The 245,098-nt window shown below is 42.1% G+C and overlaps 4 protein-coding genes across 4 annotated transcripts; 1 reads left to right on the forward strand and 3 right to left on the reverse strand.

Moving 5' to 3' along the window:
• Positions 1–4,365: 4,365 nt before the first annotated feature.
• SLC26A7 (solute carrier family 26 member 7) lies at positions 4,366–75,373 on the reverse strand. The gene is made up of 18 exons (XM_089679730.1): positions 75,089–75,373; positions 70,075–70,185; positions 69,111–69,280; positions 57,441–57,605; positions 54,684–54,836; positions 50,526–50,608; positions 45,917–46,064; positions 45,437–45,550; positions 44,227–44,304; positions 41,877–41,972; positions 40,482–40,588; positions 27,525–27,591; positions 22,531–22,644; positions 19,119–19,167; positions 15,723–15,817; positions 13,118–13,172; positions 12,947–13,041; positions 4,366–5,288 (listed from the first exon to the last, which is right to left on the reverse strand). Exons 1-18 carry the CDS (start codon positions 75,276–75,278, stop codon positions 5,244–5,246), a joined length of 1,935 nt encoding a protein of 644 aa, XP_089535856.1. The 5' UTR covers positions 75,279–75,373; the 3' UTR covers positions 4,366–5,243.
• A 10,409-nt stretch (positions 75,374–85,782) lies between these two features.
• LRRC69 (leucine rich repeat containing 69) lies at positions 85,783–115,525 on the reverse strand. The gene is made up of 8 exons (XM_089679683.1): positions 115,102–115,525; positions 112,384–112,510; positions 105,699–105,771; positions 105,381–105,576; positions 104,082–104,153; positions 98,639–98,740; positions 88,808–88,987; positions 85,783–86,608 (listed from the first exon to the last, which is right to left on the reverse strand). Exons 1-8 carry the CDS (start codon positions 115,276–115,278, stop codon positions 86,501–86,503), a joined length of 1,035 nt encoding a protein of 344 aa, XP_089535809.1. The 5' UTR covers positions 115,279–115,525; the 3' UTR covers positions 85,783–86,500.
• Positions 115,526–120,862: 5,337 nt separating this feature from the next.
• On the reverse strand, positions 120,863–149,002 carry OTUD6B (OTU deubiquitinase 6B). The gene is made up of 7 exons (XM_089679684.1): positions 148,851–149,002; positions 144,833–144,987; positions 140,829–140,921; positions 133,443–133,755; positions 128,797–128,858; positions 124,531–124,637; positions 120,863–121,722 (listed from the first exon to the last, which is right to left on the reverse strand). Exons 1-7 carry the CDS (start codon positions 148,924–148,926, stop codon positions 121,647–121,649), a joined length of 882 nt encoding a protein of 293 aa, XP_089535810.1. The 5' UTR covers positions 148,927–149,002; the 3' UTR covers positions 120,863–121,646.
• A 14,005-nt stretch (positions 149,003–163,007) lies between these two features.
• On the forward strand, positions 163,008–239,586 carry PIP4P2 (phosphatidylinositol-4,5-bisphosphate 4-phosphatase 2). Its single transcript, XM_089679685.1, has 7 exons — positions 163,008–163,258; positions 205,405–205,553; positions 212,753–212,859; positions 216,656–216,779; positions 218,800–218,852; positions 230,176–230,266; positions 233,053–239,586. Exons 1-7 carry the CDS (start codon positions 163,171–163,173, stop codon positions 233,194–233,196), a joined length of 756 nt encoding a protein of 251 aa, XP_089535811.1. The 5' UTR covers positions 163,008–163,170; the 3' UTR covers positions 233,197–239,586.
• The last annotated feature ends 5,512 nt before the right edge of the window (positions 239,587–245,098 follow it).

Here is a 245,098-nt window from a genome sequence, read left to right on the forward strand (position 1 = left end):
TTCAAAAGGTTGCAAAGCTTCCCAAGGATTTCTGCTAGTGACCATCTAAAGTTTCAAGGACTCAACGATGATCTATTAGAGCTTCAACTTGCTAAGGCTGACATCAACTTACCTGGTCTCAGTTACCTTGACACCTCTCATGGCATCAAACCTATTGTTCTCAAGCTACCATATGGAATTCAAGAAAGATGGGCACTGCTTGGATCAAAGTATAAGGAAGAACATAGAGTTGCCTTTCCTCCTTTTTCCTACTTCTGCGAGTTCATCAAAAGAATTGCAGACACTAAGAATGACTCAAGTTTCTCATATGGGGACTGTAACCTTCTCAGTACACTCTGTCCAAGACCTATGAACACATGTAAGTTGCACAGAGACCATAGAGGTCCAGCGTTAGTGAAAAGGACTAATGTTCTACCTGCACCTGCTTCAGTTCTTGAAAAGACTGATCAAAACAAGAGAATTGACGACCCAAATCGCCAATGTCCAATACATAACAAACCACATCCACTTAAGAAATGCATCGGCTTCACAAAGAAAACCCTCCAAGAACATAAGGAACTGTTGAAGAAATTTGGGGTTTGCTACAAATGCTGTGCCTCCACAGAACACTTTGCAAAGGACTGTAAAGCGATTATCAAATGTATAGAGTGTGACAGTGATGACCATGTGCAAACTCTTCATCAATATTCTCACAACTCTACTACGCTCACAAACAATCTTCCTGAGGTAAAGCAAAGCAGGGAGCACCCAGATCAAGCCGCACCTACCATCCCAGTGTTCTCTACATGTACAGAGGTCTGCGGAGAAGGATTCTATGATAAATCTTGTGCAAAGATATGCTTGGTCCATGTAAACCCCAAAGGTCAACCTGAAAAGGCCATAAGACTGTATACTATTCTGGATGATCAGAGTAACAGATCTCTTGCAAGAACACAGTTTTTTGAACTGTTGAACATAACTGGAGATGCTCTGCCTTATACTCTAAGCACTTGTTCCGGCACTACCGAAGTCTTAGGTAGGAGATACAGTGGTCTTGTAGTTGCTCCTCTGAATAACAATGTGGAAATATCTTTGCCCACTATCACTGAGTGCAACCAGATTCCAAGCATCAAAGAGGAGATCCCTACTCCTGAAGCTGCTTTTCACCATTCTTACTTAAAGCACATAGCCAACCAAATACCAGCCCTCGATGAAAGTGCCGATATCCTGCTGTTACTTGGTTGAGACATCCTAAGGGTGCACAAAATTCATCATCAAATCAACGGTCCACACAATGCACCATATGCTCAGCGTCTGGATCTAGGATGGGTCATCATAGGCAATGTCTGCCTAGACAAGGACAAGAGGTCCTACTTAGCCTCTTCCTTTAAAACACAAGTTCTGTCACATGGACGAACAACTTGTTCTACACAACTGAATGCAAGAACTTCCTGCGCTAGGAATGGGGCCCTATTCACCAAGCTGCTGACACAAAACTCCTTACCAACCAAAGTAAATACTTATATATATAAAGTGCAGCGCTGCACTTTATATATATTTGTTCTACACAACTACCTCATAAATATATTGTGAAAGACTGTTTGAAAAGGGTGCACAACAGCACATCATACAAGACAATAAGAAAGGTCTTAATCTCTGGCATGACAACATCAGCAACACAGTGGTCGAGGTAACCAGTAAAGACAATGAGTTAGCAGCTACCATAGAAGACAAAGAATTCTTGAAAACCATGAGTAAAGTGTTCTACCAAGATTATTCCAACAGTTGGGTAGCACCTCTACCATTTCGTACCCCAAGAAAGAGACTACCAAACAACAGGGTACATGCAGAATCATGGTTTGTTTCTTTACATCGCAGTTTGAACCAGAAGCCTGAGATGAAAAAGCACTTTGTGGACTTTATGCAGAAGGTGTTTGAGAGAGATCATGCTGAGCCTGCACTTCCTCTTATGGAAGGAGAAGAATGTTGGTATCTACCATGCTTTGGTGTCTACCATCCTCGTAAGCCTGATCAGATTACGGTGGTCTTTCACTTAAGTGCTCGTCATGGAGGCATCTCCCTCAATGACAATCTTCTCACTGGGCCTAATCTGAACAACAATCTCATTGGAGTTTTACTTCGCTTCAGATAAGAGCCAATTGCTGTTATGGCTGACATTCAGCAGATGTTCCATTGTTTCATCGTCCGTGAAGACTACAGAAACTTCCTCAGGTTCCGATGGTACTGCAATAATGATGTCAATGATGAAGTCATAGACTATCGAATGAAGGTACATGTTTTCGGTAACAGTCCTTCTCCTGCAGTAGCAATTCAACACAGAGCTCTGTACAGAGGGACTGGTCTCTGTGTTTTTCAGCCCTGATTTGCTTTACTTTTAGTACTTTTAGAGCTCCGAAGAAGGGAGTACATCTCCCGAAACGCGTCAGCCTACCTCATCAAGGGTCTCCCGTCATTTTGGACCACCACCACTGACTCTTTGGGGTTTATTTACTAAAGCTGGAGAGTCCAAAATCAGACTCCCTCCTGCATAGAAACCAATCAGCTTCTAACCTCAGCTTGTTCAATGAAGCTTTGGCAATGAAACCTGGAAGCTGATTGGTTTCTATGCAGAAGGGAGTCTGATTTTGGACTCTCCAGCTTTAGTAAATAAACCCCTTTGTCTCTGTTTTAATCTCCTTTGGTTTGTGAGTATGCACTTTTATGAATTTTATTAAACTCGTGTTTCACCACGGTACTGCACGAAGAGAGTGCGCCCTGTTTTTGCTTTTCTTCACCAGTACCAAGGTTTCCCAATCTTCCAAGGGCTGCACCTCAGTGAATGACAGTCACAGTACCCCTAGTCAGCATGAAGATTTGAGCACTGGTTTCATTTTTTGGATATCTTTTAGTAAACGCAGCACACATTCCACATAGTTAGGCACACAGTTAACCCCTTGATCACCCTAGATGTTAACCCCTTCCCAGCCAGTGTCATTAGTACAGTTACAATGTATAATGTTTAGCACTGATCACTGTATTAATATCAGTGGTGCTGTCAGTGGCAGTTAGTCAGTTCCCCCCAGCATCAGCTAGTGTCAGATTGCCCGGCGCACTATCGCAGTCTCATTATAAGTCGCTGATCACCAGCATTAGTAGTATAAAAAAAAGTAGATATTAAAATTCCAGTATTTATACCATAGTTTGTAGATGCTATAACTTTCACACACACCAACTAATATAAAATTATTGGGATTTTTTTTATCAAAGACATGTAGCAGAATACATTTTGGCCTAAGTGTATGAAGATTCAGAATTTTCATTATTTTTTCATTTATACCAAAAACAAAAGCCCAGTGGTGATTGAATACTATCAAAAGAAGCTATATTTGTGTGAAAAAAAATATAAATTTAGTTTGGGTACAATGTTGCATGACCGTGCAATTACCAGTAAAAGTAGCATAGTGCTGTATTGCAAAAAATGGCCTGGTCATGAAAGGAGTAAATCCTTTCGGAGCTCAAATTGTTAATACTTTAGGCATCAAGGTTCGAGAAGGTGACACTGTAGAAGGGGGTGCAGATACAGAATATTGTTAGTAGATACAACCATTGGAGAGATAAAACATTTTATATTCACTAATGTTTACCCTAATTAGCAGCAATTGACTTTTTATAACTCACAAACTCAAAAATGAATTTCAGTTGTACGGTGAATGCACAGGTGTAAGAACAGGTGTGTTAAGCAAAAAACCCTCCGGCATCTTTATAGAGGACACAGCTGTGTGCTTTACAAATGTGATATACACTTTGCTTGGTTTTGAACCTTGAAGCAAGCAAAGCCTCGATCATTTTAATGAACATGGAAAAAGAAGAGTCAGGAGGAGGAGAAAACCTGTCAGAGAGTTTTTTCTGCAGCTTTATGCAGAGAACACACTACAGAACACATATAGAACACATCGGGCTCCACATAGTGCCCAGCATTCTTTGCATAAAATATAAATTAAATAAATGCAGGTATAATGTGGAGTAATTAGACCCACATGCTCTGTTTAAATTAGGACAGTTTTGGGACTATTTATAAAAAAAATTGCTGTGCAAATGCCTCCACATTTGCACAGCCATCACAAATACTAACCTAAATGTGCCTAAAAAGGGTATTTTCTATAAACATTTGCTCTATCTAGTGGCCATAATGTGGTAATTTCCTGAAATACTATAATCAGGAAAATACTGCATTATGGCCACTAGATGTAGCTGACAATCAAATAAATACACATATTAGTGACATTTGCATAGGCATTCTTTTATAAATAGACCCCCATGTTTATTAGCCTAGAATTACTGATATATGGCTATTAAACACAATATATCGACTTTCTGAAAAAAAAATTAAAAATCACATATTGACTATTTACTTGTGTTATTGTATTAAATACAAGTTATGCATAACAAGTAAGTCTATGTTAATACTTGAAAATCAAAGTGGACCTCCATCCCTAATGTTTTCAGGTTTTTAATAGAACAATGGTTAGAACATCTGTAAGGTTTTTATTGCTGATCCATCCTCAATATTTATTGTTGTGACCATTTGAACTGCAATAGAAAGTGAAGAGAAATACTAAATTCTTCAGCTGTCCCCAGAACAGGAGATGAGGGGAATTCTTCCCCTGGGGATACCTGTTCCAGTGACAGCTGTTAAACATGGGATTTCCCCTCACTAATGCAGATGTCCACTCACTTCCTGTCAAGTGTCTGAGACAGGAAGTGAAGAAAAATTTAGGGGCACAACAATAAAAGCCCAACACAGGTTTTGATCCTTCACCACTCTTCCCAAAATCTAAAACAAAAAGTATTGTCTGGAGTTTTAATACAAATTCCCTACACATTCGGCAGAATGTGACTATGATGAAAGGCATTGGAAGCCCATTGTGTACACACTGGGGGGGGCTTTTTTAAAGGTGCAACAGAAAAGATAACATACACCTGTATAGCCAAGATTCACAATTCTGAATATGAGCTGCAATTGTATTCCGGATGTAAATAATAGTTTGCAATTTAGATCTCTTCTTCATGACATAATCGCCTGCAATATTGATGCTTGTCATATGGCAAGTTGTCTTGTAAATCGTATCTATAGAGATCTACATTCCTAGTGTCAGTTATTTATCCTGTAAAGAACTAAATGCATACGATTGATTTTCAGAATAAAAATAAGGAAAAATAAAAAAAGAATAAAGTAAAAAAATAGAAAAAGGCCTCTCAAGTTCTCATGCATCTGATGATTCGAGCGCCTCTGCATTCGATCCATGGTCCTGCAACAAAGAAAAACATTAAGAGCCCATTTAAACTATGCTTTGCATTAACATGCCTATATTAAGACAATGCAACACCATATGTTATTTATATATGTTATTTTATTTCTAAATGGACTGGCATTACGCCTTAAAGTGACACTAAACTCTGCCATGTTCATTCTCCATCATCCCAGTGTATGTAGAAATGTAGCCACCCTCTCTTATTTCCTCTTAAGATGGAGTAGAGGCCAGGGGCGGACTGACCATTTGGAAACTCTGGCACTGCCCGAGGTCCTGGGGTCAGTAGGGGGCCCCATGAGATGCCCCTGGTACCTTTTTCATAGGCTTTTTCCATGATCCCCTATTGCCTGGGGGCCCCATGAGTTGTCAGTCCACCCCTGCTAGAGGCTATAGGATTTGTAGTGTGTTTAGAGCTGTGTACATGACTGCAACTAATGTACACTGCTCATTCCAAACAAACAGAAGTGGGGGGTAAAAGGAAAGATTCTGGAGCTCACTGAGGCACTATATGCCAACAGTTTCTATGTCCTCCACATTACAGTATGGCTCGGCTTCAGTTTTCCTCAACAATGCTTATAGTGGAGTTCCACTCAAAAAATAAAAGTCAGCAGCTACAAAAACTTTAGCTGACTTTTAAAAAACAGCCACTTACCTGTCCGTCGGTCCCGTGGTGTGTCCCCCGCAGCCCGTTTCACTGGCCGTCCTGGATTCCAGGAGGATGGCATCTTCGGTGTGGGCACCTAGCTGTCATAGCTTGTGGCTTCACAGCCGGGTACCCACTGCACATGCGCGAGTAGCGCTGCGCTTCATGAATGGTCCTGTAGTCTTTTGGGACCTGTCATGTGTCCCAAAAGGCTACAGGAATGGAGGGAGGGAGGACACCTTCCGTTTCCCATCGCCTAGGTGATCGGACCAGAAATGGGAGCGGGTACCTGTCAAATTCGGGTACCCGCCCCCCAAAGGTGCCAATCCTTAATGGGAAGCGTGGGAGCAGTCCTTAAAGCGGAACTGCCCCTTTTGGGTGTACCTCAGCTTTAACTTCCTCCTGAATAGTGGCCCTGGTGTGTGCAAGAGTATGGTAGAGACAATACTGGAGACCGGAGGTCCTTAAACTTTCTAAACAATGAGCCTTTTACTATACTTCAGATCTTAAAGTGTAACTAAACCCTATAAATTGATATATTGGAGTCACTGTATGTGGTGGTTGCATTTGTTTTCTTTTTTTTATTCCTTTATTTTGATGTGGTGATCGGCCATTCACTCCTCTGCTGTATCCATGGAGGAGCGACATAGCTAAAGGCAAAATCTACACTCTTAACAATTTTTACAATTGCTCTACAGATTATCTAGTATACTATAAAACTTTTCCATGCAGTTTACTTTACATAGGCTGAACCATCAGACCCTTGCATACTGGATTTGGCAAACACCGATGTCTCATAGAGGAGGGTAAAGATAAATATAGTATACCCAGTAATTTTTCTGAGTTTCATAATAATTCCACCAATGGTCTACGGGTGTGGATAATAGAAGCTGGGCCCAAAAATCTCCCTGGGGCAGAACGTTTCCAAAAGCTTTGCGAAAAAGGGAAGCATATTGGATTTTTATCATTGACACCCTTTCTTCAGGTAGACTAAACAAATAATTGGATGTCAGCACCATCCTATAACATTTCCTTCCTTGCATTTTTTGTAGATTTACCCTTTACCAGCAGGCGTTTCCTTTCTAGATATCTACGCCATCGTATAACATTCCTTTCCTTGTTTTTATTGATTCACCTTTATTAGCAGATGTTACTTTTTAGTTATCTGCTAGTATAATCTATTAATATTCATTAGAGTTCATGTCATCTAATTCTATATTTATAATCATTTGCAGGTACATATTCCAGTTTCCCCCCTTTTTTTTTCTTTCTTATTGGGGTCATCGATTTTCCCTTCCCCTTTTTAATGAGGTGGTCTTATTTTTATTCACCTCAATAGTAAGCATCCTCAATTTAGAATAATATTCCTACATTTTTTTTTGCACATTGATTTTGCATTTATTAGCAGTAATATCATATAATCTCTATGTATATAGATGTTCTCACATATCATTTTGATTAATTAGGGATTGGGTATCTAATTTTTAATTATATCGTCCTTTCCATTTATATTATATACTTTTTAGATAATCAGATGTTTTGAACATACACATGTTCTATTGTCATAATCAATTCATAGTTATGTATCATCTCTACTTGCTTTTGTTTTTATTTTTACTTTTATCAAATGCCCGGTTGTGTTACGGTGCATGCTCCGAAATGTGTTGCATTGTATTGTGAATCCTGGAGACATCACCATGTTGTGCTCCACTGATTTCCAGGGAGTGACTGGCTGGCTCTCTCCTCCCATCCTGAGGCACAATTGGCACTACACAGCGTTCTGGAGGACATCCCCGGTTCCCTTGATCTCTGATGAGCCCATTTTGATTCTCTCAAATGTGAATGGCCCTATATTGGTTTTTAATAAATCTTTGGATATACTGCACTTAAAAGCACTTCTCTTCTTTGTTTTATCTGCTATCACAGAGTCTGCTACAGCTCCTGGATTAACCTGCCTTAAGTGTCATCCATACATGGACAATTGAATTCAATCACACAATGGATTCTATGCAGATGAACTATTAATCTTTGGGCCTTGTTCCTTCTAAACCATATTGTTGGTATTAATGGGAGGATTAGTGTCCCATGATTGGTGACAAAGGGAGGAATAGTGCCCCAATTGTTGGTGTCAGTGGAAGGGATAATGTATAAGGGACTATTCATTAAAGGCAACAAAGGACCGCTTTGGTTCACAGTCCACAGTTTGGGGACCACTTTTGTAGACTGTGAACTACTTTGGGGAACAGAGACTGTAAAATATGCTGGCTCTACATGAATATCATAAATAAGTAAACAATAACATTCTGAAAATATTAGGCTATTGCTCAAGCAAACATTAGAATGAAAAGATGTATGATACTATGGCCGTGGAATTTTTGTTGTTGCCAGACATTTTTGTTACAGCATCTCAGCAATAGCTGAACCCATAAGATTTTCAAAGTGTTAGAAAAAATACACTATTTGGCCCTTTGGTTAGTCACAGATCGTCGGAGAATGGATAGACTTAAAGCTGACAGAAGGTCCAGGAGTGCTCAGACAAACATTCTTTACAACCATACAATGTAGGATAACATCAGGGAAGCACAGATCCCACTGAGTAATGAGAGCAACCATTGTGAACGCCAGGGGTCCTTGAATCTGGTGACAAATCCAAACAGTTTGTATTTTGAATCTGAATGCCAAAGGATCCACATCTGGTGTCCTCCACTTAAGGAAAAGGGCTTGGAACACCTTTGGGTGGAGAGCCCATTCCCCTGGATACAGATGCTGACAAATTAGGAAGTCCAGCTGATAATTTGCCAAACCTGGGATGTGGACGGTGAACAGGGCCAGAGCAAAAAGTTCTATCCAAGGGAGAATCAGGTCTGCTTTTCACAGACCAGCATAATTTCTGCTTCCTCCCTAATGAATGATGTAGGTCATCGCCGTGGCATTATCCATCTGGATTCTGGTCAGAGGACCTCACAGCTGATAAGTAAAGCATTAAATGGACAACCAAATTGCCCCTAGTTGCAGGATGTTAATGAAATGTCGAGTTTCCTCTGACCTCACAGTTCCCTGCACCAGGGCAGGGCACCAGGGCATCCAGGACTCCTCCCCAGTTCGACGGGCTGGCATCTGCCATGAGAACTTTCCATGACTTTGAGGGGAAAGGGCTTTCCTGACTCTTTGTGCCACTTTGGAACTCGACCACATTAGGGTGGGTCTTACCTAGCAAGTAAGATGCATAAGACAGTCTAAAAACTGAGCCTGTCTGTACCAAGAGGCCAAAGTATTAGGTTGCAATGGTCTGGAATAAAAATGGGCATGTGGTACTGTCTCAAGGGAGACTACATTAGACCCACGTTTCTCATGCAGGCATGAAATGAGGGCAGACTCTATGACTGACAGATATGAACACAACAGAACTTGGGCACGCACCTCAGGAATACCTGGACAGAGGACAGGCCAAAGGGAAGGGAGACAAAACTGGTAATGTTTTGTTTGCACGGTAAAGCTCAGAGAGTGTTGATGAGAAGGGATAGTATAGGTAAGCACCTCTGGAGTTCCTCGTCGGGCAGAAGGTGAATCCTAGTAGAAGAGAGACAATGATTAACCTTGCCAATTCAAAAGACAGGTTTAGGTAGATACCCTGACATCGTTCCCTGTTTGGAACTTAGGCAACCAAAAAAGGAAGCTGTTGAATCGCAGCATGGAGATCGATCCATTTTTGCAAATTCAAGAACATGAAGTGGAGAAGTGGCAGCTTAAAAACTTTAGTTTGCAGCCCCTGAAAAAGAACATTCTGGACCATAAAACCTGAGATTTCTTGGGTCCAGATGGTTTAGAAGGCCAATAGACTTCCATCACTCTGACAAGGGGGGTGCCCTTTCATTTGGCAGAGGGCATGAAGACACACTTGGCTGGTTTTGGCCTGGGACTCGAGTTCTGTGAGGAAGGGGGGGGGGTAGAGGAACCTCTCTTCATCTCAGGAGTCAGAGGCCTACCAGCAGAAGCTTGAGTCTTTCCTCCATAGATTTGACAAACATACTTATCCTAAGGGGCTCCAAAAAATCCTTTTCCCACAAGGAGCACCTTCCTGAGACGCTTCTTGCCCAGGAGTTTCACCAATCAACATTTGGGCCAGAGGATCCTTTGCATGTGAACGGAAAGAAGGATCATCCTGGATATCTGGCAGAGTATCTGCTAAGCTGTCTAAACAGAATGGTAAGGCTACAGGCAACATCTCTAGATTGTGCTGGACAGATGGGTCCATAAAATTGAGCCAGGGCTCAGGCGAAGAAGTTAGTTCACTCAGCAAGGGACTTGCAGAGTGCCAAAGAAACAACAGGTTTCATGAAGGGACCAGGAAGGGTGAGAAAAGCCATAACGAGGGTCTCTAAACCCTTACCCATTATGTTCCTTAAAAACAGGAACCTCCACAATAGGAACCGTTAAAATGTTGTTAAGGAAAGAGATAACCAGTTCCATAGCCCAATTCTCAGTAGACCCCCTCAATAGGATATTGCTGGGCAAAACCTGGTCATGGTGATGCCCAGCACTCTATAACAACAGATGAATGTACAGGGAAAGTCTTAGCAGGTTTGGGCTTGGAAGGGGATGTTTCTCTCAGCAGACAGTAGACGTCTATGGCCTAAACAACACTTAATGGCTTAAGTGGCCTAAACAACGCTTAATGCCCAAGGACCAACAGAAAAGTTACTTCACCAGAGGACAGAGGAAGGTCTGCAAATCTGTGCAGTAGCATAGGGAGGTACAAGGTGAGGAACTAAAGAGAGCTCTGTTTGTGAGGGTTTAGTCTGTAATCTCTAGACTGCACCCTATGTCCCTGAGAAACATAAGGGCAAACTACTCAAGGGTCCTAAAGAATTAACAAATGTTTCCACACTTGGTAAAGTGGGGTCTGCCTTTATGCTAATGAACACATACTTGGGGGTTTAGCAGACTTTTTACCCCCAATTGATTGGAGAACCAGGTGTGGAAGATCAATGTGTGCCTACTCCAGAAGGGGGTACAGAAAAGGAAGAAAACTTAGCTAACCTTTCCCTAGATTTCTTGTGCTGAGGCAGGTGGATGATCTCTCTTCCAGTGATATACCTGATGAAAATGTCAAGGGTAGGTCCAAAGGTGCGTTGTCCCTCAAAGACCAATCAGCACAGGTAATCTTTGGACATCTACATCCTTGCATTTTAGTCAGAGGTATCTGTGCATTTGAAAGGACAATAAGCCCGTAGAAGAGGTAAGTTGAGATGCTTCCTTCCAGCAAATCATCACGTCTTAAGTCCCAGACATTCGCACTGTAAGCTCAATCAAGAAAGATTTACTTTTGCAGTAGAGATATCCATTTTGAGGGATTTAGCCTATGCTTTCACAGTTTGAAAGATTAAAGTCATAACCAAAAATACGGCAAAGGATGGGCCTCCCAGTGAGAACTATTCTTACTGTTGGTCTGTGGGATTTTTAAATTTAAGGACACCCTCCACTGACCTAGTTGTTTTCCTCATAAGGTGGGTCACAGGCAGATCCACAGTGGGTATAGACCACTATTTTGTAAAATCCTTCCCAAATGTAAATGAATCAAGTAGACCCTCAAGGAGTGTCCAAGACCCATTGGGGTGCATTTCATTCTCATAGAGGAATACTTCAAAGAGCAGATGTAACAGGCAAAGGTTTTGAAGCTGTAGGAGCTCTGAAAGACCCAAGACCAGAGATAATTTCTTGGATGATCCTCTAAATGCAGGTTAAAATGTACCGCATCAATAACAGCAGAAACAGTCACTTTTAAATCTGGGAAGACTGTGACTCCTCAAAGACAGCCTCTGCAGTGACAGACAGATGACCCAGAATCAGAGTCAGAGTTTGCCATTGCAACCAGGGGTGGGGCTGCCTCTAAGGTTGTGGGCTGATCAGCAATGGACTCTGTGGTGGAAGGTGCAGAAACTGGGTTTAGTTAGCCACAAAGTCTATAGTGACTGCAATAGAGACCTGTGTCAATAAGGCAGGAGATTCAGGAGTCAAGGAGGACTCTGGTGGCCAGGTAGACCGTATAAACATAGGGTAGCCAAATTACAAATGGCAGACCTTTAGGAAAGTTTGAACTGGGGTGATTCATAGCAGTGGGGCCATCCCTACAGATATGTTGTGACCCTGTGAGAGTGATGCAACTAAGCTTAGGGTATAAGGCAAGGCTTCAGGTATTCCTAAAAGCTCATACAGCTGGTAGTCTGTGAAGGCTGGATAGCCAGAGGTGACCAAAGTCACTGTAGACAGGCAGTAGGAACAGATCGGAGACTGGCGTTCCACATGGCTTCTTACAAAGTAAGCATCAGTGGGGAGATGATTACACAATACTGAAAGTCAGAAAAGAGAGCACAGAGTGCATGTGACATTCCACTGAGCAGATGATGTCAGCGCTCAGTCCCTCAGCCTTAACCCTTCCATGATAGAAAGGAGTTTTAATTGTTCGCAGTGGTCCAATTGGTGAGGTAGCTCCCAGTGCTCAGCCCAATCAGCTTATTCAAAGAGTGAGCCTTCAGAGCCAGGGCAAGCACTGAAGCAGTAACAATAGCTCTGGAATTTTTCTCTATAGCTAACTTATTAGCGCCTTGTGCAGAATCCAGTGTACAATGATCACCTCCAGGCTTGCCCCACAACATTCAGTCTAGCCGGGTCCAGTCACGATGTTCCAAATCCAAGCTGACGATAGGCCACTCCAGATAGCTGCTATTATAGAGATCAGCTTAAAAGTGATGACGATAAGGATATTGAATGAGGAAAAAAAGGGAACGGAAAATGCTACCAGCACAATGGTTAGACTTTTCTCAGCAATAAAGACGTCCATCCTCACAGGACACTAGCAATAAACTGAGGCATGCCAGTTGTAGGAGTGGTTATCCTGGAATGATCTGCAATTTTTGGTGACAGTATAACCTGACAGTTAATTACTTACTGTGTCCATCATTAAATGAGAAAGAAGTATTAATGTGGTATAATTTCCTGTGTGCAAACATACCTTTTTCATGACATATAGCACATTCTTTAGAGAGTTAAAGAAAAATTGATCATCTACTCCACACTTGCAGTAATGAAGGGATTTCCTTAGAGATTCTGTAAAACAAATGCAGCTAGTTTCCCATATAAAAAGAAATCACACTCTTCTATTGTATCATATATTTTTACGTACCACAGCAGCCTATGAACATCACATTTGTTCCCTGATTTTTTAGATCCCAGCAAATCTGCAAGATATATGTAGAAGTATATTTAGAGTTTATATGAGAAGTAGAAACTCAGAATCAATGTTTGGTAAAATCCAACTCCAAGCTCAACTCAACTACCCCATTCCCCCCCTTGCTGGGTGTCATTCTAATCTGGAAGATTAACAACATATTTTGGTGGAGGTATTATAGGGGGCACACCAGAAAGGAGGTGAATATGGCAGCCAAGTTGGAGCTGACTGAAATTTATTCTGCATATAATTTCCTTCCCTTTTCACTGCTTTTCCTCTTCATCAACATTTTAATTACATTTTCAAATAGAAATTTTCTGTTTTTATTAAATACCTTATTTTAGACATAGAGATATTATCAGGTATCTGTGTTTATCCAAATAAGTCAGGCAGATCATGGCTGGTGGGAAAAGCTAACAAGGTGCTGTACATAACCTCCTGAAAACATTACAGAATCCTTCCTCAGTACTCCTCTCAAGAGCCTTCAGGCCTGATGCAAGCAATGGGCTGGTTCTTAGGAGGGTTGGAGTTAGTTTTGAGGTATGGTTATTCCTAGGAAGGCTGCGTTTGCATGCATACTGCCTTAATTAATAGCCACATGTGGTACTGAGCCTCATTGATTGAAAAAACTGAAATCCAATGAATGAAATGAACAGGCTGGGAACAGTAAGGCTAGGTAGGAAAGGGCTAGATTATTCCAGACATCCTTCTTTATCCAGGAAATGAGGTGGGATCTACCTGACTTGCTGCAGCTACTATTGCGCACAGTGAGAAGCCCACAGCGTGCCGTGAAATCAGGGTAAGCAATTTCAATAGAGGAGCCTGTACAACTGCTCAAGATTGAAGGGAAAGCTGGAGTTCAGCTTTAAATAGGTTTTTCTTACGATACAGGTCCTAAATTAAGGGCGAGGCCCATTGTATGTACATGTTCAATGACTTAAAGGGATATTATAATTGTTTTGGGTCAATTTTATTTTAGTTGTTTTTCTCTGAAACGTAGTCATGCTATTCATGTAAAGACAAATTTTGAGTTGTGCTTACTGGTTTTACAGAAGCTTGATTACTATAACTATGCAAAAGTCCAAATTTACCCGACAAAAAGAAATATTTGGTTAATATTTTTTTTAAAGTGGAGCTACACTCAATTTCTGTCTAGCACTGCGGTGTCCTGGAGTTCTTTAACGGCTGCTGTCATCTTCAGCAGCAACGGCTTTCGGGGTACTGATCTTCAGCCATTTTCATTGTCCCAGTCGAGATGACGTTATTCCCACACATGCATACATTCATCCAAGCACTGCCAAAATTTGTACACAGAGTGCGCATGCACAGTTTAGTGTACAGGGCACACAGTCAGGTAAAGAACTTTAATGCAGAAGAGACATATTATGTCTCTTCTGTATTAAAAATCCTGTCTGTTTCTCAATTTCTAAGTTAAAGTTTAACTTTAAATACTGAGCACAATAATCAGAGAAAAAAAATATGTACAAAACTACTGAATGTTTTCTTTAAAACATATTTTACAAATGATAAAAAACATAACTTGGTCATTAATCTGTATGGCAAAATCTATTGCATGCAGGAAGAGCAATAGGCATTTTATGCAGTACTTTTTTACACTCACCGGCCACTTTATTATGTACACCTGTTCAATAGCTTGGTAACACAAATTGCTAATCTGCCAATCACATGGCAACAACCCAATGCATTTAGGCACCTAGACTTGGTGAAGACGACTTGAAGTTTAAACCAAGCATCAGAATGGGGAAGAAAGGGGATTTAAGTGACTTTGAGCCTGGGATTTTCATGCACAACCATCTCTAGTGTTTACAGAGAATGGTCCAAAAAAGAGAAAATATCCAGTGAGCGGCAGTTGTGTGGACAAAAATGCCTTGTTAATGTCAGAGATCAGAGGAGAATGGGCAGACTGGTTTGAGATGATAGAAAGGCAACAGAAACTCATGTCAATATGTACCAAGATCTCTGAGGAATGTTTCCAATAACTTGTTGAATCTATGCCAAGAAGAATTAAGGTGGTTCTGAAGGCAAAAGGGGTCCAACCAGGTACTAGCAAGGTGTACCCAATAAAGTGGCCGGTGAGTATATATCTCCTTCTTTCAAAGCAAAGGGTTATCTTTAATGCTACTGGTACCAGCTGCACATACTTACCTTTGCTTAGCTCTTCTGTTCCTCTGTTGCCATTGGGTGCTATGAGAGTAAATCCAGAGTCATTTGCCTGGTTGGAATACACATAGAACTGTCCTGCCCCATCGCCATGTGACAGTGTTGGGTGCCTGAGCAGCCAATCACTAAGGGCCAGTGCTGTCATGATGGGAGGAAAGGATGGGTCACATGCTCCCCCATACCCAAAAGTATGAACTTTTACTCCCAATTGCTGAAAAGGCAGAGAGGGAGTAAAGTGGAAGTGAGAATGAGTTGCTGGCTGGACTGCCATAAAAGAAACCTGCATGGGTAAAGTAAAGGTTTACTTTGTGTTTCAACCTATCATATACTGTATCTCTAAAAATAAATCTGATACCAGTTAGACAATGCTAGAAAGTACCTGAGAGAGAGAAGAGGCTCCGGTAAAATCAAAAAAGGAAATGCCTTTGCAGTTCAAAATCAAAGTCATTCTGCTTCCTCTGTCTGGGCTCATCTCTATTAGAAGTAATGTTAAAATTAAAGAAATCACTCCTAAAAAGAAGAATCAATGATCACACAATTTGCTGGCAATTATTGAGGACACATCATGTCAAACTAACCTGACTGAAATTTTTTTACTATATTGCAAATGTTTTGGACCAGGGTGGTGCTGTGATCTCATAAAAAAGTTGTGCAAGCTACAACTTAAGCCTTGGGTGATTCAGTGGATAGGCAGTTGAGTATAGGATAGATATCTGAGTATGGTTGCAAATGGGAATCATTCTGATCAGAGACCAATCACTGGTGGTGTACCACAAGGTTCTGTTCTATTTATTCTGTTTGTAAGTGACATAACTGAAGCTTTGGTGGGCAAGGTACGTCTTTTTGCTGAAGGGTATGCAATTTGGTTGATATTGTGGGAGGTGTTTATAACACCGAACATGATTTAGCATTGCTGGAAGATTGGTCAAAGCAGTGGCAAATGCAACATGCATGCAACATTTCTTAACGCAAAATAAAGCACTTAGGGAAGAGGCATCTTGTGATAAAGTACAATATTGGGGGTACAATATGGGCCAAAACTATTGAAGAAAAAGATTTTGGGGTGCTTATTTCAGACGACTGTATAAGTATTGTATGTATGATAGTATGGCCTGGCCAAAGATAAGGCCTGGTTAACACTAGTGCAATTTTAGATTCAACTTGAGTCAGACAGAATCGCATGACAATGGAAATTAAATTTTTCTCTATGGTGGCCATCCACATCAATGCAGCACAGCATAGCATATTTTTGGAAAAGGGTCTCGTGCTACTTTGGTGTGATGCAGCTTACGATTTAGACCCCTTAGACCTCTTGAAACACACAGTAACGGCAAATGCTAGGTGCAATAACTAAAAGCAAATCATATACACACACACAATCAACATGTAGTCATACAGGTACTTTTAATCAGCTTTTACACCATTACATATTCTACGCATGTGAAAGACCCTCTACCAAATGAATACCTGCCCTGGCACATCATAGCATTCACTTGGCACTCCAAGAAATAACAGAATCTAACTGCAATATTCTTGCACTGTCAAAACCTCCACTTGTATTATCACATGACACACACAGGAGGATATATCTTATAGTCATTACAATTTGCATAATAACACACACCAATAATAATGTGAGCATTACAGCATGAAATATACACATCATTTGACAGCGTCACAGATTAGAATTAATTCATTACCAAAGCTATGTGGAAGCTGGTAGGAACAAATCCCATCAGAACCATACTGCCCAAGGGGGCCATGGGGAAGCAGTAAGCACAACCAATAGAAAAGCCCATATAGCCTTGGCAAAAATCCCAGAGTCAGAGCGTCCCCTCACACGTGGAATGGCTTCCTAATTGACCCCACTTGAACTCCCGGCTTTTAAACCATTTTTCTGGAAGCTTTCCAATAGTGGACGGGCGCCACACCCACCACAAGAGGAGCTAGCAGAAAAGTTCCGTGAGGATAGCAGAGTCATGCTCAGCAACCATATTGATTCCACATCGTTATCTGAAAAGTCACACTTTTGCTTCAGTTCAGCTTCTTATCTACCCTTAACTTCTACCCCCAACTTCTTCTCATCTACCCGAAACTTAAAGATTTCTAGCTTCTCAAGCAAGAAGACGTCTTTAAACAGGTTTTTATCTTCTAACTTGACATTACTAGATGTCATAAACACGTTCAATTCCATACACAAGTTTTTATCTTACTCTAAGCAGAATATCTTGTGACTCTGTTCCTTTGGCTTAGAGAAATGCCATCAGCCACCTCTCATGCTCCTGGCATTTGGGCAACAATGCTTTATTGTAAAAATTAGCCAAGAAACAAAGGGTCCAAGGCCAACACATTTCATAGGCATTACACACACACCAAAAATGCACATACATGCATATAATGCATATTTTGCTGACATTTTAGAAGTTGTTAGGAGCTGGCACCCACCAGCCTACTAGCAGCCAATAAGTCATCCCTGCTGTCAGCCGGGGATTCCTAGTTGACAGCAAAATTTAAAAAAAAAGGACAGAATTGTTTTTTCCTTAAAAAAGCATGCGGTTCCCCCCACAATCCATACCAGGCATAGAATAGATTGTAAGAAGGAAACTATGCCAAAAAATAAATAATGGCCTTGGTTTCCCCAAAACTCCTTTGGCTCTGGTATGGATTTTTAAGGGGGAACACATGACAAAAAAATCTCCCTCCCCCTCAAAATCCAGACCAGACTCCTACCTGATCAGGCAGCCTTGCAGGCCAAAAAAAGGACAGGACGGGCAAGTGCCCCCCTCCACTCCTGAACCATACCAGGCCACATGCACTCAACATGGGAGTACTTTGCCAGAGGCGGACCCCCCCCCATCCGGCAAAACAACTTGTCCCTATTTTGATAGGGTCAAGGGCCTCTTTCCCACACCCCTGGCCTAGTGGTTGTGAAGGTCTGCAGGTGGGGAGCTTATCAGAATCTGGAAGCCCCCTGAGTACACATATACATATATATATATATATATATATATATATATATATATATATACATAGTACAAATATTTATTCACCAAAAAAATTGTACAGTGTTAATAAAACACATCCTTTATTACAAAAATGTTAAAAAGTCCCCCAGATGCAAATTTGTCATCAATCACGTCGTCCAGCGATGTAAGTCCACATCAATCACAATAAACGATGGCCACCAACCTGGACGAAAAAAAAACAACTTGCTTCCCTCCAACACCCAACCACTCCTGTCGCTTGCCTGTGCCAAATGACACTCCACTACCCCCCACCTCTGAAGTAAACAAGAGGACAGGGTCACCCTGTGACGTCAATGACCTTATATGGACATGTCATGAAAATAATATTTGTCCTTCAACTAAACAGATAGAAATACATAAATATAGGGTAGATCAGTACATCACAGTGCAGCACATTGCTGTCTATAATAATCTACTTCTGCAAAAAGATGTAGTTTAAGGCTGGGTTCACATCTTTGCATTGTGGTAATACGCGACACATGCACTGGTGCGTTGTAGTACCATTCATTCTGAATGGCATCCCAACACATCAAGGCAACACACGTGCTGCATTGCATTGCATTACAGGTCAGGTTTAATCTGCACTGGGGTGTGCTGGCAGCCCATATAAAAGCTTGCCTCTTTAATAACAAGTTAGCCAATAAAGAGTATCACTTAAACTCCAACTTTTCACATTTATCCACGGCTAACACAGTACAAAACTCTACTACTGCTAAAAGATACTTCCAAATTTTAGAACTGCAACTTACCTCCACAGTTTCCATTTGACACTGGAATTAGTAAAATGTCTCCATTGTGCTAAAATACAGTACAGACCAAATCATAAAGGACAAGATGTTATACATAATTATATTGTAACAGAAAAGTCTCATGTTTTTGGACATGGATAATGAAGGGCAATATAAAAAAAAGCTAATATATAATTACAATCAATATATTAAAAAATGGCATTAATTAAAAATTTAAAGAGACTATGATGTTATTGCCACATTGCAGAGCATCCACTTTTGACACTTTGTAAATAATGCCATGCTTTGTATATGCTGTAATCAGATTTTTTGGTGTATTACAGCTTCCTATACCTTCTAGCTAAAGTTGAATACCATATACAGCTGAAATACTCTTTAATCTTAAGCTTCCATTATCAAGCCTCTAATGCTGCAACTGTTTCATACATATAAAACCATTCAGTGAGCTAGTAATTCTTGAATTTAGGAGAGTTAATTCACTTACCTTAAAGTGGTATTAAATGCAAAAACAAAAAGTTTTTTAAATTGCAGTTTAATTCTTAGATGTGGTAGCAGCGTTAGTTTTCCTTTTAAGCTTTTTTCCTTTATTTTCATCTGGTGATCAAGCCAGTAAGTCTGTTATTTTTCAACTTATTTAACCACTTGAGCTGCAGAAGGTTTTACCCCTTTCATGACCTGGCCTTTTATTAGCTATTTCGGACTGCGCTACTTTAACTAGTAATTCACGGTCATGCAACACTGAACCCAAACAAAATTTATATCATTCTTTGTCACACAAATAAAGCTTTCTTTGGTGGCATTTGATCACCACTGGGTTTTTTTTATATTTTGTGGTATAAATGAAAAAAATACCAAAAATTTAGAAAAAAAAAACATTTTCTACTTTCTGCTATAAAACATATCCAATAAAAATTTTTAAAAATTTAATTTCTTCATAAATTTTGACCCAAAAATTTCCAGTAAGTGTATATTGATTGGTGTGCATGAAAGTTATAGTGTATACAAACTATGGTTTATATATTGGTATTTTGTTTTTACTTCTAATGGTGGTGATCTGTGACTTATAATGGGACTGCGATAGTATAGTAGGCAATCTGACACTAACTGATGCTGGGAGGAACTAACTAACTGCCACTGACAGCATCAGTGACACTAATGCATTGATCGGTGAAAATATTATACACTGTCACTGTACTAATGATACTGTCTAGAAAGGGGTTAAAAGCTAGAGCAATCAATGAGGTAAATGTGTGCCTATGTGTAATGTGTGTAAAGTGGGCTGCTTTTACTAAGAGAACTCTTTGCTTCTCATTCTTGCTTTGCAGGGATGAGAAACAGAAAGGTCAATCCCTCTGTACAGAGCCCTGTATCACTTGTCAACACAGGGCTCTGGGCTGTGATCGTACCCAGCCGATCAGCGTGAATCATTGACTGGAGCTTGCTGACAGACCCGCACTGTGTATAGTCACAGCAGGTATCGGCGGGTATGGGTGCCCTAAATGCGGATGCAGGCAGTGACATATTGGTACATCACTTTGCCTGCATGGGCCACCCATCCACAGTACATTGCGGGTGGGCGGTAGACAACTGGTTAACAGACCAAGCTGCCCAGACAAAGTAGCAGTTTGAGGGTTGGGATAAACCATTTAGCACTAACGGGTGTTTATAAATGGTCAGCTTTTGTTCATTTATGTAAAATTTTATCCTAAAAGAAAAAAAATGTAACTGCTTATAAAATGTTGGCTCAGTTCAGCTTCAATTTGTTAAGTCCATACAAATCTGCTAGGCTAACACTACCCTCCCACCAGACTAACAATGCTGTTGTCCAAAGGGTTCTGCTTTACTACTTCATCCAGAATGCAGACACCCTAGGACAGGAGATATGTTACAGGCTGGATCTCCAAGTGAAATAAAGAAAAAAAAAGAAAACTAATGCATACATCACATAAAAGGATTGGTAAACTACAACATACAGTATTACATTTTTGTTTTTTGGTTTAATACAACTTTAAAGCATATGTTCTTTTTAAACAAGCAGCACTTATCCTTTTTGTCATATTCCTCTGCACTAACCTAGCCTATCCTCCATTACCCCAGATGCATATTTACCTTGCAACTGTCTACTGTCTGCAACCTCTGACACTTGTTCACATCATGCTTTGCTGATAGGAGTGAGCTGGTCCTTCTTTACTCCACCCAAAGCTTAAAGTTTTGACTTTTGATATACCTAAAGCATATCTAAACCCAAAACTAAGAATGTTCACCAATCCCTAGATGTGGTGCCTGCATTCATTTTCTTTTTTTTAGCCTTTTTATCCCTTTATTTTAACCTGGTGATCTGGCCAGTAGCACACTTCGTGTCTAGGGTGTATCCTCTATCTATAGAGGAGCAATGGAGACATCCTTAGACAGCAGCATTATCTGGAGAAGGCAGTATCAGATGGACTAGTAGATTTAGACAGAACAAATTAAGATCTAACTCCAGCTAACACTTTGTAAGCAGTTACAGAAACAGTGATTTTGGCTTAGGGGATAAAAAGGTTCTACCGTTGTGAGCATCCCTGTCAGTGTTAAATGGTTAATCTTAACCCTCTTACTATCACTTTTCCCGGGCAGCTTGGTCTGTTAAAGGAAGTTGAAAATTGACAGATGTACAGACAGGATCACCAGGTGAAAATAAAGGGCAAAAAGCCTAAAAAAGAAAATTAATGCAACCACCACATTTAAAGATTTGCAAACTAGAATATATTACAATTTTGCTTTTGGGATTATATACACTTTAAATATCTGCAGTAGTTCTCATACTGTGCTTACCCCCTCACACAATGATCCCCTTGGCCTTTAACATTCCTCTGGAAGTATTACAGATGGTCGTGTGCACTGCACTGAGCATTCAACATTCACTAGCACCTACTCTACATTGTCTTTCTCATCCCATGTGCATCTATCAAATCCCAAAACCGTCGTCTTGTATTCAACATACACTAAACTGCAAAGTGTATTTTTATGTGGGTATGGACTGCATATGTGGCTAAGTGGTTAGCACTCCCACCTAGCAGCACTAGGGTCATTGGTTCCAATCCCAACCGTGGCACTACCTGCATGGAATTTGCATGTTCTCCCTGTGTGTGTGGATTTACTCTAGGTACTCTGGTTTCCTCCCACACTCCAAAGACATGGGTAGGTTAATTGGTTCCTGTCTAAATTGGCCCTAGTATAAATGTGAGTGAGTGACCTTAGCGTGTACGCTACTTGAGGGTTAGGGACTGACTTGAATACACAAAAATATATATGTAAAGTGCTGCGTAAATTGAGAGCGTTATATAAGTACCTGTGATAAATAAATTATAGGATAAGGCAATATTGCACTTGCAAAAAGTACACATGCTATTGAATCATGGATATTCCTCACCTGATGGGACTCCCTTCTTGTTCTAAGTTTCTCGTTCACTTTTTGAATGTCATTGCAGAATTTCTTGGCAGTGAGAAATAACAGTGGTGAACCAATAGATATGACTTTAAAGTCCTATAATAAACAAATAATTGTTATTTTTTTATTACTGTGGTTCAAGGTAAAAACCAAGCTAGTACAATTAACTCAGAGGCAGTAGTATGTATTATTTGCCATTATGGTAAACTATAGCAGATATAAACTGATCAGCCATAACATTATGACCACTGACAACGGCACCTGAAAGTAGGTGGGCTATATTAGCCAGCAAGTAAGCATGTTGTCCCTGAAGTTGATGTGTTGAAAGCAGAAAAAAATGGGCAAACATAAGGATTTGCGCAAATCTGACAAGGACCAAATTGTAATGGCTAGATGACTGGGTCAGAGCAACTCCAAAACTGCAGCTCTTGTGGGATGTTCCTGGTCTGCTGTCAGGACCTAACAAAGTGCTCCAAGGAAGGAAAATTAATGACAGAGTCATGAGTGGCCAACTCTCATTTATGACAATAGGGAGTGAAGGCTGGCCTGTTTAGTCGGATCCAATAGAAGAGCTACTCTAGCTCAAATTGCTGAAAACAGTACTTCTGGTTCTGATAGAAAGGTATCAGAACACACAGTGCGTTGTTCCATATGGGACTGCAGAGCGGCAGACCAGTCAGGGTGCCCATGCTGACCTGTATCCACATCCAAAAGCTCCTACAATGGGCACATGAGCATCAGGACTGAACTGTATTCTTACAGGTGACCTGCTCTGATTAATCACATTATTTCCTTTATCATTTGGATGGCTTGGTGCATGTGTATAGCTTAGCTAGGGAAGAGATGGCACCAGGATGCAGTATGGAAAGAAGGCAAGCTGGTGGAGGCAATGCAATGCTTTGTCTAGTAGAGTCTATGCCTTGATGGGTCAGGTCTCTTTTGGTGGCTACTCAATATTAGGCAGGGGTTATGTTATGGCTGATCAATGTATAGAAAATATGTAGGGGCAGCAGGTGGTGATGGACATTTCCTCCATGTCTTCCTTTTGACTCGTTGGGAGTCACATAGGAGGGGCACATAGAAAAGCTGTCCCAGGGGTGGATTCTGCTGGGATATGCTAGGCAGTTGTAACAGGGTCACTTGCCTCACACATCGGATACCTCTAATTGTGCCGATTTCATCAATGCCCAGGGACCAGGCTGAGGCCGCTGTCAGGGAATACTCAACCTTCTTTAATAACTTCAAACCAGGCAACAGGCAAAGTTCCAACATTTTACTTAGAAAAGTACCAAAACATTACAGAGTCCGAGCACAAGTAACACTTTGTACCTGCATTCCTAATCACTAACTCAGGTTTGTGAGCTGCCCCGGCATACAGTACCTGCAAAGGTACAGCCCATCAGTAACAAGTCCATAAGTATCGGCAAAGTCCAGGAGCTGGTGTCTTCAGGGAGACCCACAGGTCTCAGTGGCCCCCTACATTATAGCAGGTTCCTTACATCTGCCGATCCCAAGGCATACACATTTGTGCACACTGGCTCTGGACCACTGTACCTTTTAATATCCACAGGATCAGTGAGTCGGACCCAAAAAGCCCACCAAGCAAAAGACCCGGGAAACCCTAACCCTCCAGTGTGGGGCAGCACCTAACTAAGCTAAATTGCAACCAGCTTACACGTACATATTTTTAAATTTATTATATCTTTAATCTAGAAATGTATGCTGTACTCTAAGTAACTGAACCTCAACAGCTCAGTGTGTTTTCTCTGCTACATGTTGTCTGGGCTTGTTCCAGCAGGGTGTCAGAGAGATATCAGTAGGCCCTGGGATCCTGCTGTGCATACTGGGAGAACTAATTAAGTTCCCGAGGAACTTCATGTTCTGTCTCTTCCTTTATCGGCTTCTGCCCTATGAGGATGTCAGCCTAGCTAGTGTCTCCTAGGCCTTGGGCCTAAGCACAAGGAAGAGTGCAGAGATCTCCCCCTTTGGGAGGAACTCCTGAAGGTCCTTGGCTGCAACAAGAAGAAAGCATAAGGACAGGGGGAAGCAAGCTGAAAATGTCTTTCCACATATGGAGGTGTGGATAGGTATGGTTAAGCGGGAAGGTATACACAGAAACCTTTCCATGCTGTCTTTCGTTGGAAGTGAAAGCTGAAATACAGTACTACCTGAACCTTAGTCACCAGGGAGATGTAACAGGGACACCTAGCTTCACGTGTGCAAACCAGTGTGCAGTTGGATATCCTGATCCATACCTCACTCTTCTTCCCATATTGCCTACTGTAATATACCTTTTTCAATCTATAATGCACTAAAGTAACTGATTTCCATTATTTCTGGATATCCAAAAAAAAGAATGAAATATTCGATGAATGTGGGGAAATTACCAAACACAAAGCTTGCACCATTCTTCTAAACATAAAAAATGGACCAGATGCTGCTTCTTATTAGCAAAAGAGGCATAGACCCATATCTGTGACAGGCAGCACAGACAGCATGGGAGTTGGAGTTGCATGATCCAATTCTACACCCACCCTTGTCCCCTCCACTCAGCTCAGATTGAGAGGGTGGAAGAGGTTGGTTAACTTTACAGGCACTGCTTGTGTAGTGTAATCACTATCCGAGCAAAGAGAAGGATGTGGGATATCTACTGACAGCTCACAACCCATATAACAGGTTACATTATAACATTACTTTATAATGGCACAGGAAGCTTAAAAGTGTTACTAAAGGCTTAATTTTTTTTCTAAAAATAACATACATATCTATACTTACCTGCTGTGCACAGTGGTTTTGCACAGAGCAGCCCGGATCCTCTTTTCAGGTCCCCCGCAGGCTCTCCTGGCCCCTCCCTCCTGTTGGGTGCCCCCACAGCAAGCAGCTTGCTATGGGGGCCCCCGTTGTCCACTCACATATGGAAGCGCAACACAGCCCCGCCCCCTTTCTCTTCTCAGTGGCTCACTGGCTGTGACTGAAAGCAGCAGGAACCAACGGCCAGTGAGAAGAAGGAGTCCCAGGATAGCCGAGACTCCAGTGCACATCACTGGACTAGAGGGGACTTGGGGAAGTATTAGGGGGGGCTGCTGTACAGAGAATGTTTTTACTTTTATCCATAGAATGCAGGAAGGTAAAAAACCTTGAGCCTTTACAACACTTTAATTCCCCAGAATGTGTTGAGGCCTTTACTGTAAGTAAATGCACCTAGAGAATTAATTAATATAGCTGTTTGATAGTTGAAGATCAATATCTATGTATTGAAGATCAAGACAAATATATAGGTTTAAAGATTCCCCCATTAGAGGCTACTGTAGATCAGGAGTTTAGTAATGAGATAAATCTAGTACTGTATCTATACAGAAAATCTGTTTTTTTAAATTAATCTAAGCATATTGGACAGTAATAAATCAGATTATTTTTACTATATGTAATGTGGTTAGGGTTTACATTTATAACTTGACATTCCCCCAGCTATGCTGATAACATACCTTCCAATAGTCCCGGATCGTGTGGGACTGTCCCACCTTTTCAGCTCTCCTGTGTACAGGGGCAAAGTCAAGCAAAGGCTCTGCTCCTGTACATTGTGCCACAGTGACAGTGTAAATATATGATTGGCATGTAATTTGCATATAAATGATCTGATGGGGTTTGCATATGAAGAAGCTATAGTGGCTCTTTCATATGCAAATCCCATCTCTGGCTCATTCATGTGCAAAGTGGAGGAAGGATACTCCAGCAACCTTTGAGTGAGTTTAAGGAGGAAGAGGCCTGTACTGAAGGGAGGGTTGTACTGAGGAAGTGGTCTGTACTGAGGGGTTGGTTTGTGCTGGGTTTCTCTACCGAGGAGGTGGTCTATACAGTGGGTTTGTATTGAAGGTCTGTACTGAGGAGGCTCTTTATATGGTGGGGTCTGTTCTAAGTCAGTGGTCTGTACTAGGGTTCTGTATTGAGAAGGTGATCTGTACTAATGGCTGCAGTAGGTCAGTACTGAGAGGTTTGGCTAGCGGGGCAGGTCTGTGCTGATGTGTTCTGCATGGAGGTGGTAACCTGGGAGGGGGGTTCGTACAGGAGGATGGGTCTGTACTGAGAGGGTTGCATAGGAGGGGGATTGCCTGGAAAGAGGGTTTGTGCTGAGAGGGGTTTGTGTTTGGAGATATCTGTACAGGGTGAGGAATTGGGGCTATTGGGGGAGATCCGTACTATACGGTATATAGGCTTGCTTGGGGAATTTGTTACTGGGAGGAAGGGGTAATTTTTGGTTGTGTTCTGTACATTAGCCTGTGCAACACACACTACTGACCCCTGCACTCTCTGCAAGACATACTCCTGGCACCTGCACTCCCTGCATCACGCAGTCCTGACCCCTGACTATGTTACACACCCCTGAATTCTCATGATCCCTGCAGTTGATGTGTTGTGTACTCTAGGCTGAACAGGTATCACAGTACTCAGCAGAAAAATCAGTGTCCAATGAGTTTGCTGTGTGTTGTTTTTCACTGTATTCTCTGCAAGAGCCTTTGGGTTTACTAACGTACTTTCAACCACACCCATATGGTCATGCCCACTCTCCACAGACCGCACTCCTTGGTTTGGCATTCCTCCCCTTTACAAATTGTCCCTCTCTGTCAAGTTCAAAAGTTGAGAGTTATGCTGATAACCAGTTGATAGTTGAAGTGAACACATGTCAAACCACTTCTGCCGGGCCACAGAAGATCAGGGGGGTTCAGTAAAAATTCTACATAGAGGGGGGTGCAGATGTTTCCATGACTACCATTTGGCAATCAGAAATCACCCTATGCACAGAAACACAAGGAGTTCCTGGAATTTTTGTTAATTGATCTGTATGTGGCTATTGCGGTATATTATAATCAATTGAAATGAAAGAAGAAATTAATTATAACCATTCAAATAGCCTTGCAGCTTCTCTGTTGAAAACCATTCCATACATGTTGATATAAAGTTATCAGAAGAACTCTTACATCATATTCCTCCTCACTTGCTGAGCTGAAATCCTCATCTAGATGTATGAGCTGAAGTGTCCTCGCTCTGTTGGATGAATTAAGCAGAATCATTAGGTAAATCAATAACAATATAAAAGCTCAAGATTGCAGACCTGAATTGATCCAGCTATAAAATAAATCCTATTATGTAAGAAATATATGCCACTTAAAGTAACCTTTTCCTTTATCAATGTTTACAGAAAAAATAAATGGTTCGGCATACCAGTGAACAAAAATTCTGCTCTAGTCTTCCCCCAACTTTGTACAAGCCAATTTCACTTATTAATACAGATGTGAAAATTCTAGGCAAGAATGTTGGCTGGTAGACTTAATTCAGTAATCCAAACTCTCATTAACTCGGACCAAACAGGTTTTATACCTGGTTGTGCAACCAATATCAACATTAGAAGACCTTTTACTAATTTAAAATATCAGCATGACTGTTAGACCCAGAGCCTTTCTAGCCACACAAGTCATTTGGCTCTGTCAAATGGTACTATATGAATAAGGCTCTTTGTAAATTTGGTTTTAGTCCACCTTCATAAAATGGATTAAAATACTATATGCAGCAGTCTCCTAGAATAGGTTGCTAGAGAGGTTCAGTTAAATTTAGCTCTTTAGCTCCTCTGTAATCACTGAAGTGTGTGATTATTTTTTGCTGTTCTGGGTCTCACTGGCTGCAGGTCCAACCGCTTCCCCCTGCTTTCTATTGGATTCTAGAAAGTAGAGGGCTGGAAGAGGCGGTGCCTTGGCTTGAAAATGGATGTGGTATCTGACAACCCCTGGAAGAAGATGCCCAGTAGGTGGCTGAAAAGTACATAATTAGTTGGGGCTTTGGATCAGCAGGGTTCTCATCCAGGAGGAGAAGATAACAGCATGGAGGGCTGCTGTGCTTCTGGGCAGTGTAGCTAATGTTTCAGGAGTTCATCAAGGTCCCATCTCTGTAGAAGCTGGAACTAATTGGAGCCAAATCAGGGGAACTCACTGAGGATCTGACCTAGAGATTCACAGAGGACATGTCTGGCTGATATTGGATGGAGGCATCCAAGAATACAGGGACATTATGAGTAGAGACCTGGATGTGGAATCCTAGAGACTGTTTGTTGCTTTACCCCCTGGAGTACCTGCTTCAGTACTATTGAAATGGGACTTTTCTCTTGATTGGAATCCCAGTGGTGCTGTTCTCCTATTGATTGCTTAATGGAGAGTTATCCTGAAAAGAGTAGTCACGGCAAAGAGTGTCCTCCAGCTATTTTGTGCATTAAAATTTGGTGTATCCCAAAGATCACCCCACACCCCATCCATGTTCAACAAGCATTAAAGCATAAAAGACACTCCTTGCCTGGACAATGAGTTATGAGACTTTCTGAGTTGTTGTGTGCCTGCCTGATGTACACCTATTTGGGAAGGGAACCTAGGGCAAACCAGTGGGTCCATCAGAGGTCTGCTCTACATGTATAATGAACCAATTGCCAGTATAAGAGTTAACAACACAGTTACAGATCCTTTTACCATACAGAGAGGTAAAAGGCAGGGTTACCCACTATCCCCTTTCCTATTCATATTGGCTATTGACCCACTAGTGGAGCTGATTAGAGAGAATCCATTAAACCTAGGACTTACTGTTGGTACTCTGGAAGAACAGGTATCACTCCCCGCAGATAGTATGCTTATTTATCTGGCCAGCCCTAAAAATTCACTGCACATAGTCTTAGAATTGATTCAATAATTTGTTAGCTACTCCAGCCTCAGGGAAACTGAGGAACGTCACACATCTTATCTATTAACACTGATTTGATCCTAGATATTGTAAACACATGCTTGTTGCAACTTACAGACAAATTTTGATTGAAAACAACCTGGACTCACTCACTGAGCAGGGTAAACCTTTTTAAATGGTCTTCCTCCATATGTATTTTGTCTAATTTTCCAGTTTATATTCCTAAAGCAAAATATAGAAAGATAGACACAAACCTCATAGATTATCTCTAACTATATTTTAATTTCCAAGTACACAAGGTAGACTGGCATTGCCCAGCCTGCACTTCTATTAATTTGCTTCTCAATAAGTATATAGCCACTGGTGGCTGTTCCCAAATCAAAATAATGTAGCCACAGCCATCGAGGTGGCCTATGAAACACTCTTCAACTCGATATACAGGAATGTAGTCTTTATTACCATTGGCTCATTCCTACATAAAATGTACCTGAAAATGTTTCATCTCTGTCCCCATACCATGTCACACTTTGACTTGTTGAACTCACTGAACAAACTGTATGGTACAACTCTAATCTCAACCCACTTTGCTGACAACCCAGATAGTACTGAATTGGCATGCCTGGGCCTGAATAAGGAAGAGCGTCAGTCCTTCAGCTCCCTACTAAATATTCCACGGTCAACTGTTGGTATTATAACAAAGTGGAAGCAACTGGGAACAACAGCAACTCAGTCATGAAGTAGTAGGCCACGTAAAATGACAGAGCAGGGTCAGAGCATGCTGAAGCACACAGTGTGCAGAAGTCGCCGACTTTCTGCAGAGTCAATAGCTAAAGACCTCCAAACTTTGTGTGGCCTGCAGATTAGCACAGTGCGTAGAGAGCTGCATGGAATGGGTTTTCATGGCTGAGCAGCGGCATCCAAGCCTTACATCACCAAGTGCAGTGTAAAGAATCAGATGCAGTGGTGTAAAGCACACCGCCACTGGACTCTAGAGCAGTGGCAATGTGATCTCTGGAGTGACAAATTACGCTTCTCTGTCTGGCAATATGATGGATGTGCCTGGGTTTGGCGGTTGCCAGGAGAACAGTGCTTGCCTGACTACATTGTGCCAAGTGTAAAGTTTAGTGGAGGGGGGGATTACGGTGTGGGGTTGTTTTGTAGGGGTTGGGCTTGGCCCCTTAGTTCCAGTGAAGGGAACTCTTAAGGCATCAGCATACCAAGACATTTTGGAAAATTTCATGCTAGCAACTTTGTGGGAACAGTTTGGGGATGGCCCATTCCTGTTCCAACATGACTGCACACCAGTACACAAAGCAAGGTCTATAAAGACATGGATGAACGAGTTTGGGGTGGAGAAACTTGACTGGCCTGCACAGAGTCCTGACCTCAACCCGACTGAACACTTTTGGGATGAATTAGAGCAGAGACTGGGAGCCAGACCTTTTTGTCTGACATCAGTGCCTGGCCTCACAAATGGGCTTCTGGAAGAATGGTTAAACATTCTCATAGACACACTCCTAACCCTTGTGGACAGCCTTCCCGGAAGAGTTGAAGCTGTTATAGCTGCAAAGGGCGGGCCAACTCAATATTGAACCCTACGGACTAAGACTAGGATGCCATTAAAGTTCGTCTGTATGTAAAAGCAGGAGTCCCAATACTTTTGGCAATATAGTGTATGTCAAGGTGTGGATGATGTACGGTAGTTTAAATAAGAACAGAACTCATGTCTGACAAGTTGTCCATCCCTAAGGCTCTGTTCACATCTGGGCACTTTTAATTGCCGCAATTCTGTCTGAGATACTAAAACGCTGTGCAAAAATTACAAATCATACCATGCGTGTTCAGGTACCATTCATTTTCAATGGTACCTAAAATGCGGTGCAGTTCTGCCACAATTATCGCGTAATAAATTGTGCTGTAATCATGGAAAGCGAATTGTGCAAAACTTGTCACCAGGAAGTCCTCCCCTACAGTATATAACCCATTCCATAAAGGAAATGCTTCAGTTTTGGAGCAAGCAATGCATCCCCCACAGAGTGGTGGGACCTCTGTGTCCTGTGACGTACTCCAAGAAATAGATTTTACAGGTAAGTAAAAAAAAAACAGTATTGTTTATTGTATATAACGAGACACAGAGTGGCCATATTAATCCTTAGTTAATGTGATGTTTCAAAGCACAATCATGACCTGATAACTTTGTAAACCTTATCCACTAAGACCTGATGATGGATAGCTCAGGAGGCAGCTACACCCCTAATAGAATGAGCCATCATCCGAATCGGTGGATTCCTTCCCTTCAACCAGTTCGGCTCCAGAGCCATTTTTTTTATTTTTCGCATATACATAAAAATCCTGAGTTTTGACAATAAAATTACTTAACCCCCCTAGAACATTATATATAAAGCAGAGGCCCTGTAGAATAAAAAGGTGATATATGCAAATTTCTATTTTACATATTTGCGAAACACAATTTTTTAGGAAAAATATAATAAAATGAATTTTAGTGCAAAGCACAAAATATAATACCCATTTTTTGGTAAAATTTAAAGATGAGGTTGCATCGAGTAAATAGGTACCAAACATTGCATGCACCAGCAATGTCTCCAAAAACTATGATGCCCAAAAATCACCATAGCTAATGCTTCAAAATACTTTACAGCTCATCAGTGTAGATTTAACTAGGACCTCTTGTGCTAAAATGATTGTTCTCACTCTGATGTTCACTGCGACATGTAACACGTGTGGAGTGACCATGGTTTACATAGCGTACACACCCTGGGCTTGCATTTGCGTTTCTGCAGATGTGCGGGGCAATGGGGGCTAAAGCAGTTTTTTAATGAAATGGTTGAGTCATAGACTTGGAAAATCAGTCAATGAATCCAATGGGAAAGTAGTAGCCAGGCAACCCTTATTTAGTCCTTCAAGAAGGATAAAAAGTTAATTTGATTACCTAACAGCAGCAGTCAATTCTAAATACATTTTTACAGTCCACATCAAATCCAATGTGTAAATGGCCCTGTCTCTTGGGGACTGATGCCTGGGAATGAAAACAGGGTACCTATGGCAGAAAAGACGGATGAGGTCAAAACACTAACTCATCCTGACGGAGCACCAGATGAGGCTCCCTGAAAGACACCCTTGCTGCCGTAGTAATACGAAGCAAACAGAAACTCCACCTTCTGAATAAAATAAAACTAGGTTTTAAAGGTTGTCCCTGCAAAATGGACAAAACCAAATTAGATTCCCTGATGGCACAGGTGACTTCACCAGAGTAACCTTCTGCTCAACTCCTTGAACAAAGGTTCGCAGAAACAAATGAGAAGCAACCAGCCTCTGGAAATAAATTATCAACGCTGAGATCTGCCCCTAGATGGCACAAAGTCTACTCTAAACTGGAGAAAAGACAGGATCCAACCAATAGCATACTTGCAGGAGTGGATTCCCCTAACTTCACACCAACACAACAAAGTCCTTGAAAGAGGTCTTCCTGGCTCTTAAAATGAGCAACCAGAACAGTGGCGGACTGATCATTTGGAAACTCGGGCACTGCCCAAGGGCCCGGGGTCAGTAGGGGGCCCATGAGATGCCCCTGGAACCTTTTTCATAGGCTTTTTTGAGTTTGGGCAAGGACACAGTGGCCCCATGATCCCCTATTGCCCAGGGGCCCCATGAGTTGTCAATCCACCCCTGCTGTGTTCCTTCCACCCAAATCCTGTGCAACAGACACAGAAGAAGCTGTATTGGAGAAAAAACATATCAGAAAGAACTGGTTCCACTGCATCCTCAGGCTGTCTAATGCCAAAGCCAGTGGATCCCTGGTTCTGGAAATAAACCTGTCAGCTTTGCACTGTACATAGACACTAACAGATCCACATCTGGCCTGCCCCATCATCGACAAAGTACCTCAAACACCTTTGAGGAAAGACACCACTCTCCTGTTGACAACTGCTGATGGCTAAGAAACTATGCCTGCTAGTTCTCTTCTCCTGAAATGCGCACTGCAGATAGAGCAGGAACATGGTACTCTGCCCAGGACAGCATGAGACCAGTCTCCTTTTGAGCAGCCCAACTCCAGGTGCTCCCCTAGTAATTGATACGTGCCACGCTGTGGCACTGTATGACCAGACTTTTCCCTGGAAGGCCCTTTAACTTATTTGTCCAATGTCCAAAGTATCAACCAGACTGCAGGAAGCTCCAGAATATAGATGAGTAACAACCTTGCCTGTAGAGACCAAACTCCCCACACTGAAACATGGCCCAGAACACCTCCCCAGCCCATCAGGCTGGCATTTGTCATTAAAACCTTCCCAACAATATTGAGAAGTAGCTTCCCTGTCTCCAACCTCAGAGGAGACATCCATTAGTCCAGAGGCCTTAACGTGGTGGGCTGCAGAAAACATCCTAGAGTCCAGCAACATAGATATTCTGTTCCATGCTAACAGAACATTCTGCTGTACAGGCCTGGAATGAAACTGAGCCAATTGAACTGTCTCTAATAAGGCCACCATCTTCCCTAATATTCCCAAGCAGAGGGATACCTCAGATCTGAGGGTAGACAACTGATTTCTCAGAGCTACACAACTCCCTGCCGGGAGAAAAAAAATTGTGCCTTGACTAAGTATTAGAACAAATATAAATAAAAAACCTGCACCGAAAACAACATTTAAAATAATTAAACCCTTAATCAATGCTGCTGCTCTTTGTTATCAAACCATCAAACAATAATTGTGAAATAAAAAACACAGCGCAAGAAAATGAAAACAATATAAACAGATAATACAAATTAAAAATTAAAAAATATCCAAATGAATATATGTGCCAAAATGAAAGTCCCAATCCAAAAAATAAAGAAATGTTCAGATCCAATGTGCTCCAAAATCAACAAAACGGTGCTGTATACAGAGATTTCAGAGTGTTAACACCATCCATGACATTCAACATATACTGCACTCACCAGATATATTGGACTCTATAATTAAATATGTCAAATATTGTCAAATATGCTTTGTGGATATTACATATCCTGCCAATAGGGGTTCTCACTGCTCAGAAGAAGCTCCAACAGAGCGATTTCCCACACAGATTGATAAGTGTAAAAAAGAAAAGACTGAAAGACTGATAGTGTAATATTGTCAAAAATTTTAATTAATAAAAATCAAATGCATCATATGCACTCACATGCTTAACATGAAAAAAACACCTTTGGGTCACTTCCCATGACAAAGAGATCGCTGTCTGCCAATGAAGAGTTCCTATAGCATGTATACTGGCAGCTCAGATTGAATGAGACACAGCAAAAGATGGCTCTGGAGCGCAGCATCCAGCATGCGCTCCACTCACTGGATATGATGTCAAGGCATAGCGAAGGAAACCGAAAGTTACGTCGACACGTTTCGCCCCTCCTCCAGGGCGTTATCAAAGACACTAAACTCTGGTTCCTGCTTCCTAAAATACTCCCTAAACAAATCCGCCTCCCTACCCACGATTGGATGATTGATTCCCCATTAACTAGACAGTATAAACCGCTGCCAGTTATACTCTATTGGATCCTTCACGACCAGCTAATGAGATACAATCAATTTTGGAAACAAAACAGAGGGATATAGCATTACCATCAGGATTACATATATGATGCCATATTATGAGTATACCAGAATGAATAGTTTAAGGTATGGTTCTAAATACAAAAAACTACAATATATAATAGAATAAAAAAAAAATATATATATATATATATATATATATAAAATATAAATAAAATATTATTTAAAAAAATTAAATTAAAAATAAAATTTATCAGACCACCAAAAAAATTCACAAACAAATTAAATCAGGATTTAATTCACAAAAGAAATTTATTTAATATTTTTAAAAATAATTTAAAAACTAGTTAAATTACCAATTGGACAAGAAACAATTAAGGTCAATATCAACATTTAACCCCCTAGGGGTTAACGTTCTAAGCTGCAAGATCCACTTTGTTTCATTTTGTGAGACTGACGTAGTCAAATCACCCCCACACCAATGGGGTTCAACTCTATCAATCCCACAAAACCCTAACAAAGAAGGATCCTTGTTGTGAAATTTTCTAAAATGATAAGATAAACTATGATATCTGAAACCCTTTTTGATATTCCTAATATGCTCTCCAAGTCTGGTGGACAATTTCCTAGTAGTTCTCGCCACATACTGCAGTTGGCATGGACATTCCAGAAGATATGTCACATGTGTATTCCCACGTAATAAACTTCCAGATCTTGTAAATTACCCCATTACCTTGGCATTGGAATTGGCCAGATATTCTAATCTCTGGGTCAGAACCAATGAAAACTTCTGGAGAATGAGAACCTAACCAAACCTCTCCAAAGTCTAACTGCAATTTCCACATTGTGCTCCAGTAAGTGGATTGATTGCCCTAGCAATAGTCTATCCAGGTAACCTAGAAAGGGTACCCCTTGGAGTCTTAATAGACCCAAGACTGGGGAAAAAATCTCCTTGAACAGTGCGTTAGGCATGGCCACAAACTGAATCTACTGATACTCCAATGATGAGGAGGTCAAAATTGGGACATGAAAATTAACATCCTTTATTTCCACTGGTGCCAGGAACTCCCTTGGCTACAGTGACACCACCACTGCCCAGAACATGCAGAACTTGTTGAGACCCTTAAGGTCAAATGTTGACCATACATTGCTGCTGGGTTTTTGGACAAGAGACAAGATATTTGAAGGAAAAAAAATTGAGAAACCTTTTGGCCTCCGGAACTGGCATAATCAGTCCTCGCTTGAAATGGTAACAACATCTTGCGGATTCCAAGACATTTGAATGCATAAATCGTGTCAGAGGAAACTTTTGGAACATCAACCTGTAAGCATGAGAGATGGTGCAATGGTCCTACTCATCTGCCTTCTTCCATACCCCAAACATTCCAGCACCTGTCTCCCTACCCAAGCAAGTGGGAGCACCCCTTTATAGAGAGGAGAATTTAGAATCTGGCTATTCTGGCTTAGGGGCCCAAGTCATCTTATAAAAGTGACCCTGAGGCTTCCCTTTCGAGGTAGAGGCCTGTGACCACCAAAAAAGACTGTCCAGAGAGAGATGATCCCGAAAAAGGAGCAGTCACTGCCCTCTGAGACAAACACTTACTCCTTTTCCTGAGAGGCAAAATAAAACTCTTATAATATATTAAATCCACATTAAATCACGTACAGCCAATATCACCAAAATAAATCAATTGTAAAGTTCCCCAAGCTGCTAGACCAATCCTCCCCCCCGGAAAGGCGAAATGTATATATATTAAAGTCCAGTGCTGCAATTTATAATTTCCTTCCACAGTCACATAAAATCTCCTATGCTGGTAACTTCCTTCAGTTCTTCTTATGCTCTCAACAGATAATAAAGTTGATCAAGTCCTTCAATCTATGCGTGAATATATGAATCCCTCCTCCTCTTCTCCTAAGATGACTCTCTCTCACCATGCAGACCTTTTACATAGAACATAAAAGTCCCATAGACCGCCACTCCAACTTCTATAGATCCCTTGTCTGCTGGCTCTCCACTCATATTCTTTGACTCCTAGTGAATGTGGGTCAAATAAAGCTTAATCCCAAAACAACCACTGTGTCGTCTCCTTCTTTCATTTATTCTCTATCACAATTTACAAATGTAAGTGATTACGTGTCACCCAACACCCAATGCCGTGTTTATTCTTCTCTCCCACATGCCCATATACTCTTACCAAATATAACATATTCAAGTCATAGATCTTTCAACTACAGTCCTCCTCTAATCAGAAGATCCTTCTAATCCTCAGATCCTTAAAGAATACCTTCATTAAATAGTCATGGACTGTTTAGCAAACAGCAACATATAGTGCTGTCATGTCTGTAACCTGTAATTCAGTTCCTTTAGGACGGAGCTCTCCCCCTTGGATAGAAAAAGTGAAATGGAGATTAAACTCTTCAAAGGATGTCATTGATTGTGCAACACTCGGCAAATAAATAATTGTTTGGCATCTCCAAAAGGATGGCTTCCTTTTCATCAAACCATCCCTGCCTCAAGCCTTTATATAAAGAAAAGTCTTACCTCCCAAAATCTTTTGGATATACTGACCAAGTCTGTCACAATTAGACATTCCACATGGAAGGAAAAAAAAGGAAAAAAAAACTGCCAATAACTTCTTGCAGGGTAACTTTGCAGATCAATTCTTTAGCCAAAAATCCTGCGCATATGGACAGACAAAGTCCCAGACACAACATCTGCTGAATGGAATCCTACAAGATATTTACTGCAACACAGAGAGCCTTATGTAATCCTCACCAGGATCACCCTCAGTGTCTGCAGAATTATGTATACCTAGCCACTTGGCTCAGCCCTTAAGACTCTGGCAGTTGTCCTACCGGGAAGGGTGTACATTCTCTGTCTGAAAAACCTGGGACAGAGGGGAGGCACACGTGCACACTGAGCAGGCATCACCTGCACCACAGGAGGTCAAGACCTAGGCAGGAGAGCTGGAGCCAGGTATATTCCATCTCCTAGTGAATTTTTTCCTCCTGCGTGAACCTTTTAGTTGGAACAACACCCTATCAGGGTGAGACCATTCCACAAATACTACCACCTCTAATGAAAGTGTAAGGGAAAAGAATGGGAACTTCACAACAGCCGCCAAGAACCCAGACATGGACACTCTGGAGAAGAAACCTCAATAAGTGGCAAGTTTAAATCAGTGTGAAATTTATTTTGATAGAGAATTCACCAGGGCTCTCTGAGCCGGAGATACACCATGAATCTGAACCTCCTCAGAATCAGACTCCCCCAATGAGGTATTTACCATCTGTCACTCTTCAAGTTCCACCTCATCTAACTCATCATCCACGTCCACCCAGTCCTCTTCTATAACAGGAGAGAATACTGGGGAAGGGGATCACCTACGCTTCTTACTGCCATGCCATATAGAGGCAACATCTCAGCGTGAGTCAGCTAAGGTTGACAAAACCTCCTTCATAATAAACAAATATGATGATGATGTTGATAATAATGTCCCTGCAGTAGCAACACAACCAGACAAGGGCTCACCCCTAGCCTGTCAGGGAAAAATTAAACCAGCGGGACTACATCCAGTGTCCTCAAGACCTGATGCAGTGCCTATGCTCCTTACCCTGCTGTGCTCCCAACCCCCTGCTTTTTGGAAGACTTTAGCTTGCTGAGAAATACACCCGGTACCTGTACCAGAAAAACAGGCAGTCTCAATCAGCTGAGAGGAGACTTGAACAACAAAACAAGTTCAAGATACCACGGGATACTTCGACCCACAACTACCAGTGCCCTTTCCTCCACAGGTGTATTTACGTGTACCTAAAAGTGCAAAACTGCCCTGTGCCTCATGATATAAGGTGCTCCACAGTAAGGACTGCAGCACATGCTGGCTGTCTCTTACATTTAAAATTGTTTCCCGGACCCCTCCTGTGATGTTACAAGTGCCGCATGCGCCTGCGTCCTGAAAACATGCAACACTTGCACACTCCCCACAGCCTGAACACAGGCCGCACTATGCACCTATCACACAGTAAGGAAAAGCAGCAAAAATGCCCAGGGATACTTCCTGAAGCCAGAGACCACCAAGTAAAACGCCATTAGACATGCACCATACATTCCTCTATGGGCACCGGAAGAAGGGACAGACAACTTCCATCCTTTAAACACCAACATCTAGTGCAGGGGTGTCAAACTGGAGGTCCTCCAGCTGCTGCAAAACTACAAGTCCCATCATGCCTTTAAATTTGGGAGTCATGCTTGTAACTGTCAATTTTGCAATTCCTCATGGGACTTGTAGTTTGGCAACAGCTGGAGGGCAATCAGTTTGACACCCGTGATCTAGTGGAACACACAAGAAGGACTAGTAGCACACAACACAATAGGGGTGAAAGAACTCCAGGTTGGCACCACCAACATATGTGAATCCCATTGAGCTCTATTTAGGATATTCCCATGCCTACCTCTTAGCTACAGTTCTTTATACACTCTATACTCAAACACACATTAAAAGAAGACAGAAGACTAAGATGGTGGGTGTAATATTTAAAAATGCTTTATTGCTATAAGATGCCTTGCTTATTTCAGTTTGCATGTTCTCCCTGTGCCTGCGTGGGTTTCCTCCAAGTACCCCGGTTTCCTCTCACACTCCCAAAGACATGCTGGTAGGTGAATTGGCTCCTGTCTAAATTGGCCCTAGTATTTGTATGTATGAATGTAAGTTAGGGACCTTAGATTGTACATCCCTTGAGGGTTAGGGACTGAAGTGAATATACAATATATATGTAAAGCGTTGCGTAAATTGAGGGCGCTACATAAGTACCTGAAATAAACAATAATACATTTCTTAGAGCCCTGGCTGTTCATAGTTCAGTTGATTTTTGTTTTTGTTGTTTGGTTTTTTTTATGGTATTTCAGTTTTGTTTCATGTAAACCTAACATGCAATACTCTCTCCTATATCTCCAACCTGTTATTCTGGTTTTCACAAAATGCACTACTTTATCATGACTGTGTTACATTTATCTTGCTATATATACCCTTGTATGTCTTTCATTATTGTAATAAAAAAGAATTAAAAAAACAAAGTTGTTTTATCATTATATACTATAGTATTATTGATGTGTAGCTAGTTAATCCTAAACTCTCTGGAGACCAATTACTGTTTATTTATTAGTGAATTAAGAGGGATTTACTATGGCAGCTAGATATTCTCCAAATCTACATATTTATTTTATTTAAGTATAATAAATGAACCTGTGATTAAAATTCCTGCTCTAAAAATAATACTAGGGCACATATCTGCATTACCAAAAATTATTGTTTACAAAGTCCTGTTTTTTGGCAAGAATATAAATGTACATAAATGTAAATCACATGGTGTTTATTGTTTTTTTAAAGGTTTTTAGGAAACACACACAAACCATGTATCGGTAGACATGCTGTATTGCAGCAGGAAGGATGAAACCATCTATGGGCATGAAAAAAATAGCAGCTTCAAACATTTTCACATTTAGTATTCAACAGCTACCATGAGCATTGTGGGTGTATCACACTAGAGATTGCAGAGAACCTGCAAACACTCATATATCTCAAGAGCTCCTGACATAATACTATATGCTGGTAACTAAGATGTTAAAAAAAAGACAATTCATAAAATAACAAAATAGAAAGAAAATAACCTTACTTGGTTAATCGATATGCTCCTACTGCAATATTAAAGACAACTCCAAACAGCAAACCAATATTTGCAGCAAAGCAGATTGTTACTACATAGGTGCAAATCCATATTACCTGTTGGAATAGAAACATTCAGTAAAGAAAATTAGGAAACAACAGATAGGGGTGTATTTATTAGAAAATGCAAAGAAATTCGTCCAGAGAAAGTACATGTACATTTGTTCTGTTAATATGCCTCTTCCTGTGCTGATTCAATGATTTCATTGATTTAAAGCTGAAAATATTGCATTTGGCTACTAGATGGCGCTAATTATCATAGGACATTCCTATGATACTTAACACCATCTGATGGCCAAATTTGGTATTTTCCATTTTAAATCAATGCAATAATATTGTTATGCAGCGTGTTATAACTACACCCATAGGTAGTATGTGACTTTTAAAGATTCCAAACCAGTGAGTCAAGATCGGTCTTTGAAATATTCCACCATCCTGATAGGTGGAATTGTTTGTTACTTATCCTCATAAACGGCACAATTCTTCCATCAATGCTCATGTAACACCCTGCTATAAATGTCTGATGCAGGATGTTGAACTCGATGGCAGTGTCTTGCAGAGCTGTGGTATTCACATGTTGAACTTGTATGCTAAATCCCAGGACTTTGCTAAGGAGCAGTGCAGTTAGAAACTACATTTCCCAGAAGAGCTGCCATGTGGGTGTGGGGATATATATATATCAAAGCCCAGGAGACTGGATAAGAAGTGAGAAAAGAGAGATCTAGAGAGAGGAGTGTACTGATTGCCAGAGGACAGGACCAGGCAGTGGGAAGAGAGAGAGGGGAAGCAAGGAGAATCTGCTGACTGCTGACCTTGCCACTTGATCCAGAGAGCTATTCTGTCATCAGGTGACCGGAAGGAGTGCTGCAGACGGGACCAGAGAAGGCACAGAGACTCCCATGAGAGGAAAGAGAAAGACCACCAGAATTCGCTAGATGCCATCTCTCGGATGAGAGAGTCACAAGCACTACCAAAATAGAGGAACACTGGCACTTGCTCCATATTTGCTAGTTTCCAGCACACAGTTTTGGACATTGCATATAGTTACCATGAGTTGTGGCCTAGTTCCTTCAGCTGCTATTCCTTGACCACACTCAACAATGCTTTAGCCTCAACACTGATAGCAGGACAGCCATCCCACAGGTCGAACCACAGCTGTGTCATCAAACATTTGCTGCAATATGTGTCTCTGATGCAATATATGGCTTTATTAATATAATGCTGCATCACTATTTCACTTACAGTTTCTGTGTCTATCTTGGTGGGACTATTACAGGCTTCATAAATATTCATGTCCATCATATTTGATTTATTAAGAAGTCTCAAAAATCAGCTCAGTACTTACCCAATCAAATTTATCAACATTCCAGTATTTCTTCAAATCTAGGAACTGTCTAAGCATCCCTTTCAATCCAACAATAATGACACTTGCCAATACACACTGCAACAGGAGCACAAAAATACACGTGTTGGGTTAACGTATATCTAAAACAAAGGCCCCTTTCACACAAGGTGGATCCGTCAGTGTGATCCGCCTGCTCAATGCGAGATCTCTCCGCTCATCCCCGCTGAGCAAGCGGATGTCTCTGTCCGTGAACACAGACACTGCCTGCTGATTTCAATGGGATGGTCGGATGGAAACGGTCCACCTGTCCATTTCCACCCAAATGCCATCTGATCTGCTGGACGGATGGGGAACAGATCCCATATGTCTGTTTTTGGCGTACAGGATCAGAGTGGATGCCGGCGAGGTTTATTGGTGGAAGAGGAGAATCCATCCGGGGTCTGAGGAGGTACACCAAAAAGGGAGTACATCTCTCCTTAAGGGGACAGTGCTATGTTTTTGCTAGTCCACATTTTTGTACATAGTTGCTAGGAAGTTTGTCATCCAGTTCTACAGTTCCCCAGGCATCCCAAATACCCCTAGATCCCATCTAAGTTATTAACCTCTTAATAAAAACAAATAAAAACCAACTCAAAACTGTTTTACTAAATCTGAAGGTACTAGTGTAGAAAAAGGGGCGGACTGACCATTTGGAAACTCAGGCACTGCCCGAGGGCCCGGGGTCACTAGGGGGTCCCATGAGATGTCTCTGGTACCTTTTTCATAGGCATTTTTGAGTTTGGAAAAGGACACAGGGGCCCCATGATCCCCTATTGCCTGGGAGCCCCATGAGTTGTCAGTCCGCCCCTGTGTAGAAAATGCATGTTGCCTGGCTGTGCAGAGCATAGGGGGGACCAAACAAATCCAGTGGCCCTTGCAAGAGTGGTGCTTCAAAATATTTTGATCTAAGATATATAGATAAGTATAGAATGGACTTCTGGGAGAACAAATCCCCTAAACAAGAATCCATAAAACAATAAAAACATGATATAGGTTCAACAACCTGTCTGGAGACTGGCTAGGCCACTCCAGGATCATAATGTGCTTCTTGAGCCACTCCTTTGTTGCCTTGGCCGTGTGTTTTGGGTCATTGTCATGCTTGAACACCCATCCACGACCCATTTTCTATGCCCTGGCTGAGGGAAGAAGGTTCTCACCCAAGATTTGACAGTACATTGCCCTGTCCATCGTCCCTTTGATGCGGTGCAGTTGTCCTGTCCCCTTAGAAAAACACCCCCAAAGCAGAATGTTTCCACCACCATGTTTGACAGTTGGGATGGTGTTTTTGGGGTCATAGGCAGCATTCCTCCTCCTCCCAAACAAGGCGAGTTGAGTTGATGCCAAAAAGCTCAATTTTGGTCTCATCTGACCACAACACTTTCAACCAGTCCTCTGCATCATTCAGATGTTCAGTGGCAAACTTCAAATGGGCCTAGATATGTGCTTTCTTGAACAGAGGGACCTTGTGGGCACTGCAGGATTTCAATCCTTGTCGGCGTAGTGTGTTATCAATTGTTTTCTTGATGATTGTGGTCCCAGCTGCCTGGAGATCATTGACAAGATCCTCATGTGTAGTTCTGGGATGATTCCTCACTGTTCTCATGATCACTCCACGAGATGAGATCTTGCATGGTGCACCAGACCTAGGGAGACTGACAGTGGTTTTGTGTTTCTTTCATTTGCGAATGAATGCACCAACTGTTATCACCTTCTCACCAAGCTACTTGGCGATAGTTTGGTAGTCCAGTCCATCCTTGTGTAGGTCTACAATCTTGTCCCTGACATTCTTGGACAACTCTCTGGTCTTTGCCATGGTGGAGAGTTTGGAATCTGATTGTTTGATTGCTTCTGTGGACAGGTGTCTTTTATACAGGTAACAAAATGAGATTAGCAGCACTCCCTTTAAGAGACTGCTTCTAATCTCAGCTTGTTACCTGTATGAAAGACACCTGGTAGCCAGAAATCCTGCTGATTGATAGTGGATCAAATACTTATTTCCCTCATGAACATGCACATCAGTGCATAATTTGTTAGACATGCATTTCTTTTGAATTTTGTGTTGCTATTCTGTCTCTCAGTGTTACAATACACCTACCATTTGATTTTTAGACTGATCATTTCTTTGTGAGTGGACAAACATTCAAAATCAGCAGGGGATCAAATACGTATTTCCTTCACTGCATACCATAGAAATACAATTTCCTGCTTCTTTGGTTAAAATGTTGTAACTGTAACAATGTTTGCTAAAATCCTTGTTATCTGTATAGATCACCTAGAGGGGAGTTACACTTTAAACAACATTTTTACTTACCATTGGTAGCCAGTATAAAAAAGGTACTATGAAATATATGACCAAGAGGACAAGGAAGCATGATACCAAACAGGCAACCTAGAGATCAAACAAAGTGTACATGTAAGGTCATAAAATAATGAAAATTTAAAAAATTTAATGAAATAATCACTAAGCTCCAGTCAAATATCAGAATACAGAGGAGTGTGGAGGTGGTTTGGAGGGACTGAGACTGTTTCAGGCTGCCAGCAGACCACTCATCACCACAGGAGGAGGAGCAATGGAACACAAGTGAGTGACACAGATGCTGACAGAGACCGCTGCCTAATTAAGTAGAAGGATGCTGCGGACACTGACCAGTTGTGCTGCTCACAGTAAACAGAGGGAGGTCACCTGCTACCACAGGAGTAGGTGAGAGGCCACTAGCCAAACCCCACTACACTTTAACAAAGAACAGTGTTGCCTGCAAGTATTACAAAGCCAATGCTTTTATCAGTGCTTTAGGGGACATTATCCTGAGTGCTCCGACATAAGCTTTGGGCCCCAACGAGCTGGCCAGGAGTAGAGAGAGGGTATATTGTACACTGCTGAACTGTGATGGTGGTGTAACTCTCCTTAGTTAGGATTGACGTTGTATAGGGTTGAGAAGGGGTTGGTCTTTAAGCCAGTTGTTTGTTCCACACTATATTTCTTGCTGCTGTTCACCCATTGCCATATATTTCTTGCAATTGTTTAACTATTTGCTGTGTCTTTACTGTTATTCATATCTCTTTTGCTACTGGGGAACTACATATACATCCACAATAAATATTCCCACCCAGGCAGGTGTCTCAGAGTGCGTGGTGCTTTTCGCAGAGTCATGGGTACAGGAACGGGGACCTGAGAAACAAAGACGCCATCGGAGGTAAAGCGGTACAAAGGTGAACATGTGAAGAACTGTGTTATCTGTCCACAGATTTACACAGCAAGGATCTTGTGTTTGGATTAATAGTAAACATCATCATACTGGTGATGGTAAATTCACATTAATGGGTATTAAAAGCACACATGCATAGGTACGAATGGGCCCTAATGATCATTTAGTGTATAGAAACTCAGTTTAATTATGGATATTAAACAGTTATACAAGCTCAAATTAAAAATATTTAAAGACATTATTTAACTAAAGTGTGTTTTATACATATATACATACACACAGTATATGTTAATTGAAATTCCTATGAGTGCTGACCTGTGTCTGTGCACCACGGCTATATAGGAGGAATGTCCGAGCTGGAGCTCCTGCATTTGGTATGCAGAAGACAAAAGATGGAATGATATTGCTGAGTCCATGGGCAAAAAGCTCCTGTAACATACAAGAATGATACTTCACTGCAGGAAATCATCAAATATTTAACAATAGGTATAAAGATATCAGTATAACAAATACTCCAGTTAATCCAAATGTTTCTTTAAACTGGCATGCATATATAATAGGCCATCTTTTGGGTATACTATATTTTACATTTTCATATATGATTAACAGTATCCTTTTGAAATTTAATGTAATATAAATATGTGGGCATTATGAGCCATATTGTAGAAAAGTCAGATTGGAAATGGTTGAGCTGTAGTGGATCTAAAAATCAGATTACTGGTTATAGGTATGTTTGAGATGAAAATTCATGTGAAAGCAATTTCCAAGACAAAGATTAGGTTACTTTGACTTTACCTGGTTTTCAGAAACAGGGTATTTGAACCTTCTGGCTGAATTGTAAGCAAGGAATATGGAAACTGCATATCCAACCAATGCAACACTGAAGGCTTCCACCATGACCTCCTGCAGAACATCCATTGCTGGGGCCTGAGGAAGAGGAATTCTGAAACAACAGAACAAAAAGAAACCTGATAAATGGCGATTGGGGCAATTTATGGCCTGGTAGATTTTCCTTACCATACCACACTTGAGTGTCTATAAGTACACTATGGAGGTGATTTACTAAAGACAAATAGGCTGCTCACTTTACAAGGGAATGTTCCCTTGGCTTAATGAATGGGGCAAAGCTCTGCTGTCTTCCACCATCCAATCTTTTATTTTCTTGCACTGGATTGGATTTTTGCCACATTTATGAAGCTAAGGGAACATTCTCTTGCAAAGTGAACAGCCTATTTGCCTTTGGTAAATCAACCCATATGTATTTGTTTATATGTGAGTATGATGTCTGAGGCTTGAAAGCCTTTTTTCCATAAAATTTCCTTTGTGAATTTTTTTACAATATCACCAGGTCTTTCCTCACCCATCCCCGATTGCTTGGGCTTGGGACTGTCATGCAGAATGCGATAACACATGTACACAACCAATTTGTACACACAAGGGACAATTTACACAGGAGCCAGTCAACCTTCCAGCATGTCTTGGGAGTGTGGGAGGTAACCAGAGTACTCAGAGGAGACCCATTCAAACATGGAAAACAGCGCACCATGCACACAGGGTGCTGGCTAAAAATTAAACCCAGGACCCCATCCCTTCAAACACTTACCTCTAAACCACTGTGGTGCCCCACCATACGTGAATAGACTTCAAAGTTAATCAGGCATCCTTCAATGGTCTTGTGTTGACTATCCACCACTCCACCATAAACATTCATTCAGCACTGGACCTTTTCTAGTAGTCTTAAAGAGACACTGTTACCTTGTCCATTTAGGGCAACATGATCATGTTTTTGCAAAGCCCCCTGAACCCCCGAAACTCAGTTTGCCAGCTCTCTCCCGCTACTCCTGCCTCCACTGCAGCTGACACTAAGATCCCCAGCTGAGATCTCCAGCTCATGTTGGGCACTAATGAGAATGGTAATATCAATTCCCCAGTCCATGTGCAAATGCCTGTGCCATGGGAGGAGGTCACATGCTCCCCATTCCAAGAAACACTGAGTTTTGTTGTTGGCTGTGACAGAGTCAGGAGCAAAGAGGAAGTGCTGGCAAGATTTGTGTCAGGAGTTTTGGGGAGAAATGGCCTTTACATAGATACTGTTACTTTGCTTTGAATGTCATTTTAAGGATGTGTATTCAGTCCTTGTCATTGGGGAAATGAGGACAGTGGTCATCAATTAGCATCAATTAGGCTGAAAAGCCGGCTTCCGGGATGTGACACCTTTGTGTTAATATGATTGTCAACTTCTGGTGAAACCGGTTTGGAGGAAGTGGCCCCAGACAGGTTGTCCGCCTGACATTGGAAGCTCTAAAAGGAGTATATCCATACATCAAAAGGGGTATGTTTCATCTCTCATAAAAGCTAAAATATTAGTTGCAGAGAGATGAACATTCTCCCTTCTGTTAGCGCATTCTGTAGGCTACATCGGCACTAAAAATCATATTTGTGGTTTAGGCAGAAGGCCAGGAAAATGCAGGAAATGGTTAGGTGGTGCTGGAGTGCGACAGTCGAATGGTGTTTGGTACTGTCGCGATCGGGTCGATGCGCTGGTGTCGGAAATCCCATCCCCGACTTGGTGTTTCAAGCTGGTCTTGGTCCAATTGAATTTGGGTGGGTCAGCACACAGAACATCCTGTGGGCAGGTACAGGAACAGCCCCCCATGGTCAGTTGACCAAGGACTAATGTCTCGCCTCCGTCCATATCCCCATAAATTGAGTACCCGGACACTGGAACATTTGTGATTCGTATGGAGCCAGTTCGATTTGACTGACGGATTGCTGACGCTCTGGCTTGCTCCAGTCGCAGGATAGATCTTGGTAAAAGTTTTATTCTGTTTTATTCCCTTTTTATTTTATAGTGAATAATCATTTGTGCGTCCTCTTATATTTTTTGTATTTCTGTAACTTTTTATATTTTGTACATATTTTATGCACTGCCCACTTTCGGGAAATTAAAGCTTAAAATTAATTAGTGACTTCTGTGTATTTAAACACGTGCTCATATCTTTGGAGAGATTAGATTGGAGAGATTAGATTGGATTAGATTAGATTGCATTGTATTTTAGCGCCTTTAAATGCTCGGTCAAGCTCATTGCCAATCTGTATGCAATTGCACTGTGTGTGGGCAGATTGTAAAAGGTAACAGATCGGCCAGACAGAGATCTGTGTGTGTGGGGTGTCCCAGCAGACCGTTCTGCGGATAAACTGTTGGGTGGTGGCAGGCTACCTTTTGTGGTGTGTCTGGTGTGGGGGTGTGTGTGGACTGTGGAAGAGTGATTAACACTGGGGTTCAAGCTGTAGGGTAGCTGGAGGGATCCTAGAAGGGTATGTAATTACTAAGCTGGTCCTCAACCCTAGTCAGTGCACCAGATTGTATATAAGATTTGCATCTGTCAGTGTGTAGTCGACCAGCGTGATTGGAGTGGAGTCTCCCTCCGGTGGTGGCAAGAGGTAGTGCGGGCTGTGGAAGGATATCACGGCTGAACTCATATACGGTTTTATATATTCAAAGTTAAGTCCCCTTTATTCCCTCTTACCCCAAGTCATGGCCGCACGTGCGTGCCTCGGTTAGCTAGTTGCTGTGGGCGTAACGTGTGGGTGGATTCATGACATATATTCATTACAAAATCATCAAATGTAGTTTTAAACGCAGTTAGTATAAGTACCTGAATTTATTGCAGCAGCAATCTCTTGTAATCACAGTACAACTGGGACTGAGTGAAGGGCAAAACAAGGAGCCAATCAGGTGTTATGTAGTCTACGTGTGCTGACATGGAACAAGCTGAGAAGTGAGCTAAGTGAGCAGAGGGATGATCTCAGTGTACTGCTTCTCTTTCACTGTACAGTCACAGTCTGGAGAGACAACCAAGGAATATTGTTAAAGCAGATCTTCTCACCCCCATTTTTTCAAATCCCTGCCAGGTGGTGTGTTACTCACCCAACCAGAGGATCCAGCATTGTTCTGAAGAATCCTCTCCTCTTCTGCCACTGATTGGGTTCTGCACTGTCGTGTTCTTTGTGACATCATTGGGAGGCTACTGGCTCTTCTGAGCTCAGCTGGCAGACCTCCTTATGACACACTGCTAGGACCATTCCATCCTCCTTTGTGAATGAAAAGCTATGCCTCCGAAGACATGTGACATGCATATCCCAGGAGACACAGGGAGCACAGTGCACTGCATTTGACTAGGTGTGTGGCATGCATGGGGTGGCGGCCCAAAGTATTTTCTTAAAAAATAGGGTAACTTTTTAAAAAGCGCTATTTGTGTAGGAGGGAAGTTCAAACTTGAAACTGAGGATGAAGATCCGCTTTAAAATATAGTAGAGAAAATGTTTCTCTTGAAGGGCTGTAAAAACCTTAAATACAAACGCCTTTCAGGTAGAACAACTTTGAATACGTGTTTCAACAATGAATTTAATGGTTTGCCTGAAGTCTAGCTTTCAAGGCATAAAGGGGAAGGTATATGTTTAGGGCACCCTAAAAAATAATTTACTATCAATAGAACAGTGAAACAAAGTGATAGCACTTCTACTTCTGTGTTCAACCTACCTTGGAGTATGTAATAAGAAGGATAACAGATAACACTACAGTGTATGGCATATGCTGATGATATTGTGGTAATGAAATAAAATCAGGCCTTTCTAAGTGATGAAGAGAGATGAAGAATCAGAGAAAGCAGAACTTCATTTAGGAAACACTTGGCAGTGACAAGAAAAATAAGATGAAAATAGCATGAAGGATCATTTAATAATGCCTCGCTCCTCCTACAATGCATTATTTGTTTCCACTCATTGTGGCTTCCATACTGTTTGCATATGTTGGTCCTTTCCATTTGGCCATCAGACCTCATGCTTTTATTTTTTATCTATTGTAAATGTACTTTGCATGTTTTTTACGTATGTCATATTACTTGAAATCTCACTAAAAAGTTTGAACAATAGCATGAAGGATATATGAATGGATATAAAGATACAGTATGTGATTGAGAGCATTCTCATAGAATCTTGAGTGCCCGATTTTTCTAAGAGGTAGCAGTGAAGCATGCTGATATCACCAGTACCTTCTGCAATTGGAAAAGGCCAGGGTCCAGATAAGTACATTTTTTTAATAAAATTTAATTTTTAGCTATCTTTTTTAAGCTTTTTTCATTTGGATAACTTGATACTGTCAGTAAAGAGGACCTTACATTTTCATTCAGGATCTGCTTTGTAAAGATAGATCAGTTTCTGTCGCAGCTTCACTGATTTTATTTAATAACAGCCATGATCTGATATTCAAACATTCAAAGTGAACTGCATCAGAAAAATGTTTTGCCGTTATTTTGGGGGAATTTCAGGTAAAAATATTGGCTGTGTGCTGCATAACAATGGCGTTTCTAGCCAATACCTTAAAAGTTATAAAATGAATTACCCTTTTGGAATATATCCAATGACTTCAATGCCATAATCCTCTTCCATATTGGCAAAATAACAAGCAAGAGAGGTTACAGTCATCTGTGCAAAGGAAAACAACATGGTACTATTAACAAATTGGGATGAGACATTGGGGTTGATTTACTAAATATACAGTACTGTGCACTGCAAGTGCAGTTGCTCCAGAGCTTAGTAAATGAGGTAAAGCTTCACTTTGCATAGAATACCCAATCACATGCAAGAAAAATAAAAAACAGCATTTTGCTTGCATATGATTGGATTATAGAAATCAACAGAGGGTCCCCTCATTTTATAGCTTCCCCTCAGATCTAGAGCAACTGCATATGCAGTGCACTTACAATGCACAGACGATTTGCCTTTAGTAAATCAATCCCATTGCCTTAACATGCTATAAACAACTCATTTTCATTACTCTAGTTTTTCTATAATTTACTCTTTAACCATCTCCCGCTCGCCATATAGTAATATGACGGGCGCAAGGTGGTTCTCTCGTTATGGGAGGACGTCATATGACGTCCCCCCATTCTCACTGCGCATGCATGGCTCAGGGAGCGCACAGCGTGGCGTTCGGTGGTGCGCTGTTTTCCTCGGACACAGCGGATCACCGATCACGGAAAGAGCCGAAGATGTCGGCTCGGTCATGTGATCAGCTGTGTCCAATCACAGCTGATCACATGTAAACCCCCATGTAAACGCCTAAGCACCCACCTCACTGATAACAACCTCCTTGACCCCCTACAGTCTGGCTTCCGCCCCCTGCACTCCACCGAAACCGCCCTACTTAAAATCACCAATGACCTGCTAACTGCCAAAGCCAATGGCCACTATTCTATCCTCCTGCTCCTTGACCTCTCCGCGGCCTTCGACACTGTTGACCACCCTCTCCTCCTTGCCAAACTGAACTCCCTTAGCATCAGGGACGCTGCTCACTCCTGGTTCGCCTTCTACCTTTCCCAACGCTCCTTCAGCGTCACCTACAACACTGCCACCTCCCCCTCCCTCCCCCTCTCTGTCGGTGTCCCCCAAGGCTCCGTCCTCGGGCCCCTCCTCTTCTCCATCTATACCTCCTCCCTTGACAAACTTATTCACTCCCACGGCTTCAATTACCACCTCTATGCCGACGACACCCAAATTTAGCTCTCCACCCCCCACCTCACCCCCTCACTCTCTGCCTGCATCGCCCACCTCCTAAACGACATATCAGACTGGATGTCGCTCCATTTCCTCAAACTTAACCTATCCAAAACCGAGCTCCTGGTCTTCCCCCCTCCCCATGCCCCCCCCATCCTCTCCATCACTACTAACAACGCCACCATCTCTCCCACCCCACACGCCAAAGTCCTGGGTGTCACCCTGGACTCCCACCTCTCCTTCCTACCCCACATCCAACTGCTATCTAGATCTTGCAGGCTCCACCTCCGCAACATCTCCAAGATACGCACATTCCTCACCCCAGACACTACCAAACAACTCGTACACTCCCTCATCATCTCACGCCTGGACTACTGCAACTCCCTTCTCACTGGCCTACCCAAACGAATGCTATCCCCACTCCAGTCAATCCTAAACTCTGCGGCCAGACTCATCCACCTCACCAACTGCTCCACATCTGCCACCCCCCTCTGCCAATCCCTTCATTGGCTCCCGATTGCCCAACGCATCAAGATCAAGCTGCTAACCCTGACCTACAAGGCCACTCACAATGCCGCCCCGAACTACATAACTGACCTGATACCCAGATACTACCCTAACCGTGCCCTCCGCTCCTCACAGGACCTCCTGCTCTCTAGCTCCCTGGTCTCCTCCTCCCACACCCGATTGCAGGACTTCTCTAGGACTTCCCCCATCCTCTGGAACTCCCTACCCCAATCCATCAGACTGTCACCTACTCTCCTCACCTTCAGGCGCACCCTGAAAACCCTCCTCTTCAGGGAAGCCTACCCCAACCTCACCTAACACCCGACCTCACCTAACAATTAACCTCCTCCACTCCACCCACCACTCCATCCCCACAGCCATCTCCTCCTGTGCCTGAGAAAAAGGAGAGAAGCGCCTCTAAGTGCAATAAGTCTTTTAATTCAAGTCTAAATGTAGAAACACTCACATGTGTGAAGTAATCATAAGCATAAAAACCGTGGTTAACAATAGTTAACGGTGGGGTGGTAACCCGGGTGAAGAGCCGTCATCTCTCTGCGATGTGGGGAAGTCAGCTCTCGGCTGGAACAGTGTGGTGGCTGGAGGGGGAACAGCGGCGAGGCCAGCCTTCATGCACGTCCTCCCTCAAAGCCGGATGGAACGCACGCTGGAACGTAGCGGCGGCGTGGCCGTGATGACGTCAGATCCCAGGGTGCACTGCGACGCGTTTCGGAGCATGCACTGGCCGTGGAAGGCGGAAGTGCACTCCTTTTTCAAGCTGCTTGAAAAAGGAGTGCACTTCCGCCTTCCACGGCCAGTGCATGCTCCGAAACGCGTTGCAGTGCACCCTGGGATCTGACGTCATCACGGCCACGCCGCCGCTACGTTCCAGCGTGCGTTCCATCCGGCTTTGAGGGAGGACGTGCATGAAGGCTGGCCTCACCGCTGTTCCCCCTCCAGCCACCACGCTGTTCCAGCCGAGAGCTGACCTCCCCACATCGCAGAGAGATGACGGCTCTTCACCCGGGTTACCACCCCACCGTTAACTATTGTTAACCACGGTTATTATGCTTATGATTACTTCACACATGTGAGTGTTTCTACATTTAGACTTGAATTAAAAGACTTATTGCACTTAGAGGCGCTTCTCTCCTTTTTCTCATCTACAGAAGTTGCTACAGCTTATTTGGAAGCCTTGCCCTCAGTGCCACACGGAATCCTACGCTCTTGATACAGTAGCCACTAATACCACCATCACCCATACTACCATTTCCTAGGACTTTGCAGTGTTTGCGCTGTTACAACCCTTCCTCATTTTTTCTATCTCCTCCTGTGCCACCTTCCCCTCTCTCCTAGATTGTAAGCTTGAAAAGCAGGGCCCTCGAACCCCTCATGTAGTGTATTGTTACTGTCTTGTCTCATGTTATGTCCCCCTTGCTACTGTACAGCGCTGAGCATACCCTTTGGCGCTATATAAATACTGTATAATAATAATAATGTAAACAGGGAAATGCCGGTTATCTGCATTTCTCTCCTCTCGAGCTGTCACGCTGACAGCTCGAGAGGAGAGCTGGTAATCGGCTTTCCTCGGAGGGGACATGTACACTGATCATCAGTGCCCTGATGATCAGTGTAGCCCCAGCAGTGCCACCTATCAGTGTCCATCAGTGCCTTATGTCAGTGCTCATCAGTGCTCGTGCCAGTGCCCATCAGTGCCACATATCAGTGCCTACCAGTGCACATCAATGCCACATATCAGTGCCCATATGAGCTGCCTTTCAGTGTCCCCCATCAGTGCCAGTCAGTGCCACTTTTTTTAGTCTGGCAACAGCTGGAGGGCCTCCAGTTTGACACCCCTGATATAGTGGAAACTAAAAATAGGATCAGTAAGGTGATGATCCACGTGAAGCTGGATGCAATCATCCTAGATAGAGTCTAACATTACACAAAATGATGGCATCCATGGGTACACCACTTCCTCCCTCCCCACATTTCATTGAGATCCTCTTGCTTCCATGGCGCACTTACACCCTCATCACTCCTGACACTCAAACCTGATTGCAGGGATGGTTATCAAGCAGGACTCCAGGACCCCCACCCCCCTTTTTTTCCCTTTTCTTTCCCCTGTTTCCAACAGGTACCTGACTCTATTGTCCACAACAACATTTGTCATGTGGAGGCACCACCTATGAATTCCCTTGAATGTCTTTTTTAAAGATTTTTATGGTTCCAGAAATTATAGAGAGCAGAGTGACCTCAGGAGTGATTGCGATATGTACACCTGTCACCCTGGAATACACCCCATCCACAGCCGGAGTAGAGAGCAGTGACTGGTAGTCCCAGCTCTCTACACAGAGCGACAGGGTTCTCACCCTTAGAGTTGGCAGGGGACAGATGCAGCGTCAGATCGCTGCTGCATCCACCTAGGTGAGTACGATTTAAAAAAAACAAAAAACATACTTCTCTTTTAAGAGAGAACAATAAAACAATTAGCACTTACTAATATCAGGTCAATAGGAATGACAAACTTGATCTGTTTTATATACTTCTCGTTCAGCTCTTTTGTCAGAATCAGTACTGTGAGGGACAGAAGGGACAACAGCAGCACTGATATTTGGATCATGTTGATGTTTTTGAAAATGTAGATATAAATCTGCAACAAGAAAAAAGGGGGGTTAAAAAGAAAAAAACTAGGATAAATGTAATATAGTTGCAGGAAACTGATTGTTAGCTATGCTATTTTACAGGTGTTGGCATCTTTGGTCTAATTTCCACCAGATTGTTCATATTGTCCTGACAAACCCAAAAGATTCTGAGTGGCTGAACTGCCTGTATTTTACAATTGTCCCTAGAGTTCCTAAGGGTTCATTCACACCAGCAGATGTGCATTAAGGTGCTCATAACACAAGCATGCTGGTATGTGCTGTGCATGCACACTGTGATGCATTGTTAAAAATGCAATGCGATTTTTATCTTTTTAAGTTAAACATTATTTAACTATACACTTTATTTACCTACCTGCTGAACCAGCCAAATTCCGATCCATTTATGGCCAGGTTATGATCATTTTATTACAATCAAGTAGGAAGGGTACATGGGTAGGGCAATACACTGAACAATGTAAATATTCCCCAGCACACTCTCTAGCTAGTCAACTCAAATAACCTTATTAAATTGTTCCAGCATTTAAAGGTTGAAAGCAGTTTTTTTTAGCCAACATCTACAAACAAGTTACACTGCCATGCCAAGGCACCTCTGCAAAGTGTGGTCCCTAATGCTAAAATGTTGTAACCCTCTTTTTTCTTTGGTGTGGGGGGGAGATGATGATAAATGGCCCTCCTCAAACATGATATCCCATTAAACCTGTAAGTAAATAAGAGAACCAGAACCTTCTCTGTGTGTTTGATAATAAAGTTGTCAGTGCCTCCACCCAGAGGGAATTTTTTTTCCTGGGAACTTAATAAGTAATCTAAACATAATAGTAATCTAAGTAATTGGAAGCAGAGGAACTACCACAACCAGCATTTAAAATTAACCATATGTATCTAGATGAACACCAGTATAGAAATAATACAAGCTTTATATACAAATATTTTAATAATAGTATATGTACCTGATGTACAAACAAGTATTGTTAGCAAAGGGCTTGATAGGAGTTCTGGTGGAATTGTGCACATATACCTGGGTATATATAGTTATTAACAGAGATACCTCCAGATGAGCGTTACAGCAAAGTTCAGTTGCAGGGGCTCCTGAGGATGATGCAACATCAGTCATTGTGTCTGAGACCTGAAGACAAGATCTGCAGTCATTGGAAGATCTTCCAACTGTTGTGCAATCAACCTGGAATGGAGCTCTTCATCGGCAGGAACTGTGGTGTGGTGTGGTCAACCTATCTACTCTTCGCTTTAGCTCCTCCCTAATAGTTTCTAATCTGACAGGCATCCAGACCTCTAAACTAAGTGGCAACCAGATGTCTAACCTGACTCTAGCCTATGCTGGTTATCAAGCCCTAACCTAAAACTAGCTATAGAATCCCATTCCAGAAGGGTCAGGGTTAACTAGAATAACAGGAACTGCATATAAACTATATTGCAATACACAAGTTCACCTGCCAATATACACTGCTCAAAAGATTAAAAGAACACTATTAAATCAGTGTATCACATAAAGTCAATTGAACTCCCGGGATGTTGATCTGGTCAGTTAAGTAGCAGAGGGGGTTGTTAATCAGTTTCAGCTGCTTTGGTGGTAATGGAATTAACAACAGGCGCACTCTATGGGCAACAATGAGACGACCCCCAAAACAGGAATGGTTTTACAGGCGGAGGCCACTGACATTTATTTCCTTACTAATCTTTTCTGACTGTTTTTCACTAGTTTTGCATTTGCCTAGGGTCAGTGTCACTGCTGTTAGCATGAGGCGATATGTGGACACTACAGAGGTTGTACAGGCAGTCCAACTCCTCCAGGATGGCGCATCAATACGTGCCATTGCCAGAAGATTTGCTGTGTCTCCCAGCACAGTCTCAAGAGCATGGAGGAGATTCCAGGAGACAGGCAGTTACTCTAGGACAGCTGGACAGGGTCTTGGAATGTCCTTAACCCATCAGCAGGACTGATATCTGCTCCTTTGTGCATGAAGCAGCAAAATGAGCACTGCCAGAGCCCTACAAAATGATCTAAAGTAGGCCACTGGTGTGAATGTCTCTGACCATCAATCAGAAACAGACTTCATGAGGGTGGCCTGAGGGCCCAACATCCTCTAGTGAGCTCTGTGCTCACTGCCTGGCTCCATAGAGCTTGATTGGCATTTGCCATTAAACACCAGAATTGGCAGGTCCGCCACTGGCGCCCTGTGCTTTTCACAGATGAGAGCAAGTTCACCCTGAGCACATGTGACAGACATGAAAGGATATGGAGATGCCTGGAGAGTGTAACATCGTTCAGCATGACCGTTTTGGTGGTGGATCAGTGATGGTCTGGGGAGGCATATCCATGGAGGGAAGCACAGACCTTTGGCCATTGAACGTTTTGGAAGAATTAACCATTCTCTGGTCTCATTAAAGTTAAGAACCACCAGTCTAGAGAATGTGCTGTTCATAGTGGATAAGAGAAAGTTCTAATGCTTTTTTCAACTTATATATAATAAAAGGGGTCAATCTGAATTGATCACAAATAATTTCCTTAATTTAAACAACCAGCCAGATGTAGGTTTACATAAGTAAATCACACAGACATATGTTAAAGTACCTACATAAAACATTCCCAATGGTCCAGATATATAAGGTATCTTCATTCCTAGCAGGAACTTGACTTGTGATGTCACCACGTGAGTCGCTGCTCCTGTTGTCATTGCACTGACTACAGGCTCTGAGAGGAGAAAAGTGGCACACCCCAACTGCAGCAAAGACATTGACATCTGTTGAAAACATGGAAAGCACAATTAATTTCAGAGTATACCCCACTGCCAAATATATACATTGCAAGGTTTTTAGCAAATATCTTTGCACAGTCCTACCTACTGCCTACATTAATCCTATACAATTCCTAACTATTGCAGTCGCTTCTTACTTTGCTAGTGCTCAGTGAGAAGTTTGTCCCATTGCAGTCACCTGATCAAGCCCAGCATTGCGATAGGAGAAAAAACTGTAAGCCAATCCCATGAGCAGGAAATACCTCCTCCAGGGAGTTGTGTACATTAACTGTGTATAGAGCACATCTCCACAAGGAACCAGTTTGCCCATTTTAGAAAATCAAGCCTGACTGTCAGTGTAACTAAAAATGTACATTTTATTAATGCTAGAATATAAAAAAAAGCTTGTTTAGTAATTGTTCATATGAACTTGTCATTTAAAATATAATTTACATAATATTATACTGAAGTACAACAGGAAACGGAAGACTCTTTCTGTGAGGGAGATTCTAAAATGGCAAAGTCAGCGCTGTGAGCTTGAGTTGGAAAGTCTCAACATTTGGATCCATGAGAGAAGGCATTATTTAGCATACCAGAGTCCGGGGCCGTGGATATGGGGTACCAGCAGTCCTCCTGTATGGGGCCCAGGCCAGTAGGGGGGCCCAGGTAGCTGGGTGAATAGTATGTGGGCAGGGAGGGTGATTGTCAATGTGGGGGGAGGGGGAAATTACTGGAATCAATCCCCTGTATGGTTCTCTCTGCAGCAGCTGAAAGCTGGCTTCTTCTCCTTTACCTCCCTCTGGCTTTCAGCTTCTGCAGAGAGAGCCATACAGGGCATCAGATCTGCACCCATTACCCTTTCTGTGCACCATACATTTCACCCTGGTCCCCCCGTGTGCCCCTACCCCTGCTGTGCTGCCGGAAACCCTCCTCTCCTTTCCACTGGCAGCTGTAGGCACACAATAGGATCATTCAGGATTGAGAGTGAGGGAAGGTTCTGGTAAATATGTCACTTTTACCAGCCCCTTTCTTTCCTGAATGCACACAATGAGTGATCTGTATCGATCACTCACTATGCTCAATTATAACTGATGCATAGTAAACTGTTTTTTTTTTTGGGGGGGGGCTGTCAGGTTGGCGGTATGGGGCCCCATGGTTGCTAACAGCATCCCTGAGTCTACCCATAACTGAAATATGGTCTAGATCAGCTTTTCTCAATTTTATACTCCAAAGGAACCCTTGAAATAATTGTTAAGTCTCAGGGAAGCCCTGCTAAAAAAAAAATTATCAGGGGCAGTGCAAAGCATGCCCCTTACATCAGTGGTTATTAGGAAGAATGGCCCCCTAACAGAGGTGTCACAACAGCACCCTATACCCAGCTGCTATAAAGATTATTGGCGTAAAGCTGCTGGTTCTACCAAGTGACATTGAAGATGGAAGGGCAATCACCCACAGGTCAAGGAACCCCTAGTAACCTCTCAAGGAACCCTAGGGTTTCATGGAACCCTGGTTAAGAATGGTTGGTCTAAACAGACCATCCTATTAAGCTGGGTTCTCGGTTCTCACTGAACTTATTCTAAGTTATGAGTCCATATCCTGTTTTGATTAGAACAATTGGAAAGAGATGGTAAAGATATATATACACAACAAACTCCAAAGAGCAGAAACAATGTATTCATTGTTCTATAGGTGGCATTTATGATGCGAATAATGACAATGATTCTTCTCTGCACAATGGTGTCATTGTAAAACTACAAATTCCAGTTGTCATTGGTTTCCTGATTTTTAATGGAACTTTTAGCTGAATAATAGCTAGACACTAACAGTTACATTTACACAATAAGATCTCATGCACACTAGGAGTTTAGCCAGTGTATGGCCAATCCCAGAGTTTTACTGTGTTGGGCAGTCACAACTATAGTGTTTAGCCTTGCAGCCTGTCAAAATTTATGTCAGCCTGAAAGCAGCTGCATCTGGACAGGGCTCAACACTGTACTGAGCGGTAGCTGCATTTAGGGCGCTCTGACCTAAGCACTGCATTCTGGGAGGAGGATACATACTTCCTTATAACTGGAAGTTCCACGTATTGTATATAGTGGACAAACATACTTCAAGCCAGCCTTCTGGAGGATTCTGAAAAGTAGTGGACTGGGAGAGTCAAATTAACAGCCTAAATATTTATGCAGTTCCAGCCAATCCCTGGGGAAGGGTGTTCAGATGGTGGCTGTGAGGGTGCATAAATAGTGTGGGTTAAAATTGAAACAAGAGCGCACTGGCCTAGCACATTATCCCAGATAACAGTTTATTGAATTATAGATAAAATATACTCACAAACAAGAGGTGACAAATGGCATAACAAATGACAGTCACTGGAAACATGCTCTATATGTCACCACCATAAAAGAAGCTGGCTCTGAGGAAGAGGCTTTCCCTCCAAACGCGTCAGCCTTTCTTTGGCCCTTAGATGGCACTTATTTTATGTTGGGGCCCTTGATGCTATATGGAGCATGTTTCCAGTGACTGTCATTTGTTATGAGATTTGTCACCTTTTGTTTGTGACTATATTTTAACTATAATTCAAAAAACTGTTATCTGGGATAATGCGCTAGGCCAGTGCGCTCTTGCTACAATTTTTTCCTGCAGTTATATCTGACATCCCCTGTCGTACACAGGAGCAGCAAGGCTTGGATTATCTGCTTGAAATTTTGTACATATTTAGGTTCCACCATACTTCCCTGTCTTCAGCCCTCTACACCCATGCGCAGGAGCTTTTGGCATAAATAGTGTGGGGCCTGTGGGGATTTTTTCTTGTGGAGGAGAAGATCCCAGCCTGAAGGGTTGCTGCCCTCCTGGGCAGTTCTGCTGCACCTTATTACAATATGTAACAATCAATAAAAATATCATACAAATAAACAATTTTTTAGGATACATAGATGCTTGTAACAAATCTTGTACACAGGCCTGTGACATAACGTTTACCATCAATAAACGTATTTCATTGAACTTCGCTGTAACAAAATATCATTCTTGATAGAATTGTAACAAATAGTCTCTTCACTGCATCCAAGTTCAATGAAATAAGTTTATCTGAGAGTATAGGTTATCCCTTAGACCTTATGTACAAGGATTTTGTACTATGTACCCTAAAAATCGTTTATTTTTACAATATTTGTAATGATTGATTTATATTGTAATAAAGTATCTTTTAAGCATTGACTATGTGTGCTATTCAGTTGGCACCTATAAAATGTACTCATTATTTATAACGAGTTATCTCTATGTTTACGGTATTAGAAATATTGTGCCCAAGTGACTTCCCAACAACCTTTATATATTAATATTTTATCAGTAAGGATATCATTGGTATCTTTAAGCCTGGATGAAGTCCAAGTGTCTCATCCAGATCCAATTCCTCAGACAAAAGAGGGCAGATCTTCCTTGCTTATCTCTTCCTCAGGCAGTGCATCTGCAGTAAAAGCAAAGTCAGAGACTGACTAACAAATGAAGGGCTTGTTTATTACTCTTGCAACCTACTGCCTCCAAACAGACCAAGATCCTGCCAATAAAATCAGATATGGTGGCAGAAAACTCTGGTAAGCTGTGCCCATTGGAGTGCCCAGAGGAAAGCAGGAAGTCACATTGAAGCCAACTGTCCAAACAAAGGATACTAGGGCCCTGTAGAGACAGACTGGGCAAGCCCAGTACTTACAGTGGAAGATGTCTTTACACTCTGGTCAGGAATAAAGGGACTAAACGCCATCCTGGTTTCACCCTCCACAATGGGCATACCCCTCAAGAAGTCTTCAAAGAAAGAACTTCACCACCACAAGAGCATTGCCCTGCCCTGGACCCTGCATACCCCCCAGAAGTCTTCAGGGACAGAACTCCACCCCCAGCAAACCACGGCCCTGGACCATGTAGCTAACTCAACATGATGCACCACACACCAAGGTGAGTGCCAAAAGCGACATTACAGGTCTCCCCCACACCTTCTGCAGGCAGAGTCTGGGTACAGTCCCCCAAGGCTCAGCCAAGGAGTTTACTGATCTGGAGAAGAGTGCCGCAGTGACTATGGTACAGCCAAGAACTTGATATAAGAATCTTTAAGAAAATAACCTCCAGATAAAAAAGTTAAGTTTCTCTCAGAGAAGACATCCATCGTGTAATGACGATTGGCTAGCTGTGAATAGGAAGTAGGAAAGGTTATATAGGGAAAGTCAGGTGTAGAGCTGGCAGAGCACCCAGCTACACCTGATATCCCTGTCTGACCTGAGGGTTAAGACTGGATGTTCAAATCTAACTTTTTTGACATACAAATATGTTAGCATATGACTGGGAAAACTAATTGTATTGTCAGATCCTAGGATGTCCCTTTCACTTTACATCCTGTGCTATGTAAAATCTGCTGTTATGCGTGCCTCCAAAATGGATCTTTGTATGTTATGATACTGTTTTTGTTCTTTGGTGTGTAACACCTTGGTTGTTTTTCTGTCTCTGTAAAACTTAAAACCACTTACCTACCAGGCATTTTTTTGCTAGAAAATTACTTAGAAATTACTTAGAACCCCCAAACATTATATAATTCTAATGCCCTGGAGAATAAAATGGTGGCTGTTGCAGTTTTTTTAAGTCACACGATTTTTGTGCACCCATTTATGAAACAAAACTTTGAAGGAAAAATGCACTTAAACAAATTTTAATGTGCACAAACACAATATGATACCCAATAATTCTTTGGTAAGATATAGACAATGACGTTGTGTCGAGTAAATGCACAAGCCTGTGAAATGGCAACAAACTACGGTATCTAAACATGTCCATAGGAGATGATATTAAAGCCTTTACATGTTATCATTTAGAGTTAATATCTATATATTAATTCCGTGCTGCAGCACCAAAATCAATGTATAATCATATGCCAAGGGCAAATACATTTCCACATATGTGAATAAAGATAACAATGATAGCAAAATTAAATAAAATTAAATTGAAAAAACTCCTTGTGTGATGTGTCCTTATGTAATCTTCTGAAAGTTCTTTAAGAAATCTTCTTCCGTGCTTCACACACTGTGGCCCCTTTGCCAGTGACGCAAAATGTTGGATGTGCCTATGAATGGTGTGGGCGGAGAGGATTTCTGATGTTCGTGAGCTATACTTTGCCATAAGTATAACAGTTTTAAATGGGAATAGTACAGCAAGCATTTGAGCTTTATCCACAAGCTGCAGCCTCTATAAGACGCCCCTGTGGTGGTCTTCTGTATGTGTATTTCCTGTGTGGGTTTTATTTAATAAATATATATTACTTTATGGAAAGCACTATGATGCTATATTATTGTTCACATATGTGGAAATTTATTTGCACTTGGTATATGATTATACAGTACATTGATTTTGGTGGTGCAGCATGGAATTAATATATAGACATTCTCTGTTTGGTGTATGGTACACTGGGTAAATTGCAGCAGCAGCACAGTATTTATATTTTTTTTTGTTTTAATTGCAATATATTTTTTATCTTTTTTAGTTTTAATTTGTCGGTTTTGAGTTTTTTTGTATGTTGATTGTAACAATAGAATGATGTGCACTGGGGCAATTTTGTTTGTTTTTTTGCATCATTTAGAGTCAAACTTGAGCTATGGTGCTAGAAATATTGCCCTCACTCTGACATTCATGGTCATACCTTACATGTGTGGTACAATCACTGTTTACATGTGTATCAAACCTACATGTGTGTTTGTATTTGTATATAAGCATTGGGGTGATGCTTTTAAATCTTTTTTTAATAATTTTTATTTACTTTTTTACACTTTTTTAATTTAGTTTTTTCCATTTAACTTTAATGCCCCCTTGTTATAGCTTTATGCATGGCAATTACTAGTTATTGAGAGTTGCCCTCCAAGGCAGCTGATCAAACACAGAGTGTGTTCGATCATCTGCTTTGCTGGCTGTAATGGCCAGAGAATGACAGTCCAAAAGTGACTAAATCCTTATTGCTTCCACCTTCATTCATTGGATGTTCCTCCTTCATCTCCACTGTTGACAGCTGATGCAATTGGTTACTGGATGAAGTCCAAGCATTTCATCCTGATCCAATTCCTCAGAAAAAAGAGGGCAGATCTTCCTTGCTTACCTCTTCCTCAGGCAGTGCATCTGCAGTAAAAGCACAACTGAAGGGTTTGTTTCTTTTCCTTGCAACCAACTGCCTCCAAACAGGAGGAACAGAAAAAACTTGGGAACGCCAGTGGGCAGCGGCGCCCTTCCAAGAGTTGTAAAAGTGATCAAATGGCTATAAAGCCACTGAGATCACATTTACAGGAAAGGCAGTCTCTGGCTCTAAAAAATGGCACCAAGATCATGGCTGCAGCTTGTACAACTGCTTGTTGTCCAGGACATTTATATATATATATATATAAAAGAACCTGTGTCCTGTACTGAATGCCTAGGAAAATGGTTTGCCAAACCAAACATGTAATATATTGCAGATTACCAATCATTAGATGTGGTGGCTGCATTGGTTTCCTTTTTTTACCTGATGATTTTCACCTGATGATCTGGCCAGTAACACACCTCCTGTACTGGAGTGCATGAAGGGGCACAGGGGGCACCTTTGGACACCAACATTGTCAGTCTGGGGGGAGGGGAGCATTAGATGCATTCGCAGGTTTAAATACACTAACAATTTGAATCCAAACTACAGCTCTCACTTTATAATCAGTTGCAACAAACAGTTTTCTTCCTTTTGGGATAAAGGTTTTATATTAATAAATAAAAGCTGATCATTACAACCACCCCTGTCAGTGTTAAATGGTTTGTCTCATCCCTGTAAACTGATACATTTGGAAGAGACCCTTGTTCTTTTGAAAAACAACAGACTTACTGGCTGGAATACCAGGGAAATATAAAGGAAAGAAAGCCTAAAAATGAAAACTAATGCAGCCATCACATCCAAGAATTGGTAAGCTGCAATAAAATAAATGTTCGCTTTTGAATTTAATACTACTTTAAGCTTTTAGATTCCCTTTATATTTATGTATTGAGTTGTAACATTTTGTAAGGAAGCCTAGTACATATCTGATCAGATTACTTTTGTAGCAAGAAAAATGTTGTATATCCAGCTCTCACACCCACAACACTTCTTGCCCGTCATACGGTTCAGTAGTTCTCACTTCTGTACTGTTATCTAATCACACTTTTTGCACGTTATACCAACTTCCACACTCTTGGTGATGATAAGAAAAATCAAACTACATATAAGACTTTTGTTAAGCTATTAAAATAACTTAGATGGTTACTTGGGTACATGGAATCTTGACATAATCAAGCAATACAAACACTGAGGCTGATTTACTAAATAAACTAAACAAGATCAGGGATAAATCATAAAGGTACAGTTGGATTGGTGACCCACATTAGTAAATGAACAAACATGTGATCATTGTCCTATAACGTGGGGGGGTTGTAGCCTCTCCATGCGCATTAAACATGCAAATAATGTTGTTTTATATCCTATAAGGTACACAACAGCATTCACAAGTCAAAATAAATAATAAAAAAAATGGAAAAACAGAAAAAGGACAAAAATTAATGTGACTTTCTCAGTAAGGGGTCATATACACTGGTGCAAAGAGCCATGCACCCTGAAAAACAAGCATATATCTAAGCCTGGGAGTGAGAGGTGTTTCCATACAGCTCTCAACTAGCACTTTCTAAAGTAATAGTCAGCAATGGTATCCACCATGATTCTCTCAAAACAGTTTTCCATAGGAATATCCCTTTACCATTTTGGTGTTACGCATTGAATATAAACGTTAACAAAGAATAAAATTATCTCACGATCACTTGTATGCCCTGTACAAACATCCAGTTTAATAATGTAGTTGGAAGCACCCTCCATGTGCACATATCAACAACTCCATTCCCCTGCCCCAAATAGTGTTCATCCAGCATGTCAGACTGTGGGAAAAATAGCAACCAAAGTTCTGCCCCGGAAGACGTGATCTTTCACGAAACACATAGGGCGGAGCCTAATGCTGACGTCTTTGCGCTACCAGAAGACAGTCCATTTTGCAGGCTGTGATTCTTTACATTGCGCAATGTTTACTCTTTGGATGTAAGTGCAGTTTAAAGTGTTAGTAAAGATTTTATATGGGATTTCACACTATGTGGAGCACTTGTTCCTTTTCTTCCTTTTGAATGTGCTAGGAGATGTGGAGACTGGCGGAGGATACATAGTGGCATTGATATCTTTGGCCAAACAGTATACCCTGAAAAATGTGTTGAAGATCCAGCCAATAATTTACCATATTACATGCTTTCCATGACTTCTCTGTAGGAAGAGAGTCATGGATTTCTGGTAAGCTTCCATTTATGATTCTTTGGTGGTAGAAATTTCCTGTGGTGTCGGTCGACTATTTAAAGTTTGCTAGGTTGGGGTTCACCAATTTGCTGATTTTGGATACAGACTTTTATTTATTTAATGCATGGAATTAAATGGACTTTTAACACTAGTGGACTTCATATAACTTATTAATATTATACAGTATTTATAAAGCGCCAATGGTTCGGTCAGCGCTGTACATTACAAAGGGGGACAGAACATGTGACAGAACAACAACAATACAATGCAAAACATGAGGGGATCGAGGGCCCTGCTCTTTCGAGCTTACAATCTAGGAGGGAGGGGATGGTGGTACAGGAGGAGATAGCTGTGGGGGATGGGGTGGTAGGAAGAGTGGAGGAGGTCGGCAAGTTAGCAGGGGGTGGAGTAGGCTTCCCTGGAGAGGTGGGTTTTCAGGGTGTGCCTAAAGGAGAGGAGAGTAGGTGATAATCTGATGGGTTGGGGCAGGGAGTTCCAGAGGATGGGTGACAACCTGAAGAAGTCCTGGAGGCGGGCATGGGAGGAGGAGACCAGGGAACTAGAGAGAAGGAGGTCTTGTGAGGAGCGGAGTGTGCGTGCTGTGCGGTACTTGGATATTAGGTCAGTGATGTAGATCGGGGCAGTATGGTGGACGGCTTTGTACGTCAGTGTTAGGATTTTGAATTTGATCCGTTGCACAATCGGAAGCCAGTGGAGGGATTGGCAGAGGGGGGTGGCGGAAATAGAGCGGTTGGAAAGGTGAATGAGTCTGGCAGCCGTATTCAGGATCGACTGAAGCGGGGATAGCCAGCGGCGAGGCAGGCCAGTAAGGAGGGAGTTGCAGTAATCGAGTCGTGATATGATGAGGGAGTGGATGAGCTGTTTAGTGGTTTCTGGGGTTAGGAACGTGCGTATTTTGGTGATGTTGCGGAAGTGGAGTCTGCACGAGCTTGTTAAAGATTGGACTTGGGGCTGGAAGGATAGGTTGGAGTCCAGAATGACACCAAGTACTCTGGCCTGCAGGGCAGGTTTGATGGTGGCGTTGTTGGATGTGATGGAGAAGTCAGTGGGGGGTGATGTCCGGGCTGGGGGGAAGACAAGAAACTCGGTTTTGGAGAGGTTCAGTTATGTTTGATTTATCTGATTTTCATATATCAGCACAGCAATTTTATGCACAACCAAAGTTCTGCTTCCTTAGGCACCTCTCCTTTCCCACTCTGGGCAATCGGCAATAAAGAAGCAGATCTGCTGAGTTGATTAGACCATCACTGTGCTCTGACCTTATATAGGCAAAATCCCAGTATCGTATCTGCTCTGAAGAGCAAGGAACATGGGAAGCTAAAATAAACACAGATCTCAGGAATGTATACTAGCAGTATTCAAAGTATTTTTAAAGTATCTCTTTAACTAATACGCAACTGGCTTAAAAGGTGTTTTTGGTTGTTTTTCAGTTTTAACATATAGTGTTTCTTCCATTTGGATTTACTCTATCACAAGTATATTCAAGAATATTTTTAACTAACTAACTTTTATATTTGGATGGTTTCCAGCATTAACAGATTGTATTTTTACCATTTCAATTTATGCTAGCTCAAGTTCTTCCCAATAAGTAGATGTCCTCCACATAAATATACTGTATGTTTTCTCTTCAAGGCCAAATATAGTTTGAGTGAAACATTATTAAGAAAACAGATTGAACTTTGTGATCCACAACAAGCACAACAGTAGACCAATATTATTTTACTAAACTTTATAGCACTGACATAAGTTCACAGAACCATTTATACCAGTGTCTGCCCATGTGGATCTACAAGTTTTATGTACCTACCATACTAGGATGAGTTCACTAAGATGATGAGGTATTTTAACTCATTTATTTTGCCTTTTGAAAAATTTCTCCCAAAAATGTTAATTTCTTGAACACAAATTTGCATTAAGCCTGACTCTAGATGAAACTTTTTTATTTAGTTTTGGATAGAGTGGGTAAGGGTTGGAACCTTTGTCAGGTGTCCTAATTAGGGAGAGTTTCTCTCACTTACTGTTAACAATCCATTCCTGTGATGAATTTGCTAGGCTTGGGTTATTGTGCAAAAATTTGTACAATTAAAATGTAATAAAATTTCTTGAAGCAAGGTATTAATGGCATGTGTTCAGTATTATCCTGGTTGTATTACAATTTGATTGTATGATCTCTGTGCTATCTCTCTTAGGTTGGCTACAATGATTGTATCAATAATGTTTAGTTTGAGAGCCTGACCAAACACTCAATACAATTTTTATCCAGTCCTATGGGTCATCCTCCCACATAGATGTTGGAAATTCAAAGGAGACAGTACAGTAAAATGACATGTGGACAGCTTTTGGTTTATCAAAAGCAATGTGAAGGCCTACTTAAACAATCTATTTCATTTTAAAGCCAACAGGTAGACCTTTCCACTGCTTAGTTGTTAGTAAGATTGGACAATCAGATTGTAACATGTGTGTCCAGTTTTAAAATCTAATTTAGCAATCTATGTGCCGTTCATATAAAATTTTAACTTGCAGTCATGGTTTCACACAACCTCATAATTTTACAAATGCATAGTATCTTGTACAATCAGACTGTGAGATGTGCGGACAACTCTCCTGAACTACATCACAATAGCTGTACTCAGATTTTGAAAATCCACATCTACATCCACATCAAAAGTATTTTAATATCACTATTCTGAATTACCAATTTAAATTAATTGGTACATATGATTGTCCACACTAATTAAAGAATGCTTCCATTGAGGAAATATGGAGGCTGCCTTTGCTGAAATCTACTTCTAAAAATTATGTTTTTGTTGTGCTGATCACATGGCTTCAGTACTTTCTGAATTACAGATGAAAAAAAAGCATGGATGACCATCAGGAGTTTTGCCTTTTCTGGCTTTGTTCCAGGTAACTAGCATTTCTAGTAGGTCAGCTATGGCAGCATCCATATTACTTTAAGTACAGGTACCCTTTAGGAGATTGTCCAAATTAGACCAGTCTACCCTTCTTGTTCTCCTATGGTGCAAATCTGGGAGACGTGAAATACAAGACTGTTTCACAATTCTGGATAATCTCATTTTGTTGGGGAATAATTGTACTCATGAATAATAACCCCCTCACAGCATAGAGGCACTCACTTGTATGACTCCACCTAGAAAGGTCACAGCTGCAGCAACTCCTATTCTTTGCATTTCAAAATCAGATATAGCCACATCTCCCAATGAGCCATTAGACGCAGTGCCATTGTTCGAAGGAACAAGCTTCTCAACAGCTGAAGCAGAGATCAGGGATGTAATAGCAAAAGTGCCTGCAACAGAAAGGAAGTAGAGTGAGCTGGGCACAACTTTGAAACTCAACATATACTGTATATACAGTATATGAGAACAAGCGCAAGGCTGAAGTACACTCTGTTCTAAGCACTGGAGCATAGCCAGTCCATGAAAGGTAATGAGTTAAAGGAACATTATTGAGAACTACTGTATATTTTATTCTAATGAATGCATGTGCTTAACACAGTAAATAAAATATTACTTTAAATAAGTGAACAAAAAGATATATATATTCATGCAGGGGAGGGAGAGTGGGAGCCAGATCAGTTTACTATAGTCAAATCAACGAGAGCTGAAATCTAACAAACATGCCATTAGTTTCAGGTGAATACTAAACAAAGAGAAAGGAAAGATGAGTTCATGTTTCATAAACTATGAAGAGTCTTTTGATTCTTCTCAACATCCCCTGCCCTCCACTCTATCTATATTTGTCTTACTGAATTTGACCACATGGGTCCAGAAGTGGACAGAAGAGGGAGAACAACATGGAAAATGTTATTGTAATTTGGTAATTTTGGCTTTGAGCCGCCCTTCTAGTCCTCGACAACTATTACCTAACCAATGAGACTGTGGCTCATGGGTTAGTTATAGTTTGTACCAACCTAACCTACTGAATACATGCTTTATTTCTAAAAGGGGACTTTTCCTCACACCTCGCAATTATATTTGTTCTTGTTGGACAGTCCAGAATCTCCAACAGTGAAGGCATGAGGGCATGCATGTCCTTTCATATACCTGAGTGCATTTTGCATTAGTAATTCTTAGATCTCACCTGTGGAAACATGTCGGCCCATACCAAATATAGCGTAGATCAATGGGGGGAACACAGACCCATATAATCCAAACATTGGATGAACCGATGACATCACAGCAAATGCTAGGCCTATGGAGCCAAAACAAAGATTAGTACTTGTGGTAAAATTTGTATTATATTAATCTGAATAGGGAAAATGTGGTCTCATTATGTCAAGTCATCAAATTTAAAGAGTTAATTAATAAAGTGTATGTATAGACCAGGGGTATTGAACTAAAATTCATGGGGGTCTGGTCAAATAAATTTTATTCCAGCGGAGGTCCGAGTGTCATGTTTGTGCTATGAATCAGAGCCTTCACATCACAGCCTCCTGTGCACGTCATCGTCCATTCCCCTCCTCCACCTTTAAGGCCAAGACCGCCCCATCACAAACCCCCTCTTTATAGAATTATAGACCCACCACATCACAGACCCCTTTTACACCATTGCCCTCAGTCCCCTCTTTGCATCACAGCTCCCCAAACCTTATACCACAGTCACAGTCCTCCCTCTCCCCTTCTTTACAGCACAATCTTTCTCTCATATTATCACCCCCTCTTACTTCACAGTCCCCTGTTACACTATAGACCCCCATTATATCACAGTTTCCCCCTCCCCTTCCACATCATACTCCTCCCTCCATATTACAGACTGTCCCTTTCACCACATTGCAGCACTCCCCCCTTCCTCCCCACTCCCTTTACTGTCCTACCTCATTCACACAAGATGGGAGACGTGGCAGGTCTGGACAAAGGACAGGACTTTTCCTGTTAAAGGTGTGTGAATGATTGCTTGGACCACTCTGCAGCCCAGCAACCAATAGCTTGCCACTCAACTTGAAAAGTCTTCTATCCAGACCTGGTGCGCCTCCCATGTTGTGCTCTTCTTTGAGAATGATAGCGGTGGGCAGGCGAGCCGATGGTTGGGAGAGAACACTTAGGCATCTATCTGGCAAGGATGAGGTCCAGACAGGACTGTTATGGGTCCGGATCCGGACTGTGGTCCACCATTTAGTGATGCCTGGTATAGATAAAACATGCTGTTTTGGAAAGTGTAAGGAATGGTTAAAAACTCTGTCACGTTTTGCTGTCTGTGGCCCGTTTCACTCTGAAGATACAACAAAAAGTACAATTAAATCTTTCAAAAGTAATTCCACTATCAAGGTGGCCATATGCTATTAGTTTTTTTCTTTTTTTCATCCAGCAGACTGAAAAAAAAAATGAAGACAGTAAACAGCTATGAAAAAAGGATTCCCAGAGCACCACAGATTTTCTAAACCGAAAGCACAGCAGACGTTTCTTCATTTCAAATACTCAGAAGTAGCAAATTAAGAGGAGAGGGAAGGAGGGGTCACTTCTTTGATTGATTAGAGAAACTTCAGTCCCCGTGTGTATATGTGCCTCCCCTTTTACCTTTGTCGCTAGTGGAATCTAGAAAAACATGCTCACATTCCCAATGAATCAAGCGTTGTTCTTCTGTAACCCACTGCTTCAGAGCCACTAGCTAGGTCCTCTGCCACCATCTTTCTGTCATCATTGGAAGCCCAACTGTCTCTTCTGGGTTCAAACAGTCAGTTCCTCGTGATGCACTTCAGGTCCTCCCTCCTCCAGCATTAGGTTCACCAACCTGCTGCTGTAAGCTACATAAAGCCTCTTGATATATGTGACATGGGTATCCCAGGAGGCAGCAAGAACAGAAATGACATTCTTGTCCATCCAAAAATGGAAAACAGCTGGACAGAAAATATTACTAAAAAGGTAACTAAAAAGGAAATAAATGTCAGCTTCATATACAGTTGTGTTCAAAATAATAGCAGTGTGTTGAAAAAAGTGAATAAAGCTCAAAATCCTTCTAATAGCTTTTATTTCCATACACACTAATGCATTGGGGACACTACACATTCTATTCCAAATCAAAACATGAAGAAAAATATATCAAATTTGTGTTGTTCCTCTAAATAAATTGAAGAAAAGTGAATATTAGACTGTTCAAAAAATAGCAGTGTTTGTATTCTTCTTTACAAACTCAAACATTCACGATATAAACTGAAAAATGTTTGAAGATTTTGCTTTCCTTTGAATCACTTAATATTTAGTTGTATAAGCACTGTTTCTGAGAACTGCTGTACATCTGTGTTGCATGGAGTCAACCAACGTCTGGCACCTGTGAACAGGTATTCCAGCCCAGGATGATTGGACTACATTCCACAGTTCTTCTCTATTTCTTGGTTTTGCCTCAGAAACTGCATTTTTGATGTCACCCCACAAGTTTTCTATTGAATTAAGATCTGGGGATTGGGCTGGTCACTCCATAACGTCAATCTTGTTGGTCTGGAACCAAGATGTTGCACATTTATTGGTGTGTTTGGGGGCGTTGTCTGTTGGAACACCCATTTCAAGGGCATTTCCTCTTCAGCATAAGGCAGCATGACCTCTTCAAGTATTCTGATGTATTCAAACTGATCCATGATCCCTGGTATGCGATAAATAGGCCCAACACCGTAGTATGAGAAACATCCCCATATAATGATGCTTGCGCAACCATGCTTCACTGTCTTCACAGTGTACTGTGGCTTTAGTTCAGTGTTTGGGGGTCGTCTGACAAACTGTCTCCGGCCACTAGACCCAAAAAGAACAATCTTACTTTCATCAGTCCACAAAATGTTGCGCCATTTCTCTTTAGGCCAGTCAATGTGCTCTTTGGCAAATTGTAACCTCTTCAGCACATGTCTTTTTTTCAACAGTGGGACTTTGCGGGGGCTTCTTGCAGATAGCTTGGCTTCAGATAGGCGTCTTCTAATTGTAACAGTACTCACAGGTAACTTTAGACCTTCTTTGATCTTCCTGGAGCTGATTGTTGGCTGAGTCCTTGCCATTTTGGCTATTCTATCCATTCGAATGGTAGTTTTTCGCTTTCTTCCATGTCTTTCAGGCTTTGGTTGCCATTTAAAAAGCATTTGTGATCATTTTAACTGAGCAGCCTTTCATTTTCTGCACTTCTTTATAAGTTTTCCCCTCTCCAATCAACTTTTTAATCAAGGTACGCTGTTCTTCTGAACAATGTCTGGAATGACCCATTTTCCTCAGAATTTCAGAGAGAAATGCACTGTAACCAGCATGGACAACATTTGCTGCCTTCCTTCCTTAAATAAGGGCAATAATTGCCACCTGTTTTTCAAAGAATGAATGACCTCACTAATAGAACTCCACACTGCTATTATTTTGAACATGCCCCTTTCAATTAGTGATTCAATTACACAGAATCAGCAGCATGCATGTCATGACTGTTGGGTCTGTTGGATTTCTATTACTCTGCTACACCTGCTAGGAAATTATTTGCCATGTAGAAATATTATTTCTACCAAAAACAGTGATTGATCAGGTTAGTGATGTCTGACTGCTATTATTTTGAACACAACTGTATATGTTGCTGAGAGGAGGAGGACTGCCACCACACAAAGTCATTGTAATGAGTGAAGGTGTGCTTTAAAGTGGTTCTAAAGGCTCAAGGTTTTTACGTTCATATATTCTATGCATCAAGATAAAAAATCTGTGTACAGCAGCTCCCAAAGCCCCCCCCCAATCCTTACTTGAGCCCCCTCCGATCCAGCCACGTTCTTGACAGCCTCTGCTGTCTGGAGACTCTTCCTCCTCATTGGCTGAGACAGCAGCGGGAACCCATTTTCTCCCACTGCTGTCATTCACAGCCAGTGAGCCAATGAGGAGAGAGCGGGTGCGGGGCCGAGCCACAGCATTATGTGTCTTATGGACGAATAGAGCAGCGGCTTGGGACAAGCATGCAGTGGTGCTCCCAGGACAAGTGGCTTTCCCTGGGCACTGCTTGAGGGGGGGGGGGGCAGGAGCGCTGGCGGGGACCAGAAAAGAAGAGGATCGGGGCTGCTCTGTGCAAAATAACTGCACAGAGCAGGTAAGTATAAAATGTTTGTTATTTAAAAAAAACAAAGCTTTAGTGTCACTTTAACTTGCATGCATTTAGATTGAGCTACTGAACTCTATAAACAATGGGTATCTTTTAGCAAAGCTGATAAAGTTGGACAGGAAAATGTACAACTAAACCCTAAGCTTTACCAGCTGGCTAAAAGTGAGAATATAAAAATGAATATGCAATACTATGTTTACCTGAAAAACATATTTTTTTATTTTATTTTTGACTCTTGGCCATAATACATAAAGAAGAAAATAAGCAAAACCATTATACTTTTATTTAGAGGGTTACTAAACCCAAGACCCTGCATTCACTATATCTGGTCTCCCACAGTACACAGATCATGGACATGCAATTATTTTAGCAAATATAAACTGCTAAATACTTTTTCTCATCAGCAGTTAGATCAGTCGTGTGACTTCTATCAGTGTCCAGCAGAGCACTGGTTAAGGATTTTAGGAGGAGTTTTGATTTTGCTATAGGAGGATGCAGGACCCTTGACCTTTGTCTGGACAGTGCTGATTGGTCCTGTGCTGATCACATGCACTCTTCCAAGAAAAAAAACATCTCTCTAGCAATACACACCAAACTAAGCATGTGCAGAGTGACTCCACACATTATGGCTTATGAGGAGATAAGAGGGGGACACTGGAAGAAGGGGAGGATCAGAGAAGACAGGATCAAACAGCCTTTTTACACAATGCAGAGGATTAACCCCTTAGGTTACACAGTGAGTATAACAAGCATGTTTTGCTGCATATACAGACTGATTTTACTTCTGTGGGTTAAGTAGCACTTTAAGAGATGAGCTATGCTTTAATTTAAAACAGAAAAGGTTCATTCAAAGCACCTGTCCCCCTATTAAAAATGAGACACATGGATGGGAGTCTATCAAATATAAAGAATAAAAATAATGAAACAATTGTGTTAGTGTGCTTATCGCTGAAATCGTACTCAAAGGTGAAGTTATACATTGCTAGTCGTTTCCTGCTGCTTATCACATGACACGATATTAGGAGTAGAAAAGAAAGCTGTATAGTCACAGTACCGTGTGCCACCTGGTGAACTGTCAGCATCGTTCCAGAGATACAGTCAGGAATCAGGTTTTGTCGGAGGTCGTACTTGGGAGCCCACTCCAAGATAGGGATTCTTCCGAGACACCATGCTTTTATTTCTGAGCAGCCTATGCTTGATATTTGCTTTAATTGTGTTCTAAAATAGCTTTTCCTGCATGACATTTTTTTCTCACTTCAAACTTTTCAGAAAGAAATGTGTGAGAATCTCAATCTCACATTACACTGTAACTCTGATTCTGATCCTGAGTAGCTGAGAGCAGGGACTGCTGCAGTGTAATGTGACCATACCTGAGTGCCCTTGGATAAGCTTCCTTCCCACTTACAGGATCAGTCTAGAGGAGGTGGGGCATGGTGTAGAATACGCTATACCAGAACTCCAAGATTGTACCGTCTCTCTATGCCTGAAGCTGCAAACGTGCTAACACTGTTAATGTATACTCTAAACACAGCTAAAAGATTCAGAAAAACAAGGAAGTTGGAAGAACTAAATCTCTAAACTAGAGATGAGGTTCGGGTTCACTGCCACCGTGGGTTTCAGCCAAAGCTGCATACTTGAGGTTCGTGCACCCAGCTATTGTGGAATTCACCCAACTCTTCATACCATAATGCATTTACTGACTTTTGAACTTAGGCCAGCTGGCTCTCTAGGGCCAATAAGGGGGACTTTGGATAAGTTTGATCCCCCAGCCTATAAAAGGGCGAGGTAACAGCAGCCATAGTAACAATATTGCTTTAGATATAGTTACATAGTTAGTCTGGCTGAAAAAAAGACAATAGTCCATCCAGTTCAACCATAAAAAAAAAAAGTTATAATCCTATACCCACAGTTGATCCAGAGGAAGGAAAAAAAACAGCAAAGCATGATCCAATTTGCTCCTGCAGGAGAAAAAATTCCTTCCTGATCCCCCGAAAGGCAATCAGATATTCCCTGGATCAACTTTACCTATAAATGTTAGTATCCAGTTATATTCTTTGTATATAAGAAATAATCCAGGCCTTTTTTAAAGCAATCCACTGAGCTGGTCAGAATCAACTCTTGAGGGAGTCTATTCCACATTTTCACAGCTCTTACTCTGAAGAACCTTTCCATGTTTGGAGATTAAATATCTTTTCCTCCAGACGTAAAGAGTGCCCCCTTGTCCTCTGTGATGACCTCAGGGTGAATAACTCTACACCAAGTTCACTATATGAACCACTGATGTATTTATACATGGTGATCATATCCCCCCTTAATCTCCTCTTCTCAAGAGAGAATAAATTCAGTTCCTCTAATCTTTCCTCATAGCTGAGCTCCTCCATGCCTCGTATCAGTTTGGTTGCCCTTGTCTGCACTTTCTCCAGTTCCTCTATGTTCTTTTTGTGAATTGGTGCCCAAAACTGAACTGCATATTCCAGATGAGGTCTTACTAATGATTTGTACCGGTGTAATATGATATCTCTCTCTCTGGAGTCTATACCTCTTTTAATACAAGAGAGGATTTTGCTCGCTTTAGAAACCGCAGCTTGCATTGCATGCCAATATTAAGCTTGTGATCTACCAGAACCCCCAGATCCTCCTCCACCATTGATTCTCCCAGTTGTACCCCCCCTAGTATGTATGATGCATGCATATTCTTAGCCCCCAAGTCCATAACCTTACATTTATCAACATTAAACCTCATTTGCCACATAGTTGCCCAATTACACAGTGCATTGAGGTCGGCTTGTAAATTGGAGACATCCTGTAAGGACGTTATTCCACTGCACAGCTTGGTGTCATCTGCAAAGACTGAAATGGAATTTTTAATCCCAGAACCTATATCGTTTATAAATATATTAAAAAGTAAGGGTCCCAACACTGAACCTTGGGGTACACCACTAGACCCTAGGGGGTACACCACTATGTACAACCCTAGACCATTCAGAGTATGAATCATTATTATTATTATTATTACACATTATTTATATAGTGTCAACAGTTTGCTCAGCGCTGTAACCACTACTCTCTGAATATGATCTTTTAGCCAGTTTTCTATCCATTTACATACGTATTTTTTCAAGCTTGTCGACTTTACCTTACACATTAGCCATGTGTGGGGAACTGTGTCAAACACTTTTGCAAAATCCAAGTATACCACGTCCAGCGCCACCCCTCTGTCCAAGGTTTTGCTCACCTCCTCATAAAAAGAAATCAGATTCGTTTGACAACTTCTGTCTTTCATGAATCCATGCTGTCTGTTGCTTAAAATATTTTTTTTGTCCAGCAAGAACTCATCTATGTGGTCTTTTATTAAACTCTCCAGTATCTTCCCAACTATAGAAGTTAAACTAACAGGTCTATAATTACTTGGTAAAGATTTTGATCTTTTTTTAAATATTGGCACCACATTGGCCTTACGCCAATCCAGTGGTAATATGCCAGTCATTAAAGAGTCCCTAAAAATTAGAAACAATGGCTTTGAAATGACAGAGCTCGATTCTTTAAGGACCCGTGGGTGTATGCCATCCAGTCCAGGTGCTTTATTCACCTTTATTCTGTCTAAATATTTTTGGATCATATCAATTGTGAGCCAATGTGGATCATCTGGAGCTGTGTCAATACCATGCCCATTATGGACAAGAGCTCCCCCATGCTCCTTTGTATACACAGAGCTGAAGAAGGTATTTAATAAATTTGCCTTCTCTTTATCCCCAATCACCCACTCTAGATTATTTTGTAAAGGGCCTACATGCTTGGACCGAACCTTTTTACTATTAATATATTTGAAGAATTTTTGGGGGTTTGTCCTGCTACCTTTTGCAATCTGTTGTTCGTTTTCAATTTTTGCAGCCTTGATTTCCTTTTTACATATGCTGTTATATTCTTTGTAATGTTTAAACGATTATAGCATTCCCTCATTTCTATATTTAATAAAAGCTCTATTCTTATTATTCATAGCTTTTTTAACTTTGGCCGTAAGCCACATAGGTTTGATTTTTAGCCTTTTAAACTTGTTGCCCATAGGAATATATTTTGCAGTGAGTTTACATACAGTCTTTTTGAAGAACTCCCATTTCTGTGTTGTGTTCATCGATGCCAATATTCCCAGCCAGTCTTGGAGAGCAGCTCTCAACCTTGGAACATTAGCTCTCTTAAAGTTGAGCGTTTTTATTTTTCCCATATGTGCTTGTTTTTTTACAGCTGACAATAAAAGAAATCATGTTATGGTCACTGCTACCCAGATGTTCTTTTATATGGACATTAGTAATAAGCTCTGCATGGTTTGAGATTACCAGGTTCAGCAGAGCATCGTTCCTAGTTGGGGCGCCCTAACTATGATAGGGAAAGCATAGGGAGTGCTGCCAATAAAATGCATAGGCAGAGATTAGTGTAGAGTCGGTAGGCACTGGTATCTTGGAGAATCTAAGGATGGAGGGAAGGGAGGGTTTTTACCTTTATTCATTCTTTGTTACATTTTAAAGTGATATTGAAACCAAAACGTTAATATATTTCAGCTTACTAATCTATAGATGTGGTGCATTCATTATTTTTTTGTGACCTGGTCAGTAATACACCTCCTGTATTAGGGTGGATATGCGCTGGATAAAGGTGCAACAGAGACATCTTAGCACAGCAGCATTATCAGTCTTGGGGGGCAGAGAAAAGAGAGTGTTAGATGCACTTGCAAATTTAGATGCACTAAACAAATTGAAGCCAAAGTTCAGCTAACACTTTTTAAGCAGTTAAAGCAAACAATTTTGTTACTTGTGGGTGGGATAAAGGTTTATTATATGTAAATTTAAAAAAAATCTGACAATTGTAAGGACCCCATCAGTGTTCAATGATTTGTTTCTTCCTTCTAATTACTTATTCTGTTGAATAACAACTGACTTATGTGCTAGATCTCCAGGTAAGAATGAAAGAACGTCTAAAAAAGAAAAGAAATGCAACCACCACACCTAAGAATTGGCAAGCTGCAATATAATAAATGTATGCTTTTGGATTTAATACCACTTTATTACTTTTGATTTGCTGCAGCCTCTTTACAGCCTGTCCCTGCCTACCTGCACTATAGTGATAACAGGCTGCATGTGTTTTTTTCACATGGTTCAGTTCCTAATTGTTGCTGGCTGCAATTGTAAGTGTAAGGTGCACTCTATTGAAACCCCTCTACTAGTAAAGTCATGGTGACAGCAGTGGAATCAGCACAACAGCTTATAGTTTCATTTGGGGGAGAATGTGAAGGTAAATTACAGACAGGAGATTGTGGGTGATGGGGAAGAAGTTATTTAAGAAATGCTAGTGAGTGAAATAAAGTTACTGTAGGCTTTCCAAGTGTCTTGTTAAAACAAAAATAAGATATTAATGATTGAGTTTACATCTATTTTAACCAATATGCTTGAGTTCTTTGAACTGCACACCTAAAATTCCATTTAGGACCAATATCTGTCTGCAACAACTGATTTACAACTAATTCTGCATTTGTGTACACCTTAGCTACTTTTGTTTCATTAATTAGGGCCTGTTTTTCCTCACCACTCTTGAGGTGATTACAGTACATCAAGCAGTTGTTATTAACAGATTTCAGAGCATCCTTTTCGCAGCACCTCACTGAACCCTTTGAAAATAATGTAAAAATACCATGCACCCAAAACACTGCATACCCCCACCACGGCAACCCCCTGCTATACTTCTATATACCCCCAAATGTTTTGCTCTTTATTTGAATGTATACATAAATGTAGATAAAATGAATTTATTGAACATCTACAGTGGGTGTTTGGTAGCCCTCTGTGATCCAGGTCTGTGTCATTCGATTAAAAGCCACCTTCTCAATCGCACATGTTAGGTAGGCTAGAGCAAGTGGTCTAGGAAGGAGCTAAGATGATTGGAAACTGTTGGAGGTTATCAACTGACTTTGGGAGGAGGTGTAAGTAGGGATAGAAGGGGTCTAAAAGCTCTGGGGGATTCCTACAGAAAGAGTAGGAGATAAAGTTGTAGGTGATGCTGAAGGTGCACAGAGATATGCAAGAGGAAAACCAAGAAAGAGCAGAGTCTTGGAGGCTGAGGCAGGGGAGTTTTTGGAGGAGTTAGTTACCAACCATGTTACAGGCAGCAGGAAGGTCTAAGAGTATGAGTAAATAGTGTCCATTAATTTTGGCAGTTAGTAAGTTGTTAGTGAAATTTCATTGGGGTTGTTAACAGTAGAGTGCTGGCTCAGATGGTTGTAGACTAAGCATTCTAGAAGTTTGGAGGTACAAGGGAGCAAAGAGAGGGGTCTTAAGTTGTACAGACAGAAGGGATTCAGTAAGGGATGTTTTGGTGTATGGGGGGTGACCAGAGCATGTTTTATAGAGTGGGGAAATTGCCAGTGGAGAGGGAGAGATTGAAGATGTGAGTTAGAAAGCACAGAATAGAGCAACAGGTCATGCGGAGGAGTGAAGGAATGGGGTCCAGGTGGCAAGTGGTTAGGTTGGTGTCAAACAGAAGTATAGCAACCTCCTCTGTGGCAACAGGATCCTAGGAAACAAATGCTGAATGTGCTGTTAGACATGTATGCTAGGTTGAGGAGATATCAGGACAGCCAGGATCTCATCACAAATTGCATCAGTTTTGTATTTGAAAAGATTGGCAATTTCTTGGGCAGTTAGTGAGTTAGTGGGTGTGATGGCAGGTAGAAACATGTTAATGTGAGAGAGTCCAGCCCTTGAACTAGAGGAAGGGGGCTGTTTTCAACAGTTCTTCACCATTCAGTTATCAATTCTCCCCATATAATACCAGCTGCACATAGGAGGAGGCGGTGGGGGAGAAAGAGGCAAAAGAAGAAGGGGAAGAAGCAGTGCAGAAGAAGGAGGAGGAGGAGGAAGACATGAAGATGGAAGGGAGGAGGAGTAAAGGTAGGGAAAGTGAGAGAAGAGGAGGAGATAGAGATTACATTAGCAATGTTTGCCACCTACTAACTCCATGTGAAAGCACTTGCAAATGGGGCCGTTTCTGATTAGCTGCATGGAACCCAGTGGGGGTTCCCTGAAATTAGTTGCGAATGGAAAGTCCTATTGAAAGCAATAGGAGGCAGACAGCTCCTCAATTATTTTGGCTGATTGCATGTAATCGCTAATTCATCATGAACAAAGTTTGCTTCCAGGGCCGATCACTGGCAGGTAATTGTTGTATAAACGATTACATTCGATTGACCCCGAATAGCTGTGGATGTTGTCAGTCTTCTATTTCTTTCAATGGGGTTTTTACCCACAGCGAATCAGGTAATAGCTGCAAGTGTGAATGGGGGGTCTACAATTTGAATTTGTCATGCATCGTGACCTGAAGGAACATCCACTTATCCTGAAGATAAATCAATGTCTTCACTGGAGAAGTGCAGGCAGGAGCAATGAGTGAAATTTAGTAAATGTGGAAGCAAATGTGCATTTATAGTTTAGGATTATTGCTCTTAGGTTCTCAAGGGCACTTTATCAGATATGCGTGACAAGAGCTCTCTGAGATAATATGTCAGAATTCTAAGATAAAACCTCTGAATTGTGATAAATATCTAAATACTCCATGATATCTCAGAATTCCAAGATATTGTATCAAAATTGTAACATATTTCCAAATATGAAATGTTATCTCTCAAATATTCCTTCAGAGATTACATATTATCTCTTTTTGCATTAATCTGAGATAATGTGACAGAATTGGAAATACCTCAGAGGTCCAAAACATTCTAAAAATTTTGAGATATTATATCACAATTCTGACATTTTATCTCACAGTAATAAGAGTTTTTTCAGCTATCCCGAAGATTATCACTTTATATATATACCGGTAATCACTGGCTGGGACCCTGTGATTGACAGCCAAGGCTGGAAATGCAAAAAATCACGTATATATATGTGATTTTGTGCACACGTGCCTCCCTGTGGCAGTACTTCTGCTATAGGGCGGATAGGAAGTGGTTAAACATTTCTGTTGCATTTGTTTTTATGCACACAAAAAGGATATTTTTGTCTTAGGTGGCCATACATGGATCGAAATTTGGCTGGTTCAGCAGGGACTTGACATATTTCAATCCATGTATGGGCAGGTTGGTTGGACAGAAGTCAATCTACTGACCGGCTTCTGTACAATCAGCCTCTAGGAAAATTTCTGCTTGACTAGTACTGGCACCAATGTAAAGGAAATTCTTCCCACTGACACCAATGTAAGGAGAATTATTCTCAATTACACCAATGTAAAGGGCATTCTTCACACTGACACCATTGTAAAGAGAATTCATCCCACTGACACCAATGTAAGGGACATTCTTCTCACTGACACCAATATAAGGAGAATTATTCACACACTTGATACAGACTTCTTTAACACTGATCATATGGAATTATATGTTACTTGCAAAGTACACCCTCACCCCAACTCCCTACTAAGCACTTCTAGCGCTAAAAGCCCTACCCCCTGCCATGGGGGCCTGCACCCTGCCCCAGGCAACAGCCTGCCCTATGGACATTGTGCCAGAGAAAAGGGATGTGTGGGTGGGAAATCTGAAGATCCATATGGCTGTATGACTGAGCCTGCAGAGACCAGCCTAGGGTAAGTGAGCTCTGCACTCAGACTAAACTCTCCCCATCCCCCTCCCTTCTCTCCGTTCTTCCAGGAGCTTCACAAACGTGTCCAGTTCATTTAATGTCCAGTTAGAACTTAGGGACAGCTGAACTCTGATGTAAGGAGGCACTCCGCAGGATTCTGATGTAAAGGGACAGTCTGCTGGATTCTGATGTAAGGGGGTACTCTGCTGGATTCTGATGTAAAGGGGTCTCTATTTTGGGTCATGATGTAAGAGGGCACTCTGTCCGGCTCTGATGTATGGGGGCATTCTGCCAGACTCTGATGTAAGGGGACACTCTACCAGACTCTAATGTAAGGGGACACTCTACCAGACTCTAAATGTAAAGTGGGACTCTGCAGACTCTGATGTAAGGTGGTGGCTCTCTGGGGACACTGATGTAAGGGGGGGGGACTCTAATGTATGGGGGTCTCTGCTGGACCCACCCACCTGTCATCCACAGCACCTGTCACACACCTCGGTCATTCTTCGGGAGCGCACAGAGGGACACCTTGCATCTCCATCTCAAGCGAGTCTCTTCCCACTTTCTGCAGGGATTGCAGGCTTCACTTTTCTGAAGAGAGCTGTCATTGACCACTGCACCGTATTAGGATGTTGCTTGTGGAACATTCACATGTACGTGCTTCTTAAATAAAGTTCAGTTGTTTTTACTCATGTTCACCTAGCGTCTTGCTGTGCATTTACTTTGTATGTTACCTGAAGGATTCCCCAATCCTTTACGAGGAGCTGCCGGTGATTATGTGTGCCTAGTCCTCATCACCCACACCTTTCTTCATTAACCACTATGTGGAGGGATTGACCGTTTGACACACATCTTCCTCTGCATCTTTGCAAGTTTTTGTTACATTGTATTGTGTTTATTGATACCATTTATTATTCACATGGACTGGTTTACTTATTCATTACCTTTGCCACATTCTATCAACATCTGAGCGCTGGATACGCTTGTAATCTTTACAAAGTGTTGTACATGCTATTTTGTTATAATAATAAATCATTTTTCTTCATAAATGTAGGCCAAAATGTATTCTGCTACATTTTTCAGGTGAAAAGAACCCAATATAGTGTATATTATTTAGTTTGTTTGAAAGCTATAGAGTCTACAAACTATGGGATATATATTTGAAAATTGATCAGTTGAGACCCTAAAATGCTGGACACTGGTATGATGTATGGCAGTGATCAGGATGTATAGCATTGATCAGGACACTAGTATGGGGTATGGCTGTGACCAGGATGATGGTTGGGATAAGGCAGTGATTAGAATGCTGGTATGGGATATGGGGTGATCAGGATGCTGGTATGGGGCATGGTTGTGATCAGGATGCTGGTATGGGGCATGGTTGTGATCAGGATGCTGGTATGGGGTATGACAGTGATCAGGATGCTGGTATGGGGCATGGTGGTGATCAGAATGCTGGTATGGGGTATGACAGTGAACAGGATGCTGGTATGGGGTATGGCGGTGATCAAGGCAGTGGTATGGTGTATGGCAGTGATCAGGGTGCTGGTATGGTGTATGGCGGTGATCAGAGTGTCGGTATGGGGTATGGCGGTGATCAGGGCAGTGGTATGGTGTATGGCAGTGATCAGGGAGGTGGTATGGTGTATGGCGGTGATCAGGGTATGGTGTATGGCGGTGATCAGAGTGTCGGTATGGGGTACGGTGGTGATCAGGGCATTGGTTTGGGGTATGGCGGTGATCAGGACACTGATATGGTGTATGGTGGTGTTTTTGTTCAAACTGGGATAGGTGACAGGGGCTGGCTGCATTATTTATTTTCCCTACACTGGGGCACTGAGCAGGGACATTGTGGCTGGCTGGCACTGCAGTCTGTGAGTGTACAAGTAGCCTGATAGGCTGCTGTACACTCACAGGCTGCAAGATCACTTCTTTCTGCTCTCACGCTGATCTTTAGTTTAACTTTCTAGTGTTTACTATATGATTGTTGTGACTAGACATAGCAATCCCATGGTAAAACACAATGTGATCACTGTCCGGACACAACGATAATGTGATCTGTTGTCTCAAGGTGCTATACCGATTGCTGGGCTCCCGGGTGCATGCTCTGTGAGCTGCCGATGCGGGCTGACATGCAGGCACGTTAGTCTGAACTGGCAAATCTTCCCGTCTGTCGTCTATAGACTATGGGTGGATGGGAAGTGATTAAAGGCTAAGTTTGCCTTTAGGAACATATTATACATCCTCTTTCCTGCTGACCCCCCTCCCCCATAGTGACATATTGACCCCTGTACACTCCCCTGCTGACCCCTGTCATCTCTCTGCTGACTCCTGTCCTCTGCCCTATACTCTTGTACACTCCCCTACTGACCAACAGTCCTCTGCCCTGCTGACCCCTATCCTCTGCCATACAGACTCCTGTACACTTCCCTGCTGACTGCCCATCCTTTGCCCTGCTGACCCCTGTCATCTCTTTGCTGATCCCTGTCCTTTGCCCTACAGACTCCAGTACACTCACCTGTTGATCCCCCATTCTCTGCCCTTCTGACCCACTAAACACTGCCCTGCTAACCCTCCGCAACTCTGACATTTTTTGCTGCAACCCCCACATCAGACTGGCTAGATTCCCCCCTGCCCCCTACCCAGTGTGAAATTAAGAGCATGGGTTCCAAAGCAATCAAGTGAAAGAGAAGCAGGGTGGTCTGTAGGATATTATTATTATACAGGATTTATATAGTGCCAACAGTTTGCTCAGCGCTTTACAATTTATTATATTATTATAGGATATTTGTGCTAGCAGTGATCAGAAGGTTCGGAGAAAGGTTTTTAGTGTGTAGCTAAATTCTCATTTTGAAGATGGAGTGTATATTATGTGTTACTTCACTTCATTAACTAGTATTTTATTAAAAACACCTTTGATTCCAACGTAAACTCTCAGGCACTGGTCTTAGGTGAATGTGGGCAAGCAGAAGCCCGCTTTAGGGAGAAAAATCAATGGGAAGCGTTAGAATACCTTTTGATCCCTTCTGCCCCCTCTGCTTCCAGATATAAGTACTGCTCACAGGGTCTCCCTGCACACCACTTCTTCTCTGCCCCCCCTCCCACAGACATAAACAGAAAACATTGGTGGAGCTGTATCTTCCTGTTTATTGAGTACTCGACCCCCACAAGTATCAGAGGGCAGTCTGGACCTTTAGTTTTACTCTTTTCATTCTTCTGAAGCATAATCTGGAACTAGCTGAATTAATTGAATTATTTTAAAGTTGCCATTGTATTTGATGAATAGAAAATATCAGAGAGTGGGACCTCTCTATAAGAATATTCCATGTGGCTGACCCCATACATGCATGAAAACAATGTGGCTGACCTCATATATGCATAAACGCAAACAACCTAAACATTTTCTTTTTTACATATTACCAACATATTTAGCAAACAATGGCATTTCAATCAAAACAGGGACTGTATTCCTTCAGTGGTCATTTACACCACAACCCCTGCATTCAATACGTGTGTCTGCGTATGCATTTGCATGCATTTGTAATGAATTTGTGCTGGGTTTTTTTTGCATGTTTTATTTATTTACTGATCTGCATTTACATGCATTGGTGTTGGGTTCAAGTGTGTTCCTGAGCAACAAAATGCTGTATCTTTTTAATGAATTTAAAAGCATTGCAGTGTTGTAAACTATGCTCATTGAAATACATTCATTTTTCTTGCATATGCATTCATACTGTGTTGACTGCCATTGGTGTAAATGAGCCCTTACACATGCTATTGTTGCCATTCTTCTTATTGGTCCATAAAATGATCCCACAGACAGATCCTACAATCATATTGTGTTACTACACTGCTACTCCAAACATATCACTCTGTCTTTGATTGAAGCATCTGTATGAACATAGTAAAATCTTCACTGGCAGAAGCTGTAAATTGCTAGAGGTTTTCATTTTCTGTCAATATACAATAAGGCATAGAAGATTATATTTAAGAAAGAAAATTGCATAAATATTCATTATAATCCTAACAATGAACAGATTACTTTTATCTATTGGCGCTTTATAAATACTGTATAATAATAATAACCTACTGTATTCATACGGTGCTTGCAGAGTACATAGGACCATTCGCGTTAGTCCCCTCCCCAAGAAGCTTACAATAATGTATCATACAATAAATTTATTACAGTCATATTTAAACTAAAGCTAATTTGCGATTAACTTAAGGCCAGTTAACTTACAGGGTTGTCAAAAAATATTTTCCCTCTTCCTTATTTTCTTTCTTTTTTGCATATTTGTTACACTTAAATGATTCAGATCATCAAACAAATTTTAATAATACACAAACGATAACCCGAGTAAATGCAAAACGCAGCTTGTAAATTATGATTTCATTTATTAGGGCAAAAAAGCTGTCCAAACTTGACTGACCCTATGTGAAAAATTGCCCCCTAAACCTAATGCCACCCTTGGCGGCAACAACTGTAATCAAGCATTTACGATAATTGGTAAGGAGTCTTTCATATCACTGTAGAGGAATTTTGGCCTGCTCTTCTTTGCGGAATTGTTTTAATTCAGCTACATTGGAGAGGTCTGGAGCATGAACGGCTAGTTCACAGCATCTCAATTGAATTTAAGTCTGGACTTGGACTAGGCCACTCCAAAACCTTCATTTTGTTTTATTGAGCCATTCAGAGGCAGACTTCCTAGTATGTTTCAGATCATTGTCCTGCTGCATAATTCAAGTGCGCTTGAGCTTGAGGTCATGAAATAATTGGCCAGACATTCTTCTTCAGGATTTTCTGGTAGAGCATAAAATTTATAGTTCCATCAATTATGGCTATTCGTCCAGCTCCTGAAGCTGTAAAGCAGCCCCAGACCATCACACTGCCACCATGTTTGACTGTTGGTATGATGTTCTTTTTAAGAAATGCTGTGTTATTTTTGTGCCAGATGTAAAGGAACGCACACGTTCCAAAAAGTTCAACTTTTCTCTAGTCAGTCCACAGAACATTTGCCTAGAAGTCTTTGGGATAATCAAGTTTTTTTTGGCAAATGTGAGCTGAGCCTTTGTGTTCTTTTTGGTCAGCAATGGCTTCCAAAATTCCAAATTTTCTCCATTTGTGAATAATGGCTCTCACCATGGTTCAACGGCATCCCAAAACCTTAGAAATGGCTTTGTAACCGTTTACAGACTAATAAATGCAATTTACTTTGTTTCTCATTTGTTCTTGAATTTGTTTAGATGGTGGTATGCTTTGTTGCTTTTTGAGATCTTTTAACATGCTGCACGTTGCCAGACAGCTTCTATTTAAGTGATTTCTTGATTCAACAGGTCTGGCAGTAATCAGGCCTGAGTGTGGCAAGTGAAATTTAACTTGGCTTTCCAAAAAATGTGGTTAATCACAGTTCATTCATGATTTAGCAAGGGAGGGCAATTACTTTTTTGCATAGGGCCAGGAAGGTTTGGACAGCTTGTTTCAATTAATAAATGAAATCATCATTTAAAATCTGCATTTTGAATTTACTCCAGTTATTTTTGTGTAACATTAAAATTTGTTTAGTGGTCTAAATAATTTAAGTGCGACAAATATGCACAAAAAACAAAAACATCAGGAAGGGGGCAAATTATTTTTCACAGAAAACCTGGAATCTATTGAAACAACCAGGCTGTATCTGGTGGTGACAATATTTCTTATCTTGGTCTGTTTTAAGCGGATTCCTTCCAGCACCCACCCAGATGGCAGATTTCAGTGTTGAGTGGACTGCCATTTACTGTGAAATTAAATGAAAATGATAACCATCACAATATAATAAATAATTCCCTGTGCATTGACTCTAATGCTGGCCATACATGCACTGAAGTTCAGCTGGTTCAGCAGGGACCAGCTAAATTTCGATCCATGTATTGACAGCTAGCCTGTTGGAAAATTTTCTCACGATCAGCACCGCCAGCTCTAGCCATCAGTGCTGATTAGTGTATTCTGACGGAGGGGAAGTCTTCACGCTGTCAGAATAAAATAACTCAGTGGGAGGGATTCCCCCATCCACATCGAGTGTATAGATGAGGGAATCGAGTCATTTTCTTTCATTCAACCTACTCATGTATGGCCAGTATTGTAGATAGTATAATAGGGTCCATATAGCACACACCTTTTTTATATCTACAAACTTTACACATTCAAGCCACATGTCTAGAAACCACGTCCCACACAGGGTACAGATATTCCTGCTGGAAAGTATTGCCTTGGCTTCAGGATAATGGGGGATTTGCCGTCGTATCATGGAGTCTCTGTCTTGTACATGATGTAAGATGAATCTTGCTGTCATTTCCTGTACAGAAAATAAAAAACATCGGAGTTTAAAGTACAGCTGAAGATTATCCTAATGAAGGTTACATATGCATTAGCTCCAGCTGACTCTTTTTAATATTCGTGTCATCTATGAAATTTTCCTTGCCAGCGCTTTCTCCGCCTGAACGGAAAAAGCCACGGTAGGCAGGTTTCTTGTGCACTTTATCTTGCTTTCTGGAAGTCTTCTGAAATATTGTTGAATCTACAATTCCTACAGTTCTTGGTGACCTTTTCCATCAGTGGGCATTTCATGTGGGCAGTCCTTTGGGTTTAGAAGGACAGGAATGATCTGCTTGTAATGGGAGGTGTCATTTGTAGGGCAGAATTAGGGAGGAGGATGCATGCCACTCAGAAAGTTCTTATACAAAAATATGGCAACTGCCTATATTTATAACTAGCCTTTGCAGCAAGGTGCACATGGAAGGGCAACACAAATCACAAAGAAACCGAAAAAAAAAAAATCCCAGCACACTTACTAGCTAGCCTGCAAACAAACCAAATTGCCCGTCTACAAGTTGACGTTACAAAACAGAGGGTTTAATTGAACACATTTGCAAACATGTGGAAGCAACAGTGCCCACGTCAAGGCTCCTCTGTACACACTAGGAAAAGGGATCACATGACCACAGACAGTGCTCTAGTCACAAAGGATGCAAACAGTGACCACTGATTATTCAAAAGAGTGCAGGAGTGTGATCACTGCATCAAAGGAAGTGAAGAAATACTGGGATTGAAGCACTTTTAATTAGGTAAGTAATGGCACTGTGCTGGATTGTTGATACAAAGAGACAGTAATATGGACTTTGAGTGAATTGTTTTATTAGATTTTTTTTTTAATGATTTGCTCTCAGTTTGACTTTAAAGAATAAATTTTCCTAAGTACTCCTAACTTACTTATATCAAATGAATCTGACCTGGCCTAAAAAGTGATTATGGTAACAACTGTGTTGAAGAACCCAAATCAAACTGATCCCTTTGGGGCCCCAGACTGTGCACAGGCCCTCAGTTCTCTCCAATACATAAACACACAACACTGAAATTACAGAGCTTCCATGAGCCAGCTTAATGACAAGGCACAGGGCATATGAACCACGGGGTTCCATGAGGACAAAGGAATTCATTTGATAGCTACCTTTGATGCTTACAGTTACCACATGCTATCAAAGAAATAGTGCAGCGCTTAAATTAATAGTCCTCAGTAATTCCCGATCAGTGGATGTTCCTCAATAAGGAATGTAAGAAATGCCCACTCACCGGAACTACACTTGATACAGTGCAGTGTATGAATATGATTCCCTGGTGTCACTGGAAGTGTACATCTGGTTCAGCCCTTGGAAGAGTATCCCTCTTTAGATCAGGCAGGTCCAGGATCACAGCAATTTAGGCTCTGACACAGAGTTCCCCTTAAGGGATGTATGGGTGTTGCTTTTACAGTAGTAGAAACCTCCCACTCTGGATGGATTCGGAGTAACACAGCTTCTGGAAAAAAGTACTCCCCATGCGGGGTTAAAGCAAAAAGGTGCCCACAGTGTGATAAAGTTTGAATAAAGCAAATTTTATTTGAAAGAACAAAGGATGCATCCAATGGATATCAATAGGAACGGCAGATAGCAACAAAACACTAACCGTCCCTAGAAGGAAATGGCCGCCGGAGCTCCACGATGCTCCAACGGCGTGACGTCAACGGCGCGAGCAGGCTCTTCCTTATGCGTTACATGCCACGCACATTGTCAGAGGGTGAGCCCTCTGACGATGTGCGTGGCACGTAACGCGTAAGGAAGAGCCTGCTCGCGCCGTTGACGGCACATGCCACGCACATCGTCAGAGGGTGAGCCCTCTGACGATGTGCGTGGCACGTAACGCGTAAGGAAGAGCCTGCTCGCGCCATTGACGTCACGCCGTCGGAGCATCGTGGAGCTCCGGCGGCCATTTCCTTCTAGGGACGGTTAGTGTTTTGTTGCTATCTGCCGTTCCTATTGATATCCATTGAATGCATCCTTTGTTCTTTCAAATAAAATTCGCTTTATTCAAACTTTATCACACTGTGGGCACCTTTTTGCTTTAACCCCGCATGGGGAGTACTTTTTTCCAGAAGCTGTGTTACTCCGAATCCATCCAGAGTGGGAGGTTTCTACTACTGTAAAAGCAACACCCATACATCCCTTAAGGGGAACTCTGTGTCAGAGCCTAAATTGCTGTGATCCTGGACCTGCCTGATCTAAAGAGGGATACTCTTCCAAGGGCTGAACCAGATGTACACTTCCAGTGACACCAGGGAATCATATTCATACACTGCACTGTATCAAGTGTAGTTCCGGTGAGTGGGCATTTCTTACATTCCTTATTGAGGAACATCCACTGATCGGGAATTACTGAGGACTATTAATTTAAGCGCTGCACTATTTCTTTGATACTATTTGAGGTTTTACTGGTTGCCTTGAGTGTACAGCTGCTGAACTGATTAGCGCTCACTTTTTACTCTGTTTACCAGTTACCACATGCTGTCTGCACTTTTGTATGGTTACCTTTTTATGGCCAGTTCACATCAGAGCGCGGTGTGGGAAACCTGAATTTTTTGCGCCTCTGCCACACCATGGTCAAAGCACCCTGCACTTGCAATCTGCATCGGATGTCAGAGTTAACTTATCAACACCCCAAATGCAGGCCGTAAACGCAATGCCTTTGCCTGCACCGGATCGCATTGTACAGCAGTGCCATAGTACCATGGGATCCAGTTGCTATGCATTTTTTAAAGTAGTTCATGAACTACTTTGGTGATGTCTAGCACAATTTCAAATGAATGAGCTGAAATGGCACTGCTCCCGGATCACGTGCATCATGCAGGGACACACAGCACATTCCTGTGTGCTTCATAGTGTGAACCATCCCTTAAGGCCAGGTCAGGTTCACTTTACTGGATGAATGCAACTTTGTATAAACTGCTAATCTTTAAAGGGTATCGCCACTTTCATGGGGAAAAATACTGTAAATTAAGAAAAAATATTATAGCGTATATAACTGATGTAAGCCATATTGTAATTTATTGTTATTCAAAATTATATTTCCTTTTCAATCTGCAGCGCTGTAATTTTCAATGCAATATGGCAACCTCGATGCGTTCTATACACAGCTGGTGTACGGAATGCCCCCTGAGATGTCATTTCCTACTTGTGTGAATGGCTCACCGATTTCCCCAGAAATCTGAACTATGATACAAGTCAGGTTTTAGGCATCCTCTGCAACAAAAATTAAAAAAAAATGTTTGCATTAAACATTTTTTTGGTGAGATGCTCCTAATGGATTAGTCACTTCTAAAAGGATGCAGACACTTCAACTTTCCTCATTAGAACACTGCAAGTGCATCAGCTAATCAAACATTTAAAAGTCACTCCCATTCAGATTCAGTCCTGAACAAGACATGAGTTATTTCATCAGAGCAGAACCAGGTAAGAATCTGCAACAAAGTTTGTTAAAATCCCTGCAATGTACATAGATCACAAAGAGGGAACTGTTTTTTTCTCAACAAAAGTGGAGTTACTCTTTAAATTAAAAGACAAACAAAAGGTAAGCTTAAACCTGAACTCCAGGATCAGTATATATTATCTAAATAGCATGTGTATGTTTACTTGAATCTTGGTGCGCTTTGTGTATTTCTTCTAGACCTACGCTGGAATGCAGCATGTACCTTCCTGTAATAAAGTCTGATTACTGCTGCTTTCTCTGTGGTCAGTGTAACTAGTCTTGTATCTGCCCCTTCCTGAAGTTTCCTCTGGCAGCCTGTAGTGGGTTGATCTGCTGCGTCCCTCTTACAGTTCTGCCCTCGGCACAGGCTGCTAAATTGCAACACAGTAATATCACTCAATCATATAAAATGTGTTGTGTCGTCAACTACATGGATCAATAAATACATAATTTCACAATATCACAAATATGCATAAATAATACAATAAAGTGACTGAATTTTTTTTTAAACCTCAAGCACACATGCATACACACATATATATATATATATATATATATATATATATATATACACACTTACATATATATATATATATATATATATACATACATACATACATACATACATACATACACACACACACACACACACATATACATATACACACACACACACACACATACATACATACATACACACATTGAATAAATAATAATAAGTTCAATATTTCATATATCAGGAATCCAACAGAACCAGTTCATCAAAAGAAAAGCCTGTGTGAATCACCATGTAGAAAAGAGCTGCCAATGATCTGATAAAAACGCTCCCAGTCTCCAACACCTCTGTGCACCAGCCACCAGTGACACCACTGCTGCTTATAATAAAATAAGACCTCCAACACCAGGTTGTCAGATAACGCTTCCAATAAGAACCACCAGGATGAATGGATGGAATAAAGCCTGCAAGGCTTATACCACCACTCCCAGATCCATCACAACAGAGGCATGCCAAGAGATGATTTCATCCTACACATGGGGGGATTCACTCTCCAAAACACAGCAAAGCATCTTCAGTTTGACCAATCTTGGTGGTATGTAAAATTTGTAAAGTTGGTTTCTCAATTCTTGGATCATACACAATATGTATAAAGGTTTAACTATTGAGAAATGTTTTAGAGCGGTATCCTTTCCCTGAGGAAGAATCTGCACTAAAGTATTCGAAACAGTTGGATATAGGCTGAATGCACTTGTGGTTCCCTCAAGGTTGCAAGATGAAAATCAGCTTCAAGAGATACCGCTAATTTTCCAATGCAATAATTACTAATATTGTCAAGCAAATATGTTGTCAAAAATTGTTATATTCTATTGGGGAAATATGTATTGATGTGTCAGATAAACTGTCAAATCTTCTTTTAAAAAATTGTTTGGTTTATATATTCTAAGGTTGCCTTAAAAATCCCACCAAATGCAAGGTACGAATCTCTCTGTCACAACAGAGGCAATCCTGCAATCAGGAACATCATATATATCATATGAAAGGAAAATCACCCATAGTGTAGCATTTAAAGCAAATATAATAAAAAAAACCAGGTATCTACTTACATTATGATAGCAAAAAACAGCATATCACAAACATTGCATTCAGCACCCTGGCTGGCATGATGACGGCACCCCTGTAGTCCCACCCTATATGTTTCGTCCATTATGAATTGATGTATATGTGTATTTATTGATCCATGTAGTTGAGGGCGCAACACATTTTTATATGATTTTCTGCATAGCGGTATTATCCTTTGTGTGGATAGTGGTGAGTACTGCTCTCAGGATTTATTTGCTTATTCATTAGCAGTTATTATTCATTGGCACTATTATTCTGAGGTTCTTTTTTATTATTACAGTGATAACACTACTTCCTTTGCAAAGTAATAACTGGGTTTGTAAAGGCATTTGGTGTACACAAAGTGGATTTATGTCTATTGAGAAAAACAATTAAGCACCCTGCATAGCTTGAAGTAGTTTTCATCACATTAGCTACTATTAGCTCTAAATTGCCATGCAAAGCATGTTGGGCCAAGGACAGGTCTGCCTATAGATAATAATGCCATTTGCATCACACATGCACAGAGCTAATATAATAATAGGTAGGGACAGACAATATTCTCTGTTATAGGGGATGAATCAGCTCCACTGTCAGTTTGCCATACCAACACAAGCGATGTTGCAAGTGCTGATAGGAAGCTGGTTTTCCAACATGTCCCTTTGATAAAAGCCAGTCTGCTGTATACACTGAGCAAGAGTTGGCCAGCTCCTGCTGAATCGGCCAATTTTTGGACAGTGTGTACCTGTACAATTTTCTGGGACACATATAGATTGAGGTGATTGTAGCCATATTGGTGCATTTGCGACAGGAATAATTGAGTACTGTCCATGATACTTTTTTTATTTGCACTAACATACAATTTTGAGGACAAACTTTCGGGGAATGTCCCCTTCTTCAGGTCTAAGCAGTACTGGGACACATATAATAATTTTTAGTGTCTTTGGGCGATTTCAGATAATTAAAGAGCCAATGCAATAAAAATAAAGTGTGATTTTATTGTATCACACAATGGCTTAAAAATACAATGTAAAACCTATCATGAATAACAGTTCAGTGTAGGTACAACAAAAATATAAGAACAGTAGTAGTGTGTCAAGCTTAGAGTCATGGCTGTCCTGCCATGTGCTTCTTGTCTGTTCAATGCAACTGAGTCTGAGCAAGAAGCAGGAAGTGACGTGATCTTTGGGCTCTAAGAGAATGCACCTGTTTCAGCTTGTCAGTATGTGAATAACCATACAAATGTGTCTTTGTGTCTTGCTTGTCAGTATCTGTGTGTCTGTATGTATGTGTGTGAATGGACGGACGTGTGTATATATGCGTTTTGTGTCTTTTCATGTACATGAAGACATCATAATTCTCATAACTCAGAACCTTGTATGGCAAACAATTCTGTTTAGTAGAGCGATTTCGTTGAAGGGAGGTTATATATATATATATATATATATATATATATACAGTCATGGCCGAAATTGTTGGCACCCTTGATATTTTTCCTGAAAATCAAGTATTTCACACAAAAAAGGTATTGCATTAACACATGTTTTGCTATACACATGTTTATTCCCTTTGTATGTATTGGAACAAATATAAAACAGAGGCAGAAAAGCAAATATGACATAATGTCACACAAAACCCCAAAAATGGGCTGGACAAAAGTATTGGCACCCTTAACTTAATATTTGGTTGCACACCCTTTGGAAAACATAACTGAAATCAGTCGCTTCCTATAACCATCAATAAGCTTCTGACACCTCTCACCCGGAATTTTGGACCACTCTTCCTTTGCAAACAGCTCCAGGTCTCTCTTATTGGAAGGACACCTTTTCCCAACAGCAATTTTAAGATCTCTCCACAGGTGTTCAATGGGATTTAGATCTGGGCTCATTGCTGGCCACTTCAGAACTCTCCAGCGCTTCTTTGCCATCCATTTCTGAGTGCTTTTTGACGTATGTTTGGGGTCATTGTCCTGCTGGAAGACCCAGGATCTTGGACGCAAACCCAGCTTTCTGACACTGGGCCCTACAGTGCGACCCAAAATCCTTTGGTAATCCTCAGATTTCATGATGCCTTGCACACAGTCAAGGCACCCAGTGCCAGAGGCAGCAAAACAACCCCAAAACATCATTGAACCTCCACCATATTTTACCGTAGGTACTGTGTTTTGTTCTTTGTAGGCCTCATTCCGTTTTCGGTAAACAGTAGAATGATGTGCTTTACCGAAAAGCTCTATCTTGGTCTCATCTGTCCACAAGACGTTTTCCCAGAAGGCTTTTGGCTTACTCAAGTACATTTTGGCAAACTGTAGTCTTGCTTTTTTATGTCTCTGTGTCAGCAGTGGGGTCCTCCTGGGTCTCCTGCCATAGCGTTTCATTTCATTTAAATGTCGACGGATAGTTCGCGCTGACACTGATGCTCCCTGAGCCTGCAGGACAGCTTGAATGTCTTTGGAACATGTTTGGGGCTGCTTATCCACCATCCGGACTATTCTGCGTTGCAATCTTTCATCAATTTTCCTCATCCGTCCACGACCAGGGAGATTAGCTACAGTGCCATGGGTTGCAAACTTCTTGATAATGTTGCGCACTGTGGACAAAGGCAAATCTAGTTCTCTGGAGATGGACTTGTAACCTTGAGATTGTTGATATTTTGCCACAATTTTGGTTCTCAGGTCCTCAGACAGTTCTCGTCTCCTCTTTCTGTTGTCCATGCTTAGTGTGGCACAGACAGACACACAATGCAAAGGTTAAGTGAACGTCTCTCCTTTTTATCTGCTTTCAGGTGTGATTTCTATATTGCCCACACCTGTTACTTGCCCCAGGTGAGTTTACAGGAGCATCACATGCTTGTAACATTCTTATTTATCCGCAGTTGTGAAAGGGTGCCAATACTTTTGTCCAGCCCATTTTTGGAGGTTTGTGTGACATTATGTCGAATTTGCTTTCTTTCCTCCCTTTTTTTGTTTTGTCCCAATACACACAAAGGGAATAAACATGTGTATAGCAAAACATGTGTTAATGCAATACGTTTCGTGAGAAATACATGATTTCCTGGAGAAATATCAAGGGTGCCAACAATTTCGGCCATGACTGTATATATATATATATATATATGGTCTTCTGATTGACAAGCCCATATGTAACACTCTATTCTTGATATAAAATGTGGCTCCATAAGTTAAAGAAGACAATGTTGTATCAGCCTACTCATGTGACCAGTTTCTCTGTTTGAAGAATAGTATAACTAAGAATCTATCTTTACAACATATTTTCTCAATAATGTTGTATAACCAAAAATCTACTTATGTAACATATATTACAACTTATAAAACATACATTTAATACACATAGATACTACTATAATATACTATTTCATACTAATTCTGTTTTGGTTCACTTCTGACCAGGGGTGGACTGACAACTCATGGGGCCCCCCCGGGCAATAGGGGATCATGGGGGCCTCTGTGTCCTTGCTCAAACAAAAAAGCCTATGAAAAAGGTACCAGGGGCATCTCATGGGGCCCCCTGCTGACCCTGGGCCCTCGGGCAGTGCCCGAGTTACCAAATGGTCAGTCTGCCCCTGCTTCTGACTCCTATGACACCCTACACTAGAGATCTTCTAACCAGCTATGCCCAGCTACAGAAATGACCTAAATACTCAGCTTCCAGCTAGTTAACTTTACTCCAAATACTCTGACATTTTTCTGGCTCAGCTATAACGGATGAATTCAACACTATCACTTGTTCAAGGCCAACCACACATTTTAATATTAATTATGATTATTCATAAAACCAAATATTTTGCAATCTTGCCATAAATATAAGTCCTACAAGTGTCGAATTATGAATTTAGAATTACTATTTAACAGTACCCAGCTTTAGCACGGCATTTTATCCAGCTCTCTTCTCTGAATCAGATTGAAATAAAATAACTATTGTTCTTCTTTGCACACATCATTTTTTTATAAGAGGACCATAAGCCTACATACATCTCTATGGATGTATGAAATGTGCCATTCACATTTCCCATTTAGTTTTCCCATAATCTAAAAAGGGATCTAAAGCAAGAATTGGATTGGTCGATGCAGAATTTTTCTTTTACAATTGGTTGTTAGAAAAAGGTCTAAGAGCAATCCTTCATGCATTGTTTGTATGTCCTTCCTGACAAACTGTAGAATTGTAGACCATATCTGTATATATCTTTTGTGAACAGGTGGCAATAAAATAGCATTGCCAGCTCCAGGTGACTTTCCTTCTGTCTGTGGTGCACTGAAGAAAATAAAACAACGAAGAAAATACAACACCCAAAAAAAAAGAAAAATTACACTTTGGACAAGATTTGGAATGTTTTCTCTCGTGCAGGCTCCCACCGTTGTCTAATGAGGACACAGGACACCCAAATGTAATACCTTCAACCTCTGTTTTGGCTGTACTTTCTGCTTTATGCAAAACAAGGGCATCATCAACCCGTCCTCTAATGTCTGTACTGGTGGAAAGAAAGTTTTATCCTTTATATTAACAGCAATATTCAATATAAGCTGTAGTGTTTCTTATGTTTTTGGTCCATATTCACCTTCAGGGATAGAATTTCTTCATCTTGAATGGCGCTCACAGGCTCTCTCTTTAGCAGAGGGTTCTCTTCACAGTACAGTTCTAGCAGTGGAATCTCATGCATCTGTGCGAACCAAATGATTATTAAAACAGGATGACAAAAATTAGTCAGTTGCCAAAAATGTCAGTCTGACTATTAATCTTTTGATCAGAACAGCATCCTGACATAATGTATACCAGGCATGTTAAACTCATATGGAAGAGAACTTACATGGGTCAAAATTCAACTGATTTTTCATCTAAAAATCAGACCTAAGAATAATCAGCTGATTTTTGCTCTGTTAGTGGGTCAATGGCACTGGCCGATTTTCGTGGTTCTTCCCCTTTTTGGTTATCGGCATGTTGGAAAATTTGTGAAAAACTACCGAGTTTCGACTCAATGATGGTCAAATCATACGATCGTTTTTCCGAAAAGAATATACGCATGAGCCATGACCTGGAAGAAACAGAAGTTTCGCCTGTTACATGGAGTGAACTTTATGACTTGGTCAGCCGATTTTCGAAATCATTGATGGCACCATCAGATTTTCGAGCACACAACATTTTCGATTTTCGGACAAAAAATTGTTCGGAATTCAAACCATGTATGGCCTGCATTAGGGGAATTAAACTACAATGGGCTACCTTATGTCTACTGAGGAGGGCCACATCTGCTTAGTTCCACAGAAGTCAAATTCTATCACTTTGGTACTTAACTACTTGCCAACTGCAGATAGCCGAATGACGGCTACACTGCAGACGGCCGATTCTGGAAGGGCGTCATATGACGTCCTCCCAGAATGCGCTCTCCTGCGCGCCCCCGGGGGCGTGCACCCGGCGATTTCCGTGATCGCTGTGTCCTACGGACACAGCTGATCACGTGATGTGGTAAAAGGCCAATCACAGCAGCCTTTTACCATGTGATCAGCCATGTCCAATGACATGCTGATCACCGGGAAATGCAATTGCCGATTCTCGGCTGCACTTTCCTCACGTTGTCAGAGCGAGAGGAAAGTACTGCCGAGAACCGGCAGTTGTCAGAGCAGGGATCGGCAACGATCATCAGGGCACTGATGATCGGTGCCCAGCAGTGCCACCCACCAGTTCCACCCACCTGTGCCCACCAGTGCCACCCACCTGTGCCCACCAGTGCCACCCACCTGTGCCCACCAGTGCCACCCACCAGTGCCCATCAATGCAGTGCTGCCAGTCAGTGCCACCAGTCAGTACCCAGTGGTTGTACCAGTCAGTGGCCAGCAGTGCCACTTATCAGTGCTGTCTATCAGTACCCATCATCAGTGCCGCCTATCCGTGACACCTCATTAGTGCTGCCTCATCAACGCACATCAGTGAAGGAGAAAAATTACCTCTTTGAAAAGTTTTATAATAGAAACAAAGAAATTTTTTTTTTCAAATTATTGCACTTTTTTTGTTTATAGCGCAAAAAGTAAAGCGCCCAGTGGCGATTAAATACCACCAAAAGAAAGCTCTATTTGTGAGACAAAAAATTATAAAAATTTCATATGGGTACAATCTTGCATGACCACGCAATTGTCAAAGTGTGACAGCGCTGAAAGCTGAAAATTGGCCTGGTAAAGAAGGGGGTATAAGTGCCCTGTAGGCAAGTAGTTAAAGTGAATGCTCTCCTTCTCTAGATGAGCTTAGTAGCAGACAATCTGGGCTGCTTAAACTGCGCATGAGTACAGTGCTTGTTCTTCTTCTCTAGCTGAACTTAGCCTCTGCAGACAGAGAAGAAGAGAGCGCACAAGCACAGTTTGAATAGCCCAATGCTAGGGGGAGCACACTGTGGTGTTTAGCCAGTTTGGCAGGCTGCAGGGGGATCAAGAGCCAGCATTTTTTTTGCAAAGAGGTCCCTTCCCACAGCTGTAAGTGTAAGGGGAGGAGGTGCGGCATTTGAAGCAGGAGGAGCGCTTATATGTACTTGGACGATATGGAATTGCATAGGGTTATTTTTGGAAAATGTTGATGGTGAACTTACACTTTATCATTATAGTAAAAGATACCCCTTACAAGGTTTTATCCTAGAAAAAGGGACAATAAAACATTACCCTCAGTATTCAACACAGGTCATGTCCACCTTACTGTCCACTGTACTTACATATAGAAGTAAGAAAAGACAGATTTTTCTGTATCAGGATTAAGAGTGAGTTTATGTGTATGCAGTTGTGCTCAAACGTTTACATACCCTGGCAAAAATCGTGAAATGTTGGCATTGATATTGAAAATATGACTGATCATGCCAAAAATTCTCTTTTATTGAAGGATGATGATCATATGAAGCCATTTATTATCACATAGTTGTTTGGCTTCTTTTTACATCATAATGATAACAAAAATCACCCAAATGGCCCGAATCAAAAGTTTACATCCCCTGGAATGTTTGGACTTGGTACAGACACACATGGGTTAAAATGGCAATTGAAGGTCAATTTCCCCACATCTGATGCTTTTTAAATTGAAATTAGTGTCTGTGTATAAATAGTCAATGAGTTTGCTAGCTCTCATGTAGATGCACTGTGCAGGCTAGATACTGAGCCATTGGGAAAAGAAAAGAACTGTCAAAAGACCTGTGTAACAAGGTAATAGAACTTTATAAAGATGTAAAAAGATTTAAAAAGCTATCCAAAACCCTGAATATGCCAGTCACTACTGTTCAACCTCTTATTAAGAAGTGGAAAATTCAGGGATCTCTTGATACCAAATGAAGTTCAGGCAGACCAAGAAAGATTACAGCCACAACTGCCAGAAGAATTGTTTGGGATATAAAGAAAAACCCACAGGTAACTTCAGGAGAGATACTGAGCTGCATGGCCGAGTTGCCAGAAAGTAGCTTTTACTGTGCCAATGCCACAAAAAAGCCTGGTTGCACTATGCTAGCAACTCCTTACACACCTCACAGCTTCTGGCACACTGTAACCTGAAGTGACAAGACCAAATACAACTTTATGGTCATAAGCATAAGCACAAAGTTTGGAGAGAGGTCAACAATACCTATAGCGACAAGAATGCCATCCCCACTGTGAAGCATGGTGGTGGCTCACTGATGTTTTGGGGGGGGGGGGTGAGCTCTAAAGGCACAAGGAATCTTGTGAAAACTGTTTGCAAGATGAATGCAGTATGTTATCATAAAATACTGGCAGACAATTTGCATTCTTCTGGACTTTCCAGCATAACAATGACCCTCAACATAAGGCCAAGTTGACCCTCCAGTGGTTACAGCAGAAAAAGGTGAAGGTTCTGGAGTGACCATCACAGTCTCCTGACCTTAATATCTTTGAGCCACTCTGGGGGATCTCAAACATGTAGTTCATGCAAGACAACCAAGGACTTTGCTGACCTAGAGGCATTTTGCCAAGACGAATGGGCAGCTCTACCACCTGCAAAAATTCAGAACTTCATAGACAATTATTCTAAAAGACCTAAACAGAAGAATTGGGATGCCACCTCCAACTTTAACTTATAAATAAGGAGAAGCTGCCTTTACAAGTGAAAAAACACTATAAACATTTAACCTAAGAAGGAAAGGCACTACTCATAACAATTATTAAAATGATCACTACTAATATAAATACTAATAACACATCCCAATCAATATCACCACAGTGTCAAATCAAATTTAAAATTGTCCATAAAGAAAAAGTCCATATGTTAAATTCCATAAAAAAAATTTTCATCCACACCATGTGTTCAAGAAATGATTAATCCACTTATGCAAATATCCACCGCATGCAGTGAGAGTAATAACTCATCAGATATGGCATATAAGAAGGCAAATCATATTCAGTTATATCAGAATGACCGAATTGACCAACGTCTTCACAGTCTTCTACACAGTAGACTTTTGCGATCAGGATGAGACAGCACAAACACTCAAAAAAGAGATGTTCTATAGTGTAGCCATTTTATTAAAATTATTATTATTATACAGTATTTATATAGCGCCGAAGGGTGTGCTCAGCGCTGTACATTAGCGAGGTGGATAGAACATGAGACAATGCAGTACAATACAATACACGAGGGGTTCGAGGGCCCTGCTCTTTCGAGCTTACAATCTAGGAGGGAGGGGATGGTGGTACAGGAGGAAGTGGCTGTGGGGGATGGAGTGGTAGGAGGAGTGGAGGAGATCGGTTGGTAGGTGAGGTTGGGCTAGGCTTCCCTGAAGAGATGGGTTTTTAGGGTGCGCCTGAAGGTGAGGAGGGTAGGTGACAGTCTGATGGATTGGGGTAGGGAGTTCCAGAGGATGGGGGAAGTCCTGGAGAAGTCCTGCAGTCGGGCGTGGGAGGAGGAGACCAGGGAGCTGGAAAGTAGGAGGTCCTGTGAGGAGCGAAGGGCACGGGTAGGATAGTATTTGGGTATCAGGTCAGTTAGGTAGTTTGGGGCAGTGTTGTGAATGGCTTTGTATGTCAGAGTTAGTAATTTGAATTTAATGTGTTGGGCAATCGGGAGCCAGTGAAGGGATTGGCAGAGGGGGGTGGCAGATGTGGAGCGATTGGTGAGGTGGATGAGTCTAGCCGCTGAGTTCAGGATAGACTGAAGTGGGGATAGCATTTGTTTGGGTAGGCCAGTGAGAAGGGAGTTGCAGTAGTCCAGGCGTGAGATAATGAGGGAGTGTACGAGTTGTTTAGTAGTGTCTGGGGTGAGGAACGTGCGTATCTTGGAGAAATCGAGAAAGATACAGAAAAGTAGTGCACTCACATATTCCGGAGCCATCTGGCACCCTCAGAAAGCAGAAACAGATGCTCCACACCACCGTTCACACAACCTGAGTCAGCGTGCATTCCACGACTCGGATCCATCACCCGAAGTAACGCACAACGGCTTGGCCTCAATGCGTTTTGCAAATTGCGTCCTCAGGAAGCTCAGCCGCAGCCATCTTTGAAATTCTTTTATAGCCATCCACCCCAATAAGCCGGAGGAGTTAAATTTACATAGTACCCAATAAGACCAATAGCGGTAAGACATGGCAAACTAGCATAGGGTTCCCCCATTATTTCACATAACATATACATGCTAAAAACTATAAAATCTTAAAATTAATTAGAACAGATCCATAATAAAATATATCAATTGCGCCCCTGTGGCCGCAGTGTGTCAAAATATATCCTAGCATATGTGGAACACAGATCAAGGGGGCTTAGATGAATGGACACCTAGAAATACCAACACAAGATCAAAATTCTAGACACTAAAATACCATTCTGTTCTCAAACCACCTCAGCTAACCGAATACATTCAGATTTTGATGGGTTTAGGCAAATACTGAGCGTGGCTTAAATGGCCACTTTTCATTTTAAGATACCAGGAGCTATGTGTCATGACTATAGTAAACATTGGCCCAGTCAATATAATGGCACCCTCCATTGTGTAAGCTGTAGGTTTTCCATACAACATAGTAGTTTACTCACATGGGATGGAAAGGACTGAATCTGATTTCCTGCAACATCCAAGATTCTTAGCTTCCTCAACTTGCAAAGACCCTATTAGAGATAACAACTAAGATATATAGGCAATATATTGCAAAAAAATACATACCGGTATTTTGACCAATAAATTAAATTCAACCTAAAAATATTTTTGGTGTTTTAGGAGTGTAAATGCTGAATGTATCTCTTCGTGTCTACAACTTGTAGCACCCAACTGAGCATTTTATAGCTTGAACCTCCAATACCAGAGCAGAGAAATTCAATGCATTTCTATGGAGTGGATTCCATTTCCATTGTAAGTTACCTGAAGCCAAAATAGTTTTGGAGCTACTTTTTTAGCTCAATTTGGGCAGATTGTGTTTTTGAAGATTTTTTGTCCCATAGAAATGCAATGAAATGTGTGATTTGTGCATTTAAGCATTTTTTACGCATTTTGTCAGATGCGCATTTTTGTATACTCAAATGAAATAAATAAAAAAACAAAATACAGATAACAAAAAATATTGAATTAATCATACATAAATAAATAATAGATAAATAAAACAAAACCCCTAACAAAATACATTTAAACAAATAATAATAAATAAATGCCAGGAAGAAGAAGAGGAAGCAGATGAAAAAGCTGAAAAACATAGCAACAAATGATAAAACAGATTATATTTTTCTGCATTGGCTAATAAAAAAAAAGGCTCAAAAACACTTTAAAGATGCTGTATAAAAACATGCAAAAATGTGCAACAAAATGCTTGGAAAAATGTCCAAAAATGCAACATTCTGGTGCGAATGCAGCCTTAGAGACTTTTTTTTTAAATTGTATGCATGTCAATAAGTAATATTTACAGTGCATCACAATAACTATATAAAAGCAATACCAAAATTACAGTCTTGTGTTCTTTATTGGAAATACTCAACAATAATATAAAAAAATAACAACTGTGGTTGAAGTAAATTATACAAAGAAATGCTGGGTCGGTAAAATAATAATACAGTCTGCTGGCTCCCTGGTCAGGGGTTGATATTGTAAGTGGCAACTGTGAACATGAATTCAAAGTTTTGAATTGCAGGTGCAAACTGGGTAAAATAAAGGAAGTAGCACAATAAGAGCATACAAACTCCATGCAACACCACAAAGCTTGAGTATTACCCATTGGAGTTGTAATTAAAAGACCAGTTGTTAGCCCAGCATATGGAATGGTATACTGCCTTGTTCTTTCGGAGTAGAGATTGTCCCCCCTTTACCTCATATTGATGATGTTTTTGTGTAAGCCCAACTTTACTCACCTCAGGCAGGCCAATCAGATTGTTGCGATAGACATGCAGCTCCTTCAGATTGGTTAAATAGCCTATTTGCTCCGGCAACATCTCCAACTTGTTGTTTCCAAAGTGTAATTCCTGTAGGTTTTGCAGGGCACACAACTCTTTAGGAATGTCTTTCAGAAGATTATGGTTAATGCTGAGTTTTTCAAGACGCTGCAACCTTAAAGAACAAGACTTATCAGCACGCCGTTCCGTAACTCAGCCCTGCAGGAAGCAGAGGCCTACTTTAAGCATTGATTGAGTCCCAAAGTTAGCATAGCTCAAAAACTGTTGTGGACTTACTTGTAAATTTCTGAGGGAATGTGCTCAAGCTGGTTGTTGTTCAAATTAATGAAAATTAGATTTTCTAAGCCATCTTGGGAAAAAAAACATAGGCAGATTGTTATTTTTTCAAAGATTGTCATATGCTTGCTATAATTATATTATCCGCTGGCCACAAATACACATAACAATAAGTCTGTATAATAATACGAAGAGAAAGGAAAATTCAAAAAAAGTGCTGCCCAAGGCAGCATTTGCATGGGCAATATGGCCTGGTGCGAATAGCAGTGGCAGGAAATACTGATTTCCTGCTGCTGATGTGAGCGGATAGCAGGCCAATGAGCCTGTTCACTAGAATGACCAGTTTCCGGTGGCCGCAGCTATTCGCGATTGTCCACATGCTGGATGCACTTTGTGCTAAGCCAAATTGCCCATGCGTATGCTGCCTATGGAAACCAATCTGTTGTTTTTACATCATAACAATCCTTAGAGTGATGACATGTTGTAGTTATGAATGTCCTTTAATTTAATTATAGAAGAAGCTAACATTTTTAGAGATACAGTCACGGTGTGTCAACACTTCGCCCAATCCCTGGGCATGTTTACTTAGCCCAATCCCTGGGCATGTTTACTTAGCCCAATCCCTAGCCATGTTTACTTAGCCCAATCCCTGGGCATGCTTACTTAGCCCAATCCCTGGGCACGTTTACTTACCCAACCACATTCCCTCCCTAACCTGCCCTCTGCAGCAGCCCAGTCTGTCTACAGTCCATGTCCAATGATGCTGGAGCATGTACAGCATGATGAGGTCATGGACCTCCTCACATGACAGTCTTAGGATCTAATTTGCCACTGAGACTGCAGCACTGTCACAAATTTCAGATCATGTTCTCCCCCATACTCGGAAAACCCTTACCATAGCAGGGGCTCTGGCACTGTAGCGAAGTAGTGAGGGAGTGTGTCTGGAAAAATATACATGCCTGGGTAGCTGGGTACCTAAATGGGAAAGGTGACATTGTTTATTTAAAGGCTAATTTCACCTTTTGAACATGTTACAAGTTACACCCATATTTAGGATGTAACATGTTCAGCATGAACCCCTGATCCCCTTACCTCTGTGACAGCGAGCAGGGGATATTCTCTCCGCATCTGTAGTCACAATTTGGAAAACCAGCATGGCTATTTTGGGGTCCTCCCACACGGCCGTGTCATTCATTCCCAGTTTCCTGTGAATGAATAAACTACAAGTACCATCAGCCATTGCAGACGATGATTTATAGTTCTCAATGAACTACAAGAGCGCTGGTGATATCTCTCATAGTTCAATGATCTTCCTGCAGTCAAACAACTGCCTGCCTGTACAAGGAGCTAACATGAGAGTCTGCAGGAGCCTGACATTGCACCTGCAATCTGCTGATCATGGGTGCAATGCTCTGCAGGCTCCTTAGAAAAAAAAATGAACATTTTTTTTATCTGCAAAAAGATGTGCATTTATTTATTTATTTTAAAAAAGTGAACATATCCTTTAACTTATTAGATCTGCTGGCATGTCATTTAAAGTCTGTAGTTAGTATTGTGTCCATGAGCCAAGTTCCAATATTTGTATACAATCAGTGAGCTGTTCTGCACTACCAATGACAAGGAACCTTGTTTATAACCAGAGAGTATGGGATGACGTCAGTGAGCTCTATTCTATTATTCCAGACAAGAGCCCTCTGTGCGGAGTTCTGGTTGATTAAGTGATGGAGAGCCAAGAAAACAGGTGTGAAAACAATGAAAAGATTATTTATCTCTGAACATTGTGTAATAAAATGTTTGTATGTAGTATTATTTAAGACAGAAATTTATTTTGGGTGATTTAATTATTTCAGTTCAATGAAGCCAAGGTCTCTGCGTATTTTGTTAATGGGAGCAACAAGCTCAAACTGCGTATGTAAGTTGATAATAGCACTAAAATTCAGGCTGCAATTGTGATATTACTAACGGCTGTGAATGCACATGAGGCCACAAAGACATAAAGGAGTGATTTGCAGGTCTACACACTGTTGAATAATTAGGGGCTAACCCATTGCTGTTTGCAAAATCTTAAATCTTACACAAGGAACAGTGGTTTTGGGTGCCCCGCCCTTTATCAAGACCTTGGTTTAAAGTCCAACTTCCGCACTGCAAGGGTTAACTGCTAGTTAAGTCTAGGGAGGTGTAGAAGGGGCTGTATTACTTACCTGACTCCCTGCTCCAGCGCCCCTCCTTTTCCCAAAGCTCCAGTCTGTCAGCTATTAACACCTTCCCCCTGCTGCCTCCCGACCCTTTAAGTCAGGGGTCTCCAAACTTTTTAAGCAAAGGGCCAGTTTACTGCCCTTCAGACTTTAGAGGAGGCCGGACTGTGGCCAGTGGGGGTAGAAAATTCCCTGGCATTGGTAGGAGTAAGCAATGTCATAGGCTTGGTGGTCGGTGGGGGTAAACAAAAATTACATCATTGGTGTCTGTGGTAGAATTAGTGCCCCATCATTGGTGTCATTGGAAGGTATAGTGCCCCATCATTGGTATCAGTGGGAAGAATAGTGCTCCATCACTGGTGTCAGTGGAAGGAATAGTGCCTCATCAATGGTATCACTGGGAGGAATAATGCCCCATCAATGGTGTCATTTGAAGGAAAAGAGCCCCATCATTGGTATCACTGGGAGGAATAATGCCCCATCAATGGTGTCATTTGAAGGAAAAGAACCCCATCATTGGTATCACTGGGAGGAATAATGCCCCATCACTGGTGTCACTGGAAGGAATAGAGCCCCATCATTGGTATCACTGGGAGGAATAGTGCCCCATCACTGGTGTCATTGGAAGGAACAGTGTTTCGTCATTGGTATCAGTGGAAGGAATAGGGCCCAAGGGCCAGATAAAGGCAAACAAAGGGCCACATCCAGCCTGCAGGCCACAGTTTGGAAACTCCTGCTTTAAGTGGACCAAAATGCCAGAAGGAGGAGGCAGGCATTCTGATCATGTGATTGCTGTGATTAACTGTCACAGCAGACACATGATCATATGCTCCCGATCACAAGTATCCATCAGGAGCTTTCTGTGACGGTTTAGTTAATGTGCTCTCAGCACAGTAAACTGTTTACATATAGAAGCATATATGTGGCAGCTCAGCAACAGGAAGAGGTTAAAGCCTGAGTGTAGCTAAAATTAAAAAACAAACAAAAAACCCAGAAAAACCAACACAAGGGACATAACAGTCAGTAGGATGAGTCCCTTGTGCTGACTTCATAGAAATCTTCCTCTGTCCTTGCCTGCCTTTCCCCCGCCACAATCTGGGGCTGTACTACAGCTTCTATGAATGATCTACGAATGGAAGATGGGTGGATGATTGATAGCTCCACCCCCTCCATTCATACATTCTGTTTCATTCATAGAAGTTGAAGCACTAGCTTCTATGAATGGAGCAGCTGGGAAGAAACGGTGGGCATAGTAGCGCTCTCTTAATGACAGCCTGTGACAGCCCCATTCTTTCTACTGACACCCCCCCCCCCTCCCCACTGGTAGATTACGGCAGTGGAGCATGCTTGGAGGATGATTTAATACTAACAGAAGAGGAATCAGCACAAAGGACACATTCTACTGACTGTAAGTTATGTCCCTTGTGCTGATTTTTCTGTGTTTTATTTTACCTACACTTAGGCTTTAACCCTGTATTGTATGTGCTGTAATGCACAGCATACAGAAGGGGCTGCGGCGGACTGGTCTCATGGTTCGAGGAAGCCTGCTAGAGTAGGAATCAGATAAATAATACAAGCAGAATATTCCCAACGCACACATTCCTGAGAGTGGCTGTAGATGTTAGTGGGTGTTGCAATGACCACTGACTGAAAACTGAAGAATTTCAAAGAGAGAGATATGTCACCAGCACACCAAAGATCTCCAAAATGGTTTATAGCTTTATTCAGTGATCACATTATAGTTACAGAAGCAACTGTTTCAGGCATGTGACTGTAATACTAACAGAAGAGGAATCAGCACAAGGGATACATCCTACTGACTGTAAGTTATATCCCTTGTACTGATTTTCTGTGTTTTTTTTAGCTACAGTTAGGCTTTAACCCTGTATTGTATGTGCTGTAAGGTACAGCTTACAGAGGGGGCTGTGGCGGACTGGTCACATGGATTGAGGGAGTCTGTGTGAACACGGGGTCGGGAATGTAATACAGCTTTTTCTGCAAACCCCTAGCAAGGGTATTTTATTTTGTTGTGCCTGCAGTTGGACTTTAAATATCATGTGCATCTTCATTCTTTAATGTTTAAAAATGTTAATAGCATCCCAGTCTTAGTCGTAGGGTATTTAGTTTGGTCCTGACGAAGCTGAGTGAGATACACCCATCGGCGAAACGCGTTGACGTCATACGTCAGATACGTCACTTCCGGTCATGCGCATTAGGTGGAACGCACGCTGACCCACAAGGAGGAAGCCATTTTCACATGCCATGAGGCAAGCCTAGGCAGCACAGGCGCCGAGAAGAGGCTGGAACCCGCGGTATATCGGCGGATGTCAGCGGTGGTTCCTTGGCCTCCCCGGCCTTGTATGGCAGCACCTATGAAGGATATTCTTTCCTCTCCTATTATCCATTGCACAGGTGGTGAGTGGACTGTTGCAGGACACAAGATATATGGTCCTATGTGACATATATGACCTATATATCCTATACAGAGTGAAAGCTCTTTCAGTGACTTTCCACATATTGTTTGTTTCACTACAGGATGGGGACATCATGGTGCTTTGTATAAGAAACAAGATATACCACATGTATTTCAACAGGCAGAAGATCTATTGGGATGTGTCTTGATTTTCTCACAGAAAGTGGTATGTAGTCCACATGCAGTGGTGAAGAAACCATTTCAAGCAGTGCGCTGCTTCATGCATCTATCCTTCCATCCTGGTAAAAAATGGGGCATATTTTTATTCAAGAGCCCTAGGAAACAGCTGGTAATAATCACAGATGAATGGGCCCCAACCACTTGCGTTGCATCATTTACATGACATTTATGTTTTGTCTCATATAGGCCTAGAGGCATGCCTTCTTTTTGACGCATACTGTGCTTGCTGCATTGCATACATGTGATATTTATATCTATGGTATAATTTTTTGAAATTCCCTGTTTGGGATATAACCATTCTGGTAGTAGCTTAGTCTACACATTTATAAACACGTGTTATGGTATACCTATGGTATAATTTTTGTATACACCTCCTTTGGGAAGTGTCCACCTATGCGCCTGTGCTACAGGGACTTTAGACTCTTGTAGTCATTGTCCTTGTTGCACATGCATTTAGACCGGTACTGGTGTCATTTTATATGGTTTTAGGTCTGTGTGTATTGTCTCATACTGAGGTGATGGTAAACCAGGGCGATTGCCCATATGTCAAATTTGTATGTGTAATAAAGCATTATTTTTGGAAATTTTTCTGAGTATCACATTCTGTTTATAATGTAGCCGCTTTCTTTGTGAATCTCCTTTCACAACCCCTCTTTTTTTGCATGCCTTTTTTGGCTACTGAATGGAGACCATTTACTGGGTGATACGGTAATTTATTGTACGACCTCTTAATAACTATCTTTAACTATTTAGTTTGCCCACCCTTTGCAGCTATAACAGCTTCAGCTCTTCTGGGAAGGCTGACAACAAGGTTTAGGAGTGTGTCTATGGGAATGTTTGACCATTCTTCCAGAAGTACATTTGTGAGGTCAGGCACTGATGTCGATTGACAGTTGGTGACTTCTGCGCACTGTGTGCTTCAGCATGCGCTGATCCTGCTCTGTCATTTTACGTGGCCTACCATTTCATGGTTGAGTTGCTGTTGTTCCCAGTTGCTTCCACTTTGTTATAATACCACTAACAGTTGAGCGTGGAATATTTAGTAGCAAGGAAATTGCACAGGTGGCAACCTATCACGGTACCACACTTGAAGTCACAGAGCTCCTGATAGCAACCCATTCTCTCAAAAATGTCTGTAGAAGCAGTCTGCATGCCTAGGTGCTTGATTTTATACACATGTGGCCATGGAGGTGATTGGAATACCTGAATCCAATGATTTGGAGGGGTGTCCCAATACTTTTGACAATATAGTGTGTGTGTATATACATTGCTCAAAAAAAAAAATAAAGGAACACTTTGAAAACACATCAGATCTCAATGAAGAAAAATATCATGCTGGATTTCTATATTGATATGGACTGGGAAATGTGTTAGGAACATAAGGATGCCCCATCGTTTGATGGAAATGAAAACGGTCAACCTAGAGAGGACTGAATTCAAAGACACCCCAAAAAATCAAAGTGAAAAAATGATGCAGCAGTCTAGTCCATTTTGCTGAAATCTCATTGCAGCAACTCAAAATGGTACTCAGTAGTTTGTATGGCCCTCGGTAGTTTGTATGGGCCCTCAGCTGTCCTGTTTTGGGGGTTGTCTCATTGTTGCCCATCTAGTGCACCTGTTAATTTCATTACCACCCAAGCAGCTGAAACTGATTAACAACCCTCTGCTATTTAACTGACCAGATCAATATCCTAGGAGTTTAACTGACTTGATGCTATACTCTGATTAAAAAGTGTTCATGTAATTATTTTTTAGCAGTATATATATAAAACTGCATATAAACACACAACTGATTGAACTCTCTGCTAGTAAGTGGTCATTATCTTTACATGCTTACCAAATACATCGGATGGTATTTCGGTGATCTTATTTCCAAACAGGTGCAGTTTCTGTAAGGAATGGAGATACTTCAGCTCCTGTGGGACTTGTATAAAGTTGTTGTTCCCCAAGTTTAACACAGTCAGCTGAAAAGAAATCATTCTATTAACAATGAACAACACAGATCACCAAATACACATCCAGATCACACAAGATCCCATCACTGACACCAGCATTGTATAATAGATATTTGTCATCTACAGGTGTGGGAAATGTGAAAGGCTCAGCTCTTTATCATTATACAAAACACAAACCCATGAAAATGACCCGGCCATGGGGATACACTCCACCCCCTCCCATAGAGGAGTAAGGCCAAACTGCTCAGGGCCCATTCACATTCATGGGTTACGATAACGCCTGGACTTCAGTACCTTCCGATATCATTTATTGACCCCAATGCACCACTACTGTAGCAGACAACTAATGGTGGCCATACACACTTCCATAAATGATCGGTTTATTCTCTGATCAATCTCCTCTGACAGGAGTAATCAATCTATAGTCAACAACCCATTTGATTGATATGCCAAACACAGATATGTGGATTTCATTACACAGTTAAAATGTAACTAAAGGCATTTTGTTTAGTTTTTGGTAGAGTGGAGAGGGATTATTTATTTATTTATTACAGGTACTTATATAGCGCCGTCAATTTACACAGCACTTTACATATATATTGTACATTCACATCAGTCCCTAACCCTCAAGGGGTGTACAATCTAAGGTCGCCAACTCACATTCATACATACACATATTAGGGCCAATTTACATATACAGGAGCCAATTCACCTACCAGCATGTCTTTGGCATGTAGGAGGAAACCGGACTACCCGGAGGAAACCCATGCAGGCACAGGGAGAACATGCAAACTCTAGGCAGGTGGTGCCATGGTTGGGATTCGAACCAACAACCCTTGTACTGCTAACCATTTAGCCACTGTGCTGCCATTAGAACCCCTGCCAGGTTTTTATTGCTGCTTGTTCCTCCATTAGAGAGATTCACCCTCTCTATTCGTCATGTTTACTATTGAAAGTGAAAGTAATAGAAAATCCCAAATTTTGGGTTGTCACCAGAACAGGAATTGAGGTAAAATCTTCCAATGGGGGACACTAATTCTGGTGTCACCCCAGGACTCCTTCACTTTGGATGGATTTCCTCTGACTTCCTTCTTGGCTATGGAATAGGAAGTGAGGGAAATCTGCCCTTTGGGATGGCAAACAAATTTGACAGTTTATAACCCTCCTTTAGTCAAAATGTTCTACTTTTATTCTATACTAAAGCATAACTTAAAGTGTTACTAAATCCACAACAGTAAAATCAGTCTGTATATGCAGTAATGCATGCTTGTTATACTCATTGTGGAACTAAAGGGGTTAATCCTCTGCATTGTGTAAAAATGCTGTTTGATCCTGTCTTCTCTGATCCTCCCCTTCTTCCACTGTCCCCAGTCCATCTCCTGATATCCATCTCCTGATAAAACAGAGCCTCTGGGGCAAGCTGCACATGCTCAGCTTTGTATGTATTGCTAGACAGTTTTTTTTTTTACTTGGGAGAGTGCATGTGATCAGCACAGGGCCAATCAATACTGTCCAGACAGAGGGTCAGGGGTTATGCAGCCTCATAGGACAATCAGGGGAGAATGAAAACTCCTCCTACAAGCTTTAACCAGTGCTCTGCTGAACACTAATAGAAGTCACAAGACTGCTCTAACTGCTGACGAGAAAAGATATTTAGCAGTTTTTATTTACCAAAATAATTGCACTTCCATGTTCTGTGTACTGTAGGAGAGCAGATATAGTGAATGCAGGGGCCTGGGTTTAGTAACAGTTTAACCCAAAAATATATCAAAGTATATTTTAGGGAGCTGAAGACTCATTTACACTAGCAGTGCTATCTGAAGAGCAATCTGTGTTTGAATTACTCTTCAGAGAGCATTTGACAGGCTATGAGGAAGCCTTGTATTGCTAACCCCCCATCTGCTGTAACTCCTGTCATCCCATGCTAGCACACCACAGTCCTGTGGCGGTTGCAGGGAGATCCCTATTCATGTTCAGTGCTCTCCTGCTAAGATGGGGGGGGGGGGTAATTTTGCCACATCATAATGCAAAGCATGTGTACGCCCCTGGCCACTACCTTTGCAGCATAAGAGGGGCAGTAAAACTGCAAGTCAACCACAAAGTTTTACTGCCACCCAACGACTAGTGTACATGAGACCTAATGGGGGACAGAGTCATGAATCAAAGGCTGACAGGGGATCTAATCCCTCTCTGCTCCAAAACTGAAAGAAAAGTAATTGCCCATAGCTATTCTTTACAGACATCATTAGGAATGTATTTCTAGAAATGATTTCTAAAATGATGCTGCACAGGACAGAGCTCAGGGCACCAGGCACAGGACTCAGAGCACAAGACAGAGCTCAGGGCACCAGGCACAGGACTCAGGGCACAGGACAGAGCTCAGGGCACCAGGCACAGGACTCAGAGCACAGGACAGAGCTCAGGGCACCAGGCACAGGACAGAGCACAGGACAGAGCTCAGGGCACCAGGCACAGGACAGAGCTCAGGACACAGCTCAGGGCACCAGGCACAGAGCTCAGGGCACAGAGGCCGGAAGCTGCCAGCACATTGCCAGGACTGCATGCTCTATGGAGATCACATGACGATATCTGCGACTCACATTGCTCAGTGCTGCCACCTCTGGCGGTAGCTGGCACAGTAGGTTGCTCTTCATCTGCAGGCTGATCAGCTGGGTGAGTCCGCCCACCGCCCGCGGCACTCGCTGCAGTCTCTTCCCGTTCAAGTTCAGGCTCCTGGCGTTGCCCCGGATCGCTCTGAGCACCAAAACGTCAGCCATGTGGAGCGGTAAGCCTGTATTCCCTCACTGCATGCCCACCCTACTGGGACGCAGAGACGCCAATCGGTTTCCAAAGTAACGACGCAGTACGGCACACAGAATGCTTGGAAACCGAGCGGCCATTTTTAGTATGGGCAGTAGTAATGCTGACAGTTACATGCTGGCAATCCCAGGCAGGACGGACCTGATGGGGAACTAGGCTCAGCGTTCACCATCGGTTTCCGCCCACCCAAAGGGGAATTTGCCTTGTCTGATGGGCGGAGCCTGATAGAGAACTCAGACACTAGTTCCCCTTTAGGTCCGCATACTTGTGATTGACAGCACATGGTAATGGGCGGATTCCAAAGTTATTATTGGACTGAACAGAGGCTATGAAATGCGCCCACTACCAATCACAAGTAATGGTGGAGAAATAGTCTCACAGGTTCCTCATCAGGCTCCGCCCTTTGTCAGTACAGTGTGACCCACCCTTCATCCTAGCAACCAATGGGGTGAAATGTAATAAACACAACACCTACCTATCCACTTGAAGACCAAACATTTTCCAGCACTTTTTGTTTACAAGTTTACATCAGTATTTTTGATAGAAAATTACATACAACCCCCAAATATTATACACTGCTCAAAACAATTAAAGGAACACTTTGAACACACATCAGATTTCAATGGGGAAAAATATGCTGGATATCTATACTGATATGGACTGGGTAATGTGTTAGGAACGTAAGGATGCCCCATCGTTTGATGGAAATGAAAATTATCAACCTACAGAGGACTGAATTCAAAGACACCCCGAAAATCAAAGTGAAAAAATTATGCAGCAGGCTAGTCCATTATGCTGAAATGTCATTGCAGCAACTCAAAATGGCCCTCAGTAGTTTGTTTGGCCCCCACGTGCTTATATGCATGCCTGACAACGTCGGGGCATTCTCCTAATGAGAAGACGGATGGTGTCCTGGGGTATTCCCCCCAGATCTGGACCAGGGCATCACTGAGCTCCTAGACAGTCTGAGGTGCAACCTGGCGGCGGTGGATGGACCAAAACATGATATCCCAGAGGTGTTCTATTGGATTTAGGTCAGGTGAGCGTGGGGGCCATCCAATGGTATCAATTCCTCCATCCTCCAGGAACTGCCTGCATACTCTCGCCACAGGAGGCCGGGCATTGTCTTGCACCAGGAGGAACCCAGGACCCACTGCACCAGCATAGGGTCTGACAATGGGTCCAAGGATTACATCCCGATAATGGCAGTCAGGGTGCCATTGTCTAGCCTGTAGAGGTCTGTGTGTCCCTCCATGAATATTCCTCCCCAGACCATGACTGACCCACCACCAAAATGGTCATGCTGAACGATGTTACAGGCAGCATAACGTTCTCCATGTCTGTCACATGTGCTCAGTGTGAGCCTGCCCTCATCTGTGAAAAGCACAGGGCACCAGTGGCGGACCTGTCAAATCTGGTGTTCAATGGCAAATGCCATTCGAGCTCTATGGTGTCGGATAGTGAGCACAGGGTCCACTAGAGGACGTTGGTCAGATCAGAGACATTCACACCAGTGGCCTGCTGGAGGTCATTTTGTAGGACTCTGGCAGTGCTCATCCTGTTCCTCCTTGCACAAAGGAGCAGATATCGGTCCTGCTGATGTGTTAAGGACCTTCTACAGCCCTGTCCAGCTCACCTAGAGTAACTGCCTGTCTCCTGGAATCTCCTCCATGCTCTTGAGACTGTGCTGGGAGACACAGCAAACCTTCTGGCAATGGCACGTATTGATGTGCCATCCTGGACAAGTTGGACTGCCTGTGCAACCTCTGTAGGGTCCACGTATTGCCTCACGCTACCAGTTGTGACACTGACCCTAGCCAAATGCAAAACTAGTGAAAAACAGAAAAGATTAGTAGGGAAAAAAATGTCAGTGGCCTCCACCTGTAAAACCATTCATGTTTTGGGGGTTGTCTCATTGTTGCCCACCTAGTGCACCTGTTGTAAATTTCATTAAAGCCAAAGCAGCTGAAACTGATTAACCACTTTACAACCATGCTATAGCTGAATGATGGCTACAGTGCGGTTGTCCAGTTCTGGGAGGGTGTCATATGACATCCTCCCAGAACGCATTCCCCATGGCGTGCATCCGGCACTGTCAGTGATCACTGTGTCCTACGGACACAGCTGATCACATGAGGTAAAAGGCCAATCACAGAAGCCTTTTACCACGTGATCGACTGTGTCCAACGACAGAGTAGATCACCAAGTAGAGTTGCCGGTTATCGGCAGCACTTTCCTCACGCTGTCACATAACCAGCAAATGTCATAGAGGACATCTGCACTGATCAGCAGTGCCACCCACCAGTGCTGCTGCCCAGGAGTTGCACCCATCAGTGCTGCCCACCAGTGCCACCCATGAGTACTGCCCAGGAGTTGCACCCATCAGTGCTCAGCAATGCCGACCAGCAGTGCCGCTAGTCAGTGCTGTCAGTCAGTGCCCATCAGTGCCTCATCAATGCCCACCAGTGCTGCCTCAGCAGTACAGCCTATCAGTGCCACCTCGTCAGTGCCCATCAGTGCAGCCTCATCAACACACATCAGTGAAGGAGAAAAATTACCTGTTTGCAAAATTTTATAATAGGAGCTAAGAAAAAACTTATGTTTTACAAATTTTTTGCTTTTTGTTTATAACGCAAAAAATAAAACCCCCAGTGGTGATTAAATACCACCAAAAGAAAGCTCTATTTGTGTGAAAAAAAAATGATAAAAATGTCATATGGGTACAGCGTTGCATGACTGCGCAATTGTCATTCAAAGTGCAACAGCATTGAAAATTGGCCTGGGCAGGAAGGGGGTAAAGGTGTCCGGTAAGCAAGTGGTTAACTTAAGCTACTTAAGCAGGCCATACATGGGTCGAATTCTGAACAATTTTTTGATCGAAAATCGAAAACATTGTTCGTTCTGTAATCCAATGATACCACCGATGATTTAGAAAATCGGTAGTTTTTCACGAATTTTTTAGCGTGCCCGATTAATAAAATGGGGAGGCACCACGAAAATCGGCCGGTGCCATTGCCCCACTAACAGAGCGAAAATCGGCCGATTATTTTTGGGTCCGATTTTCTAAGAAAAAATAGTTCGAAAATTGACCCATGTATGGCCGGCCTTAACGGACCAGATAAATATCCCAGGAGTTTAACTGACTTGATACTATACTCTGATTAAAAAGTGTTTTTACTTTTTTTTTGAGCAGTAAAGACCCTAGGGAATAAATTGGCGATCGTTGTAATTTTTTATGTCACATGGTATTTGTGCAGTGGTTTTTTTAAACATAATTTTTAAGGAAAGAATACACTTTAATGAGTTAAAAAAACCCTATATATACTCCAGTTTTTTTGTAAAATATGGAAGATGATGTTAAGCTGTGTAAATAGATACCTTTCACGCTTTAAAGTTGTGCACGCTTGTGGAATGGTGACAGACTACGGGACTTAAAAATCTCCATAGGCGATGCTTTAAAAATTTTACAGGTTACCTGTTTAGAGTTACAGAGAAGGTCTAGCACTAGAATTATTGCTCTCACTGTAACCTTCATGGCGATACCTCACATGTGTGTTGCAAACACCGATTACATATGCATGCATGGCTTACGTATGTGTTCAGTTCTGCGCGCAAGCATGGAAGGATGGGGCACTTTAATTTTTTTTCCTATTTATTTTATTTTTTACACTGTTCTTTTTTTTATCACTTTTATTCCTATTTATTATTGTAATAGAAATAAGCATGACAGGTCCTCTTTATGGAAAGATTTGGGGTCCAAAAGACACCAAATCTCTCCTTTACCTTTAAAAATGTTTTTTTTTTTTTTTTTTTTTTTAAAGCAAAATAATTGTTTATGTCTGCCCCAGAAGTGACATCATGATGTGTCCCAGGTTCCCCATCAGGCTCCACCCTCTGCAGCATCACTGGTTGCTAGGAGGCTGTAAAGCCAAGAGGATCCTTAACAACCAGTGATGGGAGGGGTCCTGGCAGAAAATATGTCACTATGCTACACAGAGTACAGGAACAGGCGATCTGGCAGATTTGGGAGTTTAGTTCCACTTTAACCTGTTCCCGCACCGGCCAATAGCAAACTGATAGCCGAGCGGGCTTTAAAGATAGGGAGAGCCTGAACAAGGATCTGCATGACAGGATCACCACAAATTGATGTATTGAAAACAACGTTTGGATATATTAAGATGGTAAAGTTTCTATGATTCTGTAGCAATTGGGTTTAGATCTACCCTTAATGCCTCTGCCGCGTTTCTCTCAGGAATCTATTTCAAATCACAGCAGCTGGGAAATTGCACGGTGCTTTTGTACCATGTGATTTCCCTGTGGTCCTTGCACCCGCACTGCAGTTTTAGATGTGCGGGGGTGCAGTTAAGAATGAATGGCAGTGCTGCACATCTCTAAAGAGCAGTGTGTTTTGGTTGCTGGTGTGGGAACAGCTGAGATTCCTGCTCCCACAACCACCCTGCATAGTATGAATCTAGCATAAAACACTTCTAAACTCTCCCTTTATACTCACCTGAGTCCCCTGTTACGTGACCCTCAGTGGTGTTTCTTCTGGAAGTAAAGACCTGTGATCCCCCGCTACAGTCCAGGCCTGCAGCCTGGACTTCTTCACAACACCATTAGAGTTGTAAGGAACTTGTAGGGACCCCACTAATAGGCACTCAATGGGAAATGACCAGGCACCCTAAGAAGCACTGTCCCACAGTGTCAGTACAGCAGTGGACGGTGTCAGTAGTTTAACTTTATTATTTTTCTACAACTAAATATTGTAAATATTTTTTATACATTTTTTTTTTCTAGCAGCCCTGCTGGGGGACTTTCATGAAATATCAGGGGTCTAAACAGAGGAGCACACATGGGGAGCCCAAACAGCAGAAGAAAGGGGAACCTAGACAGAAGGGGTGGCATTTACATCCCTGTATTTTCCTCTTGCAGCAGCTGAAGGCCAGCAGGAGAGAGAGGAGAAGCTGGCTTTCAGTTGCTGCAGAAGGAAAATACAGGGGACCAGTTCCTGTAACTGCCACCTCCTGTCCAAGTTCTGGGGTTTGGCAAAGAAAAGATGTAATCTACCCATTGCCTCCCCATGATCGAGGTAGATCATGATTGATGGGTTGCCGATCCCCACTCTAAGGCTACGTTCACACTAGCTCTGTTAACAGGCATTAAACAGGTGTTTGGGAAGCGTTTTTAACGCCCCTCAAACGCCTATGAAAATTCTACACATGGCAGCACACAGTGCTGTTCACACTGAAGTGTTAGCGTTGTGGCAAAATTGACGCCTCATGTCAGGAGGAGTTGAAACCTCCCATTCAAGTCTATGGTGATGCTCCTCAAATGCCTGGCAGGAGTTTGCATAGCGTTACTACCATTAAACTTCATTGTAGGCGTTTGTGGTGCGGTTTTAACGCTTGGCAAACGCCTATCAAACGCCTCAAAAATGCTCATAGGGTGTTTGGGGAGACTTAAAAAGGCTTCCCAAACACCTGTCTAATGCCTGTCAAACGCTATAGGGGCACTATCTCTAAAATCACACAGTGCACACAATTTCAGAGGCAAAAGATGTTTATTACCAACATATTCAGGGATTACCTGTTACTTTTAAACGGAGAAGCAACATTGGTAAACCTATATAAGATCGGTCTTGTCCACTTAGTATTTCTTTGTTGTAAACATAAGCTCCAGAAACCACTGTGCTGATGTAACTCCAGCACCTCCAGTCTGTAGAAAGATTACGCTCAGTCAGGGTTGGTGGGTCTACATTTTGCTCAGATCACCAGCAAGTCATATTTATAATAGGCCGGAATCTGCTGTGGATAATCAGCTTTTCTATCAAACAGCATAGTAATAGCAGAATGCTGACACAGAGAAGGAATTATACCTATGGATTATTTACTGCACAGCATTTTGCTTTGCCTGGAGTTCACCTTTATGTGCTCAACAGATTTCAATGACAGTTCTTCATCAGCAGATGTGAAATGACCATCTCGGGGATAAGTTGTGTTTCAGTTAACCCCCATTTTTGATCCATGACTAAAAATTGTGAAATGGTTGTCTGATAAATACCAAAAAAAAGTCAATGTGTACCCACTAAGAGTGAAGGCAGCCACTGTCCTTGGCTCATCAATTCACTAGTTTGATCACAGAGGTCTTCATCGTCAGTGTTCACGACAGTTGTTCTTAGTGAATTGATTGGCTGGTTCGCTACCAATATCTTCCGCGTTTAATATGGCTGCCTATATATGTGATGAAGGAACAAATGTTCCTATGTTAAAGACCAGATAATAAATCATAATGGACTCTGGCAGCAGCAGATATCTGGCACAGAAAACTATTCTGTAGGTGTAGCACTTAGTGGTTCTATGGAGTTATAATGCTCCCCCAGTCCATAGGCATGTCGCATATATCTGAAAAAAAAAATTAAATGTTTATGATCATAACGTGCATAGTATATACATAATATTCTCTTGGGACCCTCAGATTCCTCTTGTATTGAATTGTATTGTAGCTGTGCTGTCTGCACTCACTTTGTAAAGTGCTGTGCAAACTCCTGGCGCTATATAAATCCTCTATTATAATAAAAAGAATAATAATTCTAGTTTTGCATACATGAACAAGAGCTGCAAGATACCAAATTGAATCAAAAAATTCCCAAAAACTAACCAATCCTTCAAAACTACTTGTAGCAGGGTCAACAATTACCAAGTACTCCAAATTTGTGTATGTTTTTGTGAGTAAAGTATATCTAGCTGTGATCTTCTGATTAACATATAGTTATACTGTAAGCTGAGCAGTGTATAACGATTTTCATAGTATACATTTTGATTGTTGCATTATATATTTTAAGGTAGGATCCTGCACAGACACACTTGCGCACACACACACAAACAGTGTTTCACTGGGAGGTTTCTGAAAGTATACTGACACCAACCATTCATAATTTTGAAAAAGATTAATGATAAATTATCCTAGAAAAAGAAGACAAGGCAGGTTACAGCAAACAAAAATATTTTAAAGGAACAACCACACTGAAAGACACAAACAAGGATATTCAAATTCAAACAATTTAAATCCAAATCTTAAAAGAAAAATTAAATAAAAATAAATTAATATATATATTTTATTTTTATGGGTTTTTTTTTCAATTTATTTCCATTCATAACTAAAGGACATAAGACAGTCTAGTTCATGGCAAAACATGAAACAAAGGAGACTGTAATATACAAACATAACCACAAGGTGACAGCAGAGTACTGCCAGTTAGCACAGCATTCCCATACCATTGATCAGTCTGTTCTGCAGCTTTTCTGTAGGTTAGTCATTGCTGCACTTGACATTTAAATAAAAATAGGTTTTTGAGTCAATTTTGTTATTTTTTAGCTTATGAGTTTTAAAGTGGATACAGTAATTGCGCAGAAGTAGTTTTTCGTGACTTTCTCACTCTAACTCAACGTCTTCACATGAAGCGAGTCACATGCCCCTCTACATCTGTAAAGCATTTATTTCAGATATTTCCTTCAGCTTCTGACACTAAACATAGCATAGCAATGGGGAGTTAAAGCCCATCTCCATGGAAAGTAAAATTGCTCCCTTGTAGTGAGGCTTCGCTTAAATCTAGGTGGGGAGGGTGGCAAAAATTACACACCCAATTCTCTGTTCCTCTGCCAGCTGACACTCTCCTCTACTCCCATAGCAGTGGATTGTCACCCAGCATCCTCATGTCCAATGCAAGGCAATGGGCTCTACATTGGCCTTGATGACATCAGAAGACCTGCGACCAATGAAGCATAGGGGAGAAGAAGCTGTAGGGTGATACAGCCTGTTGGGAGTAAAGGATTGGGTAAGTAGAATGGCTTTTTGCAGCCCCCTAGGCTTAAATGATCAGAAAATACTCTCAGTGCAGGGGCAGCTCCACTGCAAAGGAGAATGCTTTCTTTCCCCAGAGTTCAGCTTCAAGGAAAGTTATGTGCATGCTGGGAAGAGGTTGGGCGAGGGGGATTCAAACAAACCTGTTGCTTTGATCTGAATGGGGGGAAATAGTAGGTGTGCTGTAATGCTAGCTGCAAGCCTGTCATACTGACTCTCTGTTTTCATCACTTTCTAAGTCACTGACCACAAAGTATACAGTCAGAACAGTTTATTTCCATATTGTTATAGGTCAGAAAGTACTGAATACAGTGGGGTGTGCATGATAGCCAGGCAAATAGTATTTTCAGTAGAATATAGTCAGTGACAATTTTCAAAATTTCTTTTGTGATGTTTCCCTCACTTTTGTGTCGGATTCATTGGTCTTGGATATTTAGTGTCACTTAACTGAAGAAGCCACAAGTTGTATGTATTTGGCACTGTACAGTATTTATAGGCAAAACGATAGTGTCAGTTTTAGTCTTCATTGAAAGTGACTGCATTAATAGGACTTTGTCCCATGAAACTTAGACTATGCCAGTTTTCCTGTCTGGAGATTTCCGATTGAAGGATGGTTTATTATTCAAACAGTACATACTACTATAAGCAAAGTGGCAGGCTGCTAGATCTGAATAGAAGGTCTCCGAAGTTCACATATAGGATAATGTTACACCCATATTTAGGATGTAACATGTCCCTAAGCACCTGCTTCCCACCCCAGAACCCCCCCCCCTTCCCATGTCAGCATGTGGGGGTTCCTCTCCTTCACAGCCGCTGTCACGTTTAAAATCAATGTGGCTGTGCGGGGCTTCACCTGAAATCTATGGATTGTGGCTTTCCAGTTGAAAATGAATACATAAATGCACATTTTGCTAAATATGTGCATTTAATAATTTTTTTCTTAGAGGTGAACTTAGCCTTCAAGCACGTCTTTATCTTCAAGGTTTCCCATTACCCTCAAACCCAATGAATATATTCTTCAAACAAATGTCAGCTCTTCTTATTTCAGTAAAAGTCACTGAACAATAATCATCTATTTTCCCGCTGAGCACAAATAACACAGCATTTTTGTGGGCTGGGTACCAGCTTGATTTTGCTAAATTACTCAATCCACTCCTCTGTCCTCATCTCCAAAGCATAAATAGATATTAAAGGACTTGTAGTCCCAAGCCAAGAGCTGGGGGGGGATTACATAGAGAACACAGAAGCGTGCAGAGGACATAGGATACCTCTGACATTCTGACAAGATTAGTAGGTTTTACTTCAAGGTCATTAATAGCTAGTTATAAATTGGCCAACAGGATACTTACACTACAGTGATTGGTGTCCCCATGTACTCCTCACCAATAAAAATAGGGGAGGAGTCTGCTTGGATGACTTCTATACGGGTCTTCAGGATGTGAGACAAAGCCCTGAGCTATAAACAGAAAACAGGTTACAAAATGTGATCATCCCAAAAATCATATTTGAGACAGCAAAACACAAACACAAACACACACACACGTTATAATTAGTACTTCTGTCCTTTCATTTTCACATACTAAAAGGGAAAGCTCAGATTGTGTATAGAGATGTAATAACAACTTGTAAAACGTGTGTGATATAATGTGTACGACAATCAAAGGGCTCATTATCAACACCTGGAAAAGCCCTATATACCCCAATCCTCACATGATTCCACAGAGCTGGTATGTAAAAGGACCATCTTTGGACATACTAAGGTATAGTGTCAGATGGTTGGCCAAGAATGAGCAGACAGACGTAGCACTGGAATGCAATTCAGTTTATTAGGAATGGACCTCCAGATTATTTACTTCATCCTATTTTTTTTCAAATTTACATTGTATACTAAAATATTCAGGATAGCACCCTTCGTCAATTTGGATGTGCAAATCTTTGCAAGTATTTTGATCTTCAAATACATTTAAAATGCATCAATACTTTCATCAATGAAAAGGACAGGGTTCCTTGACAACTTGACTTTAACCACTTTCCCTCCACAGGATTTTCCCCCCTTCCTGACCAGGCCATTTTTTGCGTTATGGCGCTGCATTATTTTAACTGACAATTGCGCGGTCATGCAATGCCACACCCAGATGAAATTTACATCCTTTTTTCCCCACAAATTGAGCTTCCTTTCAGTGGTATTTGATTACCTCTGCGTTTTTTATTTTTTGTGCTAAAAGCAAAAAAAGGCTGACAATTTTGAGAAAAAAAAAACAATATTTTGGACAAAATGTATTCTGCTCCATGTCTTTGCTAAAAAAAAATCCCAATACGTGTAAATTAATTCGTTTACGTGAAAGTTATAGCATTTTCAAATGGCGGTATAGATATTGGGATTTTTTTTCCTACTAATAATGGCGGCGATCAGCAACTTTTAGCAGGGCTGCGGCGGGCATTCTGACACTGGGGGGGGGAACTAACTTGGTGTCACTGACATCCCCAGTGACAACAATACAGTGATCAGTGCTAAAAAAAACATCACTGACACTGTACTAATGACACTGGGCAAGAAGGGGTTAATGTGAGGGGCAATCAAAGGGTTAACTGTGTGTAGGGAGTGTGTTACTAGGGGGCGGGGGGTGTGTGCTTCACTGTAAGCACACTGATCGGGATGGCTGTGCTGTGCACAGCCATCCTGAGCAGTGTGCCCGAGCTGACAGGGAGGAAGGCTGTAAACAAAACAGTCTTCCACCCTGTTGGTGATTGTCGGTAATCACCGGCCGGGAGATGCGAATGGTGCCGCACATAGGGCTCGTGCGCTCCCCCTACTCGGAAATGCGAAATCACATATATATATATACACGTGATTTTGCGCACCCGTGCTGCCGTATAGCAGTATATTTGCTATATGGCTGCGGGTAAGCGGTTTAAAAAAAAAAAAAAATTTACCTACTGGTAATTATACTAGATTGTATATCGCTCTGATCAGTACACACATAACAAATACCCTAAGGCCCCATTCACATTTGCAAATGGGCTGTTACTGAATATATGCGCAAGAGCCTTCAGGGTTCCCAGCGAGCAGCTGTGGGTGGCAGCCCTATTGAAAGCAATTGGAGGCTGACAGATCCCACAGCCAACTGCAGCTGCTTGCTTGTAATTGCAAATGGAAACTGTCTGCATCCAAGGTCAATCATCGCAGGTAATCTCTGCACCAGCGATTACATGTGAGTAGCCATGATTAGCTGCTGGAGCCATCAGCCTTCCTTTGCTTTCAATAGGGCGGCCGCCCACAGCTAATCGCTGAGGACCCCAGCTGGATCTCCCACATGTAATCAACAATGGCCCCATTCACAAGCGTGAATGGGGCCTTACTGACAATTATCAGGATACATATAAAATGTCTGAACATCTAATATAAATGCTCAAACAACCACATTTTAGAGTATACAAATGGCGATCCATTTTTATACCCTACACCCTGATATTTACCACATGCAGAGTTGATATATGAATGTTAATGAATACCAAAACAATACTCTATATACTGTACATGTGGACTGCCTCTGGAATTAATTCTTTGTGGTAATACGGTTATCTGCTCACGGGGGCAGTTGGTAATGGGATATTCATGGAGTCGGTCCTTAGCACTGTAATATAAAGGGGCAATGTGATATAAAGGGACCGCACTGTGAAGGGACCCTTTACATTACAGTGCCCCTTGCAGTCATGCCCCTAATTACAGTGCCCCCTATATATTCAGCAAAGAGATGGCCCAATCCAGTAGAGACATCTCAATCCTGCAGAGAGACATCCCCATATAGGAAAGAGACAGCACAAACCAGCAAAGAGACATCCCAATCCACCCCTGTGCAGCTGTTCCGGTGTGCTGACTGGTGAAGGCGAGAGGCCGTCGCTGTTCCTTCAGTTTGGCTGTATCTGCAGTGGCCGGCCTGGAAGGTGTGTGTCCCCTGCAGGAGCTTCCTGCAGGTCACTGGAGCCATCTCTCCCGCATTCTTCTACATCTCCTGCAGGCCCTACATAGTGGGAGGTGAGCGGCGGCAGCAGTTTGTGGCAGCTCTGTCTGGACCACAGTCGCTGTTTACCACCCGCTGTGTGGCCCGGTCATCAACAGGCCGCTCTTATTAGGACATGCAGCAGAATGGCCCCAGCCCGCCAGGCAAATGTCTGGTGTGCCCTATGGCCAGTCCGGGCCTCAGGGCTTAATCTTGAGCCCCGTTTGTGTCTACGGACACACACACAGTGTGGTTCGGCCCTGCCCTGCTCTCTCCTCACAGGCTGTGATTGAGACCAAAAGGAGCCAATGGCTCCTGCTGCAGCCTCTATGTTTGTAGAGAAGAGAAAAAGAAAGAGCGGAGAGAGCCACTGCTCTTGGGCAAAGTGCTGGTTTGAGATTGCGCTCAAGTAAGTATAAGGAGAGGCTGGCGGGGGGGGGTCCTGTGCACAGATTAGTTTTCCTTAGTAGAAAAGTGCAGGATTACAAAATAACAGAGGACACAGCGGAACACCGATCGCTGTATGGGACCTCTGTGTGAGGTCCCGATCATGTGATCACTGATTGGCCAATCAGTGATCACATGAACAGGTGTAAGCAAGATGTCACTTCTGACATTATTGCTTACTACGTGTGAAATCTGTGAATGATCACAGAGATCACATGGTACAAGGCTATTCACAACAGCCTTGCACCATGTGACAAGCTGTGACCAATCACAGCTCACACAGCATTTCTCAATAGCTGCAAGAATGCAGCCAGAGAGAAGGAGAAATGATTGCTTTTACAGCCTTTATGGGTGTAAAAGCAATCAGTGTAAAAAAAAAAAAAATCTTCATCACCCTCCACAAGTAGTACAGTGTCACTATGGTGACACTGTACTGCTAGGGTGACAGTATGTTAAAAACAAAAAAAATGTAAAAAAAAAAAAAAATGTTTTAAAAATTATAATTTTTGGTTATTAACTAATTTGAGTTTTTTTTTTTTTTTTTTTACTAAAAAGATAACTGAATAAATTGTGGCCAAGATTTATGAAGAAAGATTATTACACTTTTTCAAAATTTTTGGACTTTTTCGTTTATATAGCAAAAAAAATAAAAATCCCAGTGGTGAATAAACACCACCAAAATAAAGTTTTATCTGTCTCAAAAAAATGCTAAAAAATTCATATGGGTAGTGTTGCATGACCCAAAATGTGACAGCGCTGAAAGCTGAAAATTGACCTGGACAGGAAGGGGGTGAAAGTGTCCGGACATGAAGTGGTTAAGGTAAAAAACGTTCTACCTTTACAACCACTTTAATCAAACACAACAATATTGATTTCTGCTGCATTTCATTCACATTCTGCCTACTAGCACGTGTAAGGAGTAGGCTACAATCAAGGCAAGGTGAGAACTGTCATAGTTGCCAGTGTGCTTATTAAATGGCTGGTGTCACAGCTGATCACATGAGCAACACCAGGGTACCTGCAGATCTAAATAGAGACCAAGATGGCGCCTTCCTTGGTGGATGGGAGGGTTTAATTCTGCTTTCTGGTTTAAGGTTGGGCAACCCTATCCTGATAATTTGTTACAAATGGGCATTTTTGCTCAACAACAAAAAGGTTGATTCTTACCTCCAACTGTCCGCCCCATGCTGGTGTGTTTGCAATTTCACTGCAGTACTTCTCAAACTCATCTGTGTAAGAAAATGTGACACAATTATACTAAACTGTCATTCAAACTAAGAGGATGAAGTGAACCCCTATCCAAAGAATAACACTGCTAGAAACTAAATCCAATCACTGGTATGACACTTAAAGTGGAACTTCATTCTCTCAATCAGCATCGACTATTTTTAAACCTTATGCTGCTAACATTAGTAAATAGATAGGAAAGTATATTATATTTACTGGTTTTAAAGTTTTCCTACACTTCTTCAGTCACTTCCTAGTTGTCAGGCCCAGGCAAATGATGTCATACATCCCAGGAGTCTTCAGGAGGCGTTCTCTGCTAAGTACACCATCCTGCCTGCATGTCTGAGCTAAGGGCAGATGGATTCCAGGAAGCAAATGTTACAGGAATAATCTGCACTTACGCAGGATGGTCACAGCCAAAAATGCTACAGGGTGTTTTCAAAGATTTTCTCCATTAAAAAAAACAAACAATCACCCACTTCCCACATCCTGGAAGGCTTTTTGCTTAATGTAAGTGGTGAAGCAAGTTATAGTCACTTAGGTCCAACATCCTGATCCCTCATTGGCGCCATTTCTGGGTACAGGGGACTGCTAATCCAGCTGGACCCTGAGAGAACCCTGGTGCTGGACAGCCAATAGGAATGGACGTGGAAACCTGAATACTGCCATTGCCTATCTGCAAAAACCTTTTTCTGTGCAACCCTAAGAGCAGACTGAACACCTCAACCCTCCAGAAGTGAAACATGAAAACTTTTAGAGCTTTAGCTATTCAAATTTAATTGACCCCGGCAGCAGATGGGTGAATACTGAATATGCATACAGCCACTGGATGAGGGGATTGGAACATTTGCAATTAGATGATATAGAACAATTTATTCCTAGATAAATCCATGTCACCATCAGAATTCACCTTGACTCCACAGCACTTTAGGGAGTTAAAAAAACAGAAGCATAGAAGAGCCCAACATATCCCAAGCTAATAAAGCTGCCATAAAGGATAAAGTGAACCTCTGAAAGGTGAGCATTGAATGTGTTAGAAAATTCAGGGCAATTCAATTACATTTTAAAGGATAGGTTCACCTTTGGAACACGTTACACTCATATTTAGGGTCCACTGGGAGAGCCTACTCACCCTCCCCCCCCTTCACTGTTGCAGCAGATGGGTTACTCTCCCCTGCAGCTGCTGTCATTCATTAACAGCAATCTGTGAATGAATAAACAGTCCCGTCTGTCACCACAGCAGATGAACCTGTAGTTTCTAAGGACCATGCAACAAGCTGATCAGCACACTCATAGTCCATTCACTCTTCCTCCTGCTTTCAACTGAAATCCTGTACAGAGGTAGACGCAATAAAGCTGGAGGGAGAGTGTACAGAAGCCTGACATTGCTCAGTGGATCACAGGTGTCATGCTCCTGTGGGGAGAAATAATAAATGCATATTTTTGCAAATATATGTGCATTTATTATTTTTTTTCCTGAAAGGTGAACTTACAATTCAATCAGTTCTAGTATAGGGAATAAAATGTAAGGCAAGTGTGCCCTCTGCTGGCTATCCACACAAAGTACAATCTATATAGTGGATCAAGACTCAAATATTAGGGAATGGGATGGATTAATAGAGTAATGGAAGGCCTGAAATACTTACCTGTCCTAGGGAAAATGCTGTCCTGGTTTCCCTTCAGTACTATTCAGATAACTAAACGTCCAGGCACTGGGACGGCTCAGCTAAAGACAAAGATCTGAGCGCCTACTAGCAGATGCAGCCAAAGGCCTAGACTTCTGGTCACATAAGCAGAACTCAAGGTAGCCTAGAATATTTTTTTTTCTCCAAGAAAGGTAAGCATAGGATCCCTTGTGTTACTCCTGATTTATCAATTCCAGTAAGGATATAAGTAAAAACTCAAGAATAAAAAAATACATGGAAGACTGCATAGACTTAAGCCGGCCCATAGATGGATCGAAATTCAGCCGGTTCCTGTTGAACTGGCTGAATTTTGATCCACATATGGGCAGGCTGGTTGAACTGTAGTCTACCTATGAATGGATTTCAGTACAACCAGCCTGTCAGGTTTTTTCCCATACGATCACTGCTGCTGGCTGTAGCCACCAGCAGTGATCACTGCATACTGACGACTGGGAAATCTCCCACTGTCAGAACACAATCGTGTGGGTGGAGGGAAACAGGTATCTACCCCCTATCTGACTGGTTGAACATTTCCAGCAGAGCAATGAAGCAACCAGAAAGGTATATAGTCTGCAGTTTTCCTTTTGCTGGTACGTTTTACATACAAGTGATCATCTGCTGAAAGGGGCACTTTAATGCAGCCACCACATGGAAGATTTTCTTTTTGTTTGTTTTCTTTTTTTCTCTTTATTTTGACCTGGTGAGCCTGAAAACAACTAGTTCTGTCCCTCTGTGGCTAAACTGATGTCTCCACTGTATTTATGAAGAGAGCTGTGGCAGCTATTGTTAATCTCCATTACATGGTGTATTGATGGACTTATATATATATATATATATACACACATACAATGAGTGTGTATCCACACAAATAAAAGTCCACAAACATCAGATGAAAACATCAGTGATGTGCAAATCTAAAAAAAAAAACCCCAAAAAACAAGTAAAGTCCAGGAACAAGTGAAAATATTCAATTATCCACCGACTCTGTGAATGTGTCCTGAAGAGACGACCAAGACACTCACGCCCTTTACCACAAATAAAGACGGCCTCTTACCACATATGAAACATCCCCGCCACAGGGATCAGCCAGGCATGGAATTTCTTAGATTGTAAGCTCCAAGGAGCAGGGCCCTCCTAACCCTCTTGTATTGAACTGTATTGTCTCCCGTTATATTGTAAAGCGCGGAGCAAACTGTTGGCGCTATATAATTCCTGTATAATAATAATACTAACAGACTTCCAGACATTCATCAATGGCAACAGCAGGACACCAACGTCCGGTTTCAGTGATTCCAAGGAGCGCACTGACATCACAAGTTAGGCCCCACCCATCATGTTTCACCATCAAACAGTGTCATCAAGGGAACAGGAGCAAACGCTACTGACATCTAATGTAGTTTATATAGGCTCCTATGCAGCTGCCACTGTACAATAAAAAAAGATAACTGGCTGAATTTGTATACCTAGACCCATCGATGGGTCTAGATATATTCATTCCGCCAGCCCTCTTTTTTATGGATGTACAGTGGCATCAGGACATGCTGTATTTTCTTTTACCATAGTAAGTACCTATCTATTGTTTTAAATAAATTGGTGGTTTTACACTATGTGTGGCCTCTGTTCTCCTCCAGGAATAAGGATGCGGCTCTATTTTGCTGATCCTTGGAATCACTGAAACTGGACGTTGGTGTCCTGCTTTTGCCATTGATGAATGTCTGGAGCTCTGTTGATTACATGTCTGGCTGATCCCTGTGGTGGGGATCTTTCACATGTGGTAAGAAGCCAACCTTATATTAGTGAAAGGCACGAGTGCCTTGGTTGTATCTTCAAGTCACATTCACAGAGTTGTTAGATAGTTGAATGTTTTCACTTGTTCCTGGACTTCACTGTTTTTTTGCAGAAGATTTGCAAATGACTGTTTTCACTTGACATTTGTGGACTTTTATTCGTGTGGATGTGCACTCATTTGTGTATATATAGATTCTGATATCCAATATTCCAAAGTTTAGTGGGTGCTGCTCTGTGTATACACTAAGTGCAAAATAATATTTTTGTATTGTTATCGATGGGGTTAGTAAAACACACATAAAAAAAATTATGAAGTTTTTGCTTTTTGTTACGATTACAGGAAGCAACAAGGACAGAGCATGTCTGGCAGGATAAACATGTATTTTCTGTACTTGCTGAAAATATTTGCCTGAAAAAAGAAAACTGCAGCCACTAAATTTTACAACTTGTAAGCTGCAATATATTACATTTTTATTTGTGGCTTAGGTACACTTCAACAGAGGACTCTTCAATGCTCCAGGGCCCAAAACTGTCCACAGGCTTGAGACTTAAAATACATTACCAATCACAAAAGCAATACCTTCATAATGACCCGACGAGATGTGCGGTTAATGGTACTCATGATTCCTAGAGCATTTGTGGCTCTCACAGCCAAAATGCCCTTGCTCAGGATTACTCTAAGAGTCCATTCCCACTAGAATGTGGTGCGGGAAACCCGCGTTCCCTTGCTGTTTCCCATAGCACATTCCAATCTCACTGCCCTTGCAAGAGGGGTCAGTGTAAAGGTAATGATTCAGCAAACGTAGGTCACAAAAGCAGTGCATTTGCCAAAGCACCATGCCATCTGGTTGCAGTGCATTTCAAAAAGTAACGCATGCACTACTTTTGGTGCCATGCAATTTCAGCTTATTCAAAATGAATCAGCTGAAACTGCACAGAACAGCATGTGAATTGCACAGGAGCCGGCACAGCGTTTCTGTGCGATTCCAATGCAGTTCTTAGTATGAATGAGCCCTAATCCTTTTCAAATGATTACTGGTACACACTAGCATGCCAGCACAATTGCAAAAAGACATAGATACTTGGATACATTTTGACACAAATACATCTCACCCTGGGTGTACAAGTCCCCTGTGGCAGAATTGGTTAGGAATGGCAGGAAGTCATCTGCATGGCTCTGCATGTAGTCCGCAGTTTGGTGCCTGAGATTGGAAAGAGTCAGATTCACAGCCCGTTCCTTCAACTGATGTTCAATAGCTCTGTACATGCAGTGACCATCTGATGGGATATGTTTGATCTGCTGTTGTCTCTCTGATAGGATTTGGGCAAGTTTCTGACTTTCCAGGTGCCGAGCTCCAGACAGGTTCTCAATTTCAGCTTCTGCTATACGCTCATCCCTCTCTTTCTCCAAGGCTGCCTTCTTCTCCTGGAAAGCATAAGAAAACCTGGTAGGAAGAACTCCATGGAAAAGTAAAGTTTCCACAATATTTAAGCCCGCTCTGGACACTACATTTGGTCACATATAGAATATTGCTTCAACTGAAAAAGCAATGGCCACTGTGTTTATTTCATAACTCCATCTTAAGGGAGAGAGGAACAAGGAAGCTGCCATTGCTGATTTCTCATTTTACACAAGCTAGATGCCTTGCATGCTGACCCACTGGCTTCAATAACTGTAGTCATAAACCCAGAACATGTATGCAGATAAAAACTTTAGACTCTCAACATATACAGTCAGGTCCATAAATATTGGGACACCAACACAATTCTAACATTTTTGGCTCTATACACCACCACAATGGATTTGAAATGAAACAAACAAGATGTGCTTTAACTGCAGACTGTCAGCTTTAATTTGAGGGTATTTACATCCAAATCAGGTGAACAGTGTAGGAATTACAACAGTTGGCTTATGTTGTAACTTGTTAAGGGACCAAAAGTAATGGGACAGAATAATAATCATAAATCAAACTTTCACTTTTTAATACTTGGTTGCAAATCCTTTGCAGTCAATTACAGCCTGAAGTCTGGAACGTATAGACATCACCAGACGCTGGGTTTCATCCCTGGTGATGCTCTGCCAGGCCTCTACTGCAACTGTCTTCAGTTCCTGCTTGTTCTTGGGGCATTTTCCCTTCAGTTTTGTCTTCAGCAAGTGAAATGCATGCTCAATCGGATTCAGGTCAGGTGATTGACTTGGCCATTGCATAACATTCCACTTCTTTTCCTTAAAAAACTCTTTGGTTGCTTTTGCAGTATGCTTTGGGTCATTGTCCATCTGCACTGTGAAGCGGCGTCCAATGAGTTCTGAAGCATTTGGCTGAATATGAGCAGATAATATTGCCCGAAACACTTCAGAATTCATCCTGCTGCTTTTGTCAGCAGTCACATCATCAATAAATACAAGAGAACCAGTTCCATTGGCAGCCATACATGCCCACGCCATGACACTACCACCACCATGCTTCACTGATGAGGTGGTATGCTTACGATCATGAGCAGTTCCTTTCCTTCTTCATACTCTTCTCTTCCCATCACTCTGGTACAAGTTGATCTTGGTCTCATCTGTCCATAGGATGTTGTTCCAGAACTGTGAAGGCTTTTTTAGATGTCGTTTGGCAAACTCTAATCTGGCCTTCCTGTTTTTGAGGCTCACCAATGGTTTACATCTTGTGGTGAACCCTCTGTATTCACTCTGGTGAAGTCTTCTCTTGTTTGTTGACTTTGACACACATACACCTACCTCCTGGAGAACGTTCTTGATCTGGCCAACTGTTGTGAAGGGTGTTTTCTTCACCAGGGAAAGAATTCTTCGGTCATCCACCACAGTTGTTTTCCGTGGTCTTCCGGGTCTTTTGGTGTTGCTGAGCTCACCGGTGCGTTCCTTCTTTTTAAGAATGTTCCAAACAGTTGTTTTGGCCACGCCTAATGTTTTTGCTATCTCTCTGATGGGTTTGTTTTGTTTTTTCAGCCTAAGGATGGCTTGCTTCACTGATAGTGACAGCTCTTTGGATCTCATCTTGAGAGTTGACAGCAACAGATTCCAAATGCAATAGCACACTTGAAATGAACTCTGGACCTTTTATCTGCTCATTGTAATTGGGATAATGAGGGAATAACACACACCTGGCCATGGAACAGCTGAGAAGCCAATTGTCCCATTACTTTTGGTCCCTTAACAAGTGGGAGGCACATATGCAAACTGTTGTAATTCCTACACCGTTCACCTGATCTGGATGAAATACCCTCAAATTAAAGCTGACAGTCTGCAGTTAAAGCACATCTTGTTTGTTTCATTTCAAATCCATTGTGGTGGTGTATAGAGCCAAAAATGTTAGAATTGTGTCGATGTCCCAATATTTATGGACCTGACTGTATACTGGTTCCAGTTCAATTACTTCAAAAGTACTGTAGCCAGAGAGTTAGCATTGCAGCCAAGCAACAAGTATTTTTTTAATAGATGGCCAGTAATGGCAGTCCCATTCTCTGGGATTTTACACAGTTATGACTCCAAGCTGGTAATGGCGATGATCAGCGATTTACTGGGAGGTACACTGACATAACTAGTGACACTAATACAGTGATCAAATATAGTACTGTACACTGTCACTGCACTAATGACACTGACTAAAAAGAGGTTACCATCAAGGGGCAATCAAGTGTTTAACTGAATGCCTAACAAGTGTAATTTGTGTAATATGTTCTGTATTTACTATGAGATTTGGCTGTTTTTTTCTCCCTACTTTTTAGGGAGAAGAAACACCCAGATCACTGCTCTCTGTACAAAGTCCTATGTCAGCGGTTCTCAACCTGTGGGTTGCAACCCCTTTGGGGGTCAAACGACCCTTTCACAGGGGTCGCTTAAGACCATCTGAAAACACACACGCTGCTAGAGGAGGGGTGGAGAGGTTGTCTAGTGTCTTCATTTCCCTGGATCATGATGTGTGGGCGGGATGACATGCCGTCCCTGTCATCTGGCCACACTCCCGGGATCACTCAACAGCTCCACCTCCTCTCCGGTGATTGGCCACCGGAACTGTAGTTCAGGAAAGGCACGCACGCAGCCAATCACCGACGAGGAGGTGGAGCTAAGAGAGGAGGAGCCAAGCGACAGCGTGAAGATCAAAGAAGATCGAGTGAGGGAGCTGCCGGAGCGAGTGAAGAGGAGGAGAATGGCCGGAGAAAGAAGACAGCTGACCGGTAAATGTCTGTACCGTGCAGATGAGGCTGCTGCAGCCAGGTATGCTGGCTGTAGATGGGAGAGAGAGGGAGCAAGCCCAGGCTGGAGCAGGGGTCAGCAAGGTAAGTATCATTGGTGTCAGTGGGAGGAATAGTGCCCCATCGTTGGTGTCAGTGGGGGGAGGAATAGTGCCCCATCATTGGTGTCAGTGGGAGTAATAGTGCCCCATCATTGGTGTCACTAATACCAATGATGGGGCACTATTTCTCCCCCACTGACACCAATGATGGGGCACTATTCCTCCCCCCACTGACACCAACGATGGGGCACTATTCCTCCCCCCACTGACATCAACGATGGGGCACTATTTCCCCCCCCCCACTGACACCGATGGGGCACTATTAGTCGTCGTCCCCCCCCGACACCAATGATGGGGCACTATCCCCCCCCCCCCCCACACACACATTGACACCAATGATGGGGCACTATTCCTCCCACTGACACCAATGATGGGGCACTATTCCTCCCACTGATACCAATGATGGGGCACTATTCCACCCCACTAATACCAATGATGGGGAACTATTCCTCCCACTGACACCAACAATGTGGCACTATTCCTCCCACTGATACCAATCCAATGATGGGCACTATTCCTCCCACACTGACACTAATGATGGGGCACCATCATTGGTGTCAGTGGGAGGAATAGTGCCCAATCATTAGTGCCAGTGTGGGAGGAATAGTGCCCCATCATTGGTGTCAGTGTGGAAGTAATAGTAACCCATCGTTGGTGTCAGTGGGAGGAATAGTGGCCCATCATTGGTGTTAGTGTGGGAGGAATAGTGCCCCATCATTGGTGTCGGTGTGGGAGGAATAGTGCCCCATCATTAGTGTCAGTGTGGGAGGAATAGTGCCCCATCATTAGTGCCAGTGTGGGAGGAATAGTGCCCCATCATTAGTGTCAGTGTGGGAGGAATAGTGCCCCATCATTAGTGCCAGTGTGGGATGAATAGTGCCCCACCATTGGTGTCAGTGTGGAAGTAATAGTATGTTCAATTTGTAACAATGAAAATACATCCTGCATATCAGATATTTACATTACAGTTCATAATAGTAGCAAAATTACAGTTCTGAAGTAGCAACTAAATCAATTTTATGGTTGGGGGTCACCACAACATGAGGAACTGTATTAAAGGGTCGCGGCATTAGGAAGATTGAGAACCACTGTCCTATGTGTTTGTAAACACAGGACTCTGTGCTGTGATTGGACACAGCTGATCATTAGGTCTCAGCCTTAAATCACTGGCTGAAACTTGCTGACAATATTTCACTGTGTCCAACCACATCGGAGGTCAGTAGAAGGTGCGGGCATGCGTACCCCAAACCCAGAGGCAAGCCAACAACATTTTTTTACGTTGCTGAGCCTGCAACTGCCACCCAACCTACTGTGACCAGGTAGCACATGGTTAAAGGAAAGCCATACTTTTGTATAGCCATCCTTTATGTTACAACCCCCCCAGGAAGCTGCGTGGCTGCAAAACATTCCAGCTATCCCATCAATTATTTAGCGGATTCAAAGAGAAAACCTGCTTCATTCCAACAGAGACAATCTATTATGAACCCCAATGATAGACCCGGGGTGAGCGGTGTTTTTGCAGCTCATTGTGGACAGGGGAGTATAAAATTCAAGGTAGGTAACCTAAAGAAGACCTTGCAGTGCAATGCAAGATCGGCATATAATGTCTGGCTCCCCGTCCCCTTTAAACAACCTTCTTAGGTTAGTAGTTCCAAAATGTACCTGTAAACGTACCAGCATCATTGGCCGTATTGTCACTGACCTTTTATGAAAATTTTTGGGCAATGCACAGCAGGAGAAATCTCACCAGAAGATGCTCTTGCAATAGACTAGAGTGTTTTCTCACAAGATTTCAGCTGGTTTGTGTTCCCCAGGATCTAGCTTGAAGGTATTAGATGTAATCCTCACCTAGGTGCCACGGGCACAAGACAGGGGTAGGCAAGTATAAAATATAACTTTTTTCTTCACTGGTACATTTTAAAACTAGTAAAATTAGGTATTTTTTAGAGTGGTAGGGGACCCTGACAGTATAAAAAGATTGTGCATTTTACTGCAAGGTCTGTTTTAAAGCAGAACTTTACAAGCATACCTATCCTTTAAAGTTCATGTATAGCCAAGGAGTAGGGAGGGGGTAAGCAAGTTTAATTTTTCCTTCATATGATTTCCCTTTACTTCCTGTCCCAGAAAAATAACTGAAAAGTCTCTACAAAGTGAGGGAAATTCCTCTTTTAAACAGGTGTCACAAAAACAGATGTCCTCATTGGAGGATTTACCCTCAGCTCTTGTTCTGACAACGCTAACATTTTGAATTTCCCATCACTTTCTGTCTCAGCAACAATGATCACCAGGACAAAACAGAGAGGGTGAACAGTCTTTGTCGGGATACAGAAAGCAAAACATACTTTAAAAGGTTCTAAATTTCTCTACTTCATCCAAAAAAAAAGGTTTTGGCTATACATTACCATTAAGACAGGGGTAAGCAACCCTGAAGATCTAGTGATCTACCTGAACAACATGGAAAAAATCAAAGATCACCAGGGTGCAGTATGTTTTCCAGAAGATGACCCTATTAAGAAAGTAAGGAAGGTAAGAAGAGGTCAAGAGTAAGCAGTAATTCAGTCCAGGGGTCGGAGTATGTACAGCAGAGTGCAGGGGGTCAGTAGTATATAGTACACTGTACAAGGTATAGCAGTGTGTCCTCCCATGTCTCCCCTCAACTGTGTCATATGACACATCAGAGATGAGGAGGAACATAGGACTTTCCTTGGCTCTGCCTTCACATTTTCTGCTGTTATCTGAAGTCTGAGAGGTGTCAGGCGGAATCAGGAGCTGGTGCCACAGCAAGGATGGTTGCGAAATACCTGCCACATGCCTGTAATTGACTGGTAGATCTCGATCAATGGGTTGCTGGACATCACTTTTAGGATCATGCAGCAAACTCCTAGCTCCCAAAAAGTCTAATTTTGCATACTGGTAATGAAATATGCATGTATGAGCACTAATGATCTATATGTATTCGAAGACATGAAATTCAGCAAAATTAAAATGGAACTTGTAGCTAAAGTTTACATATTGGATTTGTGTAGATGTTGGCAGAGTGCATCTCTATTCTATACCACTTGGTAAGATCATCCCACCTGAGTTCAGAGATCTCCCTACCTATTGCAGTCATTGCAATATAGTCTGTATTTTTGCTCTTTTTACCTTAAAGTAATTGTAAACCCTCACCTTGTAAAATAACCCATTCAGATTAAAATAGAAATGAAAGGCAAAACATTTTTGTTTAGATATAAAAAGAACAAAAAAGAAAAAGTAAAACCCTTTTCCCTTTTATAAGTGATCACATACCCTCTGTTCTCAGCTGCATAAGGAGCTCAGGAATGAGAAAGAGCAGCACACTGATCTTCCCAATGAAAGACTGTGTGTGGGGGGAGGGGGGTTGGTTAGGACAAGTTCAATCATTCTGACCATGCTGTGCTCTCCTGCTTAGTATGGTCAGTTTTTAATAGGAAAGTAGAGGGACTGACAGGAACACCAAGGATTCCACACAAAGGAAACAATGCAAAGAGAGCAGTAAACGTTTTCATACAAGTAAATGGTACAGCAGAGATATCAGGAATACCTCTTCCAGCAGGAAATCTGCTCATTGGAGTATATGCGTTATATGTTTCTGCAGATAACTGTTCCACATGTCATGTAAAGTTCTCTGGTTTGTAACTTTGGATGAGGAATCATCTGATTGGAGTATGTATGATGTGGGTTAGAGGGAGTGAAAGGGTTCATCTGCAGAATATCAGACTGGCAATTACGTTTCTAGGACCTACTGTATGTATAGTTCCTATACACATTTGTTTCTTGCGTTTTCTGTTAACATCTACTCTTGGTTTAGATGAGGGTTCAATTTTAATAATGTCTGCTAGACTGAAATGTATACCTGAGCTATGAGCTCCTTTCTGAGCATTGAACTGTCACAATGTCGGCTGAACGGTTTGTTATTTCTAAGAGCGTTATCGTCTTGTTCTGTGTAATATTACTTTTATGGCTCTGGCTTTGTACCTAAAATTTGTGCGATATGTGTGTCTTTTCTTTTGTCTGGCAACAATAAAATCTATAAAAAAAGAAAACATTCTCCGGTTATTCCAGCACAGACCTTGCACCATGCTGACATTAGATTCTATGGAGTATCAGGTCAGCCTCATGCTAGAGCGAATCATACAGAAAATGACGAATGTCTTCTTACCCGTCTCTTTTGTGCTTTAGACACACGAGGTTGCTGAGCAGGCACATCAGCTCCAAGATCTAAGCCCGTGACCCCGTTAGTGACACTTTTGATCTAAAAATGAATAGAACATTAAACAAAACAAAAAACAAAAAAAGCATTCACAGGACAATATCCGGGCACTCTCATATACAAACCAAGCAAGGGAGGAAAGGAAGAAAATGTACATATAAGCAGCAGTGGGGATCACATGCAAAGTAACTTCTGCCAGCCCACAACCTGACCCCACTTGCACATGCTTTCTGCATGTTCCACTCCACCCGGAGTCAAACACTAGGTACACCTCTAGTTGAATGATATCACAAGGTTGATAGTGTCACCCACCCTCATGTGACAATGTTCAGACCTGTAAACAGAGGACACAGGCTACGTGGTCCAAAAAAAAAAAATTGGTTGTGGTGGTTAAACATATGTTTCTCTATTGAAACTTTCAATTAACTATTCAGGTACTATAAACTTTTTTTAAAGGTACAGTTAAGCTGGCCAAAAGTTTTGAGAATGACACAAATATTAATTTTTACAAAGTCTGCTGCTTTGATGTTTTTAGATCTTTTTGTCAGATGTTACTATGATATACTGAAGATAATTACAAGCATTACATTAAGTTTATATTTGCAAATGTTAAGAGTCAATATTTGCACTTTTTTTTCCCCAGGACCTCTGCAATTCTCTCTGGCATGCTGTCAATCAACTTCTGAGCCACATCCTGACTGATGGCAGCCCATTCTTGCATAATTAATGTTTGTAGTTTGTCAGAATTTTTTGGGGGGAGGGGGGTTTTCTGATCACCTGCCTCTTGGACGATTGACCACAAGTTTTCAATGGGATTAAGTTTCCTGGCCATGGACCCAAAATTTCAATGTTTTGTTCCCCAAGCCACTTCCTTATCACTTTTGCCTTATGGCAAGGTGCTCCATCATGCTGGAAAAGGCATTGTTCATCACCAAACGTTTCTTGGATTGTTGGGAGAAGTTCCTCTTAAAGGATGTTTTTGTACCATTCTTTATTCATGGCAATATTGTGAGTGAACTCCCCTCCTATGGCTGAGAAGCAACCCCACACATGAATGGTCTAAGGATGCTTTACTGTTGGCATGACACAGGATTGATTGTAACGCTCACCTTTTCTTCTCCAGACAAGGTTTTTTCCAGATGCCTCACACAATTGGAACATAGATTCATCAGAGAAAATGACTTTACCCCAGTCCTCAGCAGTCCAGTCCCTGTACCTTTGCAGAATATCAGTCTGTGCCTGATGTTTTCCTGGAGAGAAGTGGCTTCTTTGCTGCCCTTCTTGACACCAGGCTATCCTCCAAAATTCTTCACTTCATTGTGCGTGCAGATGTTCTCATACCTGCCTGCTACCTTTCCTGAGCATGCTCTGCACTGGTGGTGCCCCGATCCCACAGCTGAATCAACTTCAGAAGATGGTCCGGACGCTTTATGGACTTTCTTGGGCGCCCTGAAGCCTTCGTCACAACAATTGAACCTCTCTCCTTGAAGTTCTTGATGATCCGATAAATGGTTGATTTAGGTGCAATCTTAGTAGCAGTAATATCCTTGCCTGTGAATCCCTTTTTGTGCAAAGCAATGATGACTGCACATGTTTCCTTGCAGGTAAGTTTATATTTGTGCCATTCTTAAAACTTTTAGCCAGGGCTATACATGGATCAGTTTATTTTTCTATACAATCAGCGGGTTGAACAAAAAAAATTGATCCAATTCCCCCATCTACACATTCTATCTGGATGGAAATCCTCCGCGCGTCATTGTATTTTGACAGCGGGACTCCCCTTGGCTGAATCCTGCTCCAGCAGGATCATTCACAAAAAGTTGATTGATATATTGACATCTCATGAACAGGATTGGCCATAGATGGATTAAAATTTTGATCCACGTATGGCCAGCTTTATCCCTTAAAATGGAACTTTAGCTAAACTGAGAAAAATGGGCAAACAGGCAGGAATTTTAATGCAGTAAAGACATTTGGAGCAGGATAATGCAGTTCCTCCAAAAGTATGTCTTGCGTCTTCTAACGCAAACTACACCTTTCACACATTCTTGATTAATAACGCTTTACTATGTTGGTTATGTTTTTTTTTCCCTCAACAAAAGTTATCACTTATATTCCACGTTCTCTCCATTTTACCCAGCATATCGAGGAGTTCATCGAGGTCTTTTCTGATGCCTGTCTCACCACCTGCCCCCTCACAACTCCTACAACCTCCTTCCCCTCCATCCTAATCTTTAATCTCTCCCTCTCTTCCGGCGCATTCCCCTCCCCTCTGAAGCACGCGCACATCATTCTCATACTTAAAAAGCCCTCCCTGGATTCCAGCAACCTCAGACCCATCTCCCTGCTCCCATTCTCATCCAAACTCCTCGAGCGCTTAGTCGACAATCGCCTAAGCTCTCACCTCAATGACAACAGCCTTCTGGATCCACTACAGTCCGGCTTCCGTCCCCTACACTCCACCGAAACTGCCTTACTCAAACTCTCCAACGACCTTCTAACCATCAAAGCTAATGGCCACTATTCAGTGCTCCTATTCCTCGACCTCTCCACTGCCTTCGACACAGTCGACCACCCCCTCCTCAAAAAAAAACTACACTCCCTCGGTCTCAGAGATTCTGCTCTCTCTTGGCTCTCGTCCTACCTATCACAACGCTCCTTCAGCATTAACTATAACGCTACCACCTCCCCCTCACTCCCCCTCTCTGTTGGGGTCCCTCAAGGCTCCGTCCTCGGGCCCCTTCTCTTCTTCATCTACACCTCCTCCCTTGGCCAACTCATACACTCTCACGGCTTCAACTACCACCTCTATGCCGATGACACACAAATCTATCTCTCTACCCCTCGCCGCACCCCCTCAGTCGCCACCCGAATCACAAACCTACTAAACGACATATCAGACTGGATGTCACTCCACTTCCTTAAACTGAACCTCTCCAAAACCGAGCTCCTAGTCTTCCCCCCAGCCCGCATACCACCCCCCACTGACTTCTCCATCACATCCAACAATGCCACTATCAGGCCCGCCCCGCAGGCCAGAGTACTTGGTGTCATTCTGGACTCCAATCTATCCTTCCAGCCCCAAGTCCAATCACTAACAAACTCATGCATACTCCACCTCCGCAACATCGCCAAAATCTGCACGTTCCTAACCCCAGAAACCACTAAACAGCTCATCCACTCCCTCATCATATCACGACTCGACTACTGCAACTCCCTCCTCACTGGCCTGCCTCGCCACAGGCTATCCCCGCTTCAGTCAATCCTGAACACGGCAGCCAGACTCATTCACCTCACCAACCGCTCCATTTCCGCCACCCCCTCTGCCAATCCCTCCACTGGCTTCCAATTGCGCAACGGATCAAATTCAAAATCCTAACACTGACATACAAAGCTGTCCATCATACTGTCCCAAACTACATCACCGACCTAATATCCAAGTACCACCCAACACGCACACTCCACTCCTCTCAAGACCTCCTTCTCTCTAGTTCCCTGGTCTCCTCCTCCCATGCCCGCCTCCAGGATTTCTCCAGGACATCACCTATCCTATGGAACTCCCTACCCCAATCCATCAGACTATCACCTACTCTCCTCTCATTTAGGCGCACCCTGAAAACCCACCTCTTCAGGGAAGTCTACCCCACCCCGTTAATTGCCGACCTCCTCCACTCTTCCTGCCACTGAATTCCCCACAGCAATTTCCTCCTGTACCACTATCCCCTCCCTGCTAGATTGTAAGCTCGAAAGAGCAGGACCCTCAAACCCCTCGTGTATCACACTGTATTGTTTTCGTACTGTCACATGTTCTGTCTCTCCCTTTGTAATGTACAGCGCTGAGCGAACTGTTGGTGCTTTATAAATACTGTATAATAATAATAATAATAATAATAATAATAAAATATTGACTTTTCTCTCAGGTGCACACCACCCTGACCATAACTCATACCTACCTCTGTCTGGGTAGACTCCTTCTGTACCAAGGTTGCAAGCTCTTGTTTGTGTTTTTCATCCAGTTCAGCTTCCAGCTTAGCGATATCTTCTGTTAGCTGTTTTCTTCTTTTCTTGTCATTTTTAGGCACGGCATTTTTCATGCACTGGATTTTGGCTTCATAAATAAACAGCAGTACAAATTACAAAACTTATCCCACTTAAGAAATCAGCATGTTACAGATAAAGGCTTACAGATACAGACATACAGCTTTCCAAGGCTTTCATTCAGCATCATGTATCTGCTCAAGCCTGACTGCAGCTCCCCCTCCAATCCAATGTGTTTTTAGCACTTTTGTAGTATACATAACTTTTTTTTCCAGATGGTCATGTAATGAGCATGGTGTGCTTCATTTCAGACAGTCCTTATAGCACTCATGTAATCACATGCAAGTGCCATTTAGTGCAGTACTGTGAGCCACGGCTGCAGTTTCTGGGTTCCGACAAAGTGATTTGAATGACCCAAAGGAGAACCAGCTCTGGAACACTGAGCAGTCTGAGGGATACACTGAGCAGTCTGAAAGGTACAATGCCAGCAATAGGCAGACTACGGGGTCAATTCATTAAAGGATTTTGCATTGGATATGAAGGTCACATGACCCATTTTTAAGGAAATATTGCATGAGATAATAAGAGTCAATTCTAAGTATTAAAAAAAAAAAATCTTTCAAGGATAGGTTCACCTTTGGGAACATGTTACATGTTCCACCCGTTTTTAGGGTGGAACTTCTAACATGTTCCCAATGCTGCAGCCACTGCCTGATCCCCCCTCCCCGTGACAGAAGTACAGGGAGAAGTTCCCCATACTAGCTGTCACTTTTTAAAAACAGTGTGGCTGTGCGGGGCTCCGCCCACACGGCCACGTCATTAATTCACAGTGTTCTGTGAATGAATGAACTACAAGTCCCGACAGCCTTAGTGGCTTTCGGCTTGTAGTGATCAGTGAATGTGCTGTGGAAGCTCTGTGGTAGTTCATGGATTCTTCCTGTCAGTATATCGGCTTGTCTGTACATCCTGTACGGGCAAGCAGGTATACTGATAGGTCTGCAGGAGACCTGCATAACACCAGCGATCTGTTCACTGGTGCAATCATTTACAGGCTCCTGCAACCAGAAATAATAAATGCACATTTTTTTACCTGCAAAAAAATGTGCATTCATAATGTTTGGTCCAAAGGTGAATTTATTCTTTAAAGTAAAATCACTAAAGAACACACACATTGGTTATTTATCACCTGCCAGTAGGAAGTCAGTATTTTAGCAATGGCCACTAAGTGAAAAATATACAATGTATCAGAGTGGAAATGTTCTGCCCTGAGTTTAGGAAAGAAAATAAATTGTAACATTTCACCAGAGTGAGATCGCGCAGTGAATGAAAGCACACTAGAATGTTTTCAGTTTCATAATATTTCTGTGTGCTTTAATTTACAGAAGTACAGTAATACCTTGATTTACAAATGCCTCCGTTAACGTCATTTTTGGTTTACGAATGAAAATCCATTGAAAATAATGCCTCAGTTTCTGAATTTTTTTACGAGGTGTATGTTAGTGCTGGTTTTTAAATGCAATTGCCGGCTTTTTTTTTTCTCTTCGCTATAGCTCACAGAATTAGCTGTCACTTTCCCTGGAGTTAACAGAAACTTTGTTTCTTTTAAGAAACTAAAAGGAAACATTGTTTCTCTTAACTTGGAAATAAACTAAAAGAAAATGTTCTTTCTTTTAGCTGGGGGAAAATGAAAGCTGAATTTCTGAGCTATAGGGAAGAAAAAAAGAAAGTGGTAATTACATTTTAAAACCGGCACCTTAAAAAATAAAAAAACGGTGTGGGGCCCCCCCTCTTATCCTTACCAAGCCCTTCGGGTCTAGTATGGATTTTGAGGGGAACTCCCACAACAAAATTTGTAAAAAAAAAAAAAATGGCGTGGGGGTCCCCCCCAAAATCCATACCAGACCCTTATCCGGGCATGCAACCCAGCAGGTCAGGAACGGGGGGGGGGGGGGGGCAAGTCCTCTTCCCCACAAACCTGGCTGGTGGTTGTGAGGGTCTGCGGGCAGTGGGCTTATCGGGATCTAGAAGCCCCCTTTCACAAGGGGGCCCCCAGATCCCATCCCCCCATGTGAATGAGTATGAGGTACATGTATTGTTTTTTTTCTCAAAATTGTTGGACTTTTTTTTTTATAGCACAAAAAATAAAAATTGCACAGGCGATCAAATACCACCAAAAGAAAGCTCTATTTGTGGGAAAAAAATGATGTAAATTTAATTTGGGTGCAGTGTTGCATGACCGTGCAATTGTCAGTTAACGTAACGCAGTGCCATATTGCAAAAAATCAGGTCGGGGGGGGGGGGGGTGGGGGGAAATCCTCTGGAAGGCAAGTGGTTAACCACTTGCCTACCGGGCACTTTTACCCCCTTCCTGTCCAGGCCAATTTTCAGCATTCAGTGCTATCGCACTTTGAATGACAATTGTGCGGTCATGCAACACTGTACCCATATGAAATTGTTATGATTTTTTTCACACAAATAGAGCTTTCTTTTGGTGGTATTTAATTGACGCTGAGTGTTTTATGTTTTGCGCTATAAACAAAAAAATAGCAAAACATTTGAAAAAGTTTATCTTTGTATCTATTATAAAATTTTACAAACAGGTAATTTTTCTCTTTCACTGATGTGTGCTGATGAGGCTGCACTGATGTGTGCTGATGAGGCTGCACTGATAGGCAGCACTGATGGGCACAGATAGGCAGCACTGATGAGGTGGCACAGATAGGTAGCACTGATGAGGTGGCACGGATAGGCAGCACTGATGGGCACAGATAGGCAGCACTGATGAGGTGGCACGGATAGGCAGCACTGATGGGCACTGATAGGCGGCACTGCAGGGCACAGGAGGGTGGCACAGGTGGGTGGCACTGATGATCGGTGCCAATCCCTTCGCTGACAATTGCCGGTTCTCGGCAGTACTTTCCTTACGCTGTGACAGTGTGAGGAAAGTGCAGCCGATAACCGGCAACTGCATTTACCCGGTGATCACGGTGTCATTGGAAACAGCTGAACACGTGGTAAAAGGCCGCCGTGATTGGCCGTTTACTGTACCCCGTGATCAGCTGTGTCTGTAGGACACAGCGATCACCAGCGGTGTGGGGTGCGTGCCGATGGGGGTGCGCAGGGGGCGTGTTCTGGAATGACATCATCCAAGGATTTCACAACCGCGCTGTAGCCGTCCTTTGGCTGTAGCGCAGTTGGGAACCAGTTAAACAATGAATGGCTTTAATTCATGCCATGCATTGTTACAACTGTGTTGCTAGCGGTAATTGGTCACAGTGATCACATGGTACATACAGGACCAATAACAGATCATCTGTACCATGTGAATAGCAGTTGCCAGTGAATGTGGATGGTGTGGAATGAAACCTGAAGTAGGGGAGTGTTGTAAGGCCTCATTACCCTGGGGGGGCAGCAATTACATGCGTGTCCCATTCAGGGCTATACTATATTTACCAACACTGGGGTGTACAGATGTTCGATGCATCCCCGACCAGTCCCAATGTTATCTATTGTGATGCAGTGGCTGAGCAGACACAGTCATTGCTCCCAATATGGCATCTGTGCACATACACAGTCCTGCACACACCCAGGCTGCATTAGGTACTGTGCACCAACATGGAAGTCACAATGGTACTGCCAGATTGGGGATGCATGGAACCCTCCTCCATCCCTGAACAGGTTACACATGTATTGGCCCCATGTGAACAAGGCTGGACCCTCTGGGTATGTAAGTCTATGAATCCAGCATAACAATGCAGTGCAGTAAGCGGGGACAGGACTAAGACTTTCATTGGGAGGGTGGAGTTCCCCTTTAAGAAACACCATGACATGTACAGAACTTCCGGGCGGAGGCAGACATGCGCACTCCATCCCATTCTGCGGGTATAGGATAATGTCAGCAATGTGGAGCGGACTAATCCTAGGATCCCTCACCCTGCACATCCTTCTTCTCCTTCCGATGTTGCCTGAGCAGTGCGGCCTCCTCCGATCCTCCCTCCTCTTCATCCATTCCGCTCACCTTCCACACACACACCACACGCTGCCTGACGTCACAGCTATCCCCGCCCACACCTATCAATGAGCCGAAACAGCGCCTCTCCATTGGTTGGAGCTTAGGGCACCTAGATTCAGATTGGCATATCTTCTGCACGTGACCTCCTACAATACATTGCCGGCGACAGAGGTATATAATAATCCAGCGACATGTTTTGGCGGCCATGCTTCTTGTGGGCAACTGCCCTTTCCGTTCCTGTTGCTTGCGGTGCAAAAGGAGAAGCTTTGTGACGAAGCCTGAGGAAGGGTACAATAAAGATACCTGGCTTGAGTTGCTAATAGATAAACCAGTTGTGAGATATCTGACATCTACTAGTTGGTCAGTTCACTTGCAGCAAGTACCTTTGCACATTACTTTCAGCTTACTTATTAAGGTAGAACTCTGGCCAAAATGGTAAGATAAAAAATCATTAACCCATTAAAAATACCCAAACCAGCTATTGCTGCAATATTCATCCTCATTTCAGAGATTTTCCTGCAGTACCCTTTCCTGACCACTAGATGTCCTCAGTCTGGTGATCAGCATTAATCGATCTACTTCCTCTGAGCCCAGGTCATCCTGGACCCACCCCCCCAGCCTGTGATTGGACAGTGAAAAGAGAAACAGTGTAGCAATAAGCTCTATCTGTCACTCTGCTTGCTCCTCCTATCTGCTCCTTGCCTCTTTATACTGCTTCGTCCTTCACCCTTGCTGTACAGGGAGTCAGGACTGTAAGAGGCTGATACTTACACTACTTATATTCATAAAAAAAAAAATTTAATAATGTCATAATGATTACCGAGCTGTGTTGATTGAGTTCAGCTTTAAGTGAATTCATTTGACTATTCATCCAGATAAATGGCTTTTTTTTATTCTCAAACCTTCATATACATTATAAATATACATAGGAGGTACCATTGCTGACTTGTCTTGAGGATATATATATATACACACACATCTATATACAGTATATGACCTGGACAGGAAGCAGCTATACCAAGATCATGGCTGCAACTCTTGGTACCATATTTTAGAGCCGACAATTGGCTCTCCAGTAAAAGTGATCTAGCTGCTTTATAGCTGCCCAATCACTTTTACAGTGCTCGGAAGGCGCTGTTGCCCACCACTGCCCATGCCATTCCCGAGGTCTCCCATTCCACTGGGGAGCCGGGGACACCTGTAAGTGTACAGACCAGCTGCTCACAGAGAAGATGGAGGTAGATCTGTTCCCCTACCTCCTCTGTGACTAATGAAGTTGGAAGCACCGAGGATTTCGTCACTTCTAGTTTCAGTATCATCATTCCCTGGCCAGTGCAGCCAGGGTAGCATCTGATCAAACATGGTCTGTGTCTGATCAGATGCTCTGAAGGGCAGGGGAGACATTGGGGGTCTAATAGATAAAAGATAAAGAGTACCTGTCACTGCACAAAGCTATCACAAGGGACCTGTTCATCCCTTGTGATAGCAATACATTTAAATTAAAAATAAAAAAAAGTGTAATAAAATCTAAATACATATGTAGCACCCTACTAGTTAGCTAGGGTGAGCTAGCTGATTTGTTTTAGTAAGAAGGCTGAGTATCAGCCTGGGCAATAGTCAGCTGGGTCAAATTCAGGTCAGGGCTGAGAGGCTCTGCAGATCAGTTCCTTGATACCTCCCCCTGCTCCAGAATCTTGGAGATGATTCTAGAAGCAGTGGACGGGGGATGAGGAGGGGCTGGTCTGCACTTCTGAAGGATCCTGACCAGTCCCCAAGCAGGAGGCTTGGTATGATGTAAGAACCGCCCTTAAAAGTGTCTGAGCCTGCTCAGCAGCATAGTTCAGTTGGAAGATGCAAGGAAGCTGAGATGCAGGAGCCTGGGAGGGGACATAGTGGGAAGGGGACTATCTACAGGCAGGACGCTAGAAAGGAGGCCTCACCAGCCCCCAGAGCAAGAACCACCTGTACAGCCAGGAAAGGTTTGACTGACAGCAGCATGAGCCAATGGTCTCCACTGCTCTCAGCCAAGGGGGAAGAGGACAATAGACCTGGAGATGGGCACAATGCTGGATTGATGTAGGACAAGTATTTTGGGAAGGGGATGGAGGAACAGCTACTGAAAGGTTTTTGACCTTTTCATGTCACAGTACAAGCAGATAAAGAGGTCAGTGATAGTTTATTTTAAAGCCCGTTTAATGCTTTATAACTATATTAAAAACTGTAAAGCAGAATTCCAGAGTTGTGTTTTCCCCACACTTGTAGCAAGCCCTCTCCTGTGTTGAAACTGATTGCTCTAATTTCCATTCATCTCCACATTATAACCCGGTGCCGCCATCTCTCACCCTGTACACCATACATTTCCCCCTGCTGCCCCCACCCCTGTAATGTTGCCGGCTTCCCTCCTCTCATCTGATCTGATATCCGGAGGGTCACTGGGAATGCTGAAAACTCTAGTAGTCCATGCTACACACAGTTATAGCTGTGATCTTGTGGGTTCTGCTCCAGTGGCTTTTCCTCGTCACACTGAATAAAGGTTGTTGTGACATTATTTTCACCTCCACCTCATCCAATCAGAGAATACAATACAAGGCAGTCTATGAATGGCGGAGGTGCCGAATGATCGACCCCCTGTAATATGTGTGTGGAGGGGAAGCTGCATGAGCAGCCCCTGGATGATTAAGACTCTACGTGTAGCATGGACAATGCAGTCTATAAATGGGGGAGGTGCCGAATTATCAACCCCCTGTGATAAGTGTGTGGAGGGGAAGCTGCTAAAGCAGCCCCTGGATGATCAAGACTCTAAGTGTAGCATGGACAAGGCAGTGTATAAATGGGGGAGGTGCTGAGTGATCAACCCCCTGTGATAAGTGTGTGGAGGGGAAGCTGCTCAAGCAGCCCCTGGATGATTGCAACTTTTAAGATATGCCGAGTTATGTACAGGTTTGCAGGTTTAAAGTAGTTGTAAACCCTTACATATACCCAGTGAAGTGACTAGCATCAGGAGATACAAAAAATAAAACAAATCCTTCTGTATAAGTTGTACATATTTATCTGTAGCTCTCTCTCCTCTACATCTGTTCAAACTACAGAGATCAAGAGTTTTTACTCAGCAGCAGAAGGTAGGGGACAGAGAACTGAAGTCCCACAATGCACAGCTAGAGCACAGAGTTCAGTGAAACCTGGAGGTGTAAGGGACCGCCCGGCGGTACCACTAGCACTCCACTGGATAGGCACCCCCAGCGCACGGAATCTAAGTCCCAGGGTGCTTGTTCACCAGGGCCCCTGATGGTGGGGATGGACTTGGAGCACCCCGAGACCAGGTCGTGGCTACTGGGTACGTCCGTCAGTGGTAGTGGTATGCGCCAAGGGCTCCCACGGGAAAGAGTCTGATATGAGGAGGTCAGGAGACCCCACTGCGAGGGATGGACGGATGGATGGATGGGTCGGTAACAGAGAGGACGGTAAGGTACAAGGCAGCGGGCAGAGAATGGTCGGGTCACACGCCAGGTCACCAACAGCAGGTCAAATCCAATAGGGGGCATCCAGGAGAGAGGTCAGGCAAAGCAAGGGTCAGGACAGGAGAAATTAGCACGGTCAGGTACAATCCGGGTCAATAACTTACAGGGCACAGGTTCACAGATTCACAGGATGCAGGAAAGACCAGAAGGCACTGAATGACAGCTCAGGGCAATTTAAATATCCCGCCCTGCGCTGCCATTGGTGCCCAGCGGGCGGCCGCGGCTTCTACTGCGCATGCGCGAACTCGAACGCCGCGGCCGGCCCGGACCTAGTGCCTGTGTCCCTGCACAGGGCGGCGCACTGCGCCTGCGCCAGGACCATCGCGGCGGGGATCGAGGAGATCCCTGACATTGCCCCCCCCCCTACGGGCAACCTCCGGATGCCCACCCGATCTCTCCACCACGGGTGATTGCGAAAAAACCTCCGGACAAGTCTGGGTGCATGGACATTATGGGCTGGTTCCCAAGAATTGTCCTCAGGGCCATAGCCCTTCCAGGGAGTTTTCTTCAACGGAATGAAGTGGGCCATTTTGGATAAGCGGTCCACGACCACAAGGATTGCCGTGTGGTCTAGCGATGGCGGAAGCTCGACTATAAAATCTAGCGAGATTCTTTGCCAAGGTCGTTCAGGAATCGGTAAAGGCCGCAGCAGACCCCAAACTTTGTTCCTTGATGGCTTGTTCTTCTGGCAGGTGATACAGGATCTTACATAGCCCTTACAATCTTTAGCCATGTCCGGCCACCAGAAGGAGCATCGGAGAAGCTTCAGGGTCTTTCCTGGGCCAAAGTGCCCCGCCATCGGGTGGTCATGGCAATGTCCCAAGACCAGGGTTCGGGCTTCCTCCGGCACCACAATCCGATCTTCCCTCCATAGGAGTCCCCCCTTGTTCTGGAGGGGCCCTCCGACTGGGGTTGATACGGTTGTGGATGCCTCCATTATCTTGGAACGAAGGTCTGACTGAAGGGCCAAGAAGTTACCTGAGGACAGGATAGTGTCGGGCACTGGGATCTCCTTGGCGTCCTCGTACATACGTGATAACGCATCTGGCTTTGTGTTCTTTGATCCAGGCCTGTACGTGATGTGGAAATTAAATCTCGAAAAGAATAATGCCCATCTTGCCTGTCGTGGGCGTAAACGCTTGGCGGTCCTCAGGTATTCCAGATTTTTGTGATCTGTAAATATCAAGATGGGGTGCACGGCGCCTTCCAGCAGGTACCTCCATTCCTCTAACACCGTTTTGATCACCAGTAGTTCTCGATCACCGATATCATAGTTTTTCTCCGCGGGGGTAAGCTTCCGTGAGAAAAATGCCACAGGATGGAGCAATTCCTTGGTGCCTTTCCGCTGGGAAAGAATGGAACCTACTGCATTCTCCGATGCATCTACCTCTAAGATGTAGGGTAGGGCGGCGTCTGGGTGACCCAGAATGGGTGCCAAGGTGAACAGCTTTTTCAAGGCTTCAAAAGCTTCCTGAGCCTCTGGTGTCCATCTGAACCGAGTTCCAAGCTTGGTTAGCTGAGTAATGGGGGAGACCAGACCCGAGAAGTTCTTAATGAACTTCCGGTAAAAGTTTTCAAACCCGATAAATCGTTGGACGACTTTCCTGTCCGTGGGTTCAGGCCAATCCAGAATTGCAGCGACCTTCTGAGGGTCCATCGCAACCCCCGCGGTGGAGATAATCAGGCCCAAAAAAGTAATGCTGGATTGTTCGAAGCAACATTTCTCTGCCTTGGCGTACAACCCATGCTGCCGCAATCGCCCCAATACCCTTGCTACATGTATTCTGTGCTCCCCCAAGGAAGGGGAGAAAATCAAAATGTCGTCTAAGTAGACGATAACAAAGATATCCAGGAAGTCCCTAAAGATATCATTTACAAAGTGTTGAAAAGTGGCCGGAGCATTGCACAACCCGAACGGCATGACCAAATATTCAAAGTGGCCAAAGCAGGTGCGGAATGCCGTCTTCCACTCGTCTCCCTCCCTTATGCGAACCAAGTTGTACGCTCCCCTCAAATCCAGCTTTGTAAAAACCACTGCTGCTTTTAAACTTTGGAATAACTCCGGTACCAATGGCAGTGGGTAACGGTTCTTTATTGTGACCCTGTTCAACTCCCGGTAATCGATACACGGCCTTAAGGTTTTGTCTTTTTTTTCTACAAAGAAAATTCCCGCCCCTGCCGGAGAAGAGGAGGGGCGGATGAACCCCTTCTGGAGGCTGTCCTCGATGTATTCCTTCAGGGCCCCCAATTCGAGCTCCGAAAGGGGGAAGATTCGCCCAAAAGGAATCTCTGAGCCGGGTAACAGGTCAACGGGACAGTCATATGGGCGGTGGGGGGGTAGAGTATCGGCTCCCCGTTTACTGAACACATCCAGAAACTCATGGTAGGCTGCAGGGATTACCTGTTTTAAATCGGCATCCCCCTCAGAGCACAGGAGAAACTGGGGGGCCTCCGGGCCCGAAGTGCGGCAGTGTTCCCGACAGTATGGGGAAGGGAACGAGATTACTCCGGTCTCCCAGTCAATTTGGGGGTTATGGGCCCGTAACCATGGGAGCCCCAAAATGACTGGGATAAGGGGCGATGCTATAGCATCCAGGCGGAGGAGTTCCTGGTGCTGGCCGGCAATGGCAATGGAGGGGGTTTCCTGGTTAACTACCCCCGATTTTATCCGGGAACCGTCGGCCAAAAATATATTGAACCCTTTTTCCTTTAATTGGAGGGGAATACCCTGCTGGTGAGCAAAATTAATGTCCAAGAAGCATCTGCATGCCCCCGAATCAACTATGGCCGTCACCTCCACGGTCCTTTCTGGAAGCTGAAAGGAAAGGGGCACCACTAAGTATTGGGATGGACTAACATTGCCAATAGACAAGGAAGAAGAGGTGCACTTACTCAGTTTCTGCGGACAGGATCGTACCATGTGACCAGCTTCACCACAGTAGAGGCACAGGTTCTGGGATCGTCTGCGCTGGTGTTCCTCTGGAGATAATTTAGGCTGTGCCAGGCCAAGCTGCATGGGTTCAGGGATATCTCCAGGTGGCCAGTTCTGGATGTTTGGCCTAGTTGCTTGGCTGGGACCTTGAAATGACCCCCAGGGACTTCCATGACCCTGACCGGACCTCTCAAACCTGCGTTCCCGCAGTCTACGGTCAATCTTAATGGTCAGCGCAATTAAGTCCTCTAATGTCTCAGGCACCTCTACCCGGGCGAGTTCAGAATAAAAATCCTTCCTCCCTCTAAAGGCAGTCGGATCAGTTTCCTGGATCAAAATAATAATAATTTTAAGTTTAAGGAAAACAGTGCCGTGAATCAAGCGCCTGTTTTTACTTCCCCTTTTCCATCAACGTGAATGGGTTTTAATTATGCACAATGGCTCTCATACAGGGGTGGGCAACTGTGGCCCTCCAGCTGTTGGTGAACTACAAGTCCCATCGTGCCTCTGCCTTTGGGAGTCATAATTGTAACTGTCAGTTTTGCAATGCCTCATGGGACTTGTAGTTCTACAACAGCTGGAGGGCCACAGTTGCCTACCCCTGCTCTCATATTATAATCTGTCTCGGTACATACAGGTTAAAATTTGTACATCTGAAATGAGTCTAAACAAGCACATTTTACAAGTGCAATCATACTGTTCTGTCAAATATACCAGTGAAAGTATTTTGTTATATATTTGATCAAAAACACCCATTGAGGTGCCCTCTGAAGAGAGATCTACATTCACACTGCTTTTCAGAGGGCACATGAAAAGCCTGAGGAGGCATTATATCACCTGCTCACTACCTCATTTAACCCTCTAATGTCACACAACCCCACCGTAATCGCATGGCTAGGCCCCACCCCCCTGCTTCCGCCTCACAGGCTGTGGTCGACAGCAGCAGGAGCCAATGGCTGCTGCCTCTGTGTCTAGTGAGGAGAGAGAGAGCAGAGAGAGCTGCTGCTCTCAGTCACAGCTCCGGATCTAGATCAGGCTCTGGTAAGTATAAGGGAGGCTGGGAGGGTAGCTGTACAATGAAGGTTTTTATCTTAAGACATACAGTAGAATGCATTAAAGTAAAATCCTTCTGCCTTTAAAATACATTTATTCTAAAAGACAAAATATTTACCTAAATGCAAGAACACACGGGTTCCCAATGTGTCCTTCTTCTTCCTTACAGACCCTTTTTTGGGTTTTGACATGAATTCATCCTATTGGGTGTCCAGAGGCAGGATCCTCTTAGGCTCCAGCAGACTGCAGAGTATGATGATATCACATACTGTCAGCTGCAGTACTAGATCCACAGGTCATCACTCTCAGAACTGACCGAAGAGGGCAGAGTTAGGTAACAAGGCAGTGTTACAAAACACTTACATACATAAGCTGCTGAAACTGGCTGCATGGCAGAATGCACTTATAAATGTGAGCATACAGTCAGGTCCATAAATATTGGGACATCCACACAATTCTAACATTTTTGGCTCTATACACCACGACAATGGATTTGAAATGAAACGAACAAGATGTGCTTTAACTGCAGACTGTCAGCTTTAATTTGAGGGTATTTACATCCAAATCAGGTGAACGGTGTAGGAATTACAACAGTTGGCATATGTGCCTCCCACTTGTTAAGGGACCAAAAGTAATGGGACAGAATAATAATCATAAATCAAACTTTCACTTCTTAATACTTGGTTGCAAATCCTTTGCAGTCAATTACAGCCTGAAGTCTGGAACGCATAGACAACACCAGACACTGGGTTTCATCCCTGGTGATGCTCTGCCAGGCCTCTACTGCAACTGTCTTCAGTTCCTGCTTGTTCTTGGGGCATTTTCCCTTCAGTTTTGTCTTCAACAAGTGAGATGCATGCTCAATCGGATTCAGGTCAGGTGATTGACTTGGCCATTGCATAACATTACACTTCTTTCCCTTAAAAAACTCTTTGGTTGCTTTTGCAGTATGCTTTGGGTCATTGTCCATCTGCACTGTGAAGCGGCGTCCAATGAGTTCTGAAGCATTTGGCTGAATATGAGCAGATAATATGGCCGAAACACTTCAGAATTCATCCTGCTGCTTTTGTCAGCAGTCACATCATCAATAAATACAAGAGAACCAGTTCCATTGGCAGCCATACATGCCCACGCCATGACACTACCACCACCATGCTTCACTGATGAGGTGGTATGCTTAGGATCATGAGCAGTTCCTTTCCTTCTCCATACTCTTCTCTTCCCATCACTCTGGTACAAGTTGATCTTGGTCTCATCTGTCCATAGGATGTTGTTCCAGAACTGTGAAGGCTTTTTTAGATGTCGTTTGGCAAACTCTAATCTGGCCTTCCTGTTTTTGAGGCTCACCAATGGTTTACATCTTGTGGTGAACCCTCTGTATTCACTCTGGTGAAGTCTTCTCTTGATTGTTGACTTTGACACACATACACCTACCTCCTGGAGAGTGTTCTTGATCTGGCCAAGGGTTGTGAAGGGTGTTTTCTTCACCAGGGAAAGAATTCTTTGGTCATCCACCACAGTTGTTTTCCGTGGTCTTCCGGGTCTTTTGGTGTTGCTGAGCTCACCGGTGCGTTCCTTCTTTTTAAGAATGTTCCAAACAGTTGTTTTGGCCACGCCTAATGTTTTTGCTATCTCTCTGATGGGTTTGTTTTGTTTTTTCAGCCTAATGAAGGCTTGCTTCACTGATGGTGACAGCTCTTTGGATCTCATCTTCAGAGTTGACAGCAACAGATTCCAAATGCAAATAGTATACTTAAAATGAACTCTGGACCTTTTATCTGCTCATTGTAATTGGGATAATGAGGGAATAACACACAACTGGCCATGGAACAGCTGAGAAGCCAATTGTCCCATTACTTTTGGTCCCTTAACAAGTGGGAGGCACATATGCAAACTGTTGTAATTCCTACACCGTTCACCTGATTTGGATGTAAATACCCTCAAATTAAAGCTGTCAGTCTGCAGTTAAAGCACATCTTGTTTGTTTAATTTCAAATCCATTGTGGTGGTGTATAGAGCCAAAAATGTTAGAATTGTGTCGATGTCCCAATATTTATGGGCATGACTGTATATGTTGGTTTTAGCCCTGGTTCACACCGGTGCAACTTGTCATGCGATTTGACAGTTCCAAATTGCATAAGTCACACCCTATTATCGGCAATGGAACCGGCAATAGAACAAGTCGCACCAATTATGAAAATATTTCCTGCACTATTTACGGCTATTTCAGGTGCGACTTACATATGTACAAGAAGTCTCACAGATATCAGGCAAATCGCACTGACCTTTGGCTTTGAAAACACGCTACTTCAAATGAAGTAGCACGATTTCAAAGTCACATTCAGTGTGAATCAGGGTTTCATGTTGGAATAGCTTATTTGAATAAAACGTTATTTGCTATTGGAGCCTTTTATTTTTTCTTTTGAATTATAGGACGTTCCTGTGTGCAATGGAGAGAAAAAAAAAAGCGAAGGAGCCTTGGAGCTTGATCCCTTGGAAAGCATAAGCGGATTTACGGAAGGTCATGGTTATCTGGTGAGTCTTCCTGAGTGGTGGTGTTGCACATTGGTGGAGTGGAACACAGAAGACTGATTGTGGAGTATTGCTGCACAGTTGCAATGGCCACTTTGCTGAAGAGGATATATGCACTTTAATGGACTTTTATTGTTCGCACTTATAAACTGGGATTTTTTTCTCAGAATAGGTGCAGGAACTCCCCCCTTCCAAGCCACTCCTTGTTCTCGCTCTCCACCAACCTCTAAGTACTGTCCTTTAGTTCCACCCTCCTACCCACCTTCCAGTACAGCCCATTTTACAAAATACAGAACAAACTATCATTTTTTGGTGCTAAGTAGTTTGTTTGGAATTTGTTAATGATAACAAAAAGCAGTAAAATAAATCCCCTGCAGCCAGCAACAATAGACCCCCCCCAAAACAAAATGACCCCCAGCAACAATAGATCCAAACCAGCAACAATAGGTCCTCCAGCAAGAATAGATCTCCTTACAACAAAATACCCCCTTATTTAGCAATGATAGATTTGTCAGCAGCCAGCAACAATAGATCCATCCCAGCAACAATAGACACCCTTCAGCAACAACAGATTTGTCAGCAGCCAGCAACAATAGACCCTCCACAATTACATACACCATTCAGCAACAATAGATCCACTCCGGAAACAATAGATGCCCTTCAGCAATGATAGATCTGTCAGCAGCCAACAACAATAGATCCATCCCAGCAACAATAGACACCCTTCAGCAACAGCAGATTTGTCAGTAACCAGCAACAACAGACACTCCACAACTACATATCCCTTTCCGCAACAATAGATCCACCCCAGCAACAATAGATGCCCTTCAGCAATGATAAGATGTGTCAGCAGCCAGCAACAATAGATCCATCCCAGCAACAATAGACACCCTTCAGCAACAACAGATTTTTCAGCAGCCAGCAACAATAGACCCTCCACAACTACTACCCCCCAGCAACAATAGATCCAACCCACCAGCAATAGATCCCCCCAGTAAAAATACACCCCCCAAGCAGCAATAGACCTCCTCAGGAACAAAAGGCCTTCACTTTCCAGCACACCCCAACACTTCTTGCCCTTCCATACATTGCTGAAGGTGCCAGAACTGCATTCCCCCGCGTTCTGGCTTATGAAGCATGTATTGTTTACACTTCTAAGGAATTTCTCACTGATTTAATGCATGCACTTTGTTATGTATAATTTGTAAATAAGAACACATAGGATTATATAGTTAATACAAGCACTGTCTGTTGAGAGATATAACAAGGTCATTTTTTTATTGTTAACGACTCCTACATGGATGGGAAGGATAGGAGAGGTTATAGTGATGCCAGGAGATGGGTTATAATGACATATAACAAATAAACCAGGACTGCATAGCACAATCATAGCTCTGATGAAGCCCTGTCTTGTGGGTGTAACGTGTAAGATGCAGTGGAGAACATGACGTCATCACGTAACCCACAAGTCGCTGCTTGTGTGAGAGCTAGTGGGGAGGCATATACCAATACCTGCTCTGGCCGTGCTGTGATTTTTCCTAAAGCTATATGCCATCTTTTTTATGTGAGTATATTATGGTTTCATATTTAATAAAATTTAAAAAATGAGAGCACTCTACGAGTTTGTGTTTTGTCTCTCGAGAAGAGGAGGATGAGAGTGGTTCTCATTCATTGGTTTTTGGACTGTTACACATTCATTTCTTTTGGGTGAAAATTGTGCACTTTTGGGAAAGTCTCACTCATAGTGCTGCACTATTACTGTTTTTTTTTAATTACATATGCAAGTACAGGAAATTACGTATGTCACCATAAAGAAGGACTTCCTGGCCATGGTATGGGCTCTAACAGTGTCTCCACCTATTTGGCAGTGAGTTCATTGTTAACAGACCACAATTTGTTTTTAGCGTACAATGGACACTCACATTAGAAGTTAGCCCAACAAATTCACTATCCAGTATAGGTGAGTCATTTGTTACTTGTAGTTCCATAGCTGCTGTCTGCTGCTATTGGAACGCTGGGACTGCTGGAACTTGTAGTGCTATATCTGTTGAATGCCGCTATTTGAACGCTGGGACCTGTAGTGTCATGTTTGTTGTATGCTGATATTTGATTGCTGACACTTGTAGTGCTGTATCAATTGTATGCTGAATTTTGAACATTGGGACTGCTGGGACCTGTAGTTCCATATCTGTTATGTGTTGCTAGTTGAATGCTGGAACTTGTAGTTCCATATATGATGTATGCTGCTAGTTATATGCTAGGACTTTTGGTGCTATATCAACTGTATGTTGCTTTTTGAACACTGGATCTGCTGGGAGTTGTAGTTCTGCATCTGCCATGTGCTACTAGTTGAAGTTTGTAATTGCCGTGGGTTGTAGTTTCTTGTCTGCTGTATGCTGCTAGTTGAACGCTGGGACTAGCAGTGCTCCAGGCATTGTGTAGGAACAGTGTTTGCTGCAGAATTGTAAGTAGTAACACACGTGACACAATCAACAATTTACTCCAAGATGGAAGAGGTCTCATTTACCTCCACTTTTCTTATCATTGATGTTGCTATAAGTCACAAAAGTAGCACCATAACATAATAATTTACACCGGGAATTCCCACACACGTCTGTGCAGCGTGGTTTCAGCCCATTCACCGCACCGCAGCAAAAGTAGTGCATGTACTTTGCACACTCACTGCAACCACATGGCATAGTACTTCTGTACCATGCAATCCGGTGCAGACAGACACACTGCATTTGCGACCCGTGTCTGGGGTATCATTGACTTTATACTGACATCTGCTGCAGATCACAACTGCAATGTGTTTTAAACGAGGTGCAGGAAACGCACAAAGAACGCAGGTTTCCTGCACTAGGTCCTGGTGTGATCCAGCCCTAAGACCCCACACACGCCTGCATATGAATGCTCTAAATATGCTGGATTTTTTTCTGAAAGAACTTGGCAGAACAAATGCCTCTATTGTCACTCATGTATGTGTATTTATGCGTCTTTGGTGTTCAGCATAAAAGCATTCTACTGGCCAGAATATAAATTTACTCCATGGAATAAATTACCACCACTGGAATAAATGTGTGCAGTTTCGTGCATAAATTCTGCTCACAATCTCCTCTCTAGAGGGCAGTTCACACCATGCTCGCATCTGAATCGCACAGGAACGCTTTGTGTGTACCTGTGCGATTCACGTGCAGTTCTGTGTAGTGCGATTTCAGCCCATTCATTTTGCATGCACTACTTTTTAAAACGCACTGCAACCAGATTGCATGATATCAACGTACTACGCGATCCTGTGTGGTCAAACGTACTGCATTAGCGACCTGCATTTGGGGTGTCGTTAACTTTTTAGTGACACCCACTGCAGATCACAAATGTAGTGCGTTTTGCATGTGGTTTGAATCACACAGGAACAGACAGCACATTCCTGTGCGATTCAGATGTGGGCATGTGAACTGGCCCTAAGCACAGCTGTGCTGCATTTTTTATTTCTGCCTCCAAACTCATCTAAACGTCTGATGTGCCTGGCCACCTCGGCTAACATAGAACTGCGTTTTGAGGCATAAGCAAATATGCTGTACGCCTGTAAAAGTGGCGTTTTTTTATGCCCGTGTGCACAAAGCCTAAAAGTGTGTCAAATAATGACTACTTAAAATGTGTTGAATTCGCTGGTTCTAGCAATGAAAATATCGCAGGATACGCATGAATTTGGCGCAAGGCTTGCCGCTACATCTACACTACCAGAAATGTGTTGCATATGCTTTACCGAATCGCCCCTTAAGTTGGATCATTGCTGATGGCAGATTTCTTGTTGCATTTGTCTCTGTCATTCCTCTCCTTCCTGACAAATCGTGTACCAAGCCCCCTCAATAAATGCCCCCACCCAGACCGACTTGCATCATCAGAGGGCAAACAGGCTCTAAACTCCTATCTGGTTGTAATAAAGAATCTCCTCTGTCACTTGTAAATATCAGTGTGCCTTCATTTCAAGGACAAGGCTTCCAAGCCCATGACAGCTGACAACTACGGCATCATCATGGTGGGATTTGAATTCATTGACGGTGTGGTTGGCCAGCCATGAGGGTCAAGGTGGGAGGCAGTCTTGTGTCTCCTCCTCCCTCTTCCTTGTGATTCCCAGCCCTGTGACATGTACATTGTGAGAGGCTTCCTTCCCTCCCCTCTGCTGGAGCTGCAGCTGCTGCAGTCATGGCTGCTGATGGGATTGATGAGCGTTCCCCTCTAATCTCTCCCAATACTGGCGCACCCCCCTATGGACAGGACAGCAACCTGCAAGGTAAGGCCAGTCTTTGCCTCCCTCTAGCCATCCATCCACCCACCCATCCTGTGCCCTCCACTCCAAACTCCCAGCCTTGCGGGGTGCTTGGATCACACAGCCCTGGATTACTGCAGAGCTTTGGGCTATTGCAGCTCTTGCGCTTTGTTTGGTTGGGATAGAAGTCTGCAGGGTAATGTCCAGGGGCTGATCTGCTCTGCTGTCTATTGAATGAAAAAGGGTCTGGTAGAGCTGCACAGTGGAGATCCTGAATGATCAATGTGTTGGGGGTTTTATTTGCACGTGCTTGCCCTTAGTTAATAGCCCTGAGTGAGTTAACTAGACCTGACAAGTACTAATCCTTGTAACAAGATTTGTGTGTTGCAAAGCGTTCCATGACTACTGACACAGCAATGTAAATTATTGGCTAAAACACATTAATTCGCTGAAACATTTTGTTTTGCATGTGTAGGGTATAGACAAAAGACCGACACACAGTAATGATCTGTAGTATTGATGGCTTGGTCCAGTATTGGTCTTAAATGGCATTTTGTATCACAAAGTGACCTTTCAGTGTAGACAGGACTCAATGGAGAGATGTTTACTGGCATCATCCAAGGTTGGCACCATCCAAGGTTGGCACGGCTTGCCACCTCCATCGTTTTCCTGTAAGTACATTTGGGAGGTCTGTACCTGGCAGGAACTCATGGAACAATACACAAAGAGCTGTCAGTGGTAGAGCAAAATGCTTTTGTGGTTTAAATCTGAAATTGTAATTGCTCAGTGATGGATCTTGGAAACCCTAGAGAGAAAACTTGCCTCGTCTCCGTAGGTGGGAGTGACACCTCACATGCTCAGACTGTGGCTCTGCAAACCAGATGGTTAAACAAAGATCCTGACACTTGTGTGATAACTCGGCCAAACACGTATTAATTTGTGATCAATCTAGGTTCGAGCAATTGCAAACAATCTATTCATCATCAATTAAAATATCGAACGATGCAACACATTCGATCATTTTAGCCATATTGAATGACCATATCAATAGATAAGTGATTGACCATATCGATATGTGTGTGGTCACATGGGCAAGGCTCTAGGAGTGATCTCAGTGGCCATACACCTATCATTCTGTGATCTAGGTATGGGCTCATGCAAGCAAATGATTCATCTTCAGTTGAAATATTAACCTATTATTAATTGAAAATCTGATCTTCAATTGAAATATCAACCTATTATTAATTGTTTCTGAGAGATCAGATTTTCAATCTATTAAAACATTAATCTGTATTCTGATTGGTTGCCTAACACACAAGATATTTAATCAATCAGAAAGTGTCAATAAAAGTTCCACCGTGGCTGATTGACTTGCCAGCACTGATGTTTTTTTAAAATCTCACTAAATCATTTGAATAGAGGATCTGTGGTTTACGTTTCTGTTTCAATTTAATCATTTTAATCACACCAAATGATTGATTGATTGATTGAATGATCATAGTGATATGTTGGTGGGCCAAGCTCTGGAAATAACCTAAGTGGCCATAAACGTTTTAGGTTTGTGATCGATCTAGATACAAGTAACTGCAATCAAGTGATTCATCATCAAATGAAATAAGCTAGATGGCCATACACATATCAATTTGTGAGTGATCTAGGTATGAGCGATGGAAAATGAGCAATTCATCAATTAAAATATCACATACAATATTGACTGGAAGTAAAATCTATCAAAAACAATCTATTGAAAACAGCGACTTAATTGATCTTTATTAGGATCAGCTGTGTGACACACAGGTAGATATCTGATGTACTGTTCAGAAATGATGCATAAAGTTCGACCACGATCGATATGCCAGCATCAAATGCTCACTAAATTGGAGAGTCTGAGGTTTATTATTCCTGTTTGAATTCTATCATTTAAGTCACATCAAATCCATGTGTGGCCATCTTTATATGAGGCAGGCTCTGGGAATAATCTTGGTGTTCATGACTAAATGAAAGCTGCCACCTCCTTCTGAGAATGCTAGTTTCCTGGCTGTCATGCTAAAGCTTTGGCTTCAAAGCTTTCTGAGTTGCTGACCCTGAACAAGTATAGTGATAAGGCATTCTAGCACTTTGCTGATGCTTATTGACAGAATGTTTGTTTTCGGTCTGTGATTCAAAAGCATTTAAAGCCACACACAGCCAGACAACTAGATTTTTTTCAGGAATCCAGCCTCCCCCTTACATTCCCTTTTTTTTTTTTTTCTGAAAGGGAGGGGGCAGGGCTCTTATGTCATGTAACAGGAATTGCCCCCATATCCTTAAGTTCCTGCTGGTCAGCTTGGGAGCAGCTTTGAGATGACCTAAGAACTACATAGATTTAGGGCTCATTAACACCATCACTCTATCCACTGAGCTGTGTTGATCTACATATATTGTTATTATTATACAGGATTTATTTAGCGCCGTCAGTTTGCTCAGCTCTTTACATTATGGTGGGAGACAGTACAGTAATAATACAGTTCAATACAAGAGGGCCCTGCTCCTTGGAGCTTACAATCTAGGAGGGAGGGGATAGTGGTACAGGAGGAAATAGCTGTGGGGGATGGAGTGGTAGGAAGAGTGGAGGAGTTCAGTAATTAGCTGAGGGCGGGGTAGGCTTCCCTGAAGAGAGAGGTTTTCAGAGTGCGCCTAAAGGTGAGCAGAGTAGGTGATAGTCTGATGGATTGGGGTAGGGAGTTCCAGAGGATGGGTGAAGTCCTGGAGATGAGCATGGAAGGAGGAGACAAGGGAGCTAGAGAGTAGGAGGTCTTGTGAGGAGCGGAGAGTACGGTTTGGGTGATATTTGGAGACAAGATCAGTGATATAATTCGGGGCAGTATAATGAATGGCTTTATATGCCAGTGTTAGCGTTTTGAATTTTATCCATTGGGCAATTGGAAGCCAGTGGAGGGATTGGCAGAGGGGGGTGGCAGATACGGAGCGGTTAGTAAGGTGAATGAGTCTGGCTGCAGCATTCATGATTGATTGAAGTGGGGATAGCCTGCGATGAGGTAGGCCAATGAGGAGGGAGTTACAGTAGTTAAGTCATGATATAACAAGGGAGTGAATGAGTTGCTTAGTGGTTTCCGGGGTTAGGAACAGTCGTATCTTGGAGATGTTGCAGACGTAAAGTCTACATGAGTTTGTCAGCGATTGGACCTGGGGCTGAAAGGACAGATTGGAGTCTAGGATGTCTCCTAGTACTCTGGCTTGAGGGGTGGGACTGATGATAGTGTTGTTGGTCTTGATGGAGAAGTCAGGGGTGGGGCACGGGCTGGGGGGAACACTAAGAGCTCAGTTTTGGAAAGATTTAGTTTGAGGAAGTGGCGTGACATCGAATCCAATATGTCGCTTAGTAGGCTTGGGATACGGGCGGAGACTGTAGGGCACATAGAAAACATTTTCTTTCTACATGCCCTGTTCACCTAGAGCAGCTCACAGTTCTGTATACCATCACACACACTGCGGGGCATAGAGTTGACTGAAGTGTCATTTTGAACTTCAAAAAAGTAAAAAAAAAAAAAGTTATATGAAAGTCAATTAACAAGAAAAAAAAATAACAAACATGTTATACTTACTTGCTCTGTGCAGTGGTTTTGCACAGAGCAGCCCTGATCTTCCTCTTCTCGGGTTCCCTGCTGGCATTCTGGCTCTTCCCTCCTACCTAGTGCACCCAGAGCAAGCAGCTTGCTATGGGGGCACCCAAGCAGGCTCGCTCCCAAGCTGCTGCTCTGCAAGTCAATTCACACACACAGTGTTGTCCCCCTGCACTCTCCTCAATGGCTCCTGCTGCTTTCTCAGCAAATAAAGTGGGAGAGTCCCCAGAGAGCTCGGGATTGCGATGGGGCTCAGTTGAGATTTAAGGGGGGCTGCTGCACACAGAAGGCTTTTTACTTTCATTCATAGAATGCATGAAGGTGAAAAAAAAATGTGAGCCCTTGCAACCACTTTAACCACTTGACAACCGGGCTATAACCGAATGACAGCTACAGCGTGGTTGTCCAGTCCTGTGAGGGCATCATATGATGTCCTCCCAGAACGTGCCCCCATCGCTGTCTGTGATTGCTGTGTCCTACCGACTTAGTTGACCACATGACAAAGTGAAAGGCCAATCGCAGCAGCCTTTTACCACGTGATCAGCTTTGTCCAGTAACACAGCTGATCACAAAGTAAATACAGTTGCCGGTTATTGGCAGCACTTTCCTCATGCTGTCACAGCAAAATTTTTGCTCTTTTTTTCGTTTGTAGTGCAAAAAATAAAAAAAAACAATGGTGATTAAATACCACCAAAAGAAAGCCCTATTTGTGTGAAAATAAAAATTATAAAAATTTCATATGGGTACATGACCACGCAATTGTCATTCAAAGTGCAACAGAGTTGAAAGCTGAACATTGGCCTGGGCAGGAAGGGGGTAAAAGTGTCCGGTAGGCAAGTGGTTAAACAGTACATTGTATCAACATCTTGCACTGTCCATACACAATATAGACCAGTATGCATGCATTTTAGCATGAAGGCTGGTGTAAACAATGCTGCAGTGATGGATCTGAAGTCTTTTACAACCCCAGAGTAACTCCCTCTTTACTACATAAACATTTGTGAAAAACTCCTGTGCTTCTCTTGTGAGATCCAAAGTGGTATCAAAAAGATTCAAGACTAATTTTGTAACACGGATGGCAGCACAAGGCTGCACGCACTGTCACAGGGAGCACCAACCTTCATAAGTCAGACATTGTCTTATGTACATCAGGAGCTGTGCAACTGGTGCTATTCTGACCATGTGTCTTTCCACATCTGCTATTTCGTTGTGGACAGCAAATTATAACAAAGAGCAAAAGTGAAATTCTGTGTGAAACTGGGCAAATCACATTTTTGGGAAGAGAGCATTTTCAGGAGTTGAGCTTGCTGAAGGTCTTCCTGGTCTCTTGTTGTTTTGCAGTGATGTTATTCCACTCTTGAAGCACACATGCCACTCAGAACACCTCTAAAGGCTCATTGCAGCATCGCAGTAAACTTGCGAATCATGTCATACATCAGTTTCACGCAGAATTTCACGTTTGCTCTTCTAACTTGATGTTCATGATGAAATAGCAGATGTGGTAATACACGTAGTCAGAATAGAAACAGTTGCACAGCTCCTGTTGTACACAGGACGATGTCTTTTGGCTCACTGACTTATGAAGGTCAGTGCTCCCTGTGACTGTGCATGTAGCCTTGTGCTACCATCTGTTGGCGTGTTATAAAATTAGTCTCTAAACATTTTTGATACCACCTCATATACAGTAGATAAGATCTTCCGTTTAAACAGCACTGTTTTTGTCCCATTGGGGAGATTTCCCTACACTTTCTGTCCCAGATATGCAACAGGAAGTAAGATAAAATCCCCACAAAGTAAGGGGAATTCCCCTTTTAGAGAGCTGTCCCTGGAACAGGTGTCCTCATTAGGACATATCCCCTCTATTCCTTTTCTGGTGACAACTGTAAAATTTGGAATTCCAAACACTTTTTCGGAGACAGTATTATTATTATTATACAGTATTTATATAGCGCCAAAGGCTTGTATTATGCATAATGATATAAATAATATAATCGTACTAATCAACTATATAAAGGAATGTGACAGGTGCATGTTTGCTCAATCTCTATGCTTCCAAAGTGCTCAACTAAAATTCTCACACATATTGTGTGTATGTGTGTGTATGTATATATGTATATATGTATATGTGTGTGTGTGTGTATGTGTGTGTGTGTATATATGTGTATATGTATATATGTATGTGTGTGTGTATATATATATTTTAGGGATGCACCAAAATTTCGTTGGCCGAAAACACTCCTTCCGTTCGTTGGCTGAAATGGAAAAAAAGCACCGATACAGGTGCTGGAAAAACCCCGGCCCTCGCTGCCGTCCTGTAGTTCTCAGCTTTACCTGAGAAACCATCAATCCCGTTGCTGGGCTTAGAAATGAGTGAAGGAAAGATGGCTGCCACTCATCTCTATGCCCTTGGAGGACTGGAGCGATGTCACTTCCCGTTCCGGCCATTTTTTTTTCTTCTTTTAAAGCACTAGATCAATGCTTTTATTTTATCTAACGCTATACATTGCAGAGGAGAGATGTGTGGTCTTATTGATTCCATATCTCTCTATAAAGAGGACCTGTCACTAATTATTTCTATCCCAAGTGATGCATGCATTCCTTGTGATAGGAATAAAAGTGATTAATTTTTTTTTTTAAAGGGACAGTGCAAGAAAAGAAAAACATTAAATAATAAAAAAAAGGCTTAAAGTGCCCCCGTCCCTCTGTTTGCACGTAGTGGTGAACACATATGTAGGCCATGCCCACATATGTAAACAGTGTTCAAACCACGCACATGAGGTATCGTCACGAATGTCAGAGCAAGAGCGATAATTCTAGCACTAGACCTCCTCTGTAACTTTACACTACTAATCTGTAGACATTTTTAAAGCATCACCCATGGAGATTTTTAAGTACCACTGTTTCATGCCATTTCACGAGCATGCGCAATTTTAAAGTGTGACATGTTGGGTATCTATTTACTCGCCGTAACATCCTTTTTGCATATTTTACAAAAAATTGGGATATGTACTTCTTTTTTTTTTTTTTTTTTTTTAGTGTATAATTTCCCAAAAATATATAAAAAATTTTAAAAACCGTGCATTTTGGTTTTTAGCCAAGTGCATTTTCAGTACCAGAATATTCATTTTGGTGCACCACTAAAATATATAATCACAAACTCCACTTCCTATTCAGGAAAGATAGCAATTCTGTACCCCAAATTATCAATTGTGAAAGTGGGTGTCCTGACTTATGCCTGCCATACATTATACATTTTTATTGAGAATTTTGCTTTAGATTTACCAAAAACCATGTAATATGAGGTCAAACCTAAACAACATTTTCAATTGTGTTCAATTAGGCGGGCTCTTGCACTACATAGTTGAAGGTAAATCTAAAGCAAATTGGACAGAAATGTGTAAGAAAATTGTATAGTGTATGGCCAGCCTTACAGTCACTCAAACTATTGAATCAAGAGAGAGCCAGGCAATTAATATTTTCGATGGCACCCTGCTCATTTTATCAGCACAGGTTTCCTTTAAATAATGTGCCTAAATGAAACCTACAACATTTCCAACTTTATAGGTCAGCTATCTGAAGTATCATTCAATGTGTGTGTGTGTTGGTAATGTGAGATATGGACCTTGAGCCCCTAGGAGGCAGGATGGAAATACACAATATGTAAAGTCCTGCATACATTTTTGGCATGTACTTTTTCAGAAACATTGCATGCGGTTTTATATAACTGAAAATACATTTTGCTAACAAAACAATATGCTTTAGGGCTCTTTCACACTAGGAATCGCACAGGAACAAGCTGTGCGCTCCTGTGTGAGTCACATGCAGTTCAGTGTGGTGCGGTTTGAGCCCATTCATTTTAAATGGACTGAAATCGCACTGTACTCCACCACACCAAAAGTAGTGCATGGGCTACTTTTGGAAATCTGCAACCAGACTGCATGGTACTTCTGTACCATGCAATCCACTGCAGGCAAAATTACTGTGTATGTGACCTGCGTTTGGGGTGTTGTTAATTTAACATTGACACCTGCTGTAGATCGCGACTGCAGTGTGTTTTGAACATGGTGTAGGAAACCCGCATGGAACATGCTGGGGGGTTTTACTAGCTGTATAAAAAAACATCAAAAGCCAAAAACAGCAGCTGTAAAAATGTCACGTGTGCATGAGGACTTATGATCGTCAATCTTGCATTATAGTATAATGAATTGCTGCTTGAACTATTTTGGATGTTGTGGTCACCATTCTCCCATCCAGTTGCTCTCAGGACCACTAGACTATAGTGCTATATAGCACTATATTCTGGAGCACATATATTCCTTGCTGTTTACGTGGGATTTGGTGGTCATTTTTTTGTAGTAGATAGTATATTCAGAGTGCAAACTAGTATCGGCGGAAAAAAAATAAAAAAAATAAAATATATATATATAATGTCCTCTATAATCTGGCCAAGGCTGCTATGGCGTTTACTACAATACTTGCAAAGTAGATGTAACTGACCTAAATTGGATTTTTTTTTTCTCAACAAAACTCGAGTTCCACATTGTCTCACAGCAGATGCACTTAAAAGCAAACTGAATGCAGATGGATTTCACGTAGTACAGTAGCCAATGTGCATGTACTGTATGAGTAATACATAATGTATGCTGCCTTATATTTCATGTGCAATCAAATGAGTTTAATGCACAGATAAAAGCCACTGTTTAGAAATACTCAATGGAATCAGTTACTACAGTACTTTATACATTTATTTCTACTTTTTACAGTAAGATTCTTTAGCTAACTCCAAACACAAGATCTGCCACTAGTCACTTGAAATTTCGGGGACACAAACTTTTCATTGACTTACATTTATTCCTAACAACCAAAATGCTAAGGAGTTTTTAAAGCTACAGCAAATCACTGCCAGAATCTTAAAGCGGAGTTCCACCCAAAAATCGAAGCTTCGCTTATCTGCTTCCTCCCCCCTCCACTGGCACATTTGGCACCTTTTGGGGGGGAGTGTGTACCTGGTTTTGACAGGTACCAGCTCCCACTTATGGCTCAGTTGCCGCAGCAAACTGACCTAGAAATTTGGCCCCTCCTGCAGCCCTCTGGGACACTTCACAGGTCCCAGAGGACTGTGGCCCATTTACAAAGCGCAGCGCGCCTCGCACATGCACAATAGGAAACCAGCTGTGAAGCCACAAGGCTTCCCTTAGTCAAGATGGTGGTGGCAGCACCCGACAGCCAAAGCTCGGGGTGAGGAAAGCACAGGATCCCTGGACAGGTAAGTGCCCTAATATTAAAAGTCAGCAGCTAGAGTATGTGTAGCTGCTGACTTTTAATTTTTTTTTGGCGAGGGTGGCCGGAACTCCGCTTTAATTATTGAAAGGAAACTAGATCACTATGGGTGGAAACCTAAAAGTGCTTGTTACCCAAACAGATACAAAGATGTCACGTCCTACGTTGATTAATAAAAAGGAACAAACATTGGACGCGGTGGAGCTTTACAACCATTTTAAACTTCACTAAAAGTTGGCGATCAGCGTTAAAGACCATTTGATTGGGGTATTCAGCACTGGCCACAGCCATGTGACTGCAACCTAATCCACCTGAAAACCGTATCATTTCAAGCTTACGTTTAAAGAAATCCAGCATTAGAAATAAAGGCTGTCATTGCTGATACCTGCTAGCTACCTGGTTGTCATACTAACCTGCTTGCTTTAAAGCAGTAATAAACCCCAAAACAAAAATGTAACCTATTGCAGTTTACCAATCTTTAGATGTGGTAACTACAGTGGTTTTTGTTTTAGGCTTTTTTTCCTTTTATTCTCACTTGGTGTAAGTCAGTTCTTTTTCAACTTCCTTTAATATGGTGGTAAACTAAATAAAAAGCTTCTGGGTCCCCTGCAATGTAATGGCATAATGTGCTAGTATGCATCGCATAATAACTCATTATGAAAGTCTTAAAGCGATTCTAAAGGTGTGTTTTTTTTTTTAAATAACAAACATGTCTATATTTACCTACTGTGTGCAGTGTTTTTGCACAGAGGAGCCTGGATTTTCCTCCTCCTTGAGTCCCCTGCAGGCTCTCCTGGCTCCTCCTGTCTGTCAGGTGCCCCCATAGCAAGCATCTTGCTGTGGGGGCACCCGCTGCTCTGTTTGTCCATTCACACACACAGCCGCAGCTTTGCCCCGCCCTCTCTCTATCATTGGCTGACTGGCTGTAACTGACAGCAGCGGGAGCCAATGGCTCCTGCTGGCTGTAACTGACAGCAGCGGGAGCCAATGGCTCCTGCTGGCTGTAACTGACAGCAGCGGGAGCCAATGGCTCCTGCTGGCTGTAACTGACAGCAGCGGGAGCCAATGGCTCCTGCTGGCTGTAACTGACAGCAGCGGGAGCCAATGGCTCCTGCTGGCTGTAACTGACAGCAGCGGGAGCCAATGGCTCCTGCTGGCTGTAACTGACAGCAGCGGGAGCCAATGGCTCCTGCTGGCTGTAACTGACAGCAGCGGGAGCCAATGGCTCCTGCTGGCTGTAACTGACAGCAGCGGGAGCCAATGGCTCCTGCTGGCTGTAACTGACAGCAGCGGGAGCCAATGGCTCCTGCTGGCTGTAACTGACAGCAGCGGGAGCCAATGGCTCCTGCTGGCTGTAACTGACAGCAGCGGGAGCCAATGGCTCCTGCTGGCTGTAACTGACAGCAGCGGGAGCCAATGGCTCCTGCTGGCTGTAACTGACAGCAGCGGGAGCCAATGGCTCCTGCTGGCTGTAACTGACAGCAGCGGGAGCCAATGGCTCCTGCTGGCTGTAACTGACCGCAGCGGGAGCCAATGGCTCCTGCTTGCTGTCTCAGCCAATGAAGAGGCAGAGACCCGGGACAGCCGAGGCTGTTATCCACATTGCTGGATCACGATGAGGCTCAGATACATATTGAGGGGGCTGGGGGAGCTGCTGCACACAGGTTTTTTTTTTTACCTTTCTGCATAGACTGCATGGAGGTTAAAAAACCTTCAGCCTTCAACCACTTCAACAGTAAAATGAAACCCTCCAGCTACAGGGCTTCCATTTTCACCTGATCCACCTTTTAGGTCATGGGCTCTAATTGTTTGAATGGCTAAGCTGTGTTAATGTCACTCCAATGCATTCTCATGTGAGCCTGGCACAGCACTCTCAATGGATGGCGACAATGCCATCAACAGCACAGTACCCATGCGCCAGTGACATAATCGGCTGCTACACATCGGAATATCTACTGAACAGGGCAGTACAGTGTCTAAGCAGTTAACACTTCTGTCTAGCAGCACTAGGGTTGTCCATTAGAATCCCAACCTTGGCACTATCGGCCTGGAGTTTGCATGTTCTCCCTGTGCCTGTATGGGTTTCCTCCCACGTTCCTAAGTACATGGTGGTAAGTTAATTGGCTCCTGCCTAAATTGGCCCTAATGTGTATATATAAATGTGAGTTAGGGATCTTAGATTGTAAGCTCCTTGAGGGTTAGGGACTGATATGAATGTACAATATATATGTAAAGAGCTGCATAAATTGATGGCCCTATATACTGTAAGTGCAAGTAGTAGTAGTAATATTCATTTTATTATAAGCTTACCTGTAGGGAAAATTTGCAAAGTGGAGTTTACTACTGCTTTAACAGACCAAGCTGTCCAGGCAAAGTGGCAGTTAGAGGTTGAGACAAACCATTTACCAATGACAACCGTGCTTACAATGGTCAGCTTTTACTAATTTAAGTAAAACCTTTATCTAAAAAGGAGGAAAAACCTGTTGCTGAAACTGCTTAAAAATTGCTGGAGTTTGGCTTTAATTCATTAGCCAGGTCCATCTAAATCTGCTAGTGTATCTAACACTACCCTCTCCACAGATTGACAATGCTACTGTCCATAGGTGTCTACGTTGCTCCTCCATTAAGAGTAAGGCCACCCTTAAACAGGAAGTGTGTTACTGGCTGGATCACAAAATAAAGGAAAAAAAGATAACTAATGCATAAAATCACCTTTTAGGCCCCTTTCACAATAATGTATTTCTATGGACTAGCAGATGTAAACAGATGATCATCTGTTTACATCCATTAATGTCTGCATTCGTTAACATCAGGTTTTTGAACCGAAGAAAACCCCATTTTTCGTCCGTTAAAAAAAAAAAAACAGAGCGGACAAAAAAAAGGATGTAAACGGACGTAAAAGGGATGTAAACTGATGTGAACTAATAAAAAACTGATGTGAAAGGGGCCTTACAAATCAAAAAGCTACAATGTATGTGTTTTTTTGTTTTAGTGTTTATTACCAGTTTCACATTCTGCACTACTAACCTGGAACAAATATGCTGATATATAGGTTTTCTGATCAGTAATTGTGTTTTGGTTTGCGTGGTATTGAGGACAGGGGATCAGCATAACAGCCAGTCAGCTTGCATTTTTAAAAGGTCAGCAATGGTAGCTCCTCATTACATGCAGTGACTACTTTTTCTATTATACTGTAGATCTTTGCATTTTGTGACATGAATAAACAAGCCGACTATGTAGACTGTCTTATTGGTGATTGCACTGTAGTTAATGTTGTGACTGCAGCATCATCCCAGTAAAATGATCGCAAGAAATGGTTTTAGTAAACCCCTGAGGACACAGTCTCATGTTTTTTTTATCTTTCCCCTGGGGAGGTATCGCATGTAAGGGAAGTACTTTTTCCAGATCCAGGAACATGGGATAGTACAACAGATGTATTATTCATCCCGTGTATCCCGTTTGATATCCCAGTGGGATGTGGAGGCTGCCTCCTGCATAGAGGTCTCCTGCTATATTATGTTGCAGTCTGCCTTGGAGCATGTGCTCCCTAAGCCACCGGCAGCTGTCATTTGTTACTGCACATGCCAGAATTATTTTATATAATCTAAAACAGCACTGTCACCCAACATAACTTAAAGTAGAAGAAAAGCCTAACTAGATGTTTTTCTTAAAAAATGTTTCCTCCTACTCATCTTGCAAAAAAAATTGCATACTTACCTATTTTTATTGTGTTTCGGTCTGGTCACGTAATCCACAACTTTGGCTCCCCTGTGTCAGTGGTATCTGCTGCAGAGGAGAGAAAGAAAAGCAGACAACGGCTGAGCCATGGAAGCCTAGGGGTGATGTCACAGCTACCGGAATTTAAAGCTGTTGAGTGCTCCCTTACACAGAGCTGCAGGGTCACATGACCGCTGTGGAACAGATTAAAAATTGCTAAGTATACACATCTTTTTTATGCAGAATAGATAGTTAAAGTGTTACTAAACCCACAACAGTAAAATCAGTCTGTATATGCAGTAAAGCATGCTTGATATACTTGCTGTGGAACCTAAGGAGTTAATATTCTGCATTGTGTAAAAAGGCTGTTTGATCCTTTCTTCTCTGCTCCTCCTCTTGTTCAAATGACCACCTGATACAAACTGAATACTTAGCCCCATGCACATGCTCAGTTTGTTGTGTATTGCTAGAGAGGGTTTTTTTTTTTTTAATTTATCTTGGGAGAGTACATGTGATCAGCGCAGGGCCAATTGGCACTGTCCAGACAGAGGTCAGGGGATTTCCATCCTCCTAGAGAAAACTCCTCCTACAAGCTTTAACCAGTGTTCTGCTGTAGTCACAAGACTGCTCTAAATGCTGATGAGAAAAGGTATTCAGCAGTTTATATTTACTAAAATAATTGCATTTCCATGTTCTGTGTACTGTGGGAGACCAGATATAGTGAATGCAGGGTCCTGGGTTTAGTATCACTTTAAGGTTTTCTTCCATTACTGTTAAACACTAAAATATTACAATTGAGGCATTTTTAAAGCTATCATAGACAGCTATGTAAAAAGTTTCAGAAGGGAGCATGCACAGTGATCCAAAATGGCAGGGATGTGAAAGCTGAGCTCTGCCAACCCTCAGCCTTCACGGCCCTCGTGCTACTCTCCTGCAGCATTCACAGACCTGAGAGAGCTCTTCTAAAATTCGGAATACTCACAGGCACCTCCATGGGTAAAATCGGGCGTTGGAAGCTGCCCACGACGCCTCCTCCGGACCCCCGGCCTTCCATGCAGGATCGCTTCTTTGCTAGGTCTGCATCCCCAACCTTGAGTAGCTGCGGCGGTCCGAGTGAGTGCTCCAGGAGGGTCTGCTGAAATGGAGGGGCAGACGCAGATGCCCCTGCTGCCTTGCTTCCCACTCTGGTGGTCCCCTCTCTGACAGTGGATATCTTGGAGGACAAACTGCAAGTATTTTTACACATTATCACCTGCACTATGTCTGCTGAAATTGTGAAACTGGCTCAGGAGCTTAGGGGGAAGATTACCCAATTGGGAGATCGCACAGACCACCTTGAGTCAAAGTTTGACAAATTGGTGCAATATGTCCATGTCCTGGAAGAGGATAATGCAAATCTGAAACATTCCGTGTTTCACTTACAGCTCCAGCAGGAAGACCTGGAAAACAGGGAGCGCCGACAGTATGCTCGCGGCATCTCTGAAATGGTCTCTGACTCCCAACTTCAGCGTTATTTGCTGTTTCTGTTTACCACTCTGGCCCCCAAAGTCCAAGATGTTGATTGGCGCATGTACCATGCTCATAGGTTATTGGAACTGAAGCCTCCTGAGGGCACTAAGCCCAGACATGTTATCATTTGTTTTCACTACTTTGACAGCAAAGAAGCCTTGCTCTCTTCCACCCAGTCTGCCACTGGCACCTTAATGAGAGCTTTCTGTGCTCTAACAACTTTGAGAGGAGCTCTCTCGGGGCTTGGATACTTATTTTCAACTTAACGTTGGCTCAGTATCCTCATCCTCAACCCTCTGGGAGGCCCATAAGGCTGTTTCAGAGGCCTCTGTATTTCCATGGGCTTCCGTTTAAAGAAGGCCTCTGTACCAGACAATCCCTTTTTACATCAAGTATCCTTAGCCAAACATCGATTGCTAGATAACCCATCTATACCTTGGCTCCAGAAGGTTTCCCACATACGGGATCAAATCTGGGCCCTTGACCTGCATAAAACTTCTAAATCTCTCTCCTGGGCTAGGCAAAAGTTTTATGAGTTTTTTAACAAACCGCATTGCATGCTCGTGAATAGACTTAAATCTCAAATGCCCCCCTCACTACCGGGCCACCTACTCCAGTCTGATGGCAAACCCACATATAACCCGCATGTTATGGCTAGAATATTTGGGGAATACTATGAGAAGCTTTACAATTGTCTAGCCCGATACTCCCCTTCCCCTTCAGTTGGCTGCTTTTGATGCATTTTTTGACTCATTACAATTGCCATGTCTGTTACCTTCTGATGTCAAAGCTCTAAATGCGGACATATCCATTGACGAATTATTGGATGTTGTCAAACATCTTCCTACTCACAACTCCCCAGGGCCGGACGGTCTTCTTTATTCATATTACAAGCCCTTTATTGGCATTTTAGCCCCCCATGTTCTGGCTTTGCATTGGGATCTTATGAAGGGGTCGCACCCACACGATGATTTTACCCACGCATACATTTCTGTGATCCGGCCAAATAAGGACCATTCCCTTCCAGATATTTATCGTCCTATAGCTCTATTAAATTCTGACTATAAGATTTTTACAAAAATTCTAGCTAATCGGCTGGCTAAATGTATCTCCAAACTCATTCACAGAGATCAGGTGGGCTTTGTCCTGGTCAGACACACCACAGATAAAACCAGGAGGACTATTGACCTGATTGATCTTGTTAATAAGTCCCGATTCCTACTCTTTTGTTGAGCTTGGACTCCCAAAAAGCATTTGACTGATTACGTTGGCCATACATGTTTCTAGTCCTAAATATATATATATATATATATATATATATAAACCTGCGCTAATAAGAACCACAATAGATAATCAATAATCAAAAATTAGGTGTAAAACACATAGCAGCTGAACACAAAAACCCTGATACTAACAATTAATAAATAAAAGTGCAGCGCTTAAAAAGTTACAAATAATCATAAGAAAACAGTTAAAAGTGTGTCAAAAAAATAGTCCATCCAAAAATAAAAGGTCGTGATGAAACAAAAGAAATCCAAGGACAGTTGTGGTGTCACCAACCACTACTACAGGAGGCTTAGCAGAAAGGCACGACCCCCTGTAAGGAGTGGTCAATAGCGCTTTATTAAACAATCCAGAAAGCCGGTCACTCAAATCCTCCTCCAGATCACCAAAAAAGCAGATGAGGATCTTCCAAACAATGGACCTTAATTATGGTAGCTAAACCATTCAGGATAAGGCTTGGACTTGTAGTGGAAAACATGCAATGAAAGAGCGCTCCACATAGTGTAAAACCATAATCACATTTATTTAAAGTATGGTTGCACTCACATGTAAGCAAACATCATTAGGCATTGATTGGCAAAAAAACCCAAATTTTCCAGTTTCCAAAATGGCCACCGGCTGTTCGTGCATAGAGCCACGCACACACTCTACTGCGCATGCGCGAATGGCTGGTGGCCATTTTGGAAACTGGATTGGAGGAGGCAGATCATGTCATTCATCTGGCTGTTTTCTATTCCCAGAATGCATTCACAAACCTATAAATTCTGTAAGAGGGTGTGTGGTTGGGGCAGCCCCTTAAATATAGATGTAACATAGTATAAAGCCCCATTCACACTTGGGTCCATTAGTAACTACATACAGTAGATAGAGTAGCTGTTTCCAGTGATTAGCTACTGGAAACAATGGGATGATGAAAGCTCCCGCAGCTAATCATGGCCGCTTGATTGTAATCGCTCATGGACCAATTACCTGCAAATGATTGCCCTGAATGCAGACTGTCTGTGTCCACAGCTGATCATTTGTAGGTAATCGCTTCAAGAGCAATTACATGCAAGTGGCTGCATTAAATACCTTATTTCTGCAACACTGTTGTGTGGTCACGTGATGTTTCCCTGTTCTTCGGCATCTGCAGGGAAAGATTGGGAGGGGCTTCTATTACTGTGCTGATGTATGCTCTCTACAGTGTGAGTCTGTCTGGCCAGCCCTGATCAAAGCTGTGGCGGTCACATGACTAAACAAAAAAAGTTTTACAACAGCACTTCAAATTAAATTATAAATATCAAATAATGGTTTTATAGCTCCCTAGAAATCTTTATTGAACATCAAATGTGTATTTTTGTGCAAATAATATGGTGTCAAAAATGATAGACACTAACATTTTGTTCAGACAGCATCTGCATCCAAGGCTCTTTTTTTACTTTACAGGTACTAGCACTTACATTTGACATATTTAATACTGATTTATATTAAAACAACACTTTTTTGTGAGTTTCTTAGTGAATGTAATCGGCTTGCTATATCCTGCCCCCATAGTGTTTAGCATAAGAAGGACACAGAGGAGGAGAGGAGGAGGGGAGTGTCATTTACCACTGTGTATACACCTATATATGTGACTCTATACTCATGTGGGCTGCGCGGATTAAAAAAAGAGGAAATGAAGAGCTTAGAAGGGAACAGCAACTGCGCATGCTCAGTAGAGGACATCTGCTGGTCTACAAAATAGCTGGTTTACACAAAACGAATGCTTTAGTGACTTTGTGAGTGTGCATACTCTATTATACAGCATGTAATACGTTTTTCATAGTCTGGGTTTATTGACACTTTAAAGGTAGACGTAACCTTTCAATAGTTGTATGAAGTCTAGGTCTAAACACACATAAATGATTAAATGACTTTACAATTTTAGCAATTTAACTTACAAGTGGTTAAAGTATGTCTGGGCAAATTAAAAATTATATTCATTAAATCTCTGCAATACATGTACATTTTCCAATGTTTTATTTATAGCTTCTAGTATAGAAATTTGTGTCTATACAGTAACTTCCCAGAGACTTGAATGGCGCAGTATACTGAGGGCCTCTTGTGTAGCAGTATGGCCTTATTCAAATCTATGGAGAGTTACTACATGGGCACAACCAGTACATTGACATCAGTACCTTGTGGTGTGGAGGTACCTTTCTGCACACTGGATATGTGGGTTGGGGTGCAATTCAGAATAAATTGGAACAAATCTCAACACACACATATAACACAGGCACATAAGTATGAATTCTGCCTAAAATATATCTAATATATTCAGAAAAAATGTGAAATGAAACTCCAGTTGTGTTGGGGGAAAAAACAATCCTTAATAGGTCCGTTACATGGCTCAGATTTCAGAAGTCTTTATTGCAGACTTACCTGCTTGTAATCTATAGGTGTTCAGAGGAGCGCTAAGTTGGAGTGTCTGTCTATTGCAGCCATAAGAACAGCATTGTAATAGGGATTTAATGGTTTCTCTGACATCCCCCTAGTCTTGTGATGCTCTTTGGTATTTCTCCAAAGATGAAATATTCCACGAACAGGGGCGGACTAAGCATTTGGAAACTCAGGCACTGTCCGAGGGCCCAGGGTCAGTAGGGGGCCCCATGAGATGCCCCTGGTACCTTTTTTCTTAGGACGTTTTGAGTTTGGGCCTCATGATCCCCTGTTGCCCGGGGGCCCCATGAGTTGTCAGTCCGCCCCTGTCCACGAAGGACATAATTCTAGGAAGTCTTGTCTACAAACAGAATGCAATTGTCATGAAAGGAACATTTGATCGATTTTTAAAGTGTGATTAGTCTAGAAAGCTCATTTTGAATAACATTCTAGCAAGATGATATGCAGTGCAGTTCTATATGTTGTACTCATTTGAACATGAACCAGATACTTCTCCAAACTCATGGAGAACCATTCTTCTCCTTGCCTTGGCTGACACATATCTATTTGGCTTTATGCCAAGCAATGGTGTGCGCTCGATGTTTCCTGTATCAAGAATATAACAAGGAATGGGCAATATCACTACTCAGTGGGACATCAGCCAAAATGAGACACAGACTGGGTAGGTGGTGCCTTTGGGACAAAAAGTGATGAATCTTTCCAATGGGGACACAGACAATCTTAACCATACTTATATTAGTAGGGTGAGATATGTGTTAAAACCTAGGTCAGCTCCCGGACTGTTGTCTGTGTCTCCTTGGTGGATATTATCCTCATTTGCTATTGCACCAGTTACCAGGACCGGAAGTGAAGGAATATCTTCTTGATGGAGACCCAAGCAGCAATACAAAGCTGCAATACAGTCCTGCCCTCATTTTTTCCAAAAACAAAGTTTTGATTTGAGTTCTGCGTTCAAACAAATTGAGATATTGCACAGAGACATGGTTGTGAGCTTTATAATTAAAGGACATTCGTGGTGAGACAATAAGGAGTATGTTATTGCTAACCTTTCCTTTTTGAAAATGCTAACTATCTGGCTGCCGAGGAGAGAGGACAGAAATGACTGGCTTTGGGCTCTCAGTAGTACAAAATGGTCAAAATCTAACCAGTGCCTGAAATGTCGCTGTGACATCAGCCGACAGCGGACTTTAGCCTGCTGTTGGCTGATTTGGGGTCATAGCAGAGCACAAGTAAGTGCATTCCTGTGACACACAAGTGAAGTAATCATGAAATGACTTTGGCCATACTTCTGTTTTGAAAGGCATGTCTACTGGTAATGGTTTGGGTCTTTCATAATATTTTGGAATGTGGTACTTTGATGTTTAGTGCTAGCCCTTAATGCCTTCTATTTTCTCTATATTCTATGGAGAAGAATGAAGAATCTTGTATAACATACCTATGTGCACTGAAGTTGGGGATGTTGATGACTGTGGGTCCTGGAAGTGGTTTGAGTTACACTGCGCGGTGGAAATCTTCATTCCGGCCAATACTGGAGACATTACTGCTTGTTTTGTGTACTGCAAAAATGAAAGCCGGAATGTAATTGGCAAGATCACATTGTTAATATGCAGTTTACTAAAGATGTGTTCCAGGATAACAGTTTCCAGATTCTGCAATGCTCCAGTGAAAAAACAAGGGCTGTATATCTTCATGTACATAAAAAATGGTTTCCTTCACTCTGTCCTTCTCACATGTGTGACTAATAAAGCCCAAATGGTTCAGACATTAACTGGAGCCTGTCTGTTGGCTGCTTTTTCTGCCTGGCTGCATGTGTCAGACATAGAATGATATAGGGGGATAGACACATTAACACTTTGCTCTGCTCAAATCTCTTGATGCTATAGGCCTGATGCAGATTTTTTTTTTCCTTTTAACCAAACATTTTGAATTACCTATAATTTGCGGCAGTCAACATACCACAACCCAGGATTTAACAGTCCATGCACTGCAACACACATTTTAACTATCAAAGCACCGCAATGCAGGCTTCCTCAACACCGCACACCATAACATATACATCAGTTCATTGTAGTGCAATAAAATATATGTTTATTTGGGGGTGCCAATCAAAATGTATGGCACTGCAATGTACAGGGAGCTGTTAACATGTTTTGCAGTAACAAAGGCAAGGCTTGCTTTATTGCAATGCAACTGTGTGAATCCGAACATAAAGTGTAAGTTCACATTTTCACAAAAATGAAAAGGTGAACAAACGCCCTACTCTCCCCAGTCCCTGCTGCACTTACGTCTGTGGGTGATTAGCTGACACTACCCACACAGTCGGTGCAGCAGTCTAGGGATTTAAAAGCAATGCTCTTCTTCCCTGTCCTTCATTATGGACGCTGGGGCGGATCAGAGTGATATGGATAGGTCAAAGTGATCACGTGATGGCACCTGACCAATTAGAATTGCTCTGATCTGACCCATGGGAAGAAGACCACAGCTTTTAAATCCTTAGACCACTGCACCAGTATGTGTGGGTAGTTACCGCTAATCATCCATGGAGACACGGGGGTAAGGAAGGAGTAGGGTGTTCACCTTTTTAATTTTTTTGTGATCTCTTCCTACCTCCAGTGTCCCAGGTTGTGGCCAGGCCCTTGGTGTCCTCACTTACAATGGAGGATTGCTGGTCTTGCATTGTACATGAAGACATCAGAGTGTGACAAACGGAGCATCAGAGATGCAGCTTTAGGAACAGGTTGCACAGAACCGAGGAAGCCTATGGGAGTGATTGATAAATAAAGTAAAACTGCGGTTTAATGGTGCCCTGGAAAAAGCAAGCATTCAACCTTTTAGTCCTCATGCACACTGGACGTTTTAATAACGCTGGTAACGTTAGCTGTGCAAAGTCATGTTAAAAATGTGACTTTTTCAGCTTTTTTTTTAGCATTATTCCATTAGAATTTAGCCATGTTTAGCAACGTTTTTCCACGTTTGTAGTTTTCAGCGGGTTTTTTTTTTTACCCTAAAAAAATTTTTCACGGTCAAAAAAAGTCCATAAACACCGGTTTGCAGTATTGTACTGCATTTTTCAGCGTTAGAGAGTTTTTACATCTAAAAAAACTCCTCTAGAAATCCACTAGTCCTGTGTTTTTTTTTTTTTTCCAGCCAAAAAACGTTGATTACAGTCTGAGTGCATGAACACAGGATAACTTGCTGGGGGGTTTACTTGCTGTAGAAAAAAACGTCAAAAGCCAAAAACAGCCGCTGTAAAAACGTCAAGTGTGCATGAGGACTTACAATGCAAGTGGAGCTCCACTGCAAGGATAGTTTCCAATTTTCCCTGCAGTTTTAAACAAAAAAAAAATGGAGAAATGCAGGGAGGAGAGACAGGCTGTAAATCTGCTAATATGATTGGAATATTATAATCCTGAATATCTGGACATCAGTCTTGAGCTGCTACAGCCATGATTAGGCCATGTTCACATGCTTGCTATACATTCTTGGCACCTGGCTAGTGCACCCCTGGTGCTTGCTGTAAAATGTCAGCTTCACCATGCGGTCAAAATATATGCAAACTTCAGCATACAGTATATCCAGCTTCAAGCTGCTATCATTTGTATTGACCAATGATGGCATCTGTGATGATGTTAGGATTTTTATTTACTATGCTGGAGTGGCCTCTGCATCAGCTAAACTGTCTCTGTCCCTGCTTTACTCGATTACCAATATTTGTACACAAAAACAAATTATACAGCGCTTCCTAGTATTTTTATAGTTTTTATTATATCCATTAATTCCAAACAGCCAGCTTTTGTAAATGTAACCTCTTACCTCTGTCTTTTCTTTAAACCACTTTCTTCCCAAGCCTACTTTGACACTTCTCTCCTACGTGTATTAATCTAATTTCTTTTTTGCTAGAAAACTACTACCCCCAAACATTATATGTTTTTAAGCAGAGGCCCTAGAGAACAAAATGGTTCATGTTGCATATTTTTTATGTGTCGCAATATTTGAGCAGTAGTTTTTCAAACGCATTTTTTTTGTAGGAAAAAAATACAATTTAATGAGTTTTAATGTTCAAAAACACAATATAATACCCAATTGGTTGGTAAAATATAAAAGATGATGTTATGCTGAGTAAATAGATACCTAATATGTCTCACGCTTTAAAATTGTGTACGCCCGTGGAACGGTGCCAAACTACGGTACCTTAAAATCTCCCTAGGCAAGGCTTTAAAAGACTTTACAGGTTACTAGTTTAGAGTTACAGGGGGTCCAGTGCTAGAATTATTGCTCTCGCTATACCATTCACAGCGATACCACATGTGTGGTGCAAACACTGTTAACGTATATGTGTTTGCCTTTGTGCGTGAGCATGGGGGGACAGGGGCATTTTCAATTTTTTTATTTAAATTGTTTTTATTTTTACATTGTTTCTTAAATTTTTTGCATTTTCACTTTTTTTGCTGTCACAAGCAGTGACATGTATTTTTTTGGAGAGATCAGGGGTCCATAAGACCCCAAATCCCTCTTCTGCCCTTACAAGCATCTGATCACACCAAGATCAGTGTGTTCAGATACTTTTGCCTATTTAAAATGGTAGTTTTTACATTCGGAAACCCAGAAGTGACCTTCCAAGTGAAACCACTGACTGCAATTCTGATTTCCCCAGAGGGTTGGGCAACACAGGAAATATACCCACATGGAAGAAAAATATATTTGAAATATATTTTAAAAATATTCTTCCCAAATACATTGACATATATTTGACATGCTACAATTTTGGCCATATTCAATATACACCGTGTTCCAAATTATTATGCAAATTATATTTTTCCCATTTACCTAAATAATTGATGTAAATAATGGTCAGCATAATTCTCATGTTATCAACTATTAAGAGTACAATTCACATTTTATTGAACAAACCTCCTAATGATAACAGTATTTTTGTTAAATATAAAACACTTACAATGCACGGTTCCAAATTATTACGCACAGTAAGTTTCAAAACACTTTATAGGTTGTAAAGAGCTGAAAATTGTCATTTGTTGTGTTTGCAGCATATTTACTGAAATCAAAAGCTATTTCAATCAAACTTTTAACAACATTTTAACTTTTTAAATATTTTAACAGGTCATGTTACATTGTAACATAGGACCCTTCTTTGATAGCAGCTTCACAAGTCTTGCATCCATTGAACTTGTGAGTTTTTGGACAGTTTCTGCTTGAATTTGTTTGCAAGATGTCAGAATAGCCTCCCAGAGCTGCTGTTTGGATGTAAACTGACTCCCATCCTCATAGATCTTTTGCTTGAGGATGCTCCAAAGGTTCTCAATAGGATTGAGGTCAGGGGAGGATGGAGGCCACACCATGACTTTCTCTCCTTTTATCCCCATAGCAGCCATTGATGCAGAGGTATTCTTTGCAGCATGAGATGGTGCATTGTCATGCATGAAGATGATTTTATTATGGAAAGCATAGTTCTTCCTTCTGTACCAGGGAAGAAAGTGGTCAGTCATAAACTCCACATACTTTGCAGAGGTCATCTTTACACCTTCAGGGACCCTAAAGGTGCCGACCAGCTTTGTTCCCATGATTCCGGCCCAAAACATGACTCCACCACCGCCTTGGTGACATCACAGCCTTGTTCGAACAGGGTGGCCGTCCACCAACCATCCACTACTCCATCCATCTGGACCATCCAGGGTTGCACGGCACTCATCAGTGAACAGGACTGCTTGAAAATTAGTCTTCATGTATTTTTCTGCCCAATGCAGCCGTTTCTGCTTGTGAGCATTGGTTATTGGTGACCGAATAGAAGGTTTATGCACAGTTGCAAGACTCTGGAGAACTCTACACCTTGATGTCCGTGGGACTCCAGAGGCACCAGCAGCTTCAAATATCTGTTTGCTGCTATGTAATGGTATTTTAACAGCTGCTCTCTTGATCCGATGCATGGATCTGGCAGAAATCTTCCTCAATGTGCCTTTATCTGCACGAACCCGTCTGTGCTCTGAATCAGCCACAAATCTCTTAATAGTGCGATGATCACACTTAAGTTTTCATGAAATATCTAATGTTTTCATACCTTGTCCAAGGCATTGAACTATTTCACTCTTTTCGGCAGCAGAGAGATCCTTTTTCTTCCCCATATTGCTTGAAAATAGTGCTCTGCTTAATAATGTGGAACACCGTCCTTTAGTAGTTTTTCCTTACATTGGGCTCACCTGCCAATCTAATTATCACAGGTATCCGAGATTGTTTTCAGTGATCAAAAGAGCCCTGACACACAATGCAATCCATGAGTTAAACTGAAAAACAAAATATTTAATCTTTGTGACACTTAAATAAAATTTGCATATTAATTTGCAACGCGGTGTGTGTGTATGTATGTATGTATGTATGTATGTATGTGTATGTGTGTGTGTGTATATATATATATATATATCTCTCATGTTGAAATGCGTTTTTATTACAAAGTATATGAAAAATATTTTTAAAAATACATTTCAAATATACTGTATGTCTTTTAAAAATACAAATCTACATTGTTGGAATGCAGTTACAAATATATGTAAAATTTATGTTAATTACTTTTTATATGTTAAAAAAAAATCTATTTCTTCCTTATGGGTAGGAAGGCAGCGCCCCTAGCCCCCCCCCCCCCCCCCTTCGCTGCCTGTAAAAGCAATCCAGTGGCTGCTTAGCTGCTAGAAATCGCTGATAAGAAACATACCCGGATGATGCCTGGAGCTGCAGGCATCAGCCCGATACAACCACTGCAGCTCAAGGACATCCATGCATTGTTTACATTTAGCTTGGGGTGAGAAGTGGGGTGAGAATGAGGAAGGCATCTGCTCCACATTCTGTTTCATCTTTAAAAAAAAACCTTTACAGTTTTAAACAAAAACATTAAGCCAATTCCCTGCAACACATAAAGTATTATACTCACGTCTCCAGTGGCTCGTGTCTCCTATTTTCCCTCCATTGCAGCCTCCTGGAGGATGGTGCCATAGCACATGGCTTTAGGGCTCCATGTACACTGCAGCTGATAAACTCACGTTTAGGAGCTGTTCAGCGGTTTTTTTTCAGCAGCCGCTGAATTCACCCCAATATTCTTCTATGTGTCCATGTACATATCGTTTACAGGCAGTTGAGTTTACGGTCGTTTTTTTTAACGCAGACAGCAGTAGATTTTATCAGCATTTCAAACGCAAACCGCTTGCAAACACATGTAAATGCAGCTAACCGCATTTATAGGCATTTGCTTTTTGACATTTTTTTTTTGTTAACTTTTCCGTTTCCAGATGCTGTCCAGAGCCTTTTTTCATCATGAAAAATGCATGCAAAGTGTTTTCCCAGTACTCAAATGGACCTGGAACACCATACTTTGAGGTTTTGCATGAAAAAAAGTGTTAGACACTGCTGCAATAATTTCTGCATAGAAATGAGCTGGAAAACATCCAAACACCACAAAAGAAAAAGACAGCTAATCTCGACAAATACTTCTGTCTCTGCTTCTGCTCTATTTCTCTCAAAATGTCTGAAATAGTTAATTTTTTACTGTTTTTCAGTGCATTCTGGGCATTTTGGAAGGTCTCCTGAGGTTATCCTAAAAAAACGCTTCTAAACGCAAATGCTCATAAACGCGGTATGCAAACGCGGCTAAATGGACATTTTTTAATCTACGTTTTCCAGCAGTCAGTTTCCATCATTCAGAAGTGTCCCGTGTACATGGGGCCTTAATACAGACAGACAGTCTAAATGTAAACCATGCACAGACGTCCTTGAGTTGCAGTGGTTGTACCGTGATGATGCCTGCAGCTACAGGCATGTAGATATGTTTGCAGCCAGTGATTTTCTCAAAACTCTTGGAACTGACAAATGCTGAAGAGACTGATGAAGGCTGGAGGACTGGAACTAAGAGGCAATAGGGGTTCTATGGGCTTCTGGAGAGGTGTGTGTCATTCCTCTACTGCAGAGAACTAACTTTCTGATATTGTTACACGTGACTGATCACTTTTTATTTCTGTACCTGCCAAGGATGTGTCCTACACGTTAAGGGTTAAAATGAGCTCATGGTTGCAATAAAACCCCCAAAGTACTTTGCTCTAAGCTGGCTGTGATTGGGTCTAGTACTTATCTGGTGCCGCTATAAAGAGTGCCTGTTATGCCTTCTCACTGTCATGTAAAGGCTTGTCAGCACTATTTTCATAGTAATACAATGAAGTGTAAATAAAATGTTCAATTTTTTTTAATTTATTTTAATTCTATAGGACCTCCAGAAACAAGTATGTAAACACATACGTACCAAGGACACACATGGGTAAATACTGATTGTGTAACACATGTTGCATACTACAATGGTTGCCAGAATGAGAGGAATAGCTGTGTGGAGTATAATGGAAAGTGGATAGCAATATAAATAAAAGAAATTAAATAAAGTTTTCAATTCATTTGAGTTAGTCTGGCAGGTGGCTAGCATATTCAGGAGGATTAGTTCAAAATGGCAATCTACATATTTCTTTCCTGTAAAGTTTGGTTTAATTTGTAATAGCTGGCATCCTGGTGATGAGACTGAATATGTAAATGATCAATTTCATACCCTTTCATTTTCATAAAAAAAAAAAAGAAAAGATAAGATGTCTTTTGTGGCAGATGGATGCTCGGGGCATCTATACAACAGCCATTTGGTGGATGTCATCTCGTATCTGGTAATTAGCCTCCAACAATTAGAAATTAGGTGGTTACAGTGAGGTTTAAAATAAATTAAGACAGTAAAAGATTCATTAACAAATCTAGTTTGAATGCAGTTTCTTCTCACATGACCATACAGAATAAGGCACCATAACACAATGATCAAAAAAAAAAAAAAAGTTTTTTTATTTTAGTCATAAACAGCTACACCTGTTAAAAAAATGTGTGCCCCAGACAAATGTTTATAACAAATCTGTGCAGTAATATAGGGTAGTGCCTGTGTTTGGACACATTAATAAAGGCAAGCTTGTCTTTAATTTTTAAACATAGTTTGGAAATATTGATGTTGTCAATTTTCTGCACATAGACACCTTACAATAAACAGTTGAGTGGCATGGCAGGTCCATAAAAATTTTTTTAAAAAAATGTATATATATATCTCAGTGGGTAAAATAATTATTTGATCCCCTGCAGATTTTGTAAATTTGCCCACTTACAAAGAAAAGAATGGTTTGTAATTTTTTTTATCATAGGTATATTTTAAATGATAGAATATCAACCAAAAATCCAAAAAAGACACGATACAAATGTTATAAACTGGGTTGCAGTTCAGTGAGTAAAATAAGGATTTGATCCCCTACCAACCAACAATTCACAGATTACACAGATTAGTCCTGTCAATTTAACCACTTACGTGATTTTGCATTTCCAGGTAGGGGGTGCGCGCACCCTACCCACTCCGCTATTCACAGCCTCAGCTGTCAATCACCGGGTCCCGGCCAGTGATTACTCGCCGGCACCTGGTGATCGAGGAGCATTAACAAGGGAGGGAGATAACTGTAAGTAAACAATACAGTTCTCCCCTCTGTCAGCTCCTGTACACCGCTTTGCATAGCACAGCCATGCAAAACAGTGTGCTTACAGTGAAACACAGGCACAAAGCCCACAGTAAAACAGCACACAGTTAACCCTTTGATCTCCCCACATGTTAACCCCTTCCTGCCCAGTGCAGTGTCAGTGCTTTTTATTAGCATTGATTTTGTATTTTTTGGTTTTATTTATTCTAGTAATGGCAGCGATCAGTGACTTATAGTGTTTTGTGTTTCTTCCATTTGCGAATGATTGCACCAACTGTTGTCATATATCTATAAATGTTGCGCTCCTATTATCCAACTATATAAAGTGTGTGAAATATACTATTATATATGCAAACTGACAAAAAATTTTCAATATATCAATAAAGTGATCATAATAAAAAACAAAAATAAATCCGTTTATCCAAAAAAAGTCCAAATTTGTGATAAAGTGATTAAAACATAATACAGTGACTTTCTGTGAAACCTTCAGTGAAATTAAATGTGCGCTCAACTCCTTCTAAGCCTATTATACAGGCTTAATAAACTTTTGGTTCACATATCCTTGAACCTACTAGAATTGCTGCAGTATATGATGGATGTTGGGAACTTCTTGCAAACACCTTTCCCCTTTAAACTCTGTATATCCCTGCAGGGATTTCTCCCTCCTTCAGCAAGTTGGTGAGTTTGGGAGCAATTACAAAATGCAGGTGTGTGTAACTTGCAAGCCAAACAAAAAAACCTTAGAGATCACTAACAATTAACACATACTCCAACTGTGCAATTTAAACCATATATCTATAAATGTTGCGCTCCTATTATCCAACTATATAAAATGTGTGAAATATACTATTATATATACAAACTGACAAAAAATTTGCAATATATCAATGTGATCATAATAAAAAACAAAAAAATAAATCCATTATCCAAAAAAGTCCAAATTTGTGATAAAGTGATTAAAACATAATACAGTGACTTTCCGTGAATCCTTCAGTGAAAATAGATGTGCGCTCACCTCCTTCTAAGCCTATTATACAGGCTTAATAAGCTTTTGGTTCACATATCCTGGAACCTACTAGGATTGCTGCAGTATATGATGGATGTTGGGTACTTCTTGCAAACACCTTTCCCATTTAAACGCTGTATATCTCTGCAAGGATTTCTCCCTCCTTCAGCTGCTTTGAATCACTAGCACAATCCTCCTTATACGTTCCTCAGTGTGAAAGGAGACAATAGGAACATAGTGCTTTATCCTTAAAACAGACTTTATTTTATTCCACAAATCTTAATCAATGCACTCACATTGTTAAAATAAAAAAAAACGCTTTCAGTGTTCAGTGCCTGTATCAGCCGTTGGCATATGTACTTGCCGCTTGTTCTCTCTGAAACCGAGTGACTTCGTAGCCCCATCCCTAAGGTTTTTTTGTTTGGCTCGCAAGTTATACACACCTGTATTTTGTAATTGTTACCAACTGTTGTCACCTACTCACCAAGCTGCTTGGCGATAGTTTGGTAGCCCAGTCCAGCCTTGTGTAGGTCTACAATCTTGTCCCTGACATCCTTGGACAGCTCTTTGGTCTTTGCCATGGTGGAGAGTTTGGAATCTGATTGTTTGATTGCTCCTGTAGACAGGTGTCTTTTATACAGGTGACAAAATTAGATTAGCAGCACTCCCTTCAAGAGACTGCTTCTAATCTCAGCTTGTTACCTGTATGAAAGACACCTGGTAGCCAGAAATCCTACTGAATGATAGGGGATCAAATACTTATTTCCCTCATGAACATGCACATCAGTGCATAATTTGTTAGACATGCATTTCTTTTGCATTTTTGTTGCTATTCTCTCTGTGTTACAATACACCTACCATTCGATTTTTAGATACAAATCAATTAATTTACACATATGGGGATTTTTGTGTTTAGCAAAGGCGTGTAGCAGAATACATTTTGGCTTAAATTTATGGTGAATTTTTTTTTTTTTTTTTTTTAAATTTCCACTGGGCATGTTTTATAGCAAAAAGTCAAATATTTTTTTTTTTCTCAAAATTGTCGGTCTTTTTTTTTATAGCTCAAAAATTAAAACATGCACAGGCAATCAAATACCACTGAAAGAAAGCTCTATTCGTGGGAAAAAAGGACATACATTTCATTTGGGTGCAGCGTTGCATGACCGCGCAATTGTTAAAGTAACGCATCGCCGTAATGCAAAAAAATGGCCTGGTCAGGAAGGGGGGTAAATCCTCTGGAGGGTAAGTGGTTAAGAATGTGCTCCTAACAACTTGTTATATATATAAAAGACACCTGTCCACAGAATCTTTCTTGGGCACCACCATGGGCAAGACCAAAGAGCTGTCAAAGGACATCGGGGACAAGATTTATAGACCTGCACAAGGCTGGAATGGGCCATCAGCAAGAAGCTTGGTGAGAAGGAGACAACTGTTGGAGCAATTATTTGCAAATGGTAGAAATACAAAATGACCATCAATCACCCTTGGTCTGGAGCTCCATTGCAAGATTTCGCCTCATGGGGTAAGGATGAAAAGTGAGGGATTAGCCCAGAATTACACGGGAGGAGCTTGTAAATGATCTTAAGGCAGTTGGGAGTCACCAGACAAACCATTGGTAACACAATGCACTACCATGGATTGAAATCCTGCAGTGCCTGCAAGGTCCCCCTCCTCAAGAAGGCACATGTACAGGCCAGTCTGATGTTTGCCAGTGAACATCTACATTTTTCAGAGAAGCATTGAGAGAAAGTGCTTTGGTCAGATGAGAGCAAAATTGAGCTCTTTGGCATTAACAACTCGCCGTGTTTGGAATGAGAAAAGTGCTGACTATGACCCTAAGAATACCATCCCTACAGTCAAGCATAGAGGTGGAAACATTATACTTTGGGTCTCTTTCTCTGCTAAAGGTACAGGCCGGCTTTGACACATTGATGGGCCAATGGACAAGACCATGTATTGTAAAATCCTGGATAAGAACCTTCTTCCCTCAGCCCTGAAGATGGGTTATGGATGGTGTAGCAATCGTACCCACATAGATGGACGCGGTCCAACCATTTTGCTCCAATCTCCATCTTGGCAAAGGATAATCCATCTTATACAAACATACCGTTCCTCATTCCCCTCCCTCTCTGAGATCCACAGTGACATGTGGTCGGTGTGTTGGAAGTGTCACAGGCAGGCCAGAGCACAGCAGGTAGCTCCGAGCTATAAAACCCCTCTGAGCTGGGTGCCGGGCGGTCTAAGAAACTGCAATCTGGCACCTCGTAAAAGGATAACCCAAGCCTTTCCCTGAGTTCAAAGACATTCCAGGGGAGTCATAAACTAGATACCACTTTTAAAATCCATTTTCCCCCTATGTCTCATATCTTGGAATATGAGAGACTTGCGTAAAAACCAGGCATATCTTCAGATTGCTCACGAGAAGACAAACCGTTTGATATGTCAACCTCCTTGGCTGGAATATACAGGAAAGCAGAAAATTACATCTCTTGAACCATTCAAGTATGTCTTTAATATTTCATATCTAACCCTTCCGCAGATGCGTCTGCATATTAATCTATCCGTGGGTGGAATGTTACTTGTGCCTAGGAAAAGTTATGAGCCAAAATATAAGCTAAGAGAAATTTTGGTTCTAGCTTCGGTCTCCGCCTAGACACCCCTCCCCATATGAGGCATTGGTCCTTGGCTTCAGAGACACCCCCTGCTGGGGGACTACAAAATAGGCTGTCAGGCCTAAGAGTGGAAGTTGAAGAAATATCAATTTTAACATCAGAACTAACTTGGGAGACGGTGCCCTTTTGCTCTAAAACTTGATCTGCTTAACCCAAGACTTTTGGCAAGTACTCTACCTCTCTAAACTTCTTTCTGTTACCTTTTTGTTGTGTTATTGCTTTCTGTATTTATATGTATATTGGTTACATCTTTTTTCTGTAAATATTTTTATTGCACCCTTTTGACCTTTTAGTAATAAATCTTTCTTTCTGGAAGCGTTGAACTGTTTCTAAAGCTCCTTAATGCAACTTACGAATTCCTGCCGCTGAAGGGCGCTACTATGTGTGTTTAACGCTCTGTATAACCTGTCTGTGGTGATAGTGGTATACAGACGATTATCTAATCATCCTAGTGTTAATTGCTGATATTGCCGAGTTTCCTCTATCTCTGTACAAAAAGGAGGTGGTGGCAGTGTGAAGGGTTAATTGCGTAGCTAACCTGACCCAGTAACAATCGCACTCAGGCTGCCGGTACATTGATTTGTGGTCCATTAGCTGGAAAATTGTTGTGCAGGGTGCAGCTGAGCATGGCATTGTTACGCAACGTGACATCGCGGTTTTAGATTGGCTAGTCCTTCGGTCACGAGTTTGGTGAGAAGGGCTGGGGTCTGACGCGCGATTGTCACAGATGGGTCTTCCAGCGTGACAGTGACCCAAAACATACCGCCAAGGCAACAAAGGAGAGGCTCAAGAAGAAGCATATTAAGGTCATGGAGTGGCCTAGCCAGTCTCCAGACCTTAATCCTATAGAAAATGTATGGAGGGAGCTGAAACTTCTATTTGCCACGTGACAGCCAAGAAACATTAAGGATTTAGAGATCTGTAAAGAACAGTGGACCAAAATCAGTGCGAACCTGGTAACCAACTACAAGAAACGTCTTAACTGTGTGCTTGTCAACAAGGGTCTCTCCACCAAGTACTAAGTCATGTTTTACTTGGGGATCAAATACTTATTTTACTCACTGAACTACAACTCAATTTTTAACATTGTATCGTGTTTTTTTTCGGTTGCTATTCTGTCTATCGTTTAAAATACACCTATGATAAAAAATTATAGACCCTTCATTTCTTTGCAAGTGGGCAAACTTACAAAATCTGCAGGGGATCAAATCATTTTTTTTTCCTGATTGGGGTTATTGCAAAACAAATATTGCAATATGGCCATTAGAACCACTTCCAAATGTCCAGGTCAGTATGACATTCAATATGTCCAGTATATTCCTCTGCTTTAAGCTCATAGTCTTTTCAGCAACAAAAGTCTCATGTGTTAATGAATAGCTAGCCACTGATTGTAGCAGTTCATTCATAAAGTGACCCCTCCACCACTACTGCTGAGACCCGCTGCTTTACTGACATGGATCCTCCCGGTGTGAGCCGTAACTAAATTGTGTCCCCTACAAAGCCCGGTTCCCCCCCATGGCCATTCATGGTTACTATTTCTCTCTTTATGAATGGGCAGAAATTGTCAGTGTGTAAGTGCAGCTGTGGCTCCAAAGGAAAATGAGATTAATGACCTATGTGTCCTTAAATCTGCTCAGATCCCCGATTGTTCGCTAAGGCTTCATGTACACAAGCAGCTCCTAAACTCGAGTTTAGGAGCTTTTGGCATTTTTTTTGCCAAAGCTCCTAAACTCAACTCCATAAAACCCTATGTGTCCATGTACACATAGGCTTTTAACAGAGTTTAGGAGCTGCCGCATTGAGGTGAGGTTAACCTCTAGGCACCAGCCGACCGCAAATGTGCACCCTCCTGGCGTCTGGGCCTAGACGCGGAATGGTCGCACATTTGCTTTCTATTAAAAAAAAAACGTGCTGAGAGCGTGCCCCCTGCTCGCTCCCAGCACACACGTTTTGGTACTCACGGAAAGGTCCCGATCTCCTATTTCGATCGGGAACTTTCCCGATTATGTGACCACCATGACAGTGACTCACAGCGGTCACATGACCCTAAAACCCTGCCCTGCCTTCCGGCTTCTGGAACCCTTAAAGGGCCAGCAGGTGCGGGGTTAAACCTCCCTCTCCTGAACGCGGACGAATTGTGTTGAAGATAAAAACGTTTTGACCACAGTTTTGCCGCGATTTGCGTTTTTCCCGTGGTCAGGGTAGGCTCGTGTACATGGAGCCCAACACCCACAATATTATAAATAAATACAATTTTGATAAATTAAAAAAAAAAAAGAAACTATTCCCTAATAACGTCTGTGCAATGCAGGAATACACACGCCATTGCCCACCCACCCTGCTGCCGCCTATATGCCTACTGATTAAACATTCACCCTCTCTAAACACACACAAATCACATATACCTAAAGTACACATGTGCACTGAACTACACACATTATAATCAAATTTTGCACTGTGTTGCACCAACACATTACGGGCCTGTTCACACTAGTGGGCAGACATTATGGTGCATGTAATGCATGTGCTGCCCTGCGTTGTGCACATATGCTGCAGTACATTGTTACAAAACATTGCAGCACTTATTTTTAAGGAACTTTCTTGGGGTCCACTAGGTCACCAGAACCAGTGACCCCATTGGAAGTTTTCCCATCTAATTACTTTTCTGAGGACAACCTAAAATTTGGGATTTTCTTTTACTTTCACTTACGATGATGATGGTAAACAGGACAAATGGAAAGGAATTGGGAGAGGACGAATTTCCCTAACAGAGGCACAGACAGCAATAAAAACTCATAAAAACTAATCCCTCTCCACTCAAGCCAAAACTGAGGAAAAAAAATAGCTTTTAGTTATACGTTAATTCAATTCTATGCATAGCAACACATTGTGACAGGTTGCCACGCATTGTAACGTGCTGCATTGTGATACGATGTATGCTTGGATCATTTTATCCCAACACACAGCCCACACATGGCACTGCGAATCTGACATTACCACAACAAATAAGTTGATTATTTGCAGTTTTGTGTATCTATGATGTTTCTATGTGTAGTTTGTAATTAAGTACATATTTGTGGGCAGCCGGATTTTCTCATTACATTTAAAGGATTTGTTTAAAGGATAAGTTAACCTTTCATAACATGTTACACCCATATTCAGGGTGTAACGTTATGATCAGATGGCCCCCGATCCCCTGCTTTGACAGCTACCAGGGGATCTTCTCCGCCCTTGCTAGCCGTCAAATAAAAAAAAAAAACCATGGCCGTGTGGGGCTCCACCTGCCCAGCCGAATCACTTATTCACTGTGTTGTGTGAATGAGAAACTAAAAGTCCCAACAGCTTTAGCGGCTGTCGGCTTGTAGTTCTCACTGAACTACGGCACTGGGGAGCACCATGGTACTTCATTGAGTCTTCCTGTCAGTATATCTGTTTGCCCATACATCCCATACGGGCAAGATATATACTGACAGGTCTGCAGGAGACCTGCATGGCACCAGTGATCTACTGATTGATGGTGCAATGCTTTTAAAGGCTCCTGCAACAAAAAATAATAAATTCACTTTTTTTTTTACCTGCAAAAAATGTGAATGTATTATTTTTTGTATAAAGGTGAACTTGCCCTTTAACACTGGTACACATAATTGTGTTTTGCTACTGCTCTCTTTTGATGCAATGCTCAAACTACACTTACTGAAAACACTTAAGTTTTTGAGAGATTCTACAAAGTCCTCCAGTAATTTAAATATTGTTTAGAAAAGTTAAAGTTGTTGTAGACCCTTCCATATACCCAGTGAAGTGACTGGCCTCTGGTGATACAAAGAAATGAAACAAATCCTCCTACATACGTTGTACCTGTTTATCTTCAATACTCTCTCCTCTACAGCCATTAAAAATCCAGAATTTACACAGTTTTCTAACTGTGCAGAAAGTAGGGAGTGGGGAGCTGAAGCTACACTTCAGGATTCTTTCCTAAATGCAGAAAATATAACTGGATACTAATATTTATAGGTAACGTTGATCCAGGGAATATTCAATTGCCTCTTAGGGGATCAGGAAGGATTTTTTTCCCCCCACTGGGACAAATTGGATAATGCTTTATTTTTATTTTTTTTTCTTTGCCTTCTTGTGGGTAAAGGGTTGTGGATATGGAGGTGTATGTGTGGTGTTTGGGGTTTTTTTTTTTCTTTGTGGGTTGAACTGGATGGACTTGTGTTTCAAGACTAAGTATACAAAGCTCAGCGAGGAGAGCTCTGAGATCTGATTTTTAGGGAGGGACACACACTCCCTTCACACAGCACACAGGAACAGAGCTGAGGCTGTCAATCACAGCTGGATTTAAAGAAAAAAAAGAGCCAAGCACCAGGTCTGCCTGCAATATTCACCTTAAATAAAACTTCTTTAGACTGACAGCCACAGTTTTACCTCCACCTCCCCTGAATTGTAATAATACAGCCAAACTGGACTGTGACATATTTCATGTCCACAATGCTTTGCGGCATTTTTAACTTGGGGTGCAGAATTTGTCACCGCCTGTCAAACATGTCTATTACGTTCAGTGGGGCTGCACTGCAACTGTGAGCCAAACAGCAATTTTACATTGCAGGACTGTGTTGAGACTGCAATCCAAGCATTTGTCTTGTGGTTGTGATGCAGCTCCATTAATCACAAGGGCCAAGTTTGACATGCAACGCCACCTGTCAAATTCTGCAGAAAAGCAAAGCATCTAAGCCACAGCATGTGTTGGGCTGTAGTGTTAGAATTTGGGTGGGTGGCCAAGACATGGCTCAGCCACATGTTTTTACCGCCGCCTGTGTGAAAGAGCCCTAACAGGTAACCATAATGATTTTAATTATTGCCCTTAGAAATAAGATAGGCTTACTATTTGTAACAGAGTTTGCATTTCATGGTCCATAACTATAGAAGCAATTTAATGTCTGCTATGTTGTGGAATCCATCAAAACAGAAATAACTGCTGGAGACAGGCTCTATTTCTTTCTACAGGCCTAAATCTTAATGGAAATGGTTTTATTTCCAGGCAAAAAAAGAGAAGTAAATAGTTTCACACTGTGCATAATCATTGCTGAGTTGTGTACTATATCCGGCATTCTCCTTTACATATTTGTCCTAATTAGCCAATGCTGCATTTTGAAGATCTGCCATCTTCTTTGGTTAAAATTTTTCTGTGTCACAAAATGTAAAAATGATTTCAGCAGACTATCGCCTAAATCCCTATTGTCTGCTTTCCACTCCGGCTGATGTTAATGTCATGTGAATTGCTGTCAGTGTAAAGGACGGTCAGGCTTATGATTTATTCATCCCAATGGAAAGGCCACAATAAAACTTCACCACTGAGGACATTCCAGTGAATATTATCTTCTTAGGATTGGAAGTAAATGGTGCTCATAAGTACATAATAAACAGGAATGCTAGCCTATGTTAAAAAGGGGTCAGAATCTTTACCAAGTAATTACAGACCTGTTAGTTTAACTTCTATAGTTGGGAAAATACTGGAGAGTTTAATAAAAGACCACATAGATGAGTTCTTGCTGGAAAAAAATATTTGAAGCAACAGACAGCATGGATTCATGAAAGACAGAAGTTGTCAAACAAATCTGATTTCTTTTTATGAGGAGGTAAGCAAAACCTTGGACAGAGGGGTGGCGGTGGACGTGGTATACTTGGATTTTGCAAAAGCGTTTGACACAGTTCCCCACACACGGCTAATGTGTAAGGTAAAGTCTACGGGCTTGGAAAAATCTGTATGTAAATGGATAGAAAACTGGCTAAAAGATTGTATTCAAAGAGTAGTGGTTAATGATTCATACTCTGAATGGTCTAGGGTTGTCAGTGGTGTACCCCAAGGTTCAGTGTTGGGACCCTTACTTTTTAATATATTTATAAACGATATAGGGTCTGAGATTAAAAATCCCATTTCAGTCTTTGCAGCTGTCACCAAGCTGTGCAGTGGAATAACGTCCTAACAGGATGTCTTCAACTTACAAGCTGACCTCAATGCACTGTGTAATTGGGCAACTATGTGGCAAATGAGGTTTAATGTTGATAAATGTAAGGTGATGCACTTGGGGGCTAAGAATATGCATGCATCATACATACTAGGGGGGTAAAACTGGGGTAATCAATGGTGGAGAAGGATCTGGGAGTTCTGGTAGATCACAAAGCTTAAAAATGGCATGCAATGCCAAGCTGCAGTTTCTAAAGAGAGCAAAAGCCTCTCTTGTATTAAGAGGTATAGACTCCAGAGAGAGAGATATCATATTACCCCGGTACAAATCATTAGGAACACCTCATCTGGAATATGCAGTTCAGTTTTGGGCACCAATTCACAAAAAGAACATTGGGGAACTGGAGAAAGTACAGAGCAGGGCAACCAAACTGATAAGAGGCATGGAGGAGCTCAGCTATGAGGAAAGATTAGAGGAACTGAATTTATTCTCTCTTGAGAAGAGGAGATTAAGGGGGGATATGATCAACATGTATAAATACATCAGTGGTTCATATAGTGAACTCCATGTAGAGCTATTCACCCTGAGGTCATCAGAGGACAAGGGGCACTCTGTCTGGAGGAAAATAAATGTAATCTCCAGACACAGGTTTCTTCACAGTGAGAGCTGTGAAAATGTGGAACAGACTCCCTCAAGAGTTGGGCTGCTTGAAGTTCTGCTTTTGTCATAAACCTGTAAATTACAGTGCCTTGAAAAAGGATTCATACCCCTTGAAATTTTTCACTTTTTGTCATGTTACAACCACAAATGTAAATGTATTTTATTGAGATTTTATGTGATAGACCAACACAAAGTGGCATATCACTGTGAAGTATAAAGAAAATGATAAATGGTTTTCAACATTTTTTACAAATCTGTGAAAATTATGAAGTGCATTTGTATTCAGCCCCCTGGAGTCAATACTTTGTAGAACCACCTTTTGCTGCAATTACAGCTGCAAGTCTTTTTGGGGATATCTCTACCAGCTTTGCCATCTAGAGAAGGACATTTTTGCAAGATAGCTCAAGCTCTGTCAGATTGGATGGAGAGCGTCTATGAACAGCAATGTTCAAGTCTTGCCACAGATTCTCAATTGGATTTAGGTCTGGACTTTGACAGGGCCATTCTAACAAAATGGATATGCTTTGATCTAAACCATTCCATTGTAGATCTGGCTGCATGTTTAGGGTTGTTTTTCTGCTGGAAGATGAACCTCCACCCCAGTCTCAAGTCTTTTGCAGACTGTAACATGTTTTCTTCTAAGATTGACCTATATTTGGCTCCATCCATCTTCCCATCAACTCTGACTAGCTTCCCTGTCCTTGCTGAAGAAAAGCATCCCCACAACATGATGCTGCCACCATGTTTCAAAGTGGGGATGGTGTGTTCAGGGTGATGTGCAGTGTTCATTTTCCGCCATACATAGCATTTTTCTTTTAGGCCAAAAAGCTCAATTTTGGTCTCATCTGACCAGAGCACCTTCTTCCACATGTTTGCTGTGCCCCCCACATGGCTTCTCGCAAATTGCAAATGAGATTTCGTATGGCTTTCTTTCAACAATGACTTTCTTCTTGCCACTCTTCCATAAAGACCAGATTTGTGGAGTGCACGATTAATAGTTGTCCTGTGGACAGATTCTACCACCTGAGCTGTGGATCTCTGCAGCTCCTCCAGAGTTACCATGGGTCTCTTGGCTGCTTCTCTGATTAATGTTCTCCTTGCCTGGCCTGTCCGTTTAGGTGGACGGCCATGTCTTGGTAGGTTTGCAGTTGTGCCATGCTCCTTTTTTTTTTTTTTTTTTCGGATGATGAATTAAACAGTGCTCCGTGAGATTTTCATAGTTTGGGATATTTTTTTATAACCTAATCCTGCTTTAAACTTCTCCACAACTTTATCCCTGATCTGTCTGGTGTGATCCTTTGGCCTTCATGATGCTGTTTGTTCACTAATGTTCTCTAAAAAAATGTCTGAGGGCTTCACAGAACAACTGTATTTATACTGAGATTAAATTACACACAAGTGGACTCTATTTACTAATTAGGTGACTTCTGAAGGCAGTTGGTTCCACTAGATTTTAGTTAGGGGTATCAGAGTAGAGGGGGCTGAAAACAAATGCATGTCATGCTTTTCAGATATTTTTTAAAAATGTTGAAAACCATTTATCATTTTCCTTCCACTTTACAATTATGTCCCACTTTGTGTTGGTCTATCACATACAATCCCAATAAAATATTTACGTTTTTGGTTGTAACATGACAAAATGTATAAAATATCAAGGGGTATGAATACTTTTTCAAGGCACTGTATCACATTGCTGCATGTTACCCAATTCCATACAGTCTACATCGTGTGTTCTGTAACCAGTTACTGCTGAAGCTGTTAATTTAGGTATGTCAATGCTATCTGTAATGAGCAGATATAGCTGGTCCCAAGATCATATAACATTGCAAAATATATGGAAGGATTTATTTTTAATATGCATTGATAATTTTTGTAAAAAAAAATGATAGAGATATATATATATATCTACTTGCCAACAGCCCTAAGTCTATATACTGTGGGGCGGCGGCTGTATTGCATTTCTACGTAGGGGGCTCATGCCAGCCACCCCAGCTGTGCTGTCATTCACCACAGCACAAGCTGGTCAGCGGATCCTGGCTAATGATTTAAGGTTGGGACCCACTAATCAGTCAAGTGACTGACAGACAAGAGCCTTGTGTTGGTAAACAAAACAGGGCTCTCTGAGTGTAGTGATGTGGCTGTTTTTTTCTTCCCTACAAAGCAGGGAGTAAAAAACAGTCACATTGTTTGTTTATTAAAAGCAGCACATAATGCACAATTTACACATTGATAGGCACAATATATAAACCCTTTTGATTGCCCCTAGATGTTAACCCCTTCCCAGCCAGTGTCATTAGTACAGTGAGTGTCTAGTAATAGCACTGATCACTGTATTAGTGTAACTGGTGATGTCAGTGTCAGCCAGTTCCCACAAAGTGCTCGTGTCAAATTGCCCACAGCACAATTACAGTCCCACTATAAGTTGCTGATTACCACCATTACTAGTATTAAGAAAAAATTTCAGTGTATATATACCATAGTTTGTAGATGCTATAACTTTAATGCAAACCAATTAATATATGCTTATTGGGATTTTTTACCAAAGACATTTTTTTTTTCTTTTTTTTTTCTTATTTTTATTTGATATGTTTTATAGCAGAAAATTATTTTTTTTTTCAAAATGTTCGGCCTTTTTTCATTTATATAATGAAAAACCAGTAATGACCATGTACCATCAAAAGAAAAGCTCTGTGTGAAAAAATTTATATAAATTTCATTTGGGTACAATGCTGCATAACTGCACAATTGCCAGTTAAAGTAGCAAAATGCCTAATAGAAAAAAAGGCCTGGTCATGAAGGTCGTCCAGAGCTTAGGCGGATATATAATCCTCTTGCAGCCAATACCTAGGCCTGAGCACTGTCTCATGTCCTAGTTAATGACATCACTGCCATCATTAGCTGAGAAAGGAGAGAAAAAGGAGCAATGGCAAAATGGGTATAAATGGGGTTGGGATTTCCAGAGACTGTGTCACTTTGCATGGTGACAGTGGCTCTTTAAGGTCTTGTTCTTAAACCACCAACCACACATACTCCAGCACAACTAATTTGGCTCCTCGTGCTGCATCTCTCTCATACACTCTGGCCCTGCTGTACTGGGACTGCAAGGGTCTGATACCATGTCAAACTCGGGTACTTACACTTCTTGCATATAAAAAGTACATTTAGGGTCCATACACAGAAAAAAAGCTCATATACAGACATTTAAGAACATTTTAGTGTCCTTTTTTTTCTGCCAGAAAACGCCTCTCAAAAACACAAACCAGAAGGGTTTTTTTTCTGCCTCTAAACACTGAGCTTAAAATATGCCTTTAAACGTCCTAATGTGTATCTACACATAGGATAACATTGAGCTACTTCTACAGGCAAAACCAAAGCATTTTTTAAAGTGTTTGTTACTAAACCCACAACAGTAAAATCAGTCTGTATATGCAGTAAAGCATGCTTGTTATACTCAATGTGGAACCTAAGGAGTTAATCCCCTGTATTGTGTAAAAATGCTGTTTGATCCGGACTTTTCTAATCCGCCTCTTCTACCAGTGTCTCCATCTTATCTCTTGATAAGACACATTGTGTGGAGACACTCTGCACTGCTCAGTTTGGTGTGTATTGCTAGAGGGTTTTTTTTTTTTTTATATTGGGAGAGTGCAAGTGATCATCACAGGGCCAATCAGCACTGTCTAGACAGAGGTCAGGAGTTCTGCATCCCCCTAGAGCAGAAAGAAAACTCCTCCTATAAGCTTTACCAGTGCTCTGCTGACCACTGATAGAAGTCACAATACTGATCTAACCGCTGATGAGAAAAGGAATTTAGCAGTTTATATTACTAAAATTGCATTTCCATGTTGTGTGTACTGTGGGAGACCAGATATAGTGAATGCAGAGTCCAGGGTTTAGTAACACTTTAAGCCAATGTGCATGGACCATCATTAATGAAAACAAAGCCACATTCAATTGTGTCTTTTTATATCCAGCTGGAAGTCGGCTTTAACAACAATCTTATCTCTTTTACAGGTATATATAAGAAAACATTGAACAGACAACTCATTCCTTTTTAAGGATTAGAATAGCTAGTACAGATCTCAGTTCTGCTGAAAGCTTCTTGCCATTGATTAGGAAGAAAGGATGTACCAGATAGTCACTTGGCTCTGTTCATAACCTTTGGGAACAGTATATTGCAATATGCTGGTTCCGAAACGCACATATAGCAAACATTTGATGTTTGACAGCCCTCCAAATCGGGAAGCTACAGAATGTTGCTAGACGTGCAGATCATTAAAGGTCGTATTATCTACAGTTTCTATCAACAGAGTCTGCTAATAGACTATTTTCTGACTTTTGTTACTGCACCAGCCTCTAATTAGATCTGCAATGTTATGAATGTGATTACCGGGTAGCATTAGGGCTTATTATATATCATTAAGCTTTGTTGTTGCTCTGAGTTGATGTTTACAGCAAACTTTGGCTGTCAGTTTTCACAGAATAATTCTTCTCTGCAGCTGAATTACCTCCTCCGTACACAGCCATTGCCAGCCCAGATGCCAGTGGAGTTCCCGTAATAAATTGCCGTGTGTGCCAGTCTCTTATTAATTTGGATGGAAAGCTTCATCAGCATGTCGTGAAGTGCACAGTCTGCAATGAGGCCACGGTAAACAGAATATTTCATATAATGATCTAACTCAAAGTATATGGGAATACTTGGGGAATTGCTTTCTCTGGTTGTGAAATTATTGACTGGAATATTGAACATAATTTGTAAATCTAGGACCCAGTAAGTGTGAGTATTAACTAACCTTGGCTAAAACTTACATTAAATCAAAGAAATCAAACTGAAAGAGAGAGAGAGAGGCTACTCCTAATAGAAGCTGGAGGTACGCTAAGGCTACATTAACACTAGCTTTGTCAGCAGGCGTTTGGATTGAAATTTCTGCACATGGCAGCACACAATGCTGTTCACACTGAAGCGTTAGCGCCGCGGCAAAACTGACGCCTCATGTTGAGTCAAGAGTTGAAACCTTCCATTCAAGTCTATGGTGCCGCTCCTCAAACACCTGGCAGGCATTTGCGACGCGTTTGCGGAGCGTTAATATCATTTAACTTCATTATAGGCATTTGTGGTGCGGTTTTAATGCTTGGTAAACGCGTATCAACTGCCTCAAATCCGCGCATAGGGCGTTTGGGGAGCGTTAAAAACGCTTCCCAAACGCCTGTCAAATGCTATAGGGGTGTATGACAAGAGTTAGAAATAAAGTCAAGTGTGAACGAGCCCTTAGATGCACTTTTCATATAAAGATACCATCGCTATAGATCTGTAGCAGTGAATTTATAAATATGGTGTGCAAAGTTTGAGAACGTTTTCAAAGCTGACACAAGCTATTTCTTGCTATTGGCGAGTGCAGGTTGTTTATGCAGCTGCAAAATTAAAGTGGCACTATGGGTAATATTACTGATATGAGGCAGTCAGTCATAGAATCCTTTTTTAACATGGATTAATTACCTGTTGATCCTGCCAGTAGATCCATTGTTTTACCATTTCTTTCTTAGGAAGGTGACATTGTTTATTGCCCTACACCAGTGCTTCTCAATTATTTTCTGTCATGCCCCCCCTAGGAAGAAGAAAACATTTTGCGCCCCCCCGCGCGACTGTAAATAGTATCATTTGTCTATAAAATTGTTATAAGTAGGAATAGTGCCCCATCATTGGTGTCAGTGGGAGGAATAGTGCCCCATCATTGGTGTCAGTGGGAGGAATAATGCCCCATCGTTGGTGTCAGTGGGAGGAATAGTGCCCCATCGTTGGTGTCAGTGGGAGGAATAGTGCCCCATCGTTGGTGTCAGTGGGAGGAATAATGCCCCATCATTAGTATCAGTGACACCAATGATGCGGCACTATTCCTCCCACTGACACCAATGACACTTGCTGACCCCTGTTGCAGTATGGTGCTGCTGCAGCCAGCATATGTGGTTGCAGCAGCACCTCTGCACTGCACACTTACCGGCTTTTCCCTCACTCGATTTTCGTGGGTCCGCTCGGCTCCGCCTCCTCGCCCATGATTGGCCGCCTGTGTACCTTTCCTGAGCTACAGTTCTGGCGGCCAATCACCGGTGAGGAGGCGGAGCCGAGCGGCAGGAGTGAGGGAGTGGCCGGAGTGACGGAATGAGCAGCGCTTCCTGGATGGATCATCGTGGGAGCCAGGTAAGAGACAGCAGCCCTCTGCCCACCCCTGTACGCGCCCCCCTTGACGGAGCCTCGCGCCCCCCCCTGGAAGCACTGCCCTACACTGACGTCAGCAGTCATTTCACCTTTGAAACAGAGCAGTCTAAGGCTCCATGTGCACTGCAGCTGATAAAATCACGTTTAGGAGCTTTTCTGCATTTTTTTTTCAGCAGCCCCTGAACTCTCCCTAATGTTTTCCTATGTGTCCATGTACACTATGTCGTTTTACAGGCCGTTCAGTTTACAGTAATTTCTTTGAACGCACCAAATATGCGTTCAGGAGTAGATTTTATCTGCGTTTCAAATGCCAAATGCTTGTAAACGCGGCTAACCGTGTTTATAAGCGCTTGCATTTGGAAAGTTTTTTTTTAACTCTTCCATTTCTAGATGCTGTCCAGAGCCTTTTTTTCCATCATGAAAAATACATGCAAAGCATTTTCCCGGTACTCAAATGGACCTGGTACACCATACTTTGAGGTTTCGCATGAAAGAAAATGTTAGACACTGCTGCAATAATTTCTGCACAGAAATGAGCTGGAACACATCCAAACACCACAAAAAAAATAAAATACCGGTAATCTCAACAAATACTGCTCTCTTTGCTTCTGCTCTATTTCTCTAAAAATTTCTGAAATCGTTAATTTTTACTATTGCATTCTGGGCATTTTGGAAGGTCTCCCGAGGTTATCTTTAAAAAAACACTTCTAAACGCAAATGCTCATAAACGCGGTATGCAAATGCGGCTAAACAGATGTTTTTAAACCTACGGTTTCCAGCAGTCAGTTTCCATTGTTCAGAAGTGTCCCGTGTACATGGAGCCTTATATAGACATGTACTCTTAACTAGACCTAAAGTAAATGACAAACAATTGACTGCCCAACTGCAGTTAAAGGAGAGCTATAGTCAAAACTTTTTTTCATTTTGGACAGAATAATGAAGGGTTATAATGCCTGCCAGGTTTTCTTTGCCATCTGTGTCCCATCGATGAGATTTCCCTTCACTTTCTGTCTAGTAACTTAAAAAGGAAGTGAGAAGAAATCTCTTCAAAGTGAGGGAAGGCCTGATTGTCACCAGATCTAGTGTCCCCATTGGAAGATTTCCCCTCTATTCCTGTTCTGGGGACATCATTAAATACAACTATACATAGAGAGATTCACTCTCTAATGGGGGTACAGAGAGCAATTAAAACTGACAGGGGTTCTCACCCCCCTCCACTCTATCCAAAACTAAAAAAAAAATTGCCTTTAATTATACTTTGACATTTTAAAGCTAGACTTTAGCTAAAAGAAAATAAAAATTACTGCAGCTTTAGTTACATTACTTACCAGTAGTGAAGGATGTCCTACATTGTGCAGGCAGCTGGATCCTGGCTAAAACTTCACTGCAGGTGTGCCCCATCCTTTTCCTGTCTCTGAATTTCTAGCACTGTAGTGGTTAACAGCTTTGGGTCTTCAGAGAGAACAGCGGTACAGATGGTCCAACAGGCTCAGCCGCATGTCTTTACCACCCCTCAACCGCAAGCATAAACAAGGCCTTAAAGTGGTAGTAAAGTCTCTTGGGGGCAGGGAGATTTCCCCCCTGCAAGGCAATACCATAATGTGCTAGTATGCAATGCATTGCATACTAGCACATTATGAAATATTTGCTTAAACCGAAGCCCTCCAGCGGCACAGCCGTCACAGGGCTTCCATCTTTACCTGGTCCTTCTGGGTTTGCAGGCTCCAGTCATCTGACTTGACAAGCCTCGATGACGTCACTCCCGTGCATGCCATTCCTTCACAGTGCATGAGCCGGTGATGTATTTGGCTGCTGCTCTCCGGAATATCTCCTAGACAGTGTGCGGTTTAGGAGATATCCATTTTACATAATTGTTACAAAAAATGCACTTTACTACCACTTTAAGCTGGCTTCTCTATCTATAGAGGAGCAACAAGGACAACCCCTTCCAGTCTACAGCTGGGTGTACACCAGTAGGATTTTGGACAAAAATTCTTAGTTAAATTCGTACAAGAATTCTCAGTACATTCAAATGTCATTTGGAAGTAGGTCAACATTTTGTTTTGTTTAGAACATCCAGTTTTGGAATGAATGGTCTTTACTGAGCAAAAGCCACATACTGTACAGTGTTAGAAATTTGTACATTCGAGAAAACTTTTCCATCCTGCTCTGAATTTTCTCATCACTACAGACGAGAATGAATGTCAATTTGTCTCCACTAATGACTGGGAAAATGAACGAACGTTCTTATGATGAAAAATGTTGAACACAATTCTGCCTACTAGAGTATACCCAGCTTAAGACTTCCATACTGACCACTCTGATAACAGCTGTAGATGTAGAAGGCTTCATAATCTCTGTACAGTATGCTCGATGGGTAGTAATGGCAGCTATTTAGTATTCTAAAGTATAATTCAGAGTTTGTGGTTGAAAAAATCAATTAGGAAAAAATGTAAATGCATGTGTCATTTGGAAACTTGGGCAAAACTGTGTATCAGTTATTTCATTCCAGATTACATGGGTGCTTGTCTAGAGTACACACAACTGTATACTCTACATGAAAGCTGTCTGTTCACCATAATGTAATACGTTTCATAAATAACATAAATGCTTGAGAAGCTACAATGAATCCAATAAGGTCGCTAGTAGTAGATGTATGTTCTGCTGCAGCAGGCTTTACCACCACTATCTTAAAAATGATCATTGTTGTAATGCCATAAATCTTGTGATAATGATCTCTAAATGAGGGTTTTTTTATGCACCTTTTAGCCTGGGTTTACATATGTGCATTCCTGTGAAAATCAAATGCGATTTGTGTGCGGTGCGATCGGAGCCAAACATTTTGTATGGCTCTAATCGCACCGCACCCGCACCAAAAAGGTGCAGGACCCTTTTTTTGGGTCCGCACTAGAATCGGATCACATGGGTATTCACACCTATGTGATCCAATTCTGCACATCGCACCGCGTTTTGCAGACCGCTTTCGGGGGGGTTAACACCTGCAGCGGTTCGCATGAACGGAGTGCAATTCTGATGCGGTACGGAATTCACACACAAAACACTGCAAATTCCGCACCGCGTCAATGTGTCCCAGGGCTCATAGATATAGTTCGGTAAGTTATGAGCTGACCAAAAAACATTTATGTTTGTAGGCCCTAAGAGGCCGTCATCCTCCATTCTTGGAGGGAGGCGTCAATGGCAGATTTTTTAGCTCAACTCCATTTTCTTCCATAGGAACAAACATGCACATTTGGCTGTTGTAGAGGTGAATGTTTGTTCAACACACTTGTATATGAAAAAATCACATTTTCTATAAAAGGTTGCAGCCAAATCATGCTTGCAAAGCAGGCCCCCAGCTGCAACCTCTTGACAGTGATACAGTGCCTTAAAGTATTCATACCCCTTGAAATTTTCCACATTTTGTCATGTTACAACCAAAAACGTAAATGTATTTTATTGGGATTTTGTGATGGACCAACACGAAGTGGCACATAACTGTGAAGTGGAAGGAAAATGATAAATGGTTTTCAACATTTATTATAAATAAATATCTGAAAAGTGCATTTGTATCCAGCCTCTCTGACTCAATACTTTGTAGAACCACCTTTTGCTGCAATTACAGTTGCAAATCTTTTTGGGGATGTCTCTACCAGCTTTGCACATCTAGAGAGTGAAATTTTTGCCCATTCTTCTTTGCAAAATAGCTCAAGCTCTGTCGGATTGGTTGGAGAGCATCTGTGAAAAGCAATTTTCAAGTCCTGTCACAGACTCTCAATAGAATTTAGGTCTGGACTTTGGCTGGACCACATGAATATGCTTTGATCTAAACCATTCAATTGTAGCTCTGGCTGTATGTTTAGGGTCGTTGTCCTGCTGGAAAGTGAACCTCTGCCCCAGTCTTTTGCAGACTCTTAACAGGTTTACTTCTGTATTTGGCTCCATCCATCTTCCCATCAACTCTGACCAGCTTTCCTGTCCCTACTGAAGATAAGAATCCCTACAACATGATGCTGCCATAATGGTGTGTTCAGGGTGATGTGCAGTGTTTGTTTTCCGCCACACATAGCGTTTTGCTTTTAGGCCAAAAAGTTCAATTTTGGTCTCATCTGACCAGAGCCCCTTCTTCCACATGTTTGCTGTATCCCCCACATGGCTTCTTGCAAACTGCAAACAGGACTTTTAATGAACAGGACTTTTAATTCAGCAATGGCTTTCTTCTTGCCACTCATCCATAAAGGCCAGATTTGTGGAGTTACATGACTAATAGTTGTCCTGTGGACAGATTCTCCCACCTGAGCTGTGGATCTCTGCAGCTTCTCCAGAGTTACCATGGGCCTCTTTGCTACATCTCTGATTAATGCTCTCCTTGCCTGGCCTGTCCATTTAGGTGGACGGCCATGTCTTGGTAGGTTTGCAGTTGGGCCATACTCTTTCCATTTCCGGATGATGGATTGAACAGTGCTCGTTGAAATATTCAAAGCTTGAGAGATGTTTTTTTATAACCTAACCCTGCTTTAAACTTCTAAGCAACTTTATCCCTGACCTGTCTGGTGTGTTCCCTGGCCTTCATGATGTTGATTGTTCACTAATGTTCTCTAGCAAACCTCTGAGGGATTCATAGAACAGCTGTTTTTATACTGAGATTAATAAATTACACACAGGAGGACTCTATTTACTAATTGACTTCTGAAGGCAATTGGTTCCACTAGATTTTAGTTAGGGGTATCAGAGTAAAGGGGCTAAATACAAATGCATGCCACACTTTTCAGATATTTATTTGTAAAAAATGTTGAAAGCCATTTATCATTTTCCTTCCATTTCACAATTATGTGCCACTTTGTGTTGGTCTATCACATAAAATCCCAATATAATACATTTACGTTTTTTGTTGTTACATGACAAAATGTGGAAACTTTCAAGGGGTATGAATACATTAAGGCACTGTATAATATTTTTGCATTTAGATCTGTAAAAAACTATATTCTACAGATCTGAACGCAGCATTGTGCATTAACCCTTACTGAAAAGGACAGAAGTACAGATTGCTACAATATACTTGAGTATTTGAAGCCCTCAGAGAAAAAAAAAAAAAGAAGAAAATGAAATCTCTAGTCTGATAATTTACTATCTTCATTTCTTTACCTATGCTAGCATTGCCTTCCCATTTCTGGGTTGGATAATGCCCAGCGTCATCCAACCCCTTCCTCTTTGCTCATGTCTCCTGTAGCCCTCTGGATTCAATGAATTTCATCAAATGCATTCTGAGCTGATTGTGAGCTTATGGCAAGTGCAAATATGCCGACAAGCATTACCTGCCTCAAGCCCTCACAGAAAACATGGAAAGCTGGGAGTTAAAGCCTCAGAGGAGCTGCACATGTCACTGCTGGGTGACCTGAGAGGCACCATTTGAATTCACACAGACCAGCACTACAAGACCCAGTTAAATGAATGGGAAGGTAATGTGTGCACTACTTTACACTGGTTTTAAGGTATGAGGAGCTCAAAATAATGAGGGGTTAGAAACATCTTTTTTTTTTCTTCATAAAATTGAAGTTTGACTTAGTTCCCACCTTCTACATATTTGATTCAAGTGCTTAAGCCTTATACATTGTTTAATTTATATCCCCTTTCAGCCAATCAAAACCCCTCCCTCGGGGAAGAAGTATGTCAGGTGTCCTTGCAACTGCCTCCTTATCTGCAAAGATACATCACGGCGAATAGGATGTCCGCGACCTAACTGGTACGTAATACTTCTCAAAAAAAAACAAAAAACGACTTGGTTATAAAATGTTTTGTTCACAGACTGGATCTCTTCGATTTTTAAATAAATGTATAAATTTGCATATGGTTTCCTTGCAGTCTTCTGGACTGAAGTGTTCTGAGAATGGATAATGGTTAAATTGCCATTTATACCATGCTGATACTATTAGCTTTTCTTCATGATAAAATTGAGAGAAACGTGCTTTCATGCTTTAGATATCGTGCTGCCCGGTTTCATTATTGTAATGTCTGTGGTTAATGCAGTCTATGGGGGATTAGCCTGATTTTCTGCCATCTGTGATCTGCATTTCTTAAGAGATCCCCTATGATACCTGTAAAGAAATTCCACTGTAGTACGAAATGTGGAGTTAGTTCATCCAAAAGCAATAGTTCTATTGTGAGATGTCCCAGGCTGATTCACATTCCAGCCTACACTAGTTCTCAGATTCCCTATGCTGAAAATTTCCCCCCACTGTGTGCCTCTAAATGTTCATTTACGGACATTGCAGCATACACGCTTCCTATTTGATGCCAAAAAGACCCACTGGCTATCTTAGACATGCCCATGGAATTCAGGGGTGTCGGACACTGCTTTTGTGTCCTAGGTGGTGCACACATCATCCATAGGGATAGTTTCAACTGGATGAGAGAGTTTTTATAGAGCCCATCCCCAGTGCATACTGAATGTTAGGATTCAGGAACTTCAGCTCACAGTATACATGTACATTGTATGTGGGTGATAATGTAAGCTGTATTATCCACTTATACAGTGGATAATACAGTACACAGTGGCCATTTTATTATACCAGATATTATTATTCAGAAGAGTGGGGATCTTGTTGTTCATCCCCTTATCCATTTACAGTAAGCCTTGTATTCTTTCCAGTGAATACAAGGCATTCTGTTAACGGATAAATAGAGAGATCGGGAAACAGGATCTCCCCTTGTCTGTTCACAGAGCACTTTTTATAAGGAATGTAATGTTAATTGTGAATAGAAAAAGGGAGAGAAAGGGGAGAGTAAACAACAAGATCCCTGCACCCTACTGTGGAGGGAACTGACAGCCAGTGCTCAAAAGAGCACTGTGAGCAATATCTATCAAGCATGAAACTGTCATTTGTGAAGTAACCGGCAGCATTGCGGGCATGGAATATGAATCATTAAGATAACTTGTTTACATGTGCAGTTTCCAAAACATATTTTTTTCTGGAGTTCCACTTTAATGAATGCCTAGGATTTGGGCTGTAGGAGTTCTATTAACACAGTGGAACCTATACTACATTCCTATATGAACCTGTAAGATCACAGTCATGTAGGGCAACAGAATCGCTAATCAACAATGTGGTCAGAACAAGCAGTTCAATGATGTTGTGCTGTAATCCGTTTTTGACTGTGGATTTCTATTCAAACAGACTTGAGAAATCCTCTATTTGACCAGGGCCTCTCTGTGAAATAACATATATGGTTCCATAATTCCAGCTGTCCCTATGTAAACCAAATATCACCAAGCTTTCGCCCTATATAAATCTGCTTTCTTAACATACAATTCCTCCCTCCATGCTGCCAAACAAGCCTACTTTGTCACTTTCATCAATAGCTTGTCATCCAGTCCTCATCATCTCTTCTCTCTCTACTTTTAACTCTCTACTTTCTCCACCTCCACCTAGTACCTCACTCACTGCTTACGAGATTAAAAAACAAGATTGATGCAATTTGTAGGGGCATCGCCACTGCACAGACATCCATCCCACTTAGCATACTTTATACTAAACCTCCCTCAACACTTTCCTCTTTTGACCTTGCTACTACCGAAGAGGTCACTAAGGTATTCTCAGAAGCCTGTCTCAATACCTGCCCCCTAGATCCTGTCCCCTCACAACTACTATGGTCACCCTCTTCTTCCATCCTATGCTCCCTCACTCACATCATCAATCTCTTCTCTAACGGTGCCTTCCCCTCCCCTCTAAAGCATGCACACATCACTCCCATAGGTAAAAAGCCCTCCCTGGACCCCACCAACATGAACAACTTAAGACCCATCTCCCTGCTCCCATTTACCTCTTAACTCTCAGAACACTTAGTCCATAATCGCCTGAGCTCTTAGCTCACTGACAACAACCTTCTTGACCCTTTACAATCTGGCTTTCGGTCATTCCACTCCACTGAAACTGCCCTACTAAAACTCACTAATGATCTATTAACTGCTGAAACCAATGGCCACTACTCCGTACTCTTACTACTTGACCTCTCTGAGCTTTTGATACTGTTGACCATCCCCTCCTCCTCAAAAAACTCTGCTCTCTCCTGGTTCTCCTACCTATCGCAGCGCTCCATCAGTGTTACCTGTAACTCTGTCTCCTCCTCTCCACTTCCTCTTTCTGTAGGGGTCCTTCAAGGATCTGTCCTTGGACCCCTTCTCTTCTCCATCTACGCCTCCTCCCTTGGTCGCTTGATAGACTCCCATTGGCTTTGAGTACCATCTTTATGCTGATGACACACAAATCTATCTTTCTAATCCTCACCTCACCCCTTCAGTCTCCTCTCGCATTACTAACCTACTAATTGACATATCAGCATGGATGTCTTCTAGATTGTAAGCTCCACGGAGCAGGGCCCTCCTATCCCTCTTGTATTGAACTGTATTGTTGCTGTATTGTCTCCCTTATATTGTAAAGCGCTGAGCAAACTGTTTGCGCTATATAAATCCTGTATAATAATAATAATGTCACTCCACTTAAACTAAATCTTTAAAAAATAGATTTCATACTATTCCCTCCAGCCCGTGCCCCCTCCCCTGACTTCTCCATCAAGATCAATAACACATCCATCAGTCCCTCCCCCTCATGCCAGGGTACTAGGTGTAATCCTAGACTCCCATCTGTCCTTTCAGCCCCAAATCCAATCGCTGTCCAAATCTTGTAGACTTCACCTACGCAACATCTCCAAGATACACCCGTTCTTAACCTTGGAAACTACTAAGCAACTTATTCACTCCCTTGTTATCTCTCGCTTGACTATTGTAACTTCCTCCTCATTGGCCCACCTCATCGCAGGCTATCCCCTCTTCAGTCTATCATGAATGCTGCTGCCAGACTCATCCACCTTACTAACCGTTCCGTATCTGCCATCCCTCTCTGCCAATCCCTCCACTGGTTGCCCAACAGATAAAATTCTAAACATTAACAATAACATATAAAGCCATTTATAACTCTGCCCCAAATTGCATCACCAATCTTGTCTCCAAATATCACCAAAACCGTACTCTCTGCTCCTCGCACGACCTCCTGCTCTCTAGCTCCCTTGTCTCCTCCTCCCATGCTCGTCTCCAGGGCTTCCCCCATCCTCTGGAACTCTCTACCCCAATTTATCAGACTGTCGCCTACTCTGCTAACTATTAGGCGATCTCTGAAAACTGATCTCGTCAGGGAAGCCTATCCTGCCCTCAGCTAATAATGGAATCTTCTATTCCTCCTACCAGTCCATCCCCCACAGTTACTACCTTTTGTACCACTAGCTCCTCTCTCTTAGACTGAAAGCTCCAAGGAGCAGGGCCCTCCTAACCCTCTTGTATCAAACTGTATTGTTCCTGTATTGTCTCCCGTTATATTGTAAAGCACTGAGCAAACTGTTGGTGCTATATAAATCCTGTATAATAATAATAATAATAATAACAACAACAACAACAACAACTGTGCTAAAAACCTACTGAAAGAAAAAAAATTCTACTTCTTAGAAACTGCAGCTCTTAGGTGATAATATTGGCTTATCTTTTATAGCAGACGTATCATTAATTTGGGCCCGGTAATGCTGATACCTGAAGAACAACCAGCCCAGCCTGCCCTCCCGGTTCAGCCAGAAGGTACCCGAGTAGTTTGTGGCCACTGTGGAAACACTTTTCTAGTAAGTTTTTTTTATTTTAATTTCACCTATATATGTACTAACCTGGTCATGGGATGATTATATTCTAAAAGGTTATTTTTTATGGTTTTAAAGATAACAGGATTTTACATACTCATTATGTAAATATTAATATTGTAAAAAAAAATCTATAGTGGTGCCGAAGTGATGATGTGTAAACAGTAAACCAAAGGAACCATTAGGCTATATACTGTAGTCAAACCATAGAGTGGTTCTTGATTGGCTGTCGTACATTACTGCTCAATTGCTAATTATACTATCCTATTAAATACATCTGTTATGCTGGCCATACACACAATTTCAACCACTTCAAACAGACATTGATCAAGTGGTAGGTTGCCTTACTTTTTGCAAACATTAATAAACTGATCATCTGGAGCACTCTGATCAATTTTACAGAATGCCATAAATTGAAACAAAAATTGGATTCAAATAGAAATTGATTGAAAACAATATCCCTTGTAAAGCGGTATTGAACCCAAAAGCAAACATTTATTATATTGCAGCTTACAATTTCTTAAATGTGATGGCTGCATAAATTTTTTGTTTTTAGGCTTGCTTATATTCTGTTATCTGGTGATCTAGCCAGTAGATCTGTTGTTTTTCTAAAGAACAAGCTGTCCAGTAGAATGTATCAGAGATGAGACAAACCATTTAAAAACTAGCAAGAGTGCTTACGAAGATCAGCTTTTATTTATGTATTTAAAACCTTTATCCCAAAAGGGAAAAAAAACTATAGGCAGTTACAGCAAACAAAGTATTAGCTGGGCTTTGGCTTCACTTTGGTAGTCTATTTAAATTTGCTAGTACATCTAAGACTCCTCTCCTCCTAGGCTGAAAATGCTGCTGTCCAAAGGTGCGCCCTGTGCTCATTAATCCAGAGTGGGGTCACTCTAATACAGGAGGTGTGGTGAGAGAGGTTTTGGTAATGCGTTCACTTTGGGGAAAATTTATTAAAACTGAAGCATGCAAAATCCAGTGCAGCTCTGCATAGAAGCCAATCGGCTTCCAGGTTTTATTATCAAAGCATAATTGAACATGCTGAAGTTAGAAGCTGATTGGTTACCATGCACAGCTGTACCAGATTCTGAGTGCTCCAGTTTTAGTAAATCTCCCCCTTTTATGTGTGAGCAGATAATAAAAAAGCTGAACACTTGGATACACAAATATTGTCTAAATACAATAAATGTGTTCCTCTAAAGAATCTTGGTGTGATTTGTGTATCCCTTCCAGACCTTTGCAGTAATCCAATGTGAAACTTTGTCCGCATAGAAGCTTCCTGTAAAAAAAAAAAGATAGGTCACTGCTAGTCCTGTCTTCGTGTAGGGTCAATGGTCTCGTCTTTACCCCTTTGTGTAGTTTTCTGCAGGCAGCCTGTAGTGGGTGGACTTGTCTCCCTCCCACTGCTCTGCTCTCTGCATAGGTTATATGCAGTAGAGTGATGATTGCAAACCCAGTTATGACCTTGTAAGTAATGGTGGCCTGGCATTTGGTGCGCACAAAGAAGTGGATTTAAATTCTTTGTGTCTACTGGGCATTTTAATGAGTTTTGTGCTCAGAGTTCATCTTTAAACAGCCAGAATTATTACGTGCAAATGTCCTGTATGTTATTTATTCACATTTGTGTCCCAGAAATTTTAGAGCTGAAAACCATTAAGGACATGCAAAATGTTTACAGGAGAGGAAACATTCTGTGGAGTGGATTTGTCTGTATTGCATAGATAATGTTAAGTGCCCTTAAATGAGTATATAGAGATACTATTTGTCATTGCTTAGAGTCTGTGTTACGTCAACCAGTGGCTGACCTAATTTCACCGAAGCCTGGGAAATTCCCTCTACTGGGAATACCAGCCTGCAGGCCATTTACTTGAAGGCCATCATATATCAATGTTAAATAACAACATTTGAGAGAGTTAGAGGTTTGTGTCTATAGTCTACTTATGACGTTGAGATGACACTAAATAAACATAGTCGCTAACTAGCTGCTGTTTATCTCTTACAGTGGATGGAACTGAGATTTAACACGTTGGCAAAGTGCCCACATTGCAAGAAAATGTGAGTATCTGATATTTGGGATTAGAGAACTCCAGGCAAATATCTTAAAACAACTTTTATTTCACTTAAGTATTCCTTTTGAAATTCATAATCTCATTTTTAATTCAAATGTTCTAATTACCAAAAGTATGTCTTTACACTGAGAAGATACACATGAAGCTGCAGACTAAGATTAAAAAGATATGTGAAGGAGATGCCTTCGAATAGCCTTGGAACAATGCATTCTGACTCCCGGATCCTGACACAGGGAAGATAAATGTGCAAACAAGGGGTTACACTTACAAATGTGAGGGTTGAATGGATGGTTCGTATTGGGGTTTGATTTAAAGAGAGGGTCATAAGAATAAAGGTTGCAAGGATGGGTAATATTAGGGCCATGGGTAGGGTTGTGTTTACAGGGATGATCAGTGTGAGGGTTGGAGCTACAAGAAGGGTTCGTGTTAGGGTGACAGCGAGAGTTAATGTTAGGCCTAGGGTTACAGGGATGGTCAGGGTGAGCATTGGAGTTACAGAAATTGATGGTGGGAGAGGGGCTTTAGGGTAGGACATTGCTCTCTTTACTGTAAGTATGTGACAAGAACTAGCAGCTCTGAAAGCTTGTCTACAGAAACTGCATTACAGGATAAAGATAGCTCGTAAGGCACATTACTTCAAAGAAAAGTAGGGTTTTTTTTTGCTCAGTTATACTTACCTAGGTGGATGCAGCATTGGTTTGATGCTGCATCTGTCCCCCGCCAGCTCTAAGGGTGAGAACTCAGCAATCGCATGATTGCTGAGTTCTCACAGCCACTCTGGGCAGAGAGCGGTGACTGTTAGTCACCGCTGTCTGCTCTGCCTCCCCAGCGCTCACTGGAGCACTGGGCTGTGGAGGGGGAGGGAGAAACTGGATCTGGCTCTCAGCGGCTCGCTGAGAGGCTGAGTCAGGTGCCTATCCAGACTCTGGGGTGTATCCTAACTATAAAGTCGGGATTGTCAGCCCACTGTCAGCTGAAAATAGGTTACAGGTGTGCACAATGAACTACACTCCTGTGGTCCACAGCAGAGGTACAACCAATAGAGCTTTGGCTGTACTTCTCCTTTTAAAAGTGGACTAACATTCCAAATGGCAAGCAGGAGGAGGGCCAGTCACAATGCTTTCTAGCCATGTATTACAGCAGGGTTCGGTGGACCATATGGGCATTGCTTGAAATCCAAGAATTTGTTAGGCGATTCTGCCCAACTATATTTTGGGTGGTATTGACTTGTATGACAGCTAAAATGTAACATGGGCTTCAATCCTGGAAAGCATTCACACAGACTTGGTAAAATTTCTTTCCAGATAATCTCAACCAGACATTTTCCCCTTCTTTGAGGAAACCATAGCTCAGAGCAGAGAATTTTCCCCTGTACACATTCCATTAGAAAAGCCCAGTCACAATGTAGTCATGTGAGTATTCATACCATTAAATGATCACATAGTGGATATAGACGTACGTCATGTGTTTTCCCTAATCTTCCTGCTAATGTAGGCCAGGCATGCTGAAATCCCACTCTGAGGAATGTATTTTATAGAACAAATTGTGCAGAGCTGTAAATTTAATTTTAACACACAAGGGATAATATTTATTATTTTAGGTGAAAGTACTATTTTACTGAAAGAGTAGCTGATGCTTGGAATAAAATTCCAGCAGAGGTAGTAAGTCAACATTAAATAGCTTCAAATGTGTGGGACAAGCATAGAGCTATACTCAGACAAAAACATTAACCAAAAAAAAGAAAACATAAAAAGGCCTGAAATGACATAAACGTGTATGTGTGTGGGTAGGACCGGCAGTAGTAACACTCTGTTTCAAATAACAAAACTTGTATTGAAGGAACGCCCCACAGATGGAAACAGCCCAGTGGAAAGGTCCCAGCCTTTACAGTTCTGTGTAAACTTGCAGATTGGAGCAGGTTCTGATGCACCCACAGCATCTGTCTCCGAAGGTGGAATGTGGCCTGGCTGGTCTGAGCCCAATGGGGGGGGGGGGATTATGCTGCAGGATAGTGTATCCCTAGCCTGTCCCTACTTGCCCAGAACCTTTCCTTGCTGCTAGTTCACTCTCCCTGACAGACATGTGAACTGTCCCTATGCTATCCACTCACACAAATGCACAGCAAAGCCTGGGACAGGCACTTAAAAAGGCTCTGCTGACCTAAGATGGGCAGTCACCTGATGCAATGTAGCCAACTGGAACGCTGCCTAGGGGACCAAGGAAACCATAGAGAAACCAAATTTCTTTGAATTCCATTCCAGCTGCAGAACTGCTCCGGCAGAGTGCTACTTACAGTGTAGAACCTCCCATCCCATCTTTGACAGATGCTGTCCTCGCTATTGCAATACAGTAATAACAACATGAAAACTGAAAAGGCATAGTGAACAGTTCAAACAACATAGTCTAGGTATCTTGCAAGAAGATTCACATAGTCATCAGTAGAGTCACATAGCAAGGGTTCATCTTCTGGATGTGACCCTGGAGCCACAGGTGGTAGGGGTTTCTTGCAATCTCCATACCCTCATCACCTGGGCTCAATAGTGTGTCTCCAGACACATCAGAACGGTCTGTTGTACTGGAAGGAGTTGCCAGATTTTTCATAGCCCCAGTGTCAGAGTTCTCTGTTTCTGAGTTGTCGGAGGTTGGGAGATGGAGAGGAGGATGGTACCATGCATGGGAGGCATAGGTGGAAGATCCACAGGAACAAACACCTCCTGATCACCAGCAGGCATGTTGGAGCAGTCCCCACTCATCTTGAAGGGCCTCATGTTACAGTGAAGACACCTCTTCACAGGATTGGGTCCCTGGGAGACCGCGTCCTATACTGGTGTAGGTGGGAAGTCTTGCCCCTTCCATCTGATATGGGGTACAGGCAGACTAACACAGTCTAAAAGCTGACGTCTCCTGGGCATTTCTCCTTTAGGCATTGGAATTATTATTATTATACAGGATTTATATAGCGCCAACAGTTTGCTCAGCGCTTTACAATATAAAGGGAGACCATACAGCAACTATATAGTTAAATACAAGAGTGTTAGGAGGACCCTGCTCCTTGGAGCTTACAATCTATTAGGGAGGGGCTGGTGGAACAAAAGGTAATACCGGTTGGTGATAAACTGAGGAACAGAAGATTCTGTTATTAGTTGAAGGCAGGATAGGCTTCCCTGAAGAGAGAGGTTTTCCGGGATCGCCTAAAAGTGGGCAAAGTAGACAATAGTTGGATTGATTGGGGTAGAGTGTTCTAGAAGATAGGGGAGACTCTGGAGAAGTCCTGCAGATGAGCATGGAGGGAGGAGACAAGGGAGCTAGAGAGCAGTAGGTCGTGGGATGAGCGGAGAGGACGGTTTGGGTGATATTTGGAGACAAGATTGGTGATGTAATTTGAGGCAGAGTTAAAAATGGCTTTATATGTTATTGTTAATGTCTTGAATTTTATTCATTGGGTAATGGGAAGCCAGTGGAGGGATTGGCAGAGAGGGATGGCAGATATGGAATGGTTAGTAAGGTGGATGAGTCTGGCAGCAGCATTCATGGTAGATTGAAGAGGGGATAGCCTGTGATTAGGTAGGCCAATGAGGAGGAAGTTACAATAGTCAAGGCGAGAGATAACAAGGGAGTGAATAAGTTGCTGAATAGTTTTAGAGGTTAATAATGGGAGTATCTTGATGATGTTGCGGAGGTGAAGTCTATAAGATTTGGACAGTGACTGGATTTGGGGCTGAAAGGACAGATGGTAGTCCAGGATTACACCTAGTACCCTGGCATGAGGGGATGGACTGATGGTTGTATTATTGATCTTGATGGAGAAGTCAGGGGAGGGGGCACGGGCTGGAGGGAATAGTATGAGCTCTGAAAGATTTAGTTTAGATTAAGTGGAGTGACATCCATGCCGATATGTCACTTAGTAGGTTAGTAATGCGAGAGGAGACTGAAGGGGTGAGGTGAGGATTAGAAAGATAGATTTGTGTGTCATCAGCATAAAGGTGGTACTTAAAGCCATGGGAGTTTATCAAGCGACCAAGGGAGGAGGTGTAGATGTAGAAGAGAAGGGGTCCAAGGACAGAACCTTGAGGGACCCCTACAGAAAGAGGAAATGGTGAGGAGGAGACAGGTAATGCTGATGGAGCGCTGCGATAGGTAGGAGGAGAACCAGGAGAGAGCAGAGTCTCGGAGGCCAAGAGAGTAGAATTTTTTGAGGAGGGGATGGTCAACAGTATCGAAAGCCGCAGAAAGGTCAAGTAGTAAGAGTAAGGAGTTTTGGCCATTGGTTTTAGCAGTTAGTAAATCATTAGTGAGTTTTAGTAGGGCAGTTTTAGTGGAGTGTAGTGAGTGAAAGCCAGACTGTAAAGGGTCAAGAAGGTTGTTGTCAGTGAGGTAGGAGCTCAGGCGAGTGTAGACCTAAGCGTTCTAAGAGTTTTTAGAGGTAAACGGGAGCAGGGAGATGGGTCTTAAGTTGTTCAGGTTGGTGGGGTCCAGCGAGGGATTTTTAAGTATGGGAGTGATTTGTGCATGCTTTAGAAGGGTGGGGAAGGTACCATTCGAGAGCGAGAGATTGAAGATGTGAGGGAGCATAGGACAGAAAAAGAGGGTGACCATAGTAGTTGCGAGGGGACAGGATCCAGGGGGCACGCGGTGAGACGCGCTTCTGAGAAAACATTAGTGACCTCTTCAGTAGTAGCAAGGTCAAAAGAGGAAATTGTTGAGGGAGGTTTAGTATAAGGTATGCTAAGTGGGTTAGATTTTTGTGTAGCGGAGATGCCCCTACAAATTGCATCAATATTGTTTTTGAATTGATCTGCAATCTCGTAAGTAGTGAGTGAGTTACTTGGTGGAGATGGAGAAAGTAGAGAGTTAAAAGTAGAGCACAGATGACGAGTACTGGATGACAAGATATTAATAAGAGTGACAGAGTAGGCTTGTTTGGCAGCAGGGAGGGAGGAATTGTATGTTAAGAAAGCAGATTTATATAGGGTGAATGCTTGGTGAGATTTGGTTTTATGCCACAATCTCTCCAGCGCACGACTATGTCGCTTAAGATTTCTGGTGTTGTCAGTCTGCCACGGTGGTAAGGGTTGGGGCCTGATTACTTTGTGTAGAGGAGCAAGTGAGTCTAGTGTGGATTAAAGCAAACTGTTGTAGACAGTAGTGGCTAGGTCAGGAGAGAGATTCTGTCATAGAGGCCAGTTGCAAAGTGGAAAAGAAAAAGGTTTAAGTTTTGAAGGTTTCTGCGGGTAATTGTTTGCTGCTTGGGGGGAGAAGTGTTTGAAGACAAGAATACTGTAAAGGTGATGAGATTGTGATCAGAAAGAGGAAAGGAGGTGTTTGAGAGGTTGTAGGGAGTGCAAAGATAGGAGGTCTAATGTTTTCCCATCAGAGTGAGTGGAGGACTGTATCCATTGTGTTAAGGCAAAAGATGAGGTTAGGTTGAAGAGTTGTGATTTTAACATCCTCATTAATGTGAACAACCCAGCAACATCCCAAGAATGATAGTGGGTATTTCAGAGGAGAGAAAGTAGGGTAGCCAAGCAGAAGTCATCAAGAAAGAGGGCGAAGCAGGTCCAGGAGGCCGGTACATCACTGCAATCCTCAGAGAAATGGAAGAAAACAGCCAAATACAGTGAGTCTTGAAAGAAGAGTAGGATAGAGATGAAGGGTTAGGGAGGACTTGAAAGGTGCTCAGTGGGGATAGAAGCAAACCAACTCCACCTCCTTTACTACCACTGGGGCTGGGTGAGTGGGTCCAGAGAAAAGCCTCCATAGGAAAGTGCTGCGGGAGAAACAGAATCTGAAGCTTGAAGCCATGTTTCTGTAAATGCTAGTAGGTTAAGGGAGTGGGGGACTAATAGGTCATGGACAGAGGTGAGCTTATTACAGACAGAGCGGGCATTCCAGAGTGCACATGAAAAAGGGAGGGTGGTTTCTAGGAGCATGGGGATTGAGATTAAATTGAGTGGATTGCGGCTAATCCCAGAGGAAGGAGGGTGCCTGGTGTAGGGGTGAGTTACTGGAGGACCAGGGTTTGGGGAGATATTCCCAGAGGTTAGGAGATGGAGGGTGAGGAAAGTAAGATGGGAGCGGGATGTATATGAGTGCACATGCCTTCCTGTCCTGGTGTTTGGGTCAACAGGTGAGTAAAGTATTAGCAGGAGGTGATGAGAGCAATAGTAGGGAGATGGTAGACCTCAGTGTGATTATGTATAAGTTTTGGTGTGGAGCAAAGGGGTAAAGAAAGGAGATTTTGAGAGCAGAGGATAGTAATATGAAAAGGAGGAGTAGAGGGGGCATTTTAAAAGGTACATGGTGTGGGAATCAAACTTGTAGGAGATGTTTCCCAGGGTGTTTGCTTTTGCAGCAGAGTTCTTTGCTGTATCTTCCTGCTGCTTGAGTTATCCTGCTTTAGTTAAACTGCTGTGTTCAACTGCTGTTTTGCACTCCAGCAGAAAATGCACCCATGCAGGACAATGCCCCCATCTGCAATTTTTCCCCTCCCCCATAAGCTGGTGTAAATTTATAGGGAGATAATCAAATGAGCAACTTTTCTCCACCCCAATTAGGAACTGATAAGGGTCACATGAATTTGGGGGGAGGTTGGTCAAAACCAGACCAGACACAGGCCAAAGTCATAAAAGATGATTGATTCTCTGATCACAGAAGGAAAAAGGAGGTGATAATCACCACAAACCGACAGAAAGATATAACACTAATTATCCTGAGTTTGGCAGAAAGTCAGTGCATAGCAAGGAGACAGTTTAAGGTGGAGATCACATAACAGCATTTACCCTAAGTTTACATTGGAAGTTGCTCTGGGTGTTGCATAGGCCGAAAAGCATACAATTAAATTTGAATAGTCCCAAGGATAAAGGTCATAAAGGTAGTCTCGTCTTGGTCCCTAAAAGGGACTTTCCAGTAGCAACCAGCCAGGTCAAGAGTGGACGTGTGATGAATCACGCTTCTCTCTGGCAATCCAAAGGTTGTGTCTGGGTTTGGTGGTTGCCAGGAGAACAGCTCTCACCTGACTGCATTGTGCCAAGTGTAAAGTTTGGTGGAGGCGGAATTATGGTGTGGGGTTGTTTATCAGGGGTTGGGCTTGGCCCCTTAGTTCCAGTGAAGGGAACTCTTAAGGAGTCAGCATACCAAGACATTGTGGCCATTTTCATGCTCCCAACTTTGTGGGAACAGTTTGGGGATGGCCCTGTTCCAACATGAATGCACACCAGTGCACAAAGCAAGGTCCATCATGACATGGAAGAGCGAGTTTGGGGTGGAGGAACTTGATGGGCATGCACAGAGTCCTGACTTCACCTTTGGGATTAATTAGAGCTGATACAGCAAGCCAGGCCTTCTCGTCCGACATCTACTACATCTAGTATTTTGTTTCATCTCCATGATTTGTAAGGAAAGCACCAAGTCTTCTAGACATGGAATGAACTAGTTGGCGACATATTACAACATCTATCTTTTTTCCATTCTTCAAGAATGACCTCTTGTAGAGCTTGGATGCTGAATGGAGAGTGATTTTCAAATTGTCTCTTCAAAATTGATTGGGTTAAGATCAGGAGACATACTTGGCCACTGAATCACTTTCACCCTGTTCTTCTCCAGAAATGCAGCAGTGGCCTTAGATGTGTGTTTTGGATCATTGTCATATTGAAAAAGTGCACGACGACCAAGGGCACGGTGTAATGGTAGCATCTTCTCTTTCAATATAGAGCAGTACATCTGTGAATTCATGATACCATCAAAGAAATGCAATTCCCTGACACCAACAGCACTCATGCAGCCCCACAGAAGGACACTGCCAGCACCATGTTTCACTGTAGGCACCATGCATTTTTCTTTCTACGCCTCACCTTTGCGAAACCATAACGTTTTGGAGCCATCCGTTCCAAAAACATTTATCATTGACTCATCACTCCAGAGTACAGAGTCCCAGTAGTCTTCTTCTTTTTCAGCATGGGCCCTGACAAATTCTAGACAGACTTTGTGTGTGGGCTTTAGGAAAGGCTTCTTTTGGGGATGATATGCATGCATGCATGCCATTCCCCAGCAGTGTACGTTGTATTGAGTCATGAGAAACAATCACCCCAGTTTCGCTTTCTGCATCTTTAGCTAACTGCAGTGAACTTGCATGGCAATTTTCTTCAACCCTTCTCATCAGAAGACACTCCTGTCGAGGTGTTAACTTTTGTGGATGGCCTGGACATCTCTGTGAGATTGTTGAAGTTCCATCCTTGTTAAATTTTTGTATCACTTTTGCTACCGTATTCTGACAAGTAAAAATGTGTTGATCTTCTTATAGCCTTTACCTTTCTTGTGCAAAGCAATTATTTTCATTCTCCTGCCTTGTGACATTTTTTCTTCCATGTGGTGCCATTGCTGACAGCATGAAATGGGAAGCGGTTTTCTTTAAGTAACGCCCTTTTATAATTAACTGTCTGTTGCACACCTGTTGAGAATCACCTGTAGCTGAATTCTTGTTAATTAGGACTTGTTTAAAATTTAGCTTTGCTCTTAAGACTTTCATTGGGGTGTATTCATTTTTGCAACAGAGTCGTGAATGCATTCGTTAGGAAAAATAGTGTGCAAATTAACATCTTGTTTGCAATCAGTGGGCCGCAGTTGTGGGAGTATTTTGTAGTATAGTGTCCCATAGAAAATGTTGATTTGGAAAGGAAAGGTTTTCTGACAAACCTGTTTGGGTGTGCTCATTCATGCTGAGCACTGTATGTATATGCGTGTTTGTATATGTGTATATGTATATATATATATATTTTTTTAATTTGAATCATTGCCTTTAAGTGAGCTGGAGTCATGACAGATTGAAACATGTTCCTCGGTCTGCAGTAGGATTCCCATTTGCACCATCTAGGGACTGATCCCACACATCTTTACACATATATAAACCTGTTTAAAGTATTCAACCAGCCATTTCAGTTTTTAAGATCTTGCCATTTATTAGAGGGTTGCTATGCAAATTACCAGAAGACTGTCCACCTCAATGATTTTGACATCAGATTGAGGTCATTATTCTCTGTTTGAAGTGGTTTTCTTCCCTCCATGTCGTGCCACCCCCTAGTCTTTGTGTGTGGTTCCATCCAGGGAATATCCGATTGCCTCTCGGGATCAGGAAGGACGTTTTTTCCCAGCAGGAGCAAGTTGGATCATGCTTTGCTGTTTTTTTTCTTGTCTTCCTCTGGATCAACAGTGGGTATAGGATAACTTTTTTTTTTCATGGTTGAACTGGATGGACTTTTGTCTTTTTTTTCAGCCAGACTATGTGCATTGTGAGTATATTCTCCTGAGGGAACTAGAACACCTTTTTAAGGTCCCACATATTTTCTATTCTTTTTCTTGGAATGTTGATTGAATTTAAAATATAATATTCATTATGTTTAAAACTGAGGTTTTCATAAAATAAATACCTGTTAAGGTATGGTTCACTGTTGTCATCTTCACAAAGCCCCTCCTAAGATATGACATGAAGCAGTTGTTGGAATGCATGCTTGTAGACAGGAAGTTACTGCAGGAGAAAAATTGAAAAGTAGTGAAAAAAAAAATAATTGTGTATGATACACAATGCTTTAGCACATTATATATCTTTCAGTTTGGGATGGCATCTACTCTAACTACTGCCACTGTAACGGCTCATGCACTTGGGTGCAAAAACTCATATTTTTGTACATGGAAGTCACAGATGTTGGTGTACATCTGCGACTAGCAGCCTGTACAGGTTAGTGACAAGCTGTCAGATGCTGCAGCTGTATGCCTGTAACTGCATGTCTAAGTGGTTACAGGCATACAAGGAAGGATGAGCAGTCCTTGACATGAACTGTTCGCCACGGCACCTAACAGCCTGTCATTTAATTACCTGGCCACAGCTGTAAGGCATTGCCTGTGACTCCCAGGCATGGAAGCACACTGAATTCTTGTGATTTATGCATTCATGTGCCCGAACTGCATAGAACAATGAAAGTGAGTAAAAGAAAACAATATTAAAAAAAATTAACTGTGGCCAGTGAACGTGGCATTTTAGTAGGCTAGGCTTGAAGGAATGGGGACCAGGGGCAGACTGACCATTTGGAAACTCGGGCACTGCCCGAGGGCCTGGGGTCAGTAGGGGGCCCCATGAGATGCCCCTGGTACCTTTTTTTTTTATTCATAGGCTTTTTTGATTTTGGCAAGAACATAGGGGCCCCGTGATCCCCTATTGCCCAGGGGCCCCATGAGTTGTCAGTCCGACCCTGATAGGGACTGCTATAGGTGATGCTACACTAAGGTATACTCCCTGACCACTTGTACAGAGCCAACCATTGCAGTACACTGTTTTTGATACAACTAGTTGATTTGTGTGATACACAAGATACAATGTCTGGTACACAATCAGTCCTAACACTGAAAAAAATCTCACACGTGGTATCACATACTTGGGAGGAATATGTGTTATGGGGTGAAATTCTAAGTATGCCCATGATGTGTGTGAAAAATATTTTATTATTATTGACAACTTTGTGTAAGAATAAATAAGTAATTTTCATTTTTCACATTTTCCAAAAACCTGTGGCAAAAAAAGTCTCAAAAGACTTGCCATGCCTCTTAGAAAAAACCTTGGGGTGCTCTTTCTTTCCAAAATATGGTTATTTTGTGCATGTTTACACTGTCCTGGTGCTTCAGGGCCCCCCAAAAAAGTGATAGGCAGTCAGGAAATTAGATGTGTAATTTATGCCCCTTGAACGCCTAAAGATGCTCTATGTGACTAGTTTGTTCAAAAAAAAAAAAAAAAATTGGTATCACCATCATTGGTAAGAGTAGTAGAATGTGTTTTGGGGTGTAATATTAAGTATGCTCATGCTCTGTGTTTAAAAATATCTTATTAATTCACAAATTTTGTAAAAAAAAAAAAAAAACCTTTTTAGTTTGTCTTGCATTTTCAAAAATAAAAAACCTTTTTCTGCGGTGTTTCTTGAGCCCCTGAAGCACCAGGACAGGAGAAATACACTAAGCATTCGGGAAATTAGATGTGTAATTTATGCTCCTTGAAAGGATTTTTGGTCCCTCTACACTGTGAAGAAGTCTCACACATGTGGTATCCCCATATCTGGCAGGAGTATCAGAATATGTTTTGGGGTGTAATTGTAAGTATACCTATGCTGTATGTGAAAAATATCTTATTAAATTGACATCTTTCGGTAAAAAAAATCTTAATTTTTTTTGACAACATGGTGACAAAAAAATTACAGCTCTGAGCATCTGAGAGAGGTTTATGGGATGCGTTATGAAAAAATAATTTTCTTTTCTACTTGTGCTCACAGATCATCTGTAGGAAGTGCCCTTCCCCGCCGACGCTGTTGTGCCTATATTACAATGGGAATGATCTGCATTTTTATTGGTGTTGGACTAACGGTAAGTGAGTCATTTACTGTTTGTTTTCCTTCTCTCAAAGGCTTCTTTCTTGTAAATTTTTAATTCATGAGAAGGACTGGTACTTGAAAGAGTGCCATTACAATTTACTGCAAGGAAGTCTGTCCACTGTGTTTACATGATAATTTATCAACTAAATAATTTTGGAATTTATTTGATAACCGTTTTTGAATAACATGCTTTCAAAACTACAAGAATTGATAGTTTTAGCATTGATTATTTTTGTATAAGAAATTGAGTTTGATTACACAGCTGTTAAGGTTTAAAGTGGTCGTAAAGGCTGAAGCTTTTTTTTTAGACCTTATTGCATTCTCTGCATCAAGGTAAAAAAAAATTTCTATTGTCAACTACCACCCATCACCCCCCAAATACTTTCCTGAGCCCAATCTTGATCCAGCACTGTGCCCAAGAGTAGCAACATTGCCTGTCTCTCTGTCCTCACTGGACTGAGTAGAGCAGTGAGAGCCATTGGTTCCTGCTGCTGTCAGTCTAATCCAGTGATGAGGGAGCAGGAAACGGGCCCAAGCCACACTGTGTGCAAACGCCGGACCAACGCTTGTCAAATGCTATAGGGGCGTTTGGCAAGAGTTGGAAAAACAGTCAAGTGTGAACGAGCCCTAATACAGCTCCATTGTTTTCCGGCACAAACACAGGTCCAGCTATCAGAAGCAATAAAATGTGGCCATGGACTGTGAAAACATTAATTCATCAAGAACTCTTTAAATTAATTAACATGGGGCACAGGATCTCTGTTTTTTGTAAATTTAAATTAAATTTATCAATTAAGTTGCAGCAAATGATTAATTGATCATAGTAATATGGGTGTGGCCAACATAATAATTACAGCTCACAATTTTATTGGTGTGTTTTGCCCTGCTTAAAGGGGTGTCATAGGGATAGAAAGTTATGGAATATGGTATTGCCAGGTCATCTTGAAGGCATGGTATTGCTTGGTATTTGTATAAAAACTCTAGGGGCTCCAGGAAGAAAAGCCTTATTATGCCTATGTTCTGCACTTATCTGCAGGCAGATTTATTTCAATTCGTTAACATGTTCCCGCCCGGCCAGTAGCACAAATGCGGCCAGGCGAGCAGCTCGTCCCTCCGGGTGGACGCCATATGGCGTCCTTTTAGGCATGCGCAGTTAGCCTGCCTGCAGGGCTGTTCTGCGGCGCGATCTGTCACCGGCCGTGTACCTCGGACACGGCCGATGACAGATCTGTGTATCGGGCCCGTTTCCAGTACCATGTGACCTGCTGTGACCAATCACAGCAGGTCACATGACAGTTGTATACAATGGATTGCTTCCTTTCATGCCATCCATTGTATACTAGCTGTGAATGGTTACAGCGATCACATGCACAAGCTGGGCTAATCACAGCCCAGCTGTGTCATGTGATTAGCAGTGGCCAAATCATAGCTAAGCACAAAAAAAAAACCCTGAATAAATCAATGTCATTCAGGTAAATGCTTGCTTATAGCAAAGTAATTCTTTGCTATAAGCAAATTGTGAAAAACAAAAAAATATTGATCACTTCCCCAAAGTAGTACAATGTTACTATGGTAACATTATACCACTTTGGTCATAGTGAAATATGAAAAAAAAAATCTTAAAAAAAGAGGAAAAAAATTAAAACTAATACAAAAATTAAAAAAAATTATATATTTTTTTTCATACTGTCACCAGTCAGTGTCCCTGATCACTGCCATGCCAGTTATATGATGACGCTGTACTGCACTGGTGACAGTATGTAAAAAAATAAATAATGACATTTTTTTTTAATTTTCCGAAAAATTATTACAAAATAATTACAACTTCAAAAAACTCGCCATGCCTCTTATGAAGTACGTCGGACTGTCTACTTTGCAAAAAGGGGTCATTTGGGGGATATCTGTACCGTTCTGACATTCTTGGACCTCAAGAAATTAGATTGGCCGTCACTACTTCAGGATTGATCAATTTTCAGATATATCCTATAGTTTGTGAACTCTAAAACTTTCCTACTGATTAAATAATAAATACTAATTTGGGTTATTTTCAGACATGTAGCAGAACACATCTTGGCCTAAATTTATGAAGAACAATTATTTGCAAACTTTTATAACAGAAACAAAGAAAAATGTGGTTTTTTTTTTTCACAATTTGTGGTCTTTTTTTGTTAATTTAGCAAAAAATAAAAAGCCCAGTGTTAATTAAATACCACCAAAAGAAAGCTCTAGTTGTGTGAAGAAAATTATAAATTTTTAGTTTGGGTACAGTGTTGTATGACCGCGCAATTGCAATTCAAATTGTGAGAGCGCTGAAACCTGAAAAATGGCCTGGGCAGGAAGGGGGTAAAAGTGCCCTGTATGGAAGCGGTTAAGCTGTCCATGCACTTTTCGCTTTTTTTTTTTTTTTTGTCCACTCAGCAAGGGTGGCTGTATGAACCCATCACCCTGCCACCAGGACATTGTATTCTGACAGTGGCTCCCACTGCTGTCCAGAATACACTGATCAGTGGCTGCAAACGATTGGCTGCAGTTGCTGATCGAGAAAAGTTCTCCACCATGTACAAAAGTCAAATGATCAACTTTTGTCAAGCATGGACAGCCACAAACTGATGGAAATTCAGCTAGTTCATGCTGATCTGGCAGAATTTCTGTCTGTGTATGACCAAGCTTTAGTGTCAAGATCTTTTTTGTTTTAACAGATATAATGCACAAATTAACAGTTAAAATGCATGAAAATACTACTGCAGTTAATGACTTTCTTCTCTGCTTCTTTCCCAGGTTGGCACACAAGATTTTGCCAGGCATTTCCGTGCAACATATGTCTCCTGGGCGGTTGCCTATCTTTTAGGCTTAGTTTGTCTTATTCGGGCCTGTTACTGGGGAGCCATAAAAGTTAGCTATCCAGAGCACACCTTTGCATAGACCTGTTGATAATAGAATATTATAGTGTGTTATTTATGGCGAATGATTCTGGGTATTAGCAGTCTTAACAACTCTGTGGCTGATTTCACACAGAATAGGACCTTTCAGCCACTGAACTGCTTTATGGGAATGTCCGCCCTTGACCTTCAGAAGCCCAGTCTGCACTGCTGCACCTCGGGAATGTGTTGCAAACTACTGCAGTGTGTATTCTTTGGTTATGAGCACCTAGATGATCAAAGGTGTAGGATGTGACTTAGTGACATGGAGCTGCAGCTTTGCAGACCGTTCTGCCAGGATTGGACTTTCTTTATAATGCTCAGATTTGGACACACTGGGGGAGATTTACTAAAACTGGTGCACGCATAATCTGGTGCAACTGTGCGTAGTAATCAATCAGCTTTTAACATCAGCTTGTTCAATTAGGCTTTGATAATAAAACCTGGAAGCTGATTATTGTGCACAGCTGCACCAGATTCTGTGTGCACCAGTTTTAGCAAATCTCCCCCATTATGCTGTTGCTGTTAATTACTAAGAGATTCTAGCATATCCCTGCTATGTTGTAGCAGGCCATGATTAGACCCCAGTTCAGTGTGCCCAAATCTGTATCGTCCAACCATATTCATTGGGGGAGGGGTGATATTTGGTAAGAGACATGTGTTAAATACCCATTGCACTACATAATATGCAAATTAGTTTTGTCTTTGCTGCTAGATCCCTAAGCTTTATTTACATGTTCAGGCATCTGTCTTTTTGCATTGCAAAACCAGTGGGTTATATTGTAAATGCTCATTTTTTTTCTTTATGTGCCATTCCTTGAGCTATATTGTACAAAATCAGCATTTCATTTTTTACAGTGACCTAATCCCACTGTTTGTCTTATTAATAAATTGCATTGCAGCAGCTTGTATTAAAGGTGCATTGTGATGGGCACTAATTGGATAAGAAAAATTGTAGCTCTTCTTGAAGGAAATCCTGTGCTGAGAGAATATGTGGGCTGCTGACCTCTTCTTTTATAAAGGTTTGTTGGCTGGTTATGCTGACCCAATCATTTCTAGTCTCAGAACCAAAACTATGGGGTTGATTTACTAAATCTGGCACAGCTGTGCATGGCAGCCAATCAGCTTCTAACTTCAGCCTGTTCAATTAAGCTTTGACAAAACAAAAACTGGCAGCTGATTGGTCTCTATACCAAGCTGCACCAGATTTTGCACTCTCCAGTTTTAGTATATCAACCACTATGTATGCCAATCAGGAGTTGTAACTTTGCTTGCTGCACCATCACTTCAAGTCTTTGCGTCCAAAAATACCAAGGCTAAAGGCAGCTAGTCATCTGGCACTTTCAAAAAGAGGTTGGTAGTGGACGTCCCCATGTTTTCCTCTGTACGGGATTTCTTTACCAATATGAAATTCAGGATATCCACCAGCACCCAGGGTTAGACATACAAGCTTAAACAATGTAAAATTTTAAGTGTTTTCTCCTAATAATCAGTCAGATTCTAACTGTTATTTTCCAACCTGTATTGGAGAATCCGGTTTTAAATTTCATTGATTATATCAGATAGCACGTATCAAAACAATTCGATCATTTGTATTGCCAGATCAATGATGTGCATTTAAAATTTTTACTTCAGCACACTCTTTAAGAAAAATATTATCTTGATTCCCTAAAAAATCATAGTTAAAGGGACAAGTTCATGAAATATATAAAATCCAATGTGTAATGAAAATGGTAATGTTGCCTACAGCAGCCGATCAAACCAATATTGGGATTTCCCTTATTGCAGATTATAAAGTTAACCATTCCATTGTAAAAGCAAACTTTTCAGATATCTGGATTTGTTTGTTCATGGATCATTTTTCACGATCTTTTAACAAAACTAGCTACGTATTTTGTGATACTAAAATACAGTATATGGATACATCACAAAAACTGACATATTTGTACATACTTTAATTTGAGCCTTTCCATGGCCCTTGAAGAACAAGGTAAAGGGAACAATTAACACCCCCCACCCAAGCACCACGTACTCTCCTTTATACGCTCCCACACTGATCTGTTCACCCACTAGGGCCATGGAAAGATAGCCCAGTGCAAGCTCCAAACTGACTTGCTGGAGCTTACACAGGGTGATGGTCCTCTTACCTGCTTCCATGTGACAGCACTGTGCCAGTCATGAGGCATTAGCACTGCCAAATGGGAGAAGGATAGTGAGACCTGACACCTAACACTTGATGTACAAATGATTCTTTTTGGGTTAATGATTTACTAGTTTGTGAACAAATCTCTGAACTGCTTTATAGGGAAACCATGGAGCACAAGGCTACAAAAATAAGTCATGATGATGGATGTGCTCGTGCTTCTTTCTTCATAGGTTCTTATTTTTTAACCCATTGGCGTCGGTGCCTCCTGGCCCTTTAAGGGTTTCAGAAGCTGGGAGGTGGGGCGGGGTTTAGGGTCAGGTGACTGCCGTGACACGCCGTCACATGATCGGGAAAGGTCCCAATCGAAAGAGGAGATCGGGACCTTTCCGTGAGTACCGGACATGTGTGCTGGGAGCACGCAGGGCGTGCGCTCTCAGCACGTTTTTTTAAATAGAACGCAAATGTGCGGCCGCTCAGCGTCTAGGCCCAAACGCCAGGAGGCCACACATTTGCATTTGGCCGGCGCCAAGATGTTAAAGTGGAATTTCAGGCAAAGCCTAACTATGGCTAAACCTACTATCTAAACCTCTAAAGAAATAATCTGTATACTTACCTAAGCTGAAGTCGCTCCGGACTGGTCCCATGATCAGCTGTCAGTGGCAGCTTTGATGTACAGGAGGGGCAGCCGACAATGGATGCCCTATAGTAATGCAGGCCATACATGGGTCGAATACTGAACGATTTTTTGTCCTAAAATCAAAAACGTAGTTCGCTCAGTAATACGATGGTGCCATCAGTGATTTCGAAAATCGTCAGACCAAGTCATAAAGTTCACCCCATGTAACAGGCAAAACTTCTGTTCCTTCCAGGTCACGGCTCATGCGCATATTCCTTTCGCAAAAACGATCATACGATTTGACCATCATTAAGTCGAACATTGGTGGAACATTGGTCGTTTTTCACGAATTTTCCAACATGCCCGATCAACGAAAAGGGGAAAACACGAAAATCAGCCGGTACCATTGACCCACTAACAGAGCGAAAATCGGCCGATTATTCTTTGAATTTTGACCCATGTATGGCTGGCATAAGTCTATGGGTGACGTCATCTCCCAGGCATTTCCAGCCATTGTCACTGTTCTCACACTGGAGACCGGACTGGAGTGGCTTCAGAAGAAGTGAGCATACACATCTTAGTTTTGGGCTTAGTTAGGGTTTGCCTGAACTTCCACTTGAAAAGGATTTCCATTATTCTACGGAAACCCATCATAGCATGGTTTCTTTTAGGCAGTAAGTGACATTTTTATTACACATTTCTATTATTGATCTCTACTGTGATCCTGAATTTCCTAAAATATAACTCTTCAAAGACATGGTCATATTTTCAATGCACCTTTAAATACGAAGCAATAACCATATACTCATCACGTCTTATCTGTAAACATTAGACCTCAGTGCAGTATGTAGAACTCGTTCTTTTCTGTAGAACTTCTTTCTACATGACAATTTCAGTGTTTAGGTATGTTGGCAAATGTCTTTTTTTTTTTCAAACTTCTTTGGGGATGGAAGTGTGGGGGGGATCATACCTGCGCTGCCTATGCGCTTAACTCCAGCGGGGTAATTTGATGTTGGTCCCTTTTTAACTAAGCTGCAGCTGGAATCTGCTTACATGTGAAGTGTCAGTTATTTGATATTGTTTTCTTTTTCTACTAATAAGAAAAGCCATTGTTCTCAAATAATGGAATGTACCAATTAGAATTTGTATGATTTCCTATTAGGGAGCTTGGGGAGGTTCCGTTTATCTACTATTTGTTCTGTACTGTGGGAGACAACATTAATGGCACTATTTGGTCAAAGCAGATGGGTGGGGAAATTTAACATTTGTGCACCTTGATAACAGCGGAGGTAAACACGTTGTGATACAGCAATATTTTTGACGGAGAAGCCTTATTTAGTAAGAGCGAGAACAATTATGATGTACAAAATGCAGGTACCCATTTCAGCCAATCAAATTTTGCTCTACAAAAATAGATGAATTAGGATTACTTGTGTGGTTGACTGCACTTTGCCGACTGCCTTTCTGAATTGGCGTGAATCATGCTGTTGAATTTTTTAAAGCAGAGTTGCATGTCAGTGGATAGTTTATGGGGATCACAAATGTTTACCAATGATTTTGGACCCCCAAAACACATTTTCTTTGATAAAACAATTCCCAAAATGCATTGCCTTATTAAACAGTTCTGTCCATGTGGGTCCTGACTTTGTGGTTTCCACGGTTTTGAGGTAGAGTATAACTCTGGCTTTCAGGTACATATTATTTTGTAAGACAGGGCAGCAAAATATATAGCCATAGTATTCACAAGCTGTTTTGTTCATTTGAGTGTAGTCAGTTATTTAACACATAATTTTTCACTTCTTTATTATGTAGGGATGGGCTTGTACACTGTTAACTGTATACTGTACAATGTTTGTATTAGCAAGCTTATATGTACCCATTAACTTAAACCACTTGTCAGGAGATCCGACCACCACTCAGCTAAGGGGTGTCTAGACAAGTTAGGTAGAGCAAACAATTTCCTGATATATGAGCCTTTTTGGCTAGACTGGGTGCAGATCATGTTAGAATCTAGGAGTACCTTATTTCTACAGCTCCCTCATGTTTGCTCTACGGGTACATCATTTCTACAGTTTCCTCATGTGAATTCTGCATCATACCTCATTTCTACAGTTTCCTTATGTTAGACCTGCAGTTACCTTATTCCTACAGTTTTCTCATGATGGAATCTGAGGGTACCTTCTGTACCGGCAAATTAAAGCTTTGGGTAACTTATACTTACGATTTCCACTTTAGCTTTTTTTCTACAGTTCCCTCATGCTGGAATCTGTAGGCACCTCACTTCTACAGTTCCCTAATGTCAGGTCTGTGAGTACCTCACTTCTACAGTTCCTTCATGTTAGGTCTGTGGGTATATCACTTCTACAGTTCCCTCATGTTAGGTCTGTGGGTACCTCACTTCTACAGTTCCCTCATGTTAGAATCTGTGGGTACCTCACTTCTACAGTTCCCTCATGTTAGGTCTGTGGGTACCTCACTTCTCCAGTTCGCTAATGTAAGAATCTGTGGGTATCTCATGTCTACAGTTCCCTCATGTTAGAATCTGTAGGTACCTCACGTCTTCAGTTCCTTCATGTTGGGTCTGTTAGTACCTAATTTCTACAGTTCCTTCATGTCAGGTCTGTGTACCTCATATCTACAGTCCCCTGATGTTAGGCCTGTGGCTATCTTATTCCTACAATTTTCCAATTTGTGGGTACCTTATTTCTACAGTTTTCTCATGTTAGAATCTGTGAGTACTTTACCTATACAGTTCCCTCATGTTAGGTCTGAGGGTTCCTTATTCTTACAATTTCCATGTTAGGTCTGTGGGTACCTTACTTCTACATTACCCTCATGGTAGGTCACTGGATACCCTATTTTTACTTTACTTTCATGTTAGATCTGTGGGTACTCTATTTCTACAGTTCCATCACTTTAGGTCTGTGGTACCTTATTAGTACAGCTTCCACATATAAGGTTTATGGGAACCTTATTCCCACATGGCAATGTTGAGATTTTGAACATGCACATTAGAAACCATAGATACAAAAGTCTGTACAGACATAAAGGAACAAGAAAAGTAATGGATACTACTTACTTAGCATTTTGCTGCCCTATAATACAGTTACAAAATGCAAAAACTGGGTATGCATTCTTTCATTTGGAGCAGGGTCCCTCATATAAGGTAGTTGGTGAATAATAAGGCTAGGCTGTATTGAATGTTATTTCAGTGTACAAGTAGCTGCCTCCACTGTGTAGAGGTGTACTTTATACTTTTTCTTATATCCTGGCCAAAAACAAGAACCATATGCAGTATTACAGCCTGTAACTTTTCTTGAACGTTAGAAACTAGTGTGCACATTCTGTATTATGCTTATGTAAGTGGAGTCACACATTCTGTTCAAGAGCCATAGTGTAACATTTAGAATTGCAGATACTATATACTATGTATGTGGTTGTTTCACTCAATCTAGCCATTTAATCTGGATAGCTAAATACAAACATAATAATTTGGCCATTTTATCAGGGTGCCAGAGCACAACAATTGTATTTCCTATGTTACTTGTTTGTATGATAAATGTACATTACTATTCGCTTGTTTAGGATTATCTTGTATCTTTTAAAAATACTAATAAAGGTTATTATAGAAATACTGTGTGGAATCCTGTTTTGTGTTCTTTTTAATATTGATATTTCTAACAGTGTTGCTCTTTTTTCAAGCTTCATTTGACAGAGCAGAGCATTCTAATTTTAAATGCCACCTGTGGGCTAATGTTTGTATATGATCACCCAGGCAGATTTGTATCATTATAAACCTCCCCCAGCCTGCCCCGCAAACAAAGCTCAGGCTTTTACATCTTACGGCAGACAGATATCCTCAGTCTTCATTCAGTTCGGAAAATTGCGATAAAACTGTGTTCAGGACGTCAACGCAGTGCCCTTCAATCACAGTACATGAGATGTAACAATTTAATTCCCAGAATGAACTGTAGAATAAAAAAGAAACACGTTTGCTTGCCTATAGACTGGATGAAATTTGAAGACCATGTTCTTTCTGATCTTCTGTCAAGATTCAAGGCACCATCTTTGTGCAAATTTTTTCTCATTCACAAATCCTCCATAAGATTCTGCTGTACCATTTCCCTGTTCATGTTCAATTCTTCTACCATTTTTCGCACACTCAATCTTCGATCTGAGCATATGAGGGTTCACACTCTGTCCACATTTGCATCAGTCCTTTGCTTTTTTGACTAGCCACTTCTTGCATCATTGTCGACATCTTCCTGCGCCTCCTTAAACTGTCTATGCCATTTAAAAACACTTGATTCCTTCTTGGAATGTTCAACATAAGCCTGTGGTAACAGAGCAAAAGTTTCACTCACACTTTTGCCAGTTTTCACGCAAAATCTGATGTTATTCTGCTGCTCTAGATTCCTGTCACTTACTTTCCACCAACAGTGCACCGCACACACGTGTTATTTCTTCTACTACATAAAGAATGAGTCAACTGGTCTGCGACCAGGCGAGTGCAAGTTAGAACATGTCAGAATGTGCTCGAGTGCGAATGGCTGTGTGACTCGGCATTCTGGGAATTAAATTGTCAACACTTGTACTGGTTTAGAGACAGACAGTGGTGCTAAGTTCAAGATGTCAATGCCACGGCATTAGTGAGTAATAACAAGCAATAAGCATAAATTCTTACTTGGAAAGTCAATCCTTGCAATGCATATAGGAAACACAGGGGTTGATTTACTTCTTGAAGGAAATCTGTGCTGATTGAAACACGTGGGCTGCTGACCTTTTCATTTGAAAAGGTTTGTTGCCTGGTCATCGTGGTGACCCAATATTTTCTAGTCTCAGAACCAAAGCTATGGGGTTGATTTACTAAAATTGGACAGTGCAAAATCTGGTACAGCTGTGCATGGTAGCCAACCGGCTTCTAACTTCATCTTGTTCAATTAAGCTTTGACAAAGAAACCTGGAAGCTGGCTTCTATGCAGAGCTGCACCAGACATTGAACTCTTCAGTTTTAGTAAATAACCCCCACAGTCTACAAGCTCAGTGCAAACCCAGCCTACATTGTTGCCTCCTTGCGCCACTGACTCCTTGGGTCACACTCTACCCAGTTCTACCCCACTGCACTGATCAAAGACTGCCCACATCATCTGCCTATGTCTCAGTCTTGGCCCCCTGCAATGGTGTGCAGGTGGCCAGGTGACCCATCTTGTCGTCTAGACAGTACAGGCAGATCCTATACCTACACTGCAGCAGCACCAAAGCTTGGCTAATAACACCCCCCCACCCTGCTAACTGCACAAAGATGAGTCACGGTCTCTCTGCCGAAATTAATGCACAACAGCAGAGCCTGACTGGCTGACAGGTACTTACATCAGTTGCATATAAAAATACATTTTGCTTGACTTCACATCTGTACATTGCAGTAAAATTATATCTGTCTGGAGTTAGTTTTTAAAACAAGATCTTGATGTCTATACTTGCTGCCTGCTATCTCTATTATTATTACACAGGATTTATATAGATTGTAAGCTCGAAAGAGCAGGGCCCTCGATCCCCCTCATGTTTTGCATTGTATTGTTATTGTTCTGTCCCCCTTTGTAATGTACAGCGCTGAGCGAACTATTGGCGCTTTATAAATACTGTATAATAATAATAATATAGCGCCAACAGTTCGCTCAGCACTTTACAATATAACAGGAGACAATACAGCAACAATACAAGAGGGATAGGAGGATCCTGCTCCTTGGAGCTTACAATCTAGGAGGGAGGGGCTAGTGGTACAAAAGGTAGTAACTGGGGGGGGTGGACTGGTTGGAAAAGTAGAACATTCCAGTATTAGCTGAGGGCAGGATAGGCTTCCCAGAAGAGAGAGGTTTTCAGAGATCGCCTAAAAGTGAGCAGAGTAGGCGACAGTCTGATAAATTGGGGTAGAGAGTTCCAGAGGATAGGGGAAGCTCTGAACATGAGCATGGGAGGAGGAGACAAGGGAGCTAGAGAGTAGGAGGTCTTGCGAGGAGCGGAGAGTACAGTTTGGGTGATATTTAGACACAAGATCGGTGATGTAATTTGGGGCAGAGTTATAAATGGCTTTATACGTTATTGTTAATGTTTTGAATTTTATCCGTTGGGCAACGGGAAGCCAGTGGAGGGATTGGCAGAGAGGGGTGGCAGATACAGAACGGTTAGTAAGGTGGATGAGTCTGGCAGCAGCATTCATGATAGACTGAAGAGGGGATAGCCTGCGATGAGGTAGGCCAATGAGGAGGGAGTTATAATAGTCAAGGCAAGATATAACCAGGGAGTGAATAGGTTGCTTAGTGGTTTCCGAGGTTAGGAACGGCCGTATCTTGGAGATGTTGTGGAGGTGAAGTCTACAAGATTTGGACAGTGATTGGATTTGGGGGTGAAAGGACAGATGGGAGTCCAGGATTACACCCAGTGGTGTATTTTGGTTTTGTGTTGCCCTAGGCAAGACTTAAATCGTGCCATCCCCCCCCATCTAAATTTGCCCCCCCTTCCTGTTTAGGGCCCGCCCCTTTATCTGTAAACCCCACCCCTTCCACTTTAGGTTCCACCTCTTCCTATTAGAGCTCCACCCCAGGAGACGGTCAGAGACTGAGGACAGGATACAGGAGACGGTCCGAGACTGCAGACGGGATACAGGAGAGGGTCCCCACAACCACTTCCCTTGCATCAGGGTCCCCGGAGTCCCCCCTCAACATTAGGGTCCAAACACCCTCCCAATAAATCAGGACCCCCCTTTAAATCATGGTCTCCTGAGTCCCCCCCCACCTTATGTGCATCAGAGTCCCCATAGCCCATCCCCTTATATCGGGGTCCCCCAGATCCCCCTCCTTAAATTAGGTTTCCCAGTATCCTCCCTCCTTACATTAGAATCTCAAAAGTCCCCTCCCCCAATACATCAGGGTCAGTCCTTAACATCATGGTCTCCAGAGTCCCCCCCCCCACCTTATATCAAGGTCCCCATAGGCATTTCCTTTACATTATGGTCCCCCAGAGCCCCCCTCCTTAAATATGGGTCCCCATAGTCCCTACCACTTACATCAGGGTCCCTAGAAACCCCACCAATACATCAGGGTCCACCTTTACATCATGGTCTCCAGAGTCCCCCCACCCATAGACCCTCCCCATACATCAGGGTCCCCCAGAGACCCAGATCCCCCTCCTTAAATAAGGATCCCCATAGTTCCCCTCTTCCGTTACATCAGGGTCCCAAAAGTTCTCCCAATACATCAATGTCTCCCTATACATCATGGTCTTCAGAGTCCCCCACCTTACATCAGGGTTCCTAGAGCCCATTCTCTTTAATTTGGTCCCCAAAAATGGACCCATACCTCATGGTCCATTCCAGCCATTCCTCCAGGCAGCTGAACGAGCTGGAAGAAGTCCTGTCCTTGCCGCCCTCCTCCTCTGAATGTCATGGCCTGTGGGCGGGACAAGCACCTGATTGGTTGTTAGAACTGCTGATGTCCTGGCAACCAATCACGTGCTTTCCCCGCCCGCACTAGAGCTGACAGTGATAAAACAGGGCAGTGGCATGGCAAGCCGCCCCACCGCCTGAACACAGTCGAGCCATGCCCGATCCAGCACAAACGAGTCTGCCCCCTTCTCCTGAACACAGCCGAGCCGTCCCCCCGCCCGAGTACAGCCGAGCCGTCCCCCCGCCCGAGCACAGCCGAGCCGCCTGAGCACACACAAGCCCGCCCCCCCTTCCCAAACACAGCCAAGCCTGCACACCCTTCCCAAACACAGCCGAGCCCGCCCCTCTGCCCGAGCACACACGAGCCCGCCCCCCTTCTCGACCACAGCAGAGCCCGTCCCCCTGCCCGATCATACACGAGACGGCACTGGTCCCTTCTGCCAGGGGGCGATGCCGCCCCCCTGAAAAATGCTGCCCAAGGCAGCTGCCTTGTTTGCCTCGCGGCAGATACACCCCTGATTACACCTAGTACCCTGGCATGGGGGGAGGGACTGATGGTTGTGTTATTGATCTTGATGGAGAAGTCAGGGGAGGGGGCACGGGCTGGGGGGAATACTAAGAGCTCCGTTTTGGAAAGATTGAGTTTGAGGAAGTGGAGTGACATCCATGCCGATATGTCACTTAGTAGGTTAGTAATGCGAGAGGAGACTGAAGGGGTGAGGTGAGGGGTAGAAAGATAGATTTGTGTGTCATCAGCATAGAGATGGTACTTAAAGCCATGGGAGTTTGTTTAATTTCTATGCCAAATAAACTTTAGTGATCCAGCCAAAGCCTCTTTTAAATCCAGACAAAACGTACAAAAAAACATCAATGTCAATAGTGTCTATGCATCACAGATTAACGATTACCTAAAACAGCAATGCATTCAGTTTTAACCCAGGCACATGTAATGACACTGTTGTAAGCCTCTACAGGGGTCTCATGCATTCAGCCATAGACATCACAATTGGCCTGTTCTGCTGGTGGACACGCTCACAAGATCTAGCAGTCTCCTAAATGCCAGGCTCCTGCTGTTCTAATGGGAGGAATGCTGATAGTAGGGGAGAAGAGAGTGAGTCCATGCCTACAGATAAAAGGAAAGTTAAGGGTGTGCAAACAAAACACAGCAATTGATATTAGTTCCAGTTAGTTACTATATGAGAATATACAAGGTAAGTACCACAAATCAAAGTAGAAGAATGATATAGGATGATAAAAGGAAGCCAGAAGTGGTAAGCTTAACCCCTTGCCCTCCAGAGGCTTTAGCCCCCTTCCCGACCAGGCCATTTTTTGTGTTACGGCACTGCGTTACTTTAACTGGCAATTGCGCGGTCATGCAACACTGCACCCAAATGAAATGTACGTCCTCCCCCCCCCCCCCCCCCACCAATTGAGCTTTCTTTCAGTGCTATTTGATCACCTTTGCAGTTTTTATTTTTTTGCTATATAAATAAAGGCTGACAATTTTGGGGAAAAAACAATATTTTTGACTTTTTGCTATTAAACATGTCCAGAAAAAAAATGTAAAAAATCAAATGTCGTCAAAAATTTAGGCCAAAATGTATTCTGCTACATGTCTTTGCTAAAAAAAAAATAATCCCAATACGTGTAAATTAATTGCTTTACGTGAACGTTATAGTGTTTACAAATGGCGGTATATATAG

Source organism: Staurois parvus, unplaced genomic scaffold (assembly GCF_062004578.1).
Source record: "Staurois parvus isolate SC_StPar_1 unplaced genomic scaffold, SC_StPar_1.0 ptg000230l, whole genome shotgun sequence".
In the NCBI taxonomy this organism is placed as follows: domain Eukaryota; kingdom Metazoa; phylum Chordata; class Amphibia; order Anura; family Ranidae; genus Staurois; species Staurois parvus.

Bases quoted from the DNA above. Each gene is read 5' to 3' on its own strand.
- PIP4P2 (XM_089679685.1), top strand. From the start codon at position 163,171: ATGGCTGCTGATGGGATTGATGAGCGTTCCCCTCTAATCTCTCCCAAT. The intron at 205,554-212,752 runs GTAAACAGAATA...ATCCCCTTTCAG, and splicing joins CAGTCTGCAATGAGGCCACG to CCAATCAAAACCCCTCCCTC. The intron at 216,780-218,799 runs GTAAGTTTTTTT...TATCTCTTACAG, and splicing joins ACTGTGGAAACACTTTTCTA to TGGATGGAACTGAGATTTAA.
- SLC26A7 (XM_089679730.1), bottom strand. From the start codon at position 75,278: ATGTCATGCAGGAAAAGCTATTTTAGAACACAATTAAAGCAAATATCA. The intron at 46,065-50,525 runs GTAATTCATTTT...CTGTTGTTTCAG, and splicing joins ATTGGATATATTCCAAAAGG to AATTCCTCTTCCTCAGGCCC. The intron at 45,551-45,916 runs GTAAAGTCAAAG...TGTATGTTACAG, and splicing joins ACCCTGTTTCTGAAAACCAG to GAGCTTTTTGCCCATGGACT.
- LRRC69 (XM_089679683.1), bottom strand. From the start codon at position 115,278: ATGGCTGACGTTTTGGTGCTCAGAGCGATCCGGGGCAACGCCAGGAGC. The intron at 98,741-104,081 runs GTGAGTAAACTA...TGGTTCGCACAG, and splicing joins TTCAGTCCTTTCCATCCCAT to ATGCATGAGATTCCACTGCT. The intron at 86,609-88,807 runs GTGTGTGCTATA...GTATATTGACAG, and splicing joins AGTTTGTAGATATAAAAAAG to AAAATGAAAACCTCTAGCAA.
- OTUD6B (XM_089679684.1), bottom strand. From the start codon at position 148,926: ATGGATGAAGAGGAGGGAGGATCGGAGGAGGCCGCACTGCTCAGGCAA. The intron at 140,922-144,832 runs GTAGGTATGAGT...ATTCATTTTTAG, and splicing joins AGGAGTCTACCCAGACAGAG to ATCAAAAGTGTCACTAACGG. The intron at 121,723-124,530 runs GTAAGTATCCTG...TTTTTTTTTCAG, and splicing joins GGGACACCAATCACTGTAGT to ATATATGCGACATGCCTATG.